At 38.7% G+C, this 264,162-nt stretch overlaps 4 protein-coding genes, 1 long non-coding RNA gene and 2 pseudogenes across 6 annotated transcripts; 3 read left to right on the top strand and 4 right to left on the bottom strand.

Moving 5' to 3' along the window:
* The first annotated feature begins 20,698 nt into the window (after window positions 1-20,698).
* On the top strand, window positions 20,699-137,757 carry ABCA1 (ATP binding cassette subfamily A member 1). Of its 2 annotated transcripts, none has more exons than XM_054689633.1 (50): window positions 20,699-21,016; window positions 41,308-41,468; window positions 50,027-50,120; window positions 53,870-54,011; window positions 54,880-54,998; window positions 71,734-71,855; window positions 74,116-74,292; window positions 83,919-84,011; window positions 88,518-88,758; window positions 90,580-90,719; window positions 91,053-91,169; window positions 95,146-95,343; window positions 96,055-96,260; window positions 96,825-97,001; window positions 98,493-98,715; window positions 100,401-100,622; window positions 101,216-101,420; window positions 102,441-102,554; window positions 102,893-103,064; window positions 104,053-104,184; window positions 105,105-105,247; window positions 105,485-105,622; window positions 106,443-106,663; window positions 107,800-107,878; window positions 108,786-108,988; window positions 110,045-110,093; window positions 110,265-110,378; window positions 111,054-111,202; window positions 112,717-112,841; window positions 114,043-114,141; window positions 115,666-115,855; window positions 116,857-116,951; window positions 117,849-117,881; window positions 118,865-118,970; window positions 119,785-119,859; window positions 120,313-120,482; window positions 121,581-121,758; window positions 123,703-123,818; window positions 123,916-124,060; window positions 125,512-125,635; window positions 126,681-126,810; window positions 127,386-127,506; window positions 128,244-128,306; window positions 128,924-129,030; window positions 130,264-130,405; window positions 130,799-130,933; window positions 131,946-132,049; window positions 132,640-132,732; window positions 133,322-133,565; window positions 134,188-137,757. In XM_054689633.1, exons 2-50 carry the CDS (start codon window positions 41,403-41,405, stop codon window positions 134,326-134,328), a joined length of 6,792 nt encoding a protein of 2,263 aa, XP_054545608.1. In that variant the 5' UTR covers window positions 20,699-21,016; window positions 41,308-41,402; the 3' UTR covers window positions 134,329-137,757. The 2 variants fall into 2 exon arrangements, with proteins under 2 accessions (XP_054545608.1, XP_037351271.1); XM_037495374.2 differs by lacking the exon at window positions 107,800-107,878 and adding an exon at window positions 107,700-107,772 and having other exon boundaries at window positions 134,188-137,756.
* On the bottom strand, window positions 126,487-144,045 carry LOC119231033 (protein NipSnap homolog 3B-like). Its single transcript, XM_054689635.1, has 3 exons — window positions 143,616-144,045; window positions 141,543-141,629; window positions 126,487-126,840 (listed from the first exon to the last, which is right to left on the bottom strand). Exons 1-3 carry the CDS (start codon window positions 143,854-143,856, stop codon window positions 126,830-126,832), a joined length of 339 nt encoding a protein of 112 aa, XP_054545610.1. The 5' UTR covers window positions 143,857-144,045; the 3' UTR covers window positions 126,487-126,829.
* Window positions 144,046-146,847: 2,802 nt separating this feature from the next.
* On the bottom strand, window positions 146,848-149,572 carry LOC129144916 (protein NipSnap homolog 3A-like). The gene is made up of 2 exons (XM_054689636.1): window positions 149,388-149,572; window positions 146,848-147,503 (listed from the first exon to the last, which is right to left on the bottom strand). The coding sequence occupies exons 1-2, from the start codon at window positions 149,445-149,447 to the stop codon at window positions 147,234-147,236; spliced, it is 330 nt and encodes a 109-aa protein (XP_054545611.1). The 5' UTR covers window positions 149,448-149,572; the 3' UTR covers window positions 146,848-147,233.
* Window positions 149,335-154,292, top strand: LOC129144917 (uncharacterized). The gene is made up of 4 exons (XR_008549730.1): window positions 149,335-149,479; window positions 150,414-150,565; window positions 152,758-152,880; window positions 153,838-154,292. It is a non-coding gene; the product is annotated as an uncharacterized LOC129144917 (long non-coding RNA).
* NIPSNAP3A (nipsnap homolog 3A) lies at window positions 154,159-165,499 on the bottom strand. The gene is made up of 6 exons (XM_037492654.2): window positions 165,247-165,499; window positions 162,466-162,676; window positions 159,667-159,825; window positions 158,140-158,289; window positions 155,110-155,196; window positions 154,159-155,015 (listed from the first exon to the last, which is right to left on the bottom strand). The coding sequence occupies exons 1-6, from the start codon at window positions 165,304-165,306 to the stop codon at window positions 154,939-154,941; spliced, it is 744 nt and encodes a 247-aa protein (XP_037348551.1). The 5' UTR covers window positions 165,307-165,499; the 3' UTR covers window positions 154,159-154,938.
* Window positions 165,500-170,827: 5,328 nt separating this feature from the next.
* LOC119231422 (olfactory receptor 13C4-like) lies at window positions 170,828-171,993 on the top strand (annotated as a pseudogene).
* Window positions 171,994-187,613: 15,620 nt separating this feature from the next.
* On the bottom strand, window positions 187,614-188,555 carry LOC119231421 (olfactory receptor 13F1-like; annotated as a pseudogene).
* Between the last annotated feature and the right edge of the window lie 75,607 nt (window positions 188,556-264,162).

The raw sequence follows: 264,162 nt of genomic DNA, 5'->3' as shown, positions 1-264,162 counted from the left end.
ATGCCTTTATATACAACATTTTGAGAGATAATGAATATGATGAATATCAACTTTAAGATTTTTTTAAAAGGACGAAATAGCAGACTGTAGTAACACTCCAACCTAATAAGTAGCTATTAATGGAGACAAATGTAAAGTCTTAAGTTTGTGCTTTAAAAAATATTTGAATATGATATGGGAGAGAATTGACTCCTTGTTAGTTCTTGAAAAGAAGTTGTGGACATTTTAGCCAATTTCAAATGTAATGTGAGTCCAACTATATAAAATGGGTACTGAATAATAGAAGAATTGTATTCTTATCAAATGAAAATGCCCATCCCACTGTAGTTTCTAATCATACTCATCAGCAGTACTGTTTCTAGAATCACATGTCTGATTATAGGAATGACATTAAACTGGAGCAAATTTAGAGGTATCTGATCAAGTTGATGAAAGTCTGAAGATCCTGTCATAGGGAAGAACAGGGAAAAACACTAACATTTACTAAGTGTCTGCTTTGAGCATAAGAGAGAAGGATAAAAACTGAAAGTAAAAAGAAGGTTGTAATACGTCAGCTCCCTGGGTGCTTAAATATTAAGTAAATTTAGCAAGCAGGTCCAGAACATAACTTATCAAGAATAGGGACAGACCCAAGCATGATATTATATAGCTGTTGCTCTCTTACCCAGAGATTATATACACACATACACACACACACACACGCGTGCATATATATATATATGCACGCGTGTGTGTGTGTGTGTCCTGTAAGTAGGTAACTATGAGGTAATCAGAGTATATGTCTTAGTTAGTTTGAGCTGCTATAGCAAAATGCTACTGTAGAATATCACAGGCTGGGTAGCTTACAAACAGCAGAAATGTATTTCCTAAAGTTCTGGAGGCCTAGAAGTTCAATATCAGGTTGCCAGTGTGGTTGGTTCTGGTGATGGCTTTCTTCTGGGTTGCAGTCTGCTATCTTCTCATTGTGGAAAGAAGATGAGAGAGCTGTCTGGGTTCCTTGTGTAAAGGCACTAATCCTTTTCAGCAGAGCTCTACCCTCATGACCTCATTACTTTTCAATGTCTCCACTTTCTAATATCTTATTGGGGGGTTAGGATTTCAACATATGATTTGGGAGGCCATAACAATATGCACTCCTGTTTCCTCTACTCCCAAAATGTCTTCCCCCCATGGAAATCTCCCCTGTTCTCAGGCACATATGTCTATCTTTCCATGTTTGTTCATTCTGTCACTTACTTTGTACCAGGACTTGTGGTAGGAATAGGAGATAAAAGGTTGAATACATCCAGTTTCTATGCAAAAGGAACTCACCATTTAGAGGGGACAAATGGGCATTGTGCCTATAAAAATAAGTTCACTGAGATCCTCAGCAGTGAAGTTTTGAATCTAGGGTCAGTCAGATATCAAGAAGTGAGTAAACATCATCTGCACAGACTTTCAGAGTTGGAGGGAATTTTGGACACCTTTTGAGAGCATATTTTTCAAACAGAGCCTAGGACTTTCACAAAGCTTTGTTAAGGGTTGCTCTGTGTGAACAGATGATATATGGAATCCTTTCTTACTCACACTTCAAGCAGGGCAGCTTCTCTTATATCTGTTTTATTTGTTCATTATCTATACATGCATTAACTTGAAGAAAGGGTACTGCTACTGTTAAGCATTTAACCACACTCCAAGTGCACACAGGAAGGTAGTGAACAGTGGCCAAAAGATGTGATTTGCTTGATCTAATTAAAGAAATGTTTTTGTTGTATGTCTCTAATGTGCTTATAAAGACTATGAGATCTGTTCATTCAATGACTTATTGGAATGCGAAATAAGCAAGGATTCTATGTTCTTCTAAAATCATCTCACATTTTCCCTCTGAAGTTTAGCTTTTTCATAAGACTTCAGACTTCCCAAGGGCAGGAGCTTATTTTATTTCTGACACAATGGGCCCCCCACTGTTTGCTGAATATAAGAAGAAGCAATCAAAATAATATATTGATTGAACTCAGAGCTGATCTTCTGACTGATTAAAATAAAATTCTGAGACCTTATTAAATTCTCATTAACCTATTACAGTGAAAACATATGTTCAATATATTAATTATAGCACATAGGTGCTAACTACTATACCAATCAAATTACATATTGATTGGTGTCAGAGGAGAGCTGAACATTTGGCTCTAAGCAGTGTCATTTCTTCCATCTGCAAACCTCCAGTCTCTAGTTCCTTCTTAGTGAATCCAGGAATTGAAGTCATAAATAATGATAGAATTCTGCCAAAGATATTTCTCAGAGGAGGGCTTTGTAGCTTCTTTCCTGTGATGCATTGACTCACTAAACAGCTACTCTTGTGAATTCCAAGTAGCTGTAGTTCTTACTCCTTCTGGTCAGGCTTTCAGACGAAGCTAGAATCTTTCAGCTTCCTGTAGCCATTTCTGAGACACCCTGGAGGCACTTGGTCACCAATTGATGCATGACTGTCTGGCTTGGGTCTGACCAAGTTAAAACCTGGACATTGTGGTTCTCCCCACAGCAGGTGCTTTTTGAGTGTGTGATAAAGACAACTACTTAGTGCATGGGAACAGTGATTTTTCCTAGTTTTTTGTTTCTTTTTAATTACAATTTTTTTCAACATCCTTGTTTTTTGGTTGTTGTTGTTTTTTTTTTTTTTTTTTTTTTTGCAATATAGGATTTCTCCCCTCAGAGACCTTCACCATAGTTCTCCCACCATCAAGTTGCCCACAGTCTTCCACCACACTCCACCATCCCCTCCTCCCTACCCTGTTCTCTACTTTCAATTTTTAAAAAATATTTATTTATTTATGCATACAAGAGTGGGGTACAGGCCAGAGGTGTGGAAGGTGAGAGGATTCACCAGAGACAGAGTGGGGAACAGAACAGGCAGATTGACCGAAGTACGCTGCTGAGGGGAGCAGCGGGCGAGTCAGGAGAGGTCTGCTGTGCCATGTGGATTGTTCCATGGCCAGCTAGGGGGGATTGAACTCATGCTGCAGAGGTTGTGGACAGCTTCGTAGGTTGTGTCTTAACCCCCAGAGCCACTGGGGAGGCCCCTCTATTTTCAATTTTGCCAAAAATGTTAACCTGTAAAGCAGCTGCTGTCACTTACACACATACACACAACACACACACAGAGCCACTGACACATTCATGGAAAGATCTTTAGTAAAGAATGGAAGTCAAGATTTTATGTGTTGTCCAGAGGGGAAGGGCCATGTAACTGCTTTTGCACAATTTGAACTTGAGTGATCCTGAGAGTGAGTGCCCCTTATAATTTTGTACCCTTGGCATCTCACCTACTTCCTCCTGTTCTGACTCTAATTCTGAGGGAAGTTCCTCAGAACTAGAGTTTCTGAGAGAGTTCGCAGTAACACTGAGCCCTATAATGCTGATTAGCCTACTTATCTGCATACACTTTGCTTTGCTTCTCCTTTCCTTGTCTCACTTTCCCTACGTTCTTACTGGTGCACCCTGGGATTGCCTTTCAAATACTTTAGTACCTACACCAAATGTCTCCTCAGTTTTTACTTCTAGGGGAACCTAGACTAAGGCAGGCATTGCTTAGAAATGATGCTCCCTCTCCCTTCCCCAACTGATTTATTTAAGCTCGTGATCAGTTTATGATATGTTTTCAATGCCTGTAAAGGTTTATCTTCTCTGAGACAGAGCTGGGACTCAGACAGTTCTGGCGCTTGAGATTAGGCAATTACTTTCTTTCAAAAATCTCTTTGTACAAGTTCAAACATGTACACACAGGCACCTTTTGTTTTCTGGGTGTTTGAGGAAGGTGGTGTTGAATGTTATTGCACCTGTTTTGTGTGTGTGTGTGTGTGTGTGTGTGTGTGTTTCTTATTTGTTTTTTTTGGTGGAGAGGCATTGGGTAGATCTGAGTGGAGATAAAGATGGTGGAAGGATAGGAAGGCAAGAATTGTCTGGATAATCGCCTCAAACTTTATCCCCTCCCTTTGGTCTCATGACTGAGGGCCTGGCTGCAAGCCCCTGTGGGAAATGCACCAGGGCAAGTAACAGAGCCTATGTTTGTGAAGGTCTGGGAAGACTGGGGGTATAGATAGTCCTGCTTTAGAACCAAAGTGGCCAAAGGCAACTCATAATGAGTGACATGTTCCCTGAGTTCTTCTTTCCCAATTGGGCCCCAGTCACAGTGTCCAGACCACAGTGCAAGCTCATTGTGGCTCAGAGACTGGTCTGCAGAAATGTGCAGAACTTAGAGGCACATCCTTGAAAACCTAGGGCAGGATATGGCAACTGGATTAAGAGTTTGTACCTCCTAGAAGCAGTTGGTGGACTAAAGACAGTCCTTGAGCACGACAAAGCAAAAGACCCTGGATAAGGAACCATCTGAGAGGGAGATAAATTCCAGAATTAGCAGACAATAGCATAGAACTCACAGAGTTTAGAGATTTTGTTCATGAAACCTACTTTGTTCTCTCAGGCAATGAAATTTGGGCTATTCTGCTATGTGATGTTTGCTATAAGTTTGCTGGTATCCACAGGATTTAATCAAACTGTCAGACTAAAAAAAAAAAAAATATCTACTACTGAATTATGCTGAGCTGTCATTAACAATAACCCAACAATCACGGCAAGCCTTTGCTTTCTCTGTGCTTCAGTTTCTTCCTCTAATAGTGATCTCATTGGGCAATTATCTGACTGGACAAAAACTGATACCTAGAGTTTTAATATTGAGATAATGAGAGCTCTTTCTCCAAATAGTGCTATTAGACACATTAAGGCCTAGAGGATGTTTCATCGTTTGACTCTTGCAAGTTCAAAAGTGGTCCATGGGCCTGAAGTACTCTTTCCTTTGGATCCTTTTTCTTTTGGATAAAGTGCCAGGTTATGGCCAGACTATGGAATTGAAGAGGATTGTTAGTCACAGCTTTCACATGAACATCCACTTTGGGGCTTATTCTTCATTGTTTGAGAGGCAACTCTTAAACTGATGTTTTATTGTCCTTGAGTCACCATGCCTTTGTTGAGGTCATTATAGACCATAAATAGATGCATGAAATGCAGTTTGCCAGACTGGCAACTGTTAGTTTTTTGTTAGTTTGGAATGAACTCAAAGTCCTCCTGCAGTTGTCTCTTTCTTCCCTGTCTGGCCTCTAATTTCTCTCCTGTACTTTTTAACTGACACCTTTTTACTGTTTTACTCTATTATCTTTACTTTTCCCCCAGAGTTAGCAGATATTTCAGAAAGTTAAATGGAATGCCTGCAGTGGAAATGTGATGTCATGGTGTCCCTGCTTTCTAGAGTGGAAAGTCCTTCCCTGCACTGCCATAATCTGGGAGACCCAGGCCAAGATTTCACCAAGTAGCAGGCTTCTCCTGGCCCAGGGTATGTTGTAGGTGGCAAAACTAATTCACTTCTGCTTTGCAGCCCACTAGTCAACGATCACATGAGAACAGCCTGATAATAGCAACCTGCTTCTCTGCTTCAGAAGTAATTTTTGAGGGAGGGTGTTGCCCTAGGTGGGGTCTGGCAGTACTGTTGAAAGAAAATAAACAAAGAAACAAACAAAAAAAATCTTGATCTAATCAAAGGGAATGGGTGGAAAAGCACATGACAAAAAAGAAACTTTTAAAAGTATATTATTAATGCCTGGATACACCAAAGCAATCTACTAGCAAAACTACCTAATATTTATTGAAAACTATCAGCTATGTTCCATGCACTTGTACATATATTAATTCATCAATCCTTACTGTAAACCTACTGTAGGGCAGGTACTTTTATTATCTTCACTTTGTAAGTGAGAAAACTGAGGTACAGAGATGGTGAGTAAGTTGGTCAAGGTCACAGAGCTACCCACTCTCTATTTTGGGTTTTAAAACAAACTGTTTGATTTCAGTTTCCACTTAACTGCTGTACATCCTCAAGATCAAGGGTGTTTTTGTCCACATGGCAAATGAAGAAAGGACTGTTATTAATTAAGTGTATTTGAGGTCCACTAGGAGTGCAAGGGGGAAGAGGGATGAACAAGGTGAATCCAAACCCTCTGCCAGGGCTTCTCAGCCCTTCCTGAGCTGACCTTGGCTAGCTTTCTATCTTGGGTGTGGCTGCTTCACATTGAGCAACTTTCCTGGGCTCCAGTCACAATCAGCCACTTTGCATCCCCCTTGATTTGATCAACTCCCTGTACTTTATGTCTTTACAGGAACTTCCCAGAAAATTCTTCTTTCATCTAAGTTTGGAGAAATTCTCACATTTTAGACTCCGCCCAATGTCATCCTCTCTGAAACTTTCTCAGACTTTCCATGCTGGGTTGGTACTTTCTCAACACCTGGCTTCTTCTCTTTCCACCTTAGCTAATTTCAGGTGATAATGAAATTGCTCTCTCTCTCTCTCTCCTCACTAAGCTGTGAGCTCCTTCAAAACATGGTAGCATCTAGTACAGCATAGGGCACATAGCTGATGCTCCATAGATGTTTGAGGAGAGGGGAACAGTGCCTGAAGCAACTTTACCATCTTTACCATCATGAGATAATTAAGAATGTTCAGATTCTGTCTTCAAGCTTATGTTAAGAACTTTATTTTTGGCTGTAGCTATCCTGATAATTTTCTCAATCCTTTCACTTATTCTGGCTTGTTTATACAAATTGTTGATACTTTATAAATATTTGACTATTTGATGATGACACTCAAGTATGAATTAAGCAATCACTGTAATGATGATGATGATAATGGTCATAAAACATCTATCCAGACAACACCCCTATTTCCAGTGCCAATCATGGAGCCCTCTCTTTTCATTTTACCAGGTAGGCAGGTGTACAGTGTAGGAGGACATGTAATTCTGCCCTGGGCATGAGAGGGGTTTGGAATTGCCACTATAGCTAAGGAGAGTCAGGGGTTCTCAAAAAGAAAATGAAAATGGGATTAGGTTTGAAGAGAATTTATTTATAAAATGTCAATTAATTATTTTTTCATTTTCACTACGGGATTTGCACATCAAAGACATCTTTACAGACACATCACCCAAAGCAGTGATAGTGAAGAGAAAGATAAACAGCTGGGACTACATCAAATTAAAGAGCTTCTGCACAGCAAAAGAGACAATAACAAAAACAAAGAGAAACCCCACCAACTGGGAGAACATTTTTGCACCCAACACTAATGATAAAGGACTGATCACAAAAATCTGCAAAGAGCTGATGAGACTCAGCAACAACAAAGAAAATAATCCAGTCAAAAAATGGGCAGAAGAGCTAAAAAGAAACTTCTCTGAAGAGGAAATGCAAATGGCCAACAGACATATGAAAAAATGTTCAACATCACTTGTAATCAGGGAAATGCAAATCAAAACTACCATGAGATACCATCTCACACCAGTGAGAATGGCACATATTAAAAAAACTAGCAACAACAAATGTTGGCGAGGATGTGGAGAAAAAGGAACTCTTCTGCACTGTTGGTGGGAGTGCAAACTGGTCCAACCACTATGGAGAGCTGTGTGGAGATTTCTGGACCTACTAAACATAGAGCTTCCATATGATCCAGCAATTCCACTCCTAGGTATTTACCCAAAGGACACAGAAACATCAATTCCAAAGAGCACCTGCACTCCTATGTTTATAGCAGCACTGTTTACAATAGCTAAGCTTTGGAAACAACCCAAATGCCCAAAAATAGATGACTGGATCAAGAAGATGTGGTACATATATACCATGGAATATTACTCAGCATTCAAAAAAGATAAACACATGCAATTTGCAGCAACATGGATGGCACTGGAAGGGATCATGCTCAGCGAAATAAGCCAAAAAAGAAAAAGAAAAATACCGGATGGTCTCACTCATAGCAGGAATCTAGAAAACTTAAATAAGGGACCAGGAAAATGAATATAAGAAAGTGAAAATCAAAATCAACAAAAAACTATGAACCAGAGACACTTTTTGGGGGGTGGGGGGCGGGAGGGGAAGGATTGGGGTCAGAATGGGGCGTTTGCAATTGTATGGGGGAATATAAAAATAAAATTTAATATTTAAAAAAAAAATTAAAAAAAAAATAATTATTAGTTCATTTTACTAAAGAATAAAATTGCAACTGACTACATATTCTGCCTTTGTTCCAAGTATAGCTTATTCTTTCCCTGAGTAACTCATCAAGAACCCCTTCATTAATATGAGTTTGGTTTCAACTTCTTTTATCTTCTCTGTTACTTTGTCATAGAACTTACCATTTTCTCCTGCACGACATTAATATCCAACCTCTTGCTTTGCTGCAGATTCTTAGACTCCTTTCTCACTGGTAGTTTTTCTTAAGTATAGTCCCTCAAACAGTTTATTCTCCTATATGTTAACTTCTTCTTCTGTAATTTATTTCCTGGTTCTCCCCAACACTTTAGTCACCATGAGAGAGCCCTCTCTCTCACCTTTTATCCTTGATCTCCTTTAGACCTGCTTTTTAGAGTTAATTGAATGTGTGGTGTATAAATCAGACTTCTGGTATTTAACCCTTGATTTTTAGAAAGGTCATTTTATTGCTCTTGGGGGGAAAACATGGAATTCTTAACCAAGTTTCATGAGGAGAATCTCTCTCTACCCTTGCCACTATCCTTTCTGCAAAGAACCAGAATAATCTCCTTACCTATGAAATAGCTTCATATTTTCAGTTTAAAGTTCAGCAGAACATTTTACATGTTTTTACATGGTTGCATAAAACTGATACCTGTTGATTAAGAAACCCTTTTGAAAAAGAGTTAATTCTCAAACAATGCATATTGCTCATGTCCTGACCCTTACTCCATTTCTGAGCCTCTCCTCATTGGGCTGGGTAAAGGTGACTGGTAATAGTAAAATTGAATATTTAATAATTTATGCAAGTGCTTGAAAAAACCTGAATATGACTATAATATTGATATATAGAAGGCATCTGTAAGTGTCAAAGTTAGAAAACCTAAAAGAAAAGATTTATAGATTTAATGAAGTAAAAAAAAAAGATGGCAATCTGGGAAAAATATTCACAGCATATTAACAATGAAGGAATTAAAATGCTTGGGTTAACAAGAATTTTACAAATAAATAAGAAAAAGATAAATATATACATGGATAAAAATGTCAACACACATATGAAAAGATGTTCAAATATTACTAGAAATCAAAGAAAATATAAATCAAAATAATAAATTAGGTTGGACATATTTTATCTTATTTTATAAATTATTTTATTTTATATAATTCTTACATCATTTTTCATTTTTGCATAATGTATGCATTTTCGTTTTGGTTATATTCCCCATACAATTCCCACCCCCCTTATTCTGACCTTAATCCCTCTTCTCCTCCCCCCGACCCCCACTGTAGTATGTCTCTGGTCTATAATTGCTTGTTGATTTTGATTTTTACTTTATTGCATTAGTCTTTTTCCTGGTCCCTTATTTAGGTTTTCTAAATTCCTGCTATGAGTGAGACCATCTGGTATTAGGTTGGACATATTTTAAAGAGTGATAAGAGTGTTGATAGAAAGATGAAAAGCCAGGAATATTCATACCAGTATACACCTGTTAGATTGACTACAGTAAAATATACTACAATATCAAGTACTGACAAGGATGTGGAGTGACTGGCTCTGTCATATATTGCTGATGAGAATGGAAAATGTATAGGATACACTCATCCTGGAAAACAGTTTAGCAGTTTCTTGTAAAGTTAAATATACACCTGCCACATGATCTGGCAGTTTTGCTTCTGGGAACTTATGCTAGAGAAATGAAAGCTTATTTATACAGCAAAGACTGTACATGAAAGTTCATAGCAGCTTTATTTATAACTCTAAAAACTGGGGAAAATGTTCTTCAGTGCATGAATGGATTAAAAAACTGGCACATCCACATAATGGAACATTACTTAGCAATTAAAACAACACTGGAACCTATTAATTCATACAACTTGGATGAATTGCAATAGCATTATATGGAGTGAAGAAGCCAATTTTAAAATGTTTCATGCTATATGATTCCATTTATATGACATTCTTGAAATGAGAAAAAATCACAGGGTGAGAGAATAGATCAGTGGTGTCTATAAAGGGATAGATTAGGGAGATTTTGAGATGAAGTTGTTTTATATCCTGATTATGGTAATGGCAATACATCTATATGGACATACATACACCCACACAAACATATATGCATTAAAATTTATAGAACTATACACCAAAAGAAAAAAAGTAAATTTTACTACATGAAAATTAAAAAAAAATAACCCAGGTATTCTTATTCCATGTTCATGAGAATATACATTGCTGCCAATTTTATGGATGATAATTTATCTATATCAAAACGTAAAGTACATATATTCTATTATTTAACAAATCCACTTTTTGGAAAATTATTCTAAGAAATCTTTGCACATGTGTGTAAGATAGTACAAGAATGAGCTTGGATGCATTTTTTATAATTATAAAAATAACTAAATTATATATGGGGATTTTTTTCAAGTTAGGATACATGTGTACAATGGAATATTATACATCCTTTTCAAATGATTTGTCTACTTTTTTAACATGGGAAAATGTCCATAGTATATTATGTAGTTAACATAATAGTTTATAGATAGCATATATGACATGGACTTGTTTTTAAAAATGAGAGGTATAAGTTTGAATACATATAAATTTATTCATAGGAAAAAAATTCTGGGAGTATGTATACCAGACACATTGACAACAAATACCTTCGCACAGTGGCTTCCATTGATTCTCATTTTCCCCTTTGTACCTTTACCATTGTCTTTTTACCTATGTAACTTTGTTAGTCTGAATATTTGCCTATGAGCATGTATTATATATTTTTAAAATTTATTTTGATTTTTATAAAAATCCATGCAAAGTTTGATGGTATATTAGACTATGATAAAATTTTCCCAAGTCAAGACAGATGCATTCAAATATCATGTACCCCACAAAAATATCCTTCCCAAAATACTATAAAAAGTATTTACCTGTATATTTCTAAAATTGCTGAGGCCGGTACTATTATTTCCTTGTCAACCTTTCACCCTCTAATATGTGTGGGTTACCAACATTCTTCCTCATTGTTGAGGTGTCATCTTTGATGTTTAAAAATGTAATTCTTAGACTGAAAGAGCATAACCTCAAGGTGTTTATATAGATAAAAATCAAATATGTACCTTGTTTAGTATAGTGTAATTCTATGCATATGGTGATTGAGAGGATAAAATGGAAAGGTTATCTATTACTAAATTTAGAAATTATGCACTGATAGATTGATGGTTGATTTAAATATAACTTCTTGTCAAGCATCTGTTTTTAGAATCGAATTACTATGACTCTACAGTTTCCTTGAAGTCCCATGGTGTCACATTTCTGCTTGCTTTTGCGTGTTTTTAAGAAGAGGGAGAGTATGAAAATGCAAATTTAGTTTTCATTGTGTCATATTTTTATGACACACCAATGATTTCATAGAAATATAAGGTGACAAATAATTTGTCTGTAAAAGAAATAATTGTCATTATCTCATTCAATCTTAGGTCATTCAAAAACTTCTCCCCCATGCTCAATATTCATTTGGGCATCTTTTTTCTCCCACTTGTTTTTCATCCTGAACCTTTGTTTATATTCAGGTTTTGATTCAATAAACAAAGAGGCTGGGATCAAATTTTGGACTCTTTTGGTTTGGATATGCTTTGGTCTCATTTTTTGTGACTAAAGGAGTGTTGCTTCTGACCTCTTTGACTCTTTCCTGCTGATTTACTAGGCCTTTGATACTGGGGAAGGGTGAAATTTTTTTTTTTTAATCTTAAATTTTATTTTTATATTCCCCCATACAATTGCAAACGCCCCATTCTGACCCCAATCCTTCCCCTCCCGCCCCCCACCCCCAAAAAGTGTCTCTGGTTCATAGTTTTTTGTTGATTTTGATTTTCACTTTCTTATATTCATTTTCCTGGTCCCTTATTTAAGTTTTCTAGATTCCTGCTATGAGTGAGACCATCCGGTATTTTTCTTTTTCTTTTTGGCTTATTTCGCTGAGCATGATCCCTTCCAGCGCCATCCATGTTGCTGCAAATTGCATGTGTTTATCTTTTTTGAATGCTGAGTAATATTCCATGGTATATATGTACCACATCTTCTTGATCCAGTCATCTACTTTTGGGCATTTGGGTTGTTTCCAAAGCTTAGCTATTGTAAACAGTGCTGCTATAAACATAGGGGTGCAGGTGCTCTTTGGAATTGATGTTTCTGTGTCCTTTGGGTAAATACCTAGGAGTGGAATTGCTGGATCATACGGAAGCTCTATGTTTAGTAGGTCCAGAAATCTCCACACAGCTCTCCATAGTGGTTGGACCAGTTTGCACTCCCACCAACAGTGCAGAAGAGTTCCATTTTTGAAGAAGTGGTGTTGCTTTTGTTCAAGGCGGTAATATCTTTTATTGCTTTGTGACTCTAGTTGTGTTCAGTTACCATCATAAAGGTGTGACTTTAAAAAATCCAATTCAAGCTAGCAAAAGTAGAAACTCAGCATTTCAGTCTTCAAGGAAAGGTGAAGATCTTATTATTAATGCAGAGATGAGAGTTCACAGCTGTATCATAAAAGGACTTTCAGCTACATTTAATTTCACCAAGATTTAGGTAATTCACTCCTTACTATACTTAGATGATCAGCCACTTCTCCCATCACATTCTTAGGGAATTGGATATATTAGTATCTTTTCCCCATGAACTTCCAGGCTAAAGTACCGCAAACCAGAAGATTACAGGGGCTGGGTAGGTATTGCAGATGAGTAAGTAAGTCAGGCTGTTTAAGAAAAACAGGAATTAGTGGGGACTTTGGCAAAACTGGAAACAGCATGTTCTATCTAAAGAGAGCCCCCTTTCCTCACTTACCATTTCTTGCCATGTGGGAACAGGTGTCATATAGTCAGATCATCTACCTTTTCAATAGAAGCTATAAAAAGAAATTTTTGCTTGACATTTCTAATCTTATCAACTATTTCAAATAAAATACCCAACACACTTTATCACAAACTATGTGTTAAAATTCTGGATGTCGCCATGGTCCGCAAGTGTACAACTTCTGATGAAAATTAAAGTACAGTACACTAACTTTGCGGTTCTAAGAGTAGAATACTAGGTAAAGGCTGTTCTGAAGCCATGAACAGCATGAACATCATTTCAGTAGTGGACACAGGTACAGGGGCTTTGAGACACTCCTCTTTGGGACACTTTAATGATAGAATAATTTGTTACTAGAAATTAGAGCCTGATGGGCTTTTCTAGATCTCTGCAGGGCTCTCAGGGAATTCTAGGGGCTGGAGGAAGGAGAGGAATATCAAGAGAGAGAGATATTGGACTTCCTGCTAATAGGCACATGAGGGTTTGCATAATTAAATAAAAAAACTAAAAAGAGATATGACCATATTTGAACTCCAAGCTGTCGAAGTGGATTATATTGGTTAATATATTTGGAAACATCAATATAGTAATCTACAAATTGGAATTTTGGAAAGATGTCACATTTACTAAGTTATTATTAGGCATTGAGGAAAAGTTATGCTATTGCTAGGCATAATAACAACAACAACATTAATGAATGATTATTTAATTGAGCATTTATTATATGCTACGCACAGTACAAATACTTCATATATGCTAAAACCTAAAGTAATCCTATAAGGTGGGCTGTACCATTACTTCTGTTTGGTAGATGAGTAATCTGAGTTACTGAGAGGTGAAATAACATGCCAACGACACACAGATATATTATACAAATAATGAATTTTGACTTAGCAGTGGACCCCTATGGTTGGATTCAAAATCTTCTCACTTTATTTTTTTACAGTTTATAAACCTACTCACTCAAAAATTCCAGATGTCTTAATCTTTTTCTCTCTCCTTATTCTCTCCTGTTCTTCATTACTGTGTAGCACATTCTTCTAAAATATGTTAGGGTTTACTTTTCTTCTAAAATATGTTTCCATGTGGTACCTCATGGCTTGCATTTTTGCAATTGTAAACTATCTCTTCTCACTACTTATCTAGAAATTCTATTTTAATGGCATTTTTATGAGTAAATAAATGGCATATATTTATCCTTGAAATTTTTTAAACTACGTATAAAGACAAAAAATTGCTTCTAATCCCGCCATCTATAGAAAATGAAAAGATTCTGTCCGTTCTTTTCTTTTTACATATATACAGTGAAAATGATTATAAATACACTAATAATTACTTTTACTGAAGATAAATCATATGTCTACATAATTATAGTTTTGTTTTTTTTCAGTTCATGCTTATCATGAACAATTTCCATATCATTCCTTTTGAAACATTATTTTTAATGGCTACATAGAATTCCATATGTTTAGCAGAGTTTATTTTAGAATTTTCATGCTGTTCCATGATTATAAGTATTTTAAAAATGTTCACTCTTGCAAATAATATGATGACAAACATTATTGGACATAGGTTTTTGACCATATTTCTTTAGGATAAATTTTTCTGAGTAGAATTAGTGGATCAGGGGCTCTTAAATTGCCTGTCAAAATGTTCAGCAGATTCACATGCCACTTATACCCTCAGTTTTTATACTCTGAATTTATTTCCTCACATGTTTTAGGACTAGACCCTCACTTTAGCTTTCTTTTCTCTTTCTAGTGCTGCATTCAGAGCTCATCATCTCCTTGGAGGAAACCAGCTTTGGGGTCAGCTCTGTGGGAAGCCCCAGGCCTCTGGAAATGGAGCCCGCTCCCCACTAATTTACATACATAGGGCAATTCTGCAAGTGTAGGTTTGTGGGAAAAATAAGCACCTAAGAGCTTTCTCAGATTTCACTAGCCAGTATCAGTCAACACAAAGAGTGGCAACAAAAAAGGGGACCGATGGCTAACTCTTGTGGCTGGGTCACAACACAATATCTGGATATTTGGTCTTTGAGGAGGCAAAAGCATTTGTTCTGTTGAGATAATTTTAGAAGCCATGAAGGGTACTGTGCAAGAATATGTTGAACCAGCACAGACCCACTGAGGGGGGTAACACAAGAACACCATGCATTCCTGGAAGGAATCTTCTCCCAAGTGTTGAAGAGGATATAAAAGGCTTGTCTCTCTAGGGGTCTAAGAGAAATGGAAAATCTGGAATATTTTCTAGGATTGCTTTGTTTTTTAATGACATATTCCCTTATTAATAAGTTAAAAAGAAGGAAAGCTCCTGGCTAAGTAATAAAACATTCCTTTATTCCAGAAACCACAGCCAGGAATATAGATTCTTTACAAGTATCAAAAAAGCACTCTGAATAAGAGAGCAGAATGCATACACATCACTTCTGTTATTGTAAATGCTTGATTTCTTATAATCCCTAGAGTCCAATTATTTTCTTTTCAAACTTAAGGATACTTTCTGCCCTTTGAATCTATTGTGTTACTTACTGATACATCTGAGCTGAGGGTATTATTTGCCTATTAATTTGAACTCTTAAAAATAATCTATTCTCTCTCTCTCTGTCTCTCTCTGTGTGTGTGTGTGTGTGTGTGTGTGTGTCTGTCTGTCTCTCTTTATCTCTCTCTCTCTCCCCCCAACCCTCCCCTCCATCCTACACCTTTCCTTCTAATGAAGGAAGTGGTTCTATATATTGATGCTCTTGTCCTTTGCTTCTATGGTAAATTCTTCCATTTTCAATACACAGTTCAAGGACTTTCTCCTTCTTTTAAGTTAGTTACAATCTTCTTACATAGGAAGACATGGGTGGAGATACTTGGAGGATTTCCAAGTAATAAGAAACTATGTGAACAGAATTGGTGATCTAGGGATAGAAAAGGGTGGAGGAGGGAGCAGGGCACACAATTAGACTTCAACTTTGCAAGGGTCTGTAAGTTTTTTAAGGAAGCTTGGAGAATGTTTTCTTTGTGAGCAATGAAGAATCTGGGGAGTTTTGAGGTGGGAAAAGATATGATTAGATAGTTTGTGTTTTGTGTTGGCTTGCTTAGCTTCCCCGACCCCCCACCCTCTCCCAATCCCCCCTTTTTATTCCCCTCCAGCAAAAATCATTCCATTTCAGTAGAAATGATAAATAGGAAGGGGGAGAAACTAAAGGAAGGAGCAGCAGTGTGGAATTTACTACAATACAGAAGACCAGCAGTGGGGTGATGAGGAAGGGGCAGATTTAAAAGATATTTAGGAAGTTCCATTGATCTGATTTTGGCTCTTTTTAGAATGAGAAGAGAAAGACGTGGATGGAGAGATGAAAAGTTAAGCAATTATGACTATGTTTTCCCGTCATCAGTGTGTGGGCAATGATGTCATTAAAAAGGTGCAGATGGTGGAAAGAGATTTAATGGGAAGATAAGAAAAATGGTTCTGGGTTTACTTGAGGAATGTCTTGTTCATTGTTATGCCACTAAAATGTTAACAGCTGACTTTCCAAAAAAAGAAAAAGAGAGTCCTGTTTTATATCATATTGATAGTCTCACCATTGACTAAATTAAACTAGCCCGTTAGAAGTCACTTATTGCTGAGTTGGGATGAGATATACACAGCCAGCTTTTCTGAGCCGGTTTGAGCCAACTCTAGCATATTACCAGTCCTGTTGGGCGCTCTGGGGTGCATTCAGGAGCACAATCTGCAAATTATGCAAGGGATGAGAGCAGGTGACACAGCATTTAAGTGAAGCCAAGGAGTGGAGCAGGTGAAATAAAGAGAAAATCAGTCTAAGTACTGCTACTTTTACTTCTACCTCTACCTACCTCTAATCTATATCTTTACTTCTACCTCTGTGAAGAGGAGTCAGAAAAAGAATGATTAAAGAGGCAGGAGAGTCAGAAGAGAACCAGATTCATGAAATACAAGAGAAGAACTAGTTTCAAGAAGGTGTGGTCAGTAGTGTCAAATAGCAGAGATCAGGTAGCCTATGGACTTAAAGGAGGTCATTAGTCTTATCAACTGTGTGGTCTTTCTGTGTTTGAGACATTTTTTCTATGTTTCTACATTAAAATATTTTGTAATATAAAAAAAGAAAACATCTGCCCATTTCTCTCTTTTTTAGGGACGTCCGTAGTGAATTTGGATAGACTCAGAGAGGTGGTGGAAAAAGTGCCTGAAATGGGCTGGAGAGTGAATGAAAGGGAGTCAAGATGAAATCTTCCCAGCAGTTTGGATCTGAAGGGAAGGAGAACTTGAGGAGAGACATACTGGAAGGATAGCTTTTTTTTTTTTTTTTTTTTTGTGGGACCCTTGCTGGTGGCCAGGGAACGAACTGGTGCTGCAGAGGCTGCGGGCAGCCTTGCAGCCCAGAGCTCAACCGGTGCGCCACCAGGGGAGGCCCAGAAGGATGGCTTTTAAAGAGAATTATAACTCAATGATTATCAGTATTTTAGGGTTATATAGCTGTCTGTTATCTAGGCTAACTTGTTTTTTCCCCAAAAATAAGTAGGAAAGACATCTTACTCAATTCCAGAAGCAGTGATGGTTTGGAATCTTGCTTGGATTGGAATTAAATTGGAATTAAATAGCCACAGATATAAACCTTATATTCCCCTTTATATGATGGATTACTTATTTATAAAAGTTGTTTAAGGCACCTCTCATTCTCCAGGATTACCAAAATACAATGTTATTAGCTCTTCTTAATGGTAACACATTCAGCTTGAAAAGAATACTTTCTTTTTTATTTTTCATTGACTTCCTGTAATAGTCTATTTCTCAGAGCTTTCATAAACAGAAGAATCTGCATACCAACCCAAAATATGTGTGTGTTGAAAATCACTTCATTTATATATATATATAATATTTATTTATGTATACCATGTAACACATATTATATATATCAAATCACCCCCAAGCAAAGTCTATTAGGTAATGCCAAATTTAAAAGTCTCAATTGAAAGATTAAAAATTGAGCTTCTAGACCTCCCTGGTGGCACAAGGGGTTAAGCACCACACTATGAAGCAATCCACAGCCTCTGCAGCATGAGTTCGATCCTTGGCCAGACAGGGAGAAACCCACATGGCGAGGCAGACCTCTCCTGTCTTGTCCACCACTCCTCTCAGTAGTGTATTTCAGTCAGTCTGCCTGTTCTGTTTTTCACTCTGTCTCTAGTGGATTCTTTCACCCCCCATATCTCTGGCCTGTACCCCAGCACTTACATGCACAAATAAATAAATCTTAAAAAACATTTAAAAATTGAGCTTCTCTGTAGCTCTATGACCTCTAACAGGGTCTCCAAGGCCACAGCTGCCTGTAGGGTCATTCTGTAATTAGAAAATGCCAGGGTCATCTTAGAATAGAACCTCAAGCCACCTAGGCTACATTTACAGAATCAGCTTCTCCAGAGTAACAGTCACAAAGAAGGACTTTCCTGTTTATTTGGAAAGGGTCACCATTGGTATTTTTGTGGTCCTTTTATCAGGAATCTAAAGACTTGGTGCAAAGTTCCCTGCAACATACTCAGGAACAAATCAACCTGGACTTTCAAGGACTGGAGGGAAACAAATTCACTCCTGTAAATGTCAAGGGACATTCTCTTAGGCTTTAACTTTGGAGTTCAGTACTTTTGTCATATGAACCTGTCACATGGTGTCAGCAGACTTATGTTCCTGTGTCACCTAGCCAAATCACTTCACTTCTTTGGGAGCTTGGGATCTTTTATTGATAGAAATCAATGAAGCCAATATCAACAGCTTTCAAACATAGCGTTCATGTATTCATTGGGTGGGGGGCAAGCTTATATTGATATCACAGGTTGTTCTTAGTTAGAAATGATGAAGTTTGGCTGTAGGGTCATAGACTCTTGTATTTAGATTCAACGATTGTCCTCTTTCTGGGGTTTTATCTTCTTGGGCTTACTGATTTTCTTCAGCACCTGTTTTTTGTCTTATTTGTATAGGACTTAATGTCACTCATTCCCCGCAGTAGAACAACATTAAAGAATTATTTTAATAGAGGGTGTTCTGGGGAATCACAGCCTTTAAAATTTCTAAAAGAATGATTCTGGTGGATTTGAGGCACTATGATGGGCATCAGAGGTCAGTAATGGAGAATTGGGAGACCTCACCATTGTTAACAGGAAAGGTAATATCTCCTCTAGGTGCTTCTCTTTAAATAGGGAGGGTCAGAGAGATGGCATTGAACTCTCTTTTAGATCTGGAGTTTTACAATTTTGGCATGAGAAAAATGTTACAGGTCATGGCTTGTACCTGGAAATGATATCAATCATCAGCAAATAACATGCTCTTTGTCTGTAGTGCCATTCTTCCAAGGAACTCAAAAACAAAATAAATTTTCAGAAAACCCTTATGAAGCAGGGGGAGTATACATATTATGCCCATTTTACAGGTGAAAAAATGGAGGCAGAAAGTTGTAGATCATGTGGTTCAGTCAACTATGACATCAAAACCCAGTGTCATGTCTAAGATCCCAGGCAAGAGGGAACCCTCTTCTGGGCTTTAGAAGGCTTGGCTTTGGTCCTCTTTAAACTCCATCCATTCTAAGGGTATATATAGTCCCTGGGGCCAAAAGGCCACACCATTCAGAGTGATGGGTACCTGGCACCCCAGAATTCCTTGCCCTCGGCCCCTAAATGAATTTCTAGCACCTGCATGGGCCTCTTCATTGGATTTGTCCTGAGTGACAAAGACACTGATGTGTGCACATGAGCACAAGTTGTGGCCCAGAGGTGCCTTTTGCCTGTACTATAGAGAGAGCTTGCACATCTGGGAGGTCATATGCACACAGTGGGGGCCAGCTCTCCTATCCCATCACATTCCTGCTAAAACTCAGAGTGTGAGTTCACACTCAGAGTGTGAACCTGCCCTTTAAGCTTACGTCAAGGTTTCTTTGTCAAGGTAGGAGACATTTATTTTACAATCTGTTGGCTTGGCTTAAAATTTAAATAGATATGTGGCCACATTTGTACTCATCTCTGCCCCTCAAGTGCTATGGGTGGGCTTGTTCTTGATTGTCAAAGCCAAAGTCAGCTGAAGAACTGGAAGGGCTATATAATTTTACAGAACTGAGATGCTCTAGCTGCACTTTGCACGTCTGTAGAAGCCCTATGTATTTCTCAGTAGGCTGCCAGCCAGTATAATGAAAAAGAAAATGGAAATTTTTTTTTTTTTTTGGTGGCCTCTCTTTTCCTCCCAGTTTACAAAAGGGATAGAGCAAGACGCTTTTCCAGGGACCTGGCAGGCACAGGTTGGGCGTCCCAAAGGCAAGAGGCAGCCTAATGAATACCAAAGTAAAGGTTTGGGTGGGAAACAAACACAACCAGTTATCTAGAGGTCCACCTTACCCCCCGCCCACTGGGCCTGCCAAAGGAAGGAAAGACTAAAGGATTGGCGTCCGGAAGGGTTTCAGCCTAGCGTTTTTGTCTTCCCACCTCATCCCTCGACTGAGTAAATTAACAAAGGGAAAAATTGCTGAAAGCCATAGTTCAGAGGAAGCAATTTCCGCTAGTGCCGCCGGCAGCTCAGAATGTGGCCAGAAAGGCAGTCCCCGGCGCAGCCCCAAGCCTGGCATTTCCCATTTGCCGTGGGCGCAGGCCCCGGGAGGGGGGCAGGGGGCGCGGATCCTGGACCTGGCAAAGCCGGGAGCACCCCCTGCCCCGGGTTCTCCGCCTCCAGCCCTGCCGGGAAGTGCTGGACGTCGCCGGTTTAAGGGGCGGGCCGCGGCTCCACGTGCTTTGTGCGGAGTGACTGAACTACATAAACAGAGGCTGGCGAAGGGGGCGGGGAAAAGGGAGAGAACAGGCTTTGACCGATAGTAACCCCTGCGCTCTGCTCAACCGAATCTATAAAAGGAACTAGTCCCGGCAAAAACCCCGTAATTCCAAGGAACAGTGAGTGGGGCTGCAACCCGCCGAGCCGAACCGACGCCTGTGCCCCAGTGCAGGTGGGCAGGGCTGGGGGCGCCGCTGGACCTGCCCAGTCGGAGCCACTTTCCCCGGGCGTTTTGCTCTTTTTTTCTCTCCCTTCTCCAGAAGGGGTTTTCAAAGGGTCGGGGAAAAGAGACGCAAACACAAAAGTGGAAAACAGGTAAGAGGCTTTCCCTTGTCTTGAGCGTTATTGTTTTGTTTCGGAACCGAGGAAGCTTTGCGAGGCGCTGGGTTTCCGGGACTTTGGTCCGAAAACTCACACCCCCACCTCTTGCACAGCAAATGAGGCTGGGGCGGCTTTAATCTTGGCCGGGGGGTGGGTTGTGGGGGAGAAGGACATTGTGAGACGAGCTCTGGCGACCCTCAGACGCGGCGCTCGGGGCTCGGGGCTCGCCGGGCGCTGGAACCCGTGGAGCATCCCAGTGTGGGGACCGGGGCGCACTACCTCGGGCTCAGCGGGGTCGAGGGCTCCCGAGTGTGCTGGGAGCGCTGCTGCCGGAGTGGGGAGAGTGGCAGGTCCAGCTTCGAGCTTTTCTCTTTGTTCGGAAGCGCCCGAGAGCTGAAAACCCTTCTGTCTGCGGGTCAAACAGCGACCACCGCACTAATGCCAGGACTTAGTCCCCACCCAGTTCTTAAGAAGCTGTGTTTGCTTTGACCGGGGACTCGACTGTGTGCACCTCCAGACTAGAGCGGCGCTTTCTTACTGTCCAAAAACTCGAGTAGGAGGTGTGCCAAACAGGGTCCCTGGCTTTATTGCTGGCTTGAGACCTCGGGGGTTTTGTTTGACCTGGGGGACCTGCCGAAGGTTTCCCGGCGCTCACCCAAATTGGCGCAGCGGGAGGCGAGTTTTGTTCTTTTTAAAAACAAGACTTAGAAAGAGATCCTGCGGAAACCTGAATTTAAAGTGTGCATCCTCCCTTTTTGCCCCCCGCATCTTCCTGCCCTGCGCTGCTGATCTGTAGCGGCTGCCTTAGACCGGCCAGAGATGGGGAGGCTGAGCAGAGATGGTGCAGAGTAATGACCGGGAGTAACCCCGGCGGGCGGTGCAGAACTAGGAGCTCCGCCGCCGGGTTGGGCTCCGCGGTGGGGGTTGGGAGGGCTGGGCGCGGGTTGCCATTGGCCCCGGGGGACTGACCCGCAGCGCCTCCTGGCCGGGCGGCCTGGGAATCGTCGGGTAGCCAGATTGTGGCCTCGCTTTACCGGGTGTTGTCGCTCCGGGGTTCCGACTGAGATCGAGGAAGAGGGATAGATGCAGACTAGGAGGAAAGCTGGACGATCAGGCGAGAGGCTGGCTGGTGGTCTTCTGTTAGCTCATTTCTCGAATGGAGACTTTTGAGAAATATGAATGTTTTGGGGACGTGGTTCCAGGGCTGTGTATGGGTGCTTCTTTTTCAGCAGTTATCATGAAGAGGCAATAAGCAAGATTTTAAAAAATGGAAAGAAAAGCTTCTGGTGTTGGAGGTACTTCCAGCATGACCCTCATCTTTTGCAGCGCTGATATCAACTTTCAAAGCCCAAGACTTTTTCAATGCCATCTCACAGGGAGTGGGTGGTATATATATTCATATAGTAGGGGACACATTCTGATATTAAAAAAAATCAGCAAGTCATTTTTTAAGGTTGGATTCTCACACCTTCCCCCCGCCCCCCTGCTCCCCCAGACCTCCTCCCCCCATACACCAAAAGCTTCTGGCAAAATTTTCCAGGTTCATAGGAGGAGTCTTACTGGTGCACTTAACAGTATGGAATCCAAACTAAGTTTTAATCTTCTTTTCAGCTACAACTCAAATACCAATGAAAAAGTACTTCATTTCACATCTCTCCTTTTACTTAAGTTTTTTTTTTTTTCTCCTCACACCTACTACAGAACTAATGGAGGCCTTCTGTTCATATCATTCTCTTGAGCCACTTCTCCCAAATCAAAGAAAGTGTGAAAGCATGGAGAATGTAGTGGAGTACAACCTCTTCAGATAGCATGATAATTTTCAAGTACAGTTTCCATTGCTATTCTGTTCCCCCAGGGCTCCTGTAAAGTATTAAGATAATTAGTGGAGTTTGGGGAAACTATTGGATTCAAGAGCAAATCAGTATCTACCTGAGAAAAAGCAATAGAATCAGAGTGACCAGCATCCATGGTAACCACTGCCCATTTAAATGATAAGAACTGCTAAGTCGGTGGTAAGATTAATCACAAGTACCCTGGCAGGTACAGAATGACCTAACTGTGTCTGATTGTGAGGGAGATGCTGTGATACATGTTTCCTCTGTAGGTGAGATTTGAAATCTCAACCCTTACAAGTATTTCTGTTTACACTTAAGTAGGCTTTTAGACACATATGTCTAATAATAATAATAATAATAATAATAATAATAATAATAATAATAATATGTTTAGGGCCTCCCTGGTGGCGCAAGGGGTTAAGAGTCAACCTGTGAGGCTGTCTGCAGCCTCTGCAGCACAGATTTGATCCCCAGCCAGGGAGCTACCCACATGGCGCAACAGACCTCTCCTGACTCACCTGCTGCTCCCTTCAGCAGTGTACTTTGGTAGAGCTGCCTGTTCTGTTCCCCACTCTGTCTCTGGTGAGTCCTCTCATTCCCCGCACCTCTGGCATATGCCCTAGCTCTTGTATGTATAAATAGATAAATCTTAAAAAAAAATGTCTAAATAGACATGGTTTGACTTAGGGCATATTGACAGTTCACGGGAGACAATGATCATTCTAGGATTAGAAAAGGGTGGTGAGAGCATGGTTTTTCAACCTTTTTTCATGGTTGTCTCAATGCAAATATTATTAAAAATAAATGAAGTGGAATGAAATTCAGCAATGCAGTTTATTACCTTCTGCAGTTTTTATCTTCCATGGAAAGAAGTTAGAATTTTTTCCATTTCTATTTTTTTGAGATCTTCCCTCCCATAAACCAAGTGGCTTATACTGTATTTGCAGCCATCACCATTTGTTAATATGTTAATTTTTATCTCTTAAAATAATTAAATGGACACTGCCTTAATCTCTTTAATTATCAGCCTTTTGTGTATCTTGGAAATATCAATAGAAATAATGTTTTGCAGTTCTAAATAAAATAACCTGAAATCGAAATACATTTTTATTTACTATTTGAATATTAATGAAATAATGCAAGTATAAGGCTCTTATGGTCAGTTACTCCAATATCAAATTTTATTTTTATTGATTGATTGATTGATTTATCACTGTATATGATTTAGAGGAATAGGTTCACACCTCCTCAGATCCCAGCATTACATTTTAAAAGATCTTTTTGAAAATTTATTTTAACCATTCTAAAAGAGGACCTGCACTGAGACTCTCCTCAGATCTGCATGTGGAAATAATCATAAATGCCTGTCATTGCAATGTTTATTTAGTAGACACTACTCCAGTACCATTCTGAATACTAATTAAATCTTCATGACAAACTCATTTGTTTTCCCTGTTTTACACATTAAGAAACTGAGAGGTAAACTCACTTGTCCTGGCCCACACCTTGCAAGTGGCACAGCTGTTTGAACTCAGCCAGCAAATTCCAGTTATACACCTTTCCCCTAAGCAATCCCCCCCTCCCCTAAACATTGAAGTGGTACAATTTAAGCCATTGGGACCAGGGGATTTTCCAAGGGTGCTGCCTTTGTTCTGGAACATTAATCTGTTATAATCCTTATCAGAACCTGCAGTCCATATCATAATTCTCTAATTATCTCCAGCTTGTTAGGACTTGACTACATAGGGATTGCAACACTACAAAAGGCCCATCGAGAAAATATATACAACTCTAATTTCTTTACTTGGCTTAAAATGGAAACTTTACCGTTGCTTCAGCTAAAAATTTGTGAGTAGTTCTGTGATGTCAATATGTTTTCCGATGTGATGCATAGATAGATACATGGAATGATGAGAGTAATTGATGGTAAAAGTATAAGGAACAAAAGAAAAGGGGATGAGGCCTATTAGTTTAGCTGTCAGTCTTAACTTTGGTGAATTTTTGTTTTATTATTGGTTATAATACAGTATGTTCTCTCTTCTATCCCTAATTGTATTGTGGACCCTAGGAAATAAGCTATTTCTCTGTTTATAGCCATTTCTGTCTAGGGATGAAATTTAGTTTGAAGGTGAAACCAAATGCAGTTTCAAAATCTGAAATAGGATGAGAATTTTTTTCTTATTTAATTCATATGGCTGACTAGAAACAAACTCTTCTTGGTAAAAGCAGTTACATTTATTGTTGATTTACTGTGTGCTGGATGTTGTTTTAAGCATTTTATATGTAATAATGCCGCTCATTTTCAGGAGAACTACATAAGATGGCTAGTCTCATTACAGTCACTTTACAGGTGGGGAAACTGAGGTATAGATGGGTTAAGTAGCCTGATCATGGAGTTTGTTGATAGGGAAGCTGCATCCCAGGCAATTTGGGTTTTCATGAATTTACCACTATCAGGGTAAATAAGGACTTTGTCTAAATATCAAAGTTTTGACAAATGAAAATACTAGCAAAAGCATAGTGATTCTCCTTTTTCAATTGTATGTATTCACTGGATAAGATGTTAGAGAGTACATTTTAGAACTATAGGAAGTCAGAGAGTGAAAACCTCTGTGAATACAAAATTGTTTTCAGATAGAGCACTGGGTTGCTCTGCATTTCATTGAGACCATAAGCCATATCAATACAAAGAACATTCACTTAACAATAGAGGTGCCTCAGAATTGGTACCTAAAACAAAATTAAGTTTCAAATCCTGTCTTTTTCCATTTTGTGAAAGAAACTTTGGTACAAAATGTCTCTACCTTTTGAAAACCTGCTTTAAGACTGATTTAAATACTATCTTTCTCATGAAACTCTCCTGCATTCACTCCTCCCTGCCAACAGTGAATTAAATTAGTTATCCCCTTCCTTTTGTTCCCATAGGATTTGGGTTACAGCACTGTTCATAACTGTGTTTTCTGTTATAGTTAGCATTTATCTGTCTTCATCTTGAGTGTATGCTTCTCCAGGAGGGGGGCTTTGATTTATTCTTTCCAGTCCTTAATTCAACCCTGATATGGAAGGATATCAATAAATGCTGACTAGAAGAAGTTTAAAAGAGAGAATGGGAACCTCATGCTTGTATCTGATATTCTGAGAGACTAATTAAGTTTTTCTGGGAACATTCCAGAAAAACTTCAGAAATAGAATTAGATGAGAAGTAACTGTAGTTAAGGTTAGGCTTATGAGCAAATTCAGTACCTACTTAACTTAGGCCAGCTTACTTTTTGCTGAATAAACAAAATGATTCTAGTTCACTTTTATTTCCCATTTTGAGGACACTGTGGTTTAAGAAAGTGTGTGATCTGTGACATTCCACATTCAAATACTTTAATTTTGCACATTCATTTTTTATTAGTAAGAATGACATCATGCACGAAGTAATTTAGAGAATTAAATACTTAACAAAGCACCCCAAAATAACCTTTAATGCATGGGATCTATGCTTTTACTCATTCTTTTCCGTGTTTGTTTAAAACTGCAAAACTTTCTATGCCAAATCCAACTTCCAAGAAGTATTTGGAAGTTAAAGCTAGTTTTATCGGGCTAGTTTTAAAGTCAAGTTTTTTTATGATAACTGGTATTTAATACACTACATTTCCTAGGAGGAAAGCTATATGTATGTGCGTATATATACGTGTGTGAATGTATAGGCATATATATATGTTATATATTAGTATATAGATGTTAATTGGTATATGTAATATATGATCAATCAGTGGTTGTCATTTTTTTTTGGGGAGAGAATTACTGACTCCCTTGAGAATTAGTGAAAGATCTGGATCCTCCAGGAAAAATATACATAGGCATGTACACTGAACATTTTACATATAATTGTATTTTGATTTAATTATTAATTATTTATTTTTTTCTTTTTAAAGATTTACTTTTGCATGCAAGAACTGGGGTATAGCCCAGAGGTGTCTGTGGGGGGTAGTGGTGAGAGGATTCACCAGAGACAGAGTGGGGAACAGAACAGGCAGACTGACTGAAATACCCTGCTGAGGGGAGCAGCTGGCAAGTCAGGAGAGGTCTGCTGCACCATGTGGGAAGCTCCCTTGCTGGGGAATGAACTCATGCTGCAGAGGCTGCGGACAGCCTCGCAGGTTGTGTCTTAACCCCTTGAGCCACCAGGGAGCTCCTAATTATTTATTACATGTAACTTTTACATGTAAATACAGAAACCACTAACAGGTCATGTGCTTTTGGGCTATTTCACTTTTATGAGATTTCAATTCTTGGTTTGTGAAATGGAAGAGGTTGAATTACATATATGAGTCTTAAAGAGCCCTTCCAGTTTTTAAGTTCTCAATCTCTAGGGTGGTATTTAGGAGAAAGGATGATCCTTTGATTGAAGTTACCCAGAGATACGTCCTGTGGAACACACATAGCATTAATGTAACAGGGTGTGCAGATTTTGAGAGGTAGAAAGGTGAAAGGAATGCCCAGGGAACTCTTACAAGCTTTGTCAGAGAGAATAATGATGGAAAAAAAGGAAGATGATGGGAGGAAAGGACCGAAGAGGAGAGAAAGCATTAAAGTTGCCTATAGGTAAAGACTTGAGTCACAGAATCAAAAGGTGACTCCTCAGAAATGCAAAGGAGGAGGAGTTGGTTCTTTTCAGTAAATTTAAACAGCACAAACATGATTAGTGAGAGCAGTGAGACACTGTCTCTGTCTTCTACTCACCAGTTGGGAAATCTCTCAGAAATAAAATATTCATTTGGATTATCCAGCCTGGACATCTCCATTTTGAATACAGGATTTAAATTGCATCCTGTTAAGCCAATTGTGATGAGAGGAAAGCTAACAACTTCTAAGAATCGTCATCCAAGAAAACAGTGTCAGTGCCTGCTTTAGGATGAGAATTGGATCAATCTTATTAGGACATTTCTAAATATTTTGAAAGATTCTTATTGAGGGTAGGCAGGTAAGACATAAAGATTTCTGAAGTGTTGTCCTGAGTTTGTTGTTTTAGAGTTCATAATAGATTAGGGACTTGAAGGAAGAAAGGAACAAGATGGAGGCTAGAAGCTGCTAAGGAATTGTTTTGGTTTCATATCCCGATTTACATTTGCTCTGCAAAATTCCTATTGAATTCTAGATTGGGAATAATTGTTTTTGCCAAGAGTCAAGCCAAGTTTGTTTTGTTGAAGAAGCAGGTCCCTAAGGGGATAGCAGCTTGAAATCAATTGACTCTGGTATTTAGATGATACAAGTTTGACATAAAGTCAACACTGATAGAAACAGCATCTTCCCTTGGAGAGGCAGAGAGAAAGTGAAGACCCAAACTAATGAGTATTGATCGACCTATAGACTCTTCTCCATTCCTAAATGAAGGGTTTTGGGAAAAGGTGGCAGTTTACCTTAGCTTGAGTGAGATATTGTCTCTGTTATTGGAAGAGTATGTATCTCAATTGAGTATGTTCCTATACCCAAAATAGCATTAAACTGAAATTCATTTGTTCAGCAAATATTTATCAAACACCATATAAATTACTCAGTGGTGAATAAGAGGCAAGACTTTAAGCCTCTGCTATCACTAATGAACATTAGGGCCCTCCTAGACTGACTTGTTTTCACAGCTTTGTTCCAGATAAGAGATATACTTAGGGAGATTCTCATTGGTGTTTAGCACTTAGTATAATTCGGTCAGTATTTGTTAAATTAATCTTCCTCTGTAGGTTTTTCTCTTTCCTCTGGCTTCTGTAAAGAACCCTTCCAGCTACCCTTCTTATTGTGTCTGGAATTTCATATTCATCCTTTGTTTGCTTTTGTTTGCACTGTACCCTCTAGTCATATTTATTTTACCCATCAACTGTGAATAGATGAGAGTACCATGTGCGCTAGGGCTTCCTCCAATCATGGCATTTAATTGTCACTGTAATACTATGATAGGCAGCCTTTTTTTTTTTTTGGGACCCTTGCGGGTGGCCAGGGAACAAACCTGCACAGCAGAGGCTGCGGACAGCCTCGCAGCCCAGCGCTCAACCACTGCACCACTAGGGGAGGCCCTGATCGGCAGCTTTTAAGCCAGTTGGATTATTTAAATTGACTCACATTTTTGATATCATTTATTTTTTAAAAAATTAGCCTTATATTAATCCTCTAAATCGAAAATGGGCATTAGTTGTCACAGTAGAAGGTACTTTAAACAATTTTAGAATGAACAGTTTTTCTTAACTGTCTATAAACTTGGTTTCCTAAGGTGTTGACTCAGACTTGCTCTCACTTTGATGAAAAGGGAAATTAGCATGTGTTAAAGAGGTGTTGAAGACCAAAGACTCTCCTTAATGTCATGAAAAGTTTATACAGGCTAAATAAGTAGTGAAAAAAACAAAATTTTCTCATGTGATTCAATCTTTACTACTGTTTCCATTTTCTGAAATCTAGGTACCTCTACAATTCATCCCTAATAATTCTCCCATATTTGGGGAAATACCGAGGTCATCTTATTTTTCAGATGTTATACCTAATATAGGGAGAAGTAACTCAGGTCTGTCATATATTTTGCTAATGGCAGAGCAGAGATTCAAACTCTGATACCCATGTCTCTTGCAGAAGACCATCTGTTGCAGCCTCTTTATCATAAGGATTTATTTTCTATTCTGTGGCGCAAAGTGGTAGAGTGACTTACCTAAATTCACTCCCCAGCTGTCATTAACTGGAAATTAAGATCTTGGCCTCTTACCTTTTTAATCCAGGCTTCTGACTGCTCTTCCAGAATTTAGGGTAGTGTCCTTTTAGGAGACGTGGAAAAAACTGTCTATAAATTTCTATCCTTTTCAGCTTAAATTGGAGTCTGAATCCTTGTATAATGTACTGGACTCCTTTATTTATTTTGTCTGTTTGGTCTAAATTGAATTTTAAGGGGGCTTCCAACTGGATTTCTCTCTCAAAAATTGCTCTTTAGTTGGGAGGGAATCTACACAGAAGTCCTGAATATGGAGGCACTCTCCTAGGGACTATTTCCTTTATGCAAAAGTACAAGACACCAGGCTAAATTCGACTGGTTAAGATTAATTGTTAACATCTGATTGTAATTCTGAGGCAACCAGAAGGGGAAGATAGTGAAATAGGGTTTGGGGAAGGGGCCCATGGAGCATGGTGGAGGATTATTGGGGCAATGGTGGTGGGCATAGTGTGAAGATATGCATTTGTGGAGGTTTCAATTTGTAATCCCCACAGATACATCAACCTAAGTCAACTGTACCTCAATAAACATAATTTAAAAAGAAAAACATAGGTTAATTTTGATTAAAGGCTGGGTGTTTTTGTTTTTACACTAATGATTGTGTTCATTGTAAGGACCTTGAGTTCAAGATAAAGAACGTCTTTGGTCAAGTGGTGTTTATTCAGTTGCTTGTTTTGTGGCAGGATTTGCAAATTTAGCAGTGTTGGTGCTATTTTCCAGTTTCTGGCTCCAGTCACATTTCACGTGGTCACAGTGTGGCTTTAAATTATGTATATTTTTACATTATTCTTTCTTTGTGTATAATGTCTGCTTTTTCCTCTCAGGTTTAGTCCCCGTAAAATTCCCACTATCAATTCACTTGTGCACCATCTCCATAGTCCCTTGTGCTCTTCCCTCCCCTGTTTTGATCCCTCTTCCCTCTCCCCTGCACAATGCCTCTGATTTATAGTTGTCTGTTAATTTTTTTGATTTATTATAATTTTTTTTCCTGATGCCTTATTTTGTTCACCTATATTCCTCCTAAAAGTGATTTGTGAAAATCTCAATGACAGTAGCTCTTTCTAGAAGGATTACTCAGAGTCATGAAAATATCAGAGTAATGCAGATCCATATCCTCTGGGAAGATTCTGCCAAACCTCAAATAATGGAGTTCCTTTTGACATCCTTAGGTCTAACATCCTTAGGTTTTTGTTTTTCAGAATCACAAGTATATGTATTTAAACTTGTGATCTCACTTCTCTCTCTCTTGCCCCCTCCCCCTTAATTTAGTAAGAAAATTATCGAGAGAAGAGAAGTTTGCTTATAAAGTTGGGAGGGCAGGGTTTGGGCCCTGGGCCAATGTGCCTGTCCTGGAACCCAGACTAGATTTTACCTACCCAGTCACCAAGTTACAGTAACAGAGGCATCTGGGACTGAAGCCTGCGTTACCTCAAGCTCTGGCTTGGTAGAGGGTTCATTCTAGAGAATTCTGTAGGCTTGACTACATGAGCTGTGGGCTAGAACTGGACAAGAGCTTGGAGATTAGATAACTTAGTTTGACAAAAGTAAAAGGAATAGAGTATTGAGGTGGAGAAATTGCATCCAGGTGTTCATGGAGTGAGTTCTTGACTTGAACCTCTGCATTTAGAGTTTTAGGCTTCTGCTCAAAGCTGACATTCTTGTTTGGGGTTGAATCCCTAGGGAGTTGTTCTTATTACTGGCATGTTCATGGGGGTTCTAGAAGTCTCAGTCTGGCAAATCACAGATTATTTGCTCACATGAAGTCAAAAAATGAAAATGAATGTCCTTCCCAACAAATTAGAGCAGCTTTGAGAGAAAACAAATTAAATGCACTCCTGCTGCTTGAACTTGTGTTTCTTTGAACACAGCTGGAAATTTTATCATGGTTTTGGTCTTTACTTTAAATGAAATTTCTGATTTGTTGCTGTAGTAAACCTGCTCTCTGTATCTGTTCTCACCCCCGAGGTCTGACTTCAGAGGCCTTCATACCACAAATATTTATGGAGCAACAATTCATACTGAATACTGGACATAGAATAAGATGTTGAGACACAGCTGCTTGCTGTGCGTAGCTTACAATTTAGCAGGGACCACGCGGTTACTTGATAACCTAGAGCAGCCTGTAGAGAGCGCTGAAAAGATGGAGAAATTGTAAGGCCCAGGCTGCATGTAGGTAATGAACAGAGTTGGGGAAGTGGGTCCAGGTGCTGAAGACAAGGAAGAAGGCTCAGTGTGCCTGTTTGGGGGACAGCTAGGGGACCTTCATGATGTGGAAAGAATAGTGTGGGTGAGGGTCCCCCAGAGGAGAGGGGCTTTTATAGTAAAACAATGGCATAAATGGTGCCAGGATATTACCTGTCCCACTGAGTTGGGCACTGGAGAGTGCTCTAGGTTACCCTGGAACACTTTTGGGAGAAATAATGTCTTAGGTGGACAAAGAAAAGAGAAGAGAGATTCCTTTAATAAACTGCTCCCTCTTTGTTTTACCCTGTGAAGTCAGTAACACTAATCATTATACTAGCTACTGTTAACTGAATTCTTAAGTTGTTCCAGGAACTGGCTAAATGTTATTTAATATACCTTATTAGCTCTATCTTTTGGAGGATACAGGGATTCTTGAAACCTAGGGTCCCAGAGCAGAATCAGGATTCAAACCCCACTTTCACTCACTCTAAAATCTCCCTTCTTTCTAATGGGTCAGTTAATTTAAGAAAATGAAAGAGTTAAGGATGTTTGGGGGAGTTTGCTGCCTAGTAAATAGGCCCAAAGGAAGGGGAAGCTAGTGAAGGATTTGAGTTTGTTTGTCCTCCAAGTCCTTTGAGCAGTTTTGTAAAAATAAACCTTTTAATCTGGGAGAAGGTCGAACATCTGAAGTTGTTGATCCTTCAGCCAAACCAAATGGTTTTTGCTGATAAAGTCACTAGGCCGTTTCTCCTAAAATTTTCTTGGAAAACTCTACTACAACAGGGAACATTGACCAATCTAATTTTTCAGCAAATAAAGAATTGCTCATGAAGACCTACTTGTTTGTGTTTCAAAGTGCAGGTGTTTATGATTTCAGTGGCCCCTTCTTGGCAGGTCCCCCTAATTTTGCCATTATGATTGTGGCTGAAAATTTAAAAATTTTTTATGTGACATATAATATTGACAAGTTTATTTCTTCTCTAGGGGAAAGGTTCTTCTTTCCTATGTGCCGTACGTACTCCAAGAGAAAAAGCAAATAGTTGTGTTTGCTGAAGTCTTCCTTTGAAGATTGCCCTGTGTTTGTTTAGTGGAAATCAGCAGGGGTAGAGAGGCTATCTCTAGCATTTTGTTAGAATTTCTTTTAATTTTACAATGAAGAAACAAGAACTTGGGTGTAGGACAGATTTCCTTTCAGAAACTCTGGCTCTTGACAGTCTTAGAAGTCCTGAGACAGTCTTATCTGGTTGCAACTGGAATGTCGAGCGTGATAAATAGGATCTTTGCTTATACAAATATCAGTGACCTGGTAGAAATAGATGTAAGTAAACTTTTTGAGTTTCCTTTCAAACAGAATTGTTCACAGCATGAGGAAGTATGCTTCTAAGTGGTTAGATTTGTGATTTTCACAAATGTCTTATCTCAGTTTTTCTGTATTCACTTTATAGTCCTTATTTTGAAAATCAGCTATTCTAGGAAATTGAATATATATTTGGGAGTAAAAGTAGAGTATACAGTTATCAATAAATTTATTATTACTAATAATAATGTAAATGATTTGGTACTTTTAAAAAGTCCCCGTTATGTATTGTTAGAGTTGATAAAATTCACTGGATCTGTATTTTTAAAATGGGAAGTATAATAGAATGATAGCCTCTTCTAGAATGATAGAATGTCTTCCTTTTATCCTTGACTTTTATCTTGGAGCATTGCTTTTATCTTTATCTCCTCAAATTTGAATATTACAGTGGTATAGTTTAAGTAGGAACACAATTTCAGAGGTGGGTAAGTAACAACCCCTGGCCTTTCTGCAGGCAGAATTCTAAGGGTCTAATAGCAACTATGGGAAGTTTTACTGAAATTGTGGGTTTACAGAATTTTGGGGGAACTCGAGGGAGTAGAATTTAGGGACCAGCAAGATGATCTTAATGGTAGAGAGCCCAGTAGCATCTGGAGGCCAGAAATTAAACTGGGACAGTCAAATCAGTTTCAGGCTTAAAAAAGCTGTGGTCAGTCTGGGCGAAATCACTAGATGACTTGAAATCCTCTCTCACCACCACCACCACAGCCATGTCCTATCTTCTATCATAGTTTAGTGATCCTCTTTCAGCCTGGTCTTCAGACGGCCACCTCATTAGCCTTTTCCCCTGAATGTGGCTACTGATTCAAGAGCCATAATGCTAATAAAGGCAGATCTCTTCCAAAGCAGGCATCCTCTGTTGAGCTTACAAGTTTCATATCCTAATTTTACAGGACCTTCCACGTCTCTCTGGAGAATATATGCATAAACAGCTGTGATTCCTGCTTTTGCATCAACATCTCATGAATAGGCAATCAGTTGAGCTTTAGCACCAACATATTTTTAATTCATATGTGATATAGTTAAATCCTGTCTTAAATCTACTTACTGCTTTGTAGGTTAGTGGTGAGTTACTTATTGTTATACCACACCTACAAATCATCAGGAGGGGTACTGATTGTTACAAGTTTCAACTGTTGTCCTACTCCTGATAACTATTTGGACATTTGTCTAACAAACCAGACTACACACACATGCACCTACTTATTTTAAAATTGTAGAAATAGCTGTCATAAAACTATTGCTTTTGAAGGATAAAAATTAGTTGCTGGCTACGCATATGAACAGTTCCAATAGAACTCTTAAGAAAAATGCGTTGAGAACAATAAAGAGAATTGTAGGAGAAATAATTGTAGTGGGAAGGGCCATGTATCAGTTGTTGAAAAAGTTATTTGTTGAGAAACCTGTGGACCACCTCGAACTATAGGGGGTGACTCTGGGCATATCACTTGCTTTCCCAGGACCCCAGCTTCTCTATAAGAGAAGTGGTGGTGGTGGGGTCGCCTAAATCTCATTAGATTCTGACTGTTGATAGAACAGCAGCTGAGAATGGTCTTGTGAAAGGTTGCCCTCTTCTCTCTAGAGGGACTGACTTCTCTTCTCCAGTGGGCGATGGTGCTTGTGAGGTTTCTGCCTGAAGATTGTTCTCCACTGGAGATTGATGGGAGTTCAGCCCTAAAGCTGGAGGATATGGCCTCACATGGATGCTGTGTTCTTGCAGGAAGGACAAAGACCAACAAACTCTTCTATTACTGCACTAACTAAGACTCTCTGGTAGCAGTGCAAACACGTGCACTTTCCCCTCCATTACATTTCTTTTTTTAAATTTTATTTTTTAATTTTTTTTAAGATTTATTTTATTTATACAAGAACTAGGGTACAGGCCAGATGTGCGGGAAGGTGAGAGGATTCACCAGAGACAAAGTGGGGAACAGAACAGGCAGAATGACTGAAATACACTGCTGAGGGGAGCAGCGGGCGTGACAGGAGAGGTCTGCTGCACCATGTGGGTTGCTCCGCAGCCAGCGGGGATCAAACTGGCACTGCAGAGGCTGTGGACAGCTTCACAGTGCTGCGCTCAACCACCTGCGCCACCAGGGAGGCCCCTCTCTTTTTTTTTTTGTTAAAGATTTATTTATTTATACAAGAACTGGGGTACAGGTCAGAGGCCAGGAGGGTGAGAAGATTCACCAGAGACAGAGCAGAGAGAAGAACAGGCAGACAGACCAAAAACATTGCTGAGGGGAGCAGTGAGCAAGACAGGAGAGGTCTGCCGCCATGTGGGTATCTCTCTGGCAGGCCGGGAATCGAACCTGTGCTGCAGAGGCTGCAGACAGCACCATAGCGCTGTGCTCAACCTTCTGTGTCACCAAGGAGGCCTCCTCTCATTACATTTCTGTCCACAGAATCAGTGTTTTAGAAGGCTAGAAGGTAGTCACGAGAATAGTTCCTGTTTTTCTTTTCACTTTGCCAGCTGGAGAATAACACAAAACCCTCCTACCTTGTCTATCTTTTTTTTTCAGCATGTCTTCCTCTTTTTCTCTCTTTTTTATTTCTTTTTTCTCTTTGAAACTTACTTGTGAAGCTCAAAAGGACCAAATGTTTTGGTGAGGAAGTGGGGATGGGGAGTGTGGCTTGTGCTGATTGAGGCCCTCTTTTCCCCCTTCAAGCCGTGCTTCCTGTGAACTTATAATTTTTTTCTTTTACTTGCAGCACTGAGTCTGGTAGGCATTTCAGGTTTTGGTATAGGACAAAGTGAAAATAATTGATAATCCCACCTCTCACTTGGGGCCCTATAATTTTTTTTGCCTTTTTAAAGTATATATTTATTAAAATAACAATGTGAATGTGAAAAAAAGACTGTAATGTCTGTATGTAAATATTTACTAGAAACAGTTAATTATAAAATATGGTATTTATCAATAGCAAACCTTGATAGTAAACTTATCAAGTCTTTAACTTGATAGGTTTGTGTAAACCAATGTTACAGCAATAAGAAATAATGCAATGAAAAAATAGAGGTTAATACATCTGACTTAAAATTTTATTTGGTGACACTTTTGTGGGCAGCATATGGTCTACTCTCTTACTTCAGTGTCCTAAATGTACTTTAGAAAGGAGTCACCCCTACATTTACTCTCTGTCCCGTTATTCTGCTTTATTTTTCTTCCTTATTCCTACCACTCAGTGCCATAACAACCCACTGTTATTTGTCTGTTTTTAACCTCCATTCTAGAATAGATGTCCTGGGAGAGCAGACACTTTGCCCCTTTTGTTCACAGCTGAATGTCTTGTGTCTAGAACAGTATCTGGCACATCAAAGGCTCTCAGTAAATATTGCTGTGGCTGATGTGAGTCTTGCAGAGTTAAGGTTGCTGTTGTTTGTTGAATGAATTAGTGGTGACTGTTTTACCTACTCTTCATCTTCACCTTCTTTAGGAATCAAAATAATTGACCTGTATACTAAGAAGTTTTATACTTTCCAAAGCATGATTGGACTTATGGGGTATGTTAATTATTATACTAAAAGGCAAGGTATTTGGGGGAGGGATCAGATTTATTAATATGTAATTTACATGCAGTTAAATTTACCCATTTTGAGTGCAGATTGATGAGTTTTGGAAAATAAATATTTTGAAAAATATTTATAAACCACTCTAGTCATGATATATAATATTTCCATCACTTCTTTGTAGTCTCTCTTGTACCCCACTTATAACCACTGGCAACCACTGATGTGATTTTTATCACTATCATTTTACCTTTCCAGAATGTCATATAAATGGAATCATATAGTATGTAGCCTTTTGTGTCTAAACTATTTCACCTAGCATAAGGCTTTTGAGATTCATCCACGCTATTGCATATATCAGTAGTATTCCTTTTTTATCACTGAGTAGTATTCTATTTTAATTTATTCACCAGTTGACAGATGTTGGGTTGTTTCCAGTTTTGTCTATTCCATATAAAGTTTCTAGAAACATCCACATACAGGTCTCTGTATGAACATAGGCCCTTATTTCTTTTGGGTAAATACCTAGAATGAAATGGTTGGGCTGTATTATAAGTTTGTGTATAACTACAAGAAAATGCCAAACTGCTTTACAAAGTGACAGTTTCATTTTTGCATTCCTACCTAAGAGAGACCTACTCCAGGTGTGAGTACTAAGATTGTATGAGAGTTCCAGTTGCTCCATGTACTTGCTAACATTTTGAAATTTAGCAGCTTTTGTAGGGGTTTAGTGGTATCTCATTTTTGGTTTCAGTTTGCATTTCTCTGCAACTAATGATGTTGAACACCTTTGCTTATTTGAGGTGATGTTTTAGCAGTCTTTTATACTCTGAAGATATTAAGAATTTTAAAATATCATTGGAATTGAAGGTGAAAATTTCCAAGGAAAATGGTTAAAGGTTTCAACAGTCACTTCTAGGTTCACACTATACAAGAGAAGGTTGGGTGTGAAAATGTTAAATTTTGGTAAAGAGTGATCCATCTGGGTGACGGATGGGTCTCATCAGACCTGGGACTTAAACAGATTTCATAATTCTGTTGGTGTTTATAGGAAGCCAATTAAGAATCAATTACAATTTCCCTGGTGCCCCAGAAGTCACCTGGAAAGCGCGGCAGTCCTCTGTGGCCTTCACAAGTGTGTTGTGGAAGCCCGCTGAACATAGAGCTCCCTCTGGGGACAATTTGTCTGAATCCATTAATCAAGCTTGAGAAATCAGTTACCACAGCTGCAGGAATGCTACCACCCTTAAACTGTGAAACCCCAATTTTCATGTCCATCTCTTAGTTAATTAATTTGAGCAGACATTCCCTGAGTGCTTACTATATACCAGGTACCATTTTGCATACCAGGGAAAAGAGCAACAAAGCAAATGGAAATGGCCCTGCCTGGACTTAGAATGTGGGAGAAACCTGCTGGGAAAAACTGAGGCTGCTGTGGGAACACCTACGAGGGACTCCTAACCCAGCTGTGAGTGCTGGGAGGGGATCAAGAAAGGAATGTGAGGGGAAAACTAAGGTTGTCAGAACTCCTAGAAAGTTTTTCAGCACAGGGTATACACTAGGAAACCCCAATAGTAGTAGAGAGGGAGGTCCATTCAATGCCTGCAAGGCATTCTCCAGGACTTCATTTAGGAGGTAGAGACATCAGGGTGAGGCCTGGTGAGGCTTAGACTTTATCCGAAGGGCAGTGGGGAACTGACAAAAGGTGTTATGTGGAGAAGTGTCTTATTTGGTTTTTGCCTTAGTCCAGTAACTCTACTTGTTTTGTGATAAATGGATGGCAGAGGGGCAAGACTAGAGGCAGGGAGACTGGCGAAGTGGCTTTGTGTTCAACCAGGATTGGAATGAGAGTGACCAATTCACTGGAGATGATTGGGTAGTGGGACCTTTCCAGCCAGTAACTGGAAATGTGTATAAGGGCAGAGTGGGTGTGCTACTAGCTTTGAAACATTGGGAAATCTAGTACATAGTACTGCCTTCTTTTTGGTTTTGGTTTGTTTGTTCACTTCCTTGGAAAACTGATGTAGAAATGTCCCTTTGGCTTCAGTTACCTGAGCAGAGGGGTTTGGGCATTGCCAAACTCTCCACTTTGGACAAAATTGCTCCCATCATTGATTATTCTGCTCTGAAGTGAGAGGAGGGAATTATTCAGGGGGCCAGAGCCAAGCCAAGGTGGGTGGGGAAATTGGGACAGGAAGCCTGCCTGCATCTAGCATAAGCCAGAGCAGAAAGAACCTTATACTGTTGCTCTGAGCTACTTGCTGACCTTCTCTGCTTATCTCCTGGAAGGCTCCTGGGGTCAGAACCTATGTTTGGAGACCTAAAAACTTTATAGCAAGGAAAATACTCTCCAAAAACAAACAAACAAACAAAAAAACCAACAAAAAAACTACTCCTGGCCTTTCTCTTCTCTGGACCATTTTATTGAGGTTTGTCTTCTTTTTTCTCTGACATTATCCACTCAGGTTTTTGGGATCCTCTGATCTAGTTGGCTCTGGGGTCTCTCTAGTTGGCTCTTAATAACACTAGCCTATTAAGATTTGATCCTTCCTATATTTCCCCTCCTTTCTTTCTGGAAATCATTATGGATTTGCTGTAAATAATGGAATAGAAAAACTGTTTGGACAGGATATAGCCATTGAATACTAGAAGGTACTGATAGAATAGAAAGTAAGGAGAAAAGAACTCATTTCTTTGGCACTTACAATGTGCCATGTACTGTGTGGCTATAAATATATTTATTTACATTATCTCATTTAATATTTAAAGTATCATGTAAAGTAGGCATTTTATAATGAGAAATCCATGCTCAGAGAGCATAAAGCTCGGCCAACGACATATCGTTGGGAAATGGGCTAATTCATGTCTGGGTTCTTCCTATTAGGTTAATTTCCCCTGTTTAATTACAAAGTTGTGTTCCATGCTCCTGATTGTTACCTTGGGGATCTGAGAAGATTCATGTGACTTCTAAATCAACTAAGTGATTTCTAGAGAGCAACTTTTGCATGAAAAAAAAAATCTAGCTAATTATTTATTTCAGCATTTGTAGAATGCAAACCCTATCCTATGCCACTTACAAAACAATTTGGGATTACAAACGTCTCACAGTGGCATCTGGCTCTCAGTGCTTGAGGGCAGTGGACATCTTTAAACAACAAACTGCAAGCTAATTCAGTGCTGCTTTAACTTTCCTTTTTGGCATGAGAAACATGCCAAACTTCTGCCCCCTTCTAGAAGTTTGTTGAGCAATGATAAAGAAAAGAAATAGGTCCTAAGCCTTGAATATTTCAGAGGAATTTCTGATGTGTTAGATTGTTGATGAATGAATTCAAACACATACTATTGGGGTCATTCCTTCTTTTTAGACACCTCAAACTCCCTTCACTCTGTTTTATTTTTTTCTCTAGAAGTTTTTTCTTTTCTTTTTTTTAATCTCTAGAAGTTTTAAATCAAATCCTATAGGGTGGGGGACAAAAGGACAAAATCCTCCTAGAGGTTGACCTGTGCATTGAGATCTGATTTGGACACCTAGGTTTTTAGTTGAGTGCTTGGTTGTGTATCCACAAGTGGCCACTGCTTTCTAAGCTCCTTTTTGTTTGTTTGTTTGTTTGTTTGTATCTCATGCTGTACTAGATGCCACAGTGATTTACTGACCCATTTTAGAAGTAAAGCCGGTTTCTGATTTCTGCTGGGGTTTCATGACTGTGTAGTGGCAGTAGAGCCTTGCTTCAACCTGGCATCTGCTCTTCTCCTACTTTTCATTTTCTGCCCCTTCCCCAACAACTCTTTAGAATTTTCCAGTGTTACATAAAATGAGGTTGTTGAGTGGGCGGTTGGGACACATAGAATGTTGAATCCCTTGTTGATAAGAATGTCCTTTCTTCCGGCATGATAAAACAGTGACAAGGACTAGCCAGCGCCTTGTGCAGGTGCAGGCAACAAGATCAGCACTGGGCATATGTCTGGACATTGGGAACTTGTCAGTTTGACAGGTGTGTTCTCTACCTGCCTTGGCTGACTTGTTTCCCCTCAGGATATTGTTTTCTTTCCACAGATACACAGCACTGCAGTTGTCCTCATCACCTGGGAGCCAGGTGTCGGTGGCATTTCCTTGGTGTTTACTCACAGTCAGTTAAAACATGCTGTGTTTTTTCAGACTTGGAAACGATTGATGGTGCCATTTATCATTGAAAGGACTCAACTTGTTGGTCAGATGAAAATGTAGTCTGAGGTGAATTTCAGAAAACAGCATAAGTCAATCCAGGTTCCGAGGCAAAATTTATAAATGCTGCTGACATTCTTAGACCAGGCAGGTCTCTGGATTCCAGTATGCCATTTGCAACCACAGTGTTTTGACCACCTAAGATAGCTCACTTAAGTCTGTTTGCATAAGTGCATTTTTGATTCCCAGATGTTCTTACCAATGGAGCTAAAATGATTAGGACTCTAAGGAATAACTCCCAGCCTGCCTCCAGTCAATCTCCAGGATCCCTGTTTACTGAAAAACTCCATGGCTGGAAGTTGGGGACTTAGGACCCAAGAGGATCAATCGTGACGCAGACTTGGGTGTTGAGGTTTCAGGTGAGGGGGCTGGAGCAACAGCCCTCACTGGGTATGACTTTGTAGCTCTAACTGACAGTGCTCTTCTGCTTTATCTTTCAGTTAATGACCAGCCACAGCGTCTGTGCTGTGAGCTCCAGCTCTTGCCTCCACGGCTGAGCCACACGCCGGTTGCTGTGCATACCAGCTGAGGTAACATGGCTTGTTGGCCTCAGTTGAGGTTGTTGCTATGGAAGAACCTCACTTTCAGAAGACGACAAACAGTAAGCTTGGGTTTCTCTTGGCTTTCTCTCATGGTTTTGAATTGGGATTGGAGGAGGGAGGAAAGGAAGTCTTGGTTTCCTCAAAGTGATTGGACAAATCTGACCCTGGTAGACACAGGACTATGTGGTTCTGATATGTATGGCCACATAGAGGGGAGATTTGCAACCAGGCAGAAGTGTTAGCTTTGGTCTGTGCTTGTTCTCAGGAGTGTCCTAACCTCTGGCATCTGGCACAGAACTGTCCCTAGCCCTACTACTCTTAACTTTTGCTGCAGACCTGGGGGTCACCTGCCTTCTCCAGAAGCACCTAATGAGCCTCTTTTATGTCTGGGAGGGGAAATGACATAAGTCAGTGGTCTAGCTCTTGGATATGTCTGGACCCCTCAGTGTCAATAGAGACCACAAGCCTGGAGGAATATAACTGAAATTTGTTGCATTTCTGTGGAGCATTTACGCCATTGGCTTTCAGATGAGGCAATAATTCTTTGAGTAATCCTGAGAAGATCATATTTAATGTGTCTATGAGTGATGTTTTTCCAGAGAGGAAGGTGAGATCGATAAAACATGGTAGACTCCTTAAAGCTCAAATGTTACCTTTGCTTTTTTACCTGAATATAGATATCTTATCCCATCTCCTGGGCAACTCTCTGGAGTTCTAACTATGTTTCCTGCACTGTCCTGTTTCCTAACTTGACTGTCTTAATAAAGTTTAACACATCTGTAACCAAAATGATCATCCTTCTTAGAGTGATAAGGGACACTGGGGAGAATTCAAGTCAGTGTTTCTCAAACTACAGTAATACTTGGCCCTTCTTGTAAAAGAATAAAAATGTTAAGGTGTCCTTCCTTGTATTTATAAACTTTTTTATTTTAATGTTACTTAAATATGTACATATGTGAAAACTATAAAACTGCTTGTATTTAAAGGCTATTGTGTAATAATCATGTGATCACCACATAATTACAAATGAAATGCAAACAGAATTGCAAAATCAATACAATTCAAATTCATACTATTAATGTAGTAAGACAGCTGACTTTGCTTACCTAAAACTAAATTATAAGTAGTAAAGTGAATATGGTAGTGAAGGCTATAATGCTGATCCTTTGAGCTGAAACAGTCTTATATTACTTGTGTTAACAATTCAATTCTACAACCATTTTTCCAGTGACCTTCATCTCATCATTCATACATTGCATCTACATCTGTTCCTTTCTCATTAGTCTGCTACAATTTTATTGCTGCCAACACAACCACAAACACAAATATATAAACTTGGGTTTTGAACTCATGTTCCAGAACTAATTATGAAGTAGGCATTCAGAAAATCCAGATATGTTTATTTAAATTTGTTTAGATGACCATTGAAATGAAAACACAAGTGTTTAAAATTCTCGCAAGGAACTGACATGTAATCTTTCAAGAACACAAGAATATATATATATATATTCATAAGAATAGATATGTTCACATAAGAATATAATATTCTAAGATTCTCTATATAAGAACTTGTATTCAAAAATTTATGTCTGTCTATCAATCATCTATCTCTATTCTAATATGAGAAAAACTGATTGTTTAGATACAAGTAGGGACCTGAATCCCAAGGTCGCTAGTAAGAGAATAGGAACTAGAGTTACTAAAATAGAATCCTATCTATTTTAATAATAGTAGTAGTAAACCACAATACATAATATTATATAATATAATAAAAGCAAACACTTAGAATGAGTTTCCATGTGCTGTGCACTGAAATGCTATTAAGACCCACCTCATGAAGTACTGAAGTACAAGTATTTTTTTGAATTATAACTAGGGAACTTGAAGCACAGAGACAGGTTGAGGTATATGTCTTAGCTCCTGCATTGCTAGTCAGAAGCACATGTGGGGTTGAAATTCAGATAATCTGACTCTAGAGTTGGGGTTCTAAACCACTATGTGAAGTTGCTTTTCAGTATATCTTTGTGTATATCTTTCTATCTTGAGTCTCCAAATCTTAGTGTTTTTGAATTCTTCCGTGCCTCTCCCCCTTCCTCCCATGTCTTTTCTCAAATCCTGGCATTCCCAAGCCCTGTGTGTTCATTTTTTTCCTACAGTGTGGTCCAGGTCCTTGCCTCTTCTGCTGGTAACAGCTCACACCATGGGCAGTTCTCTGCTATGATGTGCCCTTTAGCTATTGAGTAGTACAGAGAATTCTATCCTTCTGACAAAAGAAAAGAGCTCTCAAGGGTAATCCAGCCTAACCATTCATTTTACAGATGAGAACATTGAGGCAAAAAGCAGGGAAGGGATTTCCCTAAGGTCAGCCAAGGAATCTGGAGCATAGGGTCCTGGAACAAGAGGTGGGGTTGGGACACCCAGACTGGGCTAGTCTCCACTAGTATTGAGCTTGTTCTTGCTCAATGTTGCTTATGGTTTTTTAAAAAAAAGTTGCAATTCAAGAGATAGGCAGGATTAGTCAAAGGCAATTTGTAGCCTTTGGCAGACTTCTTGTTGAAGGAGAAGATAGGGACTGAACATCTTGAGAGAAGAGCTTATCTAGATGATACATCATACCTGCTAGCTTTTCCTTATTGTCCCCTTCCTGATTTCTAAAAGACATGTACTTGCTCAACCAGAAAGAAAGTTTCCTCATTTAGTTTTAGGCTGAGCTAGAGGCCAAAGAAATGTGGTTTATTCTGCTTGCAGATGTTTGGATTGTAAGAGCTGGAAAGTTCTGGCCTGTCCCCTGTACAGTTGGTGCAACTGGGGTTTGGGAGAGGGAAGAGGGGTCCAGAGTGGCTCAGTTATGGAAGTAGCACCAGAACCAGCTTCCTGGCACAGGACTTTTACAGCAGGCTTTGCTTTAGCTGCACTTAAAGTTTAATGTCCTTGATTCTATCTGGCTTGAATTTCTAGGTTATGTTGTTTAATGGAATCTGTTAAGGGTTCTGGTGCCATGATGTTAGCATAATCAGAATCAACCCTGCCCATTAGTCAGGAAAGGGTTAGTAGCTGCAGGTTAGTGCTTGCCCAAAATGTATGGAAATTGATTGCATGCTTCCCTTCTTCTGATGTCCTGGAGTCTATCCATGTGTCCCCTGAGCTTGACACCATGGATATGCTTAATAACTATTTGCTGAATGTGTGGTGAAAGTATTAAATGGGCCATTAATTTGAAGAGCTCAAAGAGGCTCCCTTTCTCTAAGAACATCATGTACTGCTGCCGGGAAAAAAAGAGAAAAATATGTAAAAGCTGGGAGCTGAACCATATACCCCAGGTCCACTCTGTCGGAAGGCAGGTGGTTGCCCTTTTGCTCTGTATCCTTCTTGGCTGATAAATTCTGGGGACCCCATTGTGCAGACTCATGGGACCATTGATGAGGTTTAGGAACAGGAACAGGTTTCCGCTTTTCCTACTGGGCAAAGAATGCATTGAAACTGAGTTGCAAAAGTTGGGTGCAAAGCTCAGTTTGGGTTCAAAGGAGCAGTTAACTTGTGTGGGTGGTAGTCATTCAGCATAAACAGGGCTTAGGACAGGAAGGACGAGGGGCTTCAGAGTTCTTAGGTTCCTCATCTAGTTTTAGGCTGAGTAGAGGCCAAGGACCCATGGAACAGAGGGGACAGAGTATGATCATATGGCCTTTTTTTTTTGGCTTTTGGAATTAATTTTCTCATTATATCTGAGTAGCCCTGTAACTGGGAAATAGATAATTCTAATTTTCACTTAAATTAAGTGTCAGCATTTGGGCATTATTTATTGACAATAAGCTATCAAATAAATAAAAATGGAACTCCTTATTTAAGAACTATTAGTGAATTTTACAGGGTAGAGTGACACTCTGCATCCCTTCCCCACTTACAGTTTCACGTGATACATCTGATCATTATCTCATCCTAGTTCAATTCTAATTCCAGCTTGGTCATTCTATACTTCAAATGGCTTAGGGAAGCATTTCTTTCAAATTGTAATTTCCCCCTCCATAAATGAAGAAAGTTTGAAAAAATAGCATTTATTGTCTCATTTGGATAATATTTATTATCTATATGTGGGACAGCTTGTTGGGTCCACAGGGGTGAATCAGACAGATACGATCCTGTCCTCATTGAACTTACAGTTTAGTGGGGGAGTCAGATAAGAAACACATTATCACACAAATAAAAATACAATTACAGGCTGTGATAAGTGTTAGGAAGAAAAAAATAAACAAATGATAGCATCATTTTAGATACTACCAGGCAGTGGATAGGCACTTAATTTAGAGTGGAAGGTCATGACATTTAATCTGAGAGTCCTGAAGTTCAAGTGGCATTAGTCAGAGAAATCTGAGTTGAATGGTGACAGCCCATGGAAGAAACCATAATCATCACATGCATATATACCCTTTTATGCACTATTTTCTTTCATTTTACATTATTTGGTATGTATGTTCATATATCTCCAAATAATATTCCTATTTATAATAATGATTCATAATATATAGGCTTTATTTTGAAGTTTTAAAAATCCCTTTATACCCATTATCTTTTTAATTTTCACAGCAGTTCTGAGAGGTATGCATTACAATGTGTGTTTCAGAAAGTGAGGAAAGGATTTCAAAAGGAAGGGCTGGATCTTTTGTCCCCAGACCTACTATGGGATGATGCCATTGATTTTTCCCTATACCTTTATTGTAACTCATCAGCATGGTTTTGATTTCGTAAGCTCATACTCTATTTGCAACATTTAGGTTGTTTTCAGTGTTTTCTGGTATAACTATGTAATTACTTACATACATAGTTATATAGCTATGTAACAATAACTGTAACTACAAACTATAAAGATTTTATGCAGATAGCTGTATATATTTGTATTATTTCCTTAGGGTTAGGCTTACTGGGTCAAAGTGACCTTCGGAGTGTATGAGCAGATGTCCTCCCCAAGATCAAACTCATAACAAAAGCCAACACAAAGCTTTAGTCCTTACTGTTCTGGGAGGGCAGACCTGGTTTAGAAAATGGTTTTTCCCTCTAGCATTTGTTTGATTTGCTCTTTAAGATTTCACTTTAACTTTTCCAAACCTGAGTGAGGTATATAGGTTTAAAATTAATTTTTCTTCACCATTCATATTCTGTTATTCAGAAGCTTTTATTAAACAGTGATTCCTTTAGTTATTACTGGGACATTTATCAAAATCTGATCTGTATCAGGGGTTACTTCAGGGATGACTTTGGGCTTATCCATTTGGTCATTTGAATAATGTTTTTATTTTGATGTTGATTTAGCCCAGAGTGTGCTGTTACTTTGAACATTTTGAGGTTTGGGGAAGCTCATTGTCCCACACTTCCCTTTTTGCCTCTCAGAATATTCTTTGATGTTTTTATCTATTTCTTCTCCCCACTGAATTTACCTTATCAAGCGCCAAAAAGTATCCTGTCCCTATTTTAATGCTCTGGAGATGCTTACGTATGCATGGAGACATTTTTTGGTTGGTTGGGTCCTGGATGGGGATGGTTATTGTTGCTCGTATCTAGTGGGTAGAGGCCAGGGATGCAGTAAACATCCCACAGTTCATAGGAGGGCCCCACACAGCAATTATATGGCCTAAAATGTCCATAGTTTGCTGTTAAGAAGCTCTGCTCTGGCAGTGTTTGCCCAGATTATTTCCACGTTAGAGCTAAGGAATAATGAGCTGGAAAATGTAAAGCAATGCTTTGGTGCTCCCCAGGGCAGCTCAGCATAGCAATTCACTTAAATATCTGAATGATTATTTTAATAGCCAACATTAAAAGAAAGCTGCTCAATTTCTGACCCTGGTGAAAGCACTTTCGAAACCAGTATTCCAGTCCATCTGCCCTACCTCATGGGCTGGGGAGGTGTGAAGGTGGGTGGGCAGGTAGCAATGTAAGATTAAAGGCTTTTTGATAGGGTTTTATAGCTATAAAGCATCAGTCTTATTTCCTAGTTGTTTATAAGGGTCTGTGTGAAGGAAAAATGCTACCTTACAGGTGGGGGAGAAATCTGATTTTGGTGATGACAGCAGATGACATTCCTGGTAGAAGTCAAATTAGAGTTCTGGAGGGAGGCTATTAGGCAATGATACCTAGAATACCCTCCTAAATTTAGAAGGTGAATCCTATTTTCAGTGCCAGAAATAATTTTAGAGGCCCAGAATAAAAGGGTATACATTAAATTTTGTCTCTCATGGAGTTCTCTGGTTTGGGTGATAGGAACCTTGAAGGCAGTCTCTTCATTGTTTTGTAAATGTTAGTGTCTCAGCTTTTGCAAGGGCTTTGAATGGATCAAGAATTTAGATACTTGGGGTTGTTGGGAAGAGGATATAAGGAGGTTGGGGTATATCGTGGCAAAGAGCCAAGATCCACACGTTGGACAGGCTTTGAATTCTGGCTCTTCCATTAACTAACCTTTATTCTTGTGCAGTTTATTAACTCTGACTTTCAATTTCCTCATATTTAAAATGGGAATTATAATAATACTAATGGGTTTATTTGAAGAAAAATGAGTATATGTAAAACACTTAGAATACAGATCTATAGTAAACCCTATTTAAGTGTTAATCATTATTGTCAGTCTTTTTCTTATTTCTTTCCCTGATCTGCTTACATCCACTTACTTCAGTTGCTGAAAGTGATTTGTATGATTTTTTGGGTGTCCTTTGTTATCAGATGTGGGGGCTGCAGAGATGTCTAGGATTTCTTTGGTTCAGATCAGTGCCCAGAGGGAATAGTGAATGTTAGGCTCTTTTTAAGTGGTCATTTTAAAAGGTCATTGTCCCATATTTATCTCTGTGAGTGGCAACAAGATGGGTGTAAGAGCACAGAGGGATTTTAGTGCTTTTACCCAGGGTCTAGGTCATCACTGTCTGAAGCTTAGCTTCTTCATTCCTTACATGGTAGTAATATGACTTACCTTCCAGAGTTATTGTGAAATTTATGTTACAAGTGAGATCAGTAAAATCTCTGGCACACAGTAGGTGCTCAATATTGACTGTAACTATTGTAAATCTAAAGCTATTATAAATCTACAGGCCATGAGTTTATTTATCTCTTTGAAACACAGTGATGTTTAGGCCATGCTGCCTAGTTGGGGCCATATTCTACCTGGGTCACGTAGAATTTCATGTGGCCTCCAGAGCTGGACAGAACTGGCTATTAATCTCAATCCTGCCTCAGTCTAGCTGTGTGATTTACCCTTCCTTGAGTTTAGCTTTGTTGATAAAGGCTGGAAGTAGTAAGGTTGTTCCATCACAGGGTTGTTCTGATTAAATGAAATAATCCATACATAGTGTACCTACTACATATTAGACTCTACGGAAATGGTAGCTAATCTTTATCCTAAAAATGCAAATGGTATCTTCAGAGCTCCATGCTTATTGATTATTTATCTTCCCTTATATGTTTCATTTAATTTTGCTTTTTTTTTTCCTGAGTTCATTTCTGTATTCTGAATTCATTCATAGTCATGCTATTTTTAAAAGTTTTATTCCGTCTCTTATATTTGTAAGTAACTTAGATGTAAGTTTGGAATGCATACACTTTTGTTTTCTGCTTTTTTTCATTTAATATTACATGATTAATAGTGTCTGGATTGCATTGCATAATGTTGAGTAGATGTACCTTAATTTAATCATTTTTTTCTATTGCCATGCAATTAAGTTGTTTCCAATATTTTGCAATTACAGTGTTTGAGTGAATAACTTCATGTATATAGCTTTTTAAGATTTTACATTTAGTTCCATAGGATGAATTACATGGAATAGTATTTGGTCAAAGGGGATAAACATGTCATTTGAAAGTATGGGCAAATCGCTTTACCAAAGGATTCAACTGATTTATATTTATATTTCTTTATTATTTTACCAACTCCAGACCATTCTCTTATTCAGTTAACATTTCTTAAGCAGGGCCTCCCCTGTGGCGCAGCGGTTGAGCGCTGGGTTGCGAAGCTGCCCGCAGCCTCTGCAGCGCCGGTTCGATCCCCGGCTGCTCCCCGGCCACCGGAGGAGGGTCCCACATGGCGCGCAGACCTCTCCTGCCGCCCGCTGCTCCCTTCAGCAGTGTACTTCGGTCCTTCTGCCTGCTCTGCTCCCCGCTCTGGCTCTGGTGAATTCTCTCACCCTCCCGTGCTTCTGACTGTACCCAGTGCGTGTATAAACAAAACAAACAAACGAATAAATAAATAAATAAATAAAAACATGCCTCTATTAAAAAAAAAATTAAAAAAAAAACAAACAAACATTTCTTAAGCAGGCTTAGTAAGAAGAAAGTGACAGTGGGGGAGAAGTATGACTATAGATTGCTGGCACGTGCTGATAAGGGCCATAAATATACTGAGTATCTGGGGAACTCTAACAGGGAGTTCCAACTCAGCAGATACAACTCACCAGCAGCTGAATGGTGAAGGACTTTGTACTGCCCCCAGCTTTCTCCAGTCCTGGGTGCACACAGGTCATCAAATATGTGTGCATTTCCATTGTCACTTAAAAATTTTTTCTTTGGGTTTTCCAAAGCCTAGTAGCATTAGGCAGCCACTTTAACTTTTGCATTCATAGTGTGCTCTGTCTTATTTCCTATTCAGTGTCAGCTGTTGCTGGAAGTGGCCTGGCCTCTATTTATCTTCTTGATCCTGATCTCTGTCCGACTGAGCTACCCGCCCTATGAACAACATGAATGTAAGTATCTTGAATATCCTGTGTGAGACTTAAACATTGGCAAGCAAAAGCCAGGGAATAGGCTTGGGCTAAATTTGACCTTTTCCAAGACATCTTTAGGAAACACTGCAAATGGTGTGGAACAGAAAATCTAAGCTTCCAGTTTTTTTTTTTTTTTTTTTTTAAGAAACTGTGAACTTAGGAAACTATTATCGATTCTAGTGAATGGTGATAATAGTAATTATAACAATAGCCAACATCTGTTTCATACATTTTATATCATGAAAGTGAAACAACCATACTGATAATTCAGAAAGTGGTGATTAAAGAAATGCCCTTAGGCATGCCTTAACACCACTGTCATCTGGTCCCTGCCAGTCTTTTTCATTTCCATTATGTCTTTATTACACAAATCATGAAACATGTAATTTTAAGTAGCATTTGCGTAAGACTCAGATTAATGAATATTATTTCATTTGATTCATAACAACCATGTATAATAGACTTTATTACTGATTTTATAATAGACTTTATCTTTACTTTAATATTTTGTTAAGTAAATTGTGGCTCAGAGAAGTGCAGAGACTTGTTCAAGTTCACACATCTATAAAGTGACAGATGAAGTAAAGCTTAGGTCATCTGACCCCCAATAATATGTTTGGATAATAGCCTTTACAGTAAGCATCGAGGTAAAGTCAGGGCTAAAACACAAACTCTCGATGTCAGGCTAGCTGAATTTGATTCCTGGCTTCAATTTTTACTAGGTTTGTCACCTCAGGCAAGTGAATTATCTTTTTAGTACCTGAGTGTCATTGTCTCTATAAAAGGGGAATGGTAACACCTACCTTATATCCTTATCTTGAATGTGTGCTCATGCTCACTGGGTTACTCACTGTATGGACTGACATCGCAGCAGTGTCTCAGTTGAAAGAATCAAAGCTTACGTAGGAGGTTTAGTTATTGCTTTGCCCCAGTGACTTTTCCCACCTTTAAACATCTCCACTCACACCTGACCAGCCCCATAGATTTGCAGGATACTTTTCTTCATGGAGGAGATGGGACTAGAGTCACCATTTAATTGTGTTCTTGGTCTTGGTTCTTGTTTCCATCACTCTTATAGAACATAGCTGCAGTTAGCTACCTACTAATTTGCTAGTACACATTATAATATTTAAGTTTAGTAGTAAAACCTCATGAGCATTCTCCCAGACATGATTTTGTGATTTCACCAAAAAGGAAAAGAACATAAAATAAAATCTGCACTCAATTTGTGTGCCTGGGATGTAATTCTTCTTTCTCTTTTAGAACTCCAAAGAGTTTTTGCTGATTGATGAGCAAATGAATATTTGATTTTTATATAAGCATTACCCTAAGTTCATGTTTTAAGGAAAATCTAGCCTTTTCATTTGCTATGCTCTTCTCTTTCTGGAATGATCACAAACAGGCAAGATAGTGTAGTGGAGATAGCATAGACTTTGGCATCACACAAATTGGAGATTGGATCTTGGCTCTGCCACTTGCCAAGCCTGTGATCTGGGGAAAATTGTTAAATTTTAATTCAGATACCTCTGTATCTAGACCATTGGTCTCAGAAATGTTGTCAACTTTCTATACCTGTAGAAGGAAGATAAGACTTTTCCTTCCATTTATGCACTCCTTGCAAACTTAACCTGCTGTTTTCTCCATGCTCTAGGGACCTAGTTGGAAGAGAGTTTGGGGGTGTCTTTTCTATGGGAACAAAGGATTGGTGTATAATTCTTCCCCATAAATCTTTCCTATTGTGATCCACAGCCTCTGAGGGCCTAATAAATTCCCTGGGTCCTGGAAGTTTATTAGGCTATTTAATTGTCATCTTGTGCACCCAAATGCCAAGTTCTCATCTGGCTTTTGCTTGCAAATAGGGTGGGACACAACATACATGAAAGGTTTCTGCTTCATCCATCAATGCATTGCCTGAAATACCTTTACTTCCCACTGCCCTGTGCTGCCTGGATGGACACCACCCTGTCCTTGGTGCCAGTATCTCTAGGAGGTTAAAGGGGAGAATCCCTTGGTCCTTCGAGTATTTGGTTGGGTTGCATAAATCTCTGCTGAATGAGGGGCAGCTGACTTAGGCAAGGGACCTTGTTTGATTTTCCTTGACCTTTTAACAGGGAGATAAGGAGGTTAACTGAGTAAATGTTCAAAAGGCCAGAGTCCCTGCAGAGGGTGGCTGCAGTGATCAGATCTTGTTACATCCTTGCTTTGGATGTTCCATTTTTGGCTGGAATATGGAAAGAAGTAAAAAGAGAGATGGGCACCAGTACTGAAATGCAAAGTGTAGCAAGTCCTGGATGTGGGTTAACTTTTGGGGAGATTCTGTTAGCACAGTTGCACAGACATAAAAATCCAACTAAAACGGGGGTTCTGCTTGGAGGACGGTGGCAGCTGTGAGATGGGAGTGTTCCTGGCTAGACAATAGCAGAGTAGGTACGGTTGTAGTCTCACCATCACAGTGCCTCAGTTATCCTAATAGGCCCATTCATTGAGCTGTATGCTCTGCCAGGCACTCTGCTACATGCTTTGCCTGTAAGAACTTGTGGGATTTTCAGCACAGCTCTGTGAAGTAGATCACATTTTTACAACTATTTTACAGATGAGGAAACGGGATTAGGGATTCAGGGGCTTGACCAAAGTTGCTGCTTAATGAGTTGCAGAAACTAGATGTGAATCCCAGCTGGTCTTATGCCAACGTCTGTGAAACCATCTGGGTCTTTGCCAACTAGAGCCATAGTTTTATTGGTCTTTAACTCTTTCAGGGTCACAGGTAACCTTGAGAATACGGTGAGAGCTGGAGGCTTGGCCTTTCTGTCCAAAGGAATTTGCACATGCTTGGGATTCCAGTTAAGAACCCTGGTTGGAGGAGGACATGTTGATCTTAATGCTCATTAGTAGCACCTTTCCATGGCTGACTGCCACACACCACACTCTGCCTTTGATACCTAGCAACAGCTCAAATACACCCAGTCATTCTCCTTGTCAGAAGCTCTTCTGTAATGAAGGCAGAGGAGAGAAAGGAGATGGCCTATTAGATGGACCTCATTGCTTTGATGAGACACAAAACAACCACACCAGTATAGCCTCACAGCTGACACCTCACTCCAAGTCTCTGCTTCGTAAATGGCCCAAGTTGCTTGTGAGCTGAGAGAATGTGAACCTAACATATGATTGGCCAACAGAGGACAGTACTAGGGGGAACTAAGGAAAGCTGGAATGTAAAGGTTGCTACAGATTTAAGGAAGGGGGCTTGGATTAGGCTCCCAGAGATATGGGTTCTACTCTCCATTTTGCTCATGGACTTCCTGAGTGTTCATCAGCTGTGGTTTCCTTTTATCTTCTCATGGTGCCTCTTTGTGGTGTGAAACAGTTGGGTTAGATCATCCTCAGGGCCTCTCTAGGTGAGTTAAAGATGAATCATTGAGGATCCAGTACTTGCTGCGCATCATACGCTTGATGTGTATGATCTCGTCTCCCCTTCTCGTCCCCTCTCCAAGGTTGCTATCATGATTCCCATCCTACGGATGATGTTGTATAGGTGAAGAACTGCTATCTGCTGCCAAGTTTCTAACTCAGTTGGTGGCAGGTCCCTAGAATATGGAGAATGGGACAGATTTAGAATGAAATAGTGTATGGGTAGCATCAATAGAAGTAAAGATTCTTTCCTATTAAGTCCCAAAACTGCATCAAACAACTAATGTTTCTCCTTGTGTTTTTCGTCTCAATTCCAACAGGCCACTTTCCAAACAAAGCCATGCCCTCTGCAGGAACGCTTCCTTGGATTCAGGGAATTATCTGTAATGCCAATAACCCCTGCTTCCGTTATCCGACTCCTGGTGAGGCTCCTGGGGTTGTTGGAAACTTTAACAAATCCATGTAAGTACCAGATCAGGTTTTCTAGCCCTATCTTGTCTATCTTAATATTTTCCTTCCCTTCTCATCCTCTGGGGAATTACGAGTGGTTGGACTTGAGTGAAGTTGCTTTGGTAAAAGTTTGTGTGGTAACATCAGAAAAATATGGGAAAGGAGAGTTGCCACTAGGATTTTGGTTTTGTATTCCTGGCTCCAGACTTCAACACCAGACACAAGTATAGACTTAAGCAGTGTTTGCCAAAGGAGACTGTAGAGTCTTTGAATGCATGGAACTGTGCCATGAGTTGGAATGGACTAGGGGCTGTAGGAGATGTACCAAGTCAGTTTTAAGGAGCTGCAGTGGGGGCAGGTAAGGCCAAGTATAATGTTCACACGTCTCAGGCCTTAGCCTTCATGGGCCCCATCTTCCATGTAAAAGTATTAAAAATTTTAATTTATAATTGTGTTAGTATAAAGATGAATATACGCCAGCTTGCATTCATTCTCATAGATATTCATTCTTAATATATTAATTTTAAAAATTCTGACTTTAAAGGAAATTAAAACTTATTTTTGTGATTCCTAAGAGGATCCTGAGCCCAGGCACTATGCCTACTATGTCTCATGGATAAATTGGCCCTGGGGGTGTTTGTGCATGTGTGTCTGTGTGTATCTGTGTGTGTTAACAGTTGGCTGTGCAGATGCATGGTGAAATGCATTTGGGGCAGGGAGGTGGGTGGGTGGTTATAGTGACCTGGGTGTGGGGAGCAATAGGAATGGGCCAGAGCTGGTGGTGGAGGACCTAGTGGCCAGGCTGGTGACAGGCACTTCTTCAAACTGGAGAGGCAGTTGACCTAACAAGGGCTTTTCTGTTTTCCTGTCCCTCCTGCAGTGTGTCTCGCCTTTTCTCAGATGCTCAGAGGCTTCTTTTATACAGTCAGAAAGACACCAGCATGAAGGACATTCACAAAGTTTTGAGAACATTACAACAGATCGAGAATTCCAGATCAAGTAAGCGAAAGCCTTCTATATATCAGTTTATAATTGGAAATTGATCTTTATCAGGAGAGATGGCAGTCCAGTGGCGTTGGGCTTGTTCCTTTTAGCTGTTCCTCACCAACTTTCCTCCTCAGTGGCTGGGCTGCAAGGCCTCTCTGCAGGAGCGTTTGAGAAGAAACTAAGCAAGTTCGTTGTATCAGACTATGTGTGAACTGACCTCCTCTGGGGAAACAAGAAACATTCCCAGAGAGGAATAGTACAGACTTGGAGTTAGGGCCAATTAGTGCTGCTACCAACTTCATTTTTTTTGGAGTTGGCCATTGCATTACAGTGAATCAACACTCTTATAATGGGATATCTCTATGCATTTAAGAGCAATGAAAACTGCAACTTCATGTGGATAAGAGAAAGTTAAGCATTTATTTCTAAAAGGAAAATACAATTCATCTTTCCCCCTAGTCATTTGATTTAGTCTGATGGGCATTTGAACTCTGATCTTTAAAAAGTGAAATTTTTACTTTTGGTCTGTAAGTATCCAGGCAATTTATTGCATGCCATTTGGAAGTGTCTAAGGAGCAGGCAGTTTGCTGACCGAGTCATTGGCTGCAAAAGTCACAGAGCAACCTGCTAGGCCATTGTCTAACAAGTGGCCAGTCTTCTCTGGAGGCAATGATGATGTGCATGGTCTGTAGAGAATCTAAAAGCACTATGGAGGCTGACCAAAAGTCGATCTGGTTTTTATTATCACCATACACTGGTGGTTCTGAACAATGTCAGTGATAAATTATAACTGCTGTCACTATTCCCAGAAAGTACTTTTTATTTAGTTTAGTGTTTTGGGATGCACGGGGTGGGCTGGCCTTTGCTGAGACACCTCCCAGCTTGTGATCAATCCACTCGGCAAAAGTAGAAATGGCAGTAAGTGCTGGAATTTGAACTAGACTTGGCACTTTTTCTTAGGTGCATAGAACTGTGCTTCCCCGGGCAGGAAGAGAGGCAATAGGACAGTGTTGACCTAATGACAAAGGGAGGCAAAATGGGGGGTGGGCACAGAAGATGTGTGGATTCACATTGGAAAGGGGTGTGGCTGTGCCTAGACTGTGGGATCAGCTTTGAGGAGCTTCCCACTGGGCCCTTCTTGGCCACATGTCCTGGCCATCTGGACACTGTTTCTTGGCCCTGTAGGTTCCTGGTCCTGTACATATGGGTCTGTCTGTCCCTGTCCAGCACAGTGAAAGATGGCAACCTTCAGTCAAAGCATCAGTCCTTCCTAATCTGCTGGAGAGCCCTGGCCTGGTAGACCAGAGGCAGAGCTTGGGTTATTTCTTCTAAGACAGGATCTATTACCTTGGTGAGGATATATAACTTTGTAGCTTTTTGACTTTGTGAATGATCATTTAGCCCCTCATAGGATTGTTGTGAGGAATAAATGAGAACAAAACATTTAATTGTTTAAAACAGCATCTGGCACATAAGAAGCACTTAGTGAATACGAGCTGTGCTTATGTTGGGGTGGTGATATCTGATGCCAAGTCATTTAATCTCTGTGAGCCTTAATTCCTCAGCTAGAAAATAATAGGTAATTTGCAATATAAAACCTAACACAGTATCTGGAACATACTATATATTTGATAAGTGGGAGCCAATATTATTCTTAAGTGACAGTAATCTATTTCTGAGCACTGGCCTTGCTCTTCTTCCTCTCAGCTCATGGCTGAAGAAATAAACTAACTGATGGAGGTGAGATGTTGAACAGAGTTTAGGTCTTACTGGAAGCTGCCTTAGACACAACTATTTTTCATTGTTGAGCAACAGACAACTCAGTCAGCTTGGTACAGAGAAGCCAAACCTGTGTTCAAAATTCTTTCTCTGCACAGCTCTGAGGAGAGAAGGTTTCTTTTGATTTTTATTGTGTCATACTAATGCTTATTACACATTTCTCCATTCATTCAATGCCTTTATCTTTCTGCCCTGAAGCTATTCTTAAATCTTTCTACCTTTTTTTGCTTGTCTTGCAGCACAGAGCCAGTCTGTACTCTTGAGGGAAAACCACAGAAATGTTACCACCTTTTAGATGGAATCAGTAACATTTTGCTGAATTTGAGTAGCTCTCTAGATTTCAGAGGCTGGTGTATGTCAATTTACATCCTGACTTGGATTTGTGTTTATGTTGATACCCCAACTGACAGTGTGATGGGCTTAGGCCTCTTTGACTGGTATTTTCAGGTTTGGGAGGCACCTTGGAGCTGGTGTGGTTCAGAGTCCTGCCTCATCGGTCTCTTCTACCGCACACCTACTTCCTGAGATAGCAGCTACTTCCTGAGATTGCATACAGCAGCTCTGACGATCAGAAATCCTCACTAACCAGCTATCCCTTCCAGATAAGAGGCTTATTCTGTTTCCTGTGAAAATATTTAAAAACGTCTCTTGTGTTTTATCCCCTCTCTTCCCAAAGTCTCTGATTTTTCTAGGCTAAATGTCCCTCCATTCCTCTTCTGGTATGTTTTATTCCCCGATTTCTGCTTCTCCTCTGGTTGTGTTTCAGTATGTCTATATCTTTCTTGAAGTTTATCAAAAACCACCACAGTATTATGCACTGAGTAGAAAGGGACTTTTGCCTCCTTTGTTCTGAGCACTATATTTCTTTTACTGAAATCTGAGATTGCATTAGTGCTTTTTGGCATCCACGTCACACTGTTGACTCATTTTCTGTGTGCAGTCAACCAAAATTGCAGAATCTTTTAAATATAGTTTTGCCAGTTACTTGTTCTCCATTTTTAATTGTGCTATTGGCTCTTTGAACCTAAAGAGAAAATGTCTCTTTTCTAGCATACATTTTTAGCATCCTACTAAAACCATGTTAGATTCTGATTTTGCCAGGTATTATATTGGCTGTTTCTTATTGTTTCCTGTCATGTGGGAATTTGATAAATAGTTCGCTTTGTTCTCATTCAAGTCACTGATCATTGTGGGATTAAGGCTTGAGGTTTGGATCAGTCTGTTGGAGACTAACCACCTCTCTGGTCACTAGTTCCCATGTTCCTACAGATCTACCAACCTGTGTTATCATCAGTGCTAGACCATGGGGCTCCTGCTTCTGTGATCTAGTTGGAGGGTGTATCCTGTTTTTTCTTCAATTTTGTACCTGCTAAATCCATTGCACTTAGATAATTTGTAGAAATGGGGCTGTCTATTCAAATATCTCCTTCAAGGTCCATGGTTTCCTGGGCCAGGGCATTTTTTTTATTTCCACGTATTTGCTGAGACTTTAGAAGCAATCTAATGAATTGATTGATTCAGTTGTCTGACTAATGTATACTGAACACCTAATATATGCCAACTACTCTTCTAGGTACTGGGTCACAGAGTTGTATAAACAAAAGATGGTTCCTTTGTCTATAAAGAATGTCTATTCTAGAAAAGAATCTGATCCAGAGAGGGGAAGTGACTTTCCCAAATTTGCACAACCACTGAAGGGATATTCAGGGACTTGAAGATAGCTAGGCCTCTACTGGTACATGCAGTTATCTTTCTACAGTGCTATCTTGTGTGTTCTAATAATCTTCCAACTGGGAGGGCCTCCAGTTTTAAGAATTAAGTTGTGGACCAGTGTAGTTACTTTTGAAACCGTACTAGTGAGAAACCCACATAGGAAGGCTTACTCAGGGGTCTTACAAAGTTTTCTCATCACTGAAAAATTTTTTTGACATTATTTTCTTACTAAACCATAACTAGGATGAATGGTGGCTAAATAAATGTTTGTGATCAGTGTGAAGAGCATTTGTTCTTCTTAAATCTATATTGTTACTGCAACCAATGGAAATGTAAAAATTGGATATATCTCAGAAAATCTGGGAAGGTTTTAGATTCTTTGTGAGATACCACAAGGATGACTATCCTGCTGAGTGAGTTTTTTGTGGTATCTGAGATGTTTTCAGGCAGTACACAGGTGAGAACTTTTAGTTTTAATCCATATTAATATCAAGTTGAAATTTCATAGCTATTGCTTAGAAGGATATTAAATAGAAAAAAATAAAGTTCATTTAAAGAATACATCTTTTTATGTGTACATAGTAAAACTAGTGAAAGTGGTTTCTAAATGATTGAAGATTGGGAAATGTTGGTGAAAGAAAGTGGAGCTTTGTATTAAGGTTCATTTCGAGAACAAATTCAAGCTCTATCAGTTATGTTTGAACCTTGGGAATATTTTAATTTTTTCTGACCCTCAGTTTATCTGAAAAATGGAGATTAACTGCCCTGAGGGTCATCAAGCATTAAATCAGATGCCATCTCTGAATGACGGATAGTGGGTCATAGCACAGAGGTGACATACAATAAATCTGAATTGGTTTGCCTCCCCTACTCTTCCTGGCTGTTTGACCTTTGCCAATTTGTTCAACCTCTCTGGGGCCTCCGCTTTCCTTCTCTCAGAATTGAGACTTTTCAAAACAACCTGACAAGGTCTCCTCTTGGAAACTTGATTTGCCTTGGATGAGGCTCAGCTGGGACCACACAGTGAAGTGATCTGTCCCTTAGCCTGTGGCCTTTTGAGGACAGGACTGGGCCTTGCTTGTGTCTGTGTCTTAAGCAGCACACAATAGCAGGCACATGGTAAGCAGTCAGTAAATCTTTGTGGAATGAAGGTGAGAGAAAATAGCCATGTTTTTTCATTCACAGAGGATTTTAAGGGTCAAGTGAAAGCACTTTGAAAAGTGTAAAATCCTGGCACGTGTATTTGTGGAATTGATTCCCCTGTGTGAATCCAAGTCAACAGGGCTCTAAATGAGTAATAATGACAGAAGCTCTTAAAACAGTCTTGGCTTTCTTTCTTCCGTAAGGATTACCTTCCAGAACTTTACTGTAAGGGCTGCCATGAAGCCAGGGCCTAAAGTGGATTTACTGAGAAGCTCAAAAACTTTCACTTTCATAGTTCCTATGGTTCTAGGTTCCAAGACCCTGGTAGGGATCTTAGCACTCAAAAACTGCCAAAATAGGCTATTTTAAAAATTCCTTTTCTTAAAGAGAATTCCCTCTCCCAAATTGCGTCAGCCTCAGGTCTCACAAACCTATCTCTGGCTCTGCCAGAGGCTTTGGGAAGGCAGGAAGAAGTCCTCTTTCTCAGCTCCTTCCTTTGTCTTGTGCTTCAGCCTTGCTGACCACTCCAGGTCACCTGACTCCTTTGGTGAATCTGGCATTTTCACGTGGGCTAAAGAGCAGGCAGGTAAGAGCTAAGGCTCCCCACTGGGGCTACTCAGATCAGGGCTGGGCTAGATAAGATGTCTCTTTGCTTTCTTCTTTGTCTCTTCTGCTACCTCTTTAGCTACTTGAGTGAAATGCTTAGTGAAACTGAACATGCTCATTACCTTTCATCTTGCTGAACATTCCTGCTCAGAAATCCACTTTTCTACAGTGCCTTGCTCCTCTTGCAAATCCTGTAATTTTGACTGCAGAGTCTCCTTCATCTTTTATGGGTCCAGACCCTTCTTGAGTTTGCACCTTAGGTATTGGTTAGGTCTTCCTACTTGACTTGAAGTTGGGAAATGCATATCCTGTGGCAGAAGCTTCTTCCCTTCCTGGGCTGGGCCAGCCTCACATCCCCCATGGAATAGTTTCCCAGTTTGCCACTTGTTTCCCATTTCCATATTAGCTGATGCCTTGTCCTTTGCTACATTCCATGGCTCCTCCTTCAGCCTCACCATTGCTCATACTGACCTAGGGACAATTCTTAGGCTGAGAGGTACTGTGGAAGTTCTCTATTATGGGCTATTGTTGGCATCATTGAGGTCTGTGGTGTGACTGGAATGCCGATCCCCAACCTTCCCTATGTATGGGGCTCAGCAACTTCCATCCTCAGTTAAGATGTTAGCTCTCCAGGTGTCTGGTCTTGTCCCTAATTATAGCCACACCGATGCTTTTGAAACAGAATCCCAGTGGGTGCTCAATGGGATTCCAGAAGGTCATTTTCTGGACCTGCTAAACTGGGCCAGGCTAGTTAGGTGGGACAGTTGAGGGATGGCTTTCTGACTTTCCCTTGGGGCTGCCGTATCATACAGTCTGGGGATCCATGTACTGAACTCCAGGTGAGTGGCACTCCTCATGAGAATTGTGCTGGCTGAAACTGGGTAGTGTACTCCTACAAGGCCTCTCCCAGTGAGGACTAGGGTCTCAACTCACCTTCCACAGTCCTTGATTTAGCAGTTTCTGAAATACCTTTTCTCCAGGATAGAGCCTTCTGATAGTTATGAGAACTTTGCCAGGAAAGAACAAGGCGGAACTTTGGGCATTTGTCATTGGGCTAGAGATGTCTCTCTGGAAGATATCCCACATCGTTGAGGTCAAGAGTTGGCAAGGGGAGGCCTGGAGAGGAGAGTCAGGGTAGCGCGGCATGCATGCTGACATCCTCACTCGGGTCTGGAGCTTTTCCATCCCTTCTGCTGGATTGTTGGGTGTCATTTTTAGTATATTCATAGTATAAATCTACTTTGTTTGGCCCTACAAATCTGGCCTTTTTGGTATGGCTCTGACTGAGGCTTTTGTGGAATAAGTCCCAAGGGTTATGCTGGCTTTTGCTTCCGGAGAAGGGGCATTACTTTCTGGTTGTTGGATTTACTGGTAATACCGAGAACTTACTATTTGGACTTTTAAATCTGCTTTGATCTTTGAAATTTAAAAAGACATGACCCCCTAGCACATGGGGCAGGCTTAGTGACATGGCAAGGGAGTGGACCATGCAGGAAGGTTCGGGAAGCGGATATAAAATTATCAGCTTGTAAACATCCACTGTGTGGTACAATTTAGTGTTAAAAGACTTGGCAGCCAAGCTGCTTTGGTTCAAATTTCAGCCCTGCTGCTGACCAGCTGTGTGACCTTAGATAATTCCCTAGCATCTCTGTGTCTTGTTTCCTCAAAATGAAGATAATAAGCCTCTCTAGGGGATGTTTTGGAACATTAATGAGCTAATAAGGGCAAAGCTTTTAGTACCCTATATGGTATATACTAAGTATCAGTCTTGCTGTATTTTTGTTTTGCTGTACAGCCATCATGTGAGGCTTTTTATGCACATGAAGGAGCTGAAATTTAGAGAGGCCAAATAATTTGCTTTAGGATGCACAGCTGGCAAGAGGCAGGCATTGAACTTAGAATTCCAGTTTTTTTGTACTGTTAGCACATCCTAATGAGAACAGTCTAGGGTAGCCAGAAACTTCCCCAAGGTTACAGGACACTGGGTATGGATGGGCTGGGATCGGAAAGGAGACAAGAAGTGCCAGACTTCCTCTACTTCCTGCCTTTATGGGTAACAGACACTGGTGGGCTGTTCTCTAAGTCCTGTCTAGAAAGAACACCCTGTGACTCACAGCTGCCCTCCTCCCCCATCTGCCCCTCCTTCCATTTGGGCAGCTGCTGAGGTTGAGGATGTAGCCCCAAACTTTGTCTTCTGTTCTTGTGGGGCCCCCATGTGTCATCTTGTTGGGAGATCAGATGACATATGTGTCAACATTATGTCATCAAATTGGAAATTCCTTGAAATCTTTGCATGATTGTAGTGTGTATTCTGTGTGCACTAATCAAGCTTTCTGATATGGGGCCTTAGAGCACAGTATTTTGCAAGTTTTCTCGGAGCTGTCAAGCCAGTCTGGGACTTCCCATCCAGGGAAGGAACCTGGTGCTAGCTACGCCATATTCAGGAAATTGTAATGCTGCACTCCTGTGTTGAAATATTGCTTGAACTAAGTTGAATCAAAGGTCACCTTTATCCTGACAGGAATAGAAAGCACAATTGCACTCACTTACAGGACAGCACGTTCTCCACCATATTCAGATTGCCTTTGAAAAGTTTGGATTGTTAAGAAAAGTGTTTGATGTCTCCTGCTTTTCCACCAGAAGATTTATTTACTGTGTGGGCGGCAATGATCAATTTGGGAGTCCAGTTTGTTTCTCTGTGAAAGCTTCCCTCATGGGCCTGTTATCACTGTGGCGTTGAGACACAGAAGGGCAGTCATAGAATTAAGACACTTTGTCCGACAGACTATGTTGCTCTAGGTAATGATGCCATTTCACATTTGAATAGATTGTTATGTTCAAGGCTTCCTACAGTGCCTGCAGTGTGGTATTATTGTCCCTGTTGTATTGAGGGGAAACTGAGGCTTGGAAGGGTTTTATCTGTTGTCCAGGGTCACTGAGTAAAGCTGTGGGTATGTATGACCTCAAGGCTCAGCATCTTCTTGCCGCTGATTCCATGTCATGTTGCCTAATTCCAATATAGGAATCATGGGTGACCTCACTTGCTTTGGCTGCAAAAATCACAGTAGGACATTATAAGTGTAATACCATCCATAGCATTCTAATACAGTGGAAAGGGACAATATTTTGGAACCAAAGTTTGTTCAGATTTACAAACAGAACTTGTTTGTTCTGTGACCTTGAGCAGGAAATGAACTTCCCTGAATCTTTTTCCTCATTTGAAAATGGGATTAGTAATGCCTTTCTTGTAAACTTGTTTTAGGGATTTTAGAAAACGATAATGTTTCTGATGCGGGGCAACTGTTAATCACCTTCCTCTACCTACAAAGCACTAACTACCATGTCCTTGGACACATTTTGTTAATTGTAAAAGTAAGAAAAATTAAGCAATTTAGATAGTATCTACATTAACAATTCTGGAAATTCCAAATCTGGAAAGAATCCCTTCTTAGCCCGAACTCACAAACTCATCTTCCCTTCCTTTCCTGTGTTCCTGGGCCTTATTCAGGACCTTGAAGGCAGATTCTAATCTCATGCTTCATGGTGTTAGGAGCATCTGGTCTCATTTTTAGTAAAGAACCCAGTGCCTCAAATTTTCTTTTCCTTCTTCCAGATCTTTTGGTCTCTGCTCTTTCTATTTGATTCACTCTTTCTTGTTTCTGGACACTGGGTTTCTTCATACTTTTGACCTCTTTGTTCCTTGCTTTTCTGGATGTCTTCTCCTACCTTTCCACCCTTCTGGCCTTTACAAAGGGTTCTCCATGCAGTTTTCAGCTATTTTCTTGCTTTGTCCAACACTGACTCCACTTTGGGGCTGGTGGTACCTCCTTAGTGTTACCTTTCATTTCCTTCTGGGCTTGCAGAGGTGATATGACTTTTGTGCCTGTCACCCCCATGGCCTCAGGAGAGCTCCTGGCCAGTGTGAACGAGACGCCCTTGTTGCCTGGGGCCATAGTCTCTATAGGCTCTTTGACGACCTGGTTACCCTTCAACTTATCAACTGATATGAGTCCTCATTCCAGGGGCTACCAACCTCCTCACCTACCTACCTTGCCTACTTCTCTATGAGATGCAGGTGTGCTGGGTGGAGCTGGGGAAAGAGTGTTCCTTTCCATCCCCCTCTTTCAGTGATGACTGATGCTGAAGTGACATAGAGGGCTAGAGGCCATAACTCTGCTTGCCTACTCCTCTTGGAAGGGAAGGGCAGGGATGAGTCTTTATATATCGTCTATTTTGTTACAGAAGGTTCCCTTCAAAGGATGGAGAAATATTGATACTTTGAACCACAGGATTAGTGATTTGGGTTTAATAGCCCCTTAAAAGCTTGTTGAATGAATGCAGGTTCCCACCACGTGTAGAACATGTGGTTTCCAAAGTTATGGTACTCCCATTGGTGTTAAGAGGACTCTGGCTTCCCTGGTGCTTGCCTCAAAGGGTTCAAGGAGCACTGCTCTAAATATTCTGGTTTCTCTTGAGAACCTTTTACATAATTGTCATCTATGACTTTATTAATACATTTGGAACTTGTTTAATTTTCAGCTTATACTTTCTCTTGTATTCTATCCAGGTCATTCCTTACACACTATTGTCATTAGTGTTTGCCTCGCCCATACCCCTAGTAAAGCAGACTCCATATGGAAAAAGGGACACTAAGAGAGCCTAAGTGACCTTCCCAAGGCCACATAGCTGGAAAATTCTGGAACTGAGCTTTGAACCAGATTAGCCAGATTCCAGGACCTAACATCGTTTAGGTGTGCCCTGGTATCCCTCATAAAGCTTTCACTGTAGAGAAGGAAACTTCGCCTAGGTTGGGAACCCCAGACCAGATGAAACTGAGGTTGTGTGTGCACCAGCTCCCAGCCTCTTCTTAACTGCCCTCAGGAGTGATCCAAGGAGCAGCCAGGTCATCCTGCTTTCCCCCCTTCTCCAGGGCCCTGAACTTCCCGCAGAACCTCTGATCTTCCCAGAGAGGGGTCAGTCATCTCAGGGGAATAGGCAGAAGCGTGCCTTGAAGAACAAAGTGGAGCCCTAACATCAAGAAAACAAACCCAAACAAAAAATACTCAGAAGATAACCTGAGTGTTTGTTACTTGCCCTTTCGTAGCAGAGAAATTTTTAGGTCTTGTTTATATGTCTGGACAAGCTTAGGCTCAGTAAAGCCAAGAGTTAGAATTTGCCTCCTGGCTCCTCCAGCACATCCTCTATATGACAGACTAGGTCTGGGGGACCCTCCTGGGGTTCTTTTAAAAAGTTTCTGGGCCTTGGCTGCTGACAAGGTCTCTTTCTCCACTTCTTTTTTTCCCTTTGCCTCCTCCACCCACTTCTCAAGCAGCTGATTGCTGTGGTTGCTTTTCATGTTGAACAAAAGAGACTACAGCAATCTTGAAACTCGAGCTGGGGACTGGAGGGCACTGACCGAGAATAACCCCTGCGGGCTCTTGGGCTCACTCGCTGAGGGCTGCTGAGGGCTTCCCTCCTCTGCCTTCTGCCACCACCCTTTCCTCCCTCCGCCTCTCTCCTTCCTCACTTCTGCTGAGCTAAGGCAGGCTGGAGAGAAACAGAAGGAACACTAAATTTCAAGAAAGCATCCCCTGCATGCAGGGTCTCTCCCCACCACAAACCTCTACCCACTGTGGAAATGATTCCTTAGCTTGATCAGAGAAGCCTGGCCTAGAGGATTGGCAGGAAGCTGAGGGTTTTGTCCTGTTCTTCCCAGCCTACAAAGACACATTTCGCTTGTTTTGTTCTTTAGACTCCAAGCTCCTGAATTGTTTTTTTTTTTTTTCTCCTTTCTTTCCTTTGCTGTACCTACTGCTCTGAAAGCAAAGCTCTCAGGAAATGGATAGACACCATTTGCTCCTCAGGCACAGTTGAGCAGAATAAGTATTTTGGTCCATATTGAAGCTATTGGGCAGGAAAGCTCTCTTGGCCTTTCGCTGCACAGTGACTTTTGTCTTCTCTGCCGGCAACAGGGACAAATGATTAATTTAGTGAGCAGCCCTGCTCCTGACTCCGCTGTGTTCTGTGGCAGCACTTATAGCCTCAGTAACCCCTATAAACACCTGCGGCTGTCTGCTCTTTCCCTCTGCAGAGTATGCTCACGCTCTAGTTCTTTGTTTTCATAACAACCTGTGAATGTTGTTAGCCCCAGTTTATGTCCGAGGAGATGTAGGTTCAGAGAAATTAAGAAAAGATAATACAATTAGGCAACAGCAGAGCTGGGACTTGAGTTCAGATCACCTGATGTCAGAGCTAGTGCTGATTTCCCCTCTCCCATAGTGTGCCTTTCATTACTATGAATATGAAGACCTCTGAGATCTTCTTCTCATCTACACATTTTACACATAAGAAAATTGAGTCATGTCAGCTCACTTGGGCAAAGTTAAATGGCTAAGTGACTTTTTTTCCACTCAGTGTTCCCTGTCTTGCCTTCAGTTACTGGACTTTCTTACTGGTCCTCTTCTGCTTGTGCTCCTCGTGGCAGTCGCTTTGTAGATGTGGTGATTTCCATTGATTCTCTAAAATCTAGGCTTTCTAGATATATTCCTCAGTGATGTTCTAAAGAGATAAGTCAGCTTCAACCTTTTCTTCACCTTACAGACAGTATCAACAGAAATTATTTAATAATTGTCCCACTCAGTAACTCATTCAGGCAAATAATCACCCTCCTTCTCCCCCCGAACCAGGCAAATGCCTCTCTCTTCACACACACACACACACACACACACACACACACACACACACCCCTTAGATCATAAATCCAACATCTCAACTTAGTCACCTTTGTGTTATCTGTTTTAAAAGCTTATATTTTAGGGTCAAATTAGCAATGAAGCTAATGAGATCATTCTTTTGTGAGCAGTGATATGGTAGTAGTCATCCTTCAGTAAGCACTTGGCTTGCTGTCAGGCATTATCCTGGACATTCAGGGGACGTTTTCTCACTTAACCCCCCAGCTCACCCTGTGAGATGCTACTGTTATCTCCATTTGTCTATGGATACTTCTCTACACTTCGTTTCCAGCTTCTACTCGTCTGACTTTCTTCTTGTCCTGGGCTGATGCAGCTGAATGGGCTCAGAGATACTCTCGTGTCATCTTTACCTGGTTTGTTTCACTCTTCCCTAACCACTACAAGGTGAATTTGCTTTTCTTTAATTGGCTGTTTCCCAGATCACCACAGTTGATTAACTTATTCATCCATTTGTAGTCATTCATTTCTTCTCCATGAAAGGCACTGCTGAGCTTTAGAATCACAAAGTTCTGGCCCTCAAGGCATTTCTGTTCTTCTGAGGAGAAAGATGTGTAGCCAAGAAAACTGCGGCCCCATCTGTGCCATACCTGGGGCAAGCACAGGATGCTATCAGGGCATAGGGGAGGGTCACCTAACCTCGCTTGAGGGTGGGAAAATCAGGGTGGCCTTCCTAGAGGAGATAGCTCATGGGCCAAGTCATAAAGAAGGGGTAGGCTAAGAGGATAAGGGCTATTTCAGATATTTGACCTTCTCAACATTCTTGACTTTATGGATTTGCCTGCCTGCAACATAGTGAAGAAACAGATCAGAGACACACCACTACCCTCTTCTGAGCTTTAATCCCCAGCCCATGTTCTCTTCCCATCCTACTCCCCATATCTTAAGTTTTAAGGAACATCTTCTTTCTATATTTATGTGCTTCTTGGTTTATGTATTCACTCAACAACATTTATTGACAACCTTCTATGTGCACAGCACTGTACCTATAGGGTGGCCTGTCCCCTACTCCATGAGAGGCCTAACCCTCATCTTGGAGAGACTCCTCCATCAACTGTCTTCCTCATCTCTCTTGCTTTATTGATTTGCCTCTTCCTCTCCCTGTCAGCCTTGGAAGTTCTGTGAGGGCAAGGACTGGATTCTTACCTTGCTCTCACAGACTTTTCTCTAGACTTCTTTATGGTCTAGTGTGACCGAGTGAAAAAAAAATCTTTCTCAACAATCACAAACTTAATATCATTTATTGAGCACCTACCATGAGCCAGTTGCTGCTCTTCATGCTTACATGTGAATAGCTAATCCTCACGTCTTCAAATTGCTGTCCTTCCCACTTAGGTAAGAAAACTTGGGCTCAGGAAAGCAAAATGAATTTCTTAAAGCCAGCAGAGTCTAACATCAAACTTATGTTTTCCTGGTCCCACACCCCTGATCTTTCTGCCACACCACTGTTTAATTTGACTGGAACCACTGGAGGAATTTTATAAGATTCTGATGCCTGTGTCTTAGCCCCAGAGGTTTTGATGAGCTGTTGGGGTCTGGGGTGTGTGTGTATGGCCTGGGATTTGGGATTTTTGGAATGTTCCTTGTGGAAGTCTAATGGGAGCGAAGGTTGAGAAGGAGGGCATGGCACCACACCACTTTTCTGCATCCACACTGGCTGCAGTTATTGGTGGGAGTGTGCGAATCTGTCTACATGTGTGGCATCCATGTGACCAGAATTTGAGTTCTCTGTAGCTAGGGATCTTTGGCCCTCCCAGCTGCTTCCCCACACAGCAACCTCACCACCCTGAGCATGTGTCCTGCCAGGGGTTGTTGCCTTTAGTCAGCCTCTTGGTTCTTATGTATCATCCAGGGGAGTCACTGATAGGTGGTTGGAGTTGATCACATCCAGCTGTTTTCATCCTCAGAGGTTGTTGATGTAATAGAAGAATCTTATAAACACACTGGCCATTCCACTGGTCTCCAGGGTGTAGCTCATGACCTAAATCCATCACAAGTGCAGCCTCCTACGCTTCAGCAGCTCTGCTAGGAGGGAGGAGGCTGCTCCGTAGTAGGACGTCTATGTGCGGCTCCGACTTTTGATACTCAGGAGGAATTTGTGGTCCATCTGGTCAGAAAGGGTCAGTTCATGTGTATATTCTGTCCTGTCCAGGGCTCCCAGAGGTTCTTTTTTACCCCTGTTTCACTGGGAAGGCAGTAGACACGTGCTAGGTGAAATGACCTGGCAAATAAACTGATATAGAGCCCAGGTGAGCACCACACTGAGTGCGGGGTGTGTGGTGTGTGTGTGTGTGTATGTGTGTGCATGTGTATGTATGTATGTGTGTATGTGTGTGTGTGTGTGTTTTATTGTTGTTCTGCAGTGGTCGGTGTCTGGCTTTTCATACCAGGCCTCAGTTGCAGCCACCAACTTTCCTACCTTCATTCATTTACCCTGGGGGTCTCAGAACACCTAGGATGTCACTTTGTGTCCCTGAGATTATAGTACTAGCCACCAAGAGTCCTGTGGGGTGCAGACTGGAGATTGTACTGACAACGTTGAGTACATCTTGGACCTGCTCAACTAAAAGGAAATCTCCAGTGATGCTGCTCAGATACTTTTGGAATCTTCCCAACCCTAATCCTATCTTCTGGTATTTATTTTTTAGTCATCATTCACTGACTAATGATTCTTTGCCAGGCTCTACCCTGGCCACTGGGATACAGAAACAAAACACACTTTGTCTTATATGTACTTATATAAGGCACAGTCTAGAGCAGAGATAATAAGCAAATTAAACAATATTCCTAAAAGTAGGAATCCCAGACCCCCTGCATTAGAAGTATAAAGGATGCTTATTAAAATGCAGATTCTGAGGTCATACTACAGATCCACTATTTGAGAATCTTTGGGCATTAGACCGTAGAAACTGCATTGTAACATGTTCCCCAAGTGAATCTTGGGTGCTCTGAGATTTGAAGACTACAGAAATGAGGCCATTGTCATCGGTATGGGGTCATATAGGATGGGGAGCACCAAGCAGGTGGTGGTGCAGGAGCACCAACTCTGAGGGACACTATCTGGGCTTAGGGAGATCTTGAAGATGTCACGAGGAGTAACAGGAGGGAACCAAATTAGGTGTGGCTAGACAATCATTTCCCTTGATTTGTGAGTCATGCTTAATTTATCCTTTCTATTAGTCTCTATCAATGATTTGCTTAAATGGAATATACCTGGAATGGGCAGCCTTAATGAGCATCTGGTTACGCTTTTAGGCCCATGATATCTACACGTGACCGACCCCCTTACCCCAGTATTTTTTAAAAATATTTTATTTTATACAATTCTTACATCATTTTTCATTTTTGCACAATGTATGCATTTTCATTTTGGTTATATTCCCCATACAATTCCCACCCCCTTTTTCTGACCCTAATCCCTCTTCTCCTCCCCCCCGCCCCCCACTGTAGTGTGTCTCTAGTCTCTAGTTGCTTGTTGATTTTGATTTTTACTTTATTGCAATTAGTCTTTTTCCTGGTCCCTTATTTAGGTTTTCTAGATTCCTGCTATGAGTAAGACCATCCAGTATTTTTCTTTTTCTTTCTGACTTATTTCGCTGAGCAGGATCCTGGAAGGATTAAATTTTTTTTTAATTTTATTTTTTAAAAAGATTTATTTATTTATACAAGCACTGGGTACAGTCAGAAGCACAGGAGGGTGAGAGAATTCACCAGAGCCAGAGCAGGGAACAGAACAAGCAGAGTGATGAAATACACTGCTGAGGGGAGCAGCGGGCGTGGCTGGAGAGGTCTGTCGCGCCATGTGGGATCCTCCCTGGCGGCTGGGAATTGAACCAGCGCTGCAGAGGCTGCGGGCAGCTTCGCAGCCCAGCGCTCAACTGATGCACCACCAGGGGAGGCCCTGGAAGGATTAAATTTAAAAGGATTCCATGTGAATCCTTCATCAATGCAATTATTTAGTAGGGTTGACTTTTAAAAATCTATGCCTGTGTGTTTTCTTAAGACACAGCAGACATGGGTTCTGGAGCTCTGTGTTGCATGCTCCATGCCTGGTTCAAATGAAAGTGGATTTATCTGTGAAAGAGCTTTGATATGCGTACTGTGCTATCTATACCAGTGGTTCTCAAAATGGGGGTGCCAGGCCAGCAGCATCTGCATCACCTGGAAGCTTGTTAGCAATGCACATTCTCCATCCTTATCCCAGGTCCACTGTATCACAAACTCTAGGTGGGATCCAGTGATGTGGCTTATTAACAAGCCCACAGGTGATTCTGGTGCACATGCAAATTTGGGAACTACTGTTCTGTATCAAAAGGAAATCAACTCCTGGAACTTCTGGGAATAAGGCTTTAAATCTCTCTGAGTTTAGCAGGTGAGGTCGTATCAGGGAGGCAGGAGCAGTAGGGTCAGTGTCACAAATTTCGGATGAATGGGGTGAAATCCTTTAATAGATTCAGCCTTTTGCTTGATAATTCCCAAGAGGCTTGTACATGTGTGTATCGTAGTGTTGCACTGTTTGAGTTGAGCAGCCATTCTGAGTGTGGGTCTGTAGGTCTTCAGAGAGCAATTTTGTCTTTTTTTATCATGTCTTTTCTGATACTCCATGAACTTAATTTCTGTGTGTGCTTAAGCCAGAAGCCTGTGGTTATAAATCACTTTAAAATGAGGCAATGAATGTTGTTAGTTTTCTCCGTCTGCCCCATTGTGACTTTTTTGAGTTACTTATTAAATGAAAATATACCATTATTTCTCAACAGACTTGAAGCTTCAGGATTTCCTTGTGGACAATGAAACCTTCTCTGGATTCCTGAATCACAACCTCTCTCTGCCAATGTCCACTGTGGACAAAATGCTGGGTGCTGATGTCAGTCTCCACAAGGTGAGGTGCTACCATTAGCTTCCTCAGTGGGGCTGATGGCAATAACATGGCTTCAGAGTGTCTTGAAAGAAATGAATAAAACCCTGTCTTTGTAATGGCACTGAAAGAGGTTGATGCAGCTCAAATTCACCTTCATCTATTTTTACTTCCCTGCTCAGGTTAGCTTTACCAAGCCATCCAGAGGGTGGAAATGTAACCTGGGCCAACTGGTTAAAATAAAACTTATTTCCTGCCTGTCAACTGGCATTTGTTGATCACCTCCCCCTAAGGAGGGAATGTACTTAAGTTAACGCAAATTAAACATTTAAATTTTTTTTTTCAGTTTTGAGGCAATAACCAGTATTGAGGATTATGTAGTAGTGTTCTTTATAAAATCTAAGTTAAGATTTTTCAAAACCTAATGCTTACTTTAAAGATAGATAATAAACTAGAATGTAATATTAGTATTTATATAGAATTTTTTTTTTTATACAAGCACTGGGTACAGTCAGAAGTGTAGGAGGGTGAGAGAATTCACCAGAGCCAGAGCAGGGAACAGAACAGGCAGAATGACGAAATACACTGCTGAGGGGAGCAGCGGGCATGGCAGGAGAGGTCTGTCACGCCATGTGGGACCCTTGCTGGTGGCCAGGGATTGAACCGGTGCTGCAGAGGCTGCGGGCAGCTTTGCAGCCCAGCGCTCAACTGCTGTGCCACCAGGGGAGGCCCTAGTATTTATACAGAATTTTCATGTTAGATTTTCAGAAACCCTCATCTGGCATCATTAGATATCATACTTCTCCCAGCCTGTGGGTAGCATTCCAGGTTGCATGGTTAAGGATTTTCAGAGAAGCTTTTCAAGTTTCTTCTTTGGAAGGAAAGAGAACTGCTTTCTTACCATTACATATTAGCATATCTTTATAATAAGTAGAAGCGGTAGAAGTGTTTATGCTTGAAAATAAGGTCTTTGCTTTACATTTATCTAGACTTTTTAAAATTAGAAAAATATGCTTATGGCTTTTCCTTATGAAACTAGAAAAATAGGCCTAGTGTCCACCAATTGTGTGGTTGGGAGATGAGCCAAAGGCAGCAGGCGAGTGAAAATAGTTCTATTTAATATAACTTCCATTGCCCCCTGCAATTTCTTATCTGTCACATCCTATCAGTTTAAAATAAGGGCCAGACGAGGCATGGAGGTGGTCCTTGTAGGGTAATTAGTGCCTCTCTGTAGTCAGTGTTCTTAACCAGACACTAGAGGTAGGCTGACAGCTTGGCAGCAAGGACTAATTAGAGAAACGAGTTAAACTGAAGTGTGTTTGAGTATCTGGCAGTAAGTGAAAATTTAATGGAAACCATGGCAGGCCAAATGCTCTGCAGCATTAGGGAGTTGGGGAGCTGTATGGGTTCAAAGAGGCTTTTCGCCCTTTATTCACACCGGTTCTACACAAGCAGGTCAAGCTGCACTAATTTAAACTAACAGGGGAGGTAGTAATGGAGTAATAAAAGTGTGCATCCTGCCTTTATTTCTTCCATAAATATTTACTTTCTATGATCTTTCAGTACTTTGGATAGAAAGTAAGCAAGAAAATCAAGGTCCCACCTCTTACTAAACTTTGCTGTGTAATGGATAGTAAGAGCCATATGTGAAGAAGCACAGTTTATTTATGCCACAAAAGACTAATTACACAAGATGTTAAGAAAGTTTCTCTAGGAGATGGATGGATAAGAATATCTTAGAATTGGCCCATCAAAGAGATGAGAAAAGGCTTGGCTTTTTGGTTATCTGGGGCAAATAAAATGAGTTCCAAATTCTGACATTGCTTGAACATAATTCTGTGCATTAGTTAAATATCTGTATCTACAAATAAATGGTATAAGTGCTTTTCACCCTCATAATTCAGCTCAAACCTAGTCTTCCTATATCATAAGTTCCAAAATAACGAAGAGGTCTTTGCTAATAAGGGTGGTTTCAGACTCTGAATTCCTACTTGCTGAATCATGTGTCCCACTTTTGAGAAAAAGTGTTGGGCTCAGTAATTCCTTTGCAAGAAGGACAAGAGTGTGGCAGTCCACCACAACATTCAGGTTTCAAATGTCCTATCAGGTTGTGCCTTGATCCATTCTCAAGGTCAGTTAAGAGACCAGATACTTGGACTATTGCAGTTGTGTCCATTCTTCAAAGCTGCATTGATTGTGAATTCTTCCTAGAAACTGCAAGGAGCCAGCTTCCCATCTTTGTAATCCAGTTTTGCTGGCCTCTCTTTGCATGAAATGCTTTCAGGTATTTTTGCAAGGCTACCAGTTACATTTGACCGATCTGTGCAATGGATCAAAATTAGAAGAGGTGATTCAGCTCGGTGACCAAGATGTTTCCAAACTTTGTGACCTGCCAAGAGAAAAACTGGATGCAGCAGAGAAAGTACTTCGTTCCAACATGGATATCCTGAAGCCAGTCGTGGTGAGTAGACTTTCTGTGTGGAGAAGCTTCAAGTACTAGTGCTTTTGGAATGTGAAATTATTCCTTGGACAATCTGACTTTGTTTTGTAGAAACAGGGCTGACTGGAAGTTTGAGATTTAATTTAGCTCAGTGGTATTCTAATTGTTCTTTCAAACTTTGGGCCACCTTCCAAAGACTAAATGGGGTAAAAATGAGGTGGGTGTGGTTCTGAGTCCAAGCCTGAATTGAATACAATCCAGCTTGGATTCCAAGGGAATCCAGGGTCCCGGGTACCTAGATTCAGTCAGAGAAAACCTAGTGTTTAATGTTCGTTTATATTATAATTTGAGATTTTAAGAGTTCATTTGGTGAAAGAGTTCCCCAGGTTTTAAAAAAAGCATCTCAAAACCATTAATGGGAAGATGGATGTCTATTCATTTCTAAAAGCCCATCAGAAAGGCGACATGAACTGTCACAGTGGGAAAACCCTGGAATGGGATGGAAGTGCACTCAATAATTAGCTTAATCAATAACAAAATTGCATGAACAGAAAAAGAAATTTGAAAGTCTGATCAGTCAAGGAATCAATACTTCAGAGACACAATCCACGAAAATACACTTTATTCTTAATCAAAGAATACAGATGAGCCTGAGCATATTGGGCACCAGAGTGTTATACATAGTTCCAGAACAGGCATAAATCTTTGGGTTTTCTGAGAGCTCTGGTGAAATTCTCTTCCAACAACATCCCTTAGTATCCAGCTCTCTTTTTTCCCTATTCTGCAGATAGCACTCTGATTTGTCAGTAGATTCTCTTAAACCAGGGAAGGAGTCCTGGAAGATGGTTGTGCCTGGAAATAGATGTTTCTCATGATAATAAAAAAAAATGGACTCTTCTGGGACTTGGTGCAGGAGAGTATTAAAGGGTACTAAGAATGTTCAGGAAATGTGCTCAGATCACACCCTAGAATTGGCAGGCACATCCTGCCATTTACACTCTTCACTTGATCAAGAATTTCTTGTATCCTGTTTGATTCTATAATGCCTGCGGTTTCTGCCTGAGATGAAGGTGGTGGTAAACTTTGCGTTCTTGGGTGTTTCTATGGCAGAGTTGATGGTGAGCCAGTCAATGTGAAGGATTTAGGCCTAATACTAAGATCTGTTCAGCTTTATTCCAGAAGGGGTATAGTCTGTTCAGTGTTGAAAGAATACTGAATTGTTTTGTTCACTGCTCTGTGATTCTGTTGGTTAATGTTCCTAATATAAAATTTTAAGTAAGATATATTTCTGAATGGGGATGTTTGTAACCTACTTACCTGGTTAAAGAGCTACATAAGCTTATTTGTATAGACATTCCCAGCCTGTTGGCTTCTTTCACTTAAGAGAGACATAGAGGGTTGAAGGTTTTTACAAATGGTAGACCCTTTATTGGCCTGTTTTGCTTAACTTCACTACAAGGCATTGAAGCGGTCACTTTTTCTGCCAGGATAATTTAAATTTTGGAAAGGGGGTGCTATTAGAAGACATAATAATTTATTCTGTGGCTAATTGTTTTGTTTGTTTACTAGTTAAATACCTATTGTGTGCACAACCCAGTAAAACCCCTTTGCTCATAAAACATCTGGATTGTTCCCTATGTAAATGACAGTATAGCCTTTGTAATAAGACAATCATAGTTTCAACTGGAAAAATCTGTTTGGGAGGACTAGCATGATACGGTATGTGGAAATGCACTGTCAAAACTGTCAGCTATATCACAGCCCATCCTGTTGTGTTGTGGTTGTGCATTGCACATCAGTTGATTCATGACTAGTTATTGATTAGGATGGCTACCATGTGCTTTCTGTGCATCTCTTCAGGTTCTGTTCTTGTCTGCTGTTGCTGAGAGATCACTCTATAATATCAGAAAATGGGACTCTTCCTTATGGAAAACATTTTTTGGAGATTTCTCAAAATATTAAAAATGGGTCTGCCATGTGCTCCAGAAATTCCACTCCCAGGTATCTACCTGCAGAATGTGAAAACACTAATTCAAAGGGATATATGCACACCTATGTTCATTGCAGTACTACTTATAATAGCTAAGCTATGGAAACAACCTAAGTGCCCAAAGACAGATAGGTAGATTAGAAAGATGGGATAATTATACACAATGGACTACTACTCAGCTGTAATAAAAGAAAATAAACTCTTGCCTTTTGTGACAACATGGAAGGAACTTGAGGGGATTATGCTAAATGAAATAAGGCAGAAAGAGAAAGACAGATACTGGATGGTGACACTTACATGGGGAATACAGAGAAACAAAACAAATGATAAACCTTAGAAATCTGTTGATTTCTACCAGAGAGAAAGGGAGAGGGAGGAGAGCAAAGTGGGGAGAGACTATAGTGGAAGACCATGGGTGCGTTGGTGGTAACTGTGGTGCATTAACATACACTTAAAAGGTGTGATGCCATACCTCTAAGTCATAATCAAACATTGCAAACCAATGTCACCTCAAATAAACAAATAGAGAAATAAATAGAGAAATAAAATAAAATTTTTAAAAAAGAAAACAAGGTTCTTGAAATATAATGAGTAGTCAGAATGGTTCTGTGTAAAGGATACTTTGGGAGATGAAATGACTTCAAAACACTTTGAAATGTGACTCTTATTTATTAAACTAAATGGTCTTAATTGGAGTGCTGGGATTGCTATTTGATTTACATCAAACAGCTTTTTACTCCTGCCTCTTGGTTGAAATTTCAGCATTTGAGATGGTAGCTGGGTATGGCATGCACCATCATTGCACATGGACAATTGATTGTTCCAGGAAACATAACAGGAGCAGCAACCAGTGTTGGACCCAACATCATGCAAATAGAAGCTCATCTGTCAATGTATTTTGCACCAAATGTAGATTTTTTAGGAGCAAGAGAGATTTCGAAATCTCTCTCCATATATATATATATTTTGTTGGTGTGCATATTTTCTCCTTTTCCAGCCAAGCATTTTCTTCCTCTTTCTCCTGGCCTCCTTCAGTCTCCAGATGACCTCTGGGAAGCAGTGTTTTGACAACATGGGGAAATGTGGCAGAGTGGAAAGGGCATGGACTTGGGGTCAGCTGCATCTGGCTTCAATTATTGCTTCGGCATTTTACCAGCTGTGTGACCTTGGATAAATTATTTGGCCTCTGTGAAGCCAAGTTTCCTCCTGTTTTACATGCAGATAATAGAGTTTCCCCATTGTTGTGATTATCACCATGCATATGAAGAACCCAGCATGGGGTCTGGCATAATTAGGTGCTTAATAATAAACATTAATAATTTGATACAAATAATGTAAATTATATGACAAGAACATTGCTGGGAAATTAAATATTTCCCTCTGTAGGTCAGTGATAGGAGTTGGATTAATACCATACAAATGAGTCCTGAAGAATATTTGATGAAAAATTGTGTTCTTTACCTAGTGTCTTGACTGCTTACCCTATAGATTTTTATTTATGTTTATACTTCAGTTATGCCTTGCTTTAGAACTTAATGCTGGATGTCAGAATGCTATTGCATCCTTTAAACTCACTGGAATTAAACAAGTTCCCAGTAAATGTCCTACTTTTTTATTTAAAAACAATCATTGAACAGTAGGAGTTTGTGTCAGATATGTTCCTGAGAGCCTTGCAAAAATGGCTTTCTGATAAGTATAGTAATGGTTTAGCTATATTATCTCTAGTATAAATGCACATATTCATGGAGACTTGTGTTAGTGTTCATAGTATTTGAACTGTTGAGGTAATTATCTCTAGGAGGAAGTCAGGGCCATGTGGCAGTAACTTCTGTGGTCTTATCTCTGGGCAGGTTGGCTGGGTAGGTAAACATTCCTTCCCTTTCCCTTTCCGAAGCAGCACACACATTTCCCTGACAGAGGGGAATATATGGGGACCTTTCTTGGCCATCCCACAATAACCTCCCATCTCCTTTGAACTGTTGGAAGGAGCCATAATATTGATAGTAGAGGGGGACCCTCCCTGGTGGTGCAGGCAGTTGAGCGCCGCACTGTGAAGCTGTCCACAGTCTCTGCACCACGGGTTTGATCCCGGCTGGCTGGTGAGAATCCCACATGGTGCAGCAGACCTCTCCTGTCTCACCTGCTGCTCCCCTCAGCAGTGTATTTTGTCAGTCTGCCTGTTCTGTTCCCCATTCTGTCTCTGGTGAATCCTCTCACCCTCCCATGCATCTCACCTGTACCCCTGTTCTTGTATAAAAATAAATAAATCTTTAAAAAGAAATATTGATAGTAGATTGGCAAATTTGGACCAGCAGGATTCATTTGCTTCTTTCCAAGATCCTTGCTAATTATTGGTTTTCTAATGCTGTATTAACAAATTGCCACAAACTTAGTAGCTTAATACATCATGAATTGATAATCTTACAATTCTGTAGACCAGAAATCTAGGTACAGCATGGCCCAGTGGGACCACTTAAAACCCCGCTTTTGGAAGATGAATCTGATTCTGGCTCATTCAGGTTGGTTGTTGAATTCAGTTCCTTATATTCGTAGAACTGAGGTTCTTGTTTTCCTGCTAGATATCAGTTAGGGGCCCGCCGAGCCTGCCAGCACTCCTTCATGATGCTTTCATATGGCGCCTCTCCAGGCTCCGTAGGAACCTCTCTCCTTCACATCTCTTTCTGCCTCATTTCTCTGCCTCTAGCCAGAGAAGTTTCTCTGCTCTTAAGAAACTCACGTGATTAATTTGGACTCAGCTAGATAATGCAGGACATTCTCCATAACTCTAATTATAATTACATCTGTAAAGTACATTTTATCATGTAATGTTACCTAGTCACAGGTTCCAGGGATTAGGGTTTAGACAGATTTGGGGAGGTCGTATATCCTGCCACAAATATCTATTGACTGATAGGTATTTTCCAATACATCTTTGAAGTGTTTCCTCAGTGTCCTTGGCTTTTCTTAGTCCCTCTTGAGCCCCATGACCTCTAAAGCATAATAAAATATGAGAGGGGCTCTAAAGCATAATAAAATACTACCCATTACAGTGAGAGCAATGACTTTGGGAAGCAGAGCATCTCTGAACAAGGCATGAGGTATCTGTCAACAAAAATCAGCAACTATAAGTCTGTTTTGTACCAGTGCCATTCTAGGCACTGACAGTTCAGCTTTGAGTGAGACTGGCAACAGGTTCATAAAACTTCCACTCCGGTGGGCTTGGAGCACCAACTTCAAGGCCGAGATGGGGAATTAAAGGATTTCTCCACAGTTCTGTAGTGTGAGGGCTGTCTTCCCATCCCACTTGTACTGATGACCTCCCAACAACTCTCTGACAGCAGTTATTGCCAATGTGGGATACTATGAGCCTTGGCAGAAGGAATGTGGGGTTCATTAGGCTTGGGTGCCAGTCCTGGATCACCATTGACTCAGTGATGTGAAGATGATACCTAATCCTTAAATGGGGGAAAACAGAGTCTGATTCTTAAGTTAGGAAGGATAGGATACAGATTAATCTCTACCGCTGTGTAACCATGTGTTGTATTGTCTTGACCTATGATAATACCTTCACCCTAAAAAGGAAAGTGCTATTTCTCTGGAACAAAGCGTTCTGTTTACATGTCTTCTGATGCATGCAGCACATTCTTGCAAAGGCAGAACTCAGTTCATGGGACAAAGGAGGTGAAGTGATAGTGCTCTGAGGCCCCTGGAAAACCAGTGATCTCATAGTGGGTTGTGTATTATAGAAGGAGCAGATGGGTTGAACAAATTCATCTTTGTCTTGGAGGGTCTTTGCTGTCTTCTTACCCTTAAACAAGGACTCAGAATACAGATGAAGCTTGGCTTGTTGTTTTTTGGGACTAGATACTTCAACTTGTCACATTCAGTCCTTACAGCATTTGTGTAGGGGTTCTGTTGGAGGAGAAAACGCTTGCTTTTCCTCTCCTCCTGCCTGAAATTCAGACATTTGTGTGAAGTATCAGATTTTGTTTGGCTTTGTTTGATTTTACTGCCCACCTGCTTACAACATATGCTTTTGCTTGGCAAGCAATTGCAATCCCCATCATTTCATAGTTGGTAAAATGACATGCCTTGCAGATTTACTCTTCAAATTCTATGTTCACCTGATTCCTATGGGAAATTTGGAGTACAGAACTGAGGGATACATTGGTGAATTTAACAGTGTGTTAATGTGTCTATTCAACTCCATCTGTCCATAATTTTTTGCCTCAGTTATACTAATTCTTCCTTTTAAAGTGTTGCCATTTTAAAGTAGAGGTTCATTTTGGTCCTGAATGATGTGATAGCAGGTATGTTTAACTGTGTTTAGAAACAGAAAAAAAATGCAGTACTTGAATACATTAAATAAATCAATTTTAAAATTTAAATTGTTGAACTGTTTCTTGAAAGATCAGTAGTTTTCTCTGATATGAGATTTATAATTCTCTACTTCAACAACAAAAAAATGTTAAAATATTCCCCAAAGTAAAACTTTGTCATGTAGATCATTGGAAAGAAACAGTGATTGCTTCTGGGTGGTGATAAGTCTTTGTACCCAGTGTGTGTCTTACTTATTTTCAATTTGAACAGAAACATGTAAATCTTAGCCTTCCGTTGGATTTTCTGTACACGAGTAAAGTGAAGTAGAGACTTTAAGCTACTTTATGAAAGTGTTTAAATGTGAAATATCCCATTGAACACATTGTAACTTAGATGAAAACAATATTGTGTATTATATTGAATGTTTTTCAAAGGTGCCCATATTTCACTTTATCTAGTAGTCTAGTCTCTGAAAAATCTGTGTGTGGAGCAGATTTTTTTAACTTGAAGAGTTTTCAGTCACATTTTAATTTCACCGATGTTCTGTATGCTACTGTGACTTCAAATTAGTAATATTCACTTCCAGTCTTCATTTTATTTTTTTTAGTTTTTTTTAAAGATTTATTTATTTATGTATACAAGAACTGGGGTAGAAGCCAGAGGTGTGGAGGGTGAGAGGATTCACCAGAGACAGAGTGGGGAACAGCACAGGCAGATTGACTGAAGTACACTGCTGAGGGGAGCAGTGGATGAGTCAGGAGAGGTCTGTGCTGCCATGTGGGTTGTTCCCTGCATGGCCGGGGATCGAACTCATGTTGCAGTGGTTGCGGAGAGCTTCATAGGTTGCTTCTTAACCCCTTGCGCCACCAGGGAGACACCAGTCTTCATTTTATATAGTGATCATCTATAAACACTAAATTTATTCATTCAGCAAATGCTATTGAACCCTGGTGTGTGTCATGCACTGGACAAGGGAGACTATGGCGAGCAAGAATCAGTAGTCTCTGAGTTTCCGTGCTGGTTGGGGGTTTAGTGGCCCTGACGGGACTTTCTGACCCAGTCTTTTGAGGATCGGGAATAAAAACAGAATAGAGGGTAGCCAGATAAAGTACAGGGAAGAAAATGTTCCAGGCAGAGGTCATGGCATGTGCATGGAGCCAGAGGGGAGAGAGAAGGTGGCATTTATAGGATCTGCACATTACTGGTTCAGAGTGAGTGGGTTGGAGTGGAGTAGATATAACCGTGGGGAGTTTCATGGGAGAATGAATGGTAAGATGTGACCATGTAGCTGTTGGGCCTCATCCTCTGACTGAGGGAGTCAGATAAAGGCTCCACGGGATGAGAAACTTGTGAGGTGAATCAAAACAGAAGGGGAAATGTACGTCTTTTAAAGAAATGGAAAAAACCCTCTTTGTAAAGGAGAGGTGTTGTTTTGATAGTGAATTTTTGAGGGGGGAGATGAAAGGCAAGGATGTCATTATTTATAATTGTGAGGACCTACAATATGCCAGGCACTGTTATGGCTCTCTGTGTGTATGCCCTAGTCTGTTACATGAAGTGCTGTGAATATGTGCACATGATATTAACTCTGTTGCATAGTTGAGAAAATAGAAGCACGCGGAATTTGAGCCATTTGCCCAGGGTGTTGTAGCTACTCCCCTCCCTCCATCCTAATAACCAGCGAAGAAGGGCAGAGTGACAGGAATGACAAGAACCTTATTTACATTCGGACCTTATGAAAGAAATGGGTTAACCCCTACCAGTTTTTAAGATTTTTACATTTACATTTTTTACACTAATTAAACATTTTGTTTTGCTATACAATTCTGAACATGTACCATCTTGTGGACCTCATGGTAAGCACAAAAACCCTTTCCCTCCATGTCTTCTAATTACGACCTCCCAGTTTGTTCAAGTTTTTCTTCCAACAAGTTCTCCATTAGGTTTAACTTTTAGTGTAGGTTCAACTTTTGGTTATAATGTAAACCTGAAGAGAATAAGAAAAAAACCAAAAACACCCCACCTATTTGCTCATGAATTCACTTCATGGAGAGAAAAGTCATTAGCACTGTGACCCTCTGAGTATAATGTTTAAGGGGCTCCTTGGCCCAGCAGAGGACTGGGGGTGTGGGAATGCCAGATGCTGGTGAGTAAGCCATTGTGGGAGAGCTCATAAATCAAGCTGAACAAATTATTTCACAGGGTGTTTAGATAGATTTGATCAGAAATGTATATTCAGGATTATGCTTGCATATTATGATGGCATGATGATATTAACTTGACCTTGTTGCATATGGAGTTTTCTTGAAAGGAAAAATTCCATACTACTCTTTCTAAGAAACAGTGATGATGAGCTTCATTCACTTTTAGCCATTTTCTCTGCAGTCTGTTTTCTGATTTTACAGCAGTCTGATACAACACAAATACCAAAGTAACCCAGGTTTCTCTAGATTCAGAGGTGATTGGTACAGAATAAAATGATGCCATTGAAAAGCCAAGGAAAGATGGGTTTCCCCTTAATAACATTTCTCCTAATTGACAAATAATAATGTTGAAACTCATCCTGTATTTTTCCTTTGGGAGTCTGAAAACTCAGAATCAAATTTGAGGCTCTTCAACTGTTGCCATTCTGGTCTCAGAGACTGTGCGTTATTGTTTTTTTTCCTTCTCTAGCTTAGGCTTTCTGCCCTAACTTATTTTCCTTAGGCCCAGTTATTTTCTGTGCAGCATGGTGGCATATAATAGCAATTAAATATATAAGTGAATAAATAAAAAGATTTGGCTAAAACTAGACATAATGATACATGTTCTGTATTAAATTTCCAGTGTTAGAGCCAGTGCTGACTTGAGTAGAATAAAAAGGGAGAACTCTTCTTTCTCATACTATTAGCAGCTCTAAGCTTTATATTTTCTTCCTTTCTTATGAACCTTGTTTCTCAAGGTTATTCTCCTGTTGCCTGTTTTGCAGAAACATAGACAGGGTTGGGAATTTGTGGTTAGAGTTGCGTTGGATGCGCGTGTGCGCACACACACACACACACACTACCCCTCCCCCCATGAGATATTTTTATCTTTTGCCATGTCAAGTAGTTTTAAATATATATTCCTACATCATTTAAGAGCATTCATCAACAAATTAGTAATTCTTATCTGAAATAAATAACATGTCAACATTACATATAGAATAGTTTTAGTATTTTATTTTGCTTAGCAGTGAGTTTCTTATGTTTTAAACTCAAGATTGTGAATGGTTTTAATTAACTTGTTTATTTTCAGTAGAGACTTCCAGTTTACATCTGAGCTTAGAAACAGTGTTTTTTTTTTTTCCTCATTTCAGAGAGAACTAAACTCTACATCTCCCTTCCCGTATAAGGAGCTGACGGAAGCCACAAAAATTTTGCTGGATAGTCTCGGGACTCTGGCCCAAGAGGTAAGTAGTGTCTTTCTAGCATCAGAAGACAGACCATTCACAGTCACCTTTTCTTTGACCTTGAGTTTGGCTGAGAGAGTCCTTTTGATTTAATATTATATGAAATGTAAAATCAGTGTTAGAAGCATCATTGATCTTAAAAATCATCTGGTTTTATCTCTATACTTCAGAAATGAAGAAACAGATGCATAGTTAGTGCTTAACTGTCCAGTGTCTAGTTTGGAATTTCTCCTATTGTTACGCTCTGTCCCAGGTTTCTGACATGTTGGTAAAGAGGATAAATTCCTCCTCAGCCTTCATGTGTTGCTTTCATCTTACCAGCAACTTCTCCATATTTCTTCTTCAAAAATAAGACTAGTCATCTTTTTACCAAAACATACGTTTGCTAACTAAAGGGGAAAACATAGTTACTTTAAATCATATCTTCCCCTTGTGAATATCTGGCCTCTGAAAATATCATCTCTTGATAAATACTAAGTTTGCCTTTCTGGCCTACACGTTGACAGGTACATCAAGATAACTTTTGTCATAGAATCAGAAGGTCTGTGGGTGCATGCAGAAGCAGTTAACCTTTCCTCTGCCTCCTAGGCAGCTGAGTGTCACCTTGCTGACACCCAGCCTTGTTTCAGATTAGACTTGGAAAGGAGGAACTGTCTGGAGCCCAGCATGTAAGGAGCTGAGCCAGAGAGCAATGGGCAGAAACAATGTATGCCTTAATGTATAAGGCACTAAGTATAAATCATTGGTGGGGGAATTTTCTCAGACCTGTTCCAACCTTATTCTGAGTTGCTTCTCTAACTCATTTGTTGTGTTTGTGTCATTTTTTTCAAGTATCAAAATTTACTTTGGCTTTTCTGAGATTAAAAGTGTTGCATATTCACTGGGGAAAAAGAAGAACATTTGGAAAATACAGAAAACACTGTGATCACGTACCATCGCCACTTCAGTGTATTGCTTTCAATTCCATTCTCTTTTCTTTTTTAATTTTGCTCATGTCTGTCTTAACTGTAGCGGTTTGGCATTGGGGTCCTTTTTAGGAGGAGACACCCTCTTTCAGCCTGCTGTTTGTTGCTCTAGCTAGCAGTGCTGCTGACTTTCTGTAGGTGGAGAGTCTGGGTCACCCAGGCTTCTTCCAGGAGGCAGAAAGAAAACAAACTGCCCTGCAAGTTCATGGCTATTTCTCTAGAGCCTTGTTAGCTGACATAGACCTGCCCTGTACAACTCTTAAAGATCCCTCTCCCAGCCTTACAGAAAGCAAAACAGGGCCTGGAACCTGGGAGGCTGCCTCTAAATGCAGGGTCTGGTTACAGCTGTTTCCTCTTACATCACTGGCCTGCCTTTTGTCTGGGGTAAAACAATAATTGAAAGCATGTGATGCTCCCGTTGCTGATGTGGCAGAAACTGACTGAGATTATACATTTTTCTTGGCAGCTTTTTCTTTGCACCCTGCCTGCTCCCTAGCCCAGGGCAAGCAAGGGCCACCCCTTCTCTCAATAGAACATCTTCATCGCCCAACTTGCTGTTCTCTGGGACAAATGGGAGGATGTAATAAATAAATGCACTTGTTTATCTGTTCAGCGTTTAGAAAGACAGTTGTTTGTTTTCACCAAAGCACAACTCTTGGAAGGAAAAGAGAGAGGGAGCAGAATTTTTTGAAGAGCTCTGGTCATGCAATTTCACCCAATTTCCCTGTAAAATCCACATGGCAAAAGTGAGTGGTTTTTAGTGTGCCCATTTTAAAGATGATCCCCAGGATTGGAAAAGTTGCAGGAAAAGACAGCTCACCCACAGTCATCTAGTTAGTTAATTGGCAAAACTGGGATTTGAACCCAGAATGGTTGGATGCCAAGGCCCATGTTCTTGCTGCCAGTGCTTACTTTTTGTCTGACAAACTCTGATGGTAACTGGAATAGAATAGAAGGGAGAGAAAATGTGGATTCACAGAACCTGGCATGTGGGTGGGAATGAGGAGCTTATATGAGCTTCACATCAGGGAGACTAGGGATCTGTGTCTGATGAAACAGGAAAGCAGGACAGGGAGCCATGTCTGTTATCCACCTAGCTCCTTCCTGGTGCCTGACTTTGCTAGATTTCAGAATTCACAGTGAGTGTACTCACTTCCCGTACTCCTGTGCCTACGATGGGACAGATATGAACAGGTCAGTGTGTACTGTGGCAGTGTGAATGTATGCAAAGAGAGAAATAAAACTAGGTAAGGGAGGATGAGGATGGTGAGGTGTTGATTTAAAGAGGCAAGATTAGGGGAGTCCTCTCTGATAAGATGGTATTTGAGGCTGAGAAAATGGACGTGTGTCCTCCATCCAAGCAAGGGGAACTACACACACAGACACTGACAGGAGGCATAATTAAAGGATGTATTTAAAAATTAAGGGGAGACCAGTGTGGCCAGAACAAAGTGAGCAAGTGAGAGTGTGATTGAGATGAGGGCAGAGACGGAGGTGAACACCTGGCAGGTCTGATGAGGGTGGTTGATGCTGAGTGGGTGGAAGCAGTGGGGGTTTTGGAGCAGAGAAGCAGATGACTGACCTAGAGTATAAGACTTTACATTCTGCCTGTTAAATTGAGAAGAGACTGTAGTGGGCACTAGGGAAGAAAGAACTATTATAGTTGATTGAGAAGGCAGTGAGTCAGACAGCCTGTCATTCTCTCCACAAACAATGATCAAACACTGGCTTTAGTTGCCTGGAGGACAAATAGCCATCTTTCCCTGTGAGTAGGAGCGGTTCACAGAGGAAGTGTGGAGCATGGGATGAGGTATGAAAGAATGAGTAGAACTTTGCTCCAGTGTCAGGTGCTGCAGGGAGCCCAGGGTTGGGGATAACTCTGTCCAAAGATGCCCTGGTTTTATATGGGAAAAGGGCTTTTCTTTCGGTCGGGGGATGGTGAGATGGTGGTGTGAAGCAGCAGGGCAAGTAAGTGACTTTTACTCACTACTGTTGAAAAATCTCCAGCGAATTTGGCCCACCACCAAGAAGGAAGGTGGTCTGGCTACTTCACCCCTCCTGTCTATATTGAGGTCGTGAAATATAAAGTCAGGGAAGGCTGGTCACCTCTTGGTGTTCTCATGGCTTGTGCTACATGCTGCTTCTCTGGAGGGAAATCCTCATGACCTCGGGACCTTCCTTGAAGTGCCTCGTTCTCTTCTGGAGGCAAAAGATAAAGGCAGGATGTACCACATCTAGGACCATGTTACTTGTAGGAGTCATCAGGGTCTGTGAGACTGAAAAGTGGGCATGTAGAGTCTGAACGCAGGCCTTCTCCAGGGCATGTGCAGCATCCTCTCCCCTCTACTCTCCATGGCTCAGTCTTCCAGGTGGTGAGAACATGTGACATTCAAGGAATGTAGGGGTTTATTAATGATTTATTGTGAAATGCATGGAAATGCAAAGTGCTCTATAAATATTTAATTAGAAGAGCAATCAGGCCAAGAACCCCGCTAGGTGCCGGAGTACATTTGTATGTGAGACAAAGTGCTTGTGGAGTTTAAGTCACAGACACAGCCTCTGGTTGCCTGGGCATCTGAGTCATTCTGTGCTGTGCAGGGCCCTCTCCCGCAGGCCTTGTGATTTATTCCTTACTGTATTCTGTTTTATGATGTTTAGCTTATGGTCTTTTTTTTTTTTAAAGAGTTATTTATTTATTTATACAAGCACTGGGTACAGTCAGAAGCGCGGGAGGGTGAGAGAATTCACCAGAGCCAGAACAGGGAGCAGAACAGGCAGAAGGACCGAAGTACACTGCTGAGGGGAGCAGCGGGTGGCAGGAGAGGTCTATGCACCATGTGGGACCCTCGCCAGTGGCCGGGGATTGAACTGGCGCTGCAGAGGCTGCGGGCAGCTTCACAACCCAGCGCTCAACCGCTGCGCCACCGGGGAGGCCCTAGCTTATGGTCTTAATGAGAAGTTGGACCCTCTAAGGCTGTAAACTAGTGAGAGACATAGCTGCTTTCAAACTCACGTCAGCCACCTATGCTTTGTCCATTCCTCGACACTTAACCAAGATGAGGATGGGTCTTCACACATAGTGCCTTTTCTCCCAAGGGTTTCTACACTAAAGATTGAGGTGATAATATACACCTGTCAGTGCTTGAGCTCCTGGTGGCTGTGTGTGAACACATAGCTGTTCAGAGAATGCTTTCTCTTTCATAAGCCAGAAGATAACCCAGATGAACTCAAGCCTGTCACCAGGGTCTTCACTGACTTCTAGGCTGTGCTTCTTAATATGTGCATAGAAGCAACCTGAGCATATTGTGAAAATGCAGATTTAAGTGGTGGATAGATAGACCAGAATGTGCATTTCAAACAACCTCTCAGATAACGCTGATGCTGCTCATCTCCGGATCATGAGTAGAGATGAGATGTTGTCAGACCAGGTGCGTCCTGGGGTGTGACAAGAAAATAAGATTTTTTTTTCTTCTCTGCCCCAATCCTTGCTCTGTCGACCCTTTCTCCCCTCTTCCCTCTGTCTCTTGATCCCTGACACCAGCTGTTCAGCATGAGGAGCTGGAGTGATATGCGACAGGAGGTGATGTTTCTGACCAATGTGAACAGCTCCAGCTCCTCCACCCAGATCTACCAGGCTGTGTCTCGCATCGTCTGTGGCCATCCTGAGGGTGGGGGCCTGAAGATCAAGTCCCTCAACTGGTATGAGGACAACAACTACAAAGCCCTCTTTGGAGGCAATGGCACCGAGGAAGATGCTGACACCTTCTATGACAATTCTACAAGTGAGTGACTGGAGCCCTAGCCCCATCCTGCCATAGTTCTAGACTCAGCTCAGAGTTACTTCTTCCCTCATTTTTACCCCTTATCAACTTTGTAGCAGCATTGGGCATTGACAAGTTTGTTTCCCCACATGCTGAGACTGAGCTCCTAGAGAAGTCTTTTCCTCAGCAGCTCACAGTACCTGTATCTGTGAGAGGGCCTCACACATTTCAGGTGCACAGTGTGTTTATTGAATGAATAAATGATTGAAAGTTATCTCCCTACCTTTCTGGGGAATGGTTCCTGGAGTAATCAAGGATCTTTCCCTCCTTTCCACTTCCCCTTTCTCTCCTCACCTTCCTTGAGGTATGCTTTATAACAAGACTTTATAATAAAACCTTGAGAATATAACTAACACTAACTTAAAAATAACAATAAAACAATAAAAGCTGACATTTAGGGAATAGTTTCTATGCACTGTGCATTCTATTTTAGATATCCTTTACCATAGCCTTATAAAGAAGGCTTCATAACCCTGCATTTTATAGGCGTAGAGAGGTAAATGACTTGGTCAAAACCACAGAATAGCTAACCCACAAAAGCTGCAGTTAAGCCCAGATCTGCCTGGCTCCATGCTTTTTTCCCCGTAAACCACACTACCTCTGAATACCTGTTAGGGGTGGTATGTGTACCATCAGACCTGGGCATTTGATCTGCTGTTTGTTTTGGTTCTTAGCTGCAAGGTGGTGTTAAAGAATCTTGTAACTCCATATCTGCTACCCACACTTGGGCAGTTTTGTGGTGATGTGTGTCCTGTGCCTGGTGGCAGCAAGGAGTCAGTGTTACAGTTTCAGACAATGGCATCCCTTTCCTTGAAAACAAGATGCAAGTGAGCCTTTCTCCATTTCTAACCGCAGGTGTGTCTTTCAGACACTGAGTGAGGCAGGTTTTGTCTGTTACTGTAACACAAGAACCTTTTATTCTTCTCTGGAGTAAATGCTGTAGATGTGGCAGATTGCTTTGCTAGCCTGAAGGGATGGCATAATAGGCAGTTTTCTGAAATCCCCTCCCCTACCTTGCAAATCAACCCAGGGGAACTGTCATTTGCACAACAGATATAATTGCAAGCAAATCCTACTTATTTTAAAGATGTAAAGGAAAAATTTATTATGTTTTTGCTTTTAAGGAAAATAATTGGGATTTTTGAATGACATAACACATACAAATCAGCCTTTAAAAAATCTTACTACCTTTGCAGCGTATAGGGAATACCTGGTGTCTAAAAGAACCTGGCATGGACAAACAAACCAAAAAACTTCAGAAATCCTTCTGAATAATCAAACCCTGTTGTCTGTTTTAGTATTGGATTTTTCAGTTTGAGAATTTTATTACATTTATTACATATACTTGTGATGAGACCTATTAATTATTGGGACTTTTTTTTTTGCTTAAAAACCAAAGTCTGAATTCAACCCTCTGTTTTCAAAGAAAAGTGTGGGGAGGGCTGGCATAAGAGAATGAAGCTGAGGTTTCACAGCTTGTATATAGTAGAAACATTTTCCTAGATTGACTCAGTTGTGAGTTATCCATCTTTAACATTATAATAAGCCCTGATTACTTATCAAGCATTGTTCTAAGGGTTCTACAGATAACATCTCATTGATTATTAACTTTACTTTTACAGAAGTGCAAACTGAGGTTCAGACAAATGAAGTTGTTATATGCTATTAAGTGGGAGAGCTGGGAGTTGAATCCAGGATTGTCTGGCTGGATCCAAAGCTGTTGTTAATTCCTACAAATAAGTCATCATGCTTATGAGTATTTGCCTTTCATCATCCTCCTAGCTCCTTATTGCAATGATTTGATGAAGAATTTGGAGTCCAGTCCTCTCTCCCGCATCATATGGAAAGTGCTCAAGCCTCTGCTTGTTGGGAAGATCTTGTATACACCTGACACTCCAGCCACAAGGCAGGTGATGGCTGAGGTAAGTTGCCCACACTCTTCCCAGAATCATCCTGGAATTAAGGGCAAAAAAGTAAAGACAGCTTTGAGTGGAGTATATTGAATATACTCATGCTCTTCTGGGATTTCTAAAGAATGAGAATTTCAAGTCTGAACCAGGCCAGAGCTGATTATTTAGGGCCCTGGGTGTTTGAATCCAGCTTTGGGTATTGAATCATAACGTAGGCAGGTACTCCTTGGGGATGGAAAAGACTGGGAAAAGGCTACTTGATGGAGCATCTTTTCAGGAAATAGCTGACTTTTTTATGCCTCTGCCTCTCCTTTTTCTGCTGTTCTGTATCCCCATATGATTCAGGTGAATAAGACTTTCCAGGAACTGGCTGTTTTTCATGATCTAGAAGGCATGTGGGAAGAGCTCAGCCCTAAGATCTGGACCTTCTTGGAGAGCAGCTCAGAAATGGACCTCATCCGGGTGAGTGTCACTCTGATTACTATGTGCCTTCTTGATGCTACAGAGGTAAATTTCTGATCCCTTTCCTAGCAGTGACTGAGGTGAGAATTCTTCATGTTCACTCACTAAGAGCATAGCTTAAACCCGAGAGCTGTCACCTTGCAGAGAGCTCTAGGGGTGGTGCACAGATAACAGCTTCATGCACATCAGCATCAATGCATCTCGTGGGTAAAAAAATCAGCTTTCTAGGAAACTTAATGTGTTTTGGTATTTAGAGCAAAAGTTCGATAATTACAGGACCTTGACTATTTTCATTTCTGACTCTGGAACCAGCCACAGCATCTTACTTAGTCTTCCTCTGCCTTGGTAAGTCTTAGACAGAGATGTGGGAGCAAATACCTGCTCTGACCTGTACACCCATATGTATACCTGGTAAGACATCATTATTGTGTGAGGGGAACTGCACTTAGTGCTTCTGAACCACTCAAAAGGGATAAGTACTCTGGAGACAATTGGATTCAAAAGCAGAGGAGTCTGAGAAAGAACAGAATGTCTCTTTCGCTTGAGCTTGAGTGGCTTTTAATCACATCATCCCTGCCTTGGTCTGAGTCAGAGTGTCATTAGGCTATTTCCTATCTCCATGGTGAGGGAGGCCTCTTCCGTTTGTTTCTGCTGCCACTAAGATGCAGAAATTTTTTGCCAGATTTCTTGTCCTGTACTTCACTGATCAGAGGAGTTTTAGAGGTGGTACCTACCTAACAGGTACTATTGCAGGCTTAGGACTATCCCCTGACAGCCTGATACCCTGGGAGGGATGATACCCCTTGGGGGCCTTCTAATAATGAGAAAAATGGAGTCATCTTTGTTGTGCTAGTTCTATTACATGTGCAGAATTTTTTAATTGGGGCATTTAAAAGCCAAGGGAATTTTATAAGAAAAATGTGAATAATAATTTGTGTGGATTTATGAATAATTCTTAACCAAATAATAATAACAATAGCAACAGCAGCAGCAGCAGCAATTCACATCCTTCCTGTGTGGGTCCCTGTTGGGCTCCAGTCTTTCCTCTATAAGGGATGCATATGCCCCAGACACAGATAATGCCATAGACCTGAGCATGGTCTCAAGCCTCTTCTTCCTGGCCCTCCTTAGAATCCACATTTTTCTTTTTGGACTTATTTCCTTCTGAGTCACACAGGATGATGAGGGGCCCAATTAAAGGGACTCCCTCAGGCAGATGGATGCCTCCCCTCCTCTTTAATAGAGAGTTTGACTTGGATGCTTCAGTAGCTCATAGGCTTCCATTTCTTATGGTTCAAGGCCCTTGTGAACATCCATTGTGTTCATTAGGAATCCTGCTTGGAGGACCCAGGATATGTGATAGGAAATATAGGAGCTGTGGAGGGGGAGAATGACTCATGATTTGTAGTATCTTTAAGCTCTGGGGAACCATGAAAGGGCTTTATGCTGGGGGGTGGGGGCTGTAGATACATTACTGAGATATGACAGGTGGGTTGAAAAGGGGAAAGCTGGAAGGTAGAGACCAGGAGGTATCCAAGTAGGTAGCCAAGGTTTCAAGCATAAGTGAACGCCCTGGTGAACTGCTTGGTTGTGGAGAGGTGAAAAAAGAGGAGGTATTAGGATGAGTCTTGATTTCTAGCTAGGGATGGTGGGAATGTCCAATAGGTCAACGGATATTGGACCCTGAGGTGCAGGGCAGTGGTTGGGCTGGAGACACTGAATAGGGACTTGTCAGCCTGTGAGGAGGGGAAGTTGAAGAAACTTCCTTTCACTTCTAAGTAAACTTGGGTTTCTTAGTCCTCTGCTTCTCTGTAGCCTCATGTGTAGTACATGAGTCAGTGCTTGAGGCTTTTGATTCTGTTGGGATAGTTTTACCTTCCTTTCTTTCAACTTTATTGATATGTCACTGGCAAATAAAAATCATATGCAACTTGATGTATGCAACTTAAAGTATGCAACTTGATGTTTTCATAGAGGCATACATTGTGAAATGATTACCACAATGGAGCTAAGTAACGTGTGATCATCTCACATAGTTTAGTTACCACGGAGCAAATTTCAGTACAGTATAGCACTTAAATAAAAGTGCAGTATAACACTTTTAACTGTATGGTCAGCATGCTGTACATTAGGTCTCAGAATATATTCATATTGCATGACTGACTTTTTGTACTTTTCAGCCTCCCCTTCCCCTCTGCACCCATGCCTGAAAGCCACTGCTCTATTCTGAAGTGGTATTTACCAGTTTTCTGCTCTCTCTGGCTCTGTCTGCACCAACTGCATCATCCCACAGATCTGGGGTACTTCTCTGTTCAGTCACGAATCCATATGAAACTGTTGTCCTTTCTGAGCTTCTCTTTGCCTCCTCATGTAAAGGCCCTGCTTTATTCCCGCTTCCCACTCCAAGGGGTGATTTGAGGTCTCCTGGCCCCCTCAAGTTCCCCAGAATGGCCATGTGGTTAGTGATCTCATGGACATATCTTTCTGGTATTGCTTCCTTTGGCCATAATGCTCAGAAGCCACATGGGCAGGACAGACTCACCAAATGCACTCGTCTTTTCATTCAGTTCTTATTTGTTCAGTCTAAGTTTCTAAGTAAAATCATTTAAGAATTATTATCCCATACCCCTGTGAACTTTTGTGAGGTATAGTTTTGTGTCCATTATTTTAACAAAAAACATACATCTTACTGATGACAGCATAAATTGTCATTCCCTATTGGCAAGCAATTTGGAATGAAAATTGCAAGTCCCATAAAAATGTGTACCTCCTATTCTGCATACCCTTAAGGCTGTATAGTATAGAAATAATTATAAAAAAAGTTACCATGTGAGAGAAAATGTTATTGCTATAATAATTGTTTTTGTGAGAAATTAGAAGTAGCCTAATTGCTTAGCAGTATGGGAATAGTTAAAGAAATCATATACATTTCACAAAATCTTTATGTTCCCATTAAAATAATAAATACATAGTCACAGTAAGGGTGGGGGAGCTTATATGTTCGTAGAAATAAAACTGATGCAACGAGTAGCAGTGTTTGGCCCCTTGGCAGTTCCATTTTAGTAGAGCCAAGGTCGTGAAGCTGTGATGGGAGTTGCATCTGCTTTTGCTTTTCCATGAGCTGAGTTTGAGGCTGAGCCATTTTTCTGGCAGCACATATGCGCAGGTCTTTGGCCCAGCCATTACAACTTACTGGTTGAGTACCAGATTGTTTGTCCTTCTCTTCCATGTTGACCTCTGTGGGGAACTAGACATGGAAGACAGGTGTCCTTTGCTTATGATCCATGTATCCTACAGTGGGGAAAGCTTATATTTTACTTGATTTAACAGCAGCATTATTTTCTTAAACTTAGTAGCAAAAATGGGTTTGTCTTAATTCAGTTGAGAGATAGGGTCCTTATGAAGAATCTTTTGACTAGATCTCAAAAGTGGTGATATAATGCTGCAGAAAGATACAGTAGAATCTGAGAACCCTTGTTCTATATTCTGGCTCTGCTTCTTATTAGCTGTGTGACCTTATGTTAGAGACAAGACTTTTCTAAACCCTTTTTACCCTATCTGGAAAATGTCAGCTATTAAAGGTACATTCCTTAAGGAGTTATGTGAAGTAACGAATATCAATAATTCATATAGTAATTATAGAGAGTATGATTATTGTTACTAAAGTTAACTGTCAAGCTAGGCAGTTTGGTGTAGTGGGAAACACATGGACTCTGGATTCAGACTGGCCTAACTTTGAATATCAGCTCTATGCCTGTTAGTATATGACTTAGCCTTGGTTGAAATCATATTCTCCCCCTATCCTGAACCTCAGTATTCTGACTTATGAAATGGTAACACAGTTATCTACCTCAGAGTTTTCTTGGAAGGTAAACATAATAACACTTACATATATGAATGGTTTTTGTAAATCATAGCATGCTCATCAAGAATTAGGTTGTTGTTTACTACTTGTACTTTCTCTTTGGCATCACAGACACTATTGGACAGCAGGGTCAATGACCGCTTTTGGGAACAGCGGTTGGATGGTTTAGATTGGACAGCTAAAGATATTATGACATTTCTGGCCAAGTACCCAGAGGATGTCCAGTCCACTAATGGCTCTGTGTACACCTGGAGAGAAGCCTTCAATGAAACCAACCGGGCAATCCAGACCATATCCCGCTTCATGGAGGTGAGGACCTGTTCCATAGATCATTTGGAAAGGTCTTTGGCTTCTTTCTCTGTGATGGTACAGTAAGGTTTGATTGGAGGAAAGTTTAGAAGTAATGTATAGTCTTATTTACAGTAGAATCCCTCAAAAGAGGGATTCTCAGATGGCACTCAATAAAGTCAGTTGAATGAGTGAATGAGTAAATAAACAGACTTAACACTAGCTTTATTTTATTTGCTAAAGAACGTTTCTTTCCATTGTCTTCTAGATTTCCTGTGTTTTGATATACCAATACCTAATGGCAGCAAAGCATCCCCTGAAACATGGGTTGTTTATGTAAATTATCAAAATCTAACAGGACAGGTTCCAGTGTAAGAATTTAGTCCTAAAAATTATGTTTTAATGACAAATGGAAAGTTTTTTCTGGTCTTTTTGTTTAGTTAGTTGTTATGACTCAAAATAGTTAATAAAATAGAAGAAAATGAGGTGTAGTCATTGTTTCAAACTCTTCTCTGACATAAAAATCAATATAAGTAATTTATCTCTAAAATTTAATTAACACATGAAGTGATCTATTTTTGATTGAATGTTGGAAAATCACTTTAGGGACGATTAGAGGGTGAGGATAAAAAAGCCATGTTGTTAGCCCTTTTCTCTTAGGATAGAGTCTGCCTCGGTCACTGCTTTTTTTCCTGACTACCAGAGTTCTCATGAAGACTGTTCTTCCATCAGTGTGTCAACCTGAACAAGCTCGAGCCAATAGCAACAGAAGTCAGACTCATCAACAAATCCATGGAGCTGCTGGATGAGAGGAAGTTCTGGGCTGGTATTGTGTTCACTGGAATTGCCCCTGGCAGCGTTGAGCTGCCCCATCATGTCAAGTACAAGATCCGAATGGACATCGACAATGTGGAGAGGACAAATAAGATCAAGGATGCGTAAGTCGATTCCCACCATACCAGCTAATCTTGGGGACGTTGAGAGCAGCTGCTATGACTGGGGGTACTTTATTTTATGTAATAATTTGGTAGAAATTTCAATAAAAATAACTCAAATTGGTGGCATGAATATGGTACAGCTGGCACTTTCACTGCTGAAGACTTATTTCAAAGATCATAGATTATCATTATCTTTTAATTGAACACTTTTGTTTTAGGGAATTAACTCTAAGGAATTAAGTCAACCAAAAAAATAAAACAAGAGTCTTCCCCATGCTAGCAGTGGTTTTTACAACAACCAACACAAAAAGAGATGGCTAAGTATATTTTGGTGTGCCTATTTGATACAATGTTTGGGAGCTGGTGGAGGGGAAAATACCAGACCAACATGTGATGTGCTTGTTCTTATTATATCTATATAAATATATCTATATCTGCACACATCAGCTGAGCCCAGAAAGCAAAATATAAAAGCAGTAACTTTGTGAAGGTGAAAAGTTTGTGGGAGATTGGATTTTTTTGTTTGTTGTAAGGAATATTTGATTACCTGTGCTTTGATTTTAGGTACTGGGACCCGGGTCCTCGAGCTGATCCCTTTGAGGATATGCGGTATGTCTGGGGAGGCTTCACCTACTTGCAGGATGTGGTGGAGCAGGCGATCATCAGAGTGCTGACGGGCACCGAGAGGAAAACTGGTGTCTATGTGCAGCAGATGCCTTACCCCTGTTATGTCGATGACATGTAAGTTACCAGAAACACACCATCTTTATTTAACTGGTTGATACTATCCCTTAATGGAATGTGTACACACACACACACACATCAACAGGAGTTAGATAGAACACTTTATTTTACATGTGTATGAATACTAGTCAGTACAGATGTTGGCAGTTGACAGTTTCAGCCACATCACAGACAGACACATTTGTACACACTGGTGATCCTTCTTTCAAGTCTGTGTTTACTAGCACATGTATTTGTTACATTCTACCTTTGGCCAAAATTTTCCCAATCTGCGAATTTAAAATGTGTTATGACAAACATATGCAAGTGTATGCACACACATACACATCCCCAAACTACAAAAGCAGCAGTCTAGACCTCTGGAAAAGCTTTATGTAAATATGTCTGCTTCCTCTTTATATGTGGTATAAGCATAATTTTCAACAACCCAAATAGAAGTGAACAAGCCCTTCTTATCCTAGACTTTACAGATAGTGTTTAGTGCCTAGTCACTAAGCTGCCAAGTCCTCTTTGTGGGGACTATGTCTTCGAAGCTCATAATTTCTTGTAAAAGAGAGTGGGCAAAAGTGTAGTTTTTGCAGGCATCAAAATATATAATGACTCTTATAAATTCTGTTCATTCTCTTATTCCCATGTGCATGTGTGTGTGCGTGTACACCAGAGTACAGAAGGAGCAGGCCTTCTTTCTTGGGCACTTGCTCTCTGCTTTGCAATAAACAACCTATTGCCTTTCATGGGTCATATGAACTTTGTCACCTGGAATTATGTTGTTTTTTACCTTCAGAAAGATTAGCCAGAATTCCCAAGGAAGTGTTTTCCAAGCAAGTCAAGATTTACTCTAGAGAGGATGTCTTAAGATAAGGACATGATTGAAGTCAGAGGGACTAAGGACCTTTGCCCTTTGTCACTTAACCAGTGCACAAGGAGTTAAGCTAAGGGCCTTTGCCCTTTGTCACTTAACCAGTACACAAAGAGTTAAGCAGGGACTTGAACTTTGAGTTTGAGGATCCAGATTCTGTGTCTATTTTACTTCATAGTACTGCATTTCCTATTTTAGTTTGGAATCTGAAATATCACTGACATGAACTGCCTGAAATGTATTTCTGCCCTATTTGTGATTATAGTCATGCAAGGCAAGTCAGTAGTGAGATGATCTTGGAGATGTTGAACTTACATTAAGAGAAGGAAATTTTTTTCTTAGTACTTTAAAATAACCTTTGTTAGTTTAATGGCATCTTAGTTACATAGTTAATAAAGCAAACCTCCAAGGAAATTTTACTTAGCAACACTTCGCTAGTCTAATTTTAACACTTCACTGCATTGCTTGTGAAACATTTGATAATCTGTACAGTTCGGAGTCCAGAGGGCCTGCCCATCTTGGGCTCAGTTGTGGTGCTTTCTCTTGCACACAGGGCTGGAGGGCCTGGCCCAGGAACCTGGCTCACACTTGTCTTTTTTTCTCCCTCTGCCCTTACCTGGGCCCTCCAGCTTCCTGCGGGTGATGAGCCGGTCAATGCCCCTCTTCATGACCCTGGCCTGGATTTACTCTGTAGCCGTGATCATCAAGGGTATTGTGTATGAGAAGGAGGCACGGCTGAAGGAGACCATGCGCATCATGGGCCTAGACAACGGCATCCTCTGGTTTAGCTGGTTTATCAGTAGCCTCATCCCTCTGCTCGTGAGCGCCGGCCTGCTGGTGGTTATTCTGAAAGTAAGACTTTCTATCAGGCAACTCCTAAACAGATTAATTCTAGCTACCTGAGAAGAGAAGCAGATTCTTTGGGAGGGTAGAGTTCTTACATGTCATCTCATACAATTCCTTCATCTTATAGTTGGGAAAGTGAGGGCCAGAGAGGGCCAGTGACTTTCTGAGGGTCAGCCTGGCTGGCTAGTAACTAAGCAGAAGGAAAACTCAGGACTCTTGCTTCTCCGGAAAACGCACTTAACAAGGCCATGCTGTCTGCTTGGCAGTGTTTTATGACAGCATCTGAGAGCAGTTCATTTACTTAGATGTATTAGGTGGTGATCCTGTCAGAGTTTCTAAAAACTATAATAGGAAGGATAGTTGCAACTAACTGTTGCCAGTTAGTTTTTTCTGGAGGTAGGAGTTGGGAAAGGATTTGGCAATTTTTCGGGATCAATATCTATAGAAGAGATTTAGGAGTATGTGGTATTGCACAGAAGTGAATTTGAAGTAGAATTGCAAGGCAGGGCCAACCCCACAGGTATATACAACTCCAGGGAGTTCTCACTCATTGAATGGGAATATCCAGCCCGTTAGGTTCCCCAGGCCTCCCTTCTTGACCTCATCAGTAGGGCATGCCCAGAGCCAGGCAGCTCTCTGCAACAGTGGCAAACCCAGAGCAACTGACACCTGGAGGCTGTCTGCTGATAGCTGGGCAGTGGGTTCCCCCTTGAGGAGGACTCTCAGCAGTGCATTTCTGTGTCTACCCCAAGTATAAATAGCTTCATATGCCATTTTCCTTTGTCTACATTTATGGACTCATCATGTAGAAAAAGGGATAGAGCTAACATTTAATTTAATGCTAGCTGCTGTTCATTACAAATGAACATTTAGTGATTGCCAAACACTTTTTTTTTTTTTTGTGGGACCCTTGCCGGTGGCCGGGAACGAACCAGTGCTGCAGAGGCCGCGGGCAGCCTTGCAGCCCAGCGCTCAATTGCTGCGCCACAGGAGAGGCCCCTAAACACTTTTTAAAGCACATCATCTGTGCAGTCTTATGATAGGTTCACTAAATAACCATTTAACATACAAGGACACTTAGACTTCACTGAGGCCATGCAGCAGTATGGCAGAGCTGTTCTTGCTGAAATGAACCTCCTTTCAAGCTCTGACACCTGGCTGTGAGGGCCAAGCTCTGTGGTAGATGTGGTGGTACTGTGACCACTGGGAGCAGGGGGACCCTGCTCTGACATACCAGACAGACTGGCTAGAGAGGAAGTGTGGATGGCTTTGGAAACGCAGAAATCACGGTGGATCATAAGGAATATTAAGCTTTTCCTTGGAGTTGGAGGGAGGAGTTATATAAGATCTTTCTTGGTGCCAAGAGGCATAGTCCTTACTAAAGGAGAAACTGGGTGATATTATTTCTTGGAATTAAGGAACAAAATTGTCCACTGAGATGAACCTTGATGATTATCAACCCTGGACATGCTTCTATTCCTGACCCTACTTTTATTTTGCTGTGTGGTCTTAGCTATTCATTTCCCTTCTCTTGACTTCAGTGTCCTCATCAGGAAAAGTAGACAGCCCTGTTCTATATTATTTGTAAGATGAGTATGAAGAGTATGAATCAGCCCTGGTTTTTCCCCATCATCATGTGAGGATGCACTTGCTTACTGAGGCACACATTGAATGGGTCTTTTCCTTCCCAGTTAGGAAACCTGCTGCCCTACAGTGACCCCAGCGTGGTGTTTGTCTTTCTGTCTGTGTTTGCCGTGGTGACCATCCTACAGTGCTTCCTGATCAGCACACTCTTCTCCAGAGCCAACCTGGCAGCAGCCTGTGGGGGCATCATCTATTTCACACTCTACCTGCCCTACGTCTTGTGCGTGGCATGGCAAGACTATGTGGGCTTCACACTCAAGATCTTTGCAGTGAGTAACTGGTGATTCTGCAGCAGCTGCAAGCACAGACCAACCCTGGGCTTCACCTCCTCTTGGTAGTCCAAGCTAAGAAAGATGAGAGAGTCCCTTTTGAATGGCACTTGAACCTCACTTCTGTATGCCAAGCTCCTTGAAGGCAGGAATTCAGTTTGAATTGCCATCTTTAATCTTCTCAGTGAATGCTAGTTGAATAGATGGGAATTTTTCAGAGAGCTTGCTTACTATGAACATGGCTGGGGACAAAGGGCATTGGGGGATGCCTTTACATAGTAGATAACATTTTTACCATTTATCATCCCACTCTGTTGAGCATCTTTGAAAGCACAAAATTCTTGAAAGTTTTAAACCCCCTCATACATGCATTTCCAAAATGTGTGTATATAATAAGCAGTTATCAATAGAATCATTTTTCATACTTTGAGGAAACCCACTTTCTGCAAGGGACTCTGTAGGTGAATACTTCCTTATCTTATAATTGATCCATTTTTCAGATTCAGATTTCTCCAAGTGGGATTTACATTAGAAGTGGTAGGTAAATGTGAGTAACAAAGAGATGGATAAGTGACTTTGTCTCTTTCTCACAGAGCCTGTTGTCTCCAGTGGCTTTTGGGTTTGGCTGTGAATACTTTGCCCTTTTCGAGGAGCAGGGCATTGGGGTGCAGTGGGACAACCTCTTTGAAAGCCCTGTGGAGGAGGATGGCTTCAACCTCACCACCTCAGTCTCTATGATGCTGTTTGACACCTTCATCTATGGAGTGATGACCTGGTACATCGAGGCTGTCTTCCCAGGTACGCCAAGCTTTCATGCTGCATTAGCCATCTGCTTGGGAAATGTCATGTCCAACTGCCAACCTTTCCTCACTTTGTATTAGAATTTTTACAGGGCCTGGGCCTCCTTGGGAAGTGACTAGATCTTTAGGCCCCTGGCAAACAAATGGTCTCTTACTACTGATACAGCTCTCATTTCTGGAGCACCATGTGCCAGGCACATTGCAAAGTGTTTTGTGTACTTTGGTTCAGTTTTTCCTCATAATACTACACTAAGGGAGTTGTGCTTATCTCCAGATTTTGCAAATGAGAGAACACAAGGAAGTGAAGTAACTTGCCAGTGGCTACATGGCTGTTAAATGTTGGGGCTTGGAGGTGAAACTATTCAGGTTACACTGGGTCAGCTAGCCAGGAGATTCCCTTTTTCCAGTGTTGATCCAGTTTTCTAACTCTGTATCACTAGAATTACCACTAGCTAGAGGTTCTATTTTCTTAGTATAGCTTGTGAATAGTAAGTTATATTGGCTTTAAGCCCTTGTCTGTGGTTTAATCAAATTAGTATTCATCAAAATTCATTTTGATACTTCCGTTAATAAATTTCTTTGACCAAGAGCTTTCTTGCATATATTTTCATATAAATCAAATTCTGAGAGAGCGAGTTTTAACTCTTTCTGGCTCACCTTCTGATTTTCTGTAAGGGAGTGTATATATATATGAAATTACCTGTACTTCTTGCTTTAGTAAAGCAATTTAGTATGATACAGGTTTGGATTCAGATTCTGAGTCACTACTCATTCTTCAGTTTCCCCATCTCTGAAATGAGGAAGATACCTGCATTGAGGGGTAGTTGGGCAGACTCATGGAGGTACAGAACATGGATGATACATACAAAGTCCCAGCAAATGTGAGCTCCCTCTCCCCTACCTCCATTCCAGACTTGACCATCTCCAAAGACGGTCAAGGAGGGAGTGGGTCTGGTGTGGATACCTAGGAATGTTGGGATGTTGCTGAGTGTAGCTCATACTTATGCTTTGCTTTCAGGCCAGTACGGAATTCCCCGGCCCTGGTATTTTCCTTGTACCAAGTCCTACTGGTTTGGTGAGGAAAGTGATGAGAAGAGCCACCCTGGTTCCAGCCAGAAGGGAAAAACAGAAAGTAAGTCCTACCCTGCGCCCAACCCCTGGTGTGGCTGACCCCACTGACTGTGGGGCCAAGGAAGGGCTCTTGCCCTTTAAAAGAGTACAAAGCCATTGTAGGGGCAGAGCAGACACCAGCAATGCCCCTTTCCAAAATCTCCCATGCCATTTGTGTCCGGTGCTGTTGACTGATGGGGGTATCACCCATCAGGGTTGCTGGTGGACATTTCCTTTGTTTTCTTGGCTTCTTGCAAAGTGGCTCTTTGTCTCTATTCCTTCACCTTCCCCAGGTCCCCAACATCTTTATGTTATACTTACACTTAATTTTCCTTTCTCTTGGCCTCTCTCTTCTCCCAGTCTGCATGGAGGAAGAACCCACACACCTGAAGCTGGGTGTGTCCATTCAGAACCTGATGAAGGTTTATCGAGATGGAATGAAGGTTGCTGTTGATGGCCTGGCCCTGAATTTCTACGAGGGCCAGATCACTTCGTTCCTGGGCCACAATGGGGCTGGGAAGACCACCACCATGTAAGAGGAGGGTGTGATTCTCTCAGGATTAGCCAGGAAGCTTCTGTAGTACAGTTAGAATTCATAGCTAAGGATATTGCTTGGGCACTTGGGCTAGGACAGAGCATATGAGGAGATGACAAGTATAAAAACACCTATTCATGAGAGTGCTTTCCAGGTAGTGGTTTTTGCTGAATACTAATTTCTCCTATGTAAAACAGGCAGGGAGCCTTTTGATGACATTTCCCATTTAGTTCTTAGAATTCTGCAGTGTTCCTAGAACTTCAGACTGTGACAGCTCTGAGAGGGTCTCTTTTTGAGCTGACTTGGTCGGAACTGTGAAGCAAGATTGTAGAAAGTTACGTCTTTTGGAGGGAGATAGTAATTTCCAGGAACACTGTCTAAGTAGATGTGAGCAGCAGTTGGACAGCTGGCTATATATATGATTACCTACAAGGACCTTTTATGATGGGCAGCTTTAGAAGGAAGCACAGGCCGTAAAACACCAGTTAGCATCAGTGGTTTTCAATATTGCCCCTTAACCTTTGCAAAGGGTATCTCTTTGGGGATGATAGTCTTTATCGCTTTTTGTCTCTGTTGTTTTTGTTAATGCAAAATCAATATACTATGAATACTGCATAAAATTTTTAAAAGGCACACAAAAATCCTACTGCCTACACAAAAATTATTTTTGTCATTAATCATTTGTTCTGGTCTGTCCATTTTATATGTATATGATTTTAGGAATGTAAAATGTATGTTTTAAAGTGTACTTTCCATTTTGGATTAGAATCTTTATTTAAAAAATGCTTGAACTGAAATTTCCACTTATAACACATAGGCCCACTCCTTGTTTTTCACTGAAGCAAAGACATCTTTGCTTTGTGAGGATGTGTTAGGATCCATTAGGAAGAAATGGTGTTTGGAAGATTGATACCTCTGCTTTATCTGTCCTGACTCCACAACCTGGGATGGGGCATTTTCATGTACTTTTAAATTTTGTCCTCAGGTCAATTCTGACCGGGTTGTTCCCTCCCACCTCCGGCACTGCCTACATTCTGGGGAAAGACATCCGCTCCGAGATGAGCACCATCCGGCAGAACCTGGGGGTCTGTCCCCAGCATAATGTACTATTTGACATGTGAGTATGAGCAGCACCTCAGGAGCAGACCTCCTTGGCTGTGTGTGTCATGAATCATGGGCACAGTGGGACTTGAGCATTTTACTTCCTTTGGGAGCGGCAGGCCTCACCTCCTTTTACCTGTTGAAAGACCTGGTTGTTCTTTGTTTTAGGACAAGTAGGAAGTGAATTGACTTGTCAGGTAGGAGATGTTACATCAGTCCAGCCAGCTGCTGATGGGGTCTGGGGGATGGGTTCTTCCTTAATGTCATCTTGAGTGCCATTAGCGTATCTTCTTTCTTGCCCCACCCTCCCTGGTGCCAGCTGCAGCTCTATGCCAGGCCTGGCAGTACCTCTGGACCTTTCCTATCATGGCTGGCCATTTTCTGTTCAGGTCATTGGCTCCCTTCAGGTTGCCCCATCAGCAAGTAGTGCCCCCAGGGAATGCTTCTGTTGGATCAGAGAAAGATCTGAACTTTCTGACCTTGGGCAAGATTCCCTTCTGGGCTCCAATTTCTTCTTCTCTAAAGTGAGCAGCTTGGGTTCCTGTCCTCCGTGGGGGACTCCTTACTGTCAGGGTCTGAGGTTGTTTGCATTTTGGGAGAGCTGCTTCATACCAGCACTGAACTAGCTTCTTGGTTGATGGGCTATAAGGTGGGCCCTTTGAATACCTGAGATTTCAAGTTGCAACTGCCTGATGCACAGGGCCCAGATCTGATGGGAATAGGTTGGAAGTGACTTGTCGTTTTTCAGCTTTGGCTTCTTGTGCAACTGATGTAGTTGCTAACTATTGTTCTAACTTGAATCCTTCCTGGATGTTCTTTTTCATAAATTGATAAAATTTTCAAAAAATAGGGCTGGGTGGGAAATGTGCATATTCTTTCCTGTTCTGGGTCAGGATCCTGCAGTCCCCAGAGCTGACCTCCCCCTCTGTTCACCAGGCTGACTGTTGAAGAACACATCTGGTTCTATGCCCGCCTTAAAGGACTCTCGGAGAAGCATGTGAAAGCAGAGATGGAGCAGATGGCCTTGGACGTTGGTTTGCCGCCCAGCAAACTGAAAAGCAAAACAAGTCAGCTGTCAGGTGAGGCATAGAACTGCTCTCCCCACTTCTCCTCCAACCCAACACACGCGCGCGCGCGCACACACACGCACACACACACACAAAAAAACTGTCCTGGGGCCCCTGGCAGGGAGTGGATGGGTCAGAAAAGTGTCCCTGACTTGTCCCCAGGTGAGTTCCCCCATTTATCTCTTACCACCTTTGCCCTTGCTCACTGTCTAAAGCTGGTCCTGGAACCTCTCTATATCTTTCTTACAGGTGGAATGCAGAGAAAACTGTCTGTGGCCTTGGCATTTGTTGGGGGATCCAAGGTTGTCATTCTGGATGAGCCCACAGCTGGTGTGGACCCTTACTCCCGCAGGGGAATATGGGAGCTGCTGCTGAAGTACCGACAAGGTAACTGATGAGTGTGTGTTCTGAGTTCTGACTGGGAGGGTGGGATGGAGAAGATCTTGAGAAGCACAGCTGTGTTGCTGGAGCAGCAAAATTGCTTCTCAAGAAAAATATACAACTTCTTTTCTCAAAACTCTGTTTTTCCCATGGCATGGAGGTGGAAGGCCCTGTTTACAAGACATTTAAAGTTTGTGCTTTGTTACCTAAGGACCTGAAAGAAGAAAAGAAATGGGGATAAAAAGCATGGCTTCCCTGTGCCACTTCTAGCATAGATCTTACACCTGTGTATTATAACTTTGTTCCCTATAGCCTAAGGTTCCTGAGATCATCTCTGCCCCAAACATGGTGCATTAAATTTATGTGTGAAAAGAGCAGATGAGTAAATGAATAGGTGGGAGGCACAGAGGTACATGATTTGCAGTCTGCTTAGAGATGTGGAAGGCATATTAGGTTACCACCTTTTGGTTTGAAAGAGCATGGACTTTGGAGCCAGTTCATGCTTACACCTTGGAAAAGTCATCCAAGTTGCCTCAGTTTCTTTATCTGTAATAGTTACAGTGCCCACATCATAGAGAGTTAAGTTAAATGAGAATGCATAGAAGCCACTTACTATACTGCCAGGCATATAGCAAATTCCCCATAAGTGTTCCTGTCTTTATTTCTGAGGATGCAGAAGCTGTACTCATGGCATTGTCATCCTACAGGCCATAGTCACACAAACTTCCAGGTCTTTCTCTTCTGCTTACCCCTGCTAAGATTTCTCTAGCTCTACTGTGATCAGTGAGAACTTACAGGCCCATGTCCTTGTGTTTGTGCTGGACAGGTCGTACCATTATTCTGTCCACACACCACATGGATGAAGCAGACATCCTGGGGGACAGGATTGCCATAATTTCCCATGGGAAATTGTGCTGTGTGGGCTCCTCCCTGTTTCTGAAGAACCAGCTGGGAACAGGCTACTACCTGACTCTGGTCAAGAAGGATGTGGAATCCTCCCTCAGCTCCTGCAGAAATAGTAGTAGCACTGTATCATACCTGAAAAAGGTGAGTTGCTGTCTTGCCAGGCTGGGCCTGGGTCTGGGGCAGGATTTGTTGGGTATGAATGGCTTGTCCTCCTCTGCTACTTGAGGTCACCATCTCCCTGCTCTGTGTGGTCCCATCAGAATCACATCAACTTATGTAGAAAGCTCCGAAGGCCACTGTTCACATCATGTTAGTGTTAAATCTCATTTCCTGTTTACTATGAAGGTACAATGAGAGATGAAGAAGGTTCTTAGAGGACTTTATTCTGTCAAAGAAAAGAGACTTTCCAAGAGTAAGAGCCTTGGCTGCAGAATTACCTGCCATTCCTGTTCATTAGCTTTAAATATTATTGACCCTAACTTTTAAACCACAAAACTGCATATATTATTATCTAGATAAGGGAAGTAAGACTTGTAGGTATTTTATAGTTTGTTCAAAGCTCACCTGGCAGGTAAAATACCAGAAGTTTGCCCAGAACCAAACATCAGGTACGTTTTCTTCTGTACCACAGTACATGCTCAAGATTTATTTTGTGTGTTCAAACCAGTGGTGTCTGAAACATTTATATCCCAATCCTGTTCTCTTATTTACCTTTTAACTAGTCCCTGGTTACTCAAAGAGAGGTCTGTATCATCAGGGTCTCTTGGGAGCCTGTCAGAAATGTATAAACTTGGGCTCACTCAGACTTACTAAGTCAGAATCTGCATTTTAATCAGGTCTCTGGATGACTAAACACACATTAGAGCTTGGGAAGTACTGAACTAGACAACTAGCCAGGTACATCCCATGGCTGAGCTGGTCAGTGAATGCCAGGTCACAGTAGTCATAGGAGTTCCACAGTTCTGTGGCCAGTTCTGCTTTCCAACCAACCATCACATAGCCTGCAGGTCTGCCAGTTCCTCCGAAGCCATGGCTGCCCAGTTGCATACCTCCCAGGAGAAGCATTTTGCTCCAGATCTCAACAGTAGAGCCTTTTGGAAGCCCCCTCTGGCGAAGGTGGTGGTGGCTGTACTTTGCTTGGTCCCTGACCCATTCTCACCTCCTTCTTTGCCATCAGGAGGACAGTGTTTCTCAGAGCAGTTCTGATGCTGGCCTGGGCAGCGACCATGAAAGTGACACACTGACCATCGGTAAGGACTTTGGGGTTTCTTATTCAGGTGGTGCCTGAGTTTCTCCCAGCTGGGCAGAGTGGAGGCAGAGGAGGAGAGGTGCAGAGGCTGGTGGCGCTGACTCAAGGTTTGCTCTGGGCTGGGGCTGGGCGGCTGGGAGAGGGTGCAGCTTGGTGGCAGATTGGCTTAACGCTTGCTGGGGAGCCTGGGGCTTTTTCTGGGAGCTGGCAGGGTAGTGTCACAGGGTAGCTGATTGGGGAGATCCCTTTAGGGATGGATGCTGGAGGCCAGGGATGAGGAACTGAGGGCCAAGCCAATGGGGAGGGATTGGAGCTCGGGACCTAAGGAGAGTGAGAGCCCAGGAGATCAGAAATAGCTGCTGGATTTTCCTCTGGAGGTATGTAGAGGAGATGAAGAAGCCTTTATCCTGGACCACCTCTGCCCAGTCCCACAGCTCGGTTTTTCCAGGTGGACTTCTGCCATGACCTACTTGATTACCCCTCTATTGAGGTAAATAGAAATAGCCTTCTTTAAAAGGGTAGGAAAGTGAAGAATCTTTTAAGTTTCTTTTATTGACATATTCCATTGAAGAGTCCTAGACTTTAGGCAAGAGATACCAGGCTTTCTACCTCAAAAAGTCATCCATCATTCCTTCTATCACCCCACCCAGCTACATGCCCATGTAACTATAGATCTATCCACCCATCCATCTATCCATCCATCCAACCATCCACCTACCGACTTACCCACCTACCCACCCATTCTTCCATCCACTCATCCATCCATTCATCCACCTACCTACCCCCTATTCATTGAGAATCCACAGTGTGCTTGACAAAGGTGAATAAGGTATAGTCCTTGCCCCAGGAACACTCAGGACAGAGATGAACATGTAGAATGTCTTACATATCTGGGGCAGCTGTGGTGTATGGGTAGCAGCTTCTGAAGAGTAAGCAAAGTTAGGGGGCATGGCTGGCCCTTAGATGTGTGTCCTCTGAACAGGCTCAGCCATCTTTGTGCTTTCGTCCCTACAGATGTCTCTGCTATCTCCAACCTCATCAGGAAGCATGTGGCTGAGGCCCGGCTGGTCGAAGACATTGGGCATGAGCTGACCTATGTACTCCCCTATGAAGCTGCCAAAGAGGGGGCCTTTGTGGAACTTTTCCATGAGATTGATGACCGGCTGTCAGACCTGGGCATCTCTAGTTATGGTATCTCAGAGACTACTCTGGAAGAAGTAAGTTAAGTGACTGACTCAGAAGTAATAGGGCCAATAATCTCAATTCTAAATAGGCAGCCAGCAATCCCACTGGGAATAGGATTACCGTGGAACTGGTTGTCTAGTTCTTAGGTTGTTGACATCTACATAATGTTGGCCCTTGTTAATCTTTTGAGATCCTAGTGTTATCCTTCAAGGATAACAGGAAAGAAGTATTATAAGTACTCCCTGGTATGACTGTCACGGCCAGGCAGAAGAAAATGCCAACATGTATGGAAAATCTGTGCCAGAACTGAGCTTGGTATCTTTTGTTGTTATATCATTGTAACTCCCATAGTCCTTGTAACAAGATGAGAAAGTTCACACAAAGGGATGCTGAGCTAGGATTCAGAATCGGGGGTTGGTATTTCAAATCCCTTACTCTCTTGACTGTGCACTAATGCCTTCCTTTAGAGAGACTGTATCTCATATACCTTGAGGGTTAGAAGGGATATAAAAGTTGTCTGGCCCAATGATCCCCAAGCTTGGCTGTGCAGCAGAATCATCTGGGGATATTATTGACAATAAAAATTCTAAAAATTAGCTTCAGGGTCTTTGAATCAGAATTTCTGGAGGGAAGGCCTTGATGTCAGTTCTTTAATTGCATGCTTCCTAGGGAGAGGTCTATAGCTCAGAGTTTGGAAACCCCTGGTCTAGTTCAGATTTTCTTCTGATGTTTGCATCCCTGCCATAAGATTTCTGGTGATCGATTGTCTTCTGTTTGTTCTGTCTTTGATAAGTGATCACCAGGAAGAAGTTATTCCCTGTAGTTTCAGAACACATTTTTTTTTTTCCTGCAGCAGTGTCTTAATGTTGTAACTTTACTTTGAAAATGATTATCTAGATTGATAGCACTCACCACTGAGGAAATGCTCTCTGCTTAAAAATGGTTTCAGTTCCAAGTGACGGCCAGAGTGTTATTATAAATGCCACTTCTAATTTAGGGGCTAACATGCCATCAGTTATGTAATAATCCTGGTAGTAATGGGTGCTTTCATGACAGGTGCTTTTAATATTCCCACTTTTATTTTTCAGATATTTCTCAAAGTGGCTGAAGAGAGTGGGGTGGATGCTGAGACCTCAGGTAACCCCCTGGTTGGGGGGCTACACGCTGTCTGGGCAGGCTGTCTCACCCTTCCCTTTGAATTGCTTCATTGCATTCTTAGTTTTCATGTCTAAGTTTGTTAGAGATGCAGCGGGTTGTGTTTTTTTTAGAAATGAAGTCCAATTTGGGAATCCTTCTCTTTGCCTTCAGATGGCACCTTGCCAGCAAGACGAAACAGACGAGTCTTTGGGGATAAGCAGAGCTGTCTTCGCCCTTTTACTGAAGATGATGCTGTTGACCCCAATGATTCTGACATAGACCCAGGTATGTTTAGATAACATCTGTGTGCCAGTGTTGTTAGTGAATTTCTCTCTGTTTTTCGCTGGTGTTTTCTGTTGATGGCCTAGAGTCACAATTGTAGGGTCCAAAGGGAAGTGGGAAAATGAGAAAAGTCATTTGCCCTTTTCCAGTCAGTTAAACCTGAACAAGCCTATTTTCATCACTTCCTTCATGCAGCTGCGATCTTTCTCAGCTGGTCCCTCAATCCTCTGAATCTATTATCTCTTTTGTAGTGTCCCTGATTCTTACATAAGGTATATCATTATTGAGTAACTATTTTTTGAATGGACAAATGATCCTGAAAGAGTCAGAAAGGTGAGTTTTAGAGTTAATATTGGGTTGTCGGAAAAGTCATGACACACTTTGCAACAAAAAAACCCCAAAAAATAGCTCATGACTTTTCGACAACCCAGTAGTGCTCAGATGTAGCTGTTTTGGATGAGTGTCTTCCTGCGTATTTGATGGGAATATAAAAGAGAATGCAAGAAAAATAGCAAATGCCGGTAAGATGTTATAGCACTTAGGTTACAAATCATGAGTTTAAGATAAGGATTTCTATAAAATTTTTAGGAAAAAAATCCAAGATGAAGCCATGGGGAGGAACATGATGATATCTAAAACCTAAGATAATAGCTGACCGTCAGTGTTGACTTCTTGCAGAATCTAGAGAGACAGACTTGCTCAGTGGGATGGATGGCAAAGGCTCCTACCAGGTGAAGGGCTGGAAACTCACACAGCAACAGTTCATGGCCCTTTTGTGGAAGAGGCTGCTGATTGCCAGACGGAGTCGGAAGGGATTCTTTGCTCAGGTGAGAGGTGCTGTGCAGGCTAAGGACTAGGCTTTATGGTTGAGCTGCAGGCTTGCTGACCAATGAAAGCAGGATAGCATCATAATTAAGATACAAGTATTGATGTCAGGTTATCTATATTTCAATCCCAGTTATGTCTCTTGATACTGGGCAAGTTACTTCTCTGTGCCTCAATCTGCTCATCTGTATAATGGGTATAAAATTAGTATCTGGATATAGGGTTATGAAAGTTAAAGTGAGTCAATGCTTAGAACTGCCCTTACATGAATAATTACTTTTTGTAGGGAGTGGGCCTTAGTTTATTATAGAGGAGGTCATAACGTGGACTGAGTCTAGCAAAACTGGCCAGGCAAATTAAACTTATATAACCTGAGAAGTGATAGATATATGCAGGTGGACTTGATATATGAATTTATTGGAAACTTGATTTTTCTTTAAGTTGGTCAACTGCAAATTGATAGAAGAGATAACAAAATAGAGAATCCTTTGTATTTGATCTTTACACTTAAAGATGACATAGGTAATGCCAAGACTATTTGGGCTTGGAGCATACAGACCTGGATTTGAATTTTGGTTCTGCTAATTATTGTCTCTGTGGCCTTGGGCAAGTTGCTTAGTCTGTCTGAGCCTCAATTACCTTGTTGTTGATTAGTGATAATGCTACCACTACTCTGGGCTGTAATGATAATTAAATGAGATAACTTTCAGTTTGGTACTTTCCACAGAATTAATCACTCAGTGTTAAGATGTTATATGGAAACCCCAGAATATTAGAACTAGGGATAGCATTTGAATCTTCTATTTTTATTTTTTAAGGATAACATCCTCAGCAATAAATGGAAGGAACTTAGGGTTTCCTTATAATGTATGTACGTCATTGTTCTTAGAGAACATGTGGGTATAGTGTTTAAGGAGGTACCAGGAGGATTTAGATAGTATGCCTCTTGAGCCATCACTGGGCCATTGGTGTAGAGTGTGTTTTAGAGTGTGGGACCTGAATGGGTCACCTAGTCTCAGTTCACAGATAACAAACAAGAAGACTGAGGCCAGGGGGGCACTGACTTCCTGTGGACACACTTGTAGTAGAGACAGAACCAAGCTTCTGGTCTTCAGGGTCCTGTTCCAGGGATGTTTTTCTCAGCTTCCCTATAAGTGGAGTTGGACTTAGGCCCAGTGTGGGCTTCCTCAGGTCTTCAGAGTCACCCTGCCTTGTGGCCAGTGTTCACTCTGTGCAGTCTTCAACATGGTGCCTTTTCCTGGTATCCATCTGGCCTCTGTCCTCATGCTGCCAGTTTCCAGAAATGGCCTGGTGGGTAGAGATTTAGTTTCTAGGCTCCACTGCTTCCAGGCCATCCAGAATGTCCTGATAGAGCTCAGCTATAGGCCCTCTACTGCTCATTGGCATGCTTGCTGGTCCAGGAAGCTGGCTGAACTCATAAGTGCTTGCCCCTTGGCCTTTTTTCTAAAAATCCCTCTTCTCCGGCTTCCCTATTCCCCTTCTACCTCGGTTATAGATTGTCCTGCCAGCTGTGTTTGTCTGCATTGCCCTGGTGTTCAGCTTGATTGTGCCACCCTTTGGCAAGTACCCCAGCCTGGAACTTCAGCCCTGGATGTACAGTGAACAGTACACATTTGTCAGGTATGTTTGCCCCCTGTGTTCAGGGAGAAGGGAGTGCTAGGGAGACCAGGGTGTTTACTATGCTGGGGTCCACAGTAGGTGGGCTCAGGAATTACATGGTGAGATGGATTTTATCAGCTCAAGCCCCTACACAATTCAATATTGGCTGTAAAAAATAGCAGTGAACAAAACTTGGAATAACACCCCAGTCTCCTATTTCTGCATTTGAGCTTCTTTTTATACTGCTGTTGTCAGGAACAGTCATATGTGTCTTACATAAATAATCTGCATTGCAAAAAAAAATCTATGATTGAGCTATAATATGTTTGAATTTTCATAGCTATGCTTTAAGTTTGAAATTTAATCATAGGGCTTCCATATACTATCCAAGTATTGTATTTCCAGATTCTTGTTTCTACACTGAACAATTACTGTATTTATTAAGTTCTAGATATTAGCTAATGTTTGTTCTTTAGTCAAAAATGCCAGAAAATCCAGTACTTCAAACAAAAAGACAAAGGGATTTCTCCACCTTGTTACATGGAATTTACTTCAGTCCTATACTATCTGTAGACTTTTACATGAGATAAGTGTGTCATGATGTAAAAGAGAAGCTTAAAAAAATAGAAAGGAACTATGTATACTTGTGAATTGGTCTATTTCTTTCTAACCCCATATTTCCTTCCTGTTTTGTTTAGGCTTACTTTATCTTTCTTTTCTCAGCTCTTGACCCTGTATTACCTTAGTCTGTAGAACAGAAACCTGTTTTGTGTCTCTAACCTGTGCTCATTATTCTTTGTGTCTTCTCGTTGTTTATGCAAACATTTAACCAATCAAATGTTTGCCCTTTCTTAGGAAATTCCAATGGTCTCTGCCTAATGGATAATTGTGAAAGTACTTTTTGGATTGTCAATTGTGAATGGTTTCTTTACAGTAACTATATATATGTAATGTGTATATGTGTGTGAATTCACCCTTGCATACCTCCAAACATATTACTTATTTATACAAGCTCCACCTTCGAGTGCTCAATGTTACCTTGGTACCAAATATGTGGTCAGAATCTGAGGTCCTTTCCAGTAGCTTCTGAGTTTTAGTCATTTTTATTTTCAGCGCACTACAGGAAGTGCCTAATAAAGTGTGTTATGTAGAAAGAAGTCACCCCAACCCCTAATTCCTGGCTTAAATGTTGCTGAGCTGGCTGCCTGTCCTGTGTCCACAGTAATGATGCTCCTGAGGATTTGGCCACCCAGGAACTCTTGAATGCCCTCACCAAAGATCCTGGCTTTGGGACTCGGTGTATGGAAGGAAACCCAATTCCGTGAGTGCCACTTGAACTGTGAAACCTTCATGATTTCTTGTGCTTTTCACCTGTTTTGATCTCTGATGTGCCTCATTTATTAGCTACGATAAATGCTACTGTGTCACTACCATCGTTTGTCCTTTGAATGAGTTTTCATTTAAAAAAAGCTAATGCAGTAATCAAATCAGACCATCTAGGAACAATAGGGCAGAGTAAGGGGATTTTCTCACATCCTGCAAAGAGACATATGAATGTTTACCTCTCTAGAAATTAATATTTAATTTAAAATAACACTTTATTTTCTCTTCCTTCTAACTCCTGTTGCTCAGGGCAGAGCATAGGCTGTCACTATATATAATGTGCAGTTTTCTTATCTTCACATTCTTCACTTTCCCAACCTGAAAAGATGTGTTAATTTGAATAACAATGGACATATTCTTCTTTTAGAGTTGCATATTTTTATCATACTTGCCTCAAAATCTTTTTTTTTAAGAAAGTAGGCAGTGTATAAATAAATCCAGTGACATACCCATATGACTCTAAATGGATATCTATGTGGGGGAGGTATGTTCTGGGATCTTGGTGAGTAAAGACAATGAAGAGAGATGAGGCTTTTCCCCCTAGTCCTAAACTGACAGAGTTCGCGAGCTCAAGTTTCCATTCTCTTGTAGCATTTGCAATCAAGGTTGATAAATCACACCCTCTGAGAAATTATGGAGTGTGGGTTGATATAGGTATATTAGAGAAGGGAGACCTTGACTTCAGGTTCTCCATCCTGCAAGTGACACATGAGTGAGTGTGATAACTATATACAGGATTTTAGAGCAGATTTCTAAATGGACAGCTGCCATTTACTTGCTCCTTTTATTAAGTACATAATAAACTTTTGTTAGTACTTGATTATCAATGGGAAGTAAATCCTAGCAGCCAATTTTGGCTCCTAAATATCACAAGGACCAAGGTGGAGAAGGACATAAAGACATTCTATCTGGATTTCACAAGACTTCTGATGTTATTCCACTTGGAAGTTTTGTAGGAAAGATAGAAGAATGAGATGAAATGATTAGAGTAGAATAGATTCATCTCACACCAACTGAAAGTATAGACTCACAGATAGATAATGCCAACCTAGGAAGGATCTGTAAGATCCAGGTCTGTACTCAGCTGACCTACAGAGACAAAAGAGGCAGTCTGTGCACCTCTAGCTCTCACAATTGCAGATCAATGTCTGACACATAGTAGATGCTCAGTGAATGTTGAGTGAGCACGGGGGTGAATAACTGAATGCTGGTGGATCGAATTGATCTGATGCAATTCAGTATATTCATTTTTAAAGCCTCTATGTCTTCCACCATCCATGTCTGTAAAATGAGCTTACAACATGTTGGGGACTCAAATAACCAAGGGAGATTGTGCTCATACTTTCCAAATGTTGAGGGACAGATGCATATTTGTGGTAGTGGTTGATTGATCCTGTTCCTAAGGCAACAGGAAAGGCCAAGCCCTCTCAGTTGATCCTGCTCTGATGTCATCCCTTTGCAGAAACATGCCTTGCCTAATGGGGGAGGAGGAATGGACCACCGGCCCAGTTCCTCAGACCATTATGGATCTCTTCCAAAATGGGAACTGGACCATGGAGAACCCCTCACCCACCTGCCAGTGTAGCAGCGACAGAATCAAGAAGATGCTGCCTGTATGTCCCCTGGGGGCAGGGGGCCTACCTCCTCCACAGGTGGGTCACTCTCAGGGTGTGACTGAGAAGATGGGAATGTGGGGTGGGCTGGGAGCTTCTGCTTGGGAAGAAGGAATGGCTGATATTACATTAGGAGTGTCTCTTTCAGTCTCTAATTCTTGTTATAGGGAAAAACATGTGAGCTTTGAAGGAAGGGGACTTGGACGTCGGTGTTCTTGTATCTGAGGGTGCTTAGCTGGCTTCTCTATTTTGAAAAGTCAGCCTAGTTTACATCTGAACTAAAACCAGAACACAACATAGATCAGTGGTCTGTGGAAAACACACTGGTCTCTCTCACATTAGTGGTGTCATGGGACAAGCTGTGACAGGCCCAGCTTTATCCCTGGCTGTTCCACAGACATGCTGGTGACCTTGAGACGACCACTCTGTGTCTCTGGGTGTTTCTTCAATTTTTGAATTGGGGAGGCTGGTCCATGAAACTAATGTGGGTCTTAAAGCTCTGATGCTGTCTGAGACTCTAAGTGTGGGAGCAGTTCTGAGCTATTTTTTTCCTGAGAACAATTTTAGGACGAGGCTAACTTGTGCTAAGTATCTCTGCCACTTTATTCACATCCCGATTCAGGGTGAGGACAAACAATTTTAAATGGATGTGAAAACTTTAAGAAGTTTGTTACCTCGTTTTAAAATAACAGCTAATAGAATCAGAAGTATAACTCCAAAGAATAAAATAATTCAATAGGTGTAGTGCTGCTCCCTTAAAACCCTTTGCGTCTATAAAGAGTCACATTTTACTGTCTCTTTTCTAATTGTTCAGGATAATTTCCTGGCAACAGCTTGACTTGGTGTAAGTGAAAGGCCAGGGCTGAGGGCAGGATGCACCTGCTGTGGTGGTGGTTGACTGAAGGCTGTACCTGGACCTGAGGGCAGAGTCCTGTCACCCTGTGGTACATGTTTGAGGGACCTTTGCCACTGTATTCTTTGCCCCTTGTCCAAATGATGGTCCATAAATACACTTGTGCTTGATTTTTCTGTGATAACAGATAAAACAGAACACTGCGGACATCCTTCAGAACCTGACGGGAAGAAATATTTCAGATTATCTGGTGAAGACATATGTGCAGATCATAGCCAAAAGGTCTTTATTTACTACACCTGACTCTTGTTTTTATCAATCCTGATTAGAGAAATTAAAGGCCTAAAAACAGTTAACTAAGGGGTGTGGGAAGGATGCCTTATGTGCCTCATCTTGTCTTCTCCCAAACTAATAAAAATAAGTTTTATGAACATGTGTCTGTGAGCTTCAAGGTTGAGGCTGCCTGCTAATGTCTCAGTGCTGTGCATCTGATAAATACTGTAGATCTAATGTTCAGCTTTATGATGACAGTTAGTGGCGCTGTGTTATATTCTTAAATTTACTAAGCGCCTAGATCTTAAGTGTTCTTACCACAAAAAAAGGCATGCTAATGTGTGGCATGAAGAGGGAGCCCTGGGCCAGCTCAGGAGGCTGCCTTGGCAGTGGAGCCTAGCAAGGCCGTGTGGCTTCCTGGGGCTTCACAGCACAGTGCTGAATTCTTAGTGGATGCTTGGGAAATGTTTGTTCTAATTCCTGCTTGGTGAGTGGGGCCTTTTGGTTCGGAGACTCTTGACTTTAAGTGACAAGGGTATGCTCAAATGATAATTACTGTGAGTTTCCAGGAAAAAGGATAACCTTTCCATGTCATCCATAGTTGAGTATTACTTTGGATGAAAAAAATATTAATTCAGTCACATCTTTGTCTATTAGAAAGGTTTTAAATTGGTTAAGTCCAAAGTATGATTTTCTTATAAATAAAAAGGTTTTAAGATGGAGGGAAGAAATCCATGCTGATTTGGGTTCTTTCCTTTGGTAAAGCTCTGTCACTCTAGCCTGATCACAGGATTATTTCTCCCTGTGTTGTACCCTCAGGTACATACTTAGTCCTTTTGTGTCATCAGGAATAGTAGGAGCAAAGTTTCTTTGAAATGATGTATGGCTTCTTTGTCTTTTCTGCAGCTTAAAGAACAAGATCTGGGTGAATGAGTTTAGGTAAGTAGACCACATTTTCTGCTTTCTTCTGTTTTTCTTATCCTAGTTCAGACAGTGATGTCAATGCAGGTATCTTGAATCCCAGGACGTGGTTGGTTTGGGGATTGTTTTGCCTTTAGTGTTTCTGCTGATGCCCAGCTCCCACTTCATAGGCCTTTGGTATTTGGCACACTGATTAACTTGAGGAGAGCTGGAAGTTTCTTAGAGGGTCTAAGGATTTAATAGGAGGCACAATGTTGTGTTGGAAATAGGCTAGTTACACTTTCCCCCAAAATAGATCCCAAAGGATCAAGTCTTCAGAATGACATTAAATAGGTCTCAGATGAAATTAGAGGCATCAAAGCCATTTATTTTCATGGTTCTTGAAGTCATTTATCCCTATAGGTTTTGAAGGAAAGGTGGGATTTTGGAAAAAAATAAAAAATCCTTGAGGCCAATTTATACCTCATGAAAAATGAGATACTTGGCCACCTTAAAACTTAGCTTCTGTTACTGCTTCCCATATTTCCTCTTTGCCTTTTCACAGTGGGACAACACCCATATAACTGAGCAGAGCAGGAGTGCCCTCTATTGGTACATTTGCTAGGGAAGAGCCTGTCTATAAACTCTGTCTATAAGCTCTTCCTAGCCTATTCTGACCAATGTCCTCACTACTCACCCTGAATCCCTATCTGCTGGCCTTGAGGCTCAAGTTCAGGCCTGAGCTACTTGGGTTAGAGGAGCATGTGTGAGTGGAATGACCATTCTTCCCTCAGTGTCTCAGATCTCTCACTGTATCATCAGGCCCATGTCCCTTCCTTGTGTACAGTAACCATGAGAGTTAAGTGATTGCCAGAGTCCCTTGGAGGAGGGCAAGTGGTAACTTTTTCTAACTTTGGTCCTCCTTTGAATAAGCAATGAAAAGGAAGCATGCACATACTCAAGTGGAACCTGCTGCTGAATGATACTGTGTATGAGTGTTTAATGTTAGGCCATTCATTTAGGTATGGTGGATTTTCCCTGGGTGCCAGTAATTCTCCGTCAGTTCCTCCAAGTCATGAAGTTAATGATGCCATCAAGCAAATGAAGAAGCACTTGAAGCTAGCCAAGGTACATTATCCATCCTAGGACATGTCAGGGAGATGGGTCCAAAGTTGCTGGTATATGGGAGTAGTTGGCAGGTTACCTTGCCACTTGTTTTTAAGATTTTTGAATACAAAGCCATTATTGGTATTTAGTGATCTTATACCAGCCAAGACTGAACTTAGTGTATATTTAGTAACTGAAAGGATAGCTCAAGAACAAATTCAGATTTAAAAGCTCTGAGAATAGCTTGTTTATCAGTTTATCCAGTGGATAAGTAAATTGGGCTTCAACTATAGTTTTCTAAAACAATCGATGGTTAAAAAGGAAATGGGTCATTTTCTTTAAACTCATAGCAGGCTTCAGGACCTGACAGACACTCATTAATTACTGTGTATTTCAGTTTTAAATGAGAATTGGGAAGCTCAGATGACATGGACTCTCAGATCATGGGCATTAGCAATAGTCCTAGCATCTGTATCTGCTCTTTTGAGGCTCAGACCTCTCATGTCTGACTCTTTTCTGCATTGAGTGTAGTTTTGGGGCTTAGGATGACACCAGGGGAACATTTTGAAGAATTCTCAGCACCCAGTTATAGCCAGACATCTGTGTTTTGGGACTTTGAGTTACAGGGTGTTCCTGTGATTCCCTTAAGACTTGTGGCTCATGGTAACATCAGTGAATTAGATTTCTGGTCACTTGTTTCTTGGGAACCAATTATCTAGTGATTTCAAATTTAATTTCAATGAAAAAGGCAGCAATGGTGTTGCTCTTCACGGGGTTGTCCAGTTGTCCTTCCCTGTGAACTGTCCCACCTGAGGCTGGTTTCTCTTGTTCACAGGACAGTTCTGCAGATCGATTTCTCAGCAGCCTGGGAAGGTTTATGACAGGACTGGATACAAAAAATAACGTCAAGGTAAAGCACTTTGTTCTCATAGCTTCCTGATGAACAATAACCTTGTATGCCCTGAAGTGCTTTCAGTTCATGATAACATTGGTAGGGATACTCATAACAGAAACAAGCAGTCTAATTTACTTTGCTTCTAGATACACCAAATGTATATCTGTGACTATTACTTAACCTTGACCAAGTTACTTAACCTATCTCTTCAGTTTCCTAATCTATAAAATGGTGACAGTGATCATGACCATCTTAAAGCTGTGGTGAAAATAGTCATCAGTGTCTGGCCACATGGTCAGTACTCAGGCAACCTCAGCTGCTGTTATTTTGCTTTTTTCTCCAACTGTACTGTTTTTCCTTGGCATTTGACTGGAATTTCTGAAATTTACATACATGTTTTGTGAGTGTACCTACCTTCAGAAGCAGGGTTTGGGAGCATTATCTTCTACCTGGTCTATCTGATTTCAGGTATGGTTCAACAACAAGGGCTGGCATGCCATCAGCTCTTTCTTAAATGTCATCAACAATGCCATCCTCCGGGCCAACCTGCAGAAGGGAGAGAACCCTAGCCAGTATGGGATTACTGCCTTCAATCACCCCCTGAATCTCACCAAGCAACAACTCTCAGAAGTGGCCCTGTAAGTGTGACTGTGTCTAAGTGGGTGTGGTGAGAAGGGGAATAGGTCTCTGAGCAGAAAATGATCAGTAGATGAATTGGCAGGCAGGCATGAAGCTGTGGAAGGTGGAGAGTGACTCAGATGCTAGAACTATAGCATCTAGTGAATTCTCTGAAGTGAAAAATTTTATCAATAAAACCCTAATACATTTTTACTTGCCTTTAACACAGTGTTTAATAAAAAAGTCAGTTTTGTTTGTTTTGTAGCCACTGTTTCTAAATTTGGTAAAAATTTGTGTTTTTAATTTTTGAATTGAGCATATATCTGTGTGAAGTTTAAAGTCAGTAGGAGCTAGTTCAAATTGGAGTCATAGAGGGCTGTGTTTGAGTCTGGTTTCTGAGTTCCTGGAGATAATGATGTTAAATGAGGCAACTCATGTAAATTGCCCATCAGTATCAGCACAGTGTTGATATTCAGCACACGTCAGGTACTTTCCTGTGTGTGGACCATGGCACAGTTACTATTTCTATTAAATTCATATAGGATATCAATATATGTCACTAGGATCTTTAAATCCAATTTATATACTATATATATATTTTTATATACACAGTTATATCCTGTTTAATGGACTTATAAAATCGTTCTTAAAAGAGTCTGATAGAATATTTTTGTATTAGATTGATAAACTCATACTGCTGTTTTCAAATTTACTTACAGCTTTTTGACTTGCTCCACATGAATATTTTTACTTTAGTTTTCAAGCTGCCCTAGTTCTATATGAGAAAAACTAATTGCTCTTATAAAGCCATACACACACACACACACACACACACCCAAGTGAGTGTTAGTAGGCCATTCTTAGATTGCCTTGGAACTTTTTTTTTTATGGCAGTGGACTCTCTGACCTCAGTGAAATCAGTTGTGCATTTTAATTGTCAGGTTGCTTGTTGTTTTATTTGCAAATAATCATCTCTAACCCTGATAAATGTATTTGATGAGTGGATTTTTCTTGCTGGACTGTGCAGCAGATCTCATATTCTCTGTGTGTCCTCCTGGGTTTGTCCTCAGCTGTATCAGTGACCTTGCATATCCTCACTGCCCTCTATTCTTCCTCAGGATGACCACATCAGTGGATGTCCTCGTGTCCATCTGTGTTATCTTTGCAATGTCCTTCGTCCCAGCCAGCTTTGTTGTGTTCCTGATCCAGGAGCGGGTCAGCAAGGCCAAACACCTGCAGTTCATCAGTGGGGTGAAGCCTGTCATCTACTGGCTCTCCAATTTTGTTTGGGATATGGTAAGAAAACTGGGCTGCTGCTACTTTAGAAATCTCCAACAGAGCTAGTGATTGCAGGAAAGAACCCCTGTCTCTCACTGGGGCTTGTTGTAGCCAGTCTGAGGATGAATGAAAAAGGAATAGGTAGATGCAATTCTTCACACCCATGATACCAGACGTGATGTTAAATACAGAGCTGATTTCACACCAGAGAGAAAATCCGTCCATCCTGTGACTGAAGTTAATACCATCACCACTAGCATATCACTAATTTTCTAAGGGAAAACTTTACAAAGAAATACTGAGGTGGAAGACTTTTAGTCAAAACTTCAACCTACTTTGTTTGGTAGGTTTTAACTTTTAGAATCAGGGTATTCTTTGCCTTGCTGGGAAATACATCTTGTCATTTGAAAACTATACATTTTACCAGAAGTTTGCCCATCCATTGTAAACATGATTTTGCAGTAGCTCTAATTGTTTCTGGTTTGGATCAATATGGAGGACTTAAAAACTCTAAAGTTCTAATTTAGTAAAGTTGAGTTGAAATATATCTCCCTCTGAATTCCATGAACTATATAAACCATAGAGAGCAAATTTAATTCTTCTCCTAGTACACAGCCACTTGGATATTTAAAGACAACTTTCATTTAACCTAAGCCATCCCAGATCAGATGACCTGCGAGAGCACACTTTGTAATCTCTAAAGTACTATACAAATGTGAGTGATGATGATGACGATGATGATGATGTCTGTGCTGAGGATAGCAGGCCTCTCAGCTCTGGTCTGATTGCCTTTCTATGGCTATGCTCCATATTGTTAATGTCCCTTTTGAAACACAAAAGCCCCGAATTAACCTTGTGTTCAGGCTGTTCAGGACTGAATAGTCATGACTCTGGAGGAGTTGGTCTTTATTTCATACTTCCATTACCTAGCCCAAGGCTATCGCATTTTGGAAGTATCTCTGTCTTGTTGGCAACTTGCTGGTGAACCAAAATCTCCATTTCACAGGAACGATTGTTGAATGGGTCTCTTTCATTCTATGCTAATGTAATTGCCTTTTTTGGATCCAAGCTTTATATTTATCCCTGTTAAACTGAATCTTATTTAGTATCCATTTTTTTTTAAATTGCTTTAGTAATTACCATTCTCTAAACACATAGTATTCACTATGTGTCTGACTATGCTAAGCATAAGAGATTCAGACATGAACTATAAGATCCTACAGGGATATCACTTATCTGCCTGTAACTTATCTGTCCCTCCCTGATTTAGAGCCTCTGAAATTCACTCTAAGCAAAGTTGTTGATAAAAACATTGAGTAGGATGGGACTGAGGAGAGCCCTGAGGTCTGATGTTGAAAATTCTTCCACCAGCTGACAAACCCACTGTCACCTTCCTGCCTGTGCTTTGCTCTGCCAGCTATGAATTTTCATAATTGTTCCATGGTCAAGTCTTTATTTCTGCATTTTAATGCTTGATACACTGTCAGGACAGACTTTAAGATTATTCTCAATGTGATGAAACAATTCTGACATTCATGTTATAAGCACTTACCTCATAAATAGATTACATGTGAGATTGAACTTGGGCAGACTATAATACAGCATTAATGATGAGACAGACACAATCATCTTTGGGAAGAATAATGGAAGCTTATTTGCTGCCTGTGAAATTGAAATTACTCTGACTGGGAATCCATCGTTCAGTAAGTTTACTGAGCGTGACACCTTGGCTTAGCTGTTGGAAAGACAGAAAGGGCATGTAGTTTATAAAATCAGCCAAGGGTAAAATGCTTGTCAAAATGTATTGTCCAGTATTTTGATTAATAGTTTACGTGGCCTCATTAAATCAAAGTTATTCTTCATTATGTCTGTCTGCCCTTTCTTGTCTGATGATAGTGAAGACTTGGAATGTGCTGTGTCTTTGATGTAGGGGTGAACTTGGTTCCTTTGTTTCACTTTTAGTGCAACTACGTGGTCCCTGCCACACTGGTCGTTATCATCTTCATCTGCTTCCAGCAGAAGTCTTATGTGTCCTCCACCAACTTGCCTGTGTTAGCCCTTCTACTTTTGCTGTATGGGTAAGGCACCTCTGGGTGGGGCATATCGGTGGGTAAGGCATAGGGTGCCTAATGGGAGGGAGATACCTAATGGACATTTGCCTTTGTGCCTCACCAGGTGGTCCATCACACCACTCATGTACCCAGCATCCTTTGTGTTCAAGATCCCCAGTACCGCCTACGTGGTCCTCACCAGTGTGAACCTCTTTATCGGGATCAATGGTAGTGTGGCCACTTTTGTACTGGAGCTGTTCACCAACAATGTGAGTTCTCCATAAAGAGTGCCTCCTGCTGGGATGAGGTCTGTGGGAATCAGAGGCTCTGGTTGCATCGTAATCTTGTTCTACTTGTCTGCAGTGTTGACACCACAAATTTCCCTGCCCTTTTTTCAGATTCTCTCTACCCTGGATTTACATATCACCTCTCTCCTTTTCCTTCTATTTCTCTGTTCAGACTTTGACAAGTTTTTTATACTCCTTTCTTTTTAAATGTTGCTCTTCCCAGTTTTCAGTCCTCTGCCATCTCTGCTTTCCATTTTAGATTTTATCTCTGGGTGATGCTGGAGGCTTTTACTACCATCTCTCTTTGTCTTATGTTGTTCTCTCAGCTCTATGCCTTTAGCCCTGTGTTTCCTTGAACTCTGGCCTCACATTCTCAATTGCCTTCAGAAAATTTACAAATACACTAGACTCATCCTAATTACTTCTTAGAACCTAAATTTTTCTTGCCATCCCTGACACCCTAGAGGGTAACTGGCAACTGTTAATTTTTCTTTAATGCTTTGCTTTTGCTTTCTCAAATTCGACTGGTTGCCTTGTTAGTTCTTCCAATTACTGATCTCTTAAACGAGTATCCCTGTCCTTCTGTTGTCATTGCCTTTCTTCAGATACCTTAACTTAGCACACAAAGACTTTAAGAGGTGGACATACTTTCCTGGCCAGGGGACATACTTCCCCTCACACCCTTTCCCTGAGTCACTGAAAGTTTCAGCTGAGTTTTCCCTTAAACCTGCCATAGTTCTGTAGTCTTAGAATGCACTTTCTCCATCACAGTCAGGTAGTATCTCATTTATCCTTTAAGAAGAATGAGCTGGAACATGAAGGTTTATCCACCTGCCCTATAGGAGGTGCTCTTACTCTTGTGCTCCCAGAGTCCTCAGTTCATGACTCAGAACAACACATATACAGCTAGGTACCAAATTCCTGTTTCTATGGCCCTCTTCCTCAGAGTAGACATTGTTTCCTAATAACTGTGGCCTCTCCCGTGCCTTAGCACAATACATCTAGCATGTGGCAGGTTACTCAGTTGTTGGATATTTGACCACTGATGGCTTGATATATTCAAGAACTTCTAAAATTCCAACAAAATCCTGAAACTGAAATATTGACTCAGACATGAGCAATTTGCTTTTAAAATGCTAAGCAAATACTTTGTCATGGATTTGCTTCTGATTAAACATCACTGTGTTTCTAAACTTTACTCATATTTCCCTATACTCAGTATGATAATTCCAAATTTTCTAAAGCACAGAATTGTATTGTGTTATATATCATTAGCTGTGGCTGCTGCTGTTTATTGCTATCTGAATTCAAAGCTTCAGTTTGATTCAGGGGAATCAATAGTTAGTTTCACTCATATATTTCAGACTTTGATAAATTTTTAGCTTAAATCATGAATAACATTCAGTCTTCCTTTCTCTGTCTTATTTTTTTAGAAGCTGAATAACATCAATGATATCTTGAAGTCTGTGTTCTTGATCTTCCCACACTTTTGCCTGGGACGGGGGCTCATTGACATGGTGAAAAACCAGGCAATGGCTGATGCCTTGGAAAGGTTTGGTGAGTGACAGCAGGGTCAGGGGGATGCTTCCATGAAGATGGCAGTTTGCATGGACCTTGGTACTCTGGACTTTGTTTTACAAAGAGGCTGGTGACTGGGCATAGGACTTCTCTGATAGGACTCATGACAACACAGCTGTTTGTGGCATGATTTTGAGACATATCCATGTGTGCCTCTGAGAGCACTGAGAACATAAAGGGGGCAAGTCTAGAAGTAGGGAAAATACTGTTAACTTGGATACAGTGCATGATGCCAGTGGTTGGATATGTCAGCCATTGGAAAAGTCAAACAACAGCTTTGAGAATTAGATACGGGACAGATAATCAGAAGGAAAGATGCACACTTGTACTCTACGGAGAAAACCATGGTTCTGCAGATCTTACCATATGTTGTTTTTTACACCATCTCTAAAAAGATAATTTACTGTAACACTTTCTACCTTTTAGAGCCTTTAAAAATATCTCTTCTGTGGCTTCTCTATCCATTGGCTTATATTGTTATATGAACCATGTTATTTAGAGGACATAGGAGAGAGACTATTGCCCAGCCCACCCTCCCACACACCCTCAGCTTGGAGATGTATAAGGAATTTAAGATATATTTACATAAAACTAAGTGATTTAATGGAGTTACTCAGTTACATTATGGGCTACTGAAAGGGGCATCTTTTTAAAGTGCTTTCTGAGATTAGTGAAACTTGTAATTTGTTAAAATACCCAGAAAATATCCATGGATTGTCTAACTTTTTATAAAAGATTTTGACATGGCTCATTAAAAAGGAGACGTTAGCTATTTTAGATGATATATCATATCTAATATGTTAACTCTGAAATTCTTAGTGATCCTGGGTAGTACTCTGTTTCCCCAAAACCTTACCTCAAGTCAGACTTGGAGAGTGGTTACTCCCTTATTTTTTCAATCTCATCATGGTTAATAAGCACTGGTGTTACCAGGAAGGGAAGTGAATTTGAACCTGAATTTAAGGAAAGGTCATGGTCTTTGGTGCATCCATTGTGAACTGGATCTCTGCATTGTGTCTGCCAGGGGAGAATCGTTTTGTCTCTCCACTCTCTTGGGACTTAGTGGGCCGAAACCTCTTCGCTATGGCTGTGGAAGGAGTGGTGTTCTTCTTCATCACTGTTCTAATCCAGTACAGATTCTTCATCAGGCCCAGGTGAGCTTTTTCTCAGAACTCATGGAACACCTGCTTGAGGGTCACAGAGAAGTAGTACAGGGAATTCGCCCATCAGTGGTGATTGGACTGAATTGAACTCAAAGCAGATAATCAAACTCTTTCCTAATGTGGAGGCCTCCAGCCTCCAACACTGGCAGTCCTGGAAACTATGGATAGTAGATTTTATAGGACTGCTTTCAAAAGTGGATCTTTGTCTTGAAAAAGAACTTAACAAAATAAGCCTGAAGGAGAAAGACAAATACCAGATAATGTTACTTATATGTCGAATCTAGTGAAACCAAACAGAGTCAGACTAACCCTTGAAAACTGACCATTGAACTGACAAATCGGGAGTGGGGAGGAGGAGAAGAGGGCGGGGTAAGAACAAACACAATGGACTATGGTGGAGGACTATGGGTGCTTGTGTGATGGGTGCACTATGGTGACTGACAGGAGAAATCCTATGTATCCAAAATACTAACAAGGATACAAAACAATGATACTTCAATAAAAAAGAAAGGAAAGAAAAGAAAAATAGCTTAAAAGATTGATTTTTCTTAAATTTTCCCCTTAAGACCATATAAGGCAAAGCTTCCTCCTATGAATGATGAGGATGAAGATGTCAGACGAGAAAGACAGAGAATTCTTGATGGTGGAGGACAGAATGATATCTTGGAAATCAAGGAGCTGACAAAGGTGAGGTAATGAGTACAGGTTGTAAGAACTTGTCTTTATTTTTTTCAACTGTCTATGTTAGAAACTAGTATTTTGTTGACTTTCATTAAAAAAAAAAAAAAAAGAGCATGCTTCTCCAAATGTGTATCTCTACCAAGCTTCTGTCAATTTAATTTTATTTAAAATGAACCATGGGCACTTTTTAATTAAAGAAATCCTATTGAGAACACACTTACATTTATTGTTAGCATTAAAACATACTAATATTATATTCCAGTCAAAGAATATATGGTTGATGTTGAGTTTTCTAGTCTGAAAAGATGTTAAGTCTCCACTGCTCAATAGGAGAGGCTTTCCCAGCCTTCTGTAGTTGCTGGAATCCCAACACTTCACTTTTTTGGTAACATATGCAATATTTTGATTATAAAATTTTACCCAGTAGAACTTCATTTTTAAAATATAATATCTTTCTACATCAAGTAAGTGAAAATTATGTAGATTATTAACCAATATATATATTTTAAGGATTGATCTTAGGTTAAAAAATAAAAAGTTCACTCTTACTTTGTGCTTCAAAGTCATTCAGAAAAGGATTGCCACAGAGACAAAGCAAGATACTTAGCATGTCAAATGTGTGACAATCTTACCAATACATCTTATTTCGTGGTGTGTTTGGGTTTTAATTCCCTCATACACAGTTGCTTGGGGTTGCTGTGAGTCACTGAGGCTCATCAATTTTGGCATTTTGTTTGTTCCAGATATATAGAAGGAAGAGGAAGCCTGCTGTTGACAGGATTTGCGTTGGTATTCCTCCTGGTGAGGTAAAGGCCCTTTGCATTGTATTTGTCCCTAGTAATTCAAACTATCTCTACCCAGTCAGACCACAGTATATATAAGGGGTAAAAAGTGGCTTTTAAACCTTCTCTGTTTATGTCTCTGTGGAGCCATCAGTCACTGAGAGGATAGGGACCTGCATGTCAAAAGAAAATGATTTTGGAAAATCTGACAGCTTAAGAAAAAGATACACATCTAAAATGTGCTTTTCTGATTTGTTCAAGTTAATGAAACTTAAATGGATTCATTCGATCTAAAATTAAAACAGATTTTCTTCTTTCTTGTTCATGTTTGTTTTCTTTTATGCCCTTTAGTCATATTAGATGGTGAAATTTGACTAGTTGGCTTTCATTACTGTTTTTTACACATTAACTTTGGCCTCAACTTGAACACTCAAATAATATTTACAAATACTCCCACACTCAAAATGGTCTTGTTATAAAACATATGTTTAAATATCTGTATAATTTCTTAAGATGGTATTTGAAAATGATATTATAGAATCATGTTATATAAAAACTAAGCTGAGGTAACTATTTTATAATGACCATTCATATTCAAATTTTCAGTAATTTGCTTTTACAATTTATCCAATCTTTTTCAGTGCTTTGGGCTTCTGGGAGTTAATGGTGCTGGTAAATCATCAACTTTCAAGATGTTAACTGGAGATACCACTGTTACCAGAGGAGATGCTTTCCTTAACAAAAATAGGTGAGAAATTCATGTGATTACCAATAGCAGTTAGTGAAGTAACATATGTGAAATACTTAACAGTGGGCTTCACAGCTGAGGTACCTTCAGTAAATGATGGATATTGTCATAAAAAAGATGAGAAAAGAAAGAATCCGTATATTGGCAAAGACTTTTTTACTTGATTTAAATAAAATATTATTTTATAACAGTATACTCCTATCTCTTACCACTTTTTTCAGGAGGCTTAAGAGAACAGAAATTATAGAATAGCAGGCCCGAGGCTGTACACCTACTTCTCCGGCCTCATTTGTAGCACCAGCCTCCTGGTGTGGATAGCAATGAAGGCAGTGGCTGGCCCAAACAAAACTTTGTCATAGTGACTGGTTGTAAGAGCAGGCTTGGGTGGGGTAGCTGTGTAGGCAAGGCACAGGGCCCATGGGCACCTCCATTGTAATTCTGGGAAAGGCTGGACCCTGGAGTACTAAGTACATCTACAGAAGGGAATGGAGAGCACTGAATGGCCAAATTCATGACTGTCCAGATGTGGCTGAAGTGCAGCCATCAGACTGGCTATGGAAACTGGTCTTCCACATCTGAGATTCCTAACATGAGATTGGCTTCAAATGCCTAAAATTAACACCACTGATACATGTAAAATTGTAGATGTAGGTATATTTTTTCCTATTACTAGATTCTCCAAGTCTGAGATTTGAAAAACCTTAAAAACCAGGAGGGTGCAGGGTTGGGTCTTCAGCAGAATGAAAGAAGTCTGTCACGTGCTGTGATTGAACCAGGGATGGGCAGCAGAACACAGAGGGAGGGAGTTACACTCAGAGTTGCTGAGCCTCTTCTGTGTCTGAATGGCCATGAGGAGATTTTGGAGCAACAAGGCATATATTATATATGACTGGGCCAAAGAGTCAAGTCTGGGGTGGCGAATTAATGTTAAAGCCCCTACACTGTATGACTGAGGTTGTTGGTAAAGATGGTGCTGCAGTGACAGTAGACTAGGGAAGCCTCAGATGGGACTGAGCCTCAGATTGAGGTGCAAGGCCCAGGCAGGATAGAGGCAGGAACCCTCACTATTTGGAGGGGTTGGCATCCTGAGGCCAGAAAGGCTACTTCTTCAAGCTATAGCAGGTGTGCTTGCCAGTATTTCTGAATCACACTTTATAGGAACATTAAGCAGGGATTTTTGATCAGAGAATCTGTAAACACTTAAATCTTGACCAGTTATGTTTTTCTTTGTAGTATCTTATCAAACATCCATGAAGTACATCAGAACATGGGGTATTGCCCTCAGTTTGATGCCATCACAGAGCTGCTGACTGGAAGAGAACATGTAGAATTCTTTGCCCTCTTGAGAGGAGTCCCAGAGAAAGAAGTTGGCAAGGTATGGTGGGCACCAGAAGGACAGCAAGCCTCCTTGGCATCCTGACAGTGTGCCTGATGCCTTTGACTTTATATTGATTGTCAGCTTCCAGCTATTTTTTGTCATGCATTTAGCAATATGACATGCTGGCTCTTTGCACTCACTTCCAGGGTGGGGATCTGTGATGATGGGCAGGGATGGGTGGATAGGCCTGTTCTGGAGGGCAGTGAGGAAGTGTTGCCAACACAGCACCCACACGAATCCTTTCCTTCTGCTTTTGGTTCCTTAGCACTTGCCAGGTCATGGTGATAGAATCTGATCTTACTTGGAGCAAAACTTTTCATATGTAAATATAAGACAGCATGATAAAATTACCAAACCAGAAAAAATTCAAGGAGCATTTTATTATTCTAGGTTGGTGAGTGGGCAATTCGGAAACTGGGCCTTGTGAAGTATGGAGAAAAATATGCTGGTAACTATAGTGGAGGCAATAAGCGCAAGCTCTCTACAGCCATGGCTTTGATTGGCGGGCCTCCTGTGGTGTTTCTGGTGAGTGTGACTGTGAATGGGAAGCTCTTGTTCTTCCCTAAATGGAAAGAATTACTTTTCTGATGTCCTGTATGTTCGGGGATGTTGCATAACAGGCTTGACAGTGGTCAGCCACTCGCCCCTGACCAGGAACTGCAGAGCAGCCTCAGAAAGCCAGAGGGGAACTTTCTTGTTTCTCTAATTGACACACACTGGGGTGGCTTTGCCAGCCCCTCGAAGGATCCCAAAGAGAGACACTCCAGCTTCCTTGCTTCTCTGGCATGGAGAACTCTGACAAGTGTAGCTGAAGTTGAATGTGTGATTTGACCTTTTTCAAAGGATGAACATTCTCTCTAATCATTTATGTGTTCATCTTCTGAAAAGGGAGAGTGTGGACAAGGTTTCAAGATCCCTAAGATAGCACCTGGCTCATAGTGTCTCACATACAAATCGATGGAAACCTGAGATGAGACGGATAGTGGCCCTTAACTCCTTTTCTTCTGTAGAGAAGAACATTGAAGAAGAGCAACACCCTTGGGTGGAAGCTTTAATGTAATCCACACCACGTAGATCTGGAATGTATTTCTTTAAGACTAGCAAGGGTTATATAATACACTATGCTGGAGTGAATGAGAATAAAAAAAAAAAAGAACAAACAGAATTTTACCTAAACCTTATATTAACTTAAATAGAGATTTCACACAAAAAGAATTTTTAGTATATGTGTGTCAGTTATGAAAAGATGGTTGATACTAAATGACCTTTCCCTTCCCTTTCTGTTTACTGGGAGAAATGTAATAAAAAAATTAAGTTGTGTTTCCTCCTTTAGTGAGACATTTATAAAAAGCAAGCTGGTATAGAACTTATTTTGGTATATAAGGTCTAGTTCTTTGAAATACTAAAGAAATACTTCAAGAAATACTAAAATGGAAAGTTAAATTTAGGTTATTTCAAAGATACTTCAGCATTTAAACACAAATCTATCCTTGAAGTTTTTTCAACAAATAATAGGACTTGTTTATTCTCTTCACAGGATGAACCCACCACAGGCATGGATCCCAAAGCCCGGAGATTCTTGTGGAATTGTGCTCTCAGTGTTGTCAAGGAGGGGAGATCAGTGGTGCTTACATCTCATAGGTCTGTAGTGAAATCTTGGCTTGTCTACTGCATTGTGCAATTTTTAAATTTCCCAAGTGGTATATCTGATTGCTATGTGAAATTACAAAGTACAGCAAGGCAAGGAGAAAAACAATTCTGAGCACTTGAAACTGCGTCACTTGGAGAAAACCATCACTATCCCTTCACTATCTTCACAGAGTTTGATGGAAATCTATATATGTGTTTGTGTATTTACACAGTTTCAAACTTGGTATATATATTGCTTTTTTTTTTTCACTTAATGTATTATGAATGTTACTCCACATCAGTCATCGTTTCTTACAGCTTGCTAGTTTTCCATTAGGATATACCCTAATTTGTTTAGCTGTTCTGCTCTTTGTGTTTGGATTGTTTCCAAATTTTTTCACGATGGTAAACAATGCAGTGCATTGTCTCACTGCACTGCAATGAACAATGTTAACCCTGCATCTTCATGCACTTTTGTAACAGGATGCAATTGTGCCCTAGGAAACTAGGTTTCTGTTTCTTTCAAATGTTCAATGCAATGGTGATATTGATGTTGTAGGAGCATCTGTCCAAAACTAAAACCCCCTTCTTTTTTCTCACAGTATGGAAGAATGTGAAGCTCTCTGTACTAGGATGGCAATTATGGTCAATGGGAGGTTCAGGTGTCTTGGCAGTGTCCAACATCTGAAAAATAGGTAACAAAGGCAATTTCTTTGGGATCATGCCTACTAAAAAGCTTGTATTTATTCTTCTCTGAGTATATAAACGGTGGCTCTAAAATAAGGAAAGTAAACTGACCAAAATGATACAGTGTATAAAAAAAGGAAGCTTTGAAGTCAGGATAGGCTATAATCAAATACTTTCTTTACCTTTTACTCCTATGCCCTTTGGTTTGTGAATTAACTTCTTGGAGAGTCAGTTTCCTAGGATTATCTGCTTTCTAGTTTTGTTATACAGATGAAATGGAATGACATACCAATGTGGCCAGAGTATAAGCTTTGGAGGTGAACATAAGTGGGGCCACATCCTGGTCTGTGAGCTCTGTAAGTGGGCTTCAGTTTCTCTAACAGGCTTCGTGTGAGGATTAAATGAATTTAAGTATCTAAGGAACATGGTATGGTACCTCACGTGAAATACTCAGTAAATGAAAACTAGCTCCTTTTCTCAGAAACTTCTGGGTCTGTCAGGGATCTATTTTCATGGTACAGTTTGGGTCTTTGGGTTAAATACTGTTGTGAAGTTTCCTGAGGGTCTTTCATGTGGACTTTTTTGGTTTGTTTTCAGGTTTGGAGATGGTTACACGATAGTAGTACGAATAGCAGGGTCCAACCCTGACTTGAAACCTGTACAGGAGTTCTTTGGACACGCCTTTCCAGGAAGTGTCCTAAAAGAGAAGCATCGAAACATGCTGCAGTACCAGCTTCCTTCTTCATTATCGTCCCTGGCCAGGATATTCAGCATCCTGTCCCAGAGCAAAAAGCAACTCCACATAGAAGATTACTCTGTTTCTCAGACAACTCTTGATCAAGTAAGTGCTGTCTTTCAAGAATAGATCTGTATTTCGGGGTGAGGATTCTTGCTCCCTCCCTGAACCCATTATGGGTTCTAGAGCAGCATAGACTATTGGAGTTTGAATTCCTGATCTCCTACTAGCTATACTTTTTACTGAACCTCCCTGAGTCTGAACAATGAAGATAAGGGTTTGTGAGAATAGTTGGTGGCAATAATCATAACTTCCCTTTATGGGCCAGACATTTTGCCAGGTGCTTTATGCTATTTAAGTAAATTAAGATCACTATCAAACAGATCCTGGCACTTAGTAGGCATTAGTTAGTTGCACTTAGCAAATGTTAGTTTTTATTCCCCTTCTCTTTCATCAAGGCTTTATAAGCCAAAGTAAATCATGATCTAACAGAGTTGGGGGGTAGGGAGGAGGGGCAGTATAAAAGTTTTTACATTTTTAAGTGGTTAATGCTTTTTCAAGTAGTCCTCTTTCCTAAACACACAGTTTTCTAGTTAATCTATTCATGTAGTCTTGTATTCTTCTATCCAACCTAATTTCCATGTAGAGAGATGCAACTAGAAGATAGAGCAAGTAGTATTTACTAAAGTCAAGAAGTATTTACTAAAGTCCATCTTTCTTTCTACAGGTATTTGTAAACTTTGCCAAGGACCAAAGTGATGATGATCACTTAAAGGACCTATCATTACACAAAAACCAGACAGTAGTAGATGTTGCCGTTCTCACATCTTTTCTACAGGATGAGAAAGTGAAAGAAAGCTATGTGTGAAGAATCCTATTCATACAGATGGCTGAAAGAAAGGAGGAACTTGACCTTCCTTTGCACCATATGAAGTGTTTCAGAGCAAAGAGCTGGAATTTTTGTGGGAAGAAGTAAACTGGATACTGTACTGATACTGTTCAATGCAATGCAATTCAATGCAACAAAAACAAAATTCCATTACAGGGGCAGTGCCTTTGTAGCCTATGTCTTGTGTGGCTCTCCAGTGAAAAAGACTTGAATTTACTTTATAATCTTATATCTGTGTGAAACTCTAGTATGGAACCCGGTGGACCTATGGGTTTGAAATCATACTTTTTTATTCCTTTGTATTCTCACTGGGGTTGCAACAGTAAGTCATCAAATAATCATGGCCAGTGATTATCAAAATCAGAAGGCAGGCACATCCTCATTCATCAGGCCATGCCATGCCAGGAGACTGGCTTCCCGGCGACACATCCATTGCTGGCAAAGAGTGTGCCAGAATAACTAGTGCCAAGTTGCTTAGAAAGCCTGAAGCACCATGGTGTGTCATGCACACTTTTGTGAAAGATGCTCTGCTCAGAGTCTTGTCGATGTCATCAAATATCGGGTGACAAATAGGTGCCATGTGTGGGGAAGGCCATGATTTGAATCCCTTGCTGATGAACTGTTCTGGTGGCAGTAACATGCAAAATGTGAGAGGCTCTGGACAAGGGAGACTTGGTTCCATTGTTATGCTGTCCTCACTTGGAGCCATGGGTCTTCAGGGTCATCTTCGTCAGACTCTTTAAATGTACTTGGATCCTGGTAAGAAACAAAGAATCTGCAGCCAAATTGTTGGGCTGTAAGTTGCTGAGACCAGGGCATGGGATTAAAGAGGTGGCGTGCTCAAACCTGGGGAGGACTGTGTCTACTTATCCCTGTTGTCTACTAACACGGTACACTGCATCTCAAGATCTTGTTTGACACATCTGTAGTAGTATTTTTGGCTTTTTAAATTAATCTAGGACATGAGAAGATGGACTGTATTCTGACAAAAATCTTTGTACTTTTAAAGTTATTTGGAATTTTATGTTCCAGCAGTGACTTCTGAACCTTAGAATGACCTCTTTGTAGAACCCTGTGGCATAGAGAGGCATGGAGGGCCACACTGCCTCATTAGCTTTATTTTCTCATGTAAGTTTGCAGATGGATCATCTGACTAGTGCCTAGTGCCTGGAAAAGAATGTGAAGGGCAACATCTCATGACAATGTTCTGTTTGAGTTTAAGATTATTTAAAATACTCTTAATCTCAGTTCATTAATCAAGTATTTTGTGTGTGTGTTTTAGCTGAATGAGTATTTATGGATGAGGTGGGGAGAAATTAAGTCTCAGATTTCCTGTGCCATGTTATTCAGATAACTGGTTTACAAATATAGGTCGCTTTGTTGCTGTGGTTGTGGGAGCCCATGGGAAGAATATTGGGCGTTCCACTTTGTGAAAATAACGCAAAACAATGCAAACGCCAAGACAGTTCAAGTGTTATTAGGGTCACAAGACTAAAAAATGAATTCTTTCACAGAGAAGACAGCTAGCTTCAAAACTTCTTAAACAAAACAATTTGTGCTAATGGCATTTAGTATCTTCAAATTGGCTCTGAAGATTTTAGACACACATTCTGACAATTTCAAATAGTTCATCTCTTCAATCACCAACTTATCACGAAAAATATTTAACAGCAAGTACCCTCCTCCCCCACATCAAATGTATTTCAGGCGTTCGAACCCAGTCTTGTTTTTTTTCATCAATAAACACCTTAAAAATGTATTTCACTAATGCTTAATGTTGTGTCTTGAGGCAACAGAAATATGAGAGAACTACTGTTTGATGACATTTATGCAATTTCAATATTACTACTAATTGTCCCTCCTTTTTCTAAAATTTAAATATGTTTAAATATTAACTCTAAAGGTATAAGATTTTAGAACTATCTCATCTATTTGTTCTTTTAAAATTTATAGAATGTTATCACATAATTTGTTGCTTAAAAATTACTTTAGAAATTATCAATATTTTCTAAAATGGTAAACAATAATGAAGGCATATTTCCAATAACTATTAGCATGAGAGAATTATACTTATGCTATCTTTAATGATATGAAATTCAACATCAAACTTCTGTTGGTTTTCCCATTTCACTAGAATCGTGTTTTAGTTATCCATTATATTTAATCTGTGAGAAGCTCCCTGCTTTGGTTTTTCTGACTTCAAGGACATATTTTTAAAAATCAAAGGCACTGTGAACTACTTTGAAAAAACTATGCCATTTCAATACAGATTTAAAAGGATCTCTTTTGAAGCTAGAAAAAATCTACAATTACACATTGACTCCATAATACTGTATTACCTTTTAGACTATCCAATAATAAGCTTTTAAAATTTCCTGTGTAAGCCTAATTGTAATAGAAACTTTTACTAACTTAAGTCAAGTAAAATTTCTATATATTCCCTGTGGAAATGCAGCTATGTGAATTTCAGAAATTCTCAAGTGTTGAAAGAATTCTTTTGCTTCTTTTGGACACCCTAGAAACCTTATTAACAACTGTGAATATGAAAAAAAAAAAAACAGTAATAAAATAGTCCTCTCTACATAAACACCCAGCACAATTCATTGTTAAAGAACAACCAAACCTCAAACTACTGTATTTCAATATCTGTACTGAGAGTGTATCATTGTGACTATTAAGTGTTGCATATCCCTCATTCACTGTATAATAATCATTGACTAAAGGGATTTGTCTGTGTTTTCTCCATGTGGTTGTATATATCAGGTACATTTTTTTCCCAAAGAGCCATGTGTCATAATATTGAACCACTTTGATATTGAGATATTAATTTGTATCCTTGTAACTATTTGCTAATAATAACAGTACTATAGTAATATCGCTCTAATTCTTTTGAAAATTTTTGCATCCCTTTTTATAAAGTGTTTATATTTCCAAAAAGATTAAGTACTCTGTTCTCTCTTCCTGTATCCTAGGCTGAAGCTATGTTTTTGTGCTTTTTCTTTATCATTGGCCCTTCATTCCAAGCACTTTATGCTTTCTGTAATGGAATCTATTTTTGCACTGGAATATCTGAGAATTGCAAAACTAGATAAAAATTTCACAATAGATTTCTAAGTTAAATCATTTTCATTAAAAAGAAAATAAGAAAAATGTACTGTCTATAACTTTATATAAAGTATTAAAAAGGCATATTTCTATGTTGTAATGAGTCACGAAATAAAGCTGTGACAATTGTTAGTCTACACAAATTTATTTTCGTGCATTCATAGCACCGCCTACTGTTAAGACATTATAAAGCTGTTACAGGAGTAATAAAGGGAAAGCTGCTTGAACCTAAAGTGGAAATTTAGAATCCACTCAATTCCCTGTTAATCACAGAAGAGAACTGAGGGGTCTACTTGAAAATAGAAGCCAGGGTGTTTTACTCATATGCTTCAGTTAAGATAATATCTGATATTAAGTAAGTTGAAGAGGTTTTAGATAAACTTACTCTGCCTAATGACTACAGTTCTGCAGAGTTATCTGAAAATATTCTTGTAGCTAAGCCTATTTAATAAAAACTTCATTAGCTTATTTGGTATTGAGCAAACTATCAAGGCAAGCTCCAGAGTTCATTTTTTTTTTTTTTCCAGCCAAAGTACAAGGATAGTGTGACAAATATATTGGTAAGGTGTTGAATTTGATAGTAAGGATCAGCAGACAGGGAAAGTACAAAATTGTGGGGGCAAAATGGATGAGTATTGGAGGCGCCACCCCTATCTTCTGTGGCGTCTATGCCCAAGATTAGAGAGTACTATGATGAGACGTGGATATATTTTTCATAGCTCATCAGCAATCACAGTAAGGAGATGTGCTTATCCTGGAACTTGAAGAACCGTTGTCAAATGCACCCACCAGGCATCCCGGAGAATCCCGGCACTATCTGTGCCCTCTACTGACTGGCCATGAAGGTGGCAGTTCTGTGGAGGCGAGAGTCTCCAACCTTGCTGCCGAAGGCCCCTGCTTGCAAGGAGCTGGGGTGCCACTGGGCTGCAGGCTCAGAACCTTTTCTTTCCCCAATGAAGTGCATGTAGCAGTGATGACGATAAAATGCTAGAAAACTGTTCCTTGGTGAAAAAAGGAAAGTCGAGGGAAAGAAATTGAAAACAAACAGGCAGCTAATTTTGATGAAAAATATGTAAAATCTATATAAACAGAGTCAAAAAATCTTTGGAATGATAATGTGTACATTAAATATGAAAAAACCTAAGAGGAAAAATTAGCTGACTTTTCCAAGTGTTTACTGTGTTGTTAGGCGCTTCATTTAATCCTCAATTCCTGTAGGATGAGGTAAGCCATGCCATTCGACATGAGTAACTGGTGGCTCAGAGGATAAGGAACTTGCTCAAAGTTACATGGTTAGTAAGTGGCGGAAGAATGCTTTTGTTGAAGTTGGGTATCAGTTAAAATTGTTCTGGTAAAAATCAGTTCAGAAGCATATGTGAATTGAACAAAAAAATCACTGAACTTCAGCACGGGTTAGGTATTTTTATAGGTTCTGGGGCTCTGTGTCAAAGAAGACAGTTCTGCTCTAATGAACATGAATCTCAGTGGAGAAATGATGCTCATACTCAAGGGATGTGTGGATAAACAGAATTAATGTAAACAACGTCAGTGTTTAGGGGCTAATGGGATAAGAGGCTAATAAGACCTGCTAATGGGATAATGAGGGAAAAGAGTCAGAGAGGGCCTGAGGAGCTCAGATTTGAATAAAAGCCAACATTTGAAGTTGAGAAAGCAGAGCATTCCTGGAAGAAAGAACACCTGGTGCAAAAGCCCCAAGTGGGAAAAAGCTTGGCAAATTGAAGGGGCTGGTGATGGTGGTAAGAATGCCAATGCGTCTAGAGTGACAGGAGATGAAATCAGAGGCACAGAAACCAAAACTTGAAGGACTAGCAGACTTAATCCTTAAGTTATTTGTTTATATTGTTAATGCAAAAAGGAACCATTGGAGAGTCGTGTCAAAACAAGGCAGTGTTTTACCTAACCGGTTTCAGAAAGAATGCTGGGTAGAAAGGTTAGTAGGGAGGCTAAGAGGTCATGGTAGATTGCATGAGGTTGATAGCAACATCCAGAGGGAGGACTGGAAACATTCAGGGTCTATTTTAGAGATGGAGTCAACAGGACTTCATGGAAGAGATGAGGGAAAGGCAGTAATCAAGGTGACTTCTAGTTCGTGAGCCAAACTAGAGAGATGCTTGTGTTAAAAAGGTAGTCAGCATCTCAATCTGGTACTCAGGAGCAATAGGAAAAAAGGTAAAAATGTGTGAATCATCAGCACCTACATGGTATTTAATCCTTGGGACTGAAGAACTTACCTAGACAGAGTGAAGAATAATCTTGAACCCTGTGACCCTTCCACTTTTACAGAAGCCAGCACAGGAAACTGAGAGTGACTAGTTAGGAAGGAGGAAGAAACCCTGAGTATGACTCCATATATTGAAGCTCAGAATCAAGTGTTTCAGGAAGGCAGAAATGGTCAACTGTGTTCAACACTGGTGAGAAGATGAAGAGGTAAAGACAGAGAAGACCACTGGATTTGGTGAGGCAGGGTCCTTGGTGACCTTCAGAAGGTCATTTCAGTGGAGTGTCAAGAGTGTAAGCCTTACTGATTTGGGTTCAGGGAAGAATAAGACAAGGAACCAAGGAAAGGAAGATCACAACTATACATACACAGCCTTACAGAGAGTTTTGCTTTAAAGGGAAGCAAAAATCACAATAGCTGGTTTATGAAACTTTTATTTGGAATCTTACTGTTAATAGTGGAGGCAGCATGTGAACACCGTGTCACCTTTTTTTCTGATTTTTTTGTTTTTAATCTTTTAGACATTTCTTCTGTCATTAGCCTTAAACACTGTACTTTGTTTTTCAGATTTCCTTTGACAGTGAATTCAATGTTGTTTAGAAATGTGAAGTCATAATAGCTGTAAATACAGACTATGAAGATTTGGAAGTTTTAGAAGGAACAGGCACTCAGCTAAAATGGAAACTGAAGGTGTTTCAAGGAAAGCTCTGCCACATCTGTAGTGGTACCAAAGAAGCTTGCCTTCTGGAATTACTATCATTATTTTCTTGATCTAACTTAATATTTATGATAAAGTTGGTAAGTCATTGCTGTTTCACTACCCTGTAGCAACACAGTAAAAACTCAAGATAATATAAAAATAAAACACAAATAAAAATCCAGAATGGACATTGTGGGCTTTTATTAGGACAAGCATTCCCATAACCACAAAGATCTCTTTAAACAATTAGGTGTCCAAAGTATCTTTGTTAGTAATCCAAAATGAACAGAATTAACCACAAATCAACCATGTCTGCATATAAAATGAGTCTCCAGAAGTTTTTTTTAAACACTGAGATCTAGTTATATTATTTTCCAACTTAGAGTGACTAATAATTAATTTTGAAAAACATAACTAATACAGACAATACTGATGATGGTACTGTCCCATATTAGATATTTGATCTAGTATTTTTATGAATTCAATGTAATATCCAAAAACAACCTTACAGGACAAAATATTTTTAAGTCTTAATTAAAGAGACATGATGAAAAGACAGGTTTTATACATAAATAATTTTAAAAAACTGTCAGGCACAGAACTGTAAAATTTTCATTTGAATATAAGAAAATGCTACAAAGCAAAGAAAAATGCTATATTGTCAAAACAGAGAATAAGAGCTATTCTGAAACAAATGTAAAATCATAATAATGAAATTGTGGCAACTATTCCTAATGTATAATAGATACTTAATGCCCTGAGGAAAATGAACAGAACAATTTCCTGAGGTGGTAGTGGCAAAGGACAGAAGTGGCTTTAAAAATTCCAAGATGCTGCAAATTAACTTATCACCTCCTTCACATAAAAGAGAGACTCTCTTGGGAGATTTTTAACACCATTAGCAGGCACATCTTATGGCAGTTAATGAAATGCTTCAGATTTCAGTGGAAAACTATTTCAATGGTGAAAATGATGTAGGAATCAGAAGCATATTCTGCTGAGACACTAGGTAATTGACACTTTCCCGAACTAAAAAAAAAAAAAAAAAAAAAAAAAAAATTATAAGAGGGCTTATAAAGTGTTTGATTCAAGTCTGTTTGAATCAAATCTTTTCTAAGAATAATTTATTCCTCATGAAAAAAAGCTCACCGGCGGCCACCACTCTGGGATCCTCGTGTGCCCGGTGTCTGCCAGCTGCACGACTATCTGCAGTCTCGTTCCACCAAAGCACATGAACTGCAGGAACAAACCACACACAGATTCCAAAGACTATGGCATACCAGGAGTTCCCCACCACCACCCTTACCCACAGTTTCAGTTACCTCTGGTCAAATATAGTCTGATTATATTATGTACAATAAGCTATTTGAGAAGAGTGAGATCACATTAACATAACCTGTGTTACAGTATATTGCTAAAACAATTCTTTTCATTATTAATTCTTTTCATTATTTCATTATTAATTTGCCTAATTTATAATTAAACTTCATCATAGGTTTGTAGGTATAGGGATAAACACAGGGCATATAAGGTTTTGTACTATGTACAGTTTCAGGCATCCATTGGGAGTCTTGGGATGCATTTCCCTGAAGATAAGGGGGACACTGTATACAAATAAGAAATACAGAAAAACGAACAAGAAACATTGTCTTATTCTTTAAATCAAAATAGTATCAAAATGGTGAAACTAAACATGTCAGTGATAAAGTTAGAGAGGGATTAGAGATTTGGGAGATACATTTATAAATTAATCAAATTGGCTTTATAAAGGCTTAAGAGGGAAAGCCATGTTTAAGACACTGCTAAAGAATCAATACAATTCCCATGTTTGACAACTTTCTAATTTTACACTTTATCTAAAAAAAGCAATATTACAAAAAATTATGCTTGCTATTGAAAATATGGGGTAATATAAAGAAAATAAAAAGCAGCATAATCTTTATTGCTCATAAGAAACCTATTCATATGTAGTATATTTCCTTTAAAAAATATTACTGAAATTGAACAGGATCTTATTGTATATTATATTTAGTGACAGATTTTTTAGAAATCAGCAATGTAAAACTTCTTTTTTAAGCATGGAAATCTATAATCCTTTTGAACTTTATTTTAGCATATAGTATGCAAGAGAAAGATAATAATTTTCATATATTTCTCCTCTTCATTTACTTTCCAATTTGAAAATATCTTTTCTCTGGACTTTCTTTTTTAAAAAAAGATTTATTTTTATTTATTTATGCATACAAGAACTGGGGAGTAGGCCAGAGGTACACGGGAGTGGGGTGAGAGGATTCACCAGAGATACAGTGGGGAGCAGAACAGGCAGAACTACTGAAATGTAGTACTGAGGGGAGAAGCAGGATAGACAGGAAAGGGGCAAACTCATGCCACAGATAGCTCGACAGCGCTGAGACTTTAACTCCTACACCACCAGGGTGGCCCCCCTTTATTTTTCTCCTGGACTTTCTTAGGATACATCACTAGAAGCACAAAGACCAGAATCTCAGCTTTGAATGTGTTAGGTTTGAGATGTCCACTGGACATCAAGTAGGGAAGTTGAGGAGATATTGGATATAGTGAGTCTTCCAAATATTTTATTAACTATTTATAGTCATTTATCCTTCCAGATGATTTTACACATATTGTTTAGAGTTTGCCATAAAAACTCTCTGAAATTCTGACTGCAAGAAATTTCAATGTTAAAAGTTAAATGCAACAAATAGGTGTTGATTGTATAAATTAAAGTATGTATGTTTGTCTGATGTATCTACTCATGCTGGAGTGTTAGAAAGCCATTATTAACAATGCATATGCATTATTTCTAGGATATAATATGCAAATATGCACATATATTGTATTTAGTATATATATATATAATAAAGTAACAATTTGGTCATTTTAAAAAACTGAATCAAGGTATACGTAGATTAAAAGATGAAAGGAATAGATATTTTCCTGAGGCTCCTTGCAGTTTCTTTAGTTTTATCATTTTGATGTATCATGGAAAATAGCAGTTGAGCACTTAAAAGACTTCATAAATAAGAGTTTAAGACAGGTTTTTTCCAACCCTTTTAATTTACAAACCCCACCTCCTCACTCCAGAAGAAAGGTGGCAGTAAAATGAAACAATGAAAAAAAGAGAGACAAAGTGACCCACCAAGGAATGTAGTAGAGCACTAACACATTTTGCAAATTCAAAGAAAAAAAAACTGGTGACTGTACCTCGATTGAGTGCTCCATAGTCTGTGTGGAAAACTCCAACTAGTTTTGAATAGCCTAGACTTACATGAGCATTAACTGCCTTTTGAAATGCTTCACCCCACAGAGCTGGCCCACCTGGTTTCATCTGAAAAATAACCAATTCATAGACTCCTAGAATAAGGAGAAAAATAATTATTTTACAAAAGATATTCAAGTAGTTTCTAATCTGGTTAGTTTGGTTCCAATGGAAGGTAATGTACATATAGATTTAGAGGACCACACTCACATGCATTTTTTAATGTAGACATTTATTAATCATTTGCATTATTTTCCTTGATTTTATGTTTAGAAAATCCTGTTCCTACTATAAGGGTAAGTTGTTAAGCTTACCCACACACAAAGAAAGAAAAAGAACTAGAAGGGGTAGGTAAAAGATTTTCTGAAATACTTTTTTATTTTGAAAATTTGTCAATGAAACAAGCATTAAAAATTCATAATGGGATTAGGATATTTCAGCTGCTTGAGTCTATAATTTTAGGTTAAGTATTTTCCAATATTATGTTTTCTGCTTTCCAATTTAGAGAGGAAATGCTATTTTGTGTAATAGTAGTTGTATAGTTTCCCCCTACAGGACTCCATTTCTAAGGGGAACAGCAAGCAAACAATGGACCTGAAATGATGCCTGAGTTTATGAGGGGAAAACAAAGGAAAACCAAAATGGGAGGAGATGGTCGTATTGTTCCTAAACATGCAGGTAAGTACTTGAAAATCATTTACCTTCTAGTCAGATCTGGGGAAGGTACACTGAAAGAAACTAGAGAACAAGGACAGATATATTTGAGAAGAGAAAGGAGCTGTTTGCTCAAAGAAGAGGCTGTGCATTTAACCTTAATTTCATTTAGGTTAAATTTAATTCAAGGGGTGCCTTCATCTGATGACCTATTACCACTATTACCACCACCAAAAAAAAAAGATCTTCCTCTAAATTGACATGCCTCAATTAAATTAATAGGGACAGCTAAGATATACTGAAACCAATGTGCCAACATTCTAAGTTTCTTATACTAATCATTTAATCTTCTCAACAGCCCTGGAGATATACACTATGTCATTATCCCCATTCCGCAGAGTACAAACTACCAAATTACTAAGAATTATGAACAACAGAGGCCTAGAACCTAGAACTGACATGATGGAGAAGAGACACCAACTACTGTATTCAGAGAGTACAAGAAGGCTGAACAAGACTTTTTGAATCTCTTGTAATCTAAAACACATTATAACACAGTTAAGAATCACAGGGAAACAAGAAAATCGAAATTAGTTTATACTTTTTTAATCTGACCTTTGTTTAAAACTGGATTGAGGTAATCATTTCTTTAAATCAGCAAGAAGACAAATTTTTAGGAATTAAATAATTAAATAATTAAATAATCCAAATGGATTAATAATCCAAGGGGATACAAGAGTTAGACTTGGCAGTTTCAGTTAATAGCCCCCGAGGTCAGTCAGTTGTATAAGCTAAGATATACAAGGATTTAAGATTAGTTTTAATGGACAATTATAAACCAGAGACATCCTGCAGGGGAGAAGGAGGGAGAGGGATAAGCGGGAGGGAGGAAGGAGCACAGGGGACTGTCCTGATGGTGCATGGGTGCCTTGGGGAAGGAAATCCTATGGGGACTCAATCTGAGGGGGTGGGGGGAAGCAAATATTGTTTAAAAAAATAAAGAAAAAAAGATTAGTTTTAATTTATAGAAAAATACTTATTAATTTAAAATAAATTGTAATAAATTTTAAAATTTTGACAAAACATCACACACCCTCCCTCACTTACCCACATGCGTGTTCCCTGCTCCTAAGACCCAAATCCTCAAACTTTACAGACCATGTCAGCTTCTTCTATGATACAGTTAAAGTTTCAGATCAGTAGATCCCAATTTGAAAAATTATGCTTTATTATGTAGTGCTCTTTTTTCAAATTGAGCACTACACATTTTTTACAAAGCTGAAAGCTCTAATTTATTTTTATCTCAACAATCAACATATGTTATACCAAGGTTTAACTTTAGTTTCTATAACTTAAAATCTCTAGTGTTTTCTATCAAAATTCAAACAGATCATGAGGAAAGGGATTTACCTTCTTTTGGAGGTTTTTGCAGTTTGCACCATGGTACCAGATAAGTAATCTCACTCTCTTGTTTATCCATCAAAGGCAAATTTGGAATGAGAAATTGTTCCTGCCATTTCTTATCCTTGGCCAAGGCTTTGCGAACTTCAGTTCGATGTGCAAAATTATCTATGGGAAGAAAGGATAAGAAAAAGAAGAGATGGCAATTTAAGATTAACTTGCAGTTTTTTGGGGTATGCTTGGTTGCATAAGGACACTGTTATGTAGCACAGGAAATACCAACATACACATGTGACAACTGTCTCCAACATGCTCATGGTCTAAAAGGGGAACTGAAATGTAAATAACCAGCTTAATGTCACCTAATAGGTTCAGAAGCACTACCACTTAGTGGTTAATCATGTGATTTATGTAAATTATGGAATCTTTCTGGACAAGCTTTTTATACTGAGTAACCTATAGATCTATATAGATGTAAATATAAGGGTAAGGGGTAATACCTATCCTAGAGCATAAGGAAGGTATAACAGGATCTTTTTAGTAATTTTTTTAATGGGTGGCACATTACAGCATAGATTGTTTTAATGGGGTTTGTTTATTACAAGAGGGAAATGTTCCTCTTGTCATGGTAAGTATAGAATGAGCACTTTTCATATTAAAGTACTTTATTAATAATGGACAATGATGGACAAACACTAAATGAGGTTATTACAAGTACTTTCACTATTAAGTCTTGACTTGGACTTCATAAAGGTTAGATATTAGAGTAACAAACATTCCTGGGATTCCTGTAACCTATTCTCCTCCCTCTTCTAAACCAAGGGAACGTTAGCTTCAATATGAGAATTGCCTGAAATTCCTTTTCCGTGATCTCCCTAGACTAAAATAATGACAGTGAATGCTTTGAAATAGAAGGGCACAGAAATAAAAGGAGTTGCAAAACAATATAGAATTTTTAAATCTTACAGATGGGTAAGACTTCAAAATCAACTGGCATCCCTTTTTGGTATCCATTTCCCTGAAGTCTCACGCTGTTTAACCATTTCTTCTAGAACACTGATATCTGGGTATAGGTTCAATAATAGAAAAAGTAATTCTACTTTCCTTTATGAACATAACTCACTCGGGTTCTTGTAAATTATGCTTTAATTTTTTTTTAATCTGGAAATGAAGTTTTATTGTAGGTTACAGTATACTCTTGAGTAAGGGTGGGAAGATTCAGAGAATTGCTTGCTAAAATTTTTGTAAAACATTTTTTTCCACATACCATCTATGTAATAAGTACTGTAATATTTTTTCTGAGAATTAAAGTCCAGTTCACAATTTTATGATTTGAAATGTCATTTTTTCCCAACATCACATTCCCTTGTGACAAAGGTTCCAGCAGTGGACTGGCAGATATGTACAACTGGGAGGGTTATTTCCAGTTTAACAAGTTTTTCATTAATGGTTAAAAGTTTTATGTAACCTGTGTCTGATTATAGTAATACAGATCAAAGAACTACGTTTCACATAACAACTGACAGAATGAAAATATGTACTGCATGCTTAAGTTGATGACTCGTACCATACTTCCAAATACCGAACACTTTGTTCATTCTGCCTCCAAAGTCTACACTCCAGTATCCAATCAATTCAGAGTGAGCTGTACGAAGATGAATATGTTCTGTAAAATTTTTCAGGAATTCATTCATCTTTGAGGGTTTAAGGCAATAGGTACGAAATTCATAGAATGTTCCATCATACTGCCTGGGGCCTGTAGCAAAAGATGAGCATACCTGAAGGAAGATAAGGCAAAGTTAAACATTTTGGGAGGGTGGGTTTATACTGCCATGTGACAACCAATCTGAGACTGGAAACAAAGGACACTCAGTAGACTCACAATTTGTTTTTACCTCAGCTGTCCTTTCTCCATAGACATCAGTTTACAGTGATGCCAATGATGCCAATACCTTTCAGTATTCTAAAGAGAAAGCTGTGTTTCCTCGCAGAGTGTTCATTTTTATTCACTTTTTCATGAGAAGTTGCTCAGAAGAAGGCACTGCAGCACTTTCTTTCCCAAGAAATAAGATTTCACAAATTTCCCCTTAGTGAGCCAATATTTCATCTTTAGTGAAAGGTATATGTGTTGGAGTTAAACATTTAAAAGAACTTTATAAATTATATAGGTGTTTTTGGTGACACAATAGAAATGTGCTTACTAGCAGAAAATTCCTATTATTAGTTCTTAAAACAATGGAAATTGCTGGTCAGGTTAGAGTATTTCCCAAATCCAGTGAAGCAGACCACTGTTCAAAAATAGGACTGTATGGTAACTAATATGAAGACTCCCTTATCTTCACATAAGCCTCACTGTAGACAGCAGTGACTTCCAATTCACTTTTTTTTTTTTTAAAGATTTATTTATTTATACAAACACTGGGTACAGTCAGCAGCGCGGGAGGGTGAGAGAATTCACCAGAGCGGGGCACAGAACAGGCAGACCGATGAAGTACACTGCTGAGGGGAGCAGCAGATGAGGCAGGAGAGGTCTGCGCGCCATGTTGGACCCTCGCCTGGAGGCTGGGGATCGAACCGGTGCTGCAGAGGCTGCGGGGCAGCTTTGCTGCCCAGGGCTCAACCGCTGCGCCCCCCCAATTCACTTATTAGAGAACAAGTGGTCGACACTTAATGAAGTCAAAGTGCAGAATTAAGAGGTAAGGAAAAATTCTTGGTCCTGTTTCAGCAGTATCAGAAGAATAAAGACTGTATTGCTTAGCCTTGGGCGAATGGGGCATTAATAGATTTTCTTTAGTCTTCATTCACCAGCAAATCATTCTCTAGAATGTTTACCTCCTCCTTATCCTGCCCATTGAGAAAAGAGTAAAAAAAACCTGAATATGAAAAGAAAAAAATCTCACAGAAGATGCCAATTCCCAATGATTTCGACTGACTCACAAACACTTGTTCTGTAGATTTCCAGCTGTAGTTAAATGAATCTCTTATCACCATGCTTATTTACAAGGTTTCTGATACTGCCTGGCTTGGTCACCTACCAAAGACACCAGTGGACAACTGGGCAGGATGTTCCAGCAATTGCACCTTGGACCTCTTTTTCCAGGTTCTCTGCAAAATGCTCAGAAGTTGTGCAATTCCTTTACAAGGGGGAGGCTGGTTCTGTTGCCAGCCGTCGGCTGACCTTTTTCTCCTTTTACCCCAGTTTGGAGGGGGCATTCTCTTATCAAAAGACAAATCGATAGGAAGGGCAGGACCGGCACCCTGCACAGGCCCCTTGGGGCGAGCGCGTTTGGTACTGGCCAGAAGGACGCAGCCGCTGGAGCTTCAGGGATGTCCTCCGGACAGCCTGGCTTCTAGGCCAAAAGCCCGCTGTCTCAGGCTGCTTTTGACCGGGCAGGGTGGGGACCCTGGCTAACGGGTCCTCCCTAGCTGCGCCCAGGCCTGGCTCCCCGCCTACAGGTTCGGGAACGTGCACTTGAATTTCGGCGCCTGCGCCGCGCTCCCCGGGCTGCGAGGGAGCCAGTGTGCGCATGCGCGAGCTCGCGAGCTCGCGAGCCGGGGCCGCGAGCGGACAGTGCGCGTGCGCAGGTCCGCGCGCGCGCCCCACACACGCCCCGTATCTGTCGCCCGTGACCTCCGTGGCGCCCCGTCCCGGCGGCCAGTACCTGAGGCGCGAGTGTCCGCGCGGCCAGGGCCTTAGTCAGACCACTTCGAAGGATGAGCATGGTGCGGCCTTGAATGCTGGGAAAGGCAGCCAGTGGGTATTCTCTCAGAGATTCCAACTCTTACCCGGCTTCCCGACTGAAGCGCACCCCGCCCGAGCTCCGGGCAGGGCGGCCTCGGGGCGGGTCCGCTCCGCCCCCAGTGCCCGCGAGGGGCGGCCGGACAGCCCAGCCCGTGAGCGGCGCCGGGGCCCAGCGCGGGGCACGCTGGTTATCTGCGCTGTCCTTTAGTTCCACCCTCCCACCCCACCCACCCACCCCCCCACCCCACCCCACCCCCCCACCCCCCCCACCCCCCCCCCACCCCCCCCCCTTTCATTGTACTGTGTGAAGTTATTTCTACTTTACAAAAAAAGCAAAACCAAAAAAACAAACATTAAGCTCAAAGAGAATGAGTGATTTTTCAAAGGTAGCAGAGTAAATAGTTTAGAGACAGTGGATTCATTTTAATTACTCTTCAATAACCCAGTACTTGAGTATACCATAACTTTGTTGTTCCTTCCCTATTGATATGTTTCCTTATGTTTAGTTTATATATAATGTTTCAGTGAGTAGCTATGTACATATCTCCATGGGCACTTACAATTCCTGTGAGAGGAAATACTGATTCAATTTCACTAGTTTTCACTTGCTCTTTAAAGTATCTAATTATCCTCCCATTGGCAAAGAGTGTGATTTCCTTTCTCCACATTCTTGCCAATTCTTCTGCAAGACTTTAATACTTGCCTGTTTATGTGTGAGAAATATCATTTTAATTTATACTTTTCTTCTCCCTGATTTGTTGTGAATTGAGTATTTGTCATAATTTTATAGGTCATATCACTGTTATTTTATGACCATTGCCCAATTTTATGTTTCATTGTTCATCTTTAAGCGATTTGAAGGCTTACAGAAAATGCTGGGAAGAGAAGTAAGGTTATGTGGGAAATACTAAGGTAATAGCTGACCTTCCATGTTGACTTCTTGCAGAATCTAGAGACAGGCAGACTTGCTCAACCTGATGGATGGCAAAGGCTCCTTACCAGGTGAAGGGCTGGATATTCACACAGCAACAGTTCGTGGCCCTTTCGTGGAAAAGGTTGCTGATCACTAGATGGAGTTGGAAGGGATTCTTGCCTCAGGTGAGATGTGCCATGCAGGCTAAGGCTTTATGGGTGGGCTGTAGGCCTCCTGACCAATGAAGTCAGGATAGCATCATGGTTATGATACATGTACTGGAGCCAGATTATCTGTATTTCAATCCCAGTTCTGCTTCTTGCCACTGGGCAAGTTACTTCTCTGTGCCTTAATCTGCTCATATGTGTAATGGGGATAATAATATCAGTATCTGACGGAGGATATGTTATAAAGATTAAAGTGAGTGCTTAGGTAGTGCTCTGTGTGTGTGTGTGTGTGTGTGTGTGTGTGTGTGTGTGTGTAAAGGTAATGAAACTAGGGCAAAGTTCAGAAAAACTGGTAAATTCAATTTTCATAAACTTGCAATGATATACTAAGATTCTGTTGACTTAAATATTAATTGGAAATATGATTTTTTGTCTAAATTGATCTTTAACTGCAAATTCATATACAAAGGGAACCAGAGAGGTAAAAAAAAAATGTTGGGAATCAGAAAAGACTCTGTCTTTTGTATTGCTTGCATATCAATGTTGTATACTAACTCACTTGGTTGGGAGGGATAAAATTATTCCACTCTATAAAGATGTATACAGCAGCAGTCTGCAGATATTCATCCCTATACACTGTGTGGGTAATGCAAATATTGTGATTTTAAAGGATACATACCTGGACTTGAATTTTGGTTCTGCTAATTATTGCCTATATGAACTTGGGCAAGTTGCTTAGCCTCTCTGAGTCTCAATTACCTTCCATCTTGATGGTGATAATGCTACTACAACTTAGGACAGTCATGGTAAGTAAATGAGATAATTTTCAGTAAAATACTTTCTCATAGAATCAACCACTCAGTGATTATTTTTGCATTGAAACCCCAGAATATTACAACTAAAGGCAGCATTAGACTCTTCTTTTAGTTTTTTAAGGATAACATCCTCAGCAATAAATGGAAGGAACTTAGGGTTTCCTTATAAAGTATGTACAAGTCGTTGTTCTTAGAGAACATGGGGGTATAGTGTTTGAGGAGGTACCAGGAGGATTTAGATAGTATGCCTCTTGAGCTGTCACTGGGCCATTGGTGTAGAGTGTGTTTTGGAGTGTGGGACCTGAATGGGTCACCTAGTCTCAGTCCACAGATTACAAATGAGAAGACTGAGGCCAGGGGGGACTGACTTCCTGTGGACACACTTGTAGTAGAGACAGAACCAAGCTTCAGGTCTTTAGGGTCCTGCTCCAGGGCTGTTTTTCTCAGCTTCCCTATAAGTGGAGTTGGACTCAGACCCAGTGTGGGCTTCCTCAGGTCTTCAGAGTCACCCTGCCTTGTGGCCAGTGTTCACTCCGTGGAGTCTTCAGCATGGTGCCTCTTCCTGGTATCCATCTGGCCTCTGTCCTCGTGCTGCCAGTTACCAGAAATGGCCTGGTAGATATTTAGTTACTAGGCTCCACTGCTTCCAGGCCACCCAGAATGTCCTAGTAGAGCTCAGCTATGGTCCCTATACTCCACATCTGCATGCTTGCTGGCCCAGGAAGCTGGCTGAACTCATAAGTGCTTGCCCTTTGGTCTTTTTTCTAAAACTCCTTCTTCTAAGTATGAGGATACCCTTAGACAATTATCAGACTCCATGAGAAGAGGAAATGTAAGAGTTATAGGCATTCCAGAAGGTGAGGAGAGAGACAAAGGGACTGAGAAATTATTCAAGGAGATAACTGAAGAAAACTTGCCAAGCATGAAAAAGGAGATGAATATAGACATACAAGAAGTAAGAAGAACTCCCAGTTACCACAATGAAAAGAAAACTACAGCAAGACACATAATAGTAAATCCTGCAAGAGTTCAAGACAAGGAAAAAATAATGAAACTGGCAAGAGGGAAGAAACAGATAACTTACAGGGAAAACCAATCAGGTTAACTTCAGACTTCTCCAAAGAAACATTGCGGGCAAGAACAGAATGGAGTAACATATTCAGCAAACTTCAACACAGCAAATGCTGTCCTTCCTCTACAAAGAAAAAATATGGACCTTCTCAGACAAATCAAAACTCCAGAAATTCATTACAACTAAACCCCCACTCCAAAAAATTCTACAAGAATTCCTAAAACCAAAGCCAACAGAGGAATGAACAAGAAGAACAGAATAAAGCAAAGAATAAAACTCCCTCTTCTCCTGGCTTCCCTATTCCCCCTCTACCTCGGTTATAGATTGTCCTGCCAGCTGTTTGTCTGTGTTGCCCTGGTGTTCAGCTTGATCATGCCACCCTTTGGCAAGTACCCCAGCCTGGAACTTCAGCCCTGGATGTACAGTGAACAGTACACATTTGTCAGGTATGTTTGCTTTTGGTGTCCAGGGAGAAAGTACTAGTGAGACCAGGGTGTTTACTGTGCTGGGGTCCACAGAAGGTGGATTCAGGAATTACATGGTGAGATGGATTTTATCAACTCAGGCTCCTACACAATTCAATATTGGCTGTAAAAAATAGCAGTGAACAAAACCTGATACAACAGCTTTGTCTTTCATTTCTGCATTTGAGCTCCTTTCTTCTTTAGACTGCTGTTGTCAGGAACAGTCATATGTGTCTTACATAAATAATCTGCACTTGGTAAAATCCATGTTTAAATTATGATGTGGTTATTTATAGCTGTTTTAATTTTGTAGATGAATCACAGTATTTCTACATACTTTGAAAGCATTGTACCTCCAGGAAGTTAATGCCTTGTTTTCTATACCATATAATGTATATTTTGGTTATTTTTTAAGATGTGGATATTAGCAATATTTAGTATACTCCCTATACTATAAGCAATCTAGTACTTCAAACAAAGGCTACAAAAATTTCTCAATCCTGTTAGGCAGAATTTTTCTTCATTCTTATAGGATCTGTAGGCATTTAGATGGGGGTGATGGTGTTCTTTTCCTTACTAGGAAACATCTGTCCTTTGACTCTATGTGGATATCATAAATGACATGATAATAAGAGATAATTTTCATTCCTATTTTTCAATTTCCTTCAGATAGCTAATTCATAATTTACTATGTTGTATTTGCAATATATGTTAGAAACATCATATGTCTGTAAATATAGACTATCAGGATATCATGAAAGTACCAAATCTAGTTTAAGAGAACCTTGGAGATCAACTAATATGAAAATTAAAATTGTTTTTAGGAAAATCCTAGCACATCTGTGATGTTACTAAAGAATTTTTCATTATGGATTTACTAGGAGAGTATTTACTTGGGGTAACTTAATATTTACATAATTACTGTCTCATTATCTATAGCAACACAGCAAAAGCTCCAGAGGAGGGAATAAAAATATAAAACACTATTAAAAAATCAGAATGTGGGGCCTCCCCTGGTGGTGCAGCGGTTGAGCGCTGGGCTGTGAAGCTGCCTGCAGCCTCTACAACACTGGTTCCATCCCCGGCTGCCAGCCAGGGTCCCAAAATGGCGCGAGAGACCTCTCCTGCCACGCCTGTTGCTCCCCTCAGCACTGTATTTTGTCAGTCTTCCTGTTCTGTTCCCCACTCTGGCTCTGGTGAATTCTCTCATCCTCCCACGCTTCTGACTGTACCTAGTGCTTGTATAAATAAATAAATTAATTAAAAAAAATCAGAATGTGTATATAGGCTTTTATTAGGGCAAACATTTCCATGACCACAATATCTTTTTAAAACAAATGTTTCAAGTATCTTTGTTAGTGATCCAACATAAAATTAAAATTAGTAAAATTAATTGTAAGAAAATTAGTAAAAATAACTGTATGTGAAGACATTTCATCCTATAAACCAACTGAGTTTTAATACCAGAACCTAATAACATCATTTTGAAAGTGATTAATAATGCGGAAATCTTAATACAGATAATCCAAATGATACCGAACTTTTCCATAGAAAAAATAAAAAAAGTTTAATACTTAATGAACCCCATTGTTATTACAAAATAAACTTTACTGGACAAAAACTTTTAAAATCTTAGAAAAAAAGACAATGCAAAATGTATATAAAAATTTTCAAAATATTATCATTTGGAAATGTAACATCATTATTTGAACAAAAATGCTATAAAAGGAGAGGGTTACCGAATTAGAGAGTAAGATATTCTGAAAGAATTGAAAAATCAAGATCTTGTCATAATGATACTATTTTTTTAATGTATAATAGCTAATGAATGCCCTGAGGAAAATGAACAGAACAATTTCCTGAGGTGATAGTGAAAATGGACAAAAGTGACTTTAAAAATTCCGAGACATAGCAAATTAACTTACCACCTCCTTCAAGTAAAAGGGAGAGTCTCTTGGGAGAATTTAAGCACCATTAGCAGACATATCTTATGGCAATTAATTTCATAGTTAATGAAATGCTTTGGATTTCAATGGAAAGTTATTTCAATGGTGAAAATGATGTAGGGATCAGAAGCATATTCTGCTGAGACACTAGATAATTGACACTTTCCCGAACTGAAAAAAAAAAATCATAATAAAGCTTATAAGTTAATGACTGAATCAAATCTTTCTTTAAGAATAATTTATTCCTCGTGATATAAAAGCTCACCGGCAGCCACCACTCTGGGATCCTCATGTGCCTGGTGTCGGCCAGCTGCGCGACTATCTGCAGTCTCGTTCCACCAAAGAACATGAACTGCAGGAACAAACCACACACATTCAAAAGACTATGCATTATTACAAATAGAAATACAGAAAAAAGTCAATATTTCAATATAACTTGGGAAAAAAAGAAAATAATTAAAGTTGAAGTCAAGTCCCCAAAGAACTCCCTGAAGCCAACATCACATAGTGTTTTATTTGTGTTTTCTCCTATGTACTTCATGGTTTCAGATCTTATACCTAAGTGTTTAGTTCACTGAGAGTTACTTTTGTGTAAGGTATGAGATAGTGGTATAGTTTCTTTTTTTTTTTTTTTCTGCATGTGGCTATTCATTTTTCCCAGCACCATTTGTTGAAGAGTCCTTTCTTTTTCAATTGTATACTTTTTGCTCCTTTTTTTGCAGATTAACTGTTTATGTAAGTATGGGTTTATTTCTGGGTTCTTGATTTATTCCATTGATCTATGGGTCTATCTTTATTCCAATGCCATACTGATATTTATTACTATATAGCTTTGTAGCTAAGCCTGATTTCTGGACGTATGATACCCCTGTTCTTTCAGTCAGATTTGCTTGGGCTATTCAGTTCTTTTATGGTTCCATATAAATTTCAGTAATGTCCACTCTATTTTTGAAAAATGCCATTGAGTCTTTAATAGGAATTGCATTGAATCTATATATTATTTTGGGGAAAATGGCCTTTAAATAATATAATTTTTACAATCCAAGATAAAGGAATTTGTGTCCATCTCTTTGTGTCTTCCATTTCTTTCAACATTTTTGTATAGTTTTCATTGTACAGGTCTTTCAAATAGTAAATGAGATCATTTTCTTGATTTCTTTCTCTTCTAGTTCATTGTTTCATACAGGAATGCATAAAACTTTGTAAGTGATTTTGTACACTTCACTGTACTGATTTATCATTTCTAATAGTTTTATTGTGGAGTCTTTAGGGTTTTCTGTGTATATGACCATGTCATCTGAAAATAGTGAAAAATTTTACTTATTGTTCAATTTAGTTCCCTTTTAAATCTTTCTGTGCCAAATTGCTCTAACAAGGGCTTCCAATACTATGTTAAATAGTAGTGGTAAAAGTGGACATCCTTGTCTTGTACTTGATCTTAGAAGAAAAGGTTTCACTTTTTCACTACTGAGTGTGATGTTAGTTGTGGATTTGTCTTATATAGCTTTTAACATGTTGAGGTATGGTTCTTTTATCCTCATTTTATTGAGTTTTTATCATGAATGAAACAGAAGTGAAATAAAAGCAAAAATAAACTGTTGCACTGTATCAAACTAAAAAGCTTCTGCACAGTGAAAGAAACTATCATTAAAGTGGAGACACCCTACTGAATGGGAACAAATATTACACATCATACATTTGAAAAGGGCTAATATCTAAGATCTACAAAATATTCACACAATTCAACAAAAAGAAAAATAACCCATTGGAAAAATGGGAGAAGTGCTAAATAGTCATGTCTTCAAAGAGAACATACAGATGGCCAACAGGCACATGAAAAAAGTTCATAATTTATATAATCATGGAAATGCAAATTAAAGCCACAGTGAGATACCATGTCACATCAGTGAGAATGGGTCATATGAACTAGACCAGAAACAACAGGTATTGGCAAGGATGTAGAGAAAATGGAACCTTTGCAAACCATTTGTGGGAATGTAGACAGGTTAAGTCCCCAGGGAAAATAGTATGGAGGTGCCTCAAAATATTAAAATAAATCTACTATATGATCCAGCATTTCTACTCCTAGGCTTCTATCCAAAGAACATGAAAACATTAATTAAGAATAGATGAACTCTTATGTCATTGTGGTGCATTAAAATAGCCTAGTTTTGGAAAAGACCTAAATGCCCAATGGTAGAGGAATGGATGAAGAAGATGTAGTGTGTACACACACACACACACACACACACACACACATCTATATACACACAATAGAATTCTACTCAGTTAAAAATATAGATAAAAGTGGGGCCTCCCTGGTGGTGCAAGGGGTTAAGATACAACCTATGAAGCTATCCACAGCCAATGCAGCATGAGTTCGAGCCCCAGCCAGTAAGCTACCCACATGGCGTGGCAGACCTCTCCTGACTCACACGCTGCTTCCCTCAGCAGTGTATTTCAGTAGATCCGCCAGTTCTGTTCCCCATTCTGTCTCTGGTGAATTCTCTCACACACCCCCCCCCCACCTCTGGCCTATACTGCAGTTCTTATATGCATAAATAAATAAATATTTAAAAAAAATAGATAAAAGCTTGCCATTTACAGCAGCATGGATGGAACTGGAGGGAATAATGCTAAGAGAAGTAAGTCAGAAAAAGAAAGACAATGGATGATTTAACTCATATGTGCAATATAGAAAAACAAAGCAACAGATAACCCAAGATTCCTTCCAGTTTTAACATTTCCATCGAGGTTGAGGTTCCCTTCAGTTTTTAAAAAAATTATTATTTTGATGTTTTAGGGGAAAGAATAGTTCAGTATTTTATTTTTTTAAAAGATTTATTTATTTATACAAGACTTGGGGCACAGGCCAGAGGCATGGGAGGGTGAGTGAATTCATCAGAGGAAGAAAGGGTATCAGAACAGGCAGATGGATCGAAAACACTGCTGAGGGGAGCAGCGGGCGAGACAGGAGAGGTCTGCCATGCCATGTGGGTATCTCTCTAGCTGGCCGGGAATCCAACCTGTGCTGCAGAGACTGTGGACAGCTTCACAGTGCTGCGCTCAACCTGCTGCGCCACCAGGGAGTTCCCATTTCAGTATTTTAAAAAAATACTTCATAAGGTATTAATATTCCAAATAAAAAATATAACAGGTTTGCACAACCCTAAAATTACAAAACATTGAAAATTTGGCAATAAAAAGAAAATATGCTCCATAATGAGAACAGAGACAAATTAACAAAAACAACTTAAGATCACCAATTCTTTGCAATTTCATAGAAGAAATGTACCTCTGTTGAGTAGTCCATATTCTCCATGAAATACTCCAACTAATTTTGAGTAGCCTTGAATGACATGAGCATGAACTGCCCTTTGAAATGCATCACCCCACAGAGCTGGTCCACCTGGTTTCATTTGAAAAGTAGCAAGCTCATAGACTCCTAGATAGGATGAAAATTAATTATATTACAGACATATTCAAGTGACTCTTCTAATCATGTTAAGTTTGATTTTAGTGGAAGACTGATGTCAGAAGATTTGGATATACATAAACGTATATGACTATATAGACACATTTTTTAATAATTTGCATTGTTTTTCTTTGCTTTTATATTTAGAAAGTCCTTGTTAATGTTTAAGCATCAATTGTTAAGCTTACAGGAAAAAAGGACTGACAGCTATAGGTAAACTATTTTTATATTAAAAATCTAATAATAATCTGTATAGTAAGTTAAACACTGAGAATTTATGATTGAATAGGATTTTTTTTATCTGCCCGAGGCTACACTTTTAGAAAAGATATGAATAAGGAAGTATTTTGAATCTCCTACAGTTTCATGCTTCATTCTAATTTCCATTTCTGTATCTTTATATAACTTGCCTCTTAACAGAATCCATTTCTAACATGAACAGCAGGCAAACAATAGATCTGATTTTTAAGTGTTTTTAAGGGAAAAAACCTGAGAAGAGATAGTATTATTGTTCCTTTAATCCAGGTAAATACTTGAAAAGCATTCTACTTTCTGGATGGAAGTATAAGGTAGGTGGAGAGAATGAAATTAAGGAATAAATGGACTAGAGAAGTAAAGGTAAGCATGCAAAGTTACTGGAGGAAGAGAACCAAGATTTCATGCAGTGAGAGAAGCCATCTAGTCCATTTAGAGAGTGCTGAAAGCTGAAGGAATCTAAATGTATAAGTTGATAAGACCTTTCAAACCTTGGGGATCACAGGGAAACAAAAAGAAAAGTTAAACCAGTTAATGCTTTTACTAATCTGAACTTTGTTTAAAACTGGGTTGAGATAATAATTTCTTTAAATCAGCAAGAAGACAAATCTTTAGGAATTATTTTCAAGCTGAGAAATAAGAGGAAGACAGAAGAGTTAGACTTGGCAGTTTCAGTTGGTAGTCCCCACAGTCAGTTTTATAAACAAAAATGTACTTAATGGTCTAAGATTAGTTTTAATTTATAGAAAAATATTTAAAAGTTTATTTTAAAATTATGATAGAACATCACACACCCTTCCACACTTACCCACACATGTGTTCCCTGCTCATAAGGCCCAACTCTTCAGCCTTTACTGACCATGTCAGCTTTTTCTATGATGCAATTAAGGTTTCAGATCAGTAAGATCCCAATTTGGAAAATTATGCTTTATTGTGTAGTGCTCATTTTTTAAAAGGAAAAGCTGAAAGCTCCAACTAATTTTTATCTCAACAATGAACACTGTTATCAAAGGTTTGACTTCAGTTTCTGTAATTAAAATCTTTAGTTTTTTTCTATCAAAATTCAAACAGACCATGAGGAAAGAGACTTACCCTCTTTTGGAGGTTTTTGCAATTTGCACCATGGTACCAGATAAGTAATCTCACTCTCTTGTTTATCCATCAGAGGCAAATTTGGAATGAGAAATTGTTCCTGCCATTTCTTATCCTTGGCCAAGGTTTTGCGAACCTCAGTTCGATGTGCAAAATTATCTATGGGAAGAAAAAGTCTAGATTTAGATCACCTACACTTTTCCTGGGTTTCATTCCACTTCAGCTAATGTTCATTAAGGTACATATGGTTACTGTTATATCACCGGGGATACCAACATATATATTATGTGTGTGTGTATATTTGTACATATGGTATATATATGATATGTGTCTCCAAGTTGTCGTGGTCCAAAGGAGAGCGGAAATGTCAATAACTAGGATATTGTCACATAGTGAGATTCAGAGGCTCTACTACTAGTAAGTAGTTGTGTGACGTAGCTAAGTTATTGAATTTTTCTAGGTCTGTTTCTTTATGAAACTGGGTGGGGGGAGACACAGTTTATGTATATATATAACATATATATAACACAGTTTATATATATATATATATATACACACACACACACATACACACACACACACATCCAGTATATGTATCTGTCTATTATATACTTCTATTATACACATCTCTATCTCTATAGATATATAGTATCTACCTCCAGGGTTTTTGTGAAGATTAAATGAGTTAGACATGTGAAGGAGTTTAGAAGACTGCTGGCACAAAGACAGTACTTAATATGTTAACTTTTTATTATTTCAATTGAAGTATTTATATTATAGTACCAATTTAGAGAAGGACTGTTATTCTTTGGTGTGGTGGTGGTAATAGGTGGTCATTTGAAGGTATACCTTGAATTAAGTTTAACATAAACAAAATCGAAGATGCTCTTTATAGCCTCTTCTTTAAAAGGCTTCCAAAGAAATTCTCTTATTATCACACTTTCTTTTTACCTGATACTTATTTCTCTTCTGTTTAAGTTATCAAAACAAAGATAAAATTTACTTATATATGGGCCTAATACTATATTTACTCTTAGGGTCCCATAAGACTAAGAGTAAAAGAGTTTTCTATGGTTTCTGCTGAGGCTAAGGAGTTACACCTATCATAGAGCTTAAGGAAGTTACATTAAGACTTTTAAATATTTTAATGGATCCTGATTAAACTGGTGGCACATTTAAGCATATATATGTGTTTTAATGGATTTTTTATAGAGGCATGTTTGTTTGTTTGTTTGTTTTGTTTATACATGCACTGGGTACAGTCAGAAGCGCGGGAGGGTGAGAGAACTCACCAGAGCTAGAGCAGGGAGCAGAGCAGGCAGAAGGACCGAAGTACACTGCTGAGGGGAGCAGCGGGCGGCAGGAGAGGTCTGCGCGCCATGTGGGACCCTCCTCAGGTGGCCAGGGAGCAGCCGGGGATTGAACCGGCGCTGCGGAGGCTGCGGGCAGCTTCGCAACCCAGCGCTCAACCGCTGCGCCACCGGGGAGGCCCTTAATGGATTTTTTTTATTACAAGAGGGAAGTATCCTAAACTATGTCCTGTTAAGTACAGAATGAGCACTTTTCATATTAAAGTACTTTAAAATAATGGACATTGATGACCAAACATTAAATGAAGTTATTACACATTCTTTGGCTATCATTAAGTCTGGACTTGGACTTCACAAAGGTTAAATAAAGATACAAAGATGAGTAACAAACATTCCTGGGCTTTCTGTAACCTATTCTCCTTCCTCTTCTAAACCAAGGGAAGGTTAGCTTCAATATGAGAATTGTCTGAAATTCCTTTTCCATGACCTCCCTAGACAGTGAATACTGACAGTGAATGCCTTGAAATAACAGGATGCAGAAACAAAAGGGGTTGCAAAACAATACATAATTATTAAGTCTTACAGATGTGTAAGGCTTCAAAGTTAACTAGCATCATCTAGCAGTCTCCATTTCCCTAAAGCCTCATGCTGTTTAACCATTTCTTCTAGAACTCTGATGTCTAACTATAGGTTCAATAATAGAAAAAGTAATTCTACTTTCCTTTATGAACTTTACTCACGGGGTTCTTGCAATTAATGCTTTTTTTTTTTTTTTTTGAGTTGGAAATGAAGTTTTTTGTTTTTTTTTTAAGATTTTATGTTTATTTATACAAACACGGGTACAGGCCAGAGATGTGGGAGGGTGAGAGAATTCACCAGAGACAGCAGGGAGCAGAACAGGCAGAAGGACCGAAGTACACTGCTGAGGGGAGCAGTGGACGTGGCAGGAGAGGTCTGCCCCAGGAATCGAACCGGCACTGCAGAGGCTGCGTGCAGCTTCACAGCGCTGCGCTCAACCTGCTCCGCCACTGGGGAGGCCCTGGAAATGAAGTTTTATTGTAGGTTACAGTATACTCTAGAGTAAGTGTGGGCAGAGTCAGAGAATCACCTGCTTTAAATTTTTGTAAAACAAAACAATTTTTTCCATATACCATTTATATAAATATTGTAATTTTTTTTCTGAGAATTAAAGTCCAGTTCACAATTTTATGATTTGAAATTTGAGATGTCATACTTTCCCAACATCACATTCCCTTGTGACAAAGTTCCAGCAGTGGACTGGCAGACATGTATAACTGGGTGGGTTATTTCCAGTTTAACAAGTTTTTCATTTCTGGTTAAAAGTTTTATGTAACCTGTGTCTATTATAGTTATACAGATCAAAGAACTATGTTTCATGTAACAACTGACAGAAAGAAAATATGTCCTGCATGCTTAAGTTGATGACTGCATCAACTTAATACTGCATGCTTAAGTTGATGATTCATACCATACTTCCAAATCTGGAACACTTTGTTCATTCTGCCTCCAAATTCTACACTCCAGTATCCAATCAATTCAGAGTGAGCTGTCCGAAGATGAACATTTTTTGTAAAATTTTCCAGGAATTCATTCATCTTTGAGGGTTTAAGATAATAGGTACGAAATTCATAGAATGTTCCATCATACTGCCTGGGGCCTGTAGCAAAAGATGAGCATACCTGAAGGAAGATAAGGCAGAGTTAAACATTTTGGGAGGGTGGGGTTTATACTGTTTAAACTAACAGTTTATAGGGTTTATACTAACAAAGGACACTCAGTAAACTCACAATCTAATTTTACCTCAGCTGTCCTTTCTCCATAGACATCAGTTTACATTGATGCCAATAAAGAGCACTACTACCTTTCAGTATTCTAAAGAGACAGCTGTGTTTCCTGGTAGAGGGATCAGTTTTATTCACTTTTTCATGAGCAGTTGCTCAGAAGAAGGCACTGCAGCACTTTCTTTCCCAAGAAATAAGATTAGAATCTGAATAAATTTCACAAATTTCCCCTTAGCTAGCCAATATTCCATCTTTTAGTCAATGGTATATGTGTTGGAGTTAAGCATTTATAAGAACTTTATATAACATATAGGTGTTTTTGGTGACACAATAGAAATGTGTTTACTAGCAGAAAATTCCTATTGTTAGTTCTTAAAACAATGGAAATTGCTGGTCAGGTTAGAGCATTTCCCAAATCCAGTGAAGCAGATCACTGTTCAAAAATAGGAATGGATGGTAACTAATGTAACAGGAATCTATCCTGTCCATTGCATTGTAACATTGTGATAGACTAAATGGTCAAAAGGGGAAAAACCAAGTTACAGCTGTCAGAATAATTATTTTTAATTACAGATACAATCTGAAGGGAATTTATTCTATCCAATTATATCAAGTTTATGGAAATGTCCCTGAACAACCATTTGTTCCTTTTTGGAAGTCATATACTCACTATATTAATTTTGAGTTTGGTTCTCTGAGTGAACTTAATTTTCAGCAGGAAAAGCTTACCAGAAAAGATCATCTGTGAATGTATATCAAACACACACATACATATATGTATATGCACACATTTAAATGGCATTCTAGTTTGAAAATCCATTTTTTTGCTAGCTTGTGTACATTTAATGATGCTGATTACATAGGAGTAATCTATTAAAACAGTTTTGTTACCTACAAAGCTATGGATGAATTTTGGGATCATTTTTCGCTATCTAGGATTTTAAAGGAAAGCAGTAGGCTTCTTGCTCTGACATAGATTGGGTTTACAAAATACAACAGTGTATATTATTTTACTTTACTGTAAATACAGGACTTAGTTGTAATTGTCTATCTTCAGCTCATTCCACTAATATCTATTTTGAGTTAAATCTCACCACCTAAATGACAAAGCTTGCCACTGAAAACAAGAGCTGTTAACCCTGAATTTGGAGACATTATTTTTGTGCCATTATACCAAACTCTAATAAGAGAAATTTATGCAAATAAAAACTGCCTCGTATCTACAGTTTTGAAAATATCATGTACAAAATGTAATCAAAATGACTATGAGGCAATTGTAACAAATGTTAAGTTGATGTTTAGGGAATTTGTGTTTGGATAACAAAATATGTGATCAAATCACACATTTATCTTTTTATCTATTTTTTCAAAATAGAATAGGAAAGTTCAGGGGAAAGTTAATAGCAATGAGAAGGGTGTGTGTGTTTCTGGGAAGGGGTGAGATGATATTTGTTGCAGGTGACAAACTAAAACTCGATTTTGAGAATGAATATTTCTGGCTCCCTTCTCTTTACTTTAGGGCTTATTCTAGGCTGCAGAACTTCCACTTCATTTATAAAAGAACGACAAGTTCAGAATGAAGGTGGAAGGAAGGGAGAATAAACGATAAAGATTGTCTTGCGTGAATAGGTCTTTATTGTTCACCAGAAAGTATGATTCTAGAATATGTCAATCCCTTTCTTATCCTGCTCATTGAGAAAGGACTAAAAGCCTAAACATGACAAGAAATAAATTACTAGCTTAAATTCCATAATAGGTCGATTTCTCACAGTTAAGTATGAATCATAAAAATCTGTTTTGCGCATTTCTCATCAGAGATTATGAGTTTGTAATCAATATATTTGCTTAAGAGGTTTCTGACTCTGCTTGGCTTGGGCACTAACTGCAGGAGATGGGCGGCTAGGCAGGATGCCTCACCACTGGCACTTTGAATTCCCTCTTCAAGGATCCCTGAAAAATATTCAGAAGTTGGGCTTTTCCTTTAAGATGGGATGGCAAGTTCCGTTGCCTAGATCGGTTGGTCTATTTCCTTCTTCCACTTTCAGTCTGCAGGTGGCCTTCGCTTGTAAGAGTCAAATCAACAGCGGCCCGACCAGCCCTGGCACAGGCCCTTCCGGGAGAGGCAGCAGTGCTGGGCAGCAAAAAACCCAGTAGCTGGAGCTTTAGGGGTGTTCTCAGGGCCGCCTGGCACCTAGGCCAGAAAAGCCCTCTGTCCAGGGCAGCTTGTTTGCAGGCTGACAGAGGACAATGGCAAAAGGTTTTTCCCCTACTAGTGCCTCCCGGGTTTTCCCCGCCTCCGCCGAGCTCGCGGGCGAGAGGCTAAGGCTGCAGGCAGGAAAGCCGCCCGCGCCAGGCCAGCTGGCAAGTCGGAGGGGCGCATGCGCGGATCGCACGTTTCCTTTTGACTCCCCGCCCCCCCCCCCCACCCTTTCAGGAGTTGGGTTTGGAAGTTTCCCGGAGGGCGGTACCTGGGGCGCGAGCTTTCGCGCGGCCAGAGCCCTTGTCAGGCCGCTTCGGAGGACGAGCATGGCGCGGCTTGGACGCTGAGAAAGGCAGCCAGTGGGTATTCTCGCTGAGATTCCTACTCTTCCAGCTTCGCGACTAGAAGAGCACCCCTCTTGAGTAACTGGCGGAGGCGGGCTCGGGGCGCGGTCAGCTCCGCCCCCGATGCCCGAGGGGTGCGACCCAGTCGTCTGGACGACGCCCTGCCCAGGCTCCTAGGGTGGCGCTCCTGACCCTTCTGTTTCCTCACACTTCTCGCCCATTACGTCAGAGGTCACAGAATTGTGTGAATGCTCAGGTCGTTCCTGGCCCACCATTCTGAACTCATCCCTCCATCCTTTCTCACACGCAGTTGCACACATTTCCTAAGCGTGTAGAATGCGAGTGAATTTCACTGAGAAATGGGGGCGAGCACATGTCACGCTCTGCTCTTGAACTTGAGGAGGTTGTGACCTGGGCCAGGTTTTGTTTGGTATGATATTCATGTGGTAGAGGGCCGGGGAGCTTTTACTTTTCTGCTCCTAAATGCAGTCGCCTTCCGCATGGCTACCATTACCTTGTAAAGCTCCTAATAATTTAGAATTTATTTACCAGGAGCTCAGAGAAATAGCGGGCACAAGAGTTAGATAGAAAAAGCGAAAGGTAAACATACATAGTTAAAACTAGATATTCTCTTAACTTTTAAAGCAGAAATCAGAATTGTGATTCAGTCTCCCCTTCCTGATTATTGTGTACTAGAATTACCAACTATCTTAAACATTTCGCGTTATTTCTTTAATGTCTGTTTCTGTATTTTTAAATAATAGGTCTATTCTGCTATTTCTTGATTCCCCCCCCCTCCTTGTAGATAGTGTATGTTGACTTCCATCTGTGGAAGGAGAGGATTTAAATGTCTGACATACCACTCCACCCAAATGATTTCCCTTTCTGATCTATCAATACTTACTTTAAAAATAGTGGTATGATTATATTACTTATATATATGTATATTATATTAATGTTTACATTATCCTTGCTAATTACATTGTTGCAAGCATTAGTGTCATTAGTGTAACATTGCTTACATTATTTAAACTAGTGAATTACTGGGCTATCATCTGCAATTGTATTGGATGTCCCTTGTGCAAAGACTTGAATGTGTTCAGAGGAAAGGGGGGTTTTAAAAATTAGTTATGTCAGAGAGCATGGGTCAGTTTTTCCATATGATGGCATCCATTTCTAACTAATCAAGACAACAAAGATTTGTGCTGGGATTGGATCTTTATGTAGAGTTGTTGAACAAAGTCAGGATTCCTATCTTAGAACTTGCAGGTTCGGGAAACAGGTAAACAATAAAGAAAAAATATGTCAGGGATATATAAATATATATAAAGCAGAGATGTATAAATACCTATTAGGGAATAAAAGGTGGCATATGGAGAATAGAAGGTCCTGGAAGGAGGTAGCAGAAACTGATAGTTATTTTCTAATATACTTCTTACAACCTCACCACACCCTGCTCTTTCAATTCATGGTAGAACATACAACTATGAGCCCAGCTGGATGGTCAATATCAGGAGGTTCAAGGCACCTTATGAGTTACTGATTTATCTCTCATAAACTTCCTTCTGGAAAACTCTTTAATTTTTACCTAAGCCTCATCATATAGTTAGAATAACAATATACCTTTATATTGTATTTATATGTGTATATATATTTAACTATATGATTTATATTTCATATACTTTCATGTCTCTGGTTGGATGGCCAGCCACCAGAATCTTGGTCAATATATCTGATCCTGGTGCCAGGATTGGCACACAGGTCTATTATCAGATACACAGATGGTTGTAGCTCTTTCCATGTATCTGAGAGATGGAGACAGTTCTTAACCTGATTCCTCAGTGCGTAAGATTTTTCTCTGATTGCTATTGTGAAGGATTCTAACCAGATTACGAGGCTTCTTCTGTAGTCAGAGTCCGAAGGTCTACTTTTAGGGAATCAGATGAGCATGTCTCTAGTGGGTCCCTGGACAGACAACAGTGTGTCAGCCTAAAGCTAGAATAGAACTACAAGGTCAATTCAAGATTTGAAGTCAGACAGAGGTTGGAAGGTGAGCCTTGGGGCACAGATGGGCATGGCTCTGGTTCAGTTGTCTAGGTAACTGTCTTCCAGGTCACTGGTGGCATTCAGATCCACAACCAAAATTAAGGTTCATAAACCTGTAACCTGGGACATGGGGTGACATGAATCCTGTCAGGACCCTTGATAGATGGTACGGGTGGCAGGATCAAGGCCAAATGAGACTGTAGTTAAGTCCACTAAAAGGGTCAGGACTGTTTCCTGGTCAATAATTTTTGGTTGGAGAGTTTCCTACTTGGGCATGTCCTGTCTTCTCAAAATGTCCTAATCCTCCAGAATTCATATTTTATAGTGAAATGTAACATTTATTGGAAAATTTTAGCCAGAATCTAAGTATTTATATGTATAGAATTTTTTAAAAGATTCATTTTATTTATTTATGCATACAAGAGCTGGGGTGCAGGCCAGAGGTGCAGGGGATGAGAGGATTCATCAGAGACAGAGTGGGGTGCAGAATAGGCGGACAGACTGAAATACACTGCTGAGGGCAGCAGTGGGTGAGACAGGAGATGTCTGCTGCACCATGTGGGTTAGCTTCCTGGCCAGGGATCCACATTGTGCTGCAGTGGCTGCAGATGGCTTCTTCGTGCTGAGACTTACCCCTTGTGCCACCAGGGAGGCCCTACAGATTTTTTTCCAATGGACTTTCTGAAACACTTTAATATAGCAATGTGCTATCTACCTTTCTGAGTTTATGTCCCAAGCATTCTATTCTGAACCCTGTTATTTTTACTTTTTTGGCATTAAATATATAAATTCATGTTTAGCGTATAAATGTATTTATTTTCCTTAATCTGTATTTCTTTTCTACCCAAAAAAAGGTTGTAGATGGCATCTTATAGGAAATTAATTTATCAAAAAGAATGAAGATAACATAAGCAGAATAAGTTAAATTACAATGCACTTAATTTATAGCATTCATTTAATTATATATTTTATGTCAACAATAAGGTCATTTGAATTCAAATTATTTCATTTTGGTAATTACCAAATGAGTAATAATTCCTTGAATTTACTTTGGTAAATATTTTTTAAACTAAAAAGTTCCATATGTCATAAAACTTATTTGTTGAACTTTGCCTGTGTTTCCAAAAGTTACATGGGTCGGATAATATCATTTCATTTTTGAGCTTTAATTCAGCCACAGCTTATTCCCAGTACCACTCTTAATTGGGTGTGTGGGACACTGTCCCTAATGCACCAGGAAGTTTCTCCATCCCACAGATCTCTCATTCCAACTTTAAATTGCTTTGGGAACTGGGGAACAATTACAACAACTGTTGTATAGCAAATATTTACTCTTCCACATTTGTGGGATCTGACACTGTTGAACTTGATCTTAATTCAGAAAGCTGAATTAAATACTAAGAAGAAAGTAACAGGTTCTACTAGGGAGTAGAAATATTTTTTTAGTATAAAGGTGAGTTTGTATACCATGTAACTGTACCTTCTCAATCTATAATTAAAGCTATTATTCAATGTGAATTTATAATGTGAATAACCTAATTGATTCAGGAACCAATTTATTATTACAAAAATAGAGCCATGGATCATTATTATTAGTAGTAATGTACCTTTTAATCCTTAAAGCAATTTCCACATGTTATCTTTTTATTTCCAGCATCTTAACAAGACCCCCAGGAATTTACATGTATGTGAAAGATTTAAAAGACTGAAATAGTTGATTCTTCATTATTTCATTAAGGCCAAAATTTCTGCATAGTGCTTCATAGGAAACAGGAATAATAACTTTTAGTGTTGTATCCCAAAGAACTCTAGACTTTATTGACCAAAATTTGAGCTTCAAGCTCTACTTTGTACTTGTGGCTGAATAGCTTTGACCACACTCTGTGTTTTACATTAAAAAAGTAGAAATATGAGAACTCATCATAGATCTAAGGCATCCAATGAAAGAGGAAGAGCAAAAGGGAGAGGGGGAGGGATGAGAGTAGAGGAAGAGAAGGGAAAGGACCGCAGACTATGGTGGAGGACTTGTGGGTCCTTAGGTGGTGGTAGAGCTTCGATGACCACACTTAAAGGGAGAAATCCTATGTTGTCAAATATTAAGTAAGATGTAAAACAATGGTAATTCATTAATAAAAAATTTTAAAAATAAAAAAAATTGGGGCCTCCGTGGTGGCGCAGGTGGTTCAGCGCAGCTCTATGAAGCTGTCTGCAGCCTCTGCAGTGCCAGTTGGATCCCTGTTGGCGGCAGAGCAACCCACATGGCGCACAGACCTCTCCTGACTCGCCCGTGCTCCCCTCAGCAGTGTATTTCAGTCAGTCTGCCTGTTCTGTTCCCTGCTTTGTCTCTGGTGAATCCTCTCACCCTCCCAGGCATCTGGCCTGTGCCTTGGTTCTTGTATAAATAAAATAAATCTAAAAAAAATTTAAAAAAAATAAATAATTAAACATTTCCATAAAAAGCTGATAAAGTTTTTGTAAACTGTAAAGTATAACGTGCTATACCTACACATATACAAATATGTAAAAGTATTATTAGTGTTTTCTCAGGTTCAACTTAGATAAATTGTGGAAAATAACTATGAAGCCACAGGGAAAAAAAAAATGGAGGGAATATTTTTCTTCAAAGATTCTTAGTCTTATCCTTGCAGAACTGGTCTTCTAATGGAAAAATAACCAAATAGTTAAGAGTGAGCTATGACTATGACATCAATAACTAGCTACATGTGAACAGATGTTAAATTGCAATATAGTTCAATTTACTATGATTGAAGTCTACCCATAAAAAATACACAATTTAACCAGAAAGTGATCCAGAGTGTCAGACATGTAGAAATAAAAATAAAACCTGTTTTAAAATTTGAGCATGTCTGTTAAACACTGAATCAAAATTCCAGTTCAAATTGAGTTGTTTTTGTACCTTTCCTACCACTCTACCGCTGGACATGGCTAAACAACAAAATATGTTCCATTGTCTGAAATATTCTAGGGGCTAGGGTATCTTCAATAGTAGGGAAGTTTGCTTCTGAATTTTTTCCACCCTAGGTAGATCTTTACACTTCAGCCACAATGCATAGAAACTCTCAATATCCTCTGTCATATTCTAGACACAGACATTGTTTTTTTTTTAAATTTTTTTTTAATAGAGGCATGTTTTATTTATTTATTTGTTTGTTTGTTTTGTTTATACATGCACTGGGTACAGTCAGAAGCGTGGGAGGGTGAGAGAATTCACCAGAGCCAGAGCGGGGAGCAGAGCAGGCAGAAGGACTGAAATACACTGCTGAGGGGAGCAGCGGGCGGCAGGAGAGGTCTGCGCGCCATGTGGGACCCACCCTGCGGTGGCCGGGGAGCAGCCGGGGATCGAACCGGTGCTGTAGAGGCCGTGGGCAGCTTCGCAACCCAGCGCTCAACCGCTGCGCCACCTGGGAGGCCCGACACAGACATTGTTGAAGTTAGCTGATGACAGAGGCAGATGACAAAACTTCAAGGAAAATACACTCTATATTTCACCTGAAACTATATGTATTCAAAATGTTTGTTACATTTGTAGTTCCTTGTAGGTCTTGTTTTGATGTGCTGAGAGCTGGGACATGGGTAAAATAAAGACATATGTGACAGAATTCATTCTTCTGGGACTCTCTGGTTACCCCAAGTTGGAGATCATTTTCTTTACTCTAATTCTAGTCATGTATCTAGTGACTCTAATTGGCAGTGGTGTTCTGTTCATAGCAAGCATCTTTGATTCCAGTCTTCTTCCCCAAATGTACTTCTTCCTAGGCAACCTCTCTTAGATATCTGCTATACGTCTGCCTCTGTTCCCTCAACTTTGGTCAGCTTAATCTTAAAGAAAAGAAACATTTCCTCTCTGGATGTGCAGTGCAGATGTTCTTTGGGTTTGCAATGGGGTCCACAGAATGTTTGCTCCTTGTCATGATGGCTTTTGACTGCTATGTGGCCATCTGTAACTCTCTGAGATACCCCATCATCATGAGCAAGGTGGTATATGTACTGCTGGCTTCTGTCATGGCTCTCTGTTAGAATCAACTAAATTGTTCAGGCATCTCTTGTCATGCAACTGCCTTTTTGTGGGAATAATATTATTAATCATTTTTTATGTGAAATATTAGCTGTTCTTAAATGAGGTTGTGCTGATATATCCCTCAGTATCACCATGGTGATATCAAATATGGCATTCCTGTTTCTCCCACTGCTGGTCATTTTCTTCTCTGTGTTTATCCCCTACACCATCTTGAGAATGATCAGCCACTGGGAAATGCAGGGCTTTTTCTACCTGCTCAGCACATCTTACTGTAGTGATCATATTTTATGGTACCATCTTCTTTATGTATGTCAAACCCTAGTCTCAAGAGCAACTTGGGAAAGACAATTTACAATGTAGGGAGGGGCTTATTTCTGTGTTTTATGGAGTAGTGACTCCCATGTTAAATCCTATAATCTATAGTTTGAGGAATAAGGATGTAAAAGCTGCTGTGAAATATTTACTGTGTCAGAAAGATGTTAATTATCAAATCAAAAGGAACTATGAATCTTTTATCTATGAAGAAGAAAAATGGCATCACTGGGCAATCAGTGGGAGTTTTCTTTGGGGAAAACGAAGTATATAGGGATATTTTTATTCTTTGCCTTCACTAGCTACAATGACACTACAATGACAGAAAGTTGGTTTGCTATAAAATCGGGTTCTAATAGGATCTCATCCATATCTTACAAAGACAGTTAATTCCTTCATTTCCTTTTGAATCTTATCCCTGACGATGTCTAAGATGGGTGACAACATAGTGGAGACGATAACACATAAGCTTTGAAAAATAGAGAGGCAGTAGTATAATTCTGCTCTATCACAAGCCACTTAAATTGATATTAGGAAAGTCATTAATCCTTTCTAAATTTTAGTTTCCTTATTTGCAAAAGGGAGTAAGTACTCTCTCTCAGTGTTATTAGAAGATTCAGTGAACTGCACAATGCACCAAGCATAGTGCCAAGTTCATAATGATTCCCTTTGTAGAGGAAGTTGAGCTTAATTTTTTTTTTCCTGATGACAGAATTAAGGAATTGAAGAATCAAAGTTAAAAATAAAAGGTATCAGCTGGCAATTCTTTTTTTTTTTTTTTTTGTTACCAGTTAGTAGGGTAGGCATTCCTCCTGTAAGTCCCCTATTAACATCAATCACCAATCCTACTTTCCCCCACATATCTATATAAAGAAAATATCAAGGGATTATAAAATAGAATCAAGAAATATTTACATCCTGGGGAGTGCACAGTGAGTGATGTTCTAATCCATGCTAAGTGATGTGGTCCTGAAAAAGAACCTCTCAAGGTTTTGGATGCCTGCAAAGAACAAGGATAACTGATTCTGAATGGAGGCCTGCAGAATTTCTCTTTAGTATATAAACTAGACTAGCAGAGGAGGTAATCTAGAAGTGGATTGGAGGATTAATATTTTAAGGCTAAAAAAAAAACCACAATTGTTAAAATTTGCCTGAAATTTATTTCAGGGTCTGAAAGAAGGCAAAAATCTAGTGAGTAGGTAGAGAAAACCATTTTATTGTGTACTCTGGTGAGTTGAAATACCTCAGTAAACTTTGTACAGTTTCTTTTTCTCCCTTTCTGTAGCATCTTCTGCCATGGATGATCACAGCATCTCACTGGTTACTGTCACTAACCATTGTGATAGCTGACTTCAGCCTTATTTTCCTACCTGAATTGTCATTTCCCTATTGGATTTAAAACTATAGCATGATCCAAGACCTCTTTCCTGGGAACTTTACTCCCTGACAACCAACATGCTTGGGGTAAACCCAGATTTTGAGCTAAATCACTAAAATCAACACTCCCTGGACTGGAGTGTTGTCACTGCAGCCAGCTTCCAGTTTCTGGTCCTTTCTGGATCATAATGGGTGCCCCTTTTGGTTCTATTTTGACGGGTGTGTATCAAGCCCTGCATAGAGGTTGTTAACTTCTGCTCACCCACACTGGAAGGAGCCCTATATTTCATTCTGATGTCAGTTTAATTCTTTTCAAATTCCGCAGCTAAGGTTTAGGTACATGTCTGTATTTTTCTTTTTTTTTTTCTTTTATTTTATACTTTTTTCTTAAGGATTTATTTATTTATCCATACAAGCTCTGGGTACAGTCAGAAGTGCAGGAGGGTGACAGAATCCACCAGAGCCAGAGTGGGGAACAGAACAGGCAAACTGACGAAACACACTGCTGAGGGGAGCACCGGGCGCGGCAGGAGAGGTCTGTCGCGCTATGTGGTCCCCTTGCTGGTGGCTGGGGATCGAACCAGTGCTGCAGAGGCTGCGGGCAGCTTCGCAGCCCAGCACCCGCTGCTCCACTGGGGAGGCCCTATTTTATACATTTTTTACATCATTTTTCATTTTTGCATAATGTGTGCATTTTGATCTTGGTTATAGTCCCCATACAATTCCCACCCCCTTGTTTTGGTTTTGATCCTACTTCCCCCCTCCCCACCACCTCCCCTCCCCCTCCCCCTCCCCCTCCCCCCCAGCCCCCCCCCAACCCCCTCCCCTTCCCCCTCCAGTCTCCCCCTGCCCCCCTCCCGGAGGAGACCTACATTTCATTCTGATATCAGTTTAATTCTTTTCAAATTCTGCAACTAAAGTTTAGGTACATGTCTGTATTTATTTCTGTATTTATTTCTATTGCCCCAGACAACTTCTTAGCACTTTAATTTTTCCCCCACAACAGGAAGGGTTTTAGCATCTCATATGCATGCTTTTTTCAGATGGATACATTATTTACAAAAACTGCCTAAAATTGTTTTCAGTTGATATATAAAAAGTTAATTCAAGTTGCTTCTGTTTAGACTAGCACAGCTCATGTTGATAAACGTCAGAAAACTGACAGTTTTAAAACTAATTTCACCTTCGGGAAATTGAGAAGTCTCAAAAACATGGTTGCAGGTATTATTTTGTTGTAAATAACAAACATTTAGAGAATTCCAAAAACTGTGAAAAAAGTATAAAGAGGAAAAATTGTTCACTGTTGTTACTTCATATGGGTGACTACTGCTAACATTTTTATTATTTGTCTCCCTAATTTGAACTCATCAAGTTAGTTTTTTGTCGATTTATTTTTATGCATCTTGTATACTTGAAGTTGCTCCTGTTTTTAAGAAAATGTGTATATAATCTTTAGGTTTCACAGAATAAATTACAGAAAATGAAATTACCAAGGCACAAATATTTTAATTTTTCTTGCTAGTTTGTATGTCCTTCTCCCCCTCGTATAATTTGTAGTCAATGACACTATAAGGGTTTCTGAAAAACATTGCAACTCTGGTCTGTGTGTGTATGTGTATATACATATATAAACTTCATTTTGGAAATTTTCAAATAATGACAAAAAGCAATATTGTAATGAAATCTCTTGTACCAATCTCTCAGCTTAAATAATCATCAGCTCACTTTTCTTTATTATCTATACCCACTTATCCTCTTTCTCTACAATTTTAAGCAAAAACTGAACATATAAGTGTGTAAAAGAAAATATTTATATTTTGAAGTAATTTCAGACTTGTAGAAAAAGAATCACACAAAATTTTTTCTTAAACCTCCATCAGGATTTTCAGACAGTAACATTACCACATTTTCCTTTCTTTCCTTATACATATATATATATATATTTACATCTATATGCATATATCTATTCAACTGTTTCAGAAGGTGGAGATATTATATTTCATTACCTCCAAATTTTCACTTTTTCATTCCTAAAATCACTCAAAGACATTGTTTTAAGTTAGCCAAAATATAATTACCAACATGGATAAATAATTTTATTTAATTAGTGATCAATAAAATATGACCCTGGCCCAAATCTGGCCTACCATCAATTTTTGTGTAATTTTCAAGGTAAAAATGATATTTACATTTTTGAATTATTGAAAAAAATGAAAATAATTCTAATACCTATGGCACATAAAAAATTTAAAATAGCAAACTTTAATTTCCAAAACTTAAAAAAATTATAGACAACTAGGGACTCATAAAAAATTACAAAAATAGAATATGGAATAGATTTCACCCTGCTTCCTCCAATTATGACATGTTATGATATTACAATATCAAAACCAAAAAGCTGACTTTTTCAACATTATTAAGTGCACTACAGAGTGTATTTTTTTTTTGCTATTGTTGCATGTATTTGGTGTGTGTGTCTGTGTGTGAGTTCATTGCAGCTTTATCCTATGCACAAATTCCTATACTACCACCACATTAGAAATACATACTTGCTTGCTCCACAAATAAATAAAATCAGAAATGAAAGAGAAGTTACAACTTATTCCACAGAAATAGAAATGATAATTGAGTGTTATGAAAACTTCCATGGCAAAAATTGGACAATCTGGAAAAAAATGGAAAAGTTCTTGGAAACATAATATTTCAAGACTCAATCCAGAGTAAATAGAAAATCTCAACAGATCAATGACATGTAAGGAAATTGAAAAGCATAATAAAAAAACTCCCCGAAACAAAATCACAGAAACAAGTGACTTCCCTAGTGAATTCTACCAAATTTTCAAAGATTTAACACCTATTCTTCTCAAACATGTTGAAAAATTCAAAGGAGGGAAAACTTCCAAACATATTTTATGAGGCTGATTGCAAAACCAGAAAAGAATATTAAAGAAAGCAAAACCTTAGACCAATATCTCTGATGAACATAGATGCAAAAATCCTCAGTGAATACTAGCACACCAAATTTAACAATCTTAAGAAAATCATAGACTGTGATAAAGAGGAAAGGATGAAGTAACTATCACTGTTTAAGATGACTTGATAATATACTTAGAACCTTTGAAAACACTAGTAAAAACTATTAGCAATAATAAGTGAATACAGTGAAGTGGAAGGCTACAAAATTAATTTACAAAAACTTGTTGTGCTTTTTTTTTCAAGATTTATTTATTTATGCATACAAGAATGGGGTACAGGCCAAAGGTGTGGGCAGTGAGAGGATCCACCAGAGACAGAGCAGGGAATAGAACAGGCAGTCTGACTGAAATACACTGCTGAGGGGAGCAGCGGGTGAGTCAGGAGAGGTCCGCTGCGCCATGTGGATTTCTTCCTGACTGGGGATCGAACTCATGCTGCGGTGGCCGCAGCCAGCCCCATAGGTTGCATCTCAACCCCTTGCGGCACCAGGGAGGCCCTTGTTGTGCTTCTATATACAAGTAATGAGCTAGAGAAAGAGAAATCAGGAAAAATATCCCCATTTATAATTGCATCCAAAAGAAAAAAATACCTTGCAATAAATTTAATCAAGAAGTTGAAATACCTATACTCTGTACACTGTATGACATTGTTGAAAGAAATGGAAAACATGAAGAAATGGAAACATATTTTGTGCTCATGAAGTAGAAGAATTAACATCTTTTAAATGGCCATATTACTAAAAACAATGTAGGATCAATGTAGTACCTATCAAAGCCCTAATAGCATTCTTCACAAAAATAGAACAAAAATCATAAAATTTGTTTGGAACTACAAAGACCCCAAATAGTCAAAATAGGCCAAGAAAAAAATAGGCCTATGTTTCATTGCAATCATTTTTGGATACATTTCTTTCTTTATCTGATTTTAAATCTCTTCATTACTTCCTCACCTTTATTCAATTCCCTTATTAAATTTTATTAAAATCTATTTTATCTTGGCTATCTTTATCTTAGTCTTCACTATAAGATGGTTTTGTCATGGCTTGTTGTTTCCCATTTCTATCAATTCTCTTGTCATTCCTTCCTGACATTTATTTGGTTAATTTCTTTTTAATTTGTATACTTCTGATTCAAGGTATGTGTGTGTGTGTGTTTAACTCATTCAAATGCTTGTTTCAATTCAAGTTTATTGGCTGCAATTTGTCGTGTTATGTGATGGTTTTATTTTTTTAATAATTTTTTTATTTTAACTTTTATCATTTTTTACATTTTTTGGACAATATTTGCTTCCCTCCACCCCCTCAGATTCAGTACCCACAGAATTTCCTTCCCCAAGGCACCCACCCATGCACCATGACCACAGTCCCCTGTGCTCCTCCCTCCCTTCCTCTCACCTCTCACCCTCCTCCTCACCTGCAGTATGTCTCTGGTTTATAATTGTCTGTTTTTGCTTTGTTGTGTTTTGTACTGTTATAATTTTTTTTACGCTGTTGTCTTATTTGGTTCCTGTTATAAGTGAAACCATCTGATATATTTTTTTTTCCTTCTGACTCATTTTACTGAGCATAATTCCTTCTAGCTCCATCCATGTTGCTGCAAATGGCATGACTTTATCTTTTTTTGATTGCTGAATAATATTCCATTGTGTATATATACCACATCTTCTTGATCCAGTCATCTATTTTTGGGCATTTGGGTTGTTTCCAGGTTTTACCTGTTGTAAATAGTGCTGCAACAAATATAGGTATACAGGTATTCTTTTGAATCACTGTTTTTGTGTCCTTTGGGTGGATCCCTAGGAGTGGAATTGTTGGATCGTATGGTAGCTCCATTTTTAGTAGACTGAGGAACCTCCAGACAGCTTTCCACAGTGGTTGGACCAGTTTGCACTCCCACCAGCAATGTAGGAGAGTTCCTTTTTCACCGCATCCTTGCCAACATTTGTTGTTGCTTGTTTTTTTGATATGTGCCATTCTTACTGGTGTAAGGTGGTACCTCAGTGTGGTTTTGATTTGCATTTCCCTGATTATCAGGGATGTTGAACATTTTTCATATGCCTGTTGGCCATTTGTATTTCCTCTTTGGAGAAATGTCTTTTGAGTTCTTCTGCCCATTTCTTGACTGGATTGTTTATTTTATTTTTGTTGAGCCATGTGAGTTCTTTGTAATAGTTTTAATTCTTCTTTCCCTATCTGGATTCCTTGTATGTCTTTATCTTGTCTTATTACCCTGGCTAGGACTTCCAGTATTATATTGAAGAGCAGTGGTGAGAGAGGACATCCTTGTCTTGTTCCTGATCTTCAAGGAAAGGCCTTCAGCTTTTCGCCATTGAGAATAATGTTGGCAGTGGGTTTGTCATATATGGCTCTTATTATGTTAAGATATGTTCCTTCTATCCCGAGAATTTCAAGGGCCTTCATCATAAATGGATGTTGGACTTTGTCAAATGCTTTCTCAGCATCTATTGATATGATCATATGGTTTTTATTTTTATTTTTGTTGATGTGTTGGATTATACTTACCGATTTTTGTGTGTTGAGCCATTCTTGCTCCCCTGGGATGAATCCCACTTGATCGTGGTGTTTTATCCCTTTGATGCATTGTTGGATTCTGTTGCAAGGATTTTGTTGAGGATTTTTGCATCAGTGTTCATTAGGGAGATTGGCCTGTAATTTTCTTTTTTTGTGCTGTCTTTGTTTGGTTTTGGTATTACTGTAATGTTGGCTTCATAGAATGTATTTGGTAGTATTCCTTCTTTTTCAATTTCTTGAAAGAGTTTGTGTAGGGTAGGCACTAATTCACCGCTGAATGTTTGGTAGAATTCATTTGTGAAGCCGTCTGGGCCTGGGCTTTTGTTTTTGGGGACTACTTTGATTATTGCCTTAATTTCACTGCTTATAATTGGTCTATTTAGTTGTTCTGTGTGATGGTTTTAATTTAATTTTTTAGGAGGAGGAGGATTAGAGGTTTCACTATTAATGCAGGCATCTTGATTCTCATTTTTAATTTCATTTTATGGTAGCTTAACTGTTTAGAATAAATAGTACACTCTTACCATTGAACTTTGCATTAATTTACAAGATTCATAGGTCAAGAGTGCCCTCCTCTGTCTGCATTGTGAAGCTGAAAATTTGTTAACATTTGCTTTGACGTTTTCCTCCTCTCCCCTTTTGCTACTGCAATAATAGAGAGTATTTAAAATAACATTAGTATGCTAAAGCCACTTTTAACTTTTGTCTTGAGAGCTCTTTGACCTTTTTTTTAAATCTCCTTTATCTTGTTTGACTAAGTAGGAAGGAATTGTGTGCCCTCTGCTAGTCTATTGTTAGCATTTGTTACCTTTGATGAAGTATAAACCCACTCTGGGGAATTTATTCTAAGATACCATTAAAAAAAGAAAATGAAAATGACGATATTAATTTCAACATTAGTGACAATAGGAACCAAATAGAAATAATCTTTAATAGATAAATGGTTAGATTATATTTTAAATTCATATGAATGAATAAATATGTAGCTATTAAATAGTGGATTTAATACCACACATGTATGGTCATGACAGTCTATTGTGTGCCCAGATCTACATTAGATGGGATAATTGAGAGGTCACATTGTCATCTGCCATCCCTGAACAGTAACAGATAAGAGATCTACCATATTAAGTATTGCAGAAATGTTGCCTCACTATCTTGCTGATCTTATTCAGTCTTCTGATTTTAAATATCTTTCATATATTGATGACTTCCAAATTTCCCTCTCTAACAAGATTTGTATATTCTTCGTTGCAGTTCTCATATGTAATAGACAATTTGAACCTAACATTTTTAAAATAAAGACCTGATATTTTTCAGTAAATCTAGCTCTTTCCCCTTTCAGTTAGTTGCAACTCTGCCCATCACATTTTTCAGTTCAAAATCATTGAAATCATCTTTGATGTTTGTCTTCACTAAGACACATCAAATCCTTCAGGAAATCCCATTGGCTCTGCCTTCTCTATGTATCCAGAACTTTTCTATTTCTCACCATCACTACAACTATCACTATGACCTGGGCTAACAGCTTTTTTTCTCAGAATTACTACAATAAATTTCCAAGGTTTTTCTGACTCCTGACGATGATCCTAACACAATGTATATATATATTTTTTAACTTGTCATAGTACTATGATACTTGAACATGATGCACACCTTAAATGAGAGCTATGGATACCAAATTGAAGTCTCATACTCAGCTTTTCTGCCTCTAGCTTCTAGGATCATTTTATATGTAATTATCTTTTATTAAAAGGTGGTCTCACTAAAGTGGTAAATTTGTCTGAAATTTAAGTAAGCATATGTTATAGCCTCGAAAAAATTCTTCCCTCTAGTATATTTAAAATGTATTTTTTTAGAATGTATTTTTTAAAAGATTTTTTTTTATATAAGCATACAAGAGCTGGGGTACAGGCCAGAAATGCAGGGGGTGAGAGGATCCACCAGAGACAGAGTGGGAACAGAACAGGCAGACTGACTGAAATACAGTGCTGAGGGGAACAGCGGGCGAGACAGGAGAGATCTGCTGTGCCATGTGGTCTCTCCCTGGCCCTCGGATCAAATTCGTGCTGAAAGGCTGCGGCTTGCTTTATAGTGCGGTGCTCAACCCCTTGGCCACCAGGGAGGCCCTAGAAGGTATTTTTCAAAGTAAATGGAGGAATTTGGTTTTACTTTCGTCTGCATAAGAGAAAGGCAGCAAAGAGAACATCGTGAAGCATTGAATTTAAACATCGTGAAGCATTGAATTTGCAAAGCCTCTACTTCGAGCAGAGAGCAGAGCCCCAAGGTTGTGCTCATCGTAGACTTCCTGCATCAATTAATGGTTCTCCCTTTCCATAGCACCTTGCAACAAAGGGCTGGAAAAGAACAGCTTTCCCCCGAATTTCTGATCGTTCTATGTGATATTCTCATCTCCTTGACATCTAACACACCCCTTTTCTCTCCCTCCTCACCCTGAAACCACTAAGGAATATGATTCAAACTCTGCTGCTTGAATGCTTTGAATCATAATTTCCCATAATTCTCACATGGTAAGAATCTTATAAAAACACCCAGAATAACAGATCTTGTGCTTGGAAATTCAATTTTTATGCATGTAGGTTTTACATAACACAATATTTTATGAAAAATTCTAGGTGATCCTTTTTTTCAGGATATTTTGAAAATATTTCAGGATAAGTTAAAGAGAGTAAATTAGCACAGCTACTAGTAGATTCTTGGACTGTGGGACATTATTGGAATGAAAATAAAAGACCATATCAGAAGTCATGTAAAGTTTTATTAACCTAAACAAAAAGGAAAAAATAAACAGGAATATTTAGAAAAAAACTTTAATCAGACAGACATTTAGGAATTAAGTGGTATGATAACTTACTGTGTGCTTGCAAAGCCTCAGGTCTGTTTCCTCTGAACTCCCATGAATATATTTAAAAGTGGTAATTGGGAGTGAGTCACAGTGAGGTGCTCCTGAAGATCATTTAATCAAGGTAGCTGTCTGCGAGTTAAAATAGTAACATTTCTACAAGGGGTTGAAGTTATTCATCCATTAAAGTTAATCACCTGTGTGAATGAACTATCCAAGGACACTGAATATGAATATTGCAGGGTTAATCTATATTATATATTACCTGAGAGAAGTGGAACAGGAGTGTGATGCAGTTATATAAGCTGCATTCAAATGTGCCCTTTTCTCTCTTGATAAAACAGTTGCTGCATGTTCATGATCGAACATAGGATAATGATAAAATAATCTAAACACACTTCAGGATTACATATACAGTTCCATCATTCAGTGATAGCAGGTATCCTCTATGGACCATGCAGACAGTAACTCCATCTTGGATCTAGTTTTTTAACCAGAATGACTTGAAGAAGCACCTGAAATCTGAGGACAGTCTATAGACTGTTATTCATCCAGGCAGGATAAGCCAATGTACTGGATTTTGCCTTAGGCAGCTGATTGGCCTGATCCATAAGCAATGACTATCCACATCCCAAAAAGATACTGCCTAAGATATCACACGCCCAATGGAGCTGATGAACACCAAAATTTATTTTCAATACCTTACTTACAGATTTTTCTTTTCACCCATATAAAAAGATGAATATATACATGTATGTGTATATATATGTATATTTATGCACTCAGTGTTTGTGATTACCTGGAATCAGTGTTGTAAATGATTGTAGAACTTGGTAGGGTAATAAGATTTATATTCATTACTTCTTTTCAGTCAAATAACATACATTAGGGTTCCTGTTATCAAGTAGTGAAATGTTTAAATAAGGGTGAAAATTAGAGTAACGGTTCCCTTTATTCATGATACCATTACCAATTCCTACCTTTGGAAAATTTCTGAATTGATAGACTAGGGGGTATCTAATATCTAAGAAAGAAAAAATGTTTTCTTATATGTAATGAAAGGCTCGACTAAGAACTTCGGCACAGTTTATGCTCATTGAATTCTTTCCTCCTACATGGTTCTTTTATCAATCCACTCACTCTTAATTGGATCATTCCTTGCTTGCTATGTCTTGTTCAAGCTAGGGCCTTCTGTGATAGTTATTTATAAGGGTCCCATTTTCTCTGAGCCTAAGGCTGAAGGAAATTGTGTCTATGTTAACAAGTCACCTTCTCCATAAAATAATCATCCACTTATATCCAAGAATATCTTTCTGACAAAGTAAAAGTAATGTTTTCATATGTTCTCATTAGTTACCAGCTCCTGTGAGGGTGGGAAAAACAGAAAAATTAAGAAAATGAAAGTATAATTTATGCAATTTTGCTCAAATGCATTAACATATTGATGATTCTTTCCCACATTATGTACCTGCATTGCTTCTTTTGTAGTGTAATCTCTGAAGGTTAGGAATCTTCTTTCTCCACTTTAATTAGTCAATTCACCATACTCTAAGAACAATAGTAATGCAATGTGTGTGTGTGTATGTGCATGTGTACAAATACACTGAGGCATTCAAAGTAAATATGAGTAAATATTCTGACTTTAAACCCATACTTCAGGATTTCCTGAACATTGCACCTCAGTTTCACTTCATATAAAAATTACAATTATGTAAATACCTGTCATGATCTCTTTGCACATACAAAGGTAATTACTCACCTCTTACATACATATGACCAATAAAATAATTTATGCTCTATTCATCAAATCTAAAACCTTATTTTTCACATATTGACACAAGGAAGAATTCTAAAATTAATAGTGTCCAGATTTTATAAATTATTTTATTTATATATAATATATAGCTATACTATATATGTACTTTCAGTTATATTGGTACTTACTAAAATAGCTACCTTTTCATAAATTCAGAAAATTATATCCAGATTTTAAAAATTCAGAAAAAAGCAGTTTTACATGCTTTTTAACAAATTCAGAAATAATTGCAATAAGATAAATAGTTTCAAAGTTTACAAGGCTTGATAAGTTAAGGGACACAGATCATATAGCAAGTCAAATATGAAATGAAGCAGTACTCTAATTTTAATATTATATTATGTTCAATAAATGCTAAATAGTTTTGTGAAAACATAGTTCATTCTTCTTAAATGATCCATGAATACCAAGAGTTTTATTTACAGGGTAAATAGGGATACTCTGATTCGTGTTGAATTCTTATCAAAAGTGAGTATTTTCCCAGAGACCCCAATGGTCACTACATTATGATCAAGGGGACAATACTTCAAGAAGAAATAACACTCATTAACATATACTCACCAAATGAAGGAGCACCAAAATATATCAGACAGCTGTTGTCATCTCTGAAAACAGATATCAGAGAAAACACATACGTAGTGGGAGACTTCAACACACCACTATCAAAAATGGATAGATCAACAAGACAAAAAAATAAGTAAAGAAACTAAAGCTCTAAATAAGGACCTCGAGCATTTGGGCTTAACAGACATCTATAGAACACTAAACCCCAAAAAAATGGAGTACACATTTTTCTCAAGCGCACACGGATCATTCTCCAGGATCGATCACATACTGGGGCACAAGACAAACATCAACAGATACACCAAGATTGAAATCATACCAACCATCTTTTCTGACCATGAAGGCATCAAACTAGAAATAAACCATAAAAAGAAGGCAAGGAACTTTCCTACCTCATGGAGATTAAAAACCACACCACTGGAACTGGAAGACCACTGGACTAATGAGATCAAAGAAGAAATTAAAAAATTCTTTGAATTGAACGACAAGGAGGACACCAATATCCTAAATGTATGGGATACAGTAAAAGCAGTAATAAGAGAAAAATATATAGCAATAGAAGCTCACATCAAGAAACAAGAAAGAACTCAAAGAAACAACCTAATCTCAAAGCTCAAAGATCTAGAAAAAGAACAACAAAAAAACCCCAAAACCAGTAGAAGAAAAGAAATAATAAAAACCAAAGCAGAAATAAATGAAATTGAAACTAAAAAAACAATCCAAAAGATCAATGAAACCAAGAGCTGGTTCTTCGAAAAAAATCAGTAAAATAGACAAACCCCTAGCCAGGCTCACAAAGGAAAAAAGGGAGAAAACACAAATAAACAGGATCATAAATGAAAGAGGAGAGATCACAATGGACACAGCAGAAATCAGAAGAATAATCAGTAACTACTATGAACAGTTATATGGAAACAAGTTCAACAATCTAGAGGAGATGGACAAATTCCTACAACTCTACAATCACCCAAAGCTAGATAAAGAAGAAATAGAACACCTAAACAGACCAATTACAAGCAGCGAAATTGAAATGGTAATCAAAAACCTCCCCAAAAACAAAAGCCCAGGACCTGATGGATTTACAAATGAATTCTACCAAACATTCAGAGTCGAATTAGTGCCTATCCTTCACAAACTCTTCCAAAAAATTGAGAAGGAAGGGACAATACCAAACACGTTCTATGAAGCCAACATTACACTAATACCAAAACCGAACAAGGACAACACAAAAAGGAAAACTGCAGGCCAATCTCCCTAATGAACACTGATGCAAAAATCCTCAATAAAATTTTATCTATCAAAATCCAACAATGTATCCATAAGATAATTCACCACGACCAAGTAGGATTCATTCCAGGGACAAAAGGATGTTTTAACATCCAAAAATCAATCAACGTTATCCAGCACATCAACAAAAAGAAATATAAAAACCATATGATAATATCAATAGATGCTGAGAAAGCTTTCGACAAAGTGCAACACGCATTCATGATAAAAGCCCTTGAAATTCTTGGGATACAAGGAACATACCTCAACATCATAAAGGCCATCTATGACAAGCCAACAGCCAGTATCATTCTCAATGGTGAAAAGCTGAAAGCAATTCCATTAAGATCTGGAACAAGACAAGGATGTCCACTCTCACCACTGCTTTTCAATATAATACTGGAAGTCCTAGCCAGAGCAATAAGACAAGAGAAAGACATCCAAGGAATCCAAATAGGAAAAGAAGAAGTCAAACTATCACTATTTGCAGATGATATGATAATATACATAGAGAACCCCAAAAACTCCACAGAAAAACTAATTCAACTCATCAATCAGTTCAGTAAAGTGGCAGGATACAAAATCAACACGCAAAAGTCAGTAGCCTTCCTATACACAAACAATAAATCTGAAGAAGAAGAAATCAAAAAAACCATCCCTTTTATTATCAAAACAAAAAAAAATCAAATATTTGGGAATAAATATAACAAAAGAGGTAAAGGACCTATACAAAGAAAACTATAAAACACTGTTAAAAGAAATAGAAGAAGACACAAAGAAATGGAAAGACATCCCCTGCTCATGGATTGGAAGAATAAACATTATTAAAATGGCCATCCTACCAAAAGCAATATACAGATTCAATGCTATTCCAATCAAAATTTCAATGTCATTCTTCAAAGAAATAGAGCAATTATTGATGAAATTCATATGGAATCACCAAAAACCCCAAATAGCCAAAGCTCTCCTGAAAAAAAAAAAGAAGGGAATGGAGGCATCACACTCCCAGACTTCAAACTCTACTACAAAGCCATAATCATCAAAACTGCGTGGTATTGGAACAAGAACAGACATACAGACCAATGGAATCGAATAGAAAATCCAGAAATAAACCCACAGATTTATGGTCAACTAATCTTTGACAAAGGAGCAAAGACTATGCATTGGAGCAAAGAAAGTTTGTTCAATAAATGGTGCTGGGAAAACTGGGTTGCTACATGCAAAAGAATGAAGCTTGACCACTACCTCACACCATACACAAAAATCAACTCAAAATGGATTAAAGAACTAGACATAAGACCTGAAACCATAAAATACATAGAAGGAAATATGTGAAACACTATGTGATATTCACATCAAAGACATCTTTATAGACACATCACCCAAAGCAGTGATAGTGAAGGCAAAGATAAACAGCTGGGACTACATCAAATTAAAGAGCTTCTGCACAGTAAAAGAGACAATAACAAAAACAAAGAGAAACCCCACCAACTGGGAGAACATTTTTGTACACAACACTAGTGATAAAGGACTGATCACAAAAATCTGCGAAGAGCTGATGAGACTCAATAACAACAAAGAAAATAATCCAGTGAAAAAATGGGCAGAATAGCTAAAAAGAAACTTCTCTGAAGAGGAAATGCAAATGGCCAACAGGCATATGAAAAAATGTTCAACATCACTTGTAATCAGGGAAATGCCAATCAAAACTACCATGAGATACCATCTTATACCAGTGAGAATGGCACATATTAAAAAAACTAGGAACAACAAATGTTGGCGAGGGTGTGGAGAAAAAGGAACTCTTCTGCACTGTTGGTGGGAATGCAAACTGGTCCAACCACTATGGAGAGCTGTGTGGAGATTTCTTGACCTACTAAACATAGAGCTTCCATATGATCCAGCAATTCCACTCCTAGGTATTTACCCAAAGGACACAGAAACATCAATTCCAAAGAGCACCTGCACCCCTATGTTTATAGCAACACTATTTACAATAGCTAAGCTTTGGAAACAGCCCAAAAGCCCCAAAATAGATGACTGGATCAAGAAGATGTGTACATATATACCATGGAATATTAATCAGCATTCAAAAAAGATAAACACATGCAATTTGCAGCAACATGGATGGCGCTGGAAAGGATCATGCTCAGCGAAATAAGCCAGAAAGAAAAAGAAAAATACCAGATGGTCTCACTCATAGCAGGAATCTAGAAAACTAAAATAAGGGACCAGGAAAATGAATAACTATAAGAAAGTGAAAATCAAAATCAACAAAAAACTATGAACCAGAGATACTTTTTGGGGGTGGGGGGTGGGAGGGGAGGGACTGGGGTCAGAATGGGGGGTTGCAATTGTATGGGGAATATAAAAATAAAATTTATTATTTAAAAAAAAAGTATTTTCCAAGGATTGTTCAATACAAGTATTTTGAAGTTTTCTTAATAATGTTGTAGGTTATTCAAAAAATGTACCTGCTCTGATATTATTTGATGATTGAAATTAAGATGGTACAAAAGGATTTCTAATCAGCAATTTTTTCATAGCTGTTTTTACCTTTGTTTCTTAGACTATAGATGATAGGATTCAACAAAGGGTTACTCCTACATATACCAGAGATATAAATTTATCTATTTCCTGTGAATCTATAGATGAGGGCTTCAGGTATCTGGATTGAGATGTCCCATAAAACAAAATCACCACAGTTAGGTGGGCTGCATATGTTGAATAGGCTTTGCCTCGACCATCCACTGAGCTGATGATTCTCAAGATATTGGAGAGGATGAATGCATAAGAGACACAGATTAAGACCATTGGCATAGGAACAGGAAGTATAGCGATAACCAGAATAATTAACTGCACCATGGTGGTGTCCACACAAATCATTTTCAGGACTGTCAGGAATTCGCAAGCAAAATGATTGATGATACTATTGCCACACTGAGATAGTTGTATGACAGAGACTGTTTCTACCAAAGATGTGAGGCAGCCTGTCACCCAGGAGCCAGATGCAATCTGCACACAAACCCTCTTGTTCATGGTGATGGGGTATCTCAGGGGGCTGCAGATGGCCACATACCAGTCATATGCCATCATGGACAGGAGAACACACTCAGTGGAGCCCATGGCCAGAGAAAAGTACATCTGAGCAGCATGCCCTGAGAATGAGATGGTGTTTTTCCCTGAAACGAAGTGTGTCAGCAATGGAGTAAGACCAAAAGAGGTATACTAGATGTCTAAAAGGGAGAGGTTGCTCAGGAAGAAGTACATGGGTGTGTATAGGTGGGAATCCAGGATGGTGATGTAGATTAGAGCTATATTATCCAGCAAAGTGATGCAGTACATCAGTAAGCACAGCACAAATCTGATGACCTCAACTTTGGGGTAGTGAGAAAACCCCAAGAAGACAAAAAATGTTACAAATGTGAAATTTGCTTGGAGCATTTTATTATGTAATGCTCACTTGTATATGTTCAAAGAAGAAATAATATCACCTATTATAAGTAAAACACAAAATTTCCTCACTTCATTTTTTTTTTTTGGTATGTTGGCCAAGAACTTTTGGTCTTTGCTTACATGCTTCTCCTATTTTATGATCGTATTGGTAATATATTTGAAGGAATTTGTCATTAATAAGGAAAATTTCAAGCAGAAAGTCAACAGTTATACAATCTACAAGCTGTAATTTTTCTGTAAGACTTTATGGCAATGTTGATTGGGGATAGAGACAGCAGTTATTTTATAAACACCACAGGAGATTGAGGAATGAAACAATCATACGCATTCCTTGTTTTTCCAAAAACACATTTGTAACTGAACTATGGATATGTAATCCATTTACCTCTGAACCACTGGAATGATTTTCTTTCTCTATTTTGATAAGTGTTCTTAGAAATTGTCTTCTTTCTACTTTCATACTTTCTTCTGTCACTCCTAAAGTTCTGTCAAAAATAATTTGATAGATGTCTTGAGTACAAAATGATATAGATTTCTGCAGCCACAGATTATTTAACTGAAAAACTAGAACATTTAAACACAAGTCCATCATCCATCTGAAAGCCAGGAAGATCGTGACACATTGTCATGGTGTGAGGCATATGACAAAGATGTCTTTCATATCACCATTGTTGTCCTGTCTTCTGTGCTCCAGAAATATCTTCTAAAGGATCAGCCATCAGCACTGTAAAGCAATTTGAGTTATTTGTAGCTTGTGAAAAGTTTCTAATTTGTATAATAAATTAAACTTAGAGATCTATTTGCATAGGATTACAAATTCTGGCACTCCAGGGACAATGTCCCATAGATCCAATTACAGTGAGTATCTAGTCTGTTCTATGATGTGATGTTATTCAAACAAGAAATAATCATGTTTCTAATACTATCCTTGAGAAGGGGGACTTTGTATGCTCCTATTGGTGTTATGAAGTCATCCAAGCTGATTAATTTAAATAAACTGAAGGGGAATAAATAACTCTGACAGATTCTCTTTTAGAAGGAAGGAGCTTTTCAAATATGTGGGAGATGTATTGATACTTGTTATGGAGCCCACAAAATATGGAGGAAGGGAAGCTTAAATTACCCTTCTATTCATCATGACCTAAAGATAAATATTATGGGAGTAGATGTTTTTCATGGACTATGAAGGGCCATTTGTTTTAAGGAACACTTCCTTTAAAGTTGGATCCTTTTAAAAAGTTTCTTTTGTTATATAAAAGTGCCTTCAGAAATCCACTGAATGCTCTATTTATTTGAAAGATCTTTTATAACCTCTAGTCAATATATTTTTTTCAAAGTGAGGGACTATACTAGAGGTGAACTGTGCATGGTGGTGTGGAGAAAACATGCTTTCAATTCATTAGTGTATAATTGTGATTGGATACCTTGTTTCTTATTAACTGATTGTAATCATGGCTATTCTGAATTGTTTGTATCATATTAAATATTCCTCATTCTCAGAGAAGGTTATAAATTTGAAATATTACCAAAATTTTAAAAGAACAGCTAGAAACTCCTTTCTCACTGACTAGATTATTGCAACAGAATGCAGCCTTGGGGTCTTTCATTTGTTTTACTCCACGGGGATATAATTTCAAGTCCCCAGGATGATGCATATAATTCACTTTTTTAACTCTAGGAAAACTTTGTGCCCAGGAAGGAATCTTAGTGCTACTAACACTTTCCACTTCACCACTTCAGTGTTGTCATCTAGAGACAGCTAGATGATGGGTTGAATTGATATCTTAGTAATATTGAACTGTCTTATCCAGACCTTGGTAATGGGTTTTCCTTAGTTTTTGTCTGCAGTGATTAAAAGTTTTCTGTAGAAAAATCTTTCACATCTTTTTTCTCTTAGTTATTTTTAATTTATTAAAAATCATCTTTAAATATATTTTTCAAGGTTTTTTTTGTTTGTAAGTTGAAATTCTGTTGGTTTTTGTGATGTAACATATCCTGATAGTTTGGTAAATTTACCTATTAATTTTATTAGCTATTTTGTGGATCCCTTGGGATATTTTGTAGTTGTTTGTATATTTAAATATATCTAAGAATAGAAAAAAAGTTTTTCTTTCTTCCAAACTATATGTTACACCAAACATGGGTATACAGATATCTTTTCAAGATCTTGCCTTGAGTTCCTTTAGATTTATACTCTAAGCTGGATTGTTGAATCATGTAGTAGTTCTACTTTTAATTTTTTGAGGAAACTCTGTAATGTTTTCTATAATGACTACACCATTTTACATTCTCAGCAACATTGCTTAAGTGTTCCAAATTCTCCACATCCTCGCCAACACTTGGATATAGGGGTTATCAGATGAAGGGTTTCCTCTTACTTAGATGACCCAGCTTTTGTAAAATCAGCATTTCTAAAATTAGCAAGTAAGCAAACACCATGTTGCTTTTACTCTATGCTGATCTTTAATAAATTATTTAACACCCGCCAATTTTTAATTACTATGTTAGGTGTTGGTGATCTGAAGATGATGAAACTCTCCCTTAGCTACTTCTCTGTCTAGTTAGGGAAATATAGTATAAAGACATTTGTGAGGTATGGAGGTGAATGTATAGCCTTTGCTGTAGTTTGGGAGTGAATTACAAAAGACTTCCTGGAAGAGTTGATGCCAGAATAAAATGTGGAAGGAAGGTTATTAAAGGCAGCCAAATGAGTAGGTGAATGAAAAGTCTACCAGGAAAAGAAAATAGCATGTATTTAAACTTGGAGTTGTAAAATGTTGTTTTATCTTAAAGAAAAGGTATATAAATCACTGTGGTCTGATCATTAAATGTGAAAGAGGGGGTAGTAGGTGATAACAGAGAATTGTCACATAAAGTAGTCTATGCCAATTGCTATTTTAGGGGCTGTATAACTCACAATTTAGTTATTGAAGAATAATTTTTGTCAGGAGGGAAACATGAGTATGGCTTGATTTAAAAAAAAAAAGACTGGTGAGATTGGGAAGAAGGGACTAGAGGTAGGACTGAAATTAAATCTCTGACAATGAAAATGGAAGGGGAGAAGATTGAGTCCTGGAATACTAAGATGTATTGGGATATGTGTTACATGGGTTATAATGCCATTTGGTGTTCACTGTATAATATAACTTGATTCAGGGAGTTAGGTAGAGTATTAGTTGAACATAATTTGATAAAATTGGGATAGAGGAAAGTGACTTCTCAGGTGAGATCATAATCTTTCAGGTGCTTAATTAACATCTTATTTTGACACACTCTAGAAATTCCTGTGATACAACATGAAAGATGCATTTAAAGATAAATGAAACATGAAAGATAAAGGGCACTGGAGGCTGGATTGACTCTCTTCTTTGATCTCTGGAGGACACACATGATTAAATTATGAGGGAAGTGACCTGATGGAGATGTGGGGCTGAGGAAATTTCTTTGATACATCACTGAACTTCCCTGGAGAAGATAATCTTTCAATCCTGACTGAACTTAAGTCTGCTTGCAAAGCCATTACACTTCCCCAGAGAATAGTCAAGATCAAGGCAAAGATAACCTCATCTTCTAAGAAGTAGGACTGTTACTCAAGTTGAAGACTTCATGGAGCCAAATTTTCTAGAGGGGAAAGTGCATTTAGTTAAGATTATTATTATTGTACAGGAGAATTTATGCTTGGTAGCCTGTCTGAATTAGGAACATGGAGGGATCAGAAAGGACAAGTGTGATATTACTTGCAGGGGGCGGAGCAACATGGCGGCGAGGAGACGCTGCGAGTAAGATCTCCCATTAAAAAAAGTGAATAGGGAGGAAAAGCGGCAGGTCCCAGTGAGAACTGGGCCACGGAAGATAAACGGGTGACGCCAGCGAACTGCCCGAAGAAGAAACTGGCCATAAAAGAGGACTAGAAGGGAGGGAAGCGCAGAACCCTGCTCCCCTCCCCCGCCCACAGAGGCGGCACTCTCCGACCCCGCAGAGAGGAGGAAACAACAAACCAAAACGGCCCACAAGAACAAACGAGGCAGCAAGCGGGACTGGGAGCGGAAAGGAACTATTGCAGCCACCACACCCCGTGAACGGGAGCTGAGGTGAACCCTGCAGGATCCGCCGCGGCGGTGAGCGAACGGCTCCGGGCGCCATTAGAGAAGAACAAAGACCCCGGGAGACGCGCACACAGCCCGGGCTGCCGGTAAGCTGGCGCGGAAACGCGGAGTGCTCGGCGCGCTTGAAAAGCAAGTGCAGACCTGGATCGCGGCTGCCCAGGTCCCCGCGCCTGCGACCTAGGCTTGCGGGGAGACTACCTAGGCTTGCGGGGAGACGCGCGGAGGTCCTCACTGAGGTGAAGGTCCCTCCCTGAGTAAGCAGGAACCAGGCGCCCAGGCACGGGAGCGGTGCAAAAGGCGCCATTCCCGCGCCACTGAACTGGGCTACAGCCCGCGTCCTGGAACTGAGGGCTTTGAACTGAGACCCGGGGCACGAAAATTCGGGGCGTGGTTTCTCCACGACAGTGGGGCACAAGGCAGACACAGCACCCCAAAGCTGTTGAGGTGTACCCTACCATTCCCGCTCTGTTCTCTGTCCCACGGGGTGGGGGGAGGCGAAAAACAGCCCCCCAAGGACAATAGGAGAGATCTCTGGCGCCACCTAGCGACCAGGAAAAAAAAAAAGTCACTAACACCCTATAAAACAGGACATTTCTTAAGACTGCTTGAAAAGGGCAGAAGGTTTCTGGAGGACCCAGTGGCCAGCCGGGAAGTTATTCCACGCCAGGCCCCTTCCGACCAGCAGTCTGAGCCCACAGAGGGAGCAGGCACCCACGTCCGGGGCAGACCGGGTGCGCAGAAGAGTGTGCGTGAAACCGGAGGCGCAGGGACTGCATCCCGCTTCGCCATTTGAGAACAGGGACATTTCTTCAGTAAAAACTGCCTAAAACCAGCAGAAAGCTCCCCCAGAAGACAGAGATGGCTCCTGGAAGAGCCAGAGGGGAGCGGAGAAGTTCACCCAAGATGTCAGTCAGTCCGAGCAACACAGTGTCCCAACGCATACGACAAATTAGAAAACAGACAGTAGGGAGTAGAAGAACCACACGCAACCTAAAAACTCCTCAGGAAAGAAGCACACCACAAAAAGAAAACCACTCCCCAGATTGCAACGACAGCAACTTGGAAGAACTTCTGAGCCTTCCAGAAAGAGAATTTAAAATTGCCATGATTAAAAAAGTGATAGATCAGAAGAAGGAAATTGAGTCCCTAAAGAGGGAAGTAAGAGAAATGCAGGAGATCAAAGAATTAATGGAGGAACTAAAGAACTCTGGGAAAAGCAATGAAAGCAGAATAGATGAAATGGAAGAACGAATAAGTAATCTTGAAGACACAGAAATAAAAAGAACCAAAACAGAAAAGGAAAGAGAAGTACGAAGGAAAAAGAATGAAGAAAGACTTCGGGAACTATCTGACTCCATGAGGAAAGGAAATATAAGAGTTATAGGAATTCCAGAAGGAGAGGAGAGAGATGTAGGAACAGAGAAAATATTCATGGATATAATTGAAGAGAACTTCCCAAATGAGAAGAAGGAGCTGAAAATTGATATACAAGAAGCAAGAAGAACACCAAACTTCCACGACGAAAGGAAAAACACAGCAAGACACATAATAGTAAAGCTCCCAAGAATCCAGGACAAGGAAAAATAATGAAGCTGACAAGAGGGAAGAAACAGATAACATTCAAAGGAAAACCAATCAGGCTGACATCAGACTTCTCTGAAGAAACACTACGGGCAAGGAGAGAGTGGAGGGACATAGTCAACAGACTCCAAGAAAACAGATGCCAACCAAGAATACTCTATCCTGCAAAGCTCTCTTTCCTCCATGAAGAAAGAATATGGACCTTCCCAGACAAAGAGAAACTCCGGAATTTCATTGCGACTAAACCCCCACTCCAAAAAATACTACAAGGAATCCTAAAGCCAGAACCTCAGAGGGACGAATAACAACGAAAGAAGACCAAAAAAAAAAAAGTTATTAAAAGAATAAATAAATAAAATCAAAGGAAAGACAAACATAATGGCAAATACAGATGCTAACATATCAATATTAACTCTAAATGTAAATGGACTAAACTCTTCAATAAAAAGACACAGAGTTGCAGCCTGGATTAAGAAACAAAACCCAACCTTTTGCTGTCTCCAGGAAACACATTTAGCTACAAAAGATAAAAATAGGCTCAAAGTCAAAGGATGGAAAACAATCCTACAAGCAAATGGGCCAAAAAAGAAAGCAGGAACAGCTATACTTATATCAGATAAAACAGACTTCAAACTCAAAAAAATAAAAAGAGACCCCAATGGTCACTACATTATGATTAAGGGGACAATACTTCAAGAAGAAATAACACTCATTAACATATACTCACCAAACGAAAGAGCACCAAAATATATCAGACAACTGTTGTCCTCTCTGAAAACAGACATCAGAGAAAACACATATGTAGTGGGAGACTTCAACACACCACTATCAACAATGGATAGATCAACAAGACAAAAAATAAGTAAAGAAACTAAAGCTCTAAATAAGGACCTAGAGCATTTGGGCTTAACAGACATCTATAGAACACTAAACCCCAAAAAAATGGAGTACACATTTTTCTCAAGCGCACACGGATCATTCTCCAGGATCGATCACATACTGGGGCACAAGACAAACATCAACAGATACACCAAGATTGAAATCATACCAACCATCTTTTCTGACCACGAAGGCATCAAACTAGAAATAAATCATAAAAAGAAGGCAAGGAACTATCCTACCTCATGGAGATTAAAAGCCACACTACTGGAAGACCACTGGACTAACGAGGAGATCAAAGAAGAAATTAAAAATTCTTTGAATTGAATGACAAGGAGGACACCAATATCCTAAATGTATGGGATGCAGCAAAAGCAGTAATAAGAGGAAAATATATAGCAATAGAAGCTCACATCAAAAAACAAGAAAGAACTCAAAGAAACAACCTAATCTCGAAGCTCAAAGATCTAGAAAAAGAACAACAAAAAAACCCCAGAACCAGTAGAAGAAAAGAAATAATAAAAACCAAAGCAGAAATAAATGAAATTGAAACTAAAAAAACAATCCAAAAGATCAATGAAACCAAGAGCTGGTTCTTTGAAAAAATAAATAAAATAGACAAACCCCTAGCCAGGCTCACAAAGGAAAAAAGGGAGAAAGCACAAATACACAGAATCATAAATGAAAGAGGAGAAATCACAACGGACACAGCAGAAATCAAAAGAATAATCAGTAACTACTATGAACAGTTATATGGAAACAAGTTTAACAATCTAGAGGAGATGGACAAATTCCTACAACTCTACAATCACCCAAAGCTAGATAAAGAAGAAATAGAACACCTAAACAGACCAATTACAAGCAGCGAAATTGAAATGGTAATTAAAAACCTCCCCAAAAACAAAAGCCCAGGACCTGATGGATTTACAAATGAATTCTACCAAACATTCAGAAACGAATTAGTGCCTATCCTTCACAAACTCTTCCAAAAAATTGAGAAGGAAGGGACAATACCAAACACGTTCTATGAAGCCAATATTACACTAATACCAAAACCGAATAAGGACAACACAAAAAAGAAAAACTATAGGCCAATCTCCCTAATGAACACTGATGCAAAAATCCTCAATAAAATTTTAGCTATCAGAATCCAACAATGTATCCATAAGATAATTCACCACGACCAAGTTGGATTCATTCCAGGGGCACAAGGATGGTTTAACATCCGAAAATCAATCAACGTTATCCAACACATCAACAAAAAGAAATATAAAAACCATATGATAATATCAATAGATGCTGAGAAAGCTTTCGACAAAGTGCAACACCCATTCATGATAAAAGCCCTTGAAATTCTTGGGATACAAGGAACATACCTCAACATCATAAAGGCCATCTATGACAAGCCAACAGCCAGTATCATTCTCAATGGTGAAAAGCTGAAAGCATTTCCATTAAGATCTGGAACAAGACAAGGATGTCCACTCTCACCACTGCTTTTCAATATAATACTGGAAGTCCTAGCCAGAGCAATAAGACAAGAGAAAGACATCCAAGGAATCCAAATAGGAAAAGAAGAAGTCAAACTATCACTATTTGCAGATGATATGATAATATACATAGAGAACCCCAAAATCTCCACAGAAAAACTAATTCAACTCATCAATCAATTCAGTAAAGTGGCAGGATACAAAATCAACACGCAAAAGTCAGTGGCCTTCCTATACACAAACAATAAATCTGAAGAAGAAGAAATCAAAAAAACCACCCCTTTTATTATCGAAACAAAAAAAATCAAATATTTGGGAATAAATCTAACAAAAGAGGTAAAGGACCTATACAAAGAAAACTATAAAACACTGTTAAAAGAAATAGAAGAAGACACAAAGAAATGGAAAGACATCCCCTGCTCATGGATTGGAAGAATAAACATTATTAAAATGGCCATCCTACCAAAAGCAATATACAGATTCAATGCTATTCCAATCAAAATCTCAATGGCATTCTTCAAAGAAATAGAACAATTATTGATGAAATTCATATGGAATCACCAAAAACCCCGAATAGCCAAAGCTCTACTGAAAAAAAAAGAAGGAAATGGAGGCATCACACTCCCAGACTTCAAACTATACTACAAAGCCATAATCATCAAAACTGCATGGTATTGGAACAAGAACAGACATACAGACCAATGGAATCGAATAGAAAATCCAGAAATAAACCACAGATTTATGGTCAACTAATCTTTGACAAAGGAGCAAAGACTATGCATTGGAGCAAAGAAAGTTTGTTCAATAAATGGTGCTGGGAAAACTGGGTCGCTACATGCAAAAGAATGAAGCTTGACCACTACCTCACACCATACACAAAAATCAACTCAAAATGGATTAAAGAACTAGACATAAGACCTGAAACCATAAAATACATAGAAGGAAATATAGGCGAAACACTACGGGATTTGCACATCAAAGACATCTTTACAGACACATCACCCAAAGCAGTGATAGTGAAGAGAAAGATAAACAGCTGGGACTACATCAAATTAAAGAGCTTCTGCACAGCGAAAGAGACAATAACAAAAACAAAGAGAAACCCCACCAACTGGGAGAACATTTTTGCACCCAACACTAATGATAAAGGACTGATCACAAAAATCTGCAAAGAGCTGATGAGACTCAGCAACAACAAAGAAAATAATCCAGTCAAAAAATGGGCAGAAGAGCTAAAAAGAAACTTCTCTGAAGAGGAAATGCAAATGGCCAACAGACATATGAAAAAATGTTCAACATCACTTGTAATCAGGGAAATGCAAATCAAAACTACCATGAGATACCATCTCACACCAGTGAGAATGGCACATATTAAAAAAACTAGCAACAACAAATGTTGGCGAGGATGTGGAGAAAAAGGAACTCTTGTGCACTGTTGGTGGGAGTGCAAACTGGTCCAACCACTATGGAGAGCTGTGTGGAGATTTCTGGACCTACTAAACATAGAGCTTCCATATGATCCAGCAATTCCACTCCTAGGTATTTACCCAAAGGACACAGAAACATCAATTCCAAAGAGCACCTGCACTCCTATGTTTATAGCAGCACTGTTTACAATAGCTAAGCTTTGGAAACAACCCAAATGCCCAAAAATAGATGACTGGATCAAGAAGATGTGGTACATATATACCATGGAATATTACTCAGCATTCAAAAAAGATAAACACATGCAATTTGCAGCAACATGGATGGCACTGGAAGGGATCATGCTCAGCGAAATAAGCCAAAAAGAAAAAGAAAAATACCGGATGGTCTCACTCATAGCAGGAATCTAGAAAACTTAAATAAGGGACCAGGAAAATGAATATAAGAAAGTGAAAATCAAAATCAACAAAAAAACTATGAACCAGAGACACTTTTTGGGGGGTGGGGGGGCGGGAGGGGAAGGATTGGGGTCAGAATGGGGCGTTTGCAATTGTATGGGGGAATATAAAAATAAAATTTAATATTTAAAAAAAAAAAAAAAAAAAAGAATCTAAAATATAATCAGTTGTGATAGCAGTATGCAGATAACTTTATTTTAAGCATGATTGCTTCATGTCTTTTCTTCTGTTCACTTTTTAAACAATGTATTTGGAGTTTTTATTTGCAAAATTCAGAATGCATTCTAATTTATTTTATTGTATCATTAGAAACTTAAACTGCTAATAAATGTATACTTATGTAAGTTAGAAATATATGATTTTGTTAGAAATTTTTAAAAAAAAAAAAAAAAAAGAAAGGACAAGTGAACAATTAATATTGGATTCAAATGGACAGAGGGAAGACTTATTAGAGAAACCACAGAGTTTATCTGTTAGTATAACAAAGACAGAAAATTTAATTTAAATAGATATTTAAATTAAGTCACAATTTGCCTCTTTGTGGATGACATATGTTACACAGCTTTTGATGACCACTATAAGTGCTTGGAATATAGTAATGACCAAATGAAGACTCGTTAAATAAAAAGTAGTAGTTCATCACAAAGGTTATGTCACTGGCACAAGATGACAGGCAGGGAAGGTCATATTGGGAAGCAGCTCTACATGTGAACTCTATATTCCTGCATTTACCTAAGTACAGTCTTCATTTGGAGATTGAGTTCATATTTAACTTTTAAAATGTAATCATCTGTACACTAGATGGCAGCAGAGGCTAGCTCGTCTTTCCTTGAGGCACACTAATGGAAACCTTTCTCCATAGTGAAGAATTATTCATTGTTTTTCTGCCTACTACTGATATTTATAAGTATTGAAAAAAGATGTTTCATTTATATTAATTATTCAAAAGTTTTAAAACAAAAAATAAACTATTAAAGAGTGTTGATAGCATCTTATACCAAAAAGTAAATAGTAATAGTTTGTGCTCAGCGGTGAGCTAGAGACAGTAAATAGAAGTAGGGAGAAAGCTTCATCCCTGTTCTTGTATTCAGGAAAATCTCTTACATTTTTATATCTGTCAATAGTTCCACTGCCTCGCCACTCTTAGGCTACTTGATCAGAAAGTTCTAAGAGGAGTGTAGATGATCCCAGTTTGTTTCTGCTCTGTGTACTTTCAAGAGAGCAAGATAAAATACAGTGTGGATTTTGATGGTGATTTCTAAATCCACAGACAGAACTCAAGCTGTCTCATAGTGGGTTCAGTCCTGGTACGAGTGTTGTAGTGGAGGCCCTTGGCAAGACGGATACTGTTTCCAGTCAGTGACTTCAGTAAAATGGGTATTGGTTTGCTTAGGCTGCTGTAACAAAGTAACATGAACTGGGTAGCTTGAAGAACAGAAATTCACTGTCTCACAGTTCTGAAGGCTGCAAGTCTAAGACCAAGGTGTTGGACAGACTGGTTCTTTTTAAGGGCTATGGGAGAGAATCTTTACTGTCTCTTGTCCAGCTTCTGACGATTTGCTGGTATGCTTCACATTCCTTAGCTTCTGCCTTCATTTTCCATGATGTTCTTCAAATGACTATTTCCATATCAAAAATTTCCCTTTATAAAGACACCAGCCATATTGGAGTAGGGACTCACCCAACTCCAGTATGCCCTCATCTTAAGTAATTATATCTGCAATGATCCTATTTTCAAATGAGGTCATATTCTGAGGTATAGAGGGTTAGGATTTCAACATACGAACATTTGGTTAACAGTTCTCATAATAGAATGCTTTAAAACTTTTTTCAGGAGGATGTTGATAAGTATCTGCTGGTTGATTTCTTTGGGAAAGGGTATTAAATTTCAGGGGCCAATATGGTTCCATTATAGGATGGATAAAATGTACCCCAGAATCTTTTTACTAAAGAGCCATGATAAATTATTTTTATTATTTTCCTTTCTCTCTCTCTCTCTCCCTCCCTTCCTTTTCTTTTCTTTCTTTGTTTTTTTTTTTTAATATTGATGTGAAGCTTACACCTGGTATGTGACTTGCAAATACTGAATCAGTAGAAATAGGAGGGGTACAAGAGTAGGAAAGGATAGGAATAGTCTAGTTTATCAGAATACAAGTTTCTCATAACAGATTTTCTTAGGTGAAATGAATCTTTAATTTATTGGCTGGTCTTGAAAGACACTAGCTGATTACCTCATAGGCGACGCAGAGTTTCTTGTTTCTGTATTCTCTTTGCTATCCTAGGGGAAGTCCTTTAGAGAATGACAGCCTGTAGCAGTTAAACTAAAGAAAGTTCAGTAACAGGATGTTAGTGAGAGACTGATTTAGCAAGCATGTAAGTCAACCATAGTTACATTGTAGTTGGATTTTTGGTGTTGAATTAAATTTATTCTCACAAGATGTGTTATTTACATAGTATATGGTTAGAAAAATGTTCATTTAAACACCTTTTGAAGAATACTTTATATGTGAAGGTCCAGTTTTCAACACCTAGAACTCTGAGCTAGATACGGCATGGTTTTGTCATTAGGAGAATCTTCAAATGCAATTGAGTTTATTCAACAACTTGGATATACAGATGTGCATCACAGCAGCCTGAAAAGCAACTGAATATCCCCTCAGGACAGTGCCAAAAGCCTCAACAATTGCCAGAATCTCTGCTTGTAGTTGGTGGTAATCCCATACCGGCTTGTGGATAATTCTTGTACTCTTGCCATTGCCTCTTTTCTTAGCTTCTTTGATCATTTTGCTGGCCTTGTTTATATGTCAGGCAAGAGGGGGTAGGTAGAACACATGGAAAACATGTCCTAGATTTATCTTTGAGCATATTTGCTGAATATGATTGTCATCTTGATTAGTGTCCTCTTCCCAAGAAAGGACAACTCCTGAATGTCCTCTGTTAACCTTAATGTGCTCATTAATTCTTCAATGCATCAGCCTCCTCAAATAATATTTAAATACTTAACTCTTCTTCTACTGGCTTAAATTTATTTCAAAACTTACAATTTTACTTCATTAAATAGCTTTTTAATGTATGAAACAATGTATTCCTGATTATAATTATATAATATATTCATGCAACAGAGTCATATTTCTGAAGAAAAAGTCTTCCCAGTGTGTATGGCAGATCAACTATATTTCTGAAGAGAGCATATATTTTTCTGTGCTCTGCCATTGAAGTATGAGACCCAATTTTAAGAAAGCATAACTGAAGAGTTGGGTGGAGAACTTCCTGGCAAAAATTATTGCTAAGAAAACCAACAGAAGCCCTTGTAGTAAGATGTAGACAAAAATCGAGGCCCTCACACCAATATAAAATACAGTCCAAGTCTTCAAGGAGGCACACAGACTAGAGATGGCAACACATTTGTTTCTGCTGACATTGCGTTCGCAGTATTGAACAAAAGTTATGTGAGTGAACAAATTAAAAACAGTTAACCCAGTAGTTTTATAATCTGTGATCCTATTAATCTGTTTAAAGGACCAATTCATTTGTCAAATGACTTTCAGGCAAGTCAGAGGAGATGACAAGTTCTGATTCTTTTATTATTGATATTATTATTTTTAGAATAATAAATTAAAAATTGACATATGTAATTGAAGTATGACCAACAGAGTCAAATCAAATCAAATTTTCAAATTTTTTTGAATATATAAGAGAAAAGTTGTGTGGCTTGGAATAAGTTTAAATTCTTTGCCACCCTGACTTCCTGATATTTCATCATAATGACTAACATAGTGCTCCTGATCAGGGTATGGTGTTTGCTCACTTTTCCATGGTTTGGTAGCCATTTATCAATTTGAAATTGAGGAATAAATGTCCAAAAAGTAATCTAAAATGTAAAGCAATGAAAAACTCTTTCATAATCTAAACATTATATCCGACAAGTTTAAAACTCATTTAACATTGCTTGAGTGCCTACTATGTGCCAAATATCTTGACTTATGATGTAACTTCCTTTTCTGACCTTTATTCATTATTCCAAAATAATATTTTTTCCTGCCATGGTATCAAAATTATACTGTATATTATTCTCTATTAATAGGTGTAGAAGGTTTTTTTTTGTTTCTTATTTTATATTTTTAAAGATTTATTTATTTATGCATGCAAGAACTGGGGTGTAGGCCAGAGGTGTAGGGGTTGAGAAGGTTCACTAGAGACAGAGTGGGATGCAGAACAGGTGGGTCTACTGAGATACACTGCTGAGGAGAGCAGTGGGCAAGACAGGGGAGGTCTGCTGTGCCATGTGGGTCAGCTCCCAGGCCAGGGATCCGCAGTTGTTGGTGATAGCTTGATAGCACTGTGTCTTTAACCACTGCACCACCAGGGAGACCCTTGCATGTTTTTTGTTTTTTTAACATTAAGCTCTTGCTGGGAACAAAATTCTTCCCATTCTGAGAAAAAGGAAATAGTTTCTAGGCTTTAAAATTCTTTAATTCAATGAAAATTAACAACAGGAATATTTGAATTAGGTAATATGTTCAGTGGTAAACTTGTTTAAGAGCTTGGTAAAAAAGGTCATTTCAAAGAGACTCAATTCATGGAGGACATTAATTATGGCAAGAAGTCTTTTGATATTGACATCATGTTTTTGCTAAGGTCATAGACTCTCATTATAATTTAAGTGTTTTGACATGTGCTGACATGTTCAACTTGCTGAAACACATTTAAATAGCTCTGTGTATCATCTACTAGAGGGAGGACTACCTAATCCTAGTATCCTTGAGAATGACCGGAACATACACCATAAAATCACACTACAGAGTCAAAGTTTCTAGACCTTTTGCAGTGTAAAATGAAAAGCTTTATGTGTCTTAAGGAGACTAGAACCTATTGTTATTGCCATTTCTGTAGGAGGCAAGGCAAGGTGACTTCAATGCCCGCAGTTAGACAAAATCATTCTCTGTGATAGTATCTCGTAAGACTTAGCATACATACCAAGTTTAATTATATGTACACATAACTATACAGTTAATAAACAAGTATAAATATAAATTATTGAGTTATGGATAATATCCAAGTCTTACTGAAGTGACCAGACTATAACAAGAGAAAGTTGTCACTCAATCGTCCGTAGTGTATGTGTTTCTGTTAACAAAAGAGGACTCTTATTAAGTCTAGAAAAGGAGAAATTTTGTCCAGGAGACACTATGGCTACTAGACAGAACACAGTATGGCTACTAGAAAAGTTAACGGGGTAAGGAAACAAGGAGAAACTGTTGGGTTTCGTATATTTTTGTTGAAATATTCCTCAAGAGCATCTGTTTCTTTTACTGTAGCTCTTTGTTACTGAGAAATCATCTGATGATACAGCTATTTCCAAACTACTAAAATATCTTTTCTCTAATTCATAGAAATGAATGCTAAATTTGTTGTAAGTATTGATTCTTCTATGGTAAATTAAAAAATCTGCTTGTGTCTGCTTTACTATCTATCCTTTGGAAATGTGGTTGTTATAAACCAGTCCCTAAGAGATCACTTAATTCCTGGTGAAAATTCAAATTTCAGGTTTCCCCGTTGTCACAGCGGTTGAGCGCCGGGCTGTGAAGCTGCCCGCAGCCTCTGCAGCGTGGGTTTGATCCCCAGCCGCCAGTGAGGGTCCCACATGGCAAGCAGACCTCCCCTGCCCAGTCCACTGCTCCCCTCATCAGTGTACTTCATCAGTCTGCCTGTTCTGCTCCCCACTCTGGCTCTGGTGAATTCTCTCACCCGCCCGTGCTTCTGACTGTACCCAGTGCTGTATAAATAAATAAATCTTTTTTTTTAAAAAAAGAATAATATCCACTTAAAAAAAAAGAAAATTCAAATTTCTGGAACTGGAAGAGGAGAAAAGGTGTAGAGGTGATGGATATAGTCATTATCTGGACTGTGTTGATACTTTTGTGGATATATACATATGTCAAAACTCATCAATTTGTATACTTTAAAAATGTATAGTGTCTTATATATAACTTATACTTCAATAAGGCTGTTAAAAAAGAAAAAAAAATCAGTAGCCAGATTCTGGGCAGTCTAAGCTCAATAGGCTCTGAAGGAGGCTCTGAAACCTTGCTAGATCCTGTTGCTTGTTCTCTTCTCTAATATCTGTTTGTTCTCTTTCAAAGCCAATATGTTCTAGTCATTACCATGCATTGATTAGATGTGATGTTAAACATCCAAATATTCTCAGACAGATTAATTTTACCTCTAAAGCAGAACTACCAACTTAAAAATGCATAAATGAGCTAAGTTCTCCTTCTAAACTTTTCTAGTTTACAAGAGACATTTTGATACTATACTTCCTGTTATGCCAGTTCATTCTTCTGCTAAGATCCTCTGGGTAAAGCTGGGCTTGATCAACTAACTCATCCTATCTTAATGCCTCAGCTCTTCCAATCTTTATAACACAAATGACTTAACCCCAGTGCAACTTTTTGGTATAACACTAATGGCAGTATCAAATTTAGGAGTGCTTGTTATGAATTAGTCAATATGTTGGATGTTTTCTCCTATATTTTATTATCTAATTAGTTGTTTGACCTATGTCACAATTTCTACTTGACAGGTGAAGTAATAGAGGTTTGGGATAATAAAGTGATACACTTAAGGATAAACAGTGGAATATTTATAGTTTGAACTCGGGCTTATCTGACACCAAGATCCATGCTCTTTAATTTGTTAAATGAGCTTTAGTAAGGATTCTGTTTAGGGATTTACTAACACAGAAAACTCCTACATTGCAAATGACCTAGATGCTACAACAGCATAGATCTCACCATTTAAGACAATGGAATGCTAAAGGTAGTAGCCAGAAATAAAAAAGACTTAAAATGTCTTTTTTTAAATTTTTATTTGTTTATTTATGATTACAAGAATTGGAGTACAGTCCAGAGGTATGGGAGGTGAGAGGATTCACCAGAGACAGAGCGGGAAACAGAACAGGCAGATAGACCAAAGTACACTGCTGAGGGGAGCAGCAGGTGAGTCAGGAGAGACATGTGGGTAGCTCCCTGGCCAGGGATTGAACTGGTGCTGCAGAGGCTGCAGACAGCTTCACAGTGCTGTGCTCAACCCCTTGTACCACCAGGGAGGTCCTGACTTAGAATTTCTTAAGGGACTTTCATATTAAGTAAAAATTTTTTACTATTAATTAACTTAGCCATGGTTGGGCTGGATTGTCTGTGGCTTACTTGTCCCAGTATCATCCATATATAAAGTTGAGTCTATTACCTAGTGTCTATCAAGGGCTATAACAGTCACTATTTAAGCTGAATTTCCTCAATAGCTCAAGGTCCAAAAATAAAAAAAAATTGGCCTCCCCAGTGGTGCAGCGGGTTGAGCACAGTGCCGTGAAGCTGTCCGCAGCCTCGGCAGTGAGGTTTCAATCCCAGTCAACCAGGGAGATAACCACTTGGCTTGACAGACCCCTCCTGCCTTGCCTGCTGCTCCCTTCAGCAGTGTATTTCAGTCAGTCTGCCTGTTCTGTTCCCTGCTCTGTCTCTGGTGAATCCTCTCACCCTCCCGCACATCTGGCCTGTACCCCAGTTCTTGTATAAATAAATAAATCTTTAAAAAAAATTGTGATGAAATGTGTCATCATAACCATCTGAACCAAAGGTCAGAATGAGTCACCTTGGCTTGTGGAAGAGCTTTATATGTGAGGAAGTATCATTTATGTCAAATCTTAAAGGATTAATTGGATTTTTCCTGATGAAGAATTGAATTATGGAAGGGTTTTACAAGCAGTGGACCCAGGTTCTACCAAGGAATTAGCATATGAAAATATTCTGTAAGATAATAGAATGATAAGAAATGCAATGTGGTAAGTTTTTATTTGTTTGTTTTTATAATTACATGCACATTGACCAGAGATTAAGATAAGTACCTCATATTCCAGAGACAGATCACAATACTTTACACAATACTTGACAATACTGAAGTACTTGACTCTCTTTAGCTTACAGGTTTCCTCTTAGTGAGTGCCTTCTAGTCTGAAGGAGGAGACTCAGTGAGACAAACTAATGTCTTCCATCATCAAATAGGTCCTAATTTTAAAGTCTGATTATCCCAGTTTCCTGGTCTTTGGTAAAGACTCTGCTTCAGGTCATATTTAGTGTATGCATTGGAAAAAGGATGAACCTTTTCACTCACACTTAGCGTTCCTTAGATAAGAGATGGCTGATAGGTGGTTATGAAAGTGTAATATCAAACATTTGTAGAGCTTACTGAAAAAAGCAGATTTCCGGATCCTGACATTCTGATATTGGTCTGAGTTAATGCCAGGAATCTAACCTATAAACAAACATCCTGTAAGATTCTATTACAGACATAATTGTGGAAACCTTTGTCCTATAAGAATAAATTTAGAGCCTCCCCTGGTGGCGCAGAGGTTGAGTGCTGGGCTGTGAAGCTGCCCACAGCCTCTGCAGTGCCGGTTCGATCCCCGGCCACCGGCGAGGGTACCACATGGTACGGACCTCTCCTGCCGCCCGCTGCGCCCCTCGGCAGTGTATTTCGTCGCTCTGCCTCTTCTGTTCCCCGCTCTGGCTCTGGTGAATTCTCTCACCTTCCTGCGCTTCTGACTACCCAGTGCTTGTATAAATAAATAAATAAATCTAAAAAAAAAAAACCAATAAATTTAAAGATATATATATAGTTACATTGATTAATTGGAACTCTCACATAACTCAAGCATTTTTAAATAGAAAAGAAACTACATTACAATACAACATTAATAAAGAATTACAAGTCCAGATTCTAGAATAACATGCACAACATGGCTTAGTATTAATTCAATTTCCATGTTATTCTTACTTACTTTTGAGTAGAGGCTACAAAAATGGAAGCTCATTCAAGTAAAATTTGCTCATGGAAATGTTTGTTTGGAACTGTAGTCTAATTTCTAAATGCTCAAATTAACTTCCACGTTTAAGCACTGCCTTATTTTGCGCAAAATATTGCATTTACATAATGCAATGGAGAACTGGAACTGTTAGGGAATAAGTCCTTTGGGACATAATCCAGAATACCTGGTTCACTACAGATTTCACCCAGCCTGATCCATACTGGGCTCTATCTGACCTGCAAACTTGCCTTTCCTGAAGAAAGGTCACTCAAATTTGGGTCACTATCTGCCTTCCAATTTTCATGCCTGTTCTTTCTTCATTTCTTCTAATGCTCAAATATTGTTAGGGATCTGTGTCTTTGTACGTGTTCTCTCTTAGGGCAACTTTACATTCTTGATCATCTTTTAAGATTCACTCTATATATACCAGTAGTGTAATCATCTGATTCTTCCCAGACAAGGTTAAGAATCCTCCTTACTCTTCAACAACTTTGCAAATACTCTCTTATACCCCTTAACACATTGTCTATAATCAACTATTCTTGAATTTCTCCACAATGAATTTATTCAGTACTTAACATTTGAAAGAAATTTTTACCAAGGTTTGATATAAAAAGAATCTAACAAGTTTGCCACAAGATCTAATAAGCCCGTAAGCCCAAATCTTTATCTTAGTAGTAGAAATTGTGGTATTATTTTAGAAGAATGCATAACCACTTTTTAATTTTTAATAAACATTACTTTCCCCAGTAATGTTTAGGTAAAGTTGTTTAAGCAGTTCTAATTACATTACTGTAATTACACATTTGAAGCGAAGTTTGAAGACCTAAAAACCAACTTTATTAGAATTCTTCCTGTCAGGCATACTACAATATCTTCACTGAAGTAATTTGTGGTAGTTTTTTAGAAGAAATCTTGTTTTTTATTTATCCATAGACTAATCTAACATTGAAGTCACATTTAATGCTAATTTCTGTTTATCCCCTTGTTGATAAAATAGTCTGTTGCCTTCTTAATAATAATAATGCTAGTTTCAGCTCTTCTCTCCAACTCTTCATATTCCATTCCCTACCAATATCACCTAAAGTTCCTTTTCCTATTCTTGAATATACTTAATAGTTCTCTCTTGTTCTGGCCAAATGCCTTGTGGGTTTTAATTAATTCCTTCTATAATATTTGCATGCTATGGTTTTCTTTAATTTATTCTGTCTACACTTTTCCCTTCTTTAATTTAGGGGAACATTTGGGGAATGGATATAGTTTGCATAAAGAATACTTTGCAAAATAAATTGTGCTGCTTCCAACTGCCAGAATGGGTAAGCAAAACCTTGCAAAGCCATTTCTATAAAGTCCATCTGCAAACAATGAAAACATTTCTGATTAATGTAGGTTAAATCTATACTGAAAGTCATTAGTGCACTTCAATTGCACTTACCCACTTCAAGTTTTAAAAAGTAGCACTGATTTTAAATGTTTGAAATTCATTCTTCAACACCAGTTCAAAAGAGAATGTGTAAATTTGACTCTGTTTGGCTGATATTCTCTGTCCAGATGGAATTGTGCATGTGAATTTTTAGAGCATTACAAGCTTGGAGGTCCAGTGATTATAATATGATGCTTCACAAATCAAATTCCTGTCCTTTGCGAATTCTGGCCACTATGATAGCATTTAATTCCTTGAAAATAATTTAGAATCCATTAAAGTTAACTGAGCAAATTAATATAAGGCTTATTTTGGGAAGCTATTAGGAGACACAGACAAGCCTGCGGAGAAGGACATATAGGGTTGGAGGCAGAAGTGCAGATATACACTGACATGGAGAGGGTTAATGTCTGATTGCAGATCTGTGAGAGTGAGAGAGAGATATACACACAATGCACGGCATGGGTCTCATGTCCAATGTCCTAAGACAATAAGGACAATTAACTGTTCATTCCTTACCATCTTTTCTTCTGTGGCAAAGAAAATGTATTAATGTGTCTAAATAAAACATAAGTTACTTTTCTGCATAATAGATTTATAAGTATTCTGAAGTATCACAATAAGAGTGATAGTCAAATTCAAAATCATTCACTGCCTCAAAAGTTAAAATACAAGCAGTCTATTAGAGTTTCTTTTAATCATCTTTTAAGTCTATAAAAAATAGTCTACAAAAAGATAGTCAAAGTAAAATACTATTGATTTTTATTTCTGAAAGTACTTTCCTTTAGGGCATTACACTGTTATAATGGACCAAGAACTGTTTTTCCTTTTTTTAATTAAGACAATATTGGTTTATAACATTGCATGTGATTCAGAGATATAGAATCACGCCTCCTCAGATGCCTGTCACCACACTCTCCACCATGGTGTCTGCAGTGCTTTATCATCGCTTCATGTGTGTTTTATAAATTAATGAAGATTTTGTTTGGGGGGAAACATGACATTTAAGATACTGGATGTTAGAGAGAAAAAAATCCAATATTTATAGGTTCCTCACTATGTAGATGCTTTAAAGGTTAAGGTTATTCTGAAGCTTCTTGAGGAATGCCATGGCCATGTGCAGTTGCCTCTAAAGTGAACAACAGAGTCCCAGGGGTTATCTAAGAGATGTTTTGAGCCATAACTGATATCACTGCAGGGATGGCTCATTCTACGATAAGACATGAGAAGTCTTCAGAGACTACAATTTGATCTTTGATTTAATTATAATGGATGGAAGGAAGTGTTAAGGGAAAAATTTTTTCAACTGCAAGTCAAGACAAGAATTTATTGACTTCAGAGTTAAAGAATGTAGACAAGAAGACAGTCCCAGAAAACAGAATGAAATGTATCATAAAAATGGAGAAGAATTTTGGTTCTATTTAAGATCTCTTCAACATTAAATATGCAAGGCATCCTCCAGAGCTCTGGTTCTCAGATTTCACTTGCAACAGTAGCACTTGTTAAATGCAGATGCTTAAGACACTAACCCTAATGATTGAGATATTGTGAGGGGGAGGCTGTTTTAAGGGAGTAAAGCATCACTCTGCTTTTCTCTCCTATCATATGCACTCATAGAAAGTGGAATTTTAATAGACATTAATATTTAGACATGCACAGATAGAGGTTGCCAGTAGTGAATGGGCGCTTTAACACAATAGAAGAGGGGAACTTCTCAGAGTGAATTATGGTTAAGTTAAATCCTGAAAAATCATTGTAAAGCTAATTTAAGTTGGAGATGTTTGTAAAACCATTTTCAATCAAAGTCAGGTAAAAAGGTTCAAGGTCATGAAACAGCTGAGATAATCACATATATTTAAGCCTATCTCTTTACTTCTGGATATATTTAATAAATATCAAATAAATAAATATAGTAATTAATTGTGTACCTAAAGTAATAGCCATGTGAAAGGAGTACAGAAGATAGAAAGGAGCAGATCATGACAGTCTTGTTCAGTGAATAAGAAATTTAAATTTATCTATTGTCAAGGAACTATGAAAAATTTTTAAGAACCAAGGTGAAAAGAACAGATTTACATATTTGAGAGCCCCTACTGGCATTCTGATCAGCTTGTTCAGGATGATTAAAAGTGGGGTAGTGCAACTGAGGTCTGAGAAAATATGGTAATCTGAGCAAAGACTATGAGAGAGGTGGGAATGGATATGAAAGTTATTAAGAAAAAAAAGACTTGTAGACTTAATATAAGTCAACTGTGAGTAAATAAATGCATACAAAAATCAATGTTTGATCTACAAAAGTACTTCTCTGCCAAATATTTAAATAAAATGCTCATTCCCTATAAGCCCATAGGATTTGGAAAGAAAATTAAAGAGAGCTTGCCTCCCTTGAGAACACTTCTCTGTTCTCTGAGGCATGGGAGTGACAAGAACTGTAGACCAGGGATGCCTGAAATTTGATAAGCATTTGGTCTTGTTTATTACCTTCTTAATATTTTCCTAATTGGAAAATGATCTGGTATGTGTTCTTAAAATATTGAATTTATCAGTAGTTTAGGATAGTGCAAGCTAATGGCCACTTTCTCTCCCCTGGTTCTTTTGTGTTATTTCCCAAGAAATCAGCAAAGGAACAGAAGCATTACTCATGAGCATCTCATTTCTAAGAGTAACTAATCCAGGTTAACATAAAAGTTAGTAAGGGATGTAGTTGACAAAAAGAGAAGATGACTAACAAACATATGTAAAGATGGTTGACCTTTCTTCATATATAAAGAAATGCAATATATTAAAACAACTATAGAACTTCCTTTTCACAGGTCAGATTGACAAAAATTGAGTATCTTTTGCTAGAGAGGACAAAATTATATTCAGAAGCATATAATGGTGCTGAGAGAACAGATGTTTACCTCATTAGTGTCAGTTTGCTAATACACATGTAAATTAAAACTGCCCATACCTTTTGTTCCAGGAATTATACCACGAAAATATACTTCATAGGTCCCCTCACCAGATTGTGCCAGACATATAAGGATATTCATTAAATGTTGTGATGTAGAAAAATAATCAATAACCACAAACAAACAAAAAGACATCAGACAAGATATGGGTACAACCAGGACTTCAATCAGCAGAAAAGTGAAAAGAAAAAATAAGGTAGACACTGAAAAAATTTCTAAGCTATATCAAATGAAAAGGGCAATATAAAGAACACAGTGACAGTGTGATTCTGGTCTGTGGAAATAAAAATGAATCCATCAATCTATGTGGTATTAAAATTTTTTTCCAGAAGACAAAAGTAAATACTAATAGTTATTACCTTTGGGAAGATAGATTTGTTGGAGAAGAACAGCTTTCATTTTCCATTTGGATTTCTCTATATTCTATAATGAAACTTTTATTTATTTTTTATAAATGTCTTCAGAAGATACATGGACTTTGTTTTTAGATCTTTTTTTGTTTTGTTTTGACATAAGCACACATAAGCAAAAATGTATCTATGTATTTTTTAATTTTTTACTTAAATTTAATTTTATTTAAATTTAAGTCTACCTGATGTCTCAACTTCCCCATCTATTATTGATTCTTAGTTTTAGTCTTTAAATATTTGATAATATCACCCATCTGAGTGGCAAGCTCTGAGTCAGATTTTATTTTAATTTTATTTTTTTAATTTTTTATTTTTTTAAAGATTTATTTATTTATACAAGGACTGGGTACAGTCAGAGGCACAGGAGGGTGAGAGAATTCACCAAAGCCAGAGCAGAGAGTAGAACAGGCAGTGACAAAGTACACTGCTGAGGGGAGCAGCGGGCGGCAGGAGAGGTCTGCGCTCCATGTGGGACCCTCGCCTGGTGTTGGGGATCGAACCGGTGCTGCAAAGGCTGCGGGCAGCTTCGCAACCCAGCGCTCAACTGCTGCGCCACAGGGGAGGCCCTCTGTGTCAGATTTTAATCACCTATTAGAAAGTTCGCAAATAATCTCCAAAATGTAAATAATGAAATAATGATCATGTAAGGGAAATGGTCAGTGTGTAATTCTCCAAGGAAGGGATATAAGAATAACTTCCAGAGACTAATGCACATTTTTCGTTCAGATACTATAAATACCCTAGCAGAATTGTGCTATTGTATTAATAAACCACAATTAATGAAATGATTGATTAAATTATTCAACAAGTGTGTACTTACCTTTTCATATTGCACTGCATATTACTAAGAGATGGGAGAGGCACAATGGAATATATATACATCTCTCCTGTCAAGGAAATTCACATTTAATTGGGAAGACTAAACACACAGAGGCCAAATTTAAATATCCATTTGTGGTAAGAAAGGGGATACTTCCATGAAGACAGATAGAAATCTCATTTAAGTCAGTTATTTTCATTTTCCCTACTAAAACTTCTAAATAATATCAAACAGGTACCTGGACTGATTTGAGGGTCATATTTACTTCATTCTTTAGCTTGTCTTTTAGGTGTCCACAATTAGTGAACAATTAGTGAACAAAAAGAAAAGTAAATACAAGTCAAGTAATTCATGAGATTTCCCTCCCTGCTCTCCCCTGCCTCCATTTATTCAAGCATCTACTGTGTCAGGGACCAAACAAGGTACTAAAGATACAAGAAGGATAACACAGACATCGTCCCTGCCCTGAAAGGTTCAGAGCTAGTAGGGATAGAGTGACAGCTCTAATGCTCCAAGATTTTTGTATGTGTTGTGATGAGTCAGAAGTAGGTGTGGAGTAGCAATAAAGCCTGTGGACGCTCTGTATTCTGACCACTGTTGTTCATATCTTAGTAGTACCACTTACAACCTGTGTGGCATTGAGCAAAAGTCTTAATCCCTATGGATTTCAATTTTCTCATAGTAAAAAAAAAAAAAAAGAAACAATAGATACTGCTTCCTAGGGTTATTGTAATTGTTAAATAATCTAATATGTATAAAGTTCCTGATACTAATAAGGGATATATTTTCATTTATTGGTTATTCTGTCTTCAGAAATCTGGATGGTTTTCCTATAGAAAGTTACCTCTGTTTGAGACGAACAGGAAGAGAAAGAATATTTTCAGATTTAGGAGAACGTTCTGGACAGACAGAGCATCATAAAAGAGAAGTTGCCATTAAAGAGCTGCTCAGGGCAATGTAAGCCTTTTGATTGGTTGGACTTCTGGTCCTCAGGTTATAAATGGGAGGGTTTGGGAGGGAAGGGAGGTTGAAAGATAGAGGCCAGATAATCACAGCCTTGTATTACAAGTAAGGAGATTTGGCTTGATTCAGACCATAGTGTGGAAAAAGAGAATTTTATTCAGGAAAGTCATATGGTCAAATTAGACTTGGACAGACTTGGAAGATATATTGGAACAGGGCCTCCCCTGGTGGTGCAGGCGATTGAGCGCTGCGCTGTGAAGCTGTCCGCAGCCTCTGCAGTGGTGGTGCGATCCTGGCCGGCCGGCAAGGGTCCCACATGGCGCTGCAGACCTCTGCTGTCATGCCCGCTGCTCCCCTCAGTAGTGTATTTCGTCAGTCTGCCTGTTCTATTCCCCGCTCGTCTCTGGTGAATCCTTTCACCCTCCTGCGCATCTGGCCTGTACCCCAGTTCTTGTATAAATAAATAAATAAATCTTAAAAAATATATATATATTGGAACAGGGGAAAACTGCAGCTAGAAAAGCAGTCAAATGATAGTTGTATTAATTCTGATAATAACTGGCAATGCCCTGAAGGCTATCGCCTAGGGGATAGAGAGAAAGACAAGGTTCTCAGAGATTTAAAAGGTAAAATATATAGTACGTAGTGATTTATTGAGTTTGCCGGGTGATTAAGGAGAAAAAGCTGGCTGTCTCACAAAAATGTCTTCAAATCCGGGAAAAAAATTCTTCCAGATTAGTTAAGTGGCGACTGTTCCAATTAGTGCTGCAATTTGTTTTTACCATAATTACCTCTGGGTGAATAATTTTCCTTACTGATGAAATACCTGAAGTTAGGTAGGCAAGCACATCATTGATTCTTAAAGGAACATGGTTAATTCTGTGTCTAACCATTCATGAAAACTAGTGCTTTTGCTATGAAAATGAGATAAATTTCAATTACTATAATACAGAAAATTAAGTGTAGTTGAAGAAATCTGTGACTCAAGAATGAACTTCAAGTTTATTTCTAATGCTGCAGCTTCAAAGCTTTATTTAAAGGCTACTCAATAATGTATTTCATACCCAAAGTAATCATCATTCTGGAATTTAATCAGGCAGTTTCATTAATTCTATCAAGTAAAAGTTCCTAGTTATGACTTGTATTTTTCCTAAACATTTTGGTAGAGCCTACAAAAACCTGTATTTTCAGCTTTTGAAAACCTTAAGCTTCATTCTGGGAAAGTCTAAAATATCAAAAGGAAGGAGAAATCTTTGCTTATGGATTAGAGAATTTGAAATCTACCTGGGCTGGTCTTGTTAGTCCTTATTTGTTCTATAAGTTAGACAACTTTCACCAATGCATTTATTCATTCAACAAGACAATCATCTGGAATCAGTAGGCATTTTGTTTTGGTTTAGAAATGGAGGTGAATTGTCACTTCCCTTTAGGATAGGTATCTGGAGAGAGGATGAGATGTGCATTTCACTTTCAAGGTGCATTTTAATTTTTGACTATTTTCTGAAATAAGATTTACATATAATAAACAATTAGTCCACTATTGAATATTGAAGTCTTATGATTTAATGCCAACACTCACCATATCCCTAGAAATTACCTGATGCTAATTAACAGTTGTCAAAAGTTAAAATTACCACATGAAAAATAATGTTAAATATCTGATATTATAGAAATAAATCCCTAAATCTTTTTAAGTCTGTCTTCAGAGCTGCCTAACTACTTATTATGATATAGTCATTAGTATATGTGACTAAAAGCTATAGCTCTCACTGTTACTTAGATTGTTCCAATAAGTACAAAAATTCCATCAATGTCAGGCAATCTTTCTTTCTTTATTTGGTATACAGACTACCTTGTTTATCACAGTTTTCTTTAGTTCACTCTAACACATGGCACTTTTTTTTTTTAGGTTACATTGGTTTACAACACTGTATATGAATCTGAGGTATAGGATCACACCCTTTTTCTCTCTACCCTCCTGTTTACCCTCTGGTAACCCAAATTCTACAGTTAGAGTTCTAGGGTTTATTATTGGTTTGGTTTAGTTTGAATCTTTGGTTTGTTTCTCTGTATTCCACATATAAGTGAAAACATTGGTATTTGTCTTTTTCTGTCTGACTTATTTTGCTTAGCATTATTCTATCCATGTTGTTTCAAATGGTAAGAGTTCATCTTTTTATGGCTGAGTGCTATTCCATTGTATATACCGACAACATCTTCTTAATCCATTCATCTGTGTTGGGCACCTAGTTTGTTTCCATAACTTAGGAATTATAAATATTACTGAAGTGAACACAGGCGTGCTAATTATCCCTTCAAATTAGTGTTTGCATTTTTGGGGTAGATATCAAGGAGTGGAATTACTGGATCTGATGGAGGTTCTATTAATAATTTGAGAAACCTCCATGCTGTTTTCCATAGGGGTTGGACTTGTTTACATTTACACCAACAATGTATCATGGTTGATGTTTCTACACATCCTTAAAATACTTGTTGTTTCTGGTCTTGGATATTGACGGTTATCACACTTGAGAGATGTTATTGTGGCTTTGATTTACATTTCCCTGAAGATGACTGGTGATGAGTACTTTTTCATGTACCTGTTGGCCACTTCTTCTTTTTTGGAGAAGTGTCTATTTAGATTTTTTGCCCATTTTTTGATTGGGTTCTTTTTTCTTTTTGTTGCATTTATGAGTTCTTTTTAGATACTGGATGTTGTCCCCTTGTCAGATGTATTGTGTGCAAATACTTTTTCCCATTCAGAAGGGTGTCTTTTTGTCTTAATAATGGTTCCTTTGGCTGTGCAGAATCTTTTAAATTTGATATAGTACAATTTGTTTGCATTCTTTTTTGTTTCTCTTGCTGTTGGACTTGAATCTAAAAAGACATTACTGAAACCAATGTTGTGGAATGTTTTGCCTATATTTTCTTCTATATATTTTGAGATTTTGGGTCTTATAGCAAAATTCTTAATTCATTTTAAGTTAATTTTTGTATATGGTGTGAGATAGTATTGTTATATTCTTTGGGAAATTTGTCAGATTTCCCAGCACTGTTTGTTGAAGATACTTTCTTTTCTCAGTTTCCTTTGTTATAAATTAACTATCCCTATAAGTGTGGGTTTATTTCAGAGATCTCAATTCTATTCCACTGGTCTCTTTGTGTGTTTTTATTCTAGTACCATACTGTTTTGATTCCTATAGCTTTGTAGTATAGTTTGAAGTTTGGAACTGTGATACCACCATTCTTCCTCTTTTTTTTGGTCAGCATTGCTTTTGTTTTTGAGTAGCCCAGTAGCTGATGAGAGTTGGTACTGGGGGATGACTTGTGTTTATGGCATAGCCTGTAGCCTTCCCTTTTGGTATTCCAGACCAGAGTCTCTGCAGTCTGTGTACTGTCAGCATACTTCACAAGGTAACTATCAGTCATGAGCAGTGGGTTAAGGGGAGCTGTGTCCTTGTTCTTTTCACTAGGGATCCAGTCTACTAGAAACACCTTAGCTCTCCTCATGCATCTCTCCTCAGTCAAGGGTGTGTACTATATTACTCAACTCTCCTCTACCCACAGCTGCTTGCCAAACAGCAGCAGCTTGGAGGTCTGCACTGTAGCCTGCTGCTCCAGACTTTAGACTGCAGACATCACTCTCCTCCTACCTTTTGTTGAATGGTGTTGAATCTCTTCAGTGTCCCTCTGATGCTGTCCATGTTGGTCTCCAATGTTGAAGAAATTTTCCAGTTTTTCCGCAAGTCAAAGAACCCTCAGGGTTTAGTTCCCTGCTGGATAATTTTCAGCTTATCTTTCCAGTACTGAATTGAAGAACTTTCTCTGTCCCCATATTGGGAGAAATGCTACCAACATTTCACTTTTTACAAATTGAAGTCTTGTCCCAATCATGCACTGAGCAAGTCTGTCAATACTACTTAGACAGCAACTCAGATGAGGGTTATCATTTTTTAGCTATAGAGTTTTATATTTTAAAAGATTTATTTTTATTTATTTATGCACACAAGAATTGGGTTATAGGCCAGAGGTGTGGGGGGTGAGAGGATTCACCAGAGACACATGGGGAGCAGAATAGGCAGAGTGACTGAGATACACTGCTGAGGGGAGTAGTGAGCGAGACAGGAGAGGTCTGCTGCTCCATGTGGGTTGGAGGTCTGCTGCTCCACCCTGGCTGGGGATGGAACTGGTGCTGCAGTGGCTGGCAATAGCTTGATAGTGCTGAGGCTTTAACCTCTGCACCACCAGGGAAGCCCCTATACTGTTTTTTTTTAATTAAGATATATACTTTGTTTTTCTAGAGAAAGTGTTATTGCACACTTAATATAGCTACAGCAAAGTATTAGCAAAACTTTTATATACACTGGAAACAGAAAAAAAATTATGTGGCTCACTTTATTGCTCTTCTTTTTATTGCAGTGTTCTGGAACCAAACCTGCAATATCTCAGAGATATGCTTCTATATGCTTTCTTGAGTGTACCATTAAATTCTTTGAGCCATAAGCAAACTGTGGCTGACTTCTGATCAGTTTTATGAAGCTTTACTTTGGGATCTAATCCTCTATAAAATGCCAATACAGCTCACTCAAAGGATACCCATGTATAGCTTTTTGACCTGCAAAACTCTTAGATGTTAAGAGAACAAGAAAGTCTTTATTAATAATCGCTGAGAAAGAAGACAACATTCTAAAATAAAGAATATGAGTTTATAGATATATGTGAGATAAAAGTCTTAGTAAACAAAAAGTACTTTAAGAATTACATAATAATCTCCAGTGTATGACAATAGGTGAAAGTTAGATGTTAATGCTACTAATTTTTGTCAGGTGCTCCATCATACCACAAATAATGAACTATTGTGATACATAGTTATGGTTGTAAGAGGTAGAGATGGATGAATGAGTTCCTTCAGTTATAATAGTTTTTAACTGTCAAATATTTTATTCAGATTGTAACTTTTGCTTTTTCCCTTGTAAAGTGCAAGGGAAGACATCTTGACATGACTGAAGATGTAATTCTTTCAAAATAGCAATCTCAGGATGAAAAAAACAATGTAGTTACTTAGTCATCAGAGAATATACACAATAGACATTACCTCATCTATGAATCTTGTCTAGTCCTTTGTTTTGTCCCCTCTATTTTTGTTACTCCTGAATCTAAGGTGAACTGAAGATTTTTCCGAAGTTTATAGATGGAAAATCTGTTTGTGTTGCAAATTTCCTATCCAGTATTAAAGGTGAAAATTTTATTATTTGTAAATTTATTGGAATATTTAGCAGGTCTTTCTAAGTGTATGACTCTGGAGAAAGAAAAGTAGAGGAATAGGTTCATCGATGTGACTCCATTACAATGGGGAAAAACACTGCAGAAAACCTTAGACATAAACCAAGAAACTTCAATATCTAAACCCAATTTGAATGATAACTTCACAAAGAATAGTAATATTGAGGCATTAAATAAAAATTGAGTTTTTTAATAAATCAAGGCCTAATGTTCTTATATCTTATCAACTAAAATCTAAACCTATAACTATCTGAAGATCAAGAAGTCAAAACCTAAGGACAAATAATCATAAATAGCCAACTAGGAACTAGAACTTGTTTCTAAATAAGCAACCTCTTAAGCTGTAGTCAGTCAGATAATTTCCTTGCTTTGCTCTAGCCATTTCTCTGTAAAAGTCTTTCTCCCTAGGTTCTTTGGCAGAGGGTTCCTGAACACTTCTGATTTGGCACTTCACAATTCATTTTATATCTTACAGAGCTTCCTTGACTTACAATGGTATTTTAACTTACATGGATTTAAGATAAATCATAAGTTGAAAATATCATGTCAGGTCATCATAACTCAGGGACCATCTGTATCCAGAAACAATGACAACACAGTACACTGTGGAATATCAGTATCCAATTGGTGGCTTGGCTGATTGGGATCTGCAGCATGCTACTGCTACCCACTATGTTGAGAGAGTATTGTACAGCATATTGCTATACTGAGAAAAGATCAAAATTCAAAATTCAAATTGAATTATCATACAATTATACAGTAAAAGGAAATAGCTCTTTGAAATGTAACTTTTCAAGGAAGATAGACTCCTGTGTTCTAGTTTCTGTGGGAATGTAGGTGCCTATCTTTGATAAGTGTTTTTCTCTAGGTTGCAACACTGTGTTTTTGTCATAAAGAATATTCAAATTTTATATTTCTTTCAATTAAACCAATTACTTAACACAGATGGTTATCCCAAGTAAATTTAGGACGAGCTATAAGATAAATGGTACTGTTAAATCACTTAATAAAAGATCAGTTATTGTTTATCTTCAGAAAATACATGTAATGAGTTATTTCTGCTTGAATAAATTGATATAAAAGGGTGAGATTTATTTCTCTTTTTGCAATCTCTTAGCAAATTGCCTGGGATGTACATCACCTTCTGGTCTAAAATTTATTCAATAATAAAATAGTTTCATTTCTCTTCTATCTTTATGGAGAACTTTCCTGAGTTAGGAGGAGATTTTGTTTTTAATTACATTTATTCAACATGTGCAAATATTAAAAGTTAAGTAGTACAGAGTGAGCTAATTGTTTGGAATGATTGATTTACTCACAATTCTCACATCAATCTATGCTTATATAAATGTGTTTATGCTTCCATAAATATGTCTAATATAACCCCCTTCCCCAGTAATAGAACCAAACAGCTGCTACTTTGTTGAAGAAAAGGTGACTAGTTTATGAATAGATCACACAGCATCAATGTGTACTAAATTAATATTTCTGATAAATCAGCTGCCATAACATTTCCAAGACTCTAAATTTGAAATTATCTAAGAAGTCCACACTTAATGACCAAGTGGGATTCATGCCAGGGATGCAACTTTGGTTCAACATATACAAATCAATCAATGTCTTTCACCACATCAACCAAAAAAAAAGATAAAAATCACATGATCATTTTAATAGATGCCTATAAGGCATTTGGCAATTTTCAACACCCATTTGTAATAAAAACTCTCAATAAAATGGGAATAAAAGGAACATCTCTCAACATAATAAAGGCCATATATGACAAACCCATAGCCAACATCATACTCAGTGGTAAAAAACTGAAAGTATTTCCCCTACAATCAGGAACAATCTAAAGGTGGCCACTTTTACTACTATGATTAGTCATAGCATTAGAAATCCTAGCCATAACAATCAGACAAGAAGAGACAAAAAAGGACACAATTGAAAAAGAAATAACACAGATGACATGATATCATACATAGAAAATACAAATACTCTACCAAAAAACTACTAGAACTAATAAATGAATACAGTAAAGAGGTAGGACACATAATCAACACACAGAAATCTATTACTTTTCAATATGCAAGCAATGAATTAAAAGAAAGAAAAAATTTAAAAAATCTTATTTATAATTTCATCAAAAAGTATGTGGGAATAAATATATTAAAGGCCTTGAAGGATGTCTACACTGAAAACTGTAAAAGGAAATAGAAGAAGATACAAAGAATGGAAAGATACTTTGTGTTCATGAATTGGAAGAATAAAAATTGTTAAATAGCCATATTACCTACATCAATTTACAAATACTATGCATTGAAAAAATTCAGTGACATTTATTAAAGAAATAAGACAAACAATTGTAAGATTTGTATAGAATCACAAGAGACCCTGAAGCTACAGCATCCTGAGAGAAAAAAAGGAAAATGGAAAGATCACACTCACTGACTTCAAACTTCACTTTATAGCAGCAATAGAAAACAGTCTGATATTGGAACAAAAACACAAACACAGACTAATGGAATAGAATTGAGAGCCCAGAAATAAACCCTCATGAATATAGACTTTTAATCTTTGACAAAGACCATACGATTTTTGGCTATGACCATACAATCGAGAAAGGAAAGCCTCTTTAACAAATGAGTTAGAATCATTTAAGATCACCACTTAACTCTATAAGCAAAAATTAACTCAAATGGATTAAAGACTTTGATATAAAACTTGAAATCATAAAATAAAATAAAAAACCCTTAATTGATACATAACTCCTGGACATCAACTGTGGAGATGTATTTGGGGACACAACTCCATCAGCAAGGTAAACAAAACCAAAAGTTAACATACAGTACTGTATCAAACTAAAAGATTTTTTACCATGAAGGAAACAACCACAAAAATAAGAAGACAACTTAGAATCTGAGACATGACATTTGCACATTATATATCTGACAAAGAGTTAATCTCAAGTGTATAAAGAGCTCATAGAACATGACAGTAAAAAAATAAACAATCCAGGGCCTCCCTGGTGGTGAAGGTGGTTGAGTGCTGCACTGTGAAGCTGTCCGCAGCATCTGCAGCGCAGGTTCGATCCCGGCCGGCAAGAATCCCACGTGGCTCAGCAGACCTCTCCTGGCTCGTCCACTGCTCCCCTCAGCAGTGTATTTTGTCAGTCTGCCTGTTCTGTTCCCTACTCTGTCCCTGGTGAATTCTCTCACCCTCGCACGCATCTGGCCTGTACCCCGGTTCTTGTATAAATAAATAAATCTTCTAAAATAAATAAAAATAAATAAATCTTTTAAAATAAATAAACAAATAAATAATCCAATCAAAAATGGGCAAAGAGATCCTTCTCCAAAGAAGACATTTAAATGGCTTATACACACATGAAAAATAAAGAGAGAAACATCACTTCTTATAAGGGAAATACAAATCAACACCATGATGAAATATCACCTTCCCTACCCCTATGAGAATGGCCTGTATTAAAAAGACTGAAAACAACAAATATTGGTGAAGAGGTGAAGAAAAAGGAATACTCATCCACTGTTGGTGGGAGTGTAGTTTAGTGTAGTGTCTATGGAAAAGAGTATGGAGATTGTTTCTTAAAAAAGGAAGTGATCTAGCACTATATGATCTAGCAATACCGCTGGTAGGTATTGACCCCAAAATATGAAAACACTGATATGAAAAGATTACTGTATTCCTGATTTTATAGCAGTATTATTCACAATAGCCACATCTTGGAACCAACCTAAATACTCATTGACAGGTGACTGGGAAAAGAAATCGTGGCATATATTCTCAAGGAATACTACTCAGTTATTTAAAAAGGTAAAATAGTACCTTTTGAGAAAAATGGATTGGGCTTCACATGATTAAATGAAATAAACCAGAAAGTGAAAGTTACTAGGTGGTTTTATTAACTTTCGAATATAAATAACCAATGAAAACAAAACACAAGAATAATTCATAGACTGTGAAATTTATACTGGTTATTAGAGGGGATGTGGTGAAAGGAAGAGGGGAGAGATTTAGTGTAGAATGAGTGAGGCATAATACTACAAAAAAGAAAGAAATCTGTGTTCATGTTCATGAAGAGCTTAATGCAATGATGGATGCTTGTTTAGTGTTGAATTCTCACTTCCACCAACTAGTAACATGTGGGCATCATCTCACCTTTTCTCTCTGGATTGAGCATAGTCCCTCAACTCATGAAACCTGTATATAGACTAACTTGAGTTTGCCTGCTTGCTTCACAGACCATGGAATATTACTCATCTTTTCATCCTTTTTTTCACCTCTAGTTACTGTTGGTTATAACACAATACATATAATTCATCCCTGAAAAGAGTACATCCATGGTTGGGAAGTCTCAGATAACAGCTTAAATTCTGCCAACATTTGGGAGAACAATGGTGGATTAAAAGCCTTAGGGGGCAAACAAGAAAGGAAAAAATGAGGTACTGTAACTATGCTGCTAATACAGGATTACATTATACAAATAATTCTGATGTATATATCAGTATGTGTATGTGCATATACTTTTCAATTCAATTACCTTTTACTGTCATTGAAACTAAGCCAAGGAAAGTCTAGTTATTCATTATAAAGATGGTTTACATATAGTTTGCAGGGACAGTATATATAATGCTTTTGTTTTCAAAACAAACTTGTTCCTTTTACATATCTAAGCCATCCAGATGCCAGGTAGCCAGCTCCCAAATTAGAGAGCTCTGGACAGTGAAGCCCTTTTTACAATTGAAGTCCTCCTTCTTTTCTCCCTGTTCAAGCAGTTATGCTTAATTGCCTCTTCTGTTCTTCAAGCTCCTGAATTCTGGCCTACCTACAGTGAGGATTCTAGAACGTACTCTTCAGAAATAACTGATAACAGCTAGGCATTGGCTTGACTTTTGTACCTGGCTATCCTTAGACATGGCTGTTTTCTGTTTCTTCAGAGTAACCATCTCTCCATATCCAGAATTCCCGAAAACATATTTTGTGGTATTTTATATGAAATTAATTATTTGAAATTGCTAGAACATTTGTTCCTACATATTTTAACCATGATTCCATCATGTACTTCACTTATTTATACTGTTTGCTGATTGTGTTTGGAAATGATGATTATGGAACACAAACAAAAGTGTATTCTTGAGCCACATAGACTTTGAGAGGTTACATGACGTACGTTTTAGTTTCTTAATCTATAGTAGATATGTAGTTGTCATTATCAAAAAGAGCCACATAACCAGTGTTGGCCTAAGGAAGTCTAGAATAGCAGTTCTAAAGTAGAAGTTAGAGTTCAGAAGAAGCAAAGGTCAAAATCTATGCAGTACATATTATTAAAGAGTCATGTTCTAATTTTCACACTGGAAAAGTGAAAAAGGAGAAAATCAAAAAGAATGAGACAGCATATTAAATCTCTTGCCTAGAGAAATAATGGTCAGAAAAAGGGGATTAGGACAGTTCAAGGGGTCTGTGAAGGGGACAGAGAATGAACAAGAAATGTTTCCATTTCTTTTCAAGGCAAAGGCACCATTAACTTGACAAATGACTGCTTCATGGTTGTGCTGTTGATCACATACATTTATAGTGTTAGAAAGATGCGGTGTGACAATGAGAAATAGGGTAGTTTGAAGCTATGGTTAGCAAAACAAAGACAAAATAAATGAAAAAATGTCTTAAAAGTTTCCAAGATAATGGGAAATAAAGAATCCATAAACATTTGCTATCCCCTGAAACTCCATAACCTTTGAATATAAAAATCAGAAGAGTTAATTTCTCTAAATATACCATCAGCACCCAGTCAGCATGTCATTGAATAATGATAGATACCATATCTATCATATTCTACCATATTCATTTATGATAGAAAGTGTTAGCAGTTTTCATCTATTAAAAACAGTATGCTAAGTGCTTTTGATAAATACTTTCCTAGGCCTAAAATATATTTCTCTAAGCTAGAGATTATGAGGGCAAAGATAGACATAGCAGACTGGGGGATCCAAGAAAGAGGGAAAGTAAATTAGTTTTAGGAATGTGGCCAGACATGAGAGAGAAATGAATATATACACACAGTCGGATGAACCATACACAGTTTTGGAAAAATAGGTTCCATGTCCTTAGCATGAGACTGAAGTTTCAAAGAAACACAAAAATGCTATGTGAGGCATTGTTTGAATATCCAATAGCTGCATGGAAGTTGAGTCATCCAGAGTCAACCACCGTGCATTCACCTCAACTTATATCAGGGTCAATGATGTTGACTGAACTGTAAATTTTTAATGTAGACTTGTATTCATCAGCATCTACAGTCTAGCCTTCAAACTTCTCAGGAATGATTTAATGCTTCACTGTGTCCTAACACTTGTCCAGTCCCCGTCTGATTTAAATTTTGTGGATACCCAGCAACTGTATATGCAACGTTCAGTGATACCCACAAGGTCAGGAGGTGGTGTAGACCCTCTCTCCTAGAAGGAGGTAAAGGAAGTGCTTGATTTGAAGTAGAGACTATATAAGCATCCCGTTACATTTGAATGAAACAAGTAGTAGGTACTCCTTGTCATGGTGCTGATTGTCAGCATTTTTCAATGCATCATTCAAAGCATGTTATTTATCATTTTGGGAATATAATTTTAGGATTACTCCATAAGATATTTTATTTATTTTTTTCTTTCTTTTTTTTTTTTTCTTTTTCTTTCTTTTTTTAATTTAAATTTTATTTTTTATATTCCCCATACAATTTTAACCCCCTTATTTTGACTCCAAGCCCTCCTTTCCCTGCCCCCCAACCCCCAAAGAGTGTCTCTGGTTCATAGTTGTTTGTTGATTTTGATATTTTCTTTCTTATAGTTATTCATTTTCCTGGTCCCTTATTTAAGTTTTCTAGATTCCTGCTATGAGTGAGACCATCCGATATTTTTCTTTTTCTTTCTGGCTTATTTCGCTGAGCATGATCCCTTCCAGCTCCATGTTGCTGCAAATTGCATGTGTTTATCTTTTTTGAATGCTGAGTAATATACCATGGTGTATATGTACCACATCTTCTTGATCCAGTCATCTATTTTTGGGCATTTGGGTTGTTTCCAAAGCTTAGCTATTGTAAATAGTGCTGCTATAAACATAGGAGTGCAGGTACTCTTTGGAATTGATGTTTCTGTGTCCTTTGGGTAAATACCTAGGAGTGGAACTGCTGGATCATATGGAAGCTCTATGTTTAGTAGGTCAAGAAATCTCCACACAGCTCTCCATAGTGGTTGGACCAGTTTGCACTCCCACCAACAGTGCAGGAGAGTTCCTTTTTCTCCACATCCTCGCCAACATTTGTTGTTGCTAGTTTTTTTAATATGTGCCATTCTCACTGGTGTAAGATGGTATCTCATTGTAGTTTTGATTGGCATTTCCCTGATTACAAGTGATGTTGAACATTTTTTCATATGCCTGTTGGCCATTTGCATTTCCTCTTCAGAGAAGTTTCTTTTTAGCTTTTCTGGCCATTTTTTGACTGGATTATGCAACACCCATTCATGATAAAAGCACTTGAAATTCTTGGGATACAAGGAACATACCTCAACATCATAAAGGCCATATATGACAAGCCAACAGCCAGTATCATTCTTAATGGTGAAAAGCTGAAAGCATTTCCATTAAGATCTGGAACAAGACAAGGATGTCCACTCTCACCACTGCTTTTCAATATAATACTGGAAGTCCTAGCCAGAGCAATAAGACAAGAGAAAGACATCCAAGGAATCCAAATAGGAAAAGAAGAAGTCAAACTATCACTATTTGCAGATGATATGATAATATACATAGAGAACCCCAAAAACTCCACAGAAAAACTATTTCAACTAATCAATCAGTTCAGTAAAGTGGCAGGATACAAAATCAACATGCAAAAGTCAGTAGCCTTCCTTTACACAAACAATAAATCTGAAGAAAAAATAAAAATCCCTTTTATTATCGAAACAAAAAAAATCAAATACTTGGGAATAAATCTAACAAAAGAGGTAAAGGACCTATACAAAGAAAACTATAAAACACTGTTAAAAGAAATAGAAGAAGACACAAAGAATTGGATTGTAAGAATAAACATTATTAACATGGCCATCCTACCAAAAGCAATATACAGATTCAATGCTATTCCAATCAAAATTTCAATGTCATTCTTCAAAGAAATAGAACAATTATTGATGAAATTCATATGGAATCACAAAAAACCCTGAATAGCCAAAGCTCTCCTAAAAAAAAAGAAGGGAATGGAGGCATCACACTCCCAGACTTCAAACTTTACTACAAAGCCATAATCATCAAAACGGCATGGTATTGGAACAAGAACAGACACACAGACCAATGGAATCGAATAGAAAATCCAGAAATAAACCCACAGATTCATGGTCAACTAATCTTTGACAAAGGAGCAAAGAATATGCATTGGAGCAAAGAAAGTTTGTTCAATAAATGGTGCTGGGAAAACTGGGTTGCTACATGCAAAAGAATGAAGCTTGACTACTTCCTAACACCATGCACAAAAACCAACTCAAAATGGATTAAAGAACTAGACATAAGACCTGAAACCATAAAATACATAGAAGGAAATATAGGTGAAACACTCCATGATATGCACATCAAAGACATCTTTACAGACACATCACCCAAAGCAGTGATAGTGAAGGCAAAGATAAACAGCTGGGACTACATCAAATTAAAGAGCTTCTGCGCAGCAAAAGAGACAATAACAAAAACAAAGAGAAACCCCACCGAGTGGGAGAACATTTTTGCACACAACACTAATGATAAAGGACTGATCACAAAAATCTACAAAGAGCTGATGAGACTCAACAAAAACATAAGATATTTTAATAGAGATGTATACAAATAAGTTGAAGTCATAGTCAAGACCCTGATACTCTACGATCAATCTTTCTTACTGTGTTGTGTAGAAACAACTTATTTCTAACAGTCTTTTATAGCATATTATGAGTATAATATGCATAACATTAATTTTACTGGGCTTAGTTAATACTTGTATTATAATTCTAGGAAACATTTTGTACACATATGGTCACAACTATTTCTTTGTATATTCTCTTTCCTCTATGAATATAATAGTGATCTGTCAAACCACCCCTCTTTTACCCAAGGATATGTTCAGATTCTCTCAGGCTAGCAGCTGCCTCCTTTATCCTTTATAGGTCCAAATATTCCTTCCTAAAGCTGCATGTTCAACTAATTTATGTATCCCTTGCCTCATAGTACTTAGAGTTTCCTGGTGGTGGAAGAGAAGAGATTAATTAATCAATTTATTCTTATGCAATTAAATAATGTAAAATTATAAGAAATGTTATTAAATGTGTAAAGGAATTATAAGAGGGCATAATGTAAAGCTTTTCATCTGGCAGTGGCAGTTTTCATTAAAGGCTTTTCTGACGAAAACATGTTTGTGCTACAATTGAAAGGATAAATAATAGATTTGTACTAGTTGAGGGGAGGAATGAGATAAAGAAGACCATTTTTGGACAAATATTTTGCAAGACGGCACTGTGATTTTCTAGCAATAAAATGGAGGATTTCAATAGTGTTGGTTTTCATTATTTTATCCAGCATAGATTTATTGAGCACTTGTCATTTGCCAAATACTTTACAATATGCTGGGACTACAATGGCAGATAGTTATATCATTGGTTGTATGCTATACAATCATTTATTCGCTTTTAGTCTAGTGGGGTAGAGAATAATTAACAAAAAAATAGTATCAATTTCAAATGCTACAGTGCTATAAAAAATACAAGATGCTTTTAAAACATGTAATAGCAGGAAAGCTTTCCTGAAAATGGTATTCTTAAACTGAGAGTGTAAGGACCAGTCAAAATTAAATAGAAAATGTGAGAGGAAATTAATTTTAAGATGAAATAACAAAATGACAGTGTTGCTAAAGAAGAGTATATCAAAGTGATGTACAAAGTGAAGATGGAGACATGGGTAAAGACAAAACTCTTAAAGTTCTTCTAAGTAGGATGTGTTGGTCTGGTCCTGCAAGAGGGACATATGAGAAAAGATCTTATTAGGTAGGATGACAGTGAAAGAAAATAGGAAGAAATGAAGGAAAGTTGGGATAAATTTTAGACCATGTTATAAATAGGGTAGAGGCATCTTAGATTAATATTTAGTCTAAGGAAAAGTCAATAAAACTTTTGGGGATACCTGTCACCAAAGTCCATAGTCAAAAAAGTATCCTGTCTCCTAGGAAGAAGTCTGCCTTAGTAATTGGTGGAGTGCAGTCTGTGGTGTCAGCCTATGGATTTGACTTCAATCCAAGTAAAATCAGTAAAAGCAGAAATGAATTTCTAAGACCAGCAGCTTTATATTTAGCTGATTGTATGTCTAATATCATTTAGCATGTATTTCTGAGTTTTTAAACCCTTAAACTGGTAAGTAAATCTACAGAACAGATCAAACTATCATTTCTTTGCAAGGATAGCTTTCTATTCCCTTTCCTTTTTATTCCATTTCTTGTTTACAATGTTTAATCTGTGCCATGCAACTCTGTGTTGTAAAGAGCATATGAACTTTAGATTACCTGATGTAAAATCTTACTCAAATCATTATATAACCTAGGACAATACAACTAATATTTATTTATTTGTTTGTTTGTTTATTTATACAAACACTGGGTACAGTCAGAAGCGCAGGAGGGTGAGAGAATTCACCAGAGCCAGAGCTGGGAGTAGAGCAGGCAGAAGGACCGAAGTACACTGCTGAGGGGAGCAGTGGGCGGCAGGAGAGGTCTGCGTGCCATGTGGGACCCTCCTCCAGTGGCCAGGGAGCAGCCGGGGATCAAACTGGCGCTGCAGAGGCTGCGGGCAGCTTCGCAACCCAGTGCTCAACCGCTGCACCACAGGGGAGGCCCACAACTAATATTTTTTGAGATCTTACAACATACTAGTCATTAGCGTAAGCTTTATTTCTTTGGTTTTTGTTTCACTGTTTCTGTTTTATCTTGGTATTTCTTTTCCATTCCGTGCTTTCAATAATTTTGTATTTTGACATTTAGATGTGCCTTTTGCACTTAGGTTTTGCGTTTTTATTCAGCCTAACAATATTCATTCTCATTAACATAACTTTAAATATTAATAATAGTTATAGAATAAGAGGTGCCAGAAATGAAAAATACATGCCATAGTAAGTTTAATGGGTTTAATTTAAAGGACCAATTATAGTTGAAATTAAATTGTAATAATGAGTGAAAGTGACTGTATGTCAAGAAATCAGTGAGGAAATTGAGTCTGCCATGTATATAAGAGTGGGGACACAGATAGCAAATTGCCAGAGAATAGAACAGGTTCAACTAGCATCTCAATGGAATTGTTTAACTAAGGAAACGCTTTCAGCAAGAATTACAAATGGTTGTCCTGATGTCAGAAATCCTAATAATCTCAGGATTTGGATTTGTAAACAAAGGAAACCTTTAGAATTAAGATACCAGGACTTGGGCCTCCCTGGTGGCTCGGTGGGTTGAGTGCAACGCTGTGAAGCTGTCTGTAGCTGCTGCGGTGCCAGTTCAATTCCCGGCCAGCCAGGGAGATTAACACATGGCACAGCATACCTCTCCTGTCTCACCCTCTGCTCACCTCAGCAGTGTACTTCGGTCCTTCTGCCTGTTCTGCTCCCTGCTCTGTCTCCGGTGAATTCTCTCACCCTCCTGGGCCTCTGGCCTGTATCCCAGTGCTTGTATAAATAAATCTTAAAAAAAAATAGATGCCAAGATGCCAGGGCTTGCTTTCATGACTTACTATCTTAATTATTTAACACATCAGAATGGACAATCAGCTTTACAGATTTCAAGTAGAAGTGGTGATATGTATGTCACAGTTCCATGATGGTACATAAAATATCCAAGGAAAAATGAATTCCTTAAGATAGTCTATCAAAACTAGTCACTAGAGTCTCTTCATTCTTGCATACCAAAAACTAGGGCAATTTGTTAATTTAGTCTGTCTTCTGAACATTCATTATGTTGCAAATGCTCTCTTAGGCTCTTCCCAAGTGTTAACTAATCTTCTCAACAGCCTTACTCATTTGTTTAACAAAAAGAAGATACAAGAATGGACAGTAAGTATACGAAAAGATGTTCAAGATAACTAGAAGTCAGATGAACACAAATGAGATGCCATTATTCAACACCCAACAGAATGGTTAAAATTTAAAAAAACTGAAAACATCAGTGTTGATAGAGTCACTGTGGGAAAAAATCTAATATGTTTTGTTTTCTACACATTTGAATATACTCTTGTTATATAGCATACAGTATATACATGTTGATTTTCAATGCTGCACACCCAAAACTACATAATGCTATAATGTTATGTTACTTCAATAAAGAATTAAAAACATATAATTATAATGCATTGTAATAAGTGACACAGTATGGGGAAAACCAGAGAGTGATGAAAACATATAGTATTTATCATAGGGAGTTTGTATATGTGAAAGATGATAGTTCCTTTATTCAGGATTTCATGGATTGGAAGCTTCAGTATAATTTTCTATCCAATGGAGTAAATGCCCTGCTGTAACTACAGAGTGCATGACCATTTTTAGGAAAATAGATGTTAACAAATATGAACTTTACTAGAATCTTTGGAGTGAAAAAGCAGACATGCATTTACCCCTTTATTTATAATATGAAAATAAAATGTCAACAACACAGGACAGAAAATTGCAAATTTCATGAAAGTGGTATAGACGAAGCTATAGAAATTGAGAGTGGGAATGGTATTTTCTATATAGGTAGAATAGACTCCAAAGACTATCATTTACTGAGTTGAGTATGATCAAGAAGTGAGAAATTTATCAAGAGGTTAATACGGATATTACTAAAATGCAAATGACATCAGCATGTTTAGTATTTATTTTACACTTAAGGAGAAATCAACTATATGTGCTTAGTTGGAACACAGAGTATATAAAGAAAAGTGGTTGAAAATTAGATTTCAGAAGAGAATCTAAACATATAGGTTATTAATTGGCAAGACAGAGATTTAGCAATTTTATCAAGTAACCAATTTTGGAGTCATCAAAAATTTTTATCTGCTTACGGTATTAGGGTTGTATTTCAAGGAAAGTACTCTGCTCATCTCAAAAAACTGGCTTAGAAGTAAGAGACATTGAAGGTGATAGAGTGCAATCTGAACACTATTTCAATAATCTAGGTGCTGTATTATAAAGATCTAACTTAGGCGATAGTAGAAGAGATTACTGGGAAATGTCATACAAAATACAGAAAAGTTTTCTCAATTTAATATATGTATATAGGTACAGAAATAACTATCTATATCTCTGTTTCTGTATCTCTAGACAATAAACTCCATGACAAATACTTTGGAAAAATAAAGCATATTTTCTTAGTGAAATCTACTTCAAATATCATGAACTTTAAAGATACAGAATATAGAGCCTATATGAGTAGATAAATATGATGGGTTTAATTTTACCTTAAAGGTAGGAGTGTAGATAGAATGAGACAGGAGAAGAAAATTTTAAAAAGTCCAATTTATACTATCAGGAGAGGGTATCCAAGGAAGAATTTTCTTTTTTGTCAGAGAGGGGTATGGTCCAAATTAAGGTGGGATGTTAAGGAGCAAAGTATATGGTATGATTGGAAAATTTCTGGGCAAGGGGAATGTGTCTTTCTTCTTCTACTGATGAGCCTATATTCATACTTGTTTCAATTTTCTCAGTTTTGAAATGGGGATAACATTGTCTACTGGTTGTTGACAATTATTAAGTAACAACAATGGTTCTCTTGGGACATAGTATTTATTATACACTCAATAAATATTGTTTGACATTTAGGTGGTTGGGAAATGGAAGATGGAGGATATAGTGTCAGCTAAATGGCAGATAACAAGGGATTGAGGTAGATGGAATACATTAAAATAAGCGAAGACGAAAATAATGTGCACCACTGATAGAACACAGCCAGATTCCTGACACATAGGAAAGGTTCATAAAATATTTTTCTAAACGGAATTATAAATATGGGTTTCATAACTGATTATACTTATATTGTTTGGGGATACAACTTTTAGGACCAAAATGATCTTGGTTAAATTCAAGTTGTGATAATGGAATCATAAATCTTCAAATAGGCAATTGAGCCAATCTGTATTTATATTTATATTAGAAAAACATAATTCAATCTCATTGGATGCCCAATTAATGAGATATTTTGTCTTAGTGAGTTTCCCCATAAACCACATTTTAAAATTTAAGTTAAATGAGAAAGCCAGTTTCCCACAGCTTCCTGGGGTTTGGCTCAGAGACAAATTCCTCTAAAACCCCAACTTCCTTTGCTGCCCTGAATTATTAATGTTATTTTTAAAAATTCCCATAAAAATTAAAAATAATCATACTTTTTTGTTTATTGAATACCGATATGTATTAAAAACAAGTAGAAAAGATTAATATTTTTAACTCCCGTGCACAGTATAGTTGTCTGTGTCTCTTTCTCCCACCACAATTTGCTAAGCAATTTGAAGAAAATTTGTGATCTGCAGCGCACCCCGCAGAGACATAGTATCATCCTGCTGTTTCTGCAAGAGTAAATGATAAACTCTGCTTGGGTTTCCCACACAATTATAAGATAATTAAGCCTAGCTCTTTAAGGATGAGATCAGGACTAGAACTGACCTCTTCTTGTCTGAATAGTGCTCTGAGGGCAAAACACTTAATTATAAAAGATCATCTTTCACACACACACGCACAAACACACTCATACATACAGAGTAATCTAAGTCCTTTGTAAAAGTTGTTTTTTTTTTTCCCAAGGATTTAAATGTTTTTTAAACCAGAAATTTTTCTAATTAAAATGAGAGAGCATAACACTTACTCACTGAGTACAATCAGAACTTTAGAAGCCAGCAGAAGCTTATCAAAATATACCCAACTAAAGAACATACAAATAAACAGTAGTTTATAAAAAAGGAGATAACTAGAGATCCTCAAATCATTCTGTAACTTTGGTTATTTCTGCTTTTTAAACTCTGTGTTTGATGAACAGGAAGTAGATGGAAGAACTTGCTCCCATTTACCTTTCCCTCCCCACCAAAAAAGTAAAATGAGGTGCTCCAGATAGGTGCACATACACAGCTGATTAGAATCATTCGGGAGCTGGATTCTTTTGAAGACTATAAAAATGTGGGCTGTGATCTCTTGGTGTGGAGTAAAGGATGATTTTATAAATGATTTCTATGAGGCCATGCTATCTCTGAGGGTTCTCTTTTTTTTTTTTAAGGTTCATTTATTTATGCATACAAGAAAACTGGGGTGTAAGCCAGAGGTGCAGGGGTGGTGGTGGTGAGAGGATTCACCAGAAAGAGTAGGAGCAGAACAGGCATATCCACTGAAACAGACTGCTTAGGGGAGCAGTGGGCTAGACAGGAGAGGTCTGCTGTGCCATGTGGGTAGCTCCTTGGCCAGCCCAGGATGGAACTCCTGCTGCAGTGACTGGTGATGGCCTGATAGCACTGTCTTTAACCCCTGCACCACCAGTGAGGCCCTCTGAGGTTTCATTTATGCTTCATTTACATCTAATAAAACAATTATTTTCTTTCCATATATAGACATCTACAAAAACTTCTCCTTTGTGATAGTTTTCAAATTATATGTATGTATATATGTACATATTTATGTAACATGTTCTTTTCTAACTCCCCTCTCCATTTGTAATCAATCGTATTTCAGGCCAAAGTGCTTTAAGTTTTATGCTTTATTTTATGAATATGAAATCAAAACTGCTGGGTTTTATGAAGAGTGTGCCCATATTGGCTTCTGAATGTTAAAAAAAAAAGGTCAAATCTTTGATCTAGTCTTTCCTGGAACTATATCATACTTTAATAAAAAGCAGATAGAGAAGAATATATAGCAAAAAGAATGATCAATTGGATAACATAGCATGTTCCATATCACAATAAGATAATGAGACCATTAAAATGACTATTATTATGATTGTAGTAACAAGGATATTTTATTAATCATTTAAGTACAGTACATATGTGTATATACTGTGGTTCAAACACTGTAAAATGATACATATTTGGGGAAAATGTCTTAAAGTGAGCAGTGAAAATGAAAACAGTTTGATACACAGTGGTGATCAAACAGTGGTTCTCAAACTGTACTGTGCAAATGAATTATCTGAAATATTTCTTTAAGATTAACATTCTGAGGCCTATCCTAAGAGATTTGTATTCAGTTACTCTGAAGAATGACTTACAGATGAACTTACATGACTAAAAAAAAGCATACCCAAGTGATTTTGAGGCAGGTCATAAGTAGCTTAATATTGGAGGCACTGTGACAAGACCCTGCATGATTTAATGAATTATAAGCACAGTGTTATAATCCACTCATGTGGTTATGTTGTTTGCCCCACAGATATGAAATATGGGAAAATCAGGAATATACTGCACTTGATGGTTCATACCTTAGTCAAAAATGATACTGAATTTTACACAGTTGAATAATATGGCATCTGCGTATTTCTTACCCACATTAATCTTTTTTTTTTCATTGCCACATGTCTGTGGAACTCTATCCCCATCTTCTCCCTGGAAAGACTGACTATTTGCTAACTCTCTGCTATTCAGTTCTCATCATACTTACAACAAGTAGACAGGAAAGGGTTGTGAATAATTACCTTCCCTAAGTATATATACAAACTAACCCATTGATAAGGAAAAGGAGGCAGAACTATGTTAGATGCTTGGCATGCCATGTTTATGTTAGGTACTTGCTATATAATAATTGCTTATTCTCACAACAGTTTCATATTAAGCCAAGAAAATGAAGTTTGAAAATAATGGTCCTTTAAGTGAAGCCATAGAGGCAAGATTTCAACTCATACATATCTGGCTCTAAAGCATTATTTATTTATTTATTTATTTATTTATTTATATTTTTAAGGGTTTATTTATTTATTTATACAAGAACCAGGCTACAGGCCAGATGTGCAGGAGGGTTAGAGAATTCACCAAAAACAGAGCAGGGAACAGAACAGGCAGACTGAGGAAATACACTGCTGAGGAGAGCAGCAGGTGCGACAGGAGAGGTCCGCGGTGCCATGTGGGAACCTCACTGGCTAGCGGGGATTTAACTGGAGCTGCAGAGGCTGCAGACTGCTTCACAGTGAGGCGCTCAACCACCTGTGTCACTAGGGGAGACCCTAAAGCATTATTTATTTGCTACAGTATTACAATGCCAGTCCATCTGTCTGGTTTGCTGAATATAGTTTAAAAGTATATAAAATGCAAATCAAAACTACAATGAGATACCATCTTACACCAGTGAGAATGGCACATATTAAAAAAACGAACAACAGCAAATGTTGATGAAGATGTGGCGAAAAAGGAACTCTTCTGCAATGCTGGTGGGAGTGCAAATTGGTCCAACCACTATGGAGAGCTGTGTGGAGATTCCTCAATCCGCTAAAGATGGAGCTTCCCTATGATCCAGCAGTTCTACTCCTAGGTCTTTACCCAAAGGATACAGAAACATTAATTCAAAAGGGCACCTGCACTCCTATGTTTATAGCAGCACTATTTACAATAGCTAAGCTGTGGAAACAACCCAAATGCCCAAAAATAGATGACTGGATCAAGAAAATAATGAAATGTGGTACATATACACAATGGAATATTACTCAGCAATCAAAAAAGATAAACCCATGTAATTTGCAGCAACATGGATGGAGCTGAAAGGGATCATGCTCAGTGAAATAAGCCAGAAAAAAAAAGAAAAATACTGGATGGTCTCACTCATAGCAGGAATTTAGAAAACCTAAAAAGAGGACCAGGAAAAAGACTAATTATACTAAAGTAAAAATCAACAAGCAACAAGCAACTATAAACCAGAGACACACTAACACACTATGGGGTGGGGGTTGAGAAGGGAGTAGGATCAAAACAAGAGGAGTGGGAATTGTATGGGGACTATAACCAAGATGAAAACGCATACATTGTGCAAAAATGAAAAATGATGTAAAAAATATATAAAATAATTTTTTTTAAAAGTATATACAAACCGCTTAGAAAGTTTTGCCAGCATCATAATGCTAGACAAATCAAGCTGTTGAATAAAAGCTTTTTTGCTTGAGTGTTTTTATTTTTCTAGAACTGCTTTCTCAACTATTTGACTATAACTTTAGATTTTATCAAGACAAAAATGATGAAAGAGAAGAAAAAGGAGGTTTCAGGTGGAGAGACTATGGACAAATTCTCCACGTAAAATTAATGTGCAGGGCAGATCAAGAGCTAAGCGAAAATGATTAATTGCTCATTAAAATTTACCTTGGTATTAAAGTGTGTCAAGGGCATATCATTCTGAAAGGCTACTGGATGAAACTAAGAGTGTGAGAAAAATAAGAAATGGCTGTGAGGTCACTCTTTTGTTCTGTTCTCTGAACTAAATAGTATTGGGACCATTGCTTAATGATGAACATGATACAGATCAAAAATGAACAATATAACAAAGCAAATTAAGAGGCAGACATTGGTCTGACTTAGGATAGAAATAATGAATAAGCAAGGAAGCAAGTTCAGGTCATGTGAGAATTTTTTCTTTTTTAAAAGCTCTAAGAAGACTTTTAAACAGAAATTAAATAGCAGTTTGTGTTTTAAAGATATCAGTACATTTTCCTTTAAAATATTCATGGAGGCAGTTAAAGATAACACCCAAAAATCATTCTGAGAAAGAAGAATATGTGTCAACTATTGGAAAGGGGGCCAGAGGAGTTTCTATGAACCACCAGAAGCAGATAAAACTGGACTAAGAAACACAATTATGGCCTATATATGGAATTCTGATTGGAGAAAGTGGGGACTAAGAATAGGAAATCAGTATGAAATATAGTTTTATACCTCCCAATTTAACTTGGAGACTGGATAAAAACAAATTTGAATAACTACAGATTTACCCTGTGGGTATGCTTTCTTTATAGCTAGAACCAGAACCACCTGCCACCATTCTTTATCCCTCATCAATACCTCTTATTCTCCACCTATTCAAAAGAACAAATTCTCAGAGTGCAATTTGGCAGGAAGAGGAAGGAGAAGACTATAGTTTACTTTATTTCTTGATGTGTTCTTTCCATTTATATGCAGCAATGTATGTGCATAGAAAGTTAAAAATAATATTGAGGTAAACAATTCTGATGATTGTAGGATTTTATATACTCTGCTTATGGACAAAGAGCCACAGATACATTTTAATCTCAGATTTATCTCGATGTACTGAAATTAAGACAGTTTTAACTTGTATCAAGATTAATTCAAGTTTTGTCAATTTAATGTGCTTTAACGCTTATATTTAATTCTTCAGATTGTCTGGCATTTATAGTCTTATTTCTGTTGTTTCATTTGTTTTACTTTGAATTTATTTTTATTTATCCTTTTTCAAGTCATGTTTATCCATTTATCTGATTGTTGATTAATATTGTGGTAGCCTATCCTTTAGGATTATATGTTTACAGTGTGTTAAAATGTTTGGTAATGAGGGCCTCCCTGGTAGCGCAGTGGGTTGAGCCCTGGCCGGCCAGGGAGAAACCCACATGGTGCGGCAGACTTCTCCTGCCTCACCCACTGCTCCCCTCAGCAATGTCTTCGGTCTGTCTGCCTCTTCTGCTCCCTGCTCTGTCTCTGGTGAATTCTCTCACCTTCCTGTGCCTCTGACTGTACCCCAGTTCTTGTATAAATAAATAAATCTTTAAAAAAAATGAAACCAAAAATTACTTAAAGAAGAAATGTGATCTTTATGAAATTCATTCTTCATATACAGGAACTTCCTGAAATGCTTTGTAACTTCGATGAGATTTTTTTACATATCTTACATAGAATTCCCACTCATTTCTTGATTATTTATTCTTAAGTGTATATAAAATACTTTATTCCTTTGTACTATCAAGCTGGCATTGTCACTGTAAAGGAAATGCATTAGCATTTAAATTAGAAGATTATGATGAGATATCTGAATAAAATAGTACATTGATTAATAGATTAGATGACTCAATCAAAAAATGCCTCTACTTGAGTAAGAGCGAAAATTCTAATGACTTGAAAATTAGGCAATGATATGATTCAGATCTGGATACTAACTCTGTCATCACCTCCTTTTGTAAGTTACAGAATTCCTATTACTGATATTTACTTGCATTTAGTATGCTCCACCATTGTCTCAGATATAAATCTGCTCATATCACAGCCAATATTCTGTTCAGGAAACCTCAACAGAACCTGGGCAGGCAAATCCAAGATTACTTGCAAAATGTATTTCAAAATTTGGATTTCATGAGTATTTCTGATCATCCAGAGGGAAGCTAGAAATAAGAATGTGATAGTTAGAGGAAATCACAGTTACACATTTTTAGTTGAAAAGAACTAAAAGGAAAAAATAGAAAAATGTACAATTATGGTGGGCGATATCAATATACCCATCAATAATTAATACAATATTAGGCAAAAAAATAAAGAGAAGATTGATTCATAATAACATTGATCAGTAATATATAATTAACACTTATAGGACAACTGTCAGTTCAAACTGAATACACTTTCTTTTTTCTTTTTTTTTTAAGATTTATTTATTTATTTATACAAGCACTGGGTACAGTCAGAAGCGCGGGAGGGTGAGAGAATTCACCAGAGCCAGAGCAGGGAGCAGAGCAGGCAGAAGGACCGAAGTACACTGCTGAGGGGAGCAGCGGACAGCAGGATAGGTCTGCTCGCCATGTGGGACCCTCACCCAGTGGCCGGGTATCAGCCGAGGATCGAACCAGAGCTGCAGAGGCTACGGGCAGCTTCGCAACCCAGCGCTCAACCACTGCGCCACTGGGGAGGCCCTGAATACACTTTCTTTTCAAGTACCCATAGAACTTATTCCAAATAGCAAATTTCTAAATAATCCATGGATCAAAGAAAACTCAGAGTAAATAAAAAATTACATAAAATAGAATTAAAATGGAGATACAGTTTTTGAAACAAACTCAACAGTAAAAAAAACCAAAAAACAAAAAACAAACAGCCAACAAAATTGAGCAAATGATTTAAGTAGACATTCTTCCAAAGAAGTTATACAAATAACCAACAAGTTCATGAAAAGATGATCGTCACTAATCACTAAGGAACTGTGAATAAAACCAACAATGAGATGCCATTTTACACCTATTAAGATGATGATTATCAAACAAATGAAAAATAACACATGTTGGTGAAGATGTGGAGAAACTTTCAAGTCATCAGATAGTCACTGGGATTTAGGTAACTTGGTGCATTGATACTCTTATTGAAAGCTGCTTTAGCAAAAATATTTTTGGTCATTTGTAATATGACAGTGTAGTCTTCATCAGAGAACAAGCGAAGCTGATTAAACTATTATGGAGTGCATTGTACAGCAAGACATAAATTACTTTCCATGAAGGTAATTTGTTTAAGCCTTAACAAGAAAAGAAATGAGATCATGTAAATTTTGTAATATATTTTTTGTTTTGTCATGAACATTTTTGTGTGGTTATTTTATAATAGTGCAATTGAAGAAAGAAGCAGCCATCTCAACATCCCAAATGATGCCATTGTTGTCATTGTGTGTAAATAAAGGAAGTCCACCGCTTGGAAGAAAGGAATGACAAAGTTGTGTTTATGTAATTTCATCATCAATGAACCTTAGTTATTATAACTGATCAGGAAATGTTCACATTTCTGCTTAGAACTTATTAAACTTGAAGCAGTTCTTCACCATCAGAATGTAGTGAGATCAAAATGGGACATAGTTGATTGCTACTTCATATTGAGTAAAAAATGGGGACTTGCTTGAGAAACCATACAAACAAATGACTATCTCCAACTTCTGAACATTTCAGTCATGGATTACAAAAAGAATCTACTATACCATTAGGTCCTTTAGAAAGAGAAAGTAGTCTGTATGGATTTTTGGCCACACCTTCACTAAAGTACCTGGGAGGCACTATCATGTATACCATTTAACATCATAGGAATTTCTGCAAATACCTGGAACAGTATTTCTCAGTATTTTGGTAATTTTAGGCCACCAATTTAAATTACATTATGATTTGTCAAAATTTTAGAGAATAGTCAAATTGAACATAATACTTAAAAATTGATAATTATGATGATTATTTCAAGTCAGTGAGAGAGATGAAGTTATGTGGAATCTTTCTCCTAAGTTTCTTTATCTGATTTAATAATGAATAGTGGTGATAGTTCACCTCTGGGGCCATACTCTATTGATATATTCCTTTAAATCCCTTTTTTCTGTTAAATTAGAACATTCTAATTTAAGATATTAGTTATCAGGAATGGGCTACTAATAATAGTGTTCTGTGTATCTATTAGATGGTAATAGAGATTCAGATTCAAAACAGACCCAAAATTTATAGACAGATTTTTTTCAGTGACTACATGACACTCTAAAATGTCACTCTGGAAATGGAAAAGTCAAATGTCTCACTGTGAAAGATACTAGTGTGGGTCTCTATCCGTCCTCTTTCATTCATTTCCTTCAGGTTTTCATGAATCTTGCCAGATAATATATGCCAAGAGTTTTATTCTCCAGCAGGTGAAAAAGTCATCAGATTTTGTGAACTAGCAAAACTCAATAATCTACAACATGTTTTGGTTTTCTTATGAAACCTTAATATCTTTAACTTGAAAAAATAGTTATATTTTGCACGGTGTCATAGATTCAGGATATTTAAGATTCTACCCATTTCAGTGAGAAGCTCAATTTGAGTAAATGTAAAATCTTGGAAGCAATCTGGCATTAGCAGAAATGTTTTATCTAGTGCCTCATTTTACTCTCTTGTATGCCCTGATAATCTGTATTCATAAACATATAAAAGTATCTCTGCAATACTGAAAAAAATTGCATGATTAGATCATAGTCACAATTACTCTTTTTCTCATAATCCTGAAATGAGATCAAGAGTAGGTTCTGGAGGTGGAATGCCTGCATTTGAATTCCAGTTCCACTACTTCCAAGCTGTGCAGGACAACAACTCTCTCGGTTTCTGCACTGATAAGCTGAGGATCATACTAGTTAGTAACATTTTCATAGATCGTTCTGGAAACTCAATGAGTTAATTCATGTAAAGATTTTTTAGCCAATTGATACATATTAAGTGCTCAGTACATGCTCTCTGTTGTTATGTATGAATAGCACAAAGGGCTAAGAATATCCTAAAATATCAGTGACTATCTAATTTATGTAGCATATGTGGCTTTAATTGCTTTTCTAAATAATTGAACTTTATTAGTCAGAACTCTTATGATGTGAATTGACAGAAAAAAATGAATGTTGCTTAAATGAAAAAAGGAAAGCATTGGGTCACTCAAACTAGGAGATTTTACATTAAGCCTGGCTGAATTGCTGAATTAAGAAACCAGACAACGTTATAATCTCTCTTTCTCTTCTCTCTCTCTCTCTCTTTCTCTTTCACACACACACACACACACACACACACACACACACACACACACACACACACACACACCCCCCACATACCATTTCATCATTTATTTCTGCTTTTCCTGATTTGACTATTCTTGGGGAAAAATGCGGATTATTCTTAACTATCACAACCTCAGAAAAGAAGGACTCTGACTCACAATATCCTTATATATCTATGTAAAAGGAATGCATGAAAATGCTTTTAATTTAAAACAAATCAGTCTTTAGAGTTAATTGCTCCTTTCAACTGTCTCTTATTTCTCCTTATACTTTGATAAAATCTCAGGCATGTTCCATATCTTTAAGTTAATAACAAACAGTTTTATATCCCAGTGTTACAAAGTCCAGGCTAACCTTAAAGCTTGAATGTTTTATCGACTTTCAAGCTTCTTCTATTTCCCAGACTGGCTCTTCAGGCTAGAAATTCTGCAGTAAGAAAATACAATTAATATTGGCTTCTTCACCATTTCCTGTCCTTTCTCTTTTATTCCTTTTCTTCCATTCTCTGTACTTCTTTTGCATCCTCTGGTTGCAGTATGGATCAAGGAGAGTTAAAAAGCAGAAAGATTTGCCCAAATGATTCAGTCATAATGTTGCTTTGCTACCCTGTAAGTGTAGAGATGTCCAGTCCTTCTTTTTCTTCTAATCAACCCCTTTTATGGGTTTCTTGGAGACTTGCTGGGAATCTCTTGCCTGCAGTTCCCTGGAATGAATGATGTTTCTCCTGGTTAAATGCTTATTATTGTCTTTCAGTGCTTGGGTTCTGATAGGCCTCCCAAGACTCTGGAAAATTTACCTGCCAGAGTTCCTTGGCACTCTTGATTAGAAATCCTTTAATTAAAACATGCAAGTCCAGTTATCTTTCAGGGTCAACACCTGCTTGTCATGTACCTAACATCTTGCCCCCAAACTCTGAAATCCCAGGTCACTTCCAGGTCAGCTCTCTGTGCTGCCCTTGGGAACAAGCCTGTAAGCAGTACGCATTGGCCTTTTACTCTTGTTTCATTTGTTCAGAACTCTCTGCTGCTTGGAGCTTGGTAGATAATTTTTTCTAATTCTGGAGTGTTTTGATAGGTTTATTTGATAGGTTTCAGCTTATCTTCATCAGAATAGGGAACTTTCTTACTGTTTTGTTTGTCACATTTTTCAGTATTAGATAGGGTAAAGGGGTTCTCTTTGTTAGATGGATGAAGAGTCTCAGAAGAGTATTGACCATCAATTGAGAAACATCTAATATATTGTAGAAAATACAGAATGAGAAGGAAAAGGGACTAGGACATGGTCTCTGCCGTCAGATTTTTAGTCTATTTAGGTAGCTAGGCAAGTAAATCATGTAAAGTTCAATGTACCGCAATGTTCAATGGCTCCATTTATATTTAACAATTTGTCAGGATTTACATATATTTTCTGTTTAATTCTCATAGCAGCCCTGATTTCAGCACTCTAAAGATTAAGACCAGAGAAATCAGTAACAGCTTGAATTTGAACCCACGTCTGTCTGATTCCAGCTTCTTAATCACCCTTGTGGACCTGGGTTTGAGGCCATTTAGAGGCCTAAAGTCTGACACAGAACCAGATTTGCAAACTTTAAATTTCAGGATAATATAATAAAAAAATACCTTACTTATATCAAGTGTTTAGATATGGTATATAGTTTGATAAAGGTCTTCCTTCCTATGCTAGTGTTTTTACCTGGCAAAGACAAAAGTATCTGTCGTAGTCAGCTTGGGCTGCTATATAAATCATATATTGCATGGCTTATAAACAACAAAATTTATTTATTACAGTTTTAGAAACTAGAAATCTGAGACCATGGTTCCAGCATGGGTAGAGTCTGATGAGGACTCCATGACAGATTGCAGATGGTGGACTTGCTGTCACCTCACTAATGGAAAGCCAGTGAGCTAGCTCTCTGGACTCATTTGTGAAGGCTCTTCCCTCATGACCTAATTTTATCTCCCAAAGGTCCCACCGCTAAATACCACCTCACTGAGGATTAGGTGTCAACATATAAATTTGGAGGGACACACACATTCACACACATTCATGACCTAATTTTATCTCCCAAAGGTCCCACCGCTAAATATCACCTCACTGAGGATTAGGTGTCAACATATAAATTTGGAGGGACACACACATTCAAGGAATAAAAATGACCTAGGTATAAATGCATGACTGTATATGAATCTTAAACTCATATTTAACATCCAGCTAGTTCAAACAATTCAACCTGTGTATAATTGTATATTCCATTTGCATGTGCTCACCCAAGCGCAATATATTCTTTTTTTATTTTTTTAAGATTTATTTATTTATACAAGCACTGGGTACAGTCAGAAGTGTGGGAGGGTGAGAGAATTCACCGGAGCCAGAGTGGGGAACAGAACAGGCAGACTGATGAAATACACTGCTGAGGGGAGCAGCGGGCGTGGCAGGAGAGGTCTGAGTACCATGTGGGACCCTCGCCAGTGGCCGGGGATTGAACTGGCACTACAGAGGTGGTGGGCTGCTTTGCAGCCCAGTATTCAACCACTGCGCCACTGGGGAGGTCCAAGTGCAATATATTCTTAATATATTCTGAAATAGAAGTAAACCCTATTCAGAACCAGTAAATTCTATAATTTCTTAATTTTCAAAAAAATCTTTTGAAAAGATTAGGTTATTATCTTTTTAGGTTATTATATTACATATATTACATTATATTATTATCTTTTTAGGTTATTATATTACATATGAAAAGAAATATAGCATTAAATTTCACAAAATAATGACATTAATATTAAGATTTTATTTTAAAAGTGCTTTTATATGTCCACTCACTTGGAGCTTAAATGATGCTATGGAATAGATGATCATCATTATTATCCACATAATAGTTTATTACCATATTATAAGGAACCTAAGGCTGAGAGTTGTAAAATGACTTGCCAAGTCACATAGTTAGCAGCTGGCTGGACCCTCTTTTGATTGTAAATTGCTCAACTCTACCTCAGTGCCTCAGATACTGCCAGCAATCACTCTAGCTTTTCTTTGGCTAGTTCTTCCAGAATGATGGATATCTTTCAAAACTTGCCAACGTGACTGCAAGAGCTGATTATTGGCTGGCTAGAAATAAAACACACAAAAAGGAATGCACAAGTGCATTTATAGAGGCATTGTTTTTAATCCTGAAAAGCTGGTATGACAAGTAATTTTTTGAAATATTAAATTGTGTTTTGCTTTTCCATCTATAAAAAATAAAAACAATGGGCAATATTTATGCTTCAAACCTTATATTTTCTTCCTGTCAATCCAAAAAGAATTAGGATTTTGCATTCTCTTTCCGTGGATGTAATTTCTATACCAAAACAATATTGCTGATAGAAATATCGCAAGAAATATTGATAGAAATATTGAAGCCTTTTTGAAAGCTTAAACTCATGGTAGATGTCATAGGAAGGTCAGTCTCTCCCAGGGTGGGGAGAAGCAGATGAAAGCAGTGAAAAAGTTGGAATTTGGCACAAAATTTAAAAAGAAACAACAATCTAATAAACTTTGATGTATTTGAGATGTGAAATCTGTTCCACTGAAATAGCCACAGAAACAGGAAAGTGTCTCAGGGGGAAATGACTGCTTGATAAAGCTTATAAGCTTGGACCCTAGACATCCAGGCTGGAACATAGGCAAAAACTCAGATGCCTGACTAACATAAAAACTCCAGAGCCACAGGACTTCTAGGTTCAGGCTAGGATGGATGAGTTTTATCCTCTCTACCAGAATGTTCCAGGGGCAGGAAGTGCCTCTGCTAACATATATGTACTAAGAAGTATAACATAAAGGGAGTAGCTCTTAGTAATGCCTACCCTGGGCTTAGAATGGAGAAGTGGCAATATATACACAGCATGAATTTTCCTTTTTTGATCAAAATATTCCATTTACGTTTTCACATAGAAATAAACAAAGATATATGATGCTTTTGTGGGACTAGAAGAATAATTTGAATCAGTACCCTTATCTTCTAAGTTTTTTGTCCAATATTTGATTCTATAGTCTTTTTCTTTTCTTATCCAAAACAGAATGAAACTACCTTGTTTCTGCTTGCTTTAATTCTAGGAAGGTTCTATTAGGAACAGAGATGGGATTTAATGAGAGTCCCTGATCCACTGAAGCTACTAGAGCTAAATAATCTTTCTGGCTTCAATTTACCAGACTATAAAATGGTAAAACCTGGCCTAGATCTTTAACAAAGTTTGGGGCTGGATTTCATTTCCAAACACAGACAAAAGGTCTGGCATCCAACTCCTACCCCACTACCAACTGTGATGCCCTAAATCTTTTTCAGCCCTACTGGTACTCTGGGCTGGCCTAATCTGTCATCTGTAGCTGTCAGATTCTCGCTTTCCCTAAAGCCCTAGAACCATCAGACTCACTGGTGCTCTTGAATTGCCAACCTTTTGAATTCTGCCAGAGGACTGGCAGCTCTGCAGACCCAGAATCTTGAATCAGCAGAGCACCTTCTTCCAGACTAGGAGTCTAACACCAAGATTTTCCAGATGAGATAAGTCCAGCTGAGGGAGGTGAAAGAACAGAGAAACCTGGAACAGATTCTCAGGACTGCCTGCTCAATATGTGGAGGCTGCTCTGGGGAGGAGGTGTGTTCCTTGAACTGATCATGACTGGTTTAAACTACCTCCTGGGGAGCACGACCTATCAAGCAGCTACCTAGATATAGATCTTTGGGGAATACCTAACTGGACTTTGGCCTGGCCAAGTGCTGTTACTTTCCCACAGAAACAGCATCTGCTTTGGAACTGCCCACTCAAAATAAGGCCCCTGAGACACCTAGGCCCTCAGGTCTGAGGGTGGAATATCAAAACCCAAAAATGTTTTAAAGGCCCCCTAAGGTTCTCTGAAGTGAGTGCATGGAGAAAATGTTGACTTCTCTTTATATTCATTTTTATCTAATAGGCTAGAAAGAAAGTAAGCTTTAATAATATATAAAACACGAGTGGCAGTCGCATCCTCACTTGGTTCCTTTGTCACTCAAGGTACATGTTGTACCCTGAGGGAAGAATATAAATTCTACAAATCAAGGGGTTGACAGTTGAATGCTCACACATCCACTTAAGCATATGGTAGCATACTGTAGTTCATATATGTCTGGTCATGTGTGCTTATGATTTAAGTATCCTATACAGTAGAATCTTTATAGTACTAAAATTTGTAATGACATGAGGTGTGACCACATATATCTATTTCATGTTTTGTTTTGTTTGTGTGTGTGTGTGTGTGTGTGTGTGTGTGTGTAGAAGAACTGGGATGTAGGCCAGAGATTTGGGGGTGAGAGGATTCGCCAGAGATAGAGTAGTGAGCACAGCAGGCGAATTTACTATTTACTGAAATATACTGCTAAGGGGAGCAGCAGACGAGACAGGAGAGGTCTGCTGCGCCATGTGGGTTAGCTCCCTGGCTGGGGATGGAACTCAGGTTGTAGAGTTCCATCATAGCACTGAGACAACCCCTAGGCCACCAGGGGTGGCCCATTCCATGTATTATTTTTATTTTCATTTTGAGCAACAGAGTTCTCTTGTTATTTTTTGGTAAAGAACCTAAAAGAGTTTTCTTTCACTAAATGACATGAACCAAATTTGCTGACCTTTTGTGTGATGACAAGTAGCTGTCAACAGGATGCCACCTTAACAGAGATTCTCAAGAAAGAAAAAGACACTTATTGTTTCCTTTCAAGATAAAGGTGACTTTCTAACAATGAGTGAGAAAATAGCTGTATATATTTTTAAATTTTCTTTTATTTGTAATGTGCTGTGGGGGAAAAAAATAGTGGAAAATGTATGTTTGGAAAAGTTTGTATCTTCTTGTCAAAAATGATATGTTTCCGAGGTAAATTTCTCATATCTTATATTTAAAAACTGAAGCCAAATTATCTAATCTGTTTTGAGATCACCCACATGAAGAGTCTCAGTAGTTTTTTAAACCATTTGATGAAAATATTAAAATGCAATCCCTCTGACTCATTAAAAAAATCTGATTTTGACATCAGGGAAAGAGAATTTACTCAGTTTTAACATTACAAGTAAATAAGAACTTTGGTCAATGGGTCTGAGAAGTTAAAATGATTTAGAAAGTGCATCCAATGATACAACTTCTATATTGGATCCATAGATCTTTTGAGAAATATTTTCCAGCCATGACAGTTATCAAAACCAAGTAACACAGCTAGTCCTTTAATTTCTGCTACATAAAGCATTCAGCAAAAGTTTTGCTTAAATGAGGCATATTCTTCCACATCACAAATCTAAAAATGTTGCCAATAAAAATTTAGCAAGCCCTTGAATACAGATTTTTATTTGATTAATAAATGTAATTTGAATACTTAAATATTCCTAGTTTTTTTTTTTTATTGTACTCTTATATACTGCCCATTTTGGTAAATGATTTGTAGTGTGCATAATCCCAGTACTGTGTTATGTGTGTGTGTATATATATATATATATATATATATTATATATGTGCAATTTTATATATCATGTACACACAAAGAAACACACATACCCTATATGTTAATATAGCCCACTACAAAACCATTTACCAAAATAGACATTATATATGAGACAGAGAGAGAGAAAACCAAAAAATATGCAAGAGTGCCCCAGGGTCACACACATGAGATCCAGAATAAATCACCTTGACTTTTGAGCAACAACTTGAAACAGTGGCTCTGAGGATGGCACATCTCTAATAACTAGTTTTAAGCATGAAACTTGGCAATTTTAATAAGAGGATGAAATTTTCAGTATGGTTAGATGTTTGAGTTGTTCCCATATAAAAATAAGTATCCACAAATTCTTTCCAAAATGTTTTAATCCAACCATATTTGCAAAATATTTGTGTCTCAAAAAATTCTACTAGCCCTTAGAAAAGACTACTTATGTTTCTGTTATTAACCACTAGATGGCAATCATTCTGTATTACTCTCCAATGTCTCTCTTCCTAGGGATTCTTCTCTTGGTCTTAGAATTGGCACCTGAAAGTATATTATCTTTACAGCTGTTTGCCAAGAAAAGGCTTATTTGCCTTAAGAAATCTGAGACTGACATTACTAATGCGAATGCATTTCTGTTTGTTTTTGTTGCATATATGTATGGCAACTGCAACAGTTATCCACTAATTTGATTATCTTGGAGCTGTAAATTATCATGACAAAATCAATGGAGAATTTATTTTAAGCCACATGAGTCCATAAAGGCTTGCATTTGGAACATTTAAGATAATTTAAGTGTTTTAATATAGTGTTCTGATAATCTCTTTTCTCCTTACCCCCTAACCTTGTGACATTATATAATAAAGACACAAACATAGCTACAAATACAGAAAATAGTACAGATGTAAAAGTTATGCTGTTGCTTCTCTTCTAACTATTGTTGTGCGCAAACCAACAACCATCTAAATTACTGAGCTGTTCATAGAACAGATCTACGAAAGGCACCTGCAAAATGAATGAAGTTTTGGACAGAAAATTAGAGTTAAAGACAGAATAATGACTGGGTGGCATGAAATACTCTTCAGTTTGATATGTTGGTAAGATTATACTGTGAAATTTTCTTTTGAAAAAGGAACAAAATATAGATCAATGCTTTCATAGGTTGCTTGGTTTACATTTATCCATGTAGCCCTAGCAGGTTAGTATAAAGGAGCCATACCCAAAGTCCAGGAATTGGTGTCATCACTAATAAGTTTGGTTTAAAGTTCTCACAAATGAGACATCAGTCTTTTATGAATTCTTTTTTTCTTGTTCCTTCTGATCAGGAATGGCTGATAAATTCTAGTGGTGAAGATAGTACATGAGCAACATAGGATAACTTTTTTAGGAGAGAAGCTAGTGGATATGAAGAACTCACATGTCATTGACCAAAGTTTCTGTATCCCTGAGTGAAGTAATACTGGAATGGGAAGGTTCAAATGTATCAGGAATGAGTTAGGGCAGAGCAGGTATCAAGACCTAGATTGTGGAAAGGAGAGTAAGAGTCTGGAGTATGGGATGACCAAGGTCATAGTGTGTTCAGCACTGTGAAAAGGGGGTCTGTCTCCTTGCATAATATTAGGGGCAAGATTGATACTGCCTCAGCAGTGGATAGAAGAAAAATTCTTCTCTGATTAGGGAGGGAAATTAGTCTCAAACACTAAATGTGGAGTTTGTATTTGTAGCCTTCTATTGGGATGATTCAGGCTGTCTCGGGAATGTGTTGGGCTTGTTTGTATCACCATGAGAATGTTTGAGTATCCCGTGTGCTTGTAGAATTAATCTGGGGAGTATCACTTTTGGTGACAACACTAGATACTGAGGGAGATAAATGGATCTGCTGTAGTGAAACAAGAAGGGCCAGAATATGTGTACTGCAGCCAAGGAAAGTTCCAGCATGCCATCTCTAGAGCATTGGTAGATTCCTGGATATAGGCCACTAACTGGATTGGATGTCAGCAGTCTTGAAAGATCTTGAGTATCTTCAGTGTTTGAGACAAGAGTGGAAATATTGGCTGCATTAGTGTCGGGGGACAAAGCTTTTATTTCTCAAACTTTGGATGATAAGGCACCTACGTATTTGTAAACACCTGAGGGTTAAGTATGCTTTTGTATGGTGAAGATGCTACAGATCAAAGTATAAAACATATTCTATTTATTGTGTTTGGTTTGTGTGACAGGACTGAATTTACCCTTCATCCTTTATCAATTATTCATCCCTGTGATCTCCTTCAAAGACATCTTCACTAATAACAGCAGAGGACAAATAACGAATTCATTTTCTAGAATGCTCTTTCCCATATGGTTCAACTTTAAAGTGTGCCTATGAAAATCTCTCATGTGATTTTGAAAGTGGATGGGAAGGAGAAGCCTTTATTCCCTGGAGACTGTTGTAGGCAGACACCTGGATAAATGTGAAGTTCCCAGAAGCTTCCTAAGGAGTAATAGGAACCATCTAATTTAGCACTTCACTATATATAAAGTGGAATTGCACTCAGTAGGGGACAGGAAACAAACTAGTCTGACTGAAGCCATTTTCCATCACACCTGGCCAGATTGCATTAATTAAAATGTAAAGTGGAATTACTGAAATCTGTTGTGGCACTAGGAATGCTTAAATTGTGTTTGTTCTGGTAGTTTTAGCTCTGTCAGCAATTGTCCATCAAGACTCCCAAGTCAGCTTATGATTATGGTGGTAAATACTAGAGAATTATAAAATGTTCACTTTTATATTTAGGAGCTGCCATCCTTTTGAAACAAGTAGAGATCATGACAATATAAAATGGAGTGATAAACAAGAGTGTAACTATCAGGAGGTCTAGAATCGAGAGAGAGAGAGACAGACAGACAGAGAGATCAGACAGAGAGAGAGAGACTGGATTGGTGTCATTTAAATGAATATCCCCAACTGTGTGACCTGTAACAAATTGACTTTAAGGTTATTTTTATTACCTAGATAAATACTGATAACTAAGGAAAATGTAATTTAAAAAAAGAAAAAAAAATCGTCTTAATTTCCATTTCAGGATAAGACGAAGTAACCACAAATAGCATCAGGTTGTCAAAAGAGACAGGTAGAGGTATGAAAGAAAACTCCCGGGCCTCCCCGGTGGCACAGCGGTTGAGCGCTGGGTGGCGAAGCTGCCCGCAGCCTCTGCAGCACCGGTTCGATCCCCGGCTGCTCCCCGGACACCGGAGGAGGGTCCCACATGGCGCGCAGACCTCCCCTGCCGCCCGCTGCTGCTCCCCTCAGAAGTGTGCTTCGGTCCTTCTGCCTACTCTGCAACCTGCTCTGGCTCTGGTGAATTCTCTTACCCTCCCGCACTTCATTCTGTACCCAGCGCTTGCATAAATAAATAAAAAATAAATAAATAAATCTTAAAAAACAAAAAACATGGAGCTTTTAAAAAAAAAAAAAAAAGAAAAGAAAACTCCCAAGCTCTGTTGCTGATTAGCTGTAGGTCTTTCAGCATGGCATATTCCTCCTTTATTTCATTTGCTGATCCATGAAATGGGAAGATAATATCTAACATCTCCTTTAAGTCCACCATTCTGTGACATTATGCACTTAATTTTCATTCAGATAAAAGGAGACCAAATTTTAATGTTCATTTAATAAGCACTTATTGATGATGTGTTCCATGAAGATAATGTATTAGTTGGTAAGAATGGCTATGTGAAGAATTTAAAAATTAGGGAACCACCAACTATGTGTTAAATGTTTAGGGGAAACTTTGTAAAGCATTTGAAATGGGTCTCAAGAAAACAAATAATATATGCAGAACATAAAAAATATCCATCATTTTCTTTCCAATGAGTAATTTATGATCGTCCTCAAAATACATTGCACAATTCCCTTTCATGCTGCTATGTTCCTCTGATGATTTTAGAACTTGAGAAAGCAGTTATTTCATCTGAGAAATCACCCCACTGGGCCAAAGCATATGAAATAAAGTTTGTGATGTTCTAAAGGAAGATAGGGTTACAAGAAAACAGGAACTCAAGCTGAAACTGGAATTTGGAAAAATCAATTGGAGTTAAAAGAAGATCAGTCAAGAAAGGAAACACAGTGGTGGTAGCTCTGAAGGTTAGCTATTGATAGCTCAATTCTTGCTGTTCTTAATGGGTCCTCACAGACACACCAAGAGAGGGTGGTAAAAGGTGGTGAAAAAGAATACTTAAATTCTGAAAAAGATCAGTTTCACCTTGTCACTATGTACCTTCCATTTCAGTGAGAACTGGAAAGGGCATTATTCCATAAATATCTAGGATATTATCTGGTACTAACTAGGAAAGTTAAAATAAAGAATACTTCAAGTGAATCTGGAAAATTCTTGTCTATAATTAGTATAGATTTTAACCCAAACAAACATGATTTTAATTGCAAACTTGTGATTTAATAGCTGAGAGACCTTGTCATTTATTTTTCTGAATCCCCATGTCCTTAATTGTAAAATAACTTCAATAATAGTATTTTACAAAAAAGAGTTGCTATGAAGATTGAGATAATAAGGACAAAACACTCAGCATAGGGTCTAGTTTAGAGTAGGTGCTCAGTAATTACTCCGTAGAGTAGTCCTAACCTACACCCTGACTATATCAGAGTTCAAGCAGGAGATAGAAACAACACAGTGGTTTAATAAGTTTAATAGAATATTAACATTATTGGGGTAAAAAGGGAGTAGCTAATAAGAAGTAAAGGAAATCTAAAGAATAAAGAATTGGCATATATAAGTAGTTACTCCTATGATCTATGCTATGATACAGTGTCAAAAAAAGAGCCTCCCTCCAACCTTACTTCCCCACCCTGCCCCGGGACATAGATCCAGATCTTGTTGAGAAGGGTGTGATCATGACCCACTGTAAAACAAAGAAGTCACTGTGGTGTTATACCAGTGGAAGTTGCTAGAAGTCCATCTTCTGTGGTGCTCGGAAACCTATTCACAGGCAGCTAGCTTGCCACAGGTATTACACTGCAAAACCACTTCAATAGGTGCCAAGAAAACTGGTGGTCACCGGTGCTGTTGGGCACTGTGTACTGCAGGAACAAAGTGTTGGAGTAGACATCTGGGCTGAGAATCATGTCACTAGAAAACTCAGTGCTGCAGTATCTGAGTGCTGGAGAAGCCACGTTTGTGTCTGGAGCCATGCACTGGGGAAGCTGCCCATGTTGTAGAAGCCAGGATGGAAGAAGTTGTGTGCAGCAAAGGGCCAGGCACTGAAGGTGCTATACACAGGAGCGTGTAGAGTGGAGCATAGTGGAACTAGAAAAAAGACTCCTTCCTCCCCCATTGGTTGTCTCTCTGAACTCTCTATTGATCCATATAGCAAAGAAAAAATAATTAAAGACAGCCTAGCTCCACTTCACAAATTAGGCAATTGATTGCTAGGGAAGGCTGTTAAATGAATGTCATCTCCTGTTGACCGCATGCTGGCCCAGGTGATTAGAGGCTTCTCACCTCTATCACCCACAAGGAATGGGTGTTTCACTTACTTTCCCCAATCCCAAAAACTTCCCAAGGACATATCCCCACAATAAAATGTGTTGCTGAGGCCATCTGGATGAACAGTGCACATGATTAAACCCAGTTAAAACCCCAATATAAAATTTTAACATTTGTGGGCGTGGAGGAAGAAATCTACTTGTCTTGGGGCCACCAAAGGCAAAGTCTATTAAGTAAGTTCCCTTTGTTATTAGAACGGCCACCTACCAGTATGGACTGGTCAGCTGTTCTGTATTTTCTTGTCCTCTGTGTAAAGGAGCCAGTTTCAGATTATATCTGGACTGTGACTCAACAGCAATGAAGAATAGATTGTAGGCAATACAGTGATGTGCCACACTGGCTAACCTAGTTTCTTCTTTGGGGTGACTCAGTGTGGAATCATTTCTTGTGAGTTTATCCAGAGATCCCAGTAGGTTGGCTAGTTCCCTGGAAGGGATCTCTAGGGATGCTGACTGCCTTAGGTAGGGGTGCAGATTCTTGTTTCTTCTCTCCATGGGTATCCTAGCTTCTCACTTTCCATAAAGAAGAATCTGTAATTGGGCCTCCCCTCGTGGCGCAGGTGGTTGAGCGCCGTGCTGTGAAGCTGTCCGCAGCCTCTGCACCACCGGTTTGATCCCGGACAGCCAGTGAGGGTCCCACATGGCGCGGCAGACCTCTCCTGTCTCGCCTGCTGCTCCCCTCAGCAGTGTATTTCATCAGTCTGCCTGTTCTGTTCCCCACTCCGTCTCTGGTGAATACTTTCATCCTCCTGCGCATCTGGCCTGTACCCTGGTTCTTCTATAAATAAGTAAATATATCTTTTAAAAAAAGAAGAAGAATCTGTAATCTTGATCAAATTGTGGGCAACAGATTCATACACAATAGCTAATGGGCAGGAGCATTTACCATAAATATCAGGAATTAAGACTACACCTCTTTAATATCTTCTGGTGCTCTTGAGATGAATTCTATTACTTCTCATTTTTTCCAAAAATTGTGGGAGAATCCTGGTCAGTATGTCAGGTTCCTCAAACCATGTGTCCCTCAAATCAGTAGGTGGGAATATTCTATGATTTGAAATTAGGCTAGGTACAAGCAAAGAACTATAATCCTTCAACTCAACTTCACCAACATTTTGCATTCAGAATAATTAGGTACTTACCCAATAACAAAGTAATATTTATTTCTCATTGACCTTGTTCCCTGCATCTATTTGCCAGTAGGAATTTCAGAAGCAAGATGTGATTTGCATAACAGGATTCATGCATTCCTGTTTTTTCAAACACTTTAAAAATTTCATCTTAATTTTAACAACTGCTGTTTTGTTTTTGCAACCAAATGTCTAAAGTAGTCGGTATTTTAAAAATACCTCTTATATTAACAATCATAAATACAAAAATATTTAAATAACAATTTATGCTTTTCAACAGAAATATGTATATAATATATACATATTAAGATATTTATATAGCAACTTTACAAATAACTTTTTGCCTTTTCTTAAATCATCTTTATAATTCTATATGAGATTATTATTCTTGCTCCCATTTTACACTTAAAAAAATAAGCCGAGAGGTTAAAAATGTTTTTCCAGAATCACTTAATTTTTAAAAGTTAGAGTTGAGTTCTAGGGGCAGCTGTTTTGAATTCTAATCATATGTTCTTTCAATTAAATAAATAAATGTTTTTTAAATTCCTGGTACATTGTGTGTATTCCATAAGTACTGATTTTACAAGTCCCTTCTCTCTGCTTGTGGGAGCTGCTTTCTTTGTGCAGGAGGCTGATCTGTTATGCAATTTATTTTCAGCTCCCATTGCTATGGTAATGCTAATTATTTAACATCTTGTTCTAAAGGCCAAGATCCCAGTGGAGATTATACATAGGGCTCTGCTATAATGAGCACAGCTTCTGGTGGTAGAAAAAAATAATTGTGATCCCTTCCTACAGTAATACAAAGTTGTTTTGCCATTTGTAAATTTTGTTTAGTGGAAAACGAGATAAATTTACCTCAGTGTACCCATGCTGCTTAAATATCCACATTTGTTTTTAAAGTTCTCAGGAAATGTAACTTTAAAAAAGGCTTTTAGAACAGCAGGGTCAATTGTTATAGATAGATTCAAAGAGTGAAAAGCAGAGAACATTTGATGCTTTTAAGGCAGATTTTTCCAAATATCCTTACTCTTGGGGATCAAGAGCTTTTGAGCAATCTGTATTCACCCACAATTGTAGCCAGACCACATTTAAACAGCCCCTTACTCTTTCATGCCCACACAAACGCACTTCATCGGCAGTGTAGGAAACTTGGATTAGTGTTCTATAGAGACATAGAAAATAAGGCCACTAGATATGCTTTTCTTCTTTTTTCTGTGTTTCTATCTCTCCGAGTGTTTTCAACATTTGCTGTACAGCATCCCCAGAAGTGAATGTGCTCTTGGGTTCTGCTGAGAAGTCTTCCCTTTTGTTTTCCAACCCTAGAATAGTAATCTGCTTTCTACAAGCATTAGTCTCTGGGCAATATTCCTTCCTTTAGGATTCCTCTTCATTTTTCCTATTCTAGCTTTCCAGTAAAAGTGTCACCAATTCGTCTGTTAAAAGTCTGAAAAGGATTTCTCTATTTCTGATTGAATGTGATTGATAGAGGAAATAAATCAATGTGTTGATCTAAAATGTGTCAAGTGCTTTGAAGGTGATAAAGGGGGTAAAATGAGTTTGTAGGGTAAGTAAAGTATCAAGCTTTTCCGCCCTTCTGCCATTAGGTTAAATGCATGCCTAATGGCGGACACCTGGAGTAGGGTGTGGGCATGGGTAGGAGGGATTCACCTGGGCTAAGATGGGGCTTATAAGGGTGGCGTCATGGGGACACCAGCAGAGCGAAAAGAGACCAGAAGCAGAACCAGCAGAGAACATAGGCCACGAGAGAACGCCAGAGAATCCAGATAGACTGAAGACTTGCTGGCGGTTGGGAGGCCTGCCAGCCCTCCTGCCATGTACCTGGTAAACTCAATAAAAGCCTGAAAAAGCCACTGAGGGCTCCTAGAACTCCTCCTTTACCCTGTTTGCTCGAATCATAGAGAACCCGCCCTGTGCCCTTCATACCACTACAGGTTCTTTAGCTATTACTACCAAAGGCTTTGGATTCTGTGAAGTTATTTGAGTAAGAGGTTAACATATGAGAAGAAACTAGGAGAGCTGAAAAAAGGGTTTCAGCCAGAGAGAAGCTTCTTTGGATCATAATTAGCGGTAATTTAGATTAGGGGACTGGCAATAGAGATAAAGTAGATGAGTTCAAATGTATTTTTGCATTAGAACCAAAAATAATTGTTTATGAGAAGTAAAAGTTGGGGTGACAGAGAAATAATAAAATACGGTATGATAGGCTGAATAATACCCACAAACATTGGGCCCCAGATTCTAGTTCTTAGAAACTGAGTATTGCCTTATTTGGCATAAAGAGAGTACAGGTGCAATTAAGTTAAGGCTCCTTGGATGGGGAGGATTAGCCTGCATTGTCTGGCTGGTGGGCCCTAAATGGAGTCACACATGTCCTTATCAGAGCAAGAGAGAGGAAGATTTGACACAGAGGAGAAGAAAACCACGAGACACAAGCACAGGGGAAACAGAGTCAGAGGGAGAAACTGCAAAATGTTGGCTTTGAAGATGGAGGCCAGATTCGCAAGTCAAAAAATAAAGGCAGTTACAAGAAGCTGGAAAAGACAGAGAAATGGATTTCCCCCTAAAGCTTCTGGAGAAATTGCCGCCCTACTGACACCTTGACCGTGGCCAAATAAAATCCATTTTGGACTTTTGGCTCCTAGAACCATAAAAACATTGATTGGCATTGTTTTAAGCCACCAGGTTTGTGGCCATTTGTTATTTCAGATATAGGAAATCAATACAGATGACTTCCAGAACTTCGATTTGAGCAACAGGTATTTACTGTTCGATTTGAGCAACAGGTATTTGAGTAAGCATGATATTTACTAAAGTGAGAAATAATGGGAAATGACTAGGCAGATTTTAAGGGTACCGAAGAAACATTAAGAGTTTATTTTTGAACTTGTTTGTTAAGAGCTGAGTAACCCAAATTGAAATGATGATTTGACTGCTGAATATGTTAAACTTGGAGCTGTCTGAATTGCTTGGAGCTGTTAGTTGGCTTTTACATCACATTTGGGAAAGATTCAATTTTTTTTTTTTCTGGGATTTACATTACTAGTATGTTAGACTTCTTGAAATTATTCCACAAGTCATTGAAGATTTGTTCTTGTTACTTTTATCTTTTATATTTTATTGTGAATGAGAGTAGAATCTTCCATTTACCTGTCTTTGAATACTTTTCTTCTAAGCCTCTCCCTATTTTAATTTCAGATATTGTCATTTTTTTTTTGTCAGTTGAGGATATCTATGCAGTTAATTTTTAGTTTCCATATACTTTCTGAAATTTTCTGGATGTGTATTCACTATTTCCACATTTTCCTATTATCTCTACTATACTTACAGTAATCATTTTAAACTTGTTACTAATTCCAGTACCTGGTATGTCTCTGTGTGTTTTATTGACTGATTTTTTCTTTTGAACACATCACAATTTCTCACCTCTATATGTTCAGTTGTTGAATGGTATTTCGTAGAGACTTTGGATTCTGAAATCTTCCTCTGAAAAGTATAAATTTTGTTCAGCAAGCAGTTCAATTGCTGGTGGACCAACGTGATCCTATAAAGGTTTTTTTTTTTTTTTTTTTTAGAATGACTCTAAGGGCATGAGCTTTAGTCCTGGGAATGGTCCCTACTACTATAAGATGTGACCTTTCCAGAGTGTCAGTAACAATCCCTGAATTTGTTTTTTTTATTTTATTTTATTTTTTTTTTTCATTCATATATAAGCTTATTTATTTTATTTATTTTTTCTTTTTTATAATAAATTTTATTGTTATATTCCCCATACAATTGCAGCCCCCCCATTCTGACCCCAATCCCCCCCCTCCCCCCCCCCCCCCCCAAAAAGTGTCTCTGGTTCATAGTTTTTTGTTGATTTTGATTTTCACTTTCTTATAGTTATTCATTTTCCTGGTCCCTTATTTAAGTTTTCTAGATTCCTGCTATGAGTGAGACCATCGGTATTTTTCTTTTTCTTTTTGGCTTATTTCGCTGAGCATGATCCCTTCCAGCGCCATCCATGTTGCTGCAAATTGCATGTGTTTATCTTTTATGAATGCTGATTAATATTCCATGGTATATATGTACCACATCTTCTTGATCCAGTCATCTATTTTTGGGCATTTGGGTTGTTTCCAAAGCTTAGCTATTGTAAACAGTGCTGCTATAAACATAGGGGTGCAGGTGTTCTTTGGAATTGATGTTTCTGTGTCCTTTGGGTAAATACCTAGGAGTGGAATTGCTGGATCATATGGAAGCTCTATGTTTAGTAGGTCCAGAAATCTCCACACAGCTTTCCACAGTGGTTGGACCAGTTTGCACTCCCACCAACAGTGCAGAAGAGTTCCTTTTTCTCCACACCCTCGCCAGCATTTGTTGTTGCTAGTTTTTTTAATATGTGCCATTCTCACTGGTGTAAGATGGTATCTCATGGTAGTTTTGATTTGCATTTCCCTGATGGCAAGTGATATTGAACATTTTTTCATATGCCTGTTGGCCATTTGCATTTCCTCTTCAGAGAAGTTTCTTTTTAGCTCTTCTGCCCATTTTATGACTGGATTATTTTCTTTGTTGTTGCTGAGTCTCATCAGCTCTTTGCAGATTTTTGTGATCAGTCCTTTATCATTAGTGTTGGGTGCAAAAATGTTCTCCCAGTTGGTGGGGTTTCTCTTTGTTTTTGTTATTGTCTCTTTCGCTGTGCAGAAGCTCTTTAATTTGATGTAGTCCCAGCTGTTTATCTTTGCCTTCACTATCACTGCTTTGGGTGATGTGTCTGTAAAGATGTCTTTGATGTGCAAATCACGTAGTGTTTCGCCTATATTTCCTTCTATATATTTTATGGTTTCAGGTCTTATGTCTAGTTCTTTAATCCATTTTGAGTTGATTTTTGTGTATGGTGTGAGGTAGTGGTCAAGCTTCATTCTTTTGCATGTAGCGACCCAGTTTTCCCAGCACCATTTATTGAACAAACTTTCTTTGCTCCAATGCATAGTCTTTGCTCCTTTGTCAAAGATTAGTTGACCATAAATCTGTGGGTTTATTTCTGGATTTTCTATTCGATTCCATTGGTCTGTATGTCTGTTCTTGTTCCAATACCATGCAGTTTTGATGATTATGGCTTTGTAGTATAGTTTGAAGTCTGGGAGTGTAATGCCTCCATTCCCTTCTTTTTTTTTCAGGAGAGCTTTGGCTATTCGGGGTTTTTTGTGATTCCATATGAATTTCATCAATAATTGTTCTATTTCTTTGAAGAATGACATTGAAATTTTGATTGGAATAGCATTGAATCTGTATATTGCTTTTGGAAGGATGGCCATTTTAATAATGTTTATTCTTCCAATCCACGAGCAGGGGATGTCTCTCCATTTCTTTGTGTCTTCTTCTATTTCTTTTAACAGTGTTTTATAGTTTTCTTTGTATAGGTCCTTTACCTCTTTTGTTAGATTTATTCCCAAATATTTGATTTTTTTTGTTTCAATAACAAAAGGGATGGTTTTTTTGATTTCTTCTTCTTCAGATTTATTGTTTGTGTATAGGAAGGCTACTGACTTTTGCGTGTTGATTTTGTATCCTGCCACTTTACTGAACTGATTGATGAGTTGAATTAGCTTTTCTGTGGAGTTTTTGGGGTTCTCTATGTATAATATCATATCATCTGCAAATAGTGATAGTTTGACTTCTTCTTTTCCTATTTGGATTCCTTGGATGTCTTTCTCTTGTCTTATTGCCCTGGCTAGGACTTCCAGTATTATATTGAAAAGCAGTGGTGAGAGTGGACATCCTTGTCTTGTTCCAGATCTTAATGGAATTGCTTTCAGCTTTTCACCATTGAGAATGATACTGGCTGTTGGCTTGTCATAGATGGCCTTTATGATGTTGAGGTATGTTCCTTGTATTCCAAGAATTTCAAGGGCTTTTATCATGAATGGGTGTTGCACTTTGTCGAAAGCTTTCTCAGCATCTATTGATATTATCATATGGTTTTTATATTTCTTTTTGTTGATGTGTTGGATAACGTTGATTGATTTTCGGATGTTAAACCATCCTTGTGCCCCTGGAATGAATCCTACTTGGTCGTGGTGAATTATCTTATGGATACATTGTTGGATTCTGATGGCTAAAATTTTATTGAGGATTTTTGCATCAGTGTTCATTAGGGAGATTGGCCTGTAGTTTTCCTTTTTTGTGTTGTCCTTGTTCGGTTTTGGTATTAGTGTAATGTTGGCTTCATAGAACGTGTTTGGTATTGTCCCTTCCTTCTCAATTTTTTGGAAGAGTTTGTGAAGGATAGGCACTAATTCATCTCTGAATGTTTGGTAGAATTCATTTGTAAATCCATCAGGTCCTGGGCTTTTGTTTTTGGGGAGGTTTTTGATTACCATTTCAATTTCGCTAATTGTAATTGGTCTGTTTAGGTGTTCTATTTCTTCTTTATCTAGCTTTGGGTGATTGTAGAGTTGTAGGAATTTGTCCATCTCCTCTAGATTGTTAAACTTGTTTCCATATAACTGTTCATAGTAGTTACTGATTATTCTTTTGATTTCTGCTGTGTCCGTTGTGATTTCTCCTCTTTCATTGATGATCCTGTTTATTTGTGCTTTCTCCCTTTTTTCCTTTGTGAGCCTGGCTAGGGGTTTGTCTATTTTATTGATTTTTTCAAAGAACCAGCTCTTGGTTTCATTGATCTTTTGGATTGTTTTTTTAGTTTCAATTTCATTTATTTCTGCTTTGGTTTTTATTATTTCTTTTCTTCTACTGGTTTTGGGGTTTTTTTGTTGTTCTTTTTCTAGATCTTTGAGCTTCGAGATTAGGTTGTTTCTTTGAGTTCTTTCTTGTTTCTTGATGTGAGCTTCTATTGCTATATATTTTCCTCTTATTACTGCTTTTGCTGCATCCCATACATTTAGGATATTGGTGTCTTCCTTGTCGTTCAATTCAAAAAATTTTTTAATTTCTTCTTTGATCTCCTCCTTAGTCCAGTGGTCTTCCAGTAGTGTGGTTTTTAATCTCCATGAGGTAGGAAAGTTCCTTGCCTTCTTTTTATGGTTTATTTCTAGTTTGATGCCTTCATGGTCAGAAAAGATGGTTGATATGATTTCAATCTTGGTGTATCTGTTGATGTTTGTCTTGTGCCCCAGTATGTGATCGATCCTGGAGAATGATCCGTGTGCGCTTGAGAAAAATGTGTACTCCATTTTTTTGGGGTTTAGTGTTCTATAGATGTCTGTTAAGCCCAATTGCTCTAGGTCCTTATTTAGAGCTTTGGTTTCTTTACTTATTTTTTGTCTTGTTGATCTATCCATTGTTGATAGTGGTGTGTTGAAGTCTCCCACTACGTATGTGTTTTCTCTGATGTCTGTTTTCAGAGAGGACAACAGTTGTCTGATATATTTTGGTGTTCCTTCGTTTGGTGAGTATATGTTAATGAGTGTTATTTCTTCTTGAAGTATTGTCCCCTTGATCATAATGTAGTGACCATTGGGGTCTCTTTTTATCTTTTTGAGTTTGAAATCTGTTTTATCTGATATAAGTATAGCTGTTCCTGCTTTCTTTTTTGGTCCATTTGCTTGTAGGATTGTTTTCCATCCTTTAACTTTGAGCCTTTTTTTATCTTTTGTAGCTAAATGTGTTTCCTGGAGACAGCAAAAGGTTGGGTTTTGTTTCTTAATCCAGGCTGCAACTCTGTGTCTTTTTATTGAAGAGTTTAGTCCATTTACATTTAGAGTTAATATTGATATGTTAACATCTGTATTTGCCATTGTGCTTGTCTTTCCTTTGATTTTATTTATTTATTCTTTTAATAACTTTTTTTTTTTTTTGGCCTTCTTTCATTGTTATTCGTCCCTCTGAGGTTCTGGCTTTAGGACTCCTTGTAGTATTTTTTGGAGTGGGGGTTTAGTTGCAATGAAATTCCGGAGTTTCTGTTTGTCTGGGAAGGTCCATATTCTTTCTTCAAAGAGGAAGGAGAGCTTTGCGGGATAGAGTATTCTTGGTTGGCATCTGTTTTCTTGGAGTCTGTTGACTATGTCCCTCCACTCTCTCCTTGCCCGTAGTGTTTCTTCGGAGAAGTCTGATGTCAGCCTGATTGGCTTTCCTTTGAATGTTATCTGTTTCTTCCCTCTTGCCAGCTTCATTATTTTTTCCTTGTCCTGGATTCTAGGGAGCTTTACTATTATGTGTCTTGCTGTATTTTTTCTTTCGTCGTGGAAGTTTGGTGTTCTTCTTGCTTCTTGTATATCAATTTTCAGCTCCTTCTTCACATTTGG

Source organism: Talpa occidentalis, unplaced genomic scaffold, assembly GCF_014898055.3.
Source record: "Talpa occidentalis isolate TD23 unplaced genomic scaffold, MPIMG_talOcc4v2.1 talOcc4.7, whole genome shotgun sequence".
NCBI classification, from domain to species: Eukaryota; Metazoa; Chordata; class Mammalia; order Eulipotyphla; family Talpidae; genus Talpa; species Talpa occidentalis.
Note: the sequence above shows the minus strand (reverse complement) of the source record. Positions and strands in the feature narration are given on the sequence as shown.

What these genes read in the sequence shown, in the direction of transcription:
- NIPSNAP3A (XM_037492654.2), bottom strand. Translation starts at nt 165,306, where the DNA reads ATGCTCGTCCTCCGAAGCGGCCTGACAAGGGCTCTGGCCGCGCGAAAG. An exon ending in CGCGAAAGCTCGCGCCCCAG is followed by an intron (nt 162,677 to 165,246) that starts GTACCGCCCTCC and finishes ATCTTCCTTCAG; the next exon opens with GTATGCTCATCTTTTGCTAC. An exon ending in ATATGGACTACTCAACAGAG is followed by an intron (nt 155,197 to 158,139) that starts GTACATTTCTTC and finishes TTGTTCCTGCAG; the next exon opens with TTCATGTTCTTTGGTGGAAC.
- ABCA1 (XM_054689633.1), top strand. Translation starts at nt 41,403, where the DNA reads ATGGCTTGTTGGCCTCAGTTGAGGTTGTTGCTATGGAAGAACCTCACT. An exon ending in CAAGGCAGGTGATGGCTGAG is followed by an intron (nt 90,720 to 91,052) that starts GTAAGTTGCCCA and finishes CATATGATTCAG; the next exon opens with GTGAATAAGACTTTCCAGGA. An exon ending in TGATTCTGACATAGACCCAG is followed by an intron (nt 110,379 to 111,053) that starts GTATGTTTAGAT and finishes GACTTCTTGCAG; the next exon opens with AATCTAGAGAGACAGACTTG.
- LOC129144916 (XM_054689636.1), bottom strand. Translation starts at nt 149,447, where the DNA reads ATGCTCATCCTTCGAAGTGGTCTGACTAAGGCCCTGGCCGCGCGGACA. An exon ending in CGCGGACACTCGCGCCTCAG is followed by an intron (nt 147,504 to 149,387) that starts GTACTGGCCGCC and finishes ATCTTCCTTCAG; the next exon opens with GTATGCTCATCTTTTGCTAC.
- LOC119231033 (XM_054689635.1), bottom strand. Translation starts at nt 143,856, where the DNA reads ATGTACATTACCTTCCATTGGAACCAAACTAACCAGATTAGAAACTAC. An exon ending in CTATGGAGCACTCAATCGAG is followed by an intron (nt 141,630 to 143,615) that starts GTACAGTCACCA and finishes TTGTTCCTGCAG; the next exon opens with TTCATGTGCTTTGGTGGAAC.